The 288,358-nt window shown below is 42.6% G+C and overlaps 1 protein-coding gene across 1 annotated transcript; it reads right to left on the reverse strand.

Annotated features, from left to right (window-relative positions):
* Positions 1–167,456: 167,456 nt before the first annotated feature.
* On the reverse strand, positions 167,457–169,304 carry LOC141127614 (zinc finger MYM-type protein 1-like). The gene has a single exon (XM_073614240.1). The coding sequence runs from the start codon at positions 169,302–169,304 to the stop codon at positions 167,457–167,459; it is 1,848 nt and encodes a 615-aa protein (XP_073470341.1).
* Between the last annotated feature and the right edge of the window lie 119,054 nt (positions 169,305–288,358).

The following is a 288,358-nucleotide window of genomic DNA, read 5'->3' on the forward strand; positions in this document are numbered from 1 at the left end:
CTTTAAATTGTTCCTACTAGATCTGTCCTCAATATCTGCAATTTTAGCCTTAATTTCCTACATCTCTTCCTCTTTGGTGTTGTAAAGGAAATTTGTAAGTGTTGTACATAATTGTATTCTATTGTGTATGTTTTGCACACTGCCCTCACTGTGCACAAGGCACTAATAATGTTTTCATTAAATGTTTGCATTCTTTCGAGTCCTGATTAGAATTAGTCTGCCTATGTTACGCCCTTTGTTACCATAAACGTACAATTGTAATATTAATATGATACCTACGTAATCATGTGTATAAAAACCTTCAATTGCGTCATAATAAGGCAGAACAGTTATTTGGAAAGATGCAGAGTGTATCTTTTGTGTCTGTTCCCTACTTCAGTAGTTATTATTAATTTGGAATCAATATGAGTATAGGAGTTGCCTATCTATAAATTTTCATGTCAGGTGACGAGCTTTGCCTAGGAGGGGATTTACAGGTGACCCTGAGAATCTGAAATGAGGAGCTTGAGATGATTCAGGAATTTCTGAAAATCAGCCGGCTGAGGTAAGCCTTTTGCTTACATTTGAGTTATCAGACTTTCTTGATCAGTAAGGAATTTTTGTGACAAAGGGTACCTATTTTACTCCCCTTAAACAAACTGTATTGATTGGTGGTTATATGTTATGTTGTCCCTGTCTGCTGTCCATCGGAGTGTTATATATAAAAAGGGAAGAATAGTGCTGTTCACAGTTATATGTAGTACACATCTGCTAGATAAAGTAGTTTAGAGGCAAGAGGGTATAGGCACACATAGAGAAAATAAAGACTGGCCAGTCATTATGGACATTAAATTAACCACTTGAGCCCTGGACCATTATGCTGCCTAAGGACCAGAGGTCTTTTTCCAATTTGGCACTGTGTCGCTTTAACTTTTAATTGCGCGGTCATGCAATGCTGTACCCAAACGAAATTTGCGTCCTTTTCTTCCCACAAATAGAGCTTTCTTTTGATGGCATTTGATCACCTCTGCGGTTTTTATTTTTTGCGCTATAAACGGAAAAAGACCGAAAATTTTGAAAAAAAATGATATTTTCTACTTTTTGTTATAAAAAAAATCCAATAAACTCAATTTTAGTCATACATTTAGGCCAAAATTTATTCGGCCACATGTCTTTGGTAAAAAAAAATGTCAATAAGCGTATATTTATTGGTTTGTGCAAAAGTTATAGCGTCTACAAACTAGGGTACATTTTCTGGAATTTACATAGCTTTTAGTTTATGACTGCCTATGTCATTTCTTGAGGTGCTAAAATGGCAGGGCAGTACAAAACCCCCCCAAATGACCCCATTTTGGAAAGTAGACACCCCAAGGAAATTGCTGAGAGGCATGTTGAACCCATTGAATATTTATTTTTTTTGTCCCAAGTGATTGAATAATGACAAAAAAAAAAAAAATATTTACAAAAAGTTGTCACTAAATGATATATTGCTCACACAGGCCATGGGCCTATGTGGAATTGCACCCCAAAATACATTCAGCTGCTTCTCCTGAGTATGGGGATACCACATGTGTGGGACTTTTTGGGAGCCTAGCCGCGTACGGGGCCCCGAAAACCAATCACCGCCTTCAGGATTTCTAAGGGCATAAATTTTTGATTTCACTCCTCACTACCTATCACAGTTTTGAAGCCCATAAAATGCCCAGATGGCACAAAACCCCCCCAAATGACCCCATTTTGGAAAGTAGACACCCCAAGCTATTTGCTGAGAGGCATGTTGAGTCCATGGAATACTTTCTTTTTTGACACAAGTTGCGGGAAAGTGACAATTTTTTTTTTTTTGCACAAAGTTGTCACTAAATGATATATTTCTCACACAGGCCATGGGCATATGTGGAATTGCACCCCAAAATACATTTAGCTGCTTCTCCTGAGTATGGGGATACCACATGTGTGGGACTTTTTGGGAGCCTAGCCGCGTACGGGCCCCCGAAAACCAAGCACCGCCTTCAGGATTTCTAAGGGCGTAATGTTGTGATTTCACTCCTCACTACCTATCACAGTTTTGAAGGCCATAAAATGCCAAGATGGCACAAAACCCCCCCAAATGACCCCATTTTGGAAAGTAGACACCCCAAACTATTTGCTGAGAGGCATGTTGAGTCCATGGAATATTTTATATTTTGACACAAGTTGCGGGAAAGTAACACTTTTTTTTTTTTTTGCACAAAGTTGTCACTAAATGATATATTTCTCAAACATGCCATGGGCATATGTGGAATTACACCCCAAAATACATTCTGCTGCTTCTCCTGAGTACGGGGATACCACATGTTTAGGACTTTTTGGGAGCCTAGTCGCGTACGGGGCCCCGAAAACCAAGCACCGCCTTCAGGATTTCTAAGGGCATACATTTTTGATTTCACTCCTCACTTCCTATCACAGTTTTGAAGGCCATAAAATGCCAAGATGGCACAAAACCCCCCCAAATGACCCCATTTTGGAAAGTAGACACCCCAAGCTATTTGCTGAGAGGCATGTTGAGTCCATGGAATATTTTATATTTTGACACAAGTTGCAGGAAAGTAACACTTTTTTTTTTTTTTTGCACAAAGTTGTCACTAAATGATATATTTCTCAAACATGCCATGGGCATATGTGGAATTACACCCCAAAATACATTCTGCTGCTTCTCCTGAGTACGGGGATACCACATGTTTAGGACTTTTTGGGAGCCTAGCCGCGTACGGGGCCCCAAAAACCAAGCACCGCCTTCAGGATTTCTAAGGGCATAAATTTTTGATTTCACTCCTCACTTCCTATCACAGTTTTGAAGGCCATAAAATGCCAAGATGGCACAAAACCCCCCCAAATGACCCCATTTTGGAAAGTAGACACCCCAAGCTATTTGCTGAGAGGCATGTTGAGTCCATGGAATATTTTATTTTTTGACACAAGTTGCGTGAAAGTGACAATTTTTTTTTTTTTGCACAAAGTTGTCACTAAATGATATATTTCTCACACAGGCCATGGGCATATGTGGAATTGCACCCCAAAATACATTTAGCTGCTTCTCCTGAGTATGGGGATACCACATGTGTGGGACTTTTTGGGAGCCTAGCCGCATACGGGGCCCCGAAAACCAAGCACCGCCTTCAGGATTTCTAAGGGCGTAAAGTTGTGATTTCACTCCTCACTGCCTATCACAGTTTTGAAGGCCATAAAAAGCCCAGATGGCACAAACCCCCCCCAAATGACCCCATTTTGGAAAGTAAACACCCCAAGCTATTTGCTGAGAGGCATGTTGAGTCCATGGAATATTTTATATTTTGACACAAGTTGCGGGAAAGTGACAATTTTTTTTTTTTTTTTTTGCACAAAGTTGTCACTAAATGATATATTGCTCAAACATGCCATGGGCATATGTGGAATTACACCCCAAAATATATTCTGCTGCTTCTCCTGAGTACGGGGATACCACATGTGTGGGACTTTTTGGGAGCCTAGCCGCATACGGGGCCCCGAAAACCAAGCACCGGCTTCAGGATTTCTAAGGGCGTTAAGTTGTGATTCCACTCCTCACTACCTATCACAGTTTTGAAGGCCATAAAATGCCAAGATGGCACAACCCCCCCCAAATGACCCCATTTTGGAAAGTAGACACCCCAAGCTATTTGCTGAGAGGCATGGTGAGTATTTTGCAGCTCTCATTTGTTTTTGAAAATGAAGAAAGACAAGAAAAATGTTTTTTTTTTTTCTTTTTTCAATTTTCAAAAGTTTGTGACAAAAAGTGAGGTCTGCAAAATACTCACTATACCTCTCAGCAAATAGCTTGGGGTGTCTATTTTCCAAAATGGGGTCATTTGGGGGGGGGTGTGCCATCTGGGCATTCCATGGCCTCCGAAACTGTGCTAGGCAGTGAAGAGTGAAATCAAAAATTTACGCCCTTAGAAAGCCTGAAGGCGGTGCTTGGTTTTCGGGGTCCCGTGTGCGGCTAGGCTCCCAAAAAGTCCCACACATGTGGTATCCCCATACTTAGGAGAAGCAACAGAATGTATTTTGGGGTGTAATTTCACATATTCCCATGGCATGTTTAGGCAATATATCATTTAGTGACAACTTTGTGCAAAAAAAAAAAAAAAAAAAAAAAAAAGATTTGTCTCTTTCCCGCAACTTGTGTCGCAATATAAAATATTCCATGGACTCGACATGCCTCTCAGCAAATAGCTTGGGGTGTCTACTTTCCAAAATGGGGTCATTTGGGGGGGGTTTGAACTGTCCTGGCATTTTATGCACAACATTTAGAAGCTTATGTCACACATCACCCACTCTTCTAACCACTTGAAGACAAAGCCCTTTCTGACACTTTTTGATTACATGAAAAAATAATTTTTTTTTGCAAGAAAATTACTTTGAACCCCCAAACATTATATATTTTTTTTAAAGCAAATGCCCTACAGATTGAAATGGTGGGTGTTTCATATTTTTTTTTCACACAGTATTTGCGCAGCGATTTTTCAAACGCATTTTTTGGGGAAAAAACACACTTTTTAAAATTTTAATGCACTAAAACACACTATATTGCCCAAATGTTTGATGAAATAAAAAAGATGATCTTAGGCCGAGTACATGGATACCAAACATGACATGCTTTAAAATTGCGCACAAACGCGCAGCGACGACAAAATAAATACATTTTTAAAATCCTTTAAAAGCCTTTACAGGTTACCACTTTAGATTTACAGAGGAGGTCTACTGCTAAAATTACTGCCCTTGTTCTGTCCTTCGCGGTGATACCTCACATGCATGGTGCAATTGCTGTTTACATTTGACGCCAGACCGACGCTTGCGTTCGCCTTTGCGCGAGAGCAGGGGGGGACAGGGGTGCTTTATTTTTTTTTTTCTTTATTATTTTTTTGCTTTTTTATCTTATTTTTAAACTGTTCCTTTCATTTTTATTTTTTTTTATTAATTTTATTGTTATCTCAGGGAATGTAAATATCCCCTATGATAGCAATAGGTAGTGACAGGTACTCTTTTTTTTTAAAATTGGGCTCTATTAGACCCTAGATCTCTCCTCTGCCCTCAAAGCATCTGACCACACCAAGATCGGTGTGATAAAATGCTTTCCCAATTTCCCAATGGCGCTGTTTACATTCGGCAAAATCTAAGTCATGAAATGCTCGTAGCTTCCGGTTTCTTAGGCCATAGAGATGTTTGGAGCCATTCTGGTCTCTGATCAGCTCTATGGTCAGCTGGCTGAATCACCGGCTGCATTTTCAGGTTCCCTGTTGGGACAGGAAAGCCAGAGAAAAACATGGAAGACGGTGGGGGGGGCATTCCCTCCCACTGCTTGCAAAAGCAGTCTAGAGGCTAATTAGCTGCTAGGATTGCTTTTACATGAAAGCCGACCGCTGGCTGAAAAGAATGATACCAAGATGATACCTAAACCTGCAGCTATCATTCTGGTATAACCACTCAAAGTCCAGCAACATACCAGTACGTTGCTGGTCCTTGTTAGGCATATATTGTAAACTTTTTTTTCATGCAGCCTGTGGGCTGAACGAAAAAAAAGATATTGATCGGTGGGTATGCCCACCATTAGAATGCCTCCCTTCATCCACCCACTTCTAATGATGGGCATACATGCCCCACGCTTCGGCATATATGCTGAAGTATGTAACTGTGGTGGTGAAATCACCTCCGACAGCGCTGGAGTCACGGCTTTATATATCGTGGGAGCAAACGCTGTTGCTGTCAAGATAAATAAATCCGCGCTGCAACTGAATGGCGTACCTGCTAAGCAAATGATGGTTAACAATAAACCAAAGTAACATTACAGTATAACAGTAAGACTTACCATACCTGCAAAGCAAATACAAAAAAAAAAACATAGTAAAAAATAAAACATTTAACGCAACCTGTGCCTAAAATATATATATGCCGAAGCATGGGGGCATCCTCCCGCAAAAGGCAGGAGCAAATTGCTCCTCCACCCACTGCTGCCCCCACGCTTCGGCATATATGCTGAAGTATGTAACTGTGGTGGTGAAATCACCTCCGACAGCGCTGGAGTCACGGCTTTATATATCGTGGGAGCAAACGCTGTTGCTGTCAAGATAAATAAATCCGCGCTGCAACTGAATGGCGTACCTGCTAAGCAAATGATGGTTAACAATAAAACAAAGTAACATTACAGTATAACAGTAAGACTTACCATACCTGCAAAGCAAATACAAAAAAAAAACATAGTAAAAAATAAAACATTTAACGCAACCTGTGCCTAAAATATATATATGCCGAAGCATGGGGGCATCCTCCCGCAAAAGGCAGGAGCAAATTGCTCCTCCACCCACTGCTGCCCCCACGCTTCGGCATATATGCTGAAGTATGTAACTGTGGTGGTGAAATCACCTCCGACAGCGCTGGAGTCACGGCTTTATATATCGTGGGAGCAAACGCTGTTGCTGTCAAGATAAATAAATCCACGCTGCAACTGAATGGCGTACCTGAAAACAATAAAATGGTTACCAACAAAACACAGTAAACGGTAAAGTATAAAAAATCTGAAAAGCAAACATGGTAAAACATAATAACAATAAAACATTGCAGAATAGAATAGAGTAAAAAAGAGCAGAACAATAGAGAGAGAATAGAGAGAGAGAGAACAATAAAACAACAACTATTTTTGTTTTTTTTATTTTATATTTTTTTTGTGTTTTTATTTTTTTTTATTTTTTTTTTATTTTTTTTTTTACACTTTTTTTTAGTAACTTTTAACTTTTGTAACTCGTTCCAGGTTTGGGTCTCTCAAAATGCAATGGCATCTTGGGAGACCCTGTGTTAGTGTGCCTAGTCTGTGCAGTGCTGAACCCTACGCTAATACTCAACTAATGTATGGTAGCATTCAAAGCATTCACCCATGCAAAGACCAGGATTGCCAGGACAGGAGGGACAATAAGACCGGGTGTCACGCCTAAATCCGCGCTTGCTGCAGACACAACATCTTTTTTGGGGGGCTCGTTGGGTAGGGGTACTCGGGATGGCATAAAGAAAATGCCGCTCATGCAGCCGGCTTACTGCATTTGGTTGGGGAAGGTGAGGTAGAGCACCGTCTGGAAACAGAAGGGCTCTGACGATCTCTTCCTGGAATTTAAGGAAGGATCCAGTCTGTCCTGAAGCTCTGTATAGCACATGAGCGTTCAGCAAAGCCAATTGAAATAAATAAACAGACACTTTTTTGTACCAGCGTCTGGCCTTACGGGCAACTAGGTACGGCGCCAACAACTGGTCGTTGAGGTCCACCCCTCCCATATTAAGGTTGTATTCGTGGACACAGAGGGGTTTCTCCACAACACCAGTCGCCGTAGGAATTTGGGTCGTCGTGTCTGCATGAAGGGAGGTGAGAACGAAAACATTCTTCTTATCCCTCCACTTCATAGCGAGCAAATTATTATACTTTAAGCAGGCTCTCTCCCCCAGCCTAAGACGGGAATCTACAAGCCGCTGGGGAAAGCCCTGGCAATTAGGTCGCACGGTGCCACATGCTCCAATCTGCTGATCAAACAAGTGACTAAAAAGTGGCACGCTCGTATAATAATTGTCCACGTACAAGTGGTACCCCTTTCCGAATAAGGGTGACACCAAGTCCCACACTATCTTGCCAGCGCTTCCTATGTAGTCAGGACAGTTTGTCGGCTCTACGTGACTATCTTTGCCCTCATAAACCATAAAACTATATGTATAGCCTGTGGCCCTGTCACAGAGCTTATACATCTTGACCCCGTATCTGGCACGCTTGCTGGGAAGGTACTGTTTGAATGACAAGCGGCCAGAAAATTTAATCAGGGACTCATCAATGCAGACAACTTGATGGGGGGTAAACAAGTCTGCAAAACGTTGGTTGAAGTGGTTTACGAGGGGCCGAATTTTGTAGAGCCGATCGTATGCAGGGTCTCCACGAGGACGACAGAGTTCATTGTCGTTGAAGTGCATGAACCGCAAAATCTGCTCGTATCGTGCCCTGGCCATGGAAGCAGAGAACAAGGGTGAATGGTAAATTGGGTCAGTGGACCAATATGACCGCAACTTACTCTTTTTATTCAACCCCATGAGGAGGGAAAGGCCCAGAAAGGTCTTAAATTCGGAGACCGTAATTGGTCTCCAATCTCTGGCAAGGGAGGACTGGGGATTAGCGGCGATGTGTTGACCAGCGTATAAATTGCTTTGGTCCACAATAGATCTATAGAGATCTTCGGTGAAAAACAGTGAATAAAAATCCAGTGGCGTAAAGTCAACTGTTTCCACCTGAATTCCGGGTTGGCCAGTGAAAGGGGGAAGTACGGGTGCTGCAGAAGTGGAGGGTTCCCAATTCGGATTGGCCAATGCAGCAGGAAGGGCACTATGGGCACGACGGGCCTGTCTTTGTCTTCTTGGTGGCAGCGGGATACTACTAGTGCTTGCCACCTCGCCAGCTTGAACTGCACTTATGGGGCTCGCCATGTCACCACGTGATACTGCAGTGCTGGATGTACGACCAGGGTGTACTAGGCCGCTGGTGCTTGCCAGTTCACCAGAAGGAATAGCGGCGCTAGTACTTCTCTGCTCCATACGAGAGCCCTGCGGTTCTTGCACTTCAAGGACAGAAGAAGATTGGGGTCTGGTATGCCTGACCTTAGCAGGGACCACAACTCTGTCGTCAGAGCTATCTGTCATGGAGCCGCTGTCCTCTACAGGTTCGTATTCTGAGCCTGAACTTGACAGATGAGTGACTTCCTCTTCACTATCTGTCATACTCAGAAACGTGTAGGCCTCTTCACTAGTGTACCTTCGATTTGCCATTTTGGGCTCTAAATTTAGGGGTACACTAGTGAGACTCACAGGCAAAAAAGCTCCTGACTGTCAGCGACTGTATCAAAACGCTACCAAAAAACTGTTAGCGATCGCAGGGATCAGGCCTGACTCTGCGAACGCTGCAGTTATGTGTGCTTAGTGTTTTGTAAGTGTCAGTTATCGATCGATACTGCACTTGGGTGGGCTGGGCAGGGCTGGGCCGAGGAGCAAAACGCAGGTGCTAGCAGGTATCTGGGCTGATCCCGCTAACACTGCGTTTCAGGGAACCCTAAACTGCTGGGGAGTATAGATCTGATCGGATCAGATATCGATCCGCTCAGATACTATAGCACTAAGGGAGGTGTATGCTGCGTGCGTGGGTTTTAGCGGTACTGGTGCTAACCTGACGCTGCCTGGGGCGACGCAGACCTTATCTGACCCTAAAAATGTAATTTATATCACCGCCGGGCAATTAGGGGGTTAAACCTTTATAGGGTAATAAACGGCGGGTGCCCTTAAACTATAATAAACTGTAATAAACTACAAAAAACAAACTAGCTAACCAGCGTCACCCGTAACACTTATACGGTGATCGCTGGTGAAAGGGTTAACTATGGGGCAATCAGGGGGTTAAAACCTTTAGCAGGTAGTATATGGGGGTCCCTGTCGCTATAAAACACTGACAGCGAACCTATATACTTACCTCCCTAACTAGCGTCACCTGTGTCACTAATACAGCGATCAGAAAAATGATCGCTTAGCGACACTGGTGACGGGGGGTAATCAAGGGGTTAACTTTTATTAGGGGGGGTTAGGGGGGTACCCTGGACCTAAGGGGGGGGTACCCTAGACCTAAAGGGGGCTAACCTAACTGCCCTAACACTTGTAACTGACACAAACTGACACCAATGCAAAAAAAAAAAAAAAATGCTATTGGTGTCAGAGTGACAGGGGGTACAGGGGGGGTGATCGGGGGGTGATCGGAGGGTGATGGGGGGTGACAAGTGTGCCTGGCGTGTTCTACTGTTAGTGTAGTGTTGTGCAGACTTACTTGATGTCTTCTCTCCTCGGCGCCGGATCAAAAAGACCGACTCGAGGAGGGATGACATCACTTCCTTTCCCTCTGTTTACATTACAGAGGGAAAGGAAGCATTCTCATTTGCCGGGAGCGATCGGGAGGGGGTGGCCAACAATGGATGGCCTCCCCCTCACCTCTCATCGCCCGGGAAGAAATGGCGACCGCCTCGGGCACCGGGGGGGGGACTGATCGGACCCCCCACCCGCAGAAGGCAAATCACGTATATGTGCGTGATTTTGCCTGTCCGTGCCACCTTGCCGACGTAAATCGGCGTGAGGCGGTCGTCAAGTGGTTAATAAGGGAATAAAGGGTAAGAGACCCTCAAAAAATGCCCAACGCAAGAGGAGCACTATAAAATATATGAACCGAAGGTGCGGTTACGCCTATACTGAGCCCCTAGATTAATGGTTAAAGTGGACAGGGATCCACAATGGCTAACTAGGTTAATACCAAAGTCCACAGGGACTAAGAATCATGCAGAGTAAACAGATAGAGAAACAGCTATCTATGTGAGTAGGATGGATCAAGGGTGACAATTAACACTAGACAGAAAGGGACATTTTGATGTTAAGTTGTGAGATGAATTTGGGGTCAGGCACTACAACTAGTAAAGTCAAAACAGAGCAATGCCAGTTAAAACAGAATACTTTATATGTTGTGAGGGAAGATGGGATGAGCACCATGGCTGCCCGTCTGATCATAAAATCATAGAAGCTAGAGTATGTGACATATGGGATTACAATACATGGGATGCAAAGGCTATTAGAACAAAATAAGGAAAGCAGAATTTAAGCAGGGTGGTATTAAAAAGAGTTAAAATAAAGTGAGAGAGGGATATGCATGTGTTGTGTACAAATGGGAAAAATGTAAGCGATTTTAGAGAGATATTCGTGTATGTGTGTGAATGCTGGAACCTTTAGTTCTATCGCTTGTGTGTGTCGTGTATGAAGATGTGACCCCCTCCTTTGTGCTCTCATGAAAGAATGTTACTGGGATGAGATATCAGTGAAAAGCTGGAAGGACACCATGCCAATTTCTGTTTTTTAACAAAACAGTTATAACAAAATGTGCCAGGTTAATTAATCTAATGATAAACAATTATTTTTAATCTGTTTTCCAAACATGGTAAAATTTTACTACTTAAAATTTTTTTTGTTTTTACTTTGGCGGGTAAACCAATCAAGCATGCTAAGTTAATTTGATTGGCTGTTTTCAGCCTTCCAGATTCTTGCTAAGGTAGCCATACTAACATTAAAATTCATGGAAGCAGATCAGACGACTCTAAGGATGCTGAATATACAGCCCCGCACACTTGCTGGGTCTGTGCAACTCACAGATTCCCCCCTAGTTCTGGCCCAGTATAGCTGGGATTAATAATTCAACTTTAAGTACCCCAAAATGAGAAGAACAAGTGGTCCATAGGGGGCAACTTCTTATGAAACAGGACTTTGGAAAATGTGATCTTTTATGTCTGCCAGTCACTCTTTTCCCTCCAGCTTGACAGATGGGCCGTGTCAATCACAAGCAGTTATGGCTGCCTTAGTAAATGAGCATGGGATAGAGCCAGGGTTCTCCACAGTTGTTTTTTTTATAACATACCACTTCTTGTTTTACCTGTTACCAAAGGTGTTACCAAAAGCTGAACATCCCTTCCAGAGATTACAAAAAGATATATCCACATGCCCAAGTCAGGATCTTATGAGTATGCATTTTGTCTGGACATGTTTTCTGGATGTTCAGTGGAAAATGCTACTGCAAAGGCCACAGTAAAAAGTGTTATCAGAAGTAGTTTGTAAGTACAGAGTGCAGAATCTACAGAGAGTAACAGAGGAAATCATTTTTATAGGAGAGTCCTTCCCTACTGTCTACAATGTAGCAGAAAAAGTAGAGTAAGAAACTAGAAAACTTTTGCCTGAATGTTTTCTAATATTTTATCAAGTCCCTAAGGGGATGTTGGACTCTGTCCCTATGGCATTTTGTTTGGGATTGTGTTACTCACTTGCTTAGATTTTGTCTCAGCAGCTGCAGTCCTCCATTTGGATCTCACAGAGAATGTTGCTGATCTTTTAAGGTTTTTGACAAAATCATTTATGTGTTTTCTCCCCAATTCCAGATGTTAAAAGTTTGGAAGGATCTACAACTAAAGCTAGGTGACTTGTGAGTTGTTAAAAGACATTTATATATAAGGAAATGTTTGTTGACTCAATACAGCATCTATTTCATGTACAGCTGTGCAAAACTTAAAGGAAAAGTCACCTGGATCCACACCAAACACTGCAAAAATAACTAAATTAAAGAATGTCTGTGCTTGATTTGTTTCCCTCTTGGAATCACAGTCTAGGGTACTATATATTCAAATATTTTAATTGTAAGTGATATATATATATATATATATATATATATATATATATATATATATATATAAAATGTGATTTGAAAAGTTTAGCCATGTTGAAGTCATATTTGTCTTTTGTACATCTTCCATTTTATGTAGAATTGTCTGTGTTTACATATGCTGATAAGTCAGCATGCCAACAATTAAGCTAGAAGGCCGTTCTGGCCACAAGAGTGTACAGCTAGTACTCTGTAAATATGTCTTATCAATAATATGTTTTTCACAATGAAAAGTCATTTTGTAATGAAAAAGCTGCTCAGCTATTATATTCTACACAATAGAGTTTTGCCTCTTTGGCCAGGACTACCTTCACCTAAACGTGTGGAGGTCCCAGGTTAAGGGTGATAGCAGGTATGGTTAGTGATCAAAATATTGATCAAAAGAGAGTTCTGTATACAATTGTATTCTATTTTGTATGTATTGCACACTGCTCTCAGTGTGCACATGGCACTAATAATGTTTTCATTACATGTTTGCATTCTTTTGAGTCCTGATTAGAATTAGTCTGCCTATGTTAAGCCCTTTGTTACCATAAACGTACATTTGTAATATTAATGTAATACCTATGTAATCATATGTACATAAACCTTCTATTGCATCATAATAAGGCAGAACAGTTATTTGGAAAGATGCAGAGTGTATTTTTTGTGTCTGTTCCCTACTGCAGTAGTTATTTTTAATTTTGAACCACTAATCAATATGAGGATAGGAGTTGCCTATCTATAAATTTCCATGTTAGTGTCATATGAGTCTACCAGGTCATTTATAGTGGTGGCAAATTCTCCCATCTTTGTCTCAATGTATTCCACCCTAGATGACATTGACTGAAGCTCTACACAAAAATGTATTCACACAAGACAAGAAGACATTATGTCAGCATGTAAAGAACTTCTTAGTGTAACTAACATGTCTTTCAGAATGGTATCTTAGATCAACTGATTGCTGGTGGGGAAGTGATCAACAGAATCTGGCAGCTCTCTAGTGCCTTCCCCTAAATCATGGCCCAAGCTCACTTCCTGTCCAGGAGTCAAGCCATCCATCCGAAATCTTGGTTTTTCTAGGCTCCCTGAGGCAGGTGTAAAGGGGAGAGAGTGGCTCTTTGGTGTGAGAGCTTCTTTTGTGGGGATTGCCATTCTGGGTCCACTGTTGCGTAGTGTTAGAGGCTGTGGCGGGAGATGAGCCAGTGCCTGTGCTGTTGTGTGAAAAAGGCTGTCAGCTTTTGTGGCCGGCGATCATCCTTCCCAATTCTGATCATTATCTCCGCTCTCATGCGGTTATCTTGGATCCTGGCATGACATTTATCAACAAAAAAATTAATACGAGTACATGTCCAAAAGTTATATATGTTTAGACTTTAAAGCAGTTATTAAAAGTCTTTTTTCCCTCATTTACAATAAACTTATTGATTTGTTCACCATTCAAGTGTTATTTGCCAAAAGATGACTGCATCATTTATTTTAATTTTAAAAATTAATTTTCAATTCAGCTATATTCATATGTAACAATTTTAAAACCATGTAAATAACTTAACAAATACTTTTATCTTTTTCATAGTAATTCTAATAGATGTTTTCTTAAAATTAATTGAAAAAAAACACCCAATGGAAGGAGAAGAGAATTGCACAGGCAATTTTCTTTTTCATTTATTTTTGTGTTAGAAAAAAAAGCATGTACAGTAGCCACCATAAAAAAAAAATATATTTCTGTGAAATGTTTGTGGCCTCTTTTATACTTATGTTGCTACAGTAAAGGTACATTAATATGTTACTCACAAAAGATGGTTGGGGGGTCTTGGGAGGGAGGAGAAAGAAGGGGGAGAGGAGAGAAAGTCAAGAAAGAGGGAGTGCAGGAGGGAAGGGAAAGAATGTGGAGAAGAGGAGGGGGCAGAAGAAGGGGAGAGGGGAAATGGAAAAGGTGAAGGGACAAGGACCAGAGGGGGAGAAAGAAGGGAAGAAAGGAGGGGAGAAGTAAACAAAAGAAGAGGCCAAAACATTCACAACAGTGTGAAACACACCATTCAAAATCCTTGTGGTATCCTTGTGGTATGAAAGTCTCTAAAATAAATATGCAGTAAACTTCTCTCCAATTCAGTAACATCATTGCATCACCTCTCCTCACTGGCACATCCATCCTCAGCCTGTATTATGAAAGAAAATTTGTGTCCATTATATTTTTTATTAAATATAATATCATCCACTTGATTCCTTATCCTATCACCTACTTGTTTTAGCTACATACCCCATGTTGTAATTCAACACATACTGTATATAACACATACATAACTACTGCAGTTTAGAAGTTATATGATCTCAGATTGTTCATTAGTAGTATTTACAACCTTTTACAACCTTGCTGTCCTCCAAAAGCCTGCAACTGGAACATATTATAGTTTCATATAGACCTGTCATAAGCAAACAAGTGGTCGATTGTTGCTTCTTTTAAAATTTACTCAGTGATAATTGCTGAGCCATTGTTGGAGCCTTTCTCACCACAAAATGTAATTCCCATATCTAAGACTCTACAATAGGTAGATTACAGTAAATAATTTTTTGTAAAGATCTACTCATCCTTGTGATTTATATTGCTTTCTCATCAAATTGTCACCTACCAAATGGTTCTCTCTTCAAGTGGGGCTCTGTTGCCTAAAATGGTAATACCATTCTGATGCAATAGCTAAAAAAAACATTACAATTATTGGTCAATTATAACTTTTAACAGAAACAAATCTAACAAACTGAACATTAATATCACAACATTTTACGTTTATAAATATAATTTTAGCAACAGTTACATTGTTTAAAATTAAATATTAGAAATAACATTGAACTACTTTATAAATAGAACAAAAGCAAAGAAATCACAAAAATGCTAGCACTACATAAATATTAATGTGAACAATAAACAACAACAATTTTTAAATAGTTCTCTACATTTGCACCTTTATGTGTGATTAATGAAATTGGAATAAATCATATTTTTCTGTGTAATGTATACTTATTTCTAAAATATAAACTATGCTATAAATGTATAAGTAGATTTAAAGATTTTTGTTCTTGAGTAAATCACAATTTACTTAGATACATTAATTAGATCACATGTTTGCTTTTATTAATCAAATAGCTGGGGTTTTAAAGAATTAAAGTCCTGAATGTTTAGCTGTTAGGTAAAACAACGTGCTGGATAGAGAAGATATACCAAACAATAAAAAGGATTGATTATGTATGACTATGTCAGGGTCCATAATTAGAATTGCTTTTATGTAGCACAGTGCTTAACTGAATCTAATTGATGACTGATTCTTTTTAAAAATCAATAAATGTGTTTCTGCGGTTTTACTAAATACCCATGGTGCTCTGTTCTTTCTTTGAAAACATGTTAGCCTACAGCATCAATATAACCACTGTAATCCTTGGAACAATAGTTTAACATTTTTCTAATTACTAGAGAAATGTCTTAAAAAATTAGGTGGGAAAAATCTCTATTAACATGATAAAAACTAATTATCCTGGATGGCTTCAGTTTAAATCTACATTGTAAGCTCTATCTCCAATAAAGCAAAACTTTCAATTGCACAGAAGTATGGAAATTAAAATTATTTTAATCAGAGGTATTTTTTTGGGGATTATATTTTGTAAAATCTATCTTTATTCAGATTACTTTTCAATTACTGGGCCATTTTCTTGCCAACTTTGTCATGATGATACAATCTCAGTAAAAAAATACACCCAGACCATGTTACTGAAGGAGATCTGTAAATGATCATTAAGAGTTGAGTCTCATGAGATTAAAGAGAACCTGTCATCAGATTCCACTGTTTTTGCCATGTTGTGACCCTTGTAACTTTAACAAGAATGTGACCACTACCTGGAAGTGTCAATTTATGTCTGTGCCAACCCCTGCTCGTGCCCCCCTCCTTCCTCCACTTCCTTCCGTGTAGGCAGACAGCAGGAGCCTATATAGCTACTTGTTAACAAACATTAGGATTTCAAGCAAGATTAGTAAATTGTTACCTGTGCACCCATAAAGTAATTGAACAGTAAAAAGTGCCAGTTGGAGCAGAGTCATTAGTGCATAAAGATGTAAAAAAAAGCAGAGACTGATTGTAATGTGCAAAGTGGAGTAGCTGTCACTGTTGGCATTATTCAATGCTCTGTTGTATGTGAGCTCTTGTTATCCGCCTCTATGCCTTGTCATAAGATAAATGAGAGGTTGCTCAGTTAAACTGGTGGTACACATACACATTTCTTTCACATTACCACTTTATTAAGATTGACACATACACTAAGCATTGTAATTATTGTTTTTAGCCTGATAGATAATACCAAGGTCATGGTTCCATACATTTGTCTGATTACATTTTTGCATGCTATGTCATCCCACTTCTGGGTGTAGTAATCATGTATGTCATCACTTATAGTTATGTAGTTACAGCTCTAAGCCTTTTTGGGAATGTTAATGTCACATCCAAGATGATCTCAGATCTTTTTAATATCAAATTATGAGCAATAATTGCAGCAATAATTACAGAGAGATTTAGTCTGAGTTCACATCTTTGTGCGGAGCGTCTCACAGCAGGGGTCGGTCCTTCTCTGTTCACTGTTTCAGGTCTGATTTTGGTCTGAATTTTAGGCTGAATTCCTATCTGAAAAGGACCAGAAGATGCACGGGACTTATGTGCAATTTGATCTGCAGGCATCCCGGAGCTGTGTGAACCGGCTCCATTCAGAGCCGGTCACAGGCTCCTGACTTGCAAGCTGGATGCGGTAAAGCTGCATCCAATTCACAATAGTGTGAACCCAGCCTTAATGAACTAAACAAGATAACTTCAAATATATGCATATGGGAAGATTGTCACTAAATTTAATAGTATGAGGAAAGGGTCTCTTCCATCTAACTGGGGCATAAATTGCAAAGCAAAAATAAATAAACTAATTAACAATCACACAAAAGAACAATTGATGAGTAATTATTCTCCTTCCATAGACTGTGGAGTAAATATTTTGCAAATGCTTTCTGCTACAGGTCTAAATTGCAGTGATATCCACTTTTTGAAGATCAATGACCAAAAATGATTACCTGTGTGCTGGAGAGTGACTACTTTGATGCAATTGGTCAGCTTAAACATGTATTGCTATGTATGCACCTAAAAACTGACCGCATTCTTCTGCTGTATATATGCACACTCAGGGTGCACTAAGATAGCATTTCCTATTCCTTTAATATGAGTGTTCCAAGATGGCAGCCATGACTATTTCTGGGTTTGCCAGGATGTGATGTTGCTTTTGGCTCCTGGTTAGGATATGGACGCTAACATCAGAGGGGTGGGGCATCCTGCTGTATGGTGTCTGTGCTCACACAAATTGACTCCTCATTTAGTGGGAATGCAGGTAACCAGGGGACTGCAATCAATTTCTCTTAATTAGAGGGGTTTTATAGAGGAATTTCAGTCTCAATCTTTTTGTTTGGTGAGATAGATAGCGGTGCTGGTGGATGCATTGAGAACTGGTGTGTTAATAATCTTACTCTCCTCTATAACTTTTGAATATTTTTGAATGGTTAAACACCTGAGATTTATATATTGATTGTTTTTATATGTCTAGAGTATAAGGTGTGGAGTCACCTCATACTGTGGAGATACTCATCTTTTATACCCCTCTGCATTTGACTTGAGGAATCCCCCTCCCTACCAGAGTTTATCACTTTGATTGTGGCTGATATGGTGTGTGTTTTACTGTTGTGTGTAGATATATTTTTAGATTTATGCAGCTGAATGAGCTATAGCTATATTTACTGTATGTTCTGTGAAGCTGAATGCTGTCAATTGCTTTGCAGATTTATATTTTTGTGATATTTATCCTACCTTTATTTGATATTTTGGAAGCTCAAATCTAACCTCTAGGACCACACATTGTTCTATGGACAAGACAGGGTGGGCTCTATGTTAATACCTTTCAGGGCTCTTTGAAAGTCTATAACAGTCTGATCTATGTGGGTAAGGCCCTAAGATGGCTATCTACACATGGGATGTTGGTTTTTAGGCCCCCTGTTGTCTCTAAATGTCCCCCCATGAATTATATTTGATATTATTTTTATATTATTTATTATTATTTTTATTCTTATTTCTTCATTTTTATGTAGCACTAACTAGGTCTAGGGTCCCGTTTAGTTTACCTCTGGACGATATAGGCACCAAACACTTGAGTATATTTTCCAATGCTTTAACGAACCAGTAATAAAGGAAGTAGCAGGAAAGAGGCAGAAGGAAAGTTGCAGGGAAGCTCAAATACCTTTTCTTCGTATTCTTTAGAACATTCTTTGGAATTGAACACTTGTAGTTGAATGCACTCCCCTTGTGGGATTCAGTCTTTGCCCACCTGGATAGGTCTCTCTCACTTGCCTAGCAGCCAGTACGTAGCATGAACAAAAGTCTCTGCCACAGACTTGTTTGGAATAAAACCTGTACAATCCTCTGCCACAGGATGTATTGGTTTGCGATGAATGTCAGACACAGTACTTGAACCTTTAAGCCAACCCGGGAGTACTATGTGGTAAGATTACTTTAGGATACGTGCTCCAACCGAGTCACCAGGCCCCTCTCCAGACCAGCACTCTGCATGATCCTTCCATGATGGGTCCTCCCCTGGGATCTCCTCGGCTGTCCAGCTTCTTCACTCTGGATAGACAGCTCAGGACCATTCCTCTGCTGCTGTGGTAGGCCCCAGACAGGCTTCTGGGCCCACCCACACGCCACAGAGACGTGGGCCTCCGAAACGGAGGCCCACGAGGTGGTACTCTTAACACATACCTGTCGGCCAGGAGGGCCAGCAGGTGGCTGAAAACAAACCCCTAAACATGGCGTCTGCCCATAAATACCCTCTCCCAGATTGCAACTCGGAGGACCACCTCCACCGAGTTGTCCCCGGGACAGAGGAGCACTCATACGCTTCAACACGTTGCCTTTCCAACACCAGCCAATGGTGACAACGACACCCACCGGCGTAGTGTGGAACTACACGCAACTCAGCCAAGCTGGAACAGAGGCAAATCTAACTTCACCTAACAAGTAACCCACAAGATTTACCTATCAGCGGTAGATTAAAAATCTACCAGCGCTACATACTCCCCCCACTACAATAGACGTCCTCAACGTCTGTCAAAAAAAAAAAATAATAACTCCCAAGCCTGAGAGCAGTTGTTTGAGCTTAAAACTTGGATTAGAGTAAAGAAGAGAAAAGGAAGAGATATTACAATTTCAACGTTTTTCTTTTAAACAATATGTTCACATCCGTAAACAAAACCACATTAATACTGTTGCAACCCCACTATCTATCTAGCTGAAAAGCCTAACAGCTTGATAGCAGGTCCACTTGCTCCTGAAAAAAAACAAAGTTAAACACACACAAGATATATACAGTTTTAGGAGCAAAGTCTCATTCTTAAAAAATGAAACTCTCCTCCTATAATCTTTCCTATGTTCCCATTAAGGAACCAACTGAAATAACTTGAGGAGTCCATCCCTATATATATTTAGGTATGTCATATCTTTAAACGAAAGAAGTCCAACTAGCGAAAAAAACGAGTCTTGAATTTAAAAGCACAGAGCTGAACAACAAATCTTGACCTCGAAGATCTCTGAACACTGGCACTATCTATCTACATATCCCACAATTCTTTATCCATAATCACCAGTAGAACCGAGGATCTGGCAATGTCAGTGATTTTCCTTGTTTATCCATTGTAGTGATAAAGTAGACCACATCATCTTTTCCTGGTCTGCAAATGACCACTTTGTCAGCATAAATGTGCCGACCATAGTTCCAGTGTAGGAAACATCAACTGAAGCGTTCATCCATAGCGACAGAACATCCAGTCCTCCGGAAAGGCTTAGGCAGAGACAAATAGTCCCAAACAGCTTCACTGTACCACAGTTCCCGGTTAGCTTCAATCTCTTGCATAATGTCCTGGGTAACATATGGGAACTCCAGACCATATTCCCTGGCCACACGCTTGTTAAGCATTCTCTGTAAATGTGCAAGTTTGGGCACCAATCTCTTTTTCCCCAAACCAGGGGGCACACAAGAGTTCAATGACTTGCTCACCATAGACCCAACGGGTGTCGGCAACAAAGTAGTAACTTTAGGCAATGTCTCCCCGGCAGTACTGTGTGGCTCCACACAGGGAGATGTTCTCCCAGAATTCAGGGCTGTCCATTCTGAGAAAGTTAAGGCAGAAGCAACATCTTCACCCTGAGCCCATAACAGTTCTTGTGACATTGTCTCAAATAAATCATCATCACCAGAGAGATCCGACACTGAATCTATCTCCGAATCTCTCAACTCTTCTGCCGGCAAATATTTACACAAAGTCCCAGATACCTTCCCCTCTGATCTCTCACCCATTCCTGATGTGGACTTCTCTGGTTTGGGCAGTCTCTGGAGTAGGCCTCGACCACAGCCGCGGGAAGCCTTTACATATCCCACCTTCCTCTGGACAGGTACAACAGGGATAGGCGGAGTGGACGTGGAAATCAAGGTAATGTCCGCTGATGAGTCAGTTACCGCAGTATCTCCCTCAGAAACACTTTCGGTGACAACAGGCGAAATCACGGCCTGCCGTTCTTTTTCAGCAGCAGTAGCAGCTTCTACTGTGGCGATACCTGTAGCCCAGTCCATACGATAAGCACGGGGCGACATGGTAGGTTGCTCCACCACAAACAAATATTCTCCACATTGCGAGCAGTGAACAAATGGACGGAGATGTATGACTTGTGGCAAAGCCTGCCCAGTCCTTCAATATCTCCAACCGTATAAAGAACAAACCTCCCCTGCAGGTTTCAGATGAATGCTGGTTTCTGTAAGCAAGGTTCCGGTCAGCATAGCACCCGCAGCGGTGCTGGTAGTGAACATCTTAGGCCCCACAGTTGCTTTCATCACCGAAAAAGACATGGCCACACTCTGATCTTCTCAGCATTTTCACAAGGCCTCTCTTCTTCTCTGGCACCAACACACACACATGCGTCCCACGCGGTATCAAGAATGGCTAGGCTCCTCCCACTTGTTCCTCTGATCACGTAGCTCCCAGGCTTTTACTGGCGCCCACCGCCTACACAGTCAGAAATAAAGTCCTGCAACTTTTAACCTCTTCTTCTCCTGAGAAATTGACAAAGTCCAGCTCTCACCGTAAACTCCCGGTGAAACACTTCTCCAGGTTGTGAAAACTGATGGCCAACAAATCCTGGACAAGCCCCCACATGTAGCACTAACTCTCGGTGGAGCTGCTAGTTTAAAGCGGGCTGTTATCTTCACTCTCGATACCTCTGTTTCACTGGCACCAGGTCTAGGGTCCCGTTGCGTTTACCTCTGGACGATATAGGCACCAAACACTTGAGTATATTTTCCAATGCTTTAATGAACTAGTAATAAAGGAAGTAGCAGGAAAGAGGCAGAAGGAAAGTTGCAGGGAAGCTCAAATACCTTTCCTTAGTATTCTTTAGAACATTCTTTGGAATTGAACACTTGTAGTTGAATGCACTCCCCTTGTGGGATTCAATCTTTGCCCACCTGGATAGGCCTCTCTCACTTGCCTAGCAGCCAGTACGTAGCACGAACAAAAGTCTCTGCCACAGACTTGTTTGGAATAAAACCTGTACAATCCTCTGCCACAGGATGTATTGGTTTGCGATGAATGTCAGACACAGTACTTGAACCTTTAAGCCAACAAGGGAGTACTATGTGGTAAGATTACTTTAGGATACGTCCTCCAACCGAGTCACCAGGCCCCTCTCCAGACCAGCACTCTGCATGATCCTTCCATGATGGGTCCTCCCCTGGGATCTCCTCGGCTGTCCAGCTTCTTCACTCTGGATAGACAGCTCAGGACCATTCCTCTGCTGCTGTGGTAGGCCCCAGACAGGCTTCTGGGCCCACCCACACGCCGCAGCGACGTGGGCCTCCGGAACGGAGGACCATGAAGTGGTACTCTTAACACATACCTGTCGGCCAGAAGGGCCAGCAGGTGGCTGAAAACCCCTAAACATGGCGTCTGGCCCATAAATACCCTCTCCCGGAATGCAACTCGGAGGACCACCTCCACCGAGTTGTCCCCGGGACAGAGGAGCACTCATACGCTTCAACACGTTGCCTTTCCAACACCAGCCAATGGTGGCAACAACATTCACCGGCGTAGTGTGGAACTACACGCAACTCAGCCAAGCTGGAACAGAGGCAAATCTAACTTCACCTAACAACATCAGCGGTAGATTAAAAATCTACCAGCGCTACATTTATTTTTATTTTTTTTATTTATCCTTCGAGGTTAAATAGGATAGTTAACTTTTTACTGCAGTATATATATCTGTTGTGTTTTTTTTTGATTTTTGGCAAGTGTTTCTATGTTTTTGCAATGTCCATCGCTAAGCGTGAATCCTGAAGAGGTCATTATAGTGAAACATGTGGATTCCACGCACTTATAACATTCAATAATTACTGCCCAATGCCTTATTGGTTTTAAATGCTATGGTTTTATCTGGATGGCACTTTATCTTTTATTGTGATACAGTTAAAATAATGATTTTATATAATTGATGTTTTTGTCTTTCCTCGTTTGCTGGCACATTCAAAGTCCCTTCCCCTGTGGTTGGTGAGGTCCCCTTCTCCTTTTAGTATGTGGTCCTCCCTTTTACAGGGGTTAAGGGGTGTTACAGTGGTCTAACATGTTGTCACACCCCTTTAGCACCTGATGGATTGTATATACTGTATGTATAAGCTATTGGGATTTAAGCATAGGTATGTATTATTTATTTTGCAAAGTCCAGGTTAGTGACAAGACATGCAAGTGTAGATCTCCTACAGCTTGTGTCTATTTGCCTTATTGGCACTATATCCACTGAAGCATTTGCATTCTATACAGCAGAGTAAGGACCGGCCAGAGGGGTTACTTTGATGCAGTTGGCCAGCTTAAACATTTATTGCAATGTATCTAAACTAAAATATCCTGTTTTTGTACAAAGTTTCCTAGAAAGTTTGCATAGCAGTGTGCTGAGGTTTAATTCAGAAATTGTAACTATGTATATATACAGTGGGGACGGAAAGTATTCAGACCCCCATAAATGTTTCACTCTTTGTTATATTGCAGCCATTTGCTAAAATCATTTGAGTTCATTTTTTCCTCATTAATGTGCACACAGCACCCCATATTGACAGAAAAACACAGAATTGTTGACATTTTTGCAGATTTATTAAAAAAGAAAAACTGAAATATCACATGGTCCTAAGTATTCAGACCCTTTGCTGTGACACTCATATATTTAACTTAGGTGCTGTCCATTTCTTCTGATCATCCTTGAGATGGTTCTACGCCTTCATTTGAGTCCAGCTGTGTTTGATTATACTGATTGGACTTGATTAGGAAAGCCACACACCTATCTATATAAGACCTTACAGCTCACAGTGCACTTCAGAGCAAGTGAGAATCATGAGGTCAAAGGAACTGCCTGAAGAGCTCACAGACAGAATTGTGGCAAGGCACAGATCTGGCCAAGGTTACTAAAAAATTTCTGCTGCACTTAGGGTTCCTAAGAGCACAGTGGCCTCCATAATCCTTAAATGGAGGACATTTGGGATGACCAGAACATTTCCTAGAGCTGACCGTCCGACCAAACTGAGCTTTCGGGGGAGAAGAGCCTTGGTGAGAGAAGTAAAGAAGAACCCAAAGATCACTGTGGCTGAGCTCCAGAGATGCAGTCGGGAGAAAGTTGTAGAAAGTCACCATCACTGCAGCCCTGCACTAGTCGGGGGTTTATGCCAGAATGGCAAGACACATAAAAGCCCGCATGGAGTTTGCTAAAAAACACCTGAAGGACTCCAAGATGGTTAGAAATTAGATTCTTTGGTCTGATGATAGAACTTTTTGGCCTTAATTCTAAGCGGTATGTGTGAAGAAAACCAGGCACTACTCATCACCTGTCCAATACAGTCCCAACAGTGAAGCATGGTGGTGGCAGCAACATGCTGTTTTTCAGCTGCAGGGACAGGACGACTGGTTGCAATAGAGGGAAAGATGAATGCGGCCAAGTACAGGGATATCCTGGATGAAAACCTTCTCCAGAGTGCTCAGGACCTCAGACTGGGCCGAAGGTTTACTTTCCAACAAGACAACGACCCTAAGCACACAGCTAAAATAATGAAGGAGTGGCTTCACAACAACTCCGTGACTGTTCTTGAATGGCTCAGCCAGAGCCCTGACTTAAACCCAATTGAGCATCTCTGGAGAAACCTAAAAATGGTTGTCCACCAACGTTTACAATCCAACCTGACAGAACTGGAGAGGATCTGCAAGGAGGAATGGCAGAGGATCCCCAAATCCAGGTGTGAAAAACTTGTTGCATCTTTCCCAAAAAGACTCATGGCTGTATTAGATCAAAAGGGTGCTTCTACTAAATACTGAGAAAAGGGTCTAAATACTTAGGACCATGTGATATTTCAGTTTTTTTTTTTAATAAATCTGCAAAAATGTCAACAATTCTGTTTTTTTCTGTCAATATGGGGTGCTGTGTGTAAATTAATGAGGAAAAAAAATGAACTTAAATGATTTTAGCAAATGGCTGCAATATAACAAAGAGTGAAAAATTTAAGGGGGTTTGAATACTTTCTGTCCCCACTGTATATATATAGATATATATATCTATATATATAGATAAATCTATATATATAGATATATAGATAGGTATATATATATCTATATATATATCTATATATATATATAGATATATATATAGATATATATATAAAATGAGACAAAGATAAATCGTTTCAGAACTTCAATAAATCGTTTCAACTCAGTTGAACAACAAACTGAAATCTTTTAGGTGGAGGGAAGTAAAAATAAAAAAATAAAATAATATGGTTGTATAAGTGTGCACACCCTTAAATGAATACTTTCTAGAAGCGCCTTTTGATTTTATTACATCACTCATCTATCAGCATGGCACATCTTGACTTGGCAATATTTGCCCACTCTTCTTTGCAAAAGCATTCTAAATCTATCAGATTGCGAGGGCATCTCCTGTGTACAACCCTTTTCCGATCACCCCACAGATTTTCAATCAGATTCAGGTCTGGGCTCTGGCTGAGCCATTCCAAAACTTTAATCTTCTTCTGGTGAAGCCATTCCTTTGATGATTTGGATGTATGCTTTGGGTCGTTATCATGCTGAAAGATGAAGTTCCTCTTTATGTTCATCTTTCTAGCAGAAGCCTGAAGGTTTTGTGCCAATATTGACTGGTATTTGGAACTGTTCATAATTCCCTCTACCTTGACTAAGGCCCCTGTTCCACCTGAAAAAAAGCTCCAAAGCATGATGCTGCCACCACCATGCTTCACTGTGGGTATGGTGTTCTTTTGGTGATGTGCAGTGTTGTTTTTGTGCCAAACATACCATTTGGAATTATGGCCAAAAAGTTCAACCTTGGTTTCATCAGACCATAACACATTTTCTCACATGCTCCTCCACTTCTTCCTGGCTTGAAGTCCCAGGTTGGACATCGGAAGCCTCAGCTGGGGTGGGAGATAGGGTGGAAGGAAGAGTGGAAGAAAGGGTTGAGAGGAATTCCCTGACTTTAGTCTGGTCTAACAGAAATCGCAGTCTCTCATAGTACCACAGCCTGCGTACATAAACGTCATCTGCTGCAGCTCCTGATCTCTAAGAATCCTGGACCTTCTTGTGCTCCCTAAGATATGTGCTCTTCAGGCCACCAATTTTGGCTTTTAAATAGGGGATGGTTGCTGTGGGGACCACCGGCTTCACCAACTCCAGCAGTTTCTCCAGCGCTGCCTTCCTCTTTTGTTTATGATTATAATGCGGGTGTTTGACCTGCCACAGACAGGGCAGCTCCCTGTAATTGTCTATGAACAGGGAAGTTGTGATCATTGAAGCCATCCATTTTCTCTGCAAGACAAAACACAAGACAAACCCTAATGTCAGGCTAAACTCTCCTAATCTTGTCCCAACATAGGCCTCAATCTATAAGCAGTATAGGCCCAAGTTAAACTTGTACCTTCGTTATCACGATCGGTGCTTCCGATACTCCTTCCTCCTCTCACAGATCGTACGTACGACGCACGCATGTTACGCTTTATATACACTGCGCATGAGTGAAACTCCGCCCGCCCCAATGTTCTTTCTAGTCTATTCCCCGCCCCTTCTCTTTCGGCGCAGTGGGGGAGAGCACATGGTGGAGAGACAACAGGTGCATGATAATAGCAGCAACGAGGAAGAGGAGGAAAACCCGGAGCCAGAAACGTTGCGATCCCAGAGGAGATTTAAGGCTTCAAATATGGCCTTTGTAGAGATGGTGGAGATGGTAAACATATTGAAGAGGGCCGACTATGACGGGAAGTATGAACCTTACCCCAACCCAAATGTGAGGAAGGCCAAGATCATGGCTAAAGTTGTGAAGAGTCTGCAGAAGAATTTTGGGGTACGATGATCCAAGGATCAACTGAGGAAACGGTTGTCAGACCTCAAATTAAGGGAGCACGATCAGTATAGAAGGATCAGAAGAGTGCTGCAAAAAAGTAAGTAGTTGTGCTGTGTTCCTATTCTTTCTTTTTATGACGTTCGTGCTGCTCCATGCGCTTTTCTTTACTGTTGTACATTTTAAAATGGCAACTTTCATGTTCATGGGCACATTAATCATTCATAGGAAACATTGTTCGTTCAGCCACTAAAATACAATGTTTTGGCAAGATGCAGTTTAATACGGTTGTTCGGGCCTACTTCTATTAATAAAAGTTTGTTGTCTAGATGGGTTTGTAACTAGAATGAAATGCTAACTAGATTCTGTGTAAGGAGAGGACACTCAGCAGCTGTTTACACATCTGGATGCTGGAGCATTAGTGTGGGACAAAAGAACACCCTTTTTATTAGGGGGCCCACACAGGTGCTCCAGTGAATACTATAAGGGTGTCTCCATCTGTGAAGCTTGCACAAAACAGGTAAGTATTCAAGCTTTACAAAGGACAAAAAAATGTATTCAGATTGAAACTCTGCCAAAACAGACAATTGTACCCCACTTCCAAGCAATGTTTCATATTCCCATTTCTGCCATCAAATATCTGTGTGCTAAGTATACCTATTTTTGTTCACATAGGGGAGAAAAGACTCGGAGGACACCACTCATCAGAGGAGACCAGGGACCCCCCACCTCAGGAAGAAGGGGAAATCCCCCAAACCCAACCAAAGGAGGAGGAGGGAAATGTAGAAATTGTCACCACAACAGGTGAGTGTCTGCAACCACAGCTCCAGGTAAGAGATGGATGCCTGCATATTTATAACACATGGTGTGTTTTTTTGTTTTTTTTGTAGGTGATCGGGATGTTGTGGAAGAGGAATGTCATTTCACCAGTGAAAGTGCCCAGATCCTCATCGGGGAGATAATGGGGTGTAATAGAGATTTAGAAAACCTAAAGCAAAACATCAATGATGTTCAAAACAAAATGAAGAACATCATTGATGTTTTGGGGAGAAACTAAAACACCCAGAAATCCCTAAATTTCTTCTCTTTTTTGTGACAATTTTTTTTTACGTATGTTAAAAGCCAAATTTAGAAGATCACACTGTTTCAACATGTGCTATCTGCCATCACGGGAGATCAATATACGTGTGTTGTGGGTGCAACTCCTTCCTCAATAATAAAGTAGCTGAGAGGAAGGGGTTGCACCCACAAAACACGTCCATTGATCCCCCATGATGGCAGCTAGCACATGTTGACATTAGGCAATTTGTGTGCATCTTCTAAATTTGGCTTTTACAGGAGTGACATCACCCCATCTGCTGAACGCAATATCAAACACAGTTTGTACATACTCATGTCTGATATTGCCTTCACTTTATAAAAATTGAACTTTGTAAGTTCCAGAGTTGTGAATTGTTTTATGGTTTTAAACATGCCTGTTTTACCTAAAAAGGCAATTTCTACTTGATGTGACCTAAAAAATGTTATATAACAAACATGTTGGTTTGTTCAAAAACCCTTTTAGAAATGCACATGTGATTGTGTTTTGATTAAAAAGATTGATAATCAACAATGTATGGCTTCTTCTTTCAATGCTCAAAAGCATTTTTTGTAGTAAAGTTGTTGTTTTCAGTGACAATGGGGGTTATTTACTAAAGGGAAATCCACTTTGCACTACAAGTGCAGTTTCAGTGCAGTCTTAAGTGCACTCGTAGTGCAAAGTGAATTTTCCTTTGGTAAATAACACCCAACAGTGCTTTCTAATTTTACACAATCACGCCATTTTCATGACTCCCCAAATTTCGGTCATGGTGTTGAAAATTATTAATATTTTTTTCAGTAATGCATTACATACATTAACAAAAAAAAGGTGTGTGTGTAGCAGGCCCACAACATAATAATAATAGTTAGTCGAAGAAGAGATTGTCACTTCATGTGTCAACGAAATTTCGTTTGCACTGTTGAAGAAAAAGGGGAAAAAATTAGAACATTAATAAAAGATAACCGAGGTGACAGCTAAAAGAAAGCCAAGCAGTAAATTAAAGCAAACATTTGTTCAGTTTAAAATATATTTTTATTTTAAAAATGTCTCAGACATTGTCTGGCATATCGATGGCCCCCCTACCCGCAAAGTGTTCCATGTATCTTATACGGACCTCATGGGCACTCTGGGGGGGCAAGCCAGGACCACCAGTTTCAATCGCCATCAGGGTTGGTTCATTAATATGAATTCCGGCCTCAGGCCCAACTGAGGCAGCATAGTTTAAAGAATTTCTCCTTAAAAAGTTGTGGAGAACACAGCAACACAGGATGATGTGATTGAGTTTATATTCCGCCATGTGTATCGGTGTAAGAAATAGGCGGAACCGGCTGGCCATTATTCCAAATGTATTCTCCACCACTCTTCTGGCTCTGGCCAGCTGGTAATTAAAAACCCTCTGGTCCGGTTTGAGGGTCCTCATAGGGAATGGCTGCATAAGATGATCCCCCAGCGCAAACGCTTCATCTGCAACGAAGACGAATGGGAGTCCTTCCGCATTGTCTTCTGGAGGTGGCAAGCCCAAGCTGCCATTCTAGAGATGCCTGTAGAACTCGGTCTGGGCAATGACTCCACCATCCGACATCCGGCCATTCTTCCCCACGTCCACATACAGGAACTCGTAAGTAGTCGACACCACCGCTAACATCACAATACTATTGAACCCCTTGTAATTATAATAGTATGACCCCGAGTTGGGGGGTGGGACTATGTGGACGTGTTTCCCATCAACTGCCCCTACGCAGTTGGGAAATTCCCACCGCTGGGCAAAGTGGGAGGCCACAGTCTGCCATTCCTGTGGGTTGGAAGGAAACTGTGGAGTCAAACAAGAATTAAAAAAATGAGTCATTTTGCACATTTGCAAACATTGAAAGCAGATTAGACACAAACATTCTTGGCCAACATCAGTATAACATTTATTTTAAGGAGTATTTAAAGACAAAAGTATAAGGTCCACCTATCAGATTCCTCACCCCCTCTCATGGCCCATTGTTAAAATTTTAGGGGGGGAGATGTTTTGGACAGGTAACCCTCTCCACTTCATTGAGAGATGAATGCATAAATAATGTGTATTACTTTGGCCAGACCCTTCTTACTTACACTATTGGCAGCCCACTGGACAGGTAAGAAGTGTCATAATACAAAAATATAAATACACACTGTCCAAATTGGAGCACAATTTTAACATTTTGCAATTGCCTATCATAATAATAATAGGATACAAAAACTTTAAACAGTACCATTTGAAAGTATTCAGGCAGGCCCCTTGTACTACATGCTTTGGGGAATTCATACAGAAATCTGACCACAAAAGAGGTAGGTATAGGGTGTATGGGTTTGGCAAAGTCAGCAGATAGAGGATTGTTATGGGTTGGGGGGAGGGAGGGTTCCAAATGAGTTTGGGACCCAAAAAAAAAAGCCTCTGGCTCTCTGCCCGAATTTAAGGACACAAATAACATCTGTACACATTTTAGGGGGTGTTTAGGGTAAAGCACTAATATGGAGCTGACAAAATACATTGTTAAGTGACTAGGCGAGGTGGATATAGGCCCAGGAGAGCATGCTGGGGAGGTAAGTGAAGGCAAATATGTATGAAGGACAAAAAAAAAGTTACAAAATTCCACATGCATGAGGACAAAGGGGACATTGACAGCATATTACAATCATGGTAATTAGGGCATGATGAAAGAAATACAATATATTATCAAACAATAAATATAATAAAAATGTGATGTTCAAGGATACAAATGTTACCTTAATACAGTCCTTCTGCAGGACCTGAATGATGGCAGAACAGGTCTCTGGGATAATGATCCCCAGAGCCTGGGGGGAGATGCCTGTCGAGAACTTGAGGTCCTGCAGGCTTCTCCCCATCGCCAAGTACCGCAATGTGGCGATTAGCCTCTGCTCTGGAGTGATGGCTTTCTGCATGCAGGTATCCTGCCTGCTGATATAAGGGGTCAGCAAAGCCAACAAATGGTGAAAAACGGGGTCCGTCATCCTGAGAAAGTTCCTGAAATTGTCAGAATTATTCTCACGGATCTCACGGGGCAAAGGCATGTGACAGAATTGGTCACGCTGGAGCAACCAATTCTTGGTCCATGAACTCCTCCCCACCCTGTTCATGGACTGGGCTTGTGTCAAAGTAAGAACCCTGACACCAAGCCCCTGCACAGCACGAACTCTACGATGAGTGCGTACATGCAACATGGCTTCAAAACGGTCGGCTGCTCAGAACGAAGTAACAGAACTCACTGAAGAACAGCAAGGCCTGTGAAGAGCGACCTGAAAATCAGCAACGAGCAGACAAGAACACAATGATAAATCAATGCAAACTCACTACACGCACTGAAAACCAGATACAAACCCACAAGCACAAACTGAACAGCAGAAAAACGATCTGAAAACCACGAGTCTGAAAAGTGCGAATCGTCTTTCACCAAACTTTTACTAACACGAGATTAGCAAAAGGAGCCCAAAGGGTGCCGCGCTTGGTTCTGAACTGCCCTTTTATAGTCTTGTCGTACGTGGTGTACAAGACCACGTTCTTGGTGTTCGGAAATTCCGACAACTTTGTGTGACCGTGTGTAGACAAAACAAGTTTGAGCCAACATCTGTCGGAAAAAATCCGATGGATTTTGTTGTCAGGATGTCCGATTAATGTCCGATCGTGTGTACAGGGCATAACATGATTTTTTAAACACCATAAAAATAGAAACCCAAGCCCAAGCACCTTTATAAAGTAGACAAGAAATACCATAGAAAATAACAAGGCAATTTAGGCAGTTTAGGCAATCTTGGGGAGCGAAAAGAGCCTTTCCCTCCTCTGAGAATTTAAATATGTTCCACTGAGCTCAAGTTTTAGAATACATCTTGTGCCAATTTTTGGCCGAGAGTATCAGGTCTTCCATCCTATTTACCTCTTCCACTCTTGTAAGCCAGAGCTGAATAGAGGGGAGTCTCTCCACTGCCTGGCAATGCACGATCTGGCCGCATTAAAGAGGTGGCGCGGTATTCATTTATTATATGTCTTTTCTGGTTTGTTCGGAACATGTAATAGCAATAGGGCCGGGTCCTCAGGGAGGATGTAATCTGTAAATTTCTGAGATATACGCTGTACCTCCCGCCAAAAGTGCTCTAACTACGGGCAGGACCAGAAAATATGAAGTAAAGTCCCCCTGTCTTCCAGACATCTCCAACATTTGTCTGGGAACGAGGGGGAATATTTATGAAGTATTGAGGGTGTATGGTACCATCTCGTCAAAAGTTTAAAATTAGTTTCCTGAGCCCTAGTACAGATGGATGATTTTAAGGCCTAACGTATAATCCGCCTCTGTTGTATCGGATGAAAGGTCCTCTCTAATTCCCTTTCCCATTTCCGTATAAACAGGGGGATGTACCCTTCTAGAGGGGTAATCAGTAGCTCATACATTTGTGATAGTGTATGGGAACAGGGGCCTATGTCCTCGCAGGTTTGTTCTAGGGAGGTCAGTGGTTATTGGAATCTGTCTGGAGATGGGAGAGTATTGAAAAAGGGTCGGAGTTGTACACCACTCCAAAACTCTAGGTCGAATTGGTCCTTTGGCGAGGTCAACACCAGTAGTGAGGGCCAGGTCCTGGATTGTGCGAAGTGCAAAGCCTGGTAGCATTGGGAATCTAGTCGTTTTCTAAAGGGACCCTCTTGTAACCCCGGGGGGAAATGAGGGTTCCCTATGATAGGATAAAGGGGTGAGTGAGAGGATGATAATAAGGTAGAGCATATTCGAGAGCATGTTCGTAGGGTAGCTTCCATGGTTGGGTGTTTTTTAAGAGCAGGACTAAGATCTGTAAAGCACCAGACCGCACATCACAATGGTACTAGACTTTGTAATTGCTCAATCCTTGGCCACAGTTCAAAATCTGTATGTCTACACCAGTTATTAGTCTCTCCATATGGGCTGCCTGGTAATATTTCTGCATATCAGGTACCGCCACCCCTCCGTACTGCTTAGGCATACTCATAAGTGGACGTTGTAGTCTAGGTCTTTTATAAGCCCAAATAAAATTAGTTATTAACGCATTTATCTGTTTAAAAAATTCAGGAGGTATATAAATTGGTAAAGTTTGAAAAAGGTATAAAAATTTGGACAAAATTGTCATTTTAATTATGTTACATCTACCAAACCAAGAAAAAAGGCCCTGATGCCATTTGGAGAGTAGAACCCGTACTATTAAGTAGAGGTGGGAAAATCAGTGCATAGGTTTGCTTTAATTTAGGTGGAATGAATATGCCCAGGTATTTAAGGGGCCGTTCCATTCCATTTAAAATTAAAATGATCTTGAGGCGGAGCCTAGCGGAGCAGACATGCATTGTTAGAGCTCCACACCGCTGAGGAGAGAAGAGAAGGACAAAGCGGAGCCTGCAGGCTCAAAAGGTATCCATTTGAACCTTTTTGCCCCAGGGAACAAACTGTGAAAGTTTGGGCAGGAAATATGGTACTGGGAGGAAACCGTGGCAGAAATAAAAATCACCTCACAAAGAGCTCACAGGCACTCACTGCAGCTGAAGCAGCTCCAGTCACCTCACAAGATACAGCATCAGGGCGCTCTCACAGACAGAAAATGTCACAGCAAGACTCTCCATTTGAGTCAGATACAGAACAAATCCTCTCACAAACTTCTCCACAAGCCTCCTCAGTATCCCCAGTAATATTATTACAATTTGAAAAGATGCTTCATAAGGCTTTAAAACAAACCTCAGATCAAATAACAAAAAGCCTAACCAAAGAAATAAGAGAGCTGGGAAACCGCACCGCAGCCTTAGAAATAAAAATGGATGAAATTGAAATTACAACCCAAGAAAATATAACAGAATTGGAACAATTAAAAAAAGAGAATTTAATACTTCAAACTAAGCTCGAAGATTACGAAAATAGAGCCAGACGTTCAAACTTGCGCATAAGGGGAATAACTGAAACTGTGACAGACCTGCAATCTACTATTACTGCTCTATTACAAGAACTAAAGCCAGATATCCCTATTGAACGTTTAGAACTGGACAGAGTACACAGAGCCCTCACAGCCAAAAAGAAAGATGGACCCCCACGTGATATAATCACAAAATTTCATTATTACAGAACGAAAGAACAAATACTAATTGCTGCAAGAGAAAAAAAGGAACTTAATTTTCAAGGACACAATTATCAAATTTTTGCTGACCTATCCCAACTTACTATTACTAAAAGACGATCCATGAAACCCCAACTAATGGAACTGCAACGCCACAACATTATGTATCAATGGGGCTTCCCCTTTTCAGTCAGATTTAACTACCAAGGTACAATTTACAGAAGCAGATCAGCAGATGAACTACAACAAACCCTTTTAAAATTAAATCTGACAGAACCCACAAGCAGCAACACTCCCACACGCAGAAGAATGGCATCATCTTCACCTTCAGGCAGCACCCAGAAAATTCCAGAACAAAATGGGAATCATCATTCTCACAAAAGAGGCCGTTATGCCACATCATCCATGGACCAAGAAGATTCAATGGACTGACATCCTAATTCCTGATATCTCTTCATTTATTATACTAAGAGATGGTTCTCTATAAAAAACCTATATTTATAACTGAATGTAACTGCATTCTGATAGTCACACACTGTGTGGGATCATGTTACATTCCAGTTATATTTCTTATTACTTCTGATTCATATAGCCTTAGAATATATAAGTGAAATAAGGAAATTCTTGTTCAGTTATATATTATCAGGTAATAACAATAGATTTATTACTTTTTAGGACAAATATGTTCAATAATCCAGAAGTAATGGAAGCTTTTTTTTTTTTTTTTCTTTCTATTCTTAAAACAAATATATTATTACCTAACTAGTTCCTAGAATTATGTTTTTGTTTATTCTAATCTGAAGCAATACAACCTCAATTTTATGAGTTAACATATCTAAACAGTTACATATGAATAAAATATGTAATTGTTTACTCTAAAAGGGTTAAAATCCCAAAATAATTCAAACTATCTTCATCAATACCAAAGTTATTAACAGTACCTTTCTAACTGAATTATTTAGCCTAGGGCAAGACTAACCATATACAACCACCCTGGAATAAATAATTTCAACAAAAACTATATTCTGCACTCCAACTAATGAAACATAATTTTGATGTCTTTTGACATAGCACTTCTCTCCTGTAAGCGGAAGATCCGTGTACCCCCATTAGCCCTCCTCATTCTCCCAACCATATTATGTGGGAGTGTACACTTATTCCCCTGAGAGAGATATTTATTCTCTTTCACGGGTAAATTGTGATTACTTGCAAAAAATAATTTATACAATGTATCATCTAATCTCATATGTTTTTTGTTTACTCTTTACTCCAGAATTCACTGGTTTCTTTTCTATCTATTCATCTCTTCAGTCCACACAGGTTGATCTGCACAGTCAGCTCTGCATAACAAAAAGTAGGTCAAAACTATTTGATCTATTGCCATGGCACCACTGAATATACTTTCCCTGAATGTTCAGGGAATAAATGTCCCTCAAAAAAGGACCAAAGCCTTCCGTACTTTCCATAACAAGAAGGCTCACATAGTATGCCTCCAAGAAACACACTTCACCAAAGATTCTACTCCAAAATATATTTCTCCTTTTTATCAACAAATTTACACGGCTTCTGCCTGTACCAAGCAAAGGGGAACTCTAATTGCATTTCACCGATCCACACCATTCACCTTATCATCAGAAATTAAAGACCCAGAAGGTAGATACCTGATACCCATGGGTTATATAATGGATACAGCAATCACGGTGATTTCCTACTACGCTCCTAACAAACAACCTACACCATTCCTCTCACATATATTACAAGTGATTAATACACACAAAATAGGAACAGTGATAATGTGTGGGGATTCGAACCAGGTCCTCCTCCCATTTCTAGATAAATCACCTTTTACACCATCCAAAATAACCTCTAGATTACCTTTTTCTCAACTTCTTTCCAAATACAATCTGGTAGATTCATGGAGAGAAAGTAACCCAATGAAAAAGAAATTCACTTATTTCTCGCACCCTCATCAAACCTTCACCAGAATAGATCATATTTTTCTAACAATAGGAATGATACCAGAAATTATTGCATCAGATATAATTCCGATTCCGTGGTCTGACCATAATGCAGTATACACTACTATAGCCTCAGCCATACCAAAAGCGCATGACCCAACGTGGTACTTACCGGACAAAATGCTCAAACACCCACTACATCAGATGGCCATTGAACAAGCTTTAAAGGAATACATATCAATTAATAATACAACAGACATCTCCCCAATAACACTGTGGGAAGCTCATAAGCCTGTCTTGCGTGGTACAATACAAAGACAAATGGCACTATTTAAACGGGAACGCAAAAATCTAGCAAAAAAACTAGAACTCAATTTTAATGCAGCCTACATATCATTTCAAGATAATCCATCTCAGAGTACAAAATCTCATCTGGAAAAATCTAGATTGGAATACGATCTATTTCTCACTGAGTCAGTTGATAAATCCCTCAAACGCTCCAAACACAATTTCTACATGAATACAAACAAACCAGGTACACATTTGGCTCGGGCATTAAATTCAACTAACAAATCTTTCAAACCAATACGTTTGAAATTATCAAAAAATGTTTACACTTGTAATCCAGTTAAAATAGTCCATAAATTTCACTCACATCTCGCAACTTTATACAAGACAAACAATGAATTTAATCCTACAGAGGCTGAATCCTTCTTCTCAAAAATAACCTTACCTGAGTTATCTCAGAATCAAAAAAGCAGTTTGGATGAGCCTATAACTATAGATGAAGTTGCTAACGCCATAAAAGACCTAAAACTTAACAAAAGACCAGGCCCAGACGGCTACTCGGCTTTATACTATAAAACATTCTCAGAAATACTCTCTCCCATTCTCACTGAAACTTTTAACAAACTTCTAGATGGACATTCTTTTCGGCAAGAAACACTAATGGCAATTGTTTGTATGATCCCAAAACCCCTTTCTGATGATACTTCCTGTGTGAATTATTGGCCTATCTCTCTGTTAAACCTCGATATTAAATTATTAGCAAAAATAATAGCAAAACACCTCAATAGCATTATAGGAAAATTAATACATAGAGATCAAGTAGGCTTCATGCCAAATAGACAGGCAGGCGATAATATACGCAGGGCAGTGTTATTGGCACATATTGCTAAAAAACGGAAAATCCCTTTATGTTTTCTATCTCTCGATATTAAGAGGGCATTTGACACAGTATCCTGGCAATATATGCAATATTCATTACAAAAATGGGGTTTTGGACCCCACTTTTTAACATGGATCAAAGCATTATATAATAAACCCAAAGTCTATATAAAATATGCTGGATACAAATCTGAAGCCTTTAATATCGAAAGAGGTACCCGACAGGGTTGCCCATTATCTCCCTTATTATTTGCCCTTATACTCGAACCCATGGCCCAATATATCAGAACAAACCAAACTATAACTGGCATTGAAGTAGGAGGTATTACACACAAATTATGTATATTTGCAGACGATATATTACTTTTTCTATCATCACCACAGGTCTCTGGTCCTAACTTAATACCAGCTCTTGATGGATTTGCAGCCCTATCCGGCCTTATGATTAATCCTAAGAAATGCCTAGTGCTTAATATTTCACTCACAAACATGGAATTGATCCCGGCTAGGGCTGCACTCCCATTCACATGGGCAGAAAAATCAATCCCATATCTTGGAATTCATTTAACAGCCTCTCATTCTGACTTATTCTCAACCAATTATCCTCCTGTATTAAGACAGATCACAAATCTAATAAAACAATGGTCGCAACTTCCTTTATCCTGGATGGGGAAGATTAATGCAATCAAAATGACTATTCTACCCAAATTGCTTTATCTATTCAGAGTCCTCCCTATTCCAATTCCTTCCTATTTTTTGAGAATAGTACAAAAAAGAGCAACTTCGTTTATATGGGGCTCTTCTAAACCACATATACCTATACACACACTACATCTTCCCAAAAATAAAGGAGGCCTGGGATACCCTAATTTTACTAACTACTACAGAGCGGCACATTTGGCCAGTCTGTCCAAATACCATGCAAAACAGGAAATCCCATTATGGGTATTTATAGAGGCTTCAGAAAATGACCCTCTATTAATATCAAATTTATTATGGCTTGATCCTAAAGACCGCTTTAAAATTCATAATCCCATAACTAAACACTTCTTATCTCTCTGGGATAAACTAAAAACCAAATATCAGTTACAATCTCCACACAATCCTCTCCTTTCTTTTATCAGAAATCCGGCCTTTTATTCGGCATGGATCTACCCAAATTCTTTTAAAGCTTGGACAACATCAGGCATTCAGACACTAAATGACTTCATAGCATCTAAATCATTCCTTTCATTCCCATTGCTTAGAGAAAAATATGATCTACCAAACTCTGAGATATTTAGATATCTCCAAATCAAAAATTTCTATACACCATTCCTAAAGGGGGATACACCATTATCCCAATTATCGATTTTTGAATCAATCTGTACAAAAGATCCATTTGCTAAAGGTACAATTTCATCACTTTATAATCAATTATATGGAGTAGCAAATCTTAATAGACCCTCTTACGTTCAGAGGTGGGAGGAGGACCTGGGATGAACTTTAGAAGACACGGACTGGTCTAACATATGGCTCACATCTAAGTCATCTTCACCCAACATCTTAGCACTGGAGACAAATTATAAAGTCCTAACTCGCTGGTACCTTGTACCCGCTAGAGTGGCAAAATATTCACCTAATACCTCAGCTCTTTGTTTTCGAGGATGACCAGAAATAGGCACATATTTACACATATGGTGGACGCGCCCAGTAATCCAAACCTTCTGGAAGGAAGTCTTCGTGATTGCATCTAAAATATTTAAAAAAATAATACAACCAGATCCATATTTAACTTTACTTAATCTAAAACCGGAATGGTTAACACTCTCTCAATTCAAACTTATGATCCAACTAATAACGGCTGCAAAACAAACAGTGGCCAAGGCATGGAAATCTCCTACATTGGTACTAGCAGAAATAATTCACAGAATGAATAATACAATGTCCCATGCTAAGATGGTAGCCATCGATCAAAATCAAATTCCAAAATTTGAAAAATCCTTGGATAAAACAACAGTTCCTGTCAAACTTCAATGACTCTGTCCTGTTGCCATGGTAACAGATTAAATGACTTACAGAGACACCCATTCTAAGGCTTCAAAGAGAACTAAAAAGAATAATAAACTGACGAGCGGGACAACCTTGTGGACCATACCTCTACCTTTCAACCCTTTTTCTTCTTTCTCTTTCCTTTTCTCCACCTTACGATTAAAGCTCATTATCAGAATTTATTTGACCTATATACACTCTACTTGTAAACAATATGTATAGTAGGTATAAATCATTTAAATACCTACAAAAGTAACTAAGGAAATGATATATATCTTTAATTTAGGTTTATGTGAACCCAGTGTTTAATATTTGAAATTTCATGATATTTACCTATATAAACCCTACTGTAAAACAATGAGCTTACTTTATAGATCCTTGTAAACTTACTTTATGTATCTTTATAACATTGTATACTCAATAAACTTCTTTTGACAAGGAAAATTAAAATGATGTTTTCGGGCTTTATTTGGTAAAAAGTCATCAATACCCCCATTGCTTCAGATTTGGACATGTTAATTTTTAAATTTGACAAAGAACCATATTGATCTGATTCTCTTAAAAGGTTCGGTATCGAAATAACTGGTTTGGTAAGTGAATATATAAGGTCATCTGCATAAGCAGATACCTTATAATGTGAGTCCCTTTTTCATATCCTTATAATGTCTGGATTTTGCCTAATCCTTCAAAGGAATGGCACCAAGGAGAGAGAGGAAAGAAGAGGTGATAGGGGACACCCTTGGCAAGTTCCATTTGAGATAGGAAAGGGTTCTGATAAAAATCCGTTAGCTTTAATTTGTGCTGTGGGTTTTGAGTATACACTCGAGATCCATCCAACCATCTTCTCCCCAACCCTACATACCATAAGACCGAGAACATAAATGACCAATTAACCTGGTCAAATGCCTTTTCGGCGTCCGTACTCAGGAATACAGAGGGGGTATTGGAAGAGTCGGCTAAATGAAAAAGATTTTAGACTTTGGTAGTATTGTCTTGAGCCTCTCGAGTTGGTATAAAACTCACCTTGTCAAGGTGGATTAGGTCCGCCAGGTGTGGTTGGATACGTGTGGCCGGATAAGTGTGGCCAGAATTTTTTGAATAATTTAAGATCCACATTTAATAAAGAAATAGGATGATAACTACCACACACTGATGGATCCTTGTCCTTCTTGGGTATAACAATGGAAAATTCCTATCAAAATACTTACCGTAATTTTCCTTTCCTGATGGACTCCATGGCAGCAACGTGTGGGTTAAGTCCTGCCTCCACTACCCTATAGGACACTACTCCCATAAATCTTTGCTCCCTGCCCATGGCTGTGTTCGATAACTAGCCTACTCCAGCCATTTGGGAGGGAACTCCTGCTGCCATGGAGTCCATCAGGAAAGGAAAATTACGGTAAGTATTTTGATAGGAATTTTCCATTTTCCTGACAGACTCCATGGCAGCAACGTGTGGGAAATAGCTCACCATACACACCTGGGTGGGCATAAATGCTGAACAAAAAGATCTTTTTAACACTGTCCACCAACAGCACTTTTAAACCCAAATCAACAGAAGATAAAGTTGCTGGTTCAACGCAATAATGAGACATATAAGTATGAATCATTGACCAGGAAGCTGCCTTGCAGATAACTTCAGGCGCCACATGACGTGAAGCCGCCCAGGAAGTAGAAAGACTTCTCGTGGAATGCACCGTAACCACCACAGGAGGAGCCAAGCCCTTCTCTCTGTAAGCCCATTGGATAGCCCAAACGATCCATGCTGAGATGGATCTGATGGAAGCTCTGAGACCCTTACTTTTTCTGTGAAACAGAACAAAGAGGTAGTCCGTTTGTCGAAAAAAGAAGCTGTAGCCTCCAGGTATTGCTTCAAGATAACTCCCATGTCTAGGGGATGCGTCTCCAGACTTCCAGAAGAATTAAAAGTGGGGAGTGTGATATCCTGAGTTTCGTAAAAGACTGAAGTGACCTTGAGATTTGATCCTAGCATCGGAATTAGGACCACTCTGTCTGGGAAAAAAGTGAGAAAGGGCTCCTTTGATCCTAGAGACTGGATTTCAGAGACTCTTTTTGCCAAGGAAATAGCTATCAGAAAGGAAGTCTTAAGGGTAAGTTCTCTAACTGAAAGAGGCTTGTCCAGTTTGAGAGAAGAAGTCAAGAACTAGTGGTAGATCCCACTTAGGGAATCTAGGTTTCTGGAGTTCTGAGCCTAACTGCTTGCTTAAAGAATTGTTGAACCAAGGGATGTTTAGCCCAAGAAACTCCAGAAAAATCTGAAATTGCTGAGACTTGCACACGGAGAGCACTAACAGATAAGGGGACATCTAGTCCAGTCTGCAAGAAACTTAAAACATCCTGAACTGTTGGAATACAGTCAGATTTGGACCCAGAAGACATGTGGTTTTTAAATCTAGCCCAAATCCTCTCATATACCCGATTGGTACTTCTTCTCCTTGCACTCATGAGAGTAGGGATAACCTCCTTGGGACATCCCAGAGCTTCTAACCTTCCCCTCTCAAAAACCAGACCCTCAGGCGCAGATGAGTCGGGCAGGGATGTAGATTCGACCCTTGGGATAGAAGGTCGGGTCTGAGGGGTAAGGGAATCGGATCCTTGACACTGAGAAGCATTAGCAGGGGGAACCAGGGCCTGTTGGGCCAGTAAGGTATTATGGCTATCACTTCCGCTGCTTCCGCCCTGAGTCTCCGCAGGAACTGAAGAATGATGAGGGTTGGTGGGAAGGCATAAGCTCTGCGGAACTACCATCGCTCCGTCAGGGCGTCCACCCCATAAGCTTGAGGATCCCGGAACCTCGAATAATACCTCGGCAGTTTCTTGTTGCAAGGGGAGGCGAATAAGTTGACTCCTGGAGAGATTCCTAAGGTCAGAATCCAACTGAATACTTCCTCGTGGAGAGACCATTCGTTGTTGTCTAAACGAACTCGAGATAGGAAGTCTGCCTGAACATTCTGAATCCCTGGTACGTATGTTGCTGTTATATTGACCAGGTTTCTCTGAGCCCAAGTCATAATTGGCTCTACCTCCTGAAGTAAGGACAGACTCCGAGTACCTCCTTGTCTCCTTATGTATGCCACAGCCATTGTGTTGTCTAACCTGAGAAGAACCGAGGTTCTGGCAATCAGATGACGAAATGCTAGTAGCGCTTTGAATGCTGCCCTCAATTCCAGAACGTTTGACACCATCCCTCTGGAAGGAAAGTCCCAAGTACCTTGAGCCACTTCTGTCAAACAGTGGGCGCCCCAGCCCTTGTTGCTGGCATCCGTCGTCAACGTTATCCATGAAATGGGAAGAATGGAATGACAGTTGTAAAGATTTTCCCGCTGAGCCACCAGGGAAGGGAGTTCCTCATAGAAGAAGTGATGCGAATGAGCTGAGTCTTGCTGCCTAACCACTGATGAAGAAATCCTTTCTGGAAGGGTCTCATCTTCCATTGAGCCCACTTCACCTTTGGAATCGTAGCCACCATAGTGCCGATGATCCTCAGGCACTGGAGAGCCTGGAGATGGGAGGCCAAGAGGGCCAGACGGATTCTGTCCCAAATTACTGGAACCTTATCCTCAGGAAGCGCAATGGTGCCTTTCACTGTATCGAAAAGGGCTCCTAAAAATACGAGAGTTTGAGATGGAAATAACTGACTCTTTTCTAGGTTTAGAAATCAACCGAATTACTGAAGGGTTGAGATAACTTGACTCCTGTGCATCAATAGTTGATCTCTGTCTTGGGCTAGCAGCAGAAGATCGTCCAAGTAATGATGGAGATGGATCCCTTTGGTTCTCAAGAGGGCCATTACTGCTAGCAATACTTTCGAAAAGACATGGGGAGATGTTGATCGCCCGAAAGGAAGGCACGTGAACTGTAGATACAATTTTCCCACGGAGAAGCAAATAAACTGCTGAAAATCTTCTGCCACAGGGACATGAAAATAAGCATCCTTTAGATCTATGGAGATCATCCAATCTCCTGATTGGACCGACTGCTGGATTGTTGACAGTGTCTCCATCTTGAATTTTTCTTTTTTGATGATCCGATTCAGATGGGTCTATGACAGGTCTCCAAAATACATTTTTCTTTTGGACCGTAAAGAGAGGAGAATAAATTCCCATGCCTCGTTCTTCATCTGGGACGGGAATTGCAGCACCTTGAGCCAATAAAGATTTCACGTAGATTAGAAGAATTAACCTTTTTTCTTCTGAGGCCGGAAGAGAGGTGGGAACACACCTGAGTCTGGGAGATTTGTTGAAAGTCCAGATATGGCCTGAAGAGACCGTCCTGATGGTCCAGATGTCCTGGATTGAGGCTGCCCAGATGTGCCGAAAACATAGAAGATGAGCCCCCACTTGGCCCGTCTGAGCGGGCCCAATCTCAAAAGGACTTGGTTGGTTCTCTCTCTGCTGTCGAACTACTTTTAGCAGCTTTCTTGAAGGATGACTGCCTTGACTTCCATGTCCTGGAGAATTCACGGCCCGGCCTGTAACTATGGCCCTTCCTGGCTCGTTCCTGGCTGGGGCGTAACTACCACCATAGCGACTCATGCGGGCGCTATGGGGCCCGTAGCCGAGTGGGGCCCAGTGAGCAAAAGAGCACCGCCGGCACAGTCTCCCAGCCAGGGGAAGAGAGAGGAAAGGAAGAGGCGAGCTGTCCGTATCAGCAGAGAGCTGAATTGCCCGATGTAATAGCTTTCATTAAACTTCCAGTTTTCCCGGGGCTCACGTCACATAGCTCCACCTTTTGGCCCGGTGCCTTTGTTAGACAGAACGCCGATCCAATGCGGGACATGTGACATCATCAAAGGCATCGGGCCAAGAGGTGGGGCTATGTGACGATGAGCCCCAGGAAGACGGGAAATTCAAATGAAAGCTATTACAGCTATTATAAAGCTATTCTCTGCTGATCCGGGAGGCTTGCCTCTTCCTCTGCATAGGTGGGGCTGTATGGGGCACAGGCAGACCAGGCTGTATGGGGCACAGGTCACGCTGTATGGGGCACAGGTCACGCTGTATGGGGCACAGGTCATGCTGTATGGGGCACAGGTCACCCTGTATGTGGCACAGGTCATGCTGCATTTACACTAGGGCAGCTGTGGGGGGGGCTGTTTGCAGGGGGCCCATACAACATTTTGCTATGGTGCCCTGCTATTTCTAGTTACGCCCCTGGTTCCTGGTATTGTTTTTTAGGAAAAAACTTTCTCTGGCTTTGCAAATGCTGATCCTGAGGAAGGAACCCCGACTTCCCCCTGGTGACTCGGGTTATGGCCGTATCCAATTTGTTGCCGAAGAGGGAAGACCCCCTCAAAAGGAATACGGCACCATACCTGCTTGGAAGCAGGATCAGCCAGCCAGGGATGAAGCCAAAGGGCTCGCTTGGCAGTAACCGCAGAGAGCATGACCCGAGCCACCAGTCGGATGATATCAATCGAGGCCTCCCCCAGAAAAGCAGATGCTAGCCGTAACTCTTGGATAGGAGAGCTTTTTGCTACTTCATCCGAAATGCTCTTCTAACCTACGTGAAATCTTTATTGGCTCAAGGTGCTGCAATTCCCATCCCAAACGAACAATGAGGCATGGGAATTTATTCTCCTCTCTTCCCCCCACTTGTCCCAGAGAGGGACTTACCAGAACTAAATCACCAGGGACAAGGGGAAGTTGCCGCAATAGCCCACAAGCATTCCCAAGGCTTGTAGGCTATTTCCCCTGTTTAAATTAGGTGCCCTTGTGACGTCACTGCAGCGCTGCCCGCGGCGCTAGTGCGCATGCACGATTACCATCATTTTGCCGCTATCGCGCATTCGCGAACCAAGCCTCACTCTCAGGCCGTGCTCGCGCATGCGCAGTACGGCCGCACAAAGGAGAATGAAAGTAAACGGCGGCTGGAACGTGGGAGGAACCAGCCGCCATGCTAGCTAACTATACAAAACAAACAGAGATTGACCATCAAAGAAAAAACAAACACTGCTGCCATGAGAAAGAAAGAGGAACAATCTCACCACTCCCACATGATCACCAGGGCCGAAGGTAAGGAGCTCACTGACTTCTCAGGGGCAAACAAGGTCACCTGCTTATTAGCTGGGCTATTAGACCAATGCGCAGCCTGCCTGCCAGTGGCTAGGTATCTGGCTTCTTCCAGTGCCCGCTCCATACCCCGCTAGTAGCTAAGGCTTAACGGAGTCTAGCAACATTCCAGTCCCAAGTCACCGCTCAGCCATCCGGATCGTGGAAACATGTGGGAGCAAATCTTTGGGTAGAAAGACCCACATAGGTCCTACGGAGGAGGACAAAAAAAGAACACGGCCATGGGCAGGGAGCAAAGATTTATGAGAGTAGTGTCCTATAGGGTAGTGGAGGTGGGACTTAACCCACACGTTGCTGCCATGGAGTCTGTCAGGAAAGTAATATGTGCTTTCAGGGCTTCAGGTGGTAATATCCTCTCATATCCTAAAGAATTAAATGTTCGTACCATCTGTCTCCCAAGCTGATGGAGGAATAGCTGGTAGTATTTTTGGGTAAAGCCATCCGGACCTGAAGATGTGCCGGGTTTGGAAGACTTGATAGCTTCTTGCAATTTCTCCAAGGTAATGAGGGCCTCCAATTCCTCTTGTATCTGTTCTGATAACTGAGGGATACCTGAAGAAGAAATATATTTCTCAGTCTTATGTTGGGGCAAATGTCCCGTAGGTAGGTTATACAAAGAGTGATAAAACCTCTGAAAAGTTGATGCAATCTGGGTGGGGTTGTATACCTTCCTACCTTCTAAATTCACCAAATAGGGTATATAGGATTTTACACGCTGTTTCTGTAAGGCTCTGGCTAATGAGCGCCCGCACTTATCCCCTGATTCATAATAATATTTCCGTTTTAACTGCAATGCTGCCTTGGCTCTATAGTGGAGAAGGGAGGTTGCTTGTCTCTGTAAATTGAAAAGTTCTATCTCCACAGATGTTGTCGGTCTCTGTTTATGCTGGATTTCTAGGGCCTGTATATCCATCAATAATTTGGTCAATTCAGCTTCCCTGGCCTTTTTAATTCTGGAGCCATGTTTAATAATAACCCCCCTTATTACTGTTTTATGTGCTTCCCAGATTATCCCTTCCTCAACTTCTGGTGTGATATTGTATTGGAAATAGTAGTGCAGTACTCTAATCACCTCCTCCACTACTAGCTTATCTTCCAGTAGGCTCTCATTGAGCTGCCACTGTCTGTTTTTTGAGGCGGAATATTCAGTCATGTTCCATGTCAGTGTAATTGGGGCATGGTCAGACCATGTAGTGTTCCCTATATCTACTACTTTACTCTCTGGTAACATTCAGTGAGGGATAATAAACAGGTCGAATCGAGAGTACATCTTATGTGGGTTAGAATAAAAGGTACAATCCCTCTCGTCAGAATGGAACAGTCTCCATACATCTGTAAGTTGGTATTTGTGTAACATCTGTAAGACTCTTTTGCGTAGGCCATTTATGACCAACGAGCTACCTGCAGATGTGTCTACTTTAGGATCTAACAAAATATTAAAGTCTCCCCCCTAACAGAAGCTTACCTTCAGCAAATTCCATAACTTTATTAATGATGGAGCAAATAAATTGGTCTTGATTACAGTTAGGAACGTAGACCGTAGCCATAGTTACTTTAATACCACCAATCGTGCCCTTAAGAAACAAAAATCTAACCTCTCTATCTGATCTTTTATCTTTTAAATTCCAGGGGACTCTTCTAGATATCAGAATAGAAACCCCCTTGGATTTAGATATCTTATTAAAGGCATGGTATACCAAGGGAAAAAGACTACTTTTCATATTTGGCACCTTACCTTCTTTAAAATGGGTTTCCTGAATATATGCAACGTCGGAGTGTGAACGTCTCAAATCTTGGAGAAGCATCCTATGTTTCTCAGGGGTTTTAAGCCCTTTAACATTTAAGGATGTAACCTTCAGCTCCTCCATCTCCCCGGCTGTCGGCTAAAGGAAAAAAAAAGGGGGGAGACCCCAGAAAAAAAAGCGAGAGAAAACAGAAGAAAAAGAGACAAAAAAAAAAAAAAAAGAACACCGGGGTTCCATTAACCCTTGTGCTGGGGCAGGAAGTTTACTAACTTCTCGCCCTTCCCCTCTTCCCAGTAGAGAAGCAAAAAATAGAAATATAAGCACTCACATATGAATTACCACTTAAGTGAGTGCAAGCCTAAGTGGGGGTGTAATCCAGAGTAGGCGGGGAAGAGCTACCCCCCTCCCTCTGGTGTTCATAAATTCATGTTGATCATAGAATCATGTTATACATAATGACCTTTATTTATATTATATACAATTTTAGATATGGACTCCATATATCACCCACAAAAAAAGGAAAGAAAATTGGGGGCTATAAAGAGAGACAAAATTAAAAAAAGCCTCCTCTCTCTTTCCTCTCTACTCTCCTCCCCTCCCTCTCTCCTCCCTTCCTTCAAAAAAAAAAAAGGACATAAAAAATAGGTTCCTCTTCATCCAGGCCAGAGTGAGGAGATCCCTATAAATATATTCCTGGAAAGATGATCACAGCATAGAGCCCACGGAAGTCAGGCGTGTCTACCCCAGAGTGTATGTGGCCTAAGTGTGAGATGCAAACAAACCAAAAAAATAAACCCACGTCTATCATACAATTCAAAAATTCAAAACCAGAGAAGAAAAAAAAAAAAAAGAGGTAGAAAGGTAGGAGAGAATCTCCCACTATAGAGGTATAATGCCCCGTACACACGGTCGGACTTTGTTCGGACATTCCGACAACAAAATCCTAGGATTTTTTCCGACGGATGTTGGCTCAAACTTGTTTTGCGTACACACGGTCGCACAAAGTTGTAGGAATTTCCGATTGCCAAGAACGCGGTGATGTCAACCACGTACGATGAGACTAGAAAAGGCCAGTTCAGAACCAAGCGCGGCACCCTTTGGGCTCCTTTTGCTAATCTCGTGTTAGTAAAAGTTTGGTGAGAGACGATTTGCGCTTTTTCAGACTCGTGGCTTTCAGATCGTTTTCTGCGGTTCAGTTTGTGCTTGTGGGTTTGTATCTGCTCTTCAATGCGTGCAAGCAAGTTCTGCGTGACTTTAATTAGTCATTGTATTCTTGTTCGTTCGTTGCTGTTTTTCAGGTCGCTCTTCACAGGCCTTGCTGTTCTTCAGTGCGTTCTGTTACTTCGTTCTGAGCAGCCGACCGTTTTCTAGCCATGTTGCGTATGCGTACTCCTCGTAGAGTTCGTGCTGTGGGGGGGCTTGGTGTTGGGGTCCTGACCTTGACACAAGTCCAGTCCATGAACAGGGTGGGGAGGAGTTCATGGACCAAGAATTGGTTGCTTCAGCGTGACCAGTTCTCTCATATGCCTTTGCTCCGTGAGATCCGTGAGAATAATCCTGATGATTTCAGGAACTTTCTCAGGATGATGGACCCCGTGTTTCACAGTCTGTTGGCTTCGCTGACCCCTTATATTAGCAGGCAGGGTACCTGCATGAGGCAAGCCATCACTCCGGAGCAGAGGCTTGTCGCTACCCTGCGGTATTTGGCGACAGGGAGAAGCCTGCAGGACCTCAAGTTCTCAACAGGCATCTCCCCCCAGGCTCTGGGGATCATTATCCCAGAGACCTGTTCTGCCATCATACAGGTCCTGCAGAAGGAGTATATGAAGGTAAGATTTTTATCCTTTAATATCACATTTTTTTGTATTTAATGTTTGATAATATATTGTATTTCTTTCCTCATTCCCTAATGACCATGATTGGAATATGCTGTGAATGTCCCCTTTGTTCTCATGCATGCAGGATTTTTATGTAATTATTTTTTTAGGTCCTTCATACAGATTGGCCTTCAATAACCTCCCCAGCATGTTCTCTCCTGGCCCTATATTCACCTCATGTAGTCACTTAACAATGTATTTTATCAGCTCCATAGTAGTGCTTTACCCCAAACACCCCCTAAAATGTTTAGAAATGTGATTTTAGCTTTAAATTCTGGCAGAGTGGCAGAGGCTTATTTTTTGTGGTGTCCCCAAATCATTTTTAGTAACCCTCCCTCCCCCCAACTGCTAGTCAGCTGATCCCAATTCTCTATCTATACTCAATCATCTATCTGCTGACTTTGCCAAACCCATACACACTATACCCATCTGTTTTGTGCTCTGATGTATGGATGAATTACCCAAAGCATGTAGTGCAAGGGCCTGCCTGTATACTTTCAAATGGTGCTGTTTAAAGTTTTTGTATCCTATTATTATCTTGATAGGTAATAGCAGAATGTCCAAATGTCCTCAAATGTGTACAATGTGTATTTATATCTTTGTATTATGACACTTCTTACCTGTCCAGTGGGCTGCCAATAGTGTAACTAAGGAGGGGCTGTTCCAAGTAATACCCTGTATTTAGGCATTCATCTCTCAATGAAGTGAAGAGGGTTACCTGTCCAAGATTTCCACACACCCCATAATGTTAGAAATGGCCCATGAGAGGGGAGAGGGGGAATATGATAGGTGTACCTTATACTTTGGCGTTGTTAAATTCCCCTTAATTAATGCTATCTGGAGGTTGCCCCATAATGTTTGTGCCTAATCTGCTTGCCATGTTTCTGAGCAAAAATAGTATTTTTTTTTTTTCCTCAACAGTTTCCTTCCACGCCACAGGAATGGCAGACTGTGGCCTCCCACTTTGCCCAGCGGTGGGACTTTCCTAACTGCGGAGGGGCAATTGATGGGAAACACGTCCACATCATCCCACCACCCAACTCGGGGTCGTACTATTTCAACTATAAGGGGTTCAATAGTGTTGTGATGTTGGCGGTGGTGTCGGCTAATTACGACTTCTTGTATGTGGACGTGGGGAAGAATGGCCGGATGTCCGATGGTGGAGTCATTGCCCAGACGGAGTTCTACAGGCATCTCCAGAATGGCAGCTTGGACTTGCCAGCTCCAGAGGACAATGTGGAAGGACTCCCATTCGTGTTCGTTGCTGATGAAGCGTTTGCGCTGGGGGACCACCTGATGCGGCCATTCCCTATGAGGACCCTCACCCCGGAACAGAGGGTTTTTAATTACTGGCTGGCCAGAGCCCGAAGAGTGGTGGAGAACACATTTGGAATCCTGGCCAGCCGGTTCCGCCTATTTCTGACACCTATCCATATGGCGGAATATAAACTGAACCATATTATACTGGCGTGCTGTATTCTCCATAACTTTTTAAGGAAACATTCGACCAACTATGCTGGCTCAGTTGGGCCTGAGGCCGGAGTGATACCTGAAACACTGACGGCGCTTGAAAGCGGCCGTCCTGGCTTGCCCTCCCTGAGTGCCCGTGATGTCCGGTTACGATACCTGGAGTTCTTTGCGGGTAGGGGGGCTATCAATATGCCTTCAAATTTGTGAAGCCTTTTTCCAATAAAAAAGCAAAAAAATGAAAATCTTTGTGGACATTTACTGCTTGTGTTTGTTTTAGCTGACCCTGACAGAAATGTGGGGAGTCCTGAAAATGGCGTGATTGTGTAACCTTATACAAAGCACTGTTGTCTGTTATTTACTAAAGGCGTATACACTTTTTATACTACAAGTGCTCTTGAAACTGCAATGAAAATGCTCTTGTAGTGCAAAGAGGATTTGCCCTTCGGAAATAACCCCCATTTTCGCTGAAAACAGCAATTACATCACCCCAAAAGTGTTGTAGTGTTGAGACAATAATCCACACATTCTTGATTAACAAACTTTTTTATACCTGCACAATCACATGTGCATTTACCAAAGGTTTTTAAAACAAACCAACATGTTTGTTGTATAACAATTTTTGGGGTGGCATTATCAAAAATATAAATGTCCATTTAAGATAAAACAGGCCTGTGTAAAACCAACAAGAAAGACAAAAAACTTGAACTTACAAAGTTCACATTAGGTAAAACTTGAAGGCAATATCAGACATGAGTATTTAGGAACTGTGTTTGATATTGCTTTCAGATGGGGTCAAATCACCCCAGGAAAAGCCACATTTGGAAGATGCACACCAATTTACGAATGTGCTAGCTGCCATCACGGGGGATCAAGGGGCGTGTTTTGGGGGAGCAAGCCCTTCCTCACCTCTACTTTATAATTGAGGAAGGGGTTGCACCCCCAAAACGCATCCATTGATCTCCCATGATGGCATATAGCACATGTTGGCACACTGTGTGCATCCTCCAAATTCGGCTTTTCAAAACATTGCTAAAATATTTAAAACATTGGACCACACTAAAAAAAGTGATTTTGTGGGGTTTTAAATTTGCCCCAAAACATCAATTATGTTATTATTTTTTTGAATAACATCATTTATTTTTTTCTGGATGTTTTGCAATTCTACATTACACCCCATTATCTCCCCGATCAGGATCTGGGCACTTTCAGATGTGAAAGGATCTCGATCCCTAACATCACGATCACCTAAAAAGAGAGAAACCAAACAAAAACAGGTATCAAAAATCTGCCACCATCCATCTCTTACCTGAGTCTGTGGTCGCAGACACTCACCTGTTGTGGTGCCAGTCTCCACCACATCTTCTTCCTCCTCCTGCTCTGCTTGGGTTGGGGGTATTTCACCTTCTTCCATAGGTGGGGGGTCTGTGGTCTCCTCGGATGAGGGGTGTCCTCCAAGTCTTTTCTCCCCTATGTAAAACAAAAATGGTATAATTAGCACACAGATATTTGATGGCAGAACTAGAAATAGGAAACATTGCTTGGAAGTGGGGTAAATTGTCAATTTTAGCAGAGTTCCAAGATGTCGCTTTTTTATTGGCCTTTGTCAACCTGCAATACTTTACCTGTTTAGTACAAGCTTCACAGATGGAGACCCCCCCTATAGTATACACTGGAGCACCTGTGTGCCCCCCCTAATAAAAATGGTGTTCTTGTGTCCCACACTAGTGCTCCAGTGTGCAGATGTGAAAACAGCTGCTCAGTATCCTCTCCTTACACAGAATCTAGTTTGCATTTCATTCTAGTAACAAACCCATCTACACCACCAAATATTTTGCATCCAAGTAGGCCCTAAAAAATGTCTGAAAATACATATGGCCTAAACAATGGTGTTTTAGAGGGGTCCAAAAAAATGTTTGATACGAACGAATAATGGGCCCATGAACATTAAAATTGACATTTTAAACTGTACAACAATTAAGAAAAGCATATGGAGCAGCACGAACGTAAGAAAGACAAAAAGAATAGGAACACAGCACAACTACTTACTTTTTTGCAGCACTCTCCGGATCTTTCTGTACTGCTTGGGCTCTCTTAATTTCAGGTCCAACCACCGCTTCCTGAGCTGATCTTTCGATCATCGTACCCCGAAATTCCTGTGAAGACTTTTGACCACTTTCGCCATGATCTTGGCCTTTCTGATATTGGGGTTGGGGTAAGGCCCATACTTTCCTTCATAGTCGGCCTTCTTCAGGATGTCGACCATCTCCAACATCTCCCCAAAAGACATATTTGTGGCCTTAAATCTCTCCTTCTGGATCGGGACGTGTCCGTATCCGGGCTTTCCTCCTCCTCCTCCTTGTTCCTGTAATTAGCACGCACCTACTGTGACTCCGCCATGGGCTCTTCCCCCACTGTGCTGAACGAAAAGGGGCGGGGAATAGAATAGAAAGAACGTCAGGGGCGGGCGGAGTTACACGCATGTGCAGTGTATATAAAGCATAACACACGTGCGTATCACGTACGATCTGTGAGCGGAGGAAGGAGCATTGGACGTGCCGATCGTAAGAACGAAGGTAAGAGACAAACTTGTGCCTATACTGCTTCTACATTGAGGCCTATATTGTAACAAGATTAGGAGAGTTTTGTCTGACATTAGGCTTTGTCTTGTGTTGTGTTTTGCAGTGAACATGGATATGCTATTGAAAGACAATGACTTCATGTCACTATTCATTGATATGTTAAGGGAGCTGCCATGTCTGTGGGAGATTAACCACCCACATTACAAGAACCAAGCAAAGAGGAAGGCAGTGCTGGAGCAATTGTGTAAAATTGTGAAGCAGGTGATCCCCACGGCAGACATCACATTTTTGAAGATCTTAATTGGTGGCCTGAGGAGCACATATGTAAGGGAGCGCCAGAAAGTCCTGGATTCACAGAGATCCGGAGCAGTAGATGACATCTATGTTCCCAGGATGTGGTACTATGACAGGCTGCATTTTCTGGCAGGCCAGACTGAACCCAGGTCATCCCTCTCCAGTCTTCCTTCCACTCTTCCTTCCCCCCCCGGCTGAGGCTTCTGACGCCTAACCTGGGCCTTCCAGGCAACATGTGGAGGAGCCCAGCTTGAGCCAGGTATAGCATTCCTCGAAATATTTCTGCTTGTCCGATCAATGATGTTAACTAGATGTTAGTTGGAAGTACTAATTTAGGATTGTGATTGATGAAGCAAAAAATAAAACCATGTCCCTTTTTCATACACAGGGAAGTCTCAGCCAGGAGGTGGCTGGGCCGAGCCGGCTGCCTGATCTGCAGGTCCCTCCCCAACACCTGGAAAGAGAAAGTGGCAGGAGGAAGAGTGCCCTAGAGGAGGCTACCAGAGGACTCTTCTGGAGGGCTACAGAGGCCCTGGAAGCACCACACACCGTGGAGGAGGACATTGCTGCCATCATTGCCTCAAAAATGCAGAGGATGGAGGAGGGACAACAACTCATGTGTGAGTCGCTCATATTGGAGGCTCTTAACAAAGGTATGAGGGGCCAAATTACAGCTCAGACACACCTTTGCGAACTCACAGATGGTCCTCCTCCTCCTCCTGCAGGTCCTCCTCCTCCTCCTCCTCCTTCTCCTCCAGGTCCTACTCCTCCTCCTGCTACATCTCCAACAGCACAGCCACAGCCCGGAAGGAAGCGTGGAAGGAAGACCAGAAAGTGAGGACCCTGGGTTCAGTCTGGTCAGCCAAAAGATGCAGCCTCTTGTGGTACCACAGCCTGGGGACACAGATGTCATCTGCTGCTTTCCGGATCTCTGCAAATTCTGGACCAGACTGCCCTCCCTTACATATGGACTCCTCAGGCTACCAATTTTGATGTTCAAGAATTGATGTCTGCCGTGGGGGTCCCAGGCTTCGCTAATTTCTCCTGTTGATCCAGTGTTGCCTCCCTCTTTGTTTGGTTCTGAGCCCTATATAAAGGAATTTTGTTTTGAATTATACTTGCCTATGTGTGTTTGACTTCAAAAAGGACAGTTGGTTTGTGAGGATTCAGGTACATTACAAATATACAATGTGAAATGAACAAGGGACACCAACACCAAACAATCTCCTTGAGATTAAATAATAAAAGATATCAATGGTGTTGTGGTAACTTGACACACAAAACACACACAAAAATAGTCTGGAGTAAAAATAAAAATAACATTGAACAAAGATCAGCCTTGGAAAAAATACAAACGTAAAATCTAAAACAAAAATGGCTTAAAATACCAAAAAAAATAAAAAAAAAATAAAAAAAACATTATGTCAGATGTGACAAATAACAATATATTCAGGGAATCCCAATAAAAAAACAAAAAAAAAGTTTGTGAGAAGTGTGTTTGAATATGAGCAGCAAAACTACTTAATTCTTCTCACATTATAAAGAAGAAGAGAGTGCTCTGTATTAAACCATTTTTGACATTGCAGCGTGACGAAAGTGCTGTATCCATTGCGATCGCTAAGTTTACCAGAACGAGCTGTTCCGTGTCGGAATTTCTTCTGAGCATGCGTGGCACTTTGTGCGTCGGAACAGGCCACACATGGTCGGAATTGACGCTATCGGATTTTGTTGTCGGAAAATTTTATCTCCTGCTCTCAAACTTTGTGTGTTGGAAAATCCGATGGAAAATGTCCGATGGAGCCCACACACGGTCGGAATTTCCGACAACACGCTCCGATCGGACATTTTCCATCGGAAAATCCGACCGTGTGTATGGAGCATTAAAGTACCATATTCTCATGATAGCAGTGTAGATGATTACGTGCAATTATTTATACATTATACCTTAATACTTTTATATATACAGTGATCTGCTTATTTATAAATTAATTTATAGTGAAAAGTGAACTTCAAACTAAAACTTGTGTATATAACAAAAAAAAGTCACGTCCTGTGTCTGATTCCTCCCTTCCTGTTCCAGCTCTGCACTGAGACCCTCCCCCTCCTCCCTACTCATTACCAGCAACCTCCCTATAATGTCCCAATTACCAGGTCTTGAAACCAATACGTCTAGTACTGTTACCCCTCTCGAGTCTCCCCTATACCCCCACTGCAGGACCCACAACTCCTTCATGCCCCCAAAGAAAAAAAAAAAAAGTTTATAGGTCACATTGAAGGTGGAAAAAGTTCTGAAATTATTTATCTTTGTCATATATATATATATATATATATATATATATATATATATATATATATATATATATATATATATATGTATATATATATATAGTTGTGGGGGATTTCATTCAAACTCAAGGGGAGTTTATGGTGTTTTTGTATGTAAAATTGTTATTATGTTAAAGGACTTAAATATTAGTTTTCCTATTTTCTATTTTCCTTCTATTTTCCTGCCAGCATGTGAAGCTCTAAGCTTCTTTTTGCATATTTATACCACTTATTTATCCTAATTATAGGATCACGGTATGAATAGATAATAGGGGTTATGCCCCTGCATTAAAAATCAATGTCAGTATAAACAATTGTTGATGGATGTTGATGGATATACACGTTGATGGATTTTAACAAATGATACACAGTATGTTGCAATAATGTGTCTTTGAATTATTTGGATGTGTTTTGTACTGTTGGCACCTTAAAAGTCCCATTATATCTAAAAAACTTTCTGCTGACATGCAAACGTTTTTTTCTGTATTAAAAATACCTAAATATTTATACTGAAAAAAAAAACAGAGCACAAATTTTGCATACTTTTGGTGCTAATGGTCTAAAGAAATATTTGATCAATTATGAACTATACTGTATATATGCTCTGTGCTACTTTAAAAAGCTATTGGCCAATTTGTTTTAACTATCCGTAGGATATGATGTGGTAAACACTTTCTGTATCTAATTATTTCCAATATATTCTTTTTGGTCCTAAGTACTCAGCATCTGCTTACAATGTATTAGATTTTACTTCTTTGCAAACAATCTGCTTTTTGCTGCACTGCACCTGCCCAGATTGTCATTCAAAGAGGTTGTAAACCCCCCAAAAAACAAACAAAATTAAAACCTGTAACACAAAGGCATAATGCGCTAGTATGCATCACATACTAGCGCATTATGAAATACTTACCTTAGAATGAATCCCCGTAGCGGCTCCCGCACACCGCTGAGACAGCTGACATCTTCCCAGGTGTTTCTTCCCGCTTTGTGGGGTCTAACGCTGTTAGTGGCCTGGGCCGCTGTGAGGTCACTCCCAGACATGCACGCGGGAGCACACAGCTCTAAAGAAACGGCACGGGCGGACGTTCCTTCAGAGCACATGTACCGATGCCATCAATGACGGGGTATACAGTAAATATATGGTGCACGTTTAGGAGGTATTTACAGTACCTATAGGTAAGCCTTATTATAGGCCCACTTATAGGTACAAACAAACCAGGGGAGTTTACTTCCTCTTTAAATATTGCACTGATTTATTCTTTTCTCAAAACAACCAAATGCAAATAAACATGGAAGAGCATTGCACATTGCAAACAAACCAAAATATTCTTAGCACACTTACCAGCTAGCCTTCAAATTTACCCATTGCTATATATGCTCGAACTTGGGACCACACTATACAGAGGAGGCTTGGTGGGGCAGTGTGGCTTCCACATGTGTATTAGACATGTGCATTTGTTATCGTCCGAATGCATTTTCGTTGAATTTTGGAGGTTTCCGTGTTCGTTTTAACAAAACGATAAGAACACACACAATACAAAATCCGAAATAAAAAAATGCTTTATTTTCGCATCCATTATATTTTCATATTGTTGCGACAACAGTTCGATATAGATAGGTAGAAGATTTGACATGATAGTGACAATAGCTGTGTTTATCGAGCCCGCGGTAATACCATTTGACATGAAGATTCGATGAAGCTGCTAAAAACATACGATCCCGTGAGGGGACATTTACAGTCAAATGCTCCACCCATGGGCTATAGTAGAATTCTAATGTTATATGACTAGTAATATAATTAATACTTATAATTATTACTAGTTAAACAACATTAGAATTCTACTATAGCTTGTACAATTGCGGCGTCATACAGTTTAGCTGCTTTGTCTAATCTTTTACATCCGACAGACACCATAAGCCTTCAGTTGACAGATTCGACCTTAATTAATTTTTCGTACGAATGCATAAAATAAGAATAAATAAAAATGAATTTCAGGAGTAACTATATAAATGTATTTTTTGCATGAAATTGAAAGTGTGCACATGTGTAATACGTATATTTGCAAATTTGTACAATTAAACTCTGTATGTTTAATTTGGATTTTTAGACAGGGTCAATTTGTTTGTTTTTCAGGGTTTTTTTGCAGGCTAGGCGGTAAGTGTACCAAGACATTTTAAGTTTGTTTGTGATGCACAATGGCATCTATGTGCACTTTACTTTAAAGGCTAGTTATAATTTGGGGTGGCTCCCATTTTTGTATAGCTTACTTGCTGAATTTGGCATAGGGACACGTTGGATGCCTTCAGCTTCCATTGTGTTCTTGCTGGGCTTCTAATTTATCCCTGTGCCTTTAAGAAGAGATGGCTCCTACTAAGCATGCCTGCCCTTTATTTATTTACTGCAGGGCCATCTTTAAGATAGGGTAAAAGGGACAGCTGACCCGAGCCCAGTCCTTTTTGTGGGGCCCAAAGCAGCTGTCCCTTGAGCCCACCATAGCTACAGGGGCCCGTATGGCCTCCCCATCATATCAGTGTAGCTGAGCGCTCTCTCTGCTCCCACCGATGCATGGATCACTACGGCTCTCTGGTCAGCTGTGATATGACAAGGGAGAGATACAGCTATGGGTTTTCTGTGTGCTCACAACCCGCTTACCCCCCTCCTCTCCTTCTGTTAGCAACGGGCTCTGTCTAATCGATGCTTGCTCTTTCCCCTCCCTCTGGCTAAGAATAACAAGCAGCCAGTCAAAAGAGACCCAAAGGGCATGATGGGACATGGATCATGGACAGTCCCAAGGAATGGACTGTTCACTGAAGTCCATGGGGCCTAAACTGCACTCTGTTTTTAAAGAAGGAGGGAGCAAGATTTGCCCAAGCAAAAATTCACAGAGATAATGCAGTGTTCTGGGGGGAGTTAGTGAGAGAAACGTGTAGTACAGTCCCCCCCAGAGAGAGACTGAGCTGCTAAAAACCACCAAGCAAGTACCATGTGTGGGAGACTTCAAGAGCGAGAGGTCTGTTGCTGAGCCATTGTCAGGTTACAGACTTTGCTGCATCACAAGCAACCCAGAGAAAGCAGACTCCTGATTGCACTGCTGCTGTATGGCTGGATCTGGTCAGAGGGCCTTGCAGCCACTACTTGCTACCACCACTAGAAAATGAGCCATTAATAACTAGCTAACCAGCTACCTTATAGCTATGGTACTAGTGGCAGAACTCCCAGGGTTGCAAAGGTTGAACTTGCAACCAGGCTCTGAAGTTCCCTTACTGTGGGGGGTGGCTCCAGATGGCAGGACAGGGTTCCACTGCAGAACATGCCAGGGACAGACCCCACCCCCTACCTCCTCCCCGGCAGTGATCAGGTGGCTTCCAGTACTGACCATCCCTGAGGCAGAGCCTGCTGCAAGGCTCGTGATAATTAGGGGGGATTTAATGAGGGGGTGCAGCTGGCCTTAGTGGTGATCGCAGCTTGTGGGGCAAGCAGGTGTGCTGTTGTGAGAGGCTTAGATTAGCCATAGACAGAACAATTTTCTTTCCTGCAACTTGATTTTCCTATCTTCATCATGATGTGCTGGGTCCTCTAGCAACTAATGAGTGAGCCATAATGTGTGCTGTAACCTCTAGCAACCAGTCATTGAGCGGTAATCATATGCTGCAACCTCTGGCAACAAATCTCAATCACTGCCTGATCTTCTGCAGTAAACTGAATTTGAGTCTAGCTGCTTTCAGAGCAGGTGGAGAGTGAATGGTCCTGATTTACTGCTATATATGCTCCAACTTGGAGACTCTCAAAAATTGGTGTTAGGGCCACACTATATAAAGGAGCCTTTGTAAAGCAGTGCAGCTTCCACACATATTTGCAAATGTGCGCAACTAAGCCCTCTGTTTTTAATGTGAATTGTTAGACAGGGTTAATTTATTCTTTCTGCAGGCTAGCTTCTAATGCCCTGTACACATGGTCGGACATTGATCGGACATTTTTTCCGACGGATGTTGGCTCAAACTTGTCTTGCATACACACACTCTCACAAAGTTGTAGGAAAATCCGATCGTTCTGAACGCGGTGACGTAAAACACGTACGTCGGGACTATAAACGGGGCAGTAGCCAATAGCATTCGTCTCTTAATTTATTCTGAACATGCGTGGCACTTTGTTGTTGATTTGTGTACACACGATCGGAATTTCCGACAACGGATTTTGTTGTCGGAAAATTTTATAGCAAGCTCTCAAACTTTGTGTGTCGGAAATTTCTATGGAAAATGTGTGATGGAGCCTACACACGGTCGGAATTTCTGACAACAAGGTCCTATCACACATTTTCCATCGGAAAATCCTATCGTGTGTACAGGGCATTAGTGTGCTGGCAAATGTTTGTTGTGCAATGCACCTTACTTTAAAAGCTAGTTATGAATTGGTGGGGTTACTATTTTGGTATAGCTGATTTGTGCTTTTCTGTATAGTAACTGTATATACTTCATATGGAACAAACAAATGGCCGCTGCCCCTACCTATAACTGGACTTCGCAGCAAGGAGCACATGGAAGGGTGACATATGTCAAAGAAAACCAAAGAGAATTCCCAACTCAACTTACCGACCAGCCTGCAACCAACCAATTTCTCTTGTCTAACAGTTTGCGTTAAAAAATGGGGGTTTAGTTTGTGCACATTTGCAAATACATGCGTAAGCTGCAGAGCCTTCACGGCCCCCCAGTATTATCTGCAGTCCTAACTCTATAAATTTCTGAGAGCTTCATATGGATACTTCATATCCAGGGGGATTACCCCAACTCTACTTCACAACCAGAATTATTTAAAACAATTTAGAGTTGTTGTAATGTGAACTTCTCTAAACATGTATTACCCACTTTAGGTGGTAAAATAGGGGAGATTCTTGCATTAAAATTTCCGACCAAATGCTTATTCTGTCATTCGTGCTAAACACTTAATAAACATTGCAGTGGATGTTAGAGATTGACAATATGGAGTTGATTTACTAAAACTGCAGAGTGCAAAATCTGGTGCAGCTCTGCATTGAAACCATCAGCTTCCAGGTATTTTGTCAAAGCTTAAGTGAACAAGCTGCAGTTGGCTACCATGCAGAGCTGCACCAGATTTTGCACTCTCCAGTTTTAGTAAATCAACCCCTATATATCAAATGTGGAATGAATGAAAGTTGATTGTCTAGAGGACTAGCTCAACAATGTATTTCACACTTTGGACACATATCAGTGAGACATCCTAGTACAGTAAACTCAGAACTACAAAGTGGAATTTTAAATTAGTTAATTTCTAATAATTTTGTGCTAATGAGTATCTATAGTTCTATAGTATCTATAGTTGTAAAAATGTTATTGTCGGTACTATTTCCAATGTATGGGGTATACTGTTTGACAAACAAATTGTCTTTTATGATCACCTCCTCTCTTCTCTCAGTGTCTTCACTGAACTAACTTACCTGTTAGTTTAACCAAAACTGAGATGTCAGATGGGATGAATCACTTGCTGGATTCTAAAATGTTGTTAGCAAAAGATCTCTTAATGGGTGTTGCTAGTGCTCCCCTATCATTGTTCCTTGTTTTGGTGCAAAAACAGATGCATTCCTTGTTTAGTAATGCCAAACAAATGTCTAGGGAAGAGCAAGACACACGATAAACAGACAGATGTGGAATCCAGGTGTAAAGGACTCTGTTGGAATTCTTGAGATACAAATCTGAAGGCCATTAAAAGTAAAAGTACATTTTTTAAAAGCCACACTTGATCTGAAAAAAAAAAATAGACCAAAGGATCTGATGAAACCATGTCCCAATATAGTATCAGATTGTAAGCTCTCAGGTCCTCCTAACTCTCTTGTATTAAATTGTGTTGTTACTGTAATGCCTCTTTTTATATTGTAAAGCATTGCACAAACTGTTGGTGCTATATAAATCCTGAATAATATTAATAATGATAATCACTTATTTTTCTTACTGAATTGAGCCAATAATGGAAACTCCCCTTCTTTGGGGTCTTGTCAGAAGGTTCACCCAAGATGGTAGTGAACTTATATGGTGATCAAAATAACCACTTACCAGTTCACTAAGTGCATTGTATAGTGTAGTGGCCCCAATACAGGTTGAGATCCAAGAAAGAGAGTATGTATTGCTGGGAAACTGAGCATTAAAGCAAACCTGATGCTTTGTCCTGTAAGTATAAAAGAATGCCAATACCAGTCTTTATTACACTTATAATTATAGCAACAGTTTGCAATATGACATAGATCAGCAGCAAAACATCTTTTAAATAAAAAACACAATAGTTTTTTTCCTTTCTGATGAAAAGGAATTTCACCTACAATAAACATGAAAACATATGCTGCATGGGCATGAGAACATATGCTGAAGACACACAGCACTGTGACTAATCAAACAAAAGTGCATGATTTTTCAGTATATGTTCTAGGTCACCTTTGTCATGATGGTCCTTCCTTTAACATTTAGAACAGCTGCTATAAATTACTGGTGAAAGGGTCAGTCAATTTGTCAAGTGATGAAGTCATTTAAAGAGGTGAAACATTTTCTGATTTTATGTGAGAGTGAATGCCTCTTGTAAACTGCTTTTCCATATATCACTTTATATAAACTACTAAACAACAACAAGTTAATAGAAGCTTATAGATACTCTGTATCTATCTATCTATCTATCTATCTATCTATCTATCTATCTATCTATCTATCTATCTATCTATCTATCTATCTATCTATCTATTTATCTATCTATATGTGACATAGATTATGAGAATTAATGGCATGGTGCCCAGATTATTAAATATAAAATACTTTACATTATTATGTGTAGCACACTAGTGAAAGGAAACCAGGCTTCAATATTTATACAACAATTTTATATGACTGATTTAGACTAATTTAGAAATAGACCTTTCCCAAGTGATATATAGTTTTTACAATTGCTGTTCTTCTTTTGTTAGTCATCTAGCTGTTGTTTCAATGACTTTAATACTTTCAGAGTTACTATTTTGAATGTATAAAATGCTCTGGCTGTGCTATGGTCATCTCCTGTGACCTTTCTTTCTTTACCTTTAGAAAATATAATACCCTCCTCCAGGATGTAAGTTGAAAAAATGCAAATGCTAAACTACTATAAAAAATACAATATATACTGTATATATATATCTATATATATATAGATATATATATATATCTATATATATATATCTATATATATAGATATATATATATATCTATATATATATATATCTATATATAGATATATATATAGATATATATATATTGTGACATTATGAAAAGCGAGGTGATTAATGGACGTTATGTTTCACCTCGTATGCGTTCATTTGTCAAGAACAAAGGTGGAATATGGTCTGGGTTTTACCAGCTACCTTGGCAGAGTTAGTTCCTGACCAGAATTTGCGGTCCACTTGTGTCCACCAACAGGTGGTATAAATTACGCAGTACTAGAGCATAAGGATTGAGCTTGGCCTGGGACTCAGGAAGGCAAAAACCATAGAGAGCTGCTTATGTAAAGTTTGCTTTGTAAGAGTAAAGGTTTGCATTATCTTTGATTTGTGGGTGACTTGGAGAAGTCCTTCCCCTATTGAGTTAGGAACCTGCAATGTTCATTTAGTGCTTGGATGGGCTACCTTTTTCCCAGAGAAGGTGATCCCCTTTGAGCTAACCCCTGACAATATATATATAAATATATATATTTATATATATAATATTCAATGGTTGCCACCGCACATAAGACGGGGATTAAAAATGGGCCGGGGTGCACAGCAAACACTGTAGTGCATATAAACCAAAAAAGAGAGCGGCACTCATGGGTCTTGAAATCACCATTATGCGTTCACCTTTCAAGACACGTGAGTGCTGCTTTCTCCTTTGGTATATATATATATAGATATAGATCTAGATATAGATATGTATATAAATATATGTGTGTGCGGTGGCTAGATTAGAATTCAAAGTGGCTCAGCTATGATCAGTTACATCCTGTTTTGCTGCTGTAGTAGTGCAGGTAGTCACTGAAAACTTTTTATTTCTTGCACAGGCAATCAATCATGTACGACGGAAGGTTGCACCCTGCTTGCCCTGTAGCATTTTATTTCTGTAGTGTTGGATGTGCAAATGTATAAATAGACTTTCCTAGCCAAAATTTGACTTTGCACTTTGAAAATATTTATTCCACTTAATTTTTTGTGTTTCAGCATGAGTGTTAGCTACAAATATACAGCATATCCAGGAAACCCTGTAAAGTAAAGCAGATTAAAACAGAGAACAACAAAAATAATGGTTGATAAGTGTTTCTTAGAACAGAAGCAGGTATTCGATACACATGAAAGAGATATAGCGAATACTTGGTACGCATGAAAATATCATGTGCAGGCAAAAGGATTTAGAACACTTTAGCCAAAAACATATTCCTTCAAAGTATCTATTAAGTATGTATTATAATGTGTGTACCCAGCGCTGTCTCCACATCAACAATGTTTTACAAAAATCACAATGACATCATATATACAAGTGCAAATGAATCTTAAGTGCGCTGGGTACACACGTTATAACACCATCTTAAAGCCACCTACACCTTATACCACAGCAGCAGCCAAATAGGCAACTTAATCACAGAAAAACACAATACAATTATAGCGTGGGGATCACAATTATTACATACCGTATTTATCGGCATATAACACACACTTTTTTCCCCTGAAAATCAGGGGAAAATCGTGGGTGCGTGTTATAGGCCGATCCCCCCCCAATTGTGTGTGATCGGAGCGATCGCGGCAATTGCCGTGATCGCCGTCGACATACACAGCCGTGTGGAAATTCAAATACGGCGCCGAGACTGCAGGGACTCGGCGGAGCGGAGCTACACATAGCCGAGAGTCCTCGGGTTTTCTCGGCGCCGCTTACAGTCCCGCCCATAGGGCGGAACTGGGCGGGACTGTAAGCGGCGCCGAGAAAACCCGAGGACTCTCGGCTATGTGTATCAGCGCTCCGCCGAGTCCCTGCAGTCTCGGCGCCATATTTAAATTTACACAGGGCTGTGTATGACGGCAGGGATCACGGCGATCCCACAAAGCTGCACGGGGGGGCAAGGCTGCATGGGGGCAAAACTGCACTGGGGCAAGGCTGCACGGGGGGGCAAGGCTGCACTGGGGCAAGGCTGCATGGGGGCAAAGCTGCACTGGGGCAAGGCTGCACTGGGGCAAGGCTGCACTGGAGAAAAGCTGCACTGACAAGGCTGCACTGGGGCAAGGCTGCACTGGAGAAAAGCTGCACTGACAAGGCTGCACTGGGGCAAGGCTGCACTGGAGAAAAGCTGCACTGACAAGGCTGCACTGACAAGGCTGCACTGACATGGCTGCACTGACAAGGCTGCACTGGGACAAAGCTGCACTGACAAGGCTGCAATGGACACTGGGGCAAGGCTGCACTGACAATTCTGCACTGGGGCAAAGCTGCACTGACAAGCCTGCACTGACAAGGCTGCAATGGACACTGGGGCAAGGCTGCACTGACACTGACAAGGCTGCAGATGGACACCGATAACGCTGCATTGATGGGCATTTTGATGTAAGTTTTTCTTCCTTAAACTTCCCTCCTAAAAGTTTTTTTCCTTAAAATTCCCTCCTTAACTTGGGTGCGTGTTATACGCCGGCGCGTGTTATACGCCGATAAATACGGTATATCAATCAAGTATGCCGTGGATCATTTCACACATACCTATCCATCATTTTCTGATTGATCTAGAAAAATTGGAAAATTTGGTAACTATGGGGGCTATTTATGAAAGGCAAATCCACTTTGCACTACAAGTGCAAAGTGCACTTCCAAGTGCACTGAAAGTAAATCTGAGGGGTGGATCTGAAATGAGGGGAAGCTCTGCTGGTTTTATTTTCCAATCATGTGCAAGCTAAACTGTTGTTTTTTTATTTTTCTTGCATGTCCCCCTTGGATCTGCAGCGACTGCACTTCCAAGTGTACTTTCAGTGCAATTTCAAGTGCACTTTGCACTTGTAGTTTGCACTTGTAATGCAAAGTGGATTTGCTTTTAGTAAATAACCCCCTATGGCTAACATTGACTTTTTTTACTCTAGTTTTAGGAAATATGACAGTAGCAGTATGCTGTACCATGTTAGCTATCCATAAAAATAATAGTTTGGATCTAGGGTGATACCATTTATCAGCTAACTAAATAGATTGAAGTGCATGCTTTTGAAGCATGCAGGTTTCTTCTTCAGGCAATATGAACTGGAAGTAATACACATTAATGTTATACATTAGGCAACAAAGTAATGCAGATGTATTAATTTGCTAATATCTGCATCTACATGTGTTTTCTAATGTAAAAATGTGTGTTTATTACTTCCAGCTTGTATTGCTTTTTTTTTTTTTTTGCCACATCAGCGAGGTGTTTATCCGGGAGTCATATTTCATTTATTTAAAATTCAATCTCACATCATTGTGGCAGTTTTTATCTGCACTTTTACAAAACAAGTATGTCACTGGGATACATTTATTACACTGTAATACCCTCTTATAAACCAACCTGGAGCACCCCCCCCTCCCCCCACCAGCCACCTCCCAACCCCCAACCACCCCTCACTTATTTGACCTCCCCACTCCCACTCCGTTCTCCTCTTGTCTTCCCCGGTATCCGCTCGTCACCCCCTAACCTATTTGTCACTATCAGTCGATGTCCAATTCCCTGCGCTAGATAGCCCATACCTCAGCGGCTCTTAGTGAGTCCTTAAACTCCACCCATGCCCTCCACTTCATCTCAAAGACCGCCATTTTTGTCCCTTCACTGAACCTAAGATATTCTAGGCTTTGGATTTCGTTGATTTTATTGAACCATTCACTCATCGCGGGTCTTCCTTTCTTTTGCCAATACCTAGGTATAAGACTTTTGTCCGCATCGGTAAGCTGTGTTTTTATGGACATTTCGCTCTTACGAAATAAATATTCCCAAGGGTCGTCAGAGATGTCTATACTGGTGATTTCCAGCTTGCATTGCTTGATGAAGATGACACTGTGCTTCAAAAGCTTGCACTACAATTTATTTAATTAGTCATTAAATGGTATTACCATTTTCATGTCTAAAAAATATGAAATTGTGCTTTAGCCTTGAAGAAGCAAATGCTTTGACCAATCCTTGGTTTGGTTAAAGATTTCAAGATATGGAAGTTGTACTACAAAAGGATGTCTAGTATAATTGTGCTTGAATGGACATGAAAAATCACAAATAATAAATGTAAAAATCTACATAAAATATGTAGAGAAATATAAAATAAAATCAAGTGTGTATTTCTTGGCAGTGCAGTATTCTATATATAGTTTCCATCAATATGAGCTATTTGTCCTTTGAAATTTGAAATGAAAATGCGGCATTTGCATAGTGACTTAAATAGTGTACTCAGCATGAGCCATCAGACCACAGCAATAATTTAAAACAAGAGGTAATAAAATATGGTTTTGTCCAGCATAAGAGCATTTTTAATCTTTTCTTTAGATACCAAGTTACTATTAACTAGCTTTTGCATTTACATGAACTATAAAGTACAAGAATGAATATTACCACTGAAAAATAATGAGGTTATGTTAAGCTAATAAAATGTGTTTCATGTTATAATAGCATTTAAAGCAATCTAACTTCAATTGTTATACAATTGTTATAATAATGTCATGCATATACTGTTCCGTGTATTTAAAAACTGCAGCAAGGACACCATCAATTTGCTATGCACAATTATGAGCTGCTGAAACATGCACATCACACATTTAATCAACAATTGAAGCCCTTTCGCTGAGAGCAATATGTCATCAGATAGACATGGATTGTGATGGATGGTAAAACTCTGTAGAGTCTGCTTCTACAGCTAGAGCCCAAAGAGTTACAAGCTTCCACAAACATCAATGTTTTAGTTACTCTGGGGATCTCATAAGGAGGTCTGAATGCATAATTTTTTATCTCCCTGTACATAATAAGATTTGATAACAAGAAGAAGTTTTAATGCATTTCACTTGTCTTATACAAACAGATTGTAAAAAAAAAACAAACAAAACAAAAATAGAAATCTACATTTATTTATTGTGAGATATTAGTTTAGCTTAATGGCTTAATTATAATTAAACCTTTCAAATAAGACATAGGCCAATAAGGCTCGCCATTGTCAGTCACCAGGGTCAATTTGACTACATATAAAAATATTATATATTTATTTTTTTCTTACAGAATATACTTTTTTGGAAACCATATTCCTATTTTTTGAATAATCCCAAAGAAAGAAAGAGGAATTTCAAAGAGACTCTGTAACTTAAAAAAGTGCAGGCAAAGGCAAAAAATAATAATTATTGAAAATATTTACATGCAGTGTTTTTTTTTTTTTACTTTCCTTAACCCTTTCATGCCTAAGCCTATTTCTGACATTTGGTGTTTGCAAGTTAAAATCCATATTTTTTGCTAGAAAATTACTTAGAACCCCCAAACATTATATATATATATTTTTTTTAGCAGAGAATCTAGAGAATAAAATGGAGATTGTTGCAATATTTTATGTCTCATGGTATTTGTGCAGCAGTGTTTTAAATGCAACTTTTGGGGAAAAGGGACACTTTCATGAATTTAAAAAGAACGAAACAGTAAAGTTAGCCCAATTTTTTTTGTATAATGTGAAAGATGATGTTACGCTGAGTAAATAGATACCAAACATCTCACTCTTTATAATTGCACGCACTCGTGGAGTGGCGACAAACTACAGTACCTAAAAATCTCCATAGGCGACGCTTTACTTTTTTTTACGGTTACCAGGTTAGAGTTAGAGAGGAGGTCTAGTGCTAAATTTATTGCTCTCACTCTGACGATCGCGGCGATACCTCACATGTGTTATTTGAACACCGTTTACATATGCGGGCGTGACTTCCGTATGCGTTTTCTTTGCTGCGCAAGCTCGCTGGGACGGGGGCGCTTTAAATTTTTTTTTCTTATTTATTTTATTTATTTTTATATTATTAAATTGTGTTTAAAAAAAAGATCACTTTTTTTGCTGTCACAAGGAATGTAAACATCCCTTGTGACAGTAATAGGTGGTGACAGGTACTCTTTATGGAGGGATCAGGGGTCTAAAAGATCTCAAATCCCTCCTTTGCACTTCAAAGTATTAAGATCACTGAAAATGGTGATTCTGAATACTGTATATTTTTTTAAATCCGGCGTCATTGGCAGCTGAGTAAACAGGAAGTGACGTCACTTCCATGTTTACATTCAGGAGACTGGAACAAAGCTGTTACCAGCTTCATGCCAGTCTTTCTCTAGCCGCCGGAAGTGGCGGATCGAGGATTGGGTCTCCCGGTGGGATGGGAGGTGGCGGGAGGGGGGATGTCCCCTCCCGCTCCTCCAGGATAACAATCAAGCGGCTTTTAGCTGCATCGGTTGTTATCCCTGGGTAGCCAATTGCCCGCTCTAAAAAACAGTACTGGGATGATGCCTGCATCTGCTGGCATCATCCCGGTATAACCCCCGAAAGCTGAGGCCACTTATCTGCGTATGCTCGGCAGGAAGGGGATAAATTACTTTTATTCATTTGCAATGTGGTTTTGATTAGTCGAGGAAGATTAAAGTCACTAGTACATTTTTTCTCCACGCATGCTATAGAACTCTCCTCTTCTAGGAGTGTCTAATAACTCTCCTATCAGACCCAGAAAATCCACCTTAAAGCCTGATACACACTACTATTTTTAATTTTTTTTGTTCAGCTCAGAAGGGCTGAATGAAAAAAAAAGCTAACAGCTCAGGGGTAGAAGCTATACTAACTATGTGATGTTAGTACAGCCATCTCCCCTGCTGTGCTATTGTGTTCTGGCAGGGGGGACCAAATTCTGTGGGACCAGCTGCAGGCCAAATGTCAACCGGTTTCTACTGAACTGGCTGTTGCCCCTTGACATTCAGCTCATGTGTACTAGGCTTTACTTTCACCTCTCTACATAATCTTCTAAACAGCTGCTAAAGGAGGAGGGAAGGGAAGTACTATAGACAGTCACTTGAGTGATAGCTCTGAGATTCCTGGGGCCACTGAATCACATCCAAGTTGACAGCACTCAGCAGCAGTCCTGGGCTTTAGAATGCATACACAATGAAGGCATTTACAGGTAAATAACATGAATACAAGCATAACTTCTTCCCCAAAACTCTAAAGTGCATGCTAGTGTTATTCTAAAAAATATACATACTTTTATTCATAGTGGCAAACACAATGTTGCTGGATTCCATCAGGAAATAAATTTGAAATATCCCAATGTCCTAGTAATAGATCACACATATATAAACCCATCAAGCCGCCATGTGTTGCTTATTTTTTTTTCTGATAGCTAACTTCCAAACAAATATCAGAGGAGATCAATTTCTATGGGGCACCATTTCCACACAAGCCCAACAGGCATATGTTTTTTTCCATGCACCCATTGTGGGTTACAGGAAACGTTCTCGTCTTCAATACTTTTGCATAATTTGGTTGGTTGACTAAAACAAATATTCACTGGGTTGGTACAATGCTTTTATAAAGCATCCTTGGAGTATTTAAGGTATACACAATGAGAGTAAGGGAGAAATTGATATAGATCTAATAGGGTTAACTATTTTAAAGAAATAATTATTTTTATGCTTGGCCAGAGGACCTACATTTAATTCAAACGCCTTATCATGTTCAGGGAATTTTCTTTGCTGAAATTTCCTGCAGATTTAGTATAAAAATGTCATTTATTATTCTGCAACTGCAGAATCTGTAAGATTTTCTGCTGACCACCCATGAGTCTAAAACTGCTCAAGATGTTTCAGTGTTAGATAAGAGAATTCCTTACATAGTTTATGGAATGTTCTTTAAAAAAAAAACAGGCCACAGTGATGCCCTTTAGGTTATGGGAAAACCATAACAGGAAGTACTTAATGTTACTCTTTCATAACAACAAAAAAAAACAAGTTGCTGAGAGGTATGAAGTGTAGGGAGTCAGTAGTATGGTCCAAACTTCGGCTGTTCAGGAATTTGGATAAACTCCCAAGCTTTTGCCCATTCAGCCTCCTGTTTGGCAGGAACCAAGCATAATTATTAGACGTGGTATTTATACTAATTCTGTATTTAACTGTTTCTCACTGTCACTGGTTCCTATGGAAGCAACAGGTGTTTGCAAAGGGATGAGCATAGCAGTAACATCACTGCCCAAATATGGTCACTGGCCACATTTGGGCAATGATGTCACCACTATCATCACCCCTTCCCTTATATAGCTGATGACAACTTAGGGAATCTGTCATCCAGCTAGTGGTACCATCAAGATCAATTGTGTGCCCTGGGTCTTCTGTTTTTTTTTTTTTTTTTTTAGCAGGTGGCAGGCATCATGATTGGATGGATTTACAACAAGAGGCTTTTTGGGGATTTGTAGTTGTTTAATAAAAGAATCTTGGCAGCATTCACTTACACAGGTGTGCATCTGTCCTCCTGAAATTTTCCAAGCAGTAAATCCCAGTGGACGTGAGATCCTGTTCAGCTGCGGGGACTGTGACTGCAATATATATATTTTATTTTTATAGTATATATTTTCTTTACAGCGCCACTATTTCACTGATTTTCTTTGGAATACTTTGTTATTAATAAAAGAATTGCCAAAAACACGTGGCTGTCACTATCACACAAATCCCTTTTCTATCAGGGGAGAGGAGACATATTGTTTATTGTTTAAGTTTAAGTATTGTTTAAGTAGGCACAATGATATGTCTCCTCCCCCAGTCAGTTCTATCCCCATACAGTTAGAAACACTAACTAGGGAACACAGTTAACCCCTTGATTGCCCCCTAGTGTTAACCCCTTCCCTGCCAGTGACATTTACACAGTAATTAGTGCATTTTTATATCACTGATTGCTGTATAAATGTCAATGGTCACAAAAATGTGTCAAAAGTGTCCAATCTGTCCGCCACAATGTAGCAGTACTGCTAAAAATCGCAGATCACTGCCATTACTAGTAAAAAAATAAAAAAATAATAACATGCCATAAAAATGGCATAAATCTTTTCCATAGTTTGTAGACACTATAACTTTTGTGAAAACCAATCAATATACACTTATTGTGATTTTTTCGAAACTCTTCCAGGGCTGAAGCGGTTAATTTGACAGAACCAGCTACTATTAATTTTATTAGGGTTTGAGTATGGCATCTGAACGTATTTGAAGTTCACTGAACACTGCTGGAACCGAATCTTGGGCAGTTTGTCTCATCCCTAATGAGAAGCAGGCTTAGGGATCTTAAGGTGCTAGCACATACCCACTACAGCTTTCTGTGCCTCCACTCTGCCAAAATGTCAGGTAGTTCTATTAAACAAAGCTTGCTTGCTACATCATCCCACATGCATGCTTATAGGCTCTCACTGTGATAGGCTGCCTCACTGGCCACTAAAATTCAATGACCAGAACAGTTATACTGAACACAGAAAGCCGCTGCACATATGTGCAGATGCCTTTGGTTTCATTAGACTTGGATCAAACACTTTTAGTCAGTAATGCTTCTTACTCTTAATCCCTCATTAACAAATTATTGGCTGATGCTATTATGATCTGAGCTATCAACAGCAGTAAAATGCTCATGAACTAACTTTTGTATTCAAGATCATGTAATGGTCACTTGAAATTGTTATTTTTTAATGGCATTTATAAATTATATACTCAAATTCTAGACTAAATTTTTCACATCACTACATACCATTTAAGTAAAACTGATTTATCAAAGAAATCAATCATTTTACAGGCAAATTGCTATAACATGGTATTCTATTTGTAATGTGACAAGTCTTAACTTTATATTTTCTCTTTTCTTGCCCTAGTTTGACATAGTTTCTTTCTTGAAAGTAAATGATGAGAGCTGTCCTTGATATTTAGCATTCATCTTTCCAGTTTGCTCTATTGTGACCTTTCATCAGATAAATTTTGATCTGTGGGTCATCTGTGGCCGGGGAGTTTACATTAATAAAGAGTCTGTCTTATTACAATCAATGAAAGGTCAATAGCTGCCTCAACAGATAACATCAGGTTTTATTTTCCCTAGGGTTAACAACTAGATGTCTCTTAAGATGTCAGCAGTTCTTTTCAGGTGCTCTTCAGGAATAATATGCTCTTTAACATTATCATGATCATAGAATCCATATAATCAGTATACTAATGAGGCTTCATTACATCACCTAATAACTGCACATTTTAATAATGTATACAAGATCTAAAATGTGATAAATTAGGACTGTATAGTTACTGCTAAAGAGTTACATTTTGTACTTTCAATACATATGAACTTAAAAAGAACTCATCCAGTATTATATGCATAACTGGTAAGATTTGTGACTTCAAAGAAGTGCAAGTATATGAGCTTTGTAGACTGTGCAATTATTGAAGTTCAGAATTGCTTTCATAAAACAAAAGATTTTTAAAGAACCTATCACTTACCTAACAGTTCACAAATAAAGGGGTTTGTTTCATAGTTTAAAAGTTTATTTTAAGTTCAAAACTTTTTTCTAGCTTTGGATGGAGTAAGGAAGGATTAGAACCTTTGTCATTTTTGTATTGATATCTAGAGCTCTATTAAATAATGTACTCCTATATCTTATCCTTCTAAAAATGGTTTTACAAGGCAAGAAATTAGGAAATCAAAGCAAAACAGGAAAACAAAAATGTCAAATAAGTACAGTGTCGGGGGCGTGGCTTGGAGCTCGATGGCGACGGACGCACACTAGCAGAGCTCCGTGAGGATTCCCGGCCTGAAGCGAGATAACCTGCTTCCAGCGCTCCAGCTATGGGCAAAAAGCTTCTCCAGACCCCACAGACCCGATCGAAAAGATCCAATATTAACACATCAGCCAGGAATATAACAGATCTCTTCAAAAATCAAGCGATCTCCAGAGGCAGCATGGCGGGGAACAAAATGGCGCGGCCACAGCAGGAGGAAGAGGACTCCAGCGAGGATTCTTTACCCGCGACAGGAGGCACAGGTAGGGGATATTCCCACACAAACCAGCCCCTAACCTACGCAGACATGTCAGGCTTTGCTGCAGATATAAAATCCACTTTTTCAGCAGCCATAACAGATCTTAAATCAAACCTGCTAGTACTGACTGAAAAACTTTCCACTGTGGAAACGAATGGGAAACACAGAGACAAAAGGCTGCATATCCTGGAAAACGTGGCGCTGACACACTCATCTCACCTGATTGAAATAAATAGACACTTGGAAGACTTGGACAACAGAGGCAGAAGGTGTAATATTAGGGTGAGAGGGATCCCTGAGTCTGTAGACACGGTACAAATAATACCAGCTTTACAGAGGGTATTTAATAGCCTACTAGAAAGGCAAGAGGACACAGCAATTGACTTTGTACGAGCTCATAGAGCCTTGAGGCCTAAGGGCCCTGACACCGCTCCACCCAGAGACATAATTTGCTGCCTGCAAAACTTTCCTCTTAAAGAAGCAATAATGAACAAAGCCAGGAGAAATGACAGCATTGTGTTTAACGGTGAGACGATCATGCTGTTCCATGATCTCTCACAAATTACCCTTAAAAACCGCAGGGCTCTGCGTCCCCTCCTAGATAAATTGAGAGCACAAGACTTAAAATATACATGGCGTTTCCCTTTCGCCCTCAGTGTGACACATGCCGGGAAACAACATGTGCTCCGCAATCCGACGGATCTGCCAGCATTTTTTGATTCACTGCAAATGGATCCTATCGACCTACCAGAGTGGTATCAAGAATTTCTACTTCCACGCGTAGAAGGAGGGATACAAAGATCCCCATTTACCTCTCCGGATAAGAGATCATCCAAAAAAATGAAACACAATCGAGGCCCTACTCCACAGGGAGGAACACCCAAAGCCAAGCAATCCACCTCCAGAACATCAGATGAAGATCAAGGAGAATTACAAACCTGGTAACTGACTACATATAACCACAGAAACCTGAAAATAACCCCGGCATCCAGAAATCAGTCACTGAAATAAATCGCGAACACTCTGACTTAAAGATCTGATAATGCCTTTATGACAGAAGGTTACTAGTGAGAAGGAACATATACCCCCCCTGTTTAATTGTTGTCTCCGGACCACTGTTGGGGTTACACTCACTATTTCTACAAGAGGCAAAAACTGCTCAATCAGTTCAGAATAACGGAAACCGCAAGAGAAGCTTGCAAGAAAGCTGAACTCATATCTTACACATCATCTTACAAGTATCTGCTTAGAACTATAATTATGAACTAGCTGGACACTTTGCTAGATTATACTTCACTACAATGCAGAAAGCTGAGTGTCGCTTTATATAATAGAATTATTTTTCAGTTACTACATCGCATTAACCAAAAAATGCCGAAGGGTTATATAAGACACCAATATAGATGATGTCCATTAGCTCTACCTCCTTTTTTTTTTTTTTTTTTTTTTTTTTTTTTTTTCACGTTTTTAAGTTTTTCTATTTTTTTTTTTTTTTTTTTTTTTTTTTTTTTTTTCTTTCTTCCAAATTTAATCTAAATTACAGGGTTATGATGTCTACACTCTAACCTGGGTGCAGATACTGCACACAGGCTAGACCACTTTGATTTTACAGGCCGGGTTCCTCTTTTCTCTCTGGACAACAGATACAGATAACCAATTTTTTATCTCTCATTTTTTCAAACCACCAGAGAGCAGTCCTAACACGCTACCACAGAGTGGTATTTGCAGGACGAGATACAATCTCTTGTTCACAAATCCACTAACTAATTACTTCGGAGTAGGTGAACATACTCTGAAGGGTATTACTATTTCTCCGTACTCTCTATCATCTTCTTTCTTTCACCTGATCCCCTTTTCCATTTCCTACCTCACATCCTTATCTAATTTCCTACCTCTCTCCCCATCTAATATTATACCATTATTGCATCGACTGTTGTTCTTTAACCAATTTGAAGTCTCGTCCACAGACATACTGAAGTGAGGGGTGCTTGTTGGTCTTCCAGATGGCTTATTCATCCTTGGGACGACGTCCCACTATCATATCACATAATATAAGGGGGCTGAACACACCAGAAAAGAGATCCACACTCTTGAGGGAACTCAAGAAAGGTAAGCCCCATTTTGTCTTACTACAGGAGACACACTTCCAAACCAACCACGTGCCAAAGCTGACCAGCCCATACTTTACAGAAGCTATACACTCCACTAACAACAACGCCAAAACAAAAGGAGTTACAACACTGATTAGCAAAAATGCACCTTTTAACCTAACAGACAAATTAATAGACCCAGAAGGAAGATATGTCTTCCTAAAAGGCACATATGAAGGGTCACCCATTACCCTCGCAAATGTCTACTTCCCCAACTCGGCACATGTAAACTTTGGTCAAAGAATGATAAATGCCCTGACAGGTTTCACATCAGGATGCCTAATACTAGGTGGAGATTTTAACATTCCACTCAACCCACTAGTAGACACATCCACAGGAAAATCTTGTATCACATATAAGATATTAAAAAAAATCAAATTGCAATTGCAGTCTTTACAACTAATTGACACCTGGCGATTCCTTCACCCGACAGGCAGGGATTACAGACACCATTCGATCCCGCATAACCGTTATTCACGCATAGACCACATTTATATCTCTCAAAGAGATTTAAGTAGACTAACTGAAGCAAAAATTGGAATCCAGTCCATTTCGGACCACGCCCCCACGTCCATGACAATATTAGGAAATACACCTCTTCCCAATACAACCTCCTGGAGACTAAATGCGTCACTTCTGACGGACATGGAATTACTACCCAAAATCACAACTAAGCTCAGAGAATTTTTTCAACAAAATGAGACCCCAGATGCGAACCCTCTAATGATTTGGGGTGCACATAAATGTACTATTAGAGGAGATCTGATAAGAATGGGAACTCAACGCAAAAGGAAACAGGAGGTTGAGATTGTGAAATTGACAAAATTAATCACACAATTAGAGACCACTCATAAACAGTCCCTATCAGAATCCTCGGCTGTTACTTTATTAGAGGCGCGGAAAAATTTGCAACAAATATTAGAGACTAAAACGAAACGTCTCCTATTCTTCAAAAAGAAAATTTATTATGAGGCAGGCGACAAGTCTGGCAGACTGTTGGCTAGAGCTCTAAGAGAACCCAACACTTCTAACCATATATCGGGCATCAAAGGGCCAAATGGTACCCTAGATGTTAAAACGGAAGACATAGCGCAACACTTTCATGCGTACTATTCCAAGCTATATAATTTACCAGCACAACACAGACCGCCAGACATCCTAGGAGACAGAACAAAAGCTATACACGACTACTTAACAAAAAGTGGGCTACCACAACTAGAAAAGGAAGACGCGGAAATACTAGAAGAACAAATCACCTCAGCAGAAATACAACAAACTATAAAAGCCTTAAAACCTGGAAAGAGCCCAGGGCCGGATGGGTTCACATCCATATATTACAAGACTTTTAAGGATATACTGACGGAACCACTCAAAAAAACATTTAACTCCCTGACAGGAACAGGAACCATACCACCGGACTTACTTACTGCCCACATAACAGTTATACCCAAACCACATAAGGACCCCACAGACTGCTCTAGCTACAGACCTATTTCCTTACTGAACCTAGACATGAAAATACTGGCCAAAATTCTAGCGAATAGACTCAGACCATTTCTGACATCCATAATAGGACCAGAACAAGTAGGCTTTATGCCGGGACGCGAGGCCAAAGACAATATAATTAAGGCATTATTACTTACACAAGCATCACACACCCTGAAAATCGGGAGCCTTCTCCTGTCCACGGACGCGGAGAAGGCTTTTGATAGGGTAGCTTGGGACTTTATGTTTGCGACTTGCGCACACATGGGGATACCCACACGCATGATGATATGGATCAAATCCCTCTACCAGCAACCCTCAGCTAGGATAAGGATCAACGGTTCTTTATCAGAAACAATAGAAATAGCGAATGGTACCAGACAGGGCTGCCCCTTATCCCCATTATTATTTATTCTATCCCTAGAACCATTCATCCGTATGATTAATAAAGACAACGCAATCAAAGGCATTTCCGTTAAAGACAAGACATACAAAACGGCAGCGTATGCCGATGATCTATTGTTCTTTGTGACAAACGCACATATTACTGTCCCTAACCTTATGAAAGCCTTTGCCCACTATGGTTACCTTTCTAACCTCAAAATAAACCTAACAAAATCTGAAGCCATGAATATCAGTTTACCCCCTACGGATCTAGATAAAACACAAGCCAATTGCCCTTTTAAATGGGAAAGGACAGCCTTGAAGTACTTGGGGATCTGGCTGACCCCTAAAATATCACAGATATATGAGGCAAACTTCCCCCCCTTACTCCAGCAGATAGAGAGGGATTTAAAACTCTGGAATTCGGGCTACTTTTCGTGGTTCGGAAGAGCAGCAATCTTAAAGATGGTGATGTTGCCCAGGCTTCTGTATCTCCTCAGGGCACTGCCGGTCAGAATACCCCAGATATTTTTCAAAAAACTACAATCCGCCCTACTGACTTTTCTCTGGGCACACAAAAAAGTCAGGATTAAATTCACACTCCTGACTAGGCCGAAGGAACAAGGAGGGATGGGCATACCAGACTTCCAGAAATACTACCAAGCGGCACACCTTACAAGGGTGGTTGACTGGCACTGCCATGGGGGAACTAAAGACTGGGTAGTATTAGAAGAAAGCTTAAGCCCATTTCCTCTCCTGTTTTCCCTATGGAATCCAGGACTGAAAAATAATAACACATTGAAACAACAACCCTTATTAGAACATACATTGATTACCTGCACAAAAGCGTCTGTTGGATCCATACTGACCACACCTCTAAGCCCCCTTACCCCATTATCAGACAACTCAGAATTTAACCCAGGAATGGGCAACAGATTACTTCGCCGACCACACACTCACAAAACCGTTCTAACAGGCGACTGTTTCCAAAAAGGTAGATTACTAGACCTCGTAGAATTTAAAAAAAATAACGAGTTACCCCATTTACCCACCTGGACATATTTACAGATTCGCAGCTATGTGAACAGCGCAAATAGAAAAGACCATTTCTCTAGACCTCTAACAGAACTTGAAACAGTCTGTTCTCAAGGTGAGCAACTCCAAAAAGCCACATCAATAACATACAAATGGCTACAAAACTACACCCCTGAAAAAACAGACAGATTCCGAAAACACTGGTCTACGGCACTCAAACAAACTTTCACTGACAAACAATGGACAAAAGCCTGTATTCTGACACATAAATGCTCAATAAGCACCAAAATGCAGGAAACATCATATAAACTGCTCACAGACTGGTATATTACTCCGGCTAAACTACACTCATGGTGTGCGAATACCCCAAATACTTGTTGGAGATGTGGAGGGGATACAGGCACGCTTCTACACATTTGGTGGCACTGCCCTAAATTGACCACATACTGGTGTAAAGTCAGAGAACTGATAAAATCGATAACTGAAACAAAATTAAAGCTGGATGCTGCCTGTTGCCTCCTACACATCTCCCCACGACCTCTGAAGAAGTACAAGACTTCTCTAACTAAACATATGTTGAATGCAGCAAAGACGCTAATTCCGACCCTCTGGAAGACCACGCAGGCACCCACTATCTCGCAATGGCTAGCAAAGATCTCAATGATCTACGAAATGGAAGATACCTTGGCTCAAGCTTCAGATACAGTCGACAAATTCCACAAAACATGGTATCCCTGGATAGAATTCCGTTATTCAGATGCATACAAAGTACTATGTGAAACTTGATAAAGCAGTGCTCAAACACATGAAGAATAGATAGTTTTATCTACTACTAGACACTAATGGTATACCCCTTTACTGTTCCCCCCCTTAATTCTACTCCCCATTATACTTCTTTCTCTTTCTCTAACTTTTGTTACTACAATTGAATATCCCCATTGGTATAGATATACCTAAAGTTTAAGAACGATAGTCAAAATACAAGTTCATAATATAGATGATGTTATAAATTGTTTGAAATAATTGGAACTAACACACAGATACGAGTAACAGAAAGATTTATAGCGATGATCAGCTGCACAGTATTAAAAGATTCAACCATCAATGATTACCACAATGTTCATCGCTAGTTGTTTAATCAAAAATAACTAAGGATAAATACATGTATCTCCAATGTGAATATGTAACAATTCTGTACAATGTTGATGTTCAATAAACTTTGAATGTTAAAAAAAAAAAAAAATAAGTACAGTGTCAAGCTGCTAAATAAAATCACATGTTGTCCAAAAACACAGACCGCCGGCTGGCTGCTGTATGCCTCTTACTCACAGCCTCGGTGTTCACCCGAGATTGCAAGACACATGCTTGTAAGAGATGCCCTCTTACAAGGGACCTTCTCAAGGTTGATGTGGTCTGGTGTGGTTTACACAAATGTGTGTCAGTTCCCTCTTAAGAAAAAAAACAAAAAAACAGCCCAGGGTCCCTCTAGGGACCCAGCATGTAGCCTCGATGTCAAGAAAATGGAAGGCATCAAGTGCGCCTACCCTTCTGAACCATACCAGACCACATGTCAAATTCCCTTATTAAAATGTAAAAAAGAAACAATGCCCCTAATGTAAATTTAACATCAATCACACTGTCTAGCTTTGTAGATAAAGGTCAATCATGATCACTCGCCAACCAATGATGTTCACCAGTCACACTACTGCCACAAAATGTTGGGTGGCATCATTGGCCAAATATAGACATATATAATCCCTGGCCAGTCTGGCAGAGATCTGTCATTTTGCAGTTGTAGCGCTGCAATGAAAAAAATTGGAAAAAATGTGTCAGCCTATAATAATAATAAACTAGAGCAGTTTTTTTAAATTAAATAAGCAAACCAGTGTACCAAATAAACATTTTCTAATATGTTCTTTTATACCAGGGATATGCAATTAGCGGACCTCCAGCTGTTCCAGTACTACAAGTCCCATGAGGCAGAGCAAGACTCTGACAGACACAAAGCATGACACCCAGAGGCAGAGGCATGATGTTTTGCAACAGCTGGAGGTCCGCTAATTGCATATCTCTGTTTTATACTTACCTTCCTCATATTCCGCCCACCACTCTGTGAGAGCCTGGAGTCCAAACTCAGTGTATGCTCTATTCTTCCTCACATGACATGTTTGGATCTGACAATTGGCTGCTCTAGCTTAAGCACTGTGTTCTCAAAGGAATGGGAGTCATATGACCTCATACCTGAAAGGACATGTAATAAATTAGGCTTTTTGTGCGTGAGTGGTTGTGAGAGCTATATTCTAGCATAATCAGCAGTTATATGCTGTGATCCGTAAAGGGTATACAGGTGTGAGAGCTGAAGTGGTGTAATATTCTTAACAAAAATGTGGGATAACCCAAAATTACAAAAGAGCAGCTCTTCTATCAGGGCCACTGATAAGGGGATACTTGTGGGCCTCCTGTAGGGGGCCCGGGCCCTGTCACTTTGGTTTCTGTATGTTCACTGTAGCAGCTAATAGCACTGCTTATCTGAGCATAAGGGAGGGCCTACCTGTTGTAATATGTTGTAATGTTCACCGATTTATGTGGGACATTATTATATGTATATACACATACAGTCAATATTAACCAGGCCAGAATTGAGTTGACGATGGTCTATTTGTCCAAACCAACTCAATTTTAATATAACAGCTGAAAACCCTTTGATGTGTTAGTCTCATGCAAGTCTACCTAGGGGTGTGAGGTATGGGCTGTTAACCTAATTGAACATTTCAAAGGGTACATTGTTTAAAGGACCATAGAAGAAATATTTATTGATGGTAATTAGACTTGAAGGGGTAACAATGGGATCAAGGAGTGTTTTGGGTTGGCCTAGCGGAGGCTCCCTCCTGTGGGGCTAATTTATCAGGGGGGCTTGTTGATATGCAGGAATGTAGGTATTCCAAGGGCTCAAAAGGGTGTTCAGGTGGTATACACATATCTAAAGGGGACTTGTTGATGTTGATATGCGGAAGTGCAAATTGGGGTGGTTCACGGCTGTTCACGGCTGGGGGTTGTTGTCTGTTTGAAAGACTAAAGCTAATCAAAGTCCTAAATTGAAACGGCCAATCAAATTGCTCAGCCATTCAATATTTAGTGAATATAACACGGCATTCAGTCTATAGGTAGTGAGTGAGGCTTGTCTGTGTATGAGGGAGGCTTGTCTGTGCATGGCTGGAAAGACTGAATTATATGGGAAGACTGAATAATATGGGTCTCTGAATTATATTTCCTCTGTCGGATTTCTTTGTCATCTGTGGACTTTGGACTTTGTTCTGTGTTGGAAGTCAATAAAGTGCATCTCTCTGAAAGAATTGGGTTGCTGCGGAAGAGTACTTATATCATCATTATAATAATACCTAAATATTAATTATCATACCCACTCTACATCATATCACCCAGTATATATTAATATACCCGATCACTACACTACCGACAAGGCAAATACACTCTACTGGCTAAGGATGTGCTCCTCCCCCCACCCATCCTTAGCCAATCAGCAAGCACTGTAACCCCTCTTCTCCAGCCCGCCACATTTGCCTGTAAACAGAAGATGCAGGAGGCTGGAGGGAGAATGAATGGGGGCACCAGGAGGGGAAAACACAAAGAACCTGAAGCCAGGGAGCTACAAGACAAATGTATGATGAGAATTACATTTAAGAAATCCTGCAGCACACACAAAACTCTAGCTGAAATAGCTCCAGAGAAATAAATGAACATCTTTAGAAGCAATGTGTCACTATCACAGGTAATGCCGGCCGGCTGCAGCATCTTTAAGAAACCTTATCAATGTGTTCAGGCAGTTTGCAGGTTAGACAATTAGACCGATCAAGAAATGCCTTCCCTCCCTCTTGTCTCACTGGTTACTGTTTTTTATAACTTCCTAATCCAAGCTGCACACTACCTGAACACACTGATAAGATTTCTTGAAGAAGCTGCAGCCGGGGAGCATTCCATGACACAAGTGACAGAGACACATTACTGCTGATGATCTTCAGTTATTTCAGCTAGAGTTGTGTGTGTGTGCTGCAGGATTTGCATCATTTTGCAGGATTTCTTGCTGGTTCAGGGTTACAGCTTCACAGACATTAAGTATTTACTGTCCTCCACTGGTCTTGACCAGTTGACTGTTTGTAAGACAAGATTGGAAGTGCTGCTGCCTTCTGTCACTTGGCTGTAGTTTGTAATGCCCTGTACACACGGTCGAATTTTCCGACGGAAAATGTGCGATCGGAGCGTGTTGTCGGACATTCCGACCATGTGTGGGCTCCATCGGACTTTTTCCATCAGATTTTCGGACACACAAAGTTTGAGAGCAGGCTATAAAATTTTCCGACAAGAAAATCCGATCGTGTCAATTGTGACCGTGTGTGGCCAGTTCAGACGCACAAAGTGCCATGCATGCTCAGAAGAAATTCCGAGACGGAACAGCTCGGTCTGGTAAAATTAGCGTTCGGAATGGATACAGCACTTTCGTCACGCTGCAATGTTTTAAATTGTTTAATGCAGCGCACTCTCTTCTTCTTTATAATGCTAGAAGAATGAAGTTGTTTTACTGCTCATATTCACACAGACTTCTCACAAACATCTTTCTTTATTATTTATCGTGATTTCATCAATATTTTTTTATTTGTCACATCTGACTAAAAAATTTAAAAATTGTAATTTTGGGTTTTGTATTTTTTTAAAGCCTGATCTGTTTATTTTTTTTTTTGGTTAATTTTTTTTACTCCAGAATAGTTTTGGTGTGTTTTGTGTGTCAAGTTACCACAACCCCATTATTATCTTGTATTATTTATTAATCTCAAGGAGGTTGCTTGGTGTTGGTGTCTCTTGTTAATTTCACATTGTATTTTTGAAATGTACCTGCCTCCTCACAAACAAACTGTCCTTTTTGAATGAAAACACACATAGGCGAGTATAATTGAAAGAAAAATTCCTTTATTAAGGGGAAATAACCAAACAAAGAGGGAGGCAACGCTGGATAAACATCAGAAATTGGTGAAGCCTTTGGTCCCCAGGGCAGACATCAATTATTTTTCTGAAAAATTGGTGGCCTGAGGAGTCCATATATAAGGGAGTACAATCTGGTCCAGAAGTCCAAGCGATCATGAACAGCTGCAGATGACATGTATGTCCCCAAGCTGTGGTCATACAAGAGCCTGCATCTTTTTCCAGACCAGACTGAACCCAGAGCCATCACTCTCTGGTCTTCCTTACACGCTTCCTTCCTGGCTGTGGCTCTGGTGTTGGAGGTGTGGCAGGAGGAGGAGTAGGACCTGGAGAAGGAGGAGGAAGAGTAGGACCTGGAGGATGAGGAGGACCGTGGGTGAGCTCACAAATGTGGCTTTGGCATGTGAGTTGGCCCCTCAACCCCGTATTTAGAGCTTATAAAATGACAAACACACATAAGAGGCGTTGGCCCTCCTCCATTTGCAGCATTTTGCAGGCTGTTAGGTCAGCAAAATCCTCTTCCACACTGTGGGGTGTTCTGAGGGCCTCAGTAGCCTTCCAAAATAGGCCAATTTCTGCCTCCTCCAGGTTACTCCTCTTCCTGCCACTTTTTCTTTGAAGGCAGAGGGGAGGGACCTGGGTGTCAATCAGCCTACTTGGCCTGGCCACCTCCTGGCTGAGACTTTCCTGTGTATGAAAAAGGGACATCGTTTCAGTTTTTGGTTCATCAATCACAATCAGAAATTAGTACTCCAAATAACATCTATTTAACATCATTAATTTGACAACCAGAAATATTTAGAAGAATGCTATACCTGGCTCAAGCTGGGCTCCTCCACATGTTGCTGCCTGGAAGGCCCAGGTTGGACGTCATAAGCCTCAGCTGGGGGGAAGGAAGCATGGAAGGAAGAGTGGAGTGTGCTGGCCTGGGTTCAGTCTGACCTGCCAGAAAATGCAGTCTGTCATAGTACCACAGCCTGGGTACATAAATGTCATCTGCTGCTCCTGATCTCAGGGAATCCTGGACCTTCTTGTGCTCCCTTAGAAAAGTGCTCCTCATGCCACCAATTAGGATCTTTATATAGGTTATGTCTGCCGTGGGGATCACCGGCTTCACAAATTGCAGCAAATTATCCAGCGCTGCCTTCCTCTTTCTTTGGTCCTTATAATCAGGGTGGTTTACCTGCCACAGACAGGGCAGCTCCCTGAACAGATCAATGAATATGGGGATAAAGTCCTGATTCTTCAATATATCCATTTTCTCTGCAAGACACAACATAAGACAAACCCTAATGTCAGGCTAAAGTCTCTTAATCTTGTCCCAATGTAGGCATCAATTTCTAAGCAGCATAGGCCCAAGTTTAAATATTACCTTCGGCTCTTCTGATACTCCTTCCTCCGCTCACAGATCGTACGTACTACGCATGCATGTTACGCTTTATATACACTGCGCATGCATGAAACTCCACCTGCCCCTGACGTTCTTTCTAGTCTATTCCCCGCCTCTTCTCGTTCGGTGCAGTGGGGGAAGAGCACATGGCGGAGACAGAGCAGGTGCGTGCTAATTACAGCAACGAGGAGGAGGAGGAAAGCAGGGAGCCAGAAACATCCCGATCCCAGAGGAGATGATTTAAGGCCTCAAATATGTCCTTTGGGGAGATGTTGGAGATGGTGGACATCCTGAAGAGAGCCGACTATGACGGGAAGTATGGACCTTACCCCAACCTCAATGTCAGAAAGGCCAAGATCATGGTGAAAGTTGTGAAGAGTCTGCAGAAGAATTTTGGGGTACGACGATCCAAGGATCAACTCTGGAAGCGGTGGTCAGACCACAAATTAAGGGAGCACGATCAGTATAGAAGGATCAGGAGAGTTCTGCAAAAAAGTAAGTAGTTGTCCTGTGTTCCTATTCTTTATTTTTATTACAGTCGTGCTGCTCCATGTGCTTTTTTTACAGAAAATATTTTTCTCATTTTTTGACATATTCTTGAAAAGCCAAATTTTGGAGATGCACACAGTGTGTCAACATGTGTTATCTGCCATCATGGGAGATCAATGTATGCATTTTGGGGGTGCAACCCCTTCCTCAATAATAAAGTAGCTGAGAGGTAGGGGTTGCACCCCCAAAACATGTCTCTTGATCCCCTGTGATGGCAGCTGGCACATGTTGACATTCGGCAATTTGTGTTCATCTTCAAAATTTGGCTTTTCCAGGGGTGACTTCACCCCATCTGCTGAACGCAATATCAAACACAGTTTATAAATACTCATGTCTGATATTGCCTTCAATTTCTAACAAAGTTGAACTTTGTAAGTTCCAGATTTGTGCATTTCTTGTTGGTTTTAAACATGCCTGTTTTACCTTAAATGGACATTTCTACTTTTATTAATGTGACCAAAATAATTGTTATACAACAAACATGTTGGTTTGTTTTAAAAACCTTTTATAAATGCACATGTGATTGTGCTTGTATTAAAAAGATTGATAATCAACAATGTGTGGCTTCTTCTTTCAATGCTCCTAAACTTTTTGTGTGGTAAAATTTGGTGTTTTCAGTGACAATGGGGGTTATTTCTTAAGGGCAAATCCACTTTGCACTACAAGTGCAGTTTCAGTGCAGTCTCAAGTGCACTTGTAGTGCAAAGTGTATTTGCCTTTAGTAATTAACACCTAACAGTGCTTTCTAATGTTACACAATCACGTAATTTTCAGGACTCCCCAAATTTCAGTCAGGGTCAGCTAAAATAAACACAAGCAGTAAATGTCAGCAAATATTTTAGTAGTTAAAATTTTTTTTTTATTATTATTATTATACAGGATTTATATAGCGCCAACAGTTCACGCAGCGTTTACAACATGAGGGCAGACAGTACAAGTACAATACAATTCAATACAGGAGGAACCAGAGGGCCCTGCTCGTTAGAGCTTACAATCTAAGAGGGAGGGTCAAGTTATACAAAAGGGTAATAGCTGTGGGGGATGAGCTAATGGAGAAAATAGTGCAGTTGTTAGATGGAGGCAGGATAGGCTTCTCTGAAGAGGAAAGTTTTCAGGGATCACCTAAAAGTGGATACATTTGGAGACAGTCTGACAGATTGGGGTAGGGAATTCCAGAGGATGGGTGAGGCTTGGGAGAAGTCCTGGATGTGGATATGGGAGGAGGTGATGAGGGAGCTAGAGAGCAGGAGGTCCTGGGAGGAACAGAGGGGGCGATTAGGTTGGTATTTTGAGACTAGGCTAGTGATGTAGCTATTAAAAAATGTCTCAGACATTGTCTGGCATATTGATGGCCCCCCTACCCACAAAGTATTCCATGTATCTCAGACGGACCTCGCGGGCACTCAGGGGGGGCAAGCCAGGATGGCCAGCTTTAAGCACCGTCAGGGTTGGTTCATTGAGATTAATTCCGGATTCAGGCCCAACTGAGCCAGCATAGTTCACAGAATTTATCCTTAAAAAGTTGTGGAGAACACAGCAAGCCAGGATGATGTGATTAAGTTTATACTTCATCATGTGTATGGGTGTAAGAAATAGGCGGAACCAGCTGGCCATTATTCCAAACGTGTTCTCCACCACTCTTCTGGCTCTGGCCAACCGGTAATTAAAAACCCTCTGGTCCGGGGTGAGGGTCCTCATAGGGAATGGCCGCATAAGATGGTCCCCCAGCGCAAACGCTTCATCCGCAACGAAGACGAATGGGAGTCCTTCCGCATTGCCTTCTGGAGGTGGCAAGCCCAAGCTGCCATTCTGGAGACGCCTGTATAACTCCGTCTGGGTGATGACTCCACCATCCGACATCCAGCCATTCTTCCCCACGTCCACATACAGGAACTCGTAAGTAGCCAACACCACCGCCAACATCACAATATTATTGAACCCCTTGTAGTTGTAATAGTATGACCCCGAGTTGGGTGGTGGGATGATGTGGACGTGTTTCCCATCAATTGCCCCTCCGCAGTTAGGAAAGTCCCACCGCTGGGCAAAGTGGGAGGCCACAGTCTGCCATTCCTGTGGGTTGGAAGGAAACTGTGGAGTCAAATAAGAAATAAAAATTATTCATTTTGCACATAAACATGGAAAGCAGATTAGACGCAAACATTCTTGGCCAACATCAATATTACATTTATTTTAGGGAGTAGTTAAAGACAAAGGTATAAGGTCCACCTATCAGATTCCCCCCCCCCCCTCATGGGCCATTTTATAAATTTTATGGGGGTGGGGGGAGATGTTTTGGATAGGTAACCCTCTCCACTTCATTGAGAGATGAATACCTAAATAATGTGTATTACTTTGGCCAGCCCCTCCTTACTTACACTATTTGCAGCCCACTGGACAGGTAAGAAGTGTCATAATACAAAGAGATAAATACACACTGTACACATTTTAGCACATTTTTACATTCTGCTATTACCTATCAAGATAATAATAGGATACAGAAACTTAAAAAAGTACCATTTGAAAGTATTCTGGCAGGCCCTTGCACTACATGCTTTGGGGATTTCGTCCATAAATCTGACCACAAAAGAGGTGGGTATAGTATGTATGGGTTTGGCAAAGTCAGCAGATAGAGGGTTGGTATCAGCTGAGTTAGCAGTAGGGAGGAGGGAGGGTTCCAAATGATTTTGGGACCCAAAAAAAAAACTATGGTACTCTGCCTCAATTTAAAGCACAAATCACAATTTTAAACATTTTAGGGGGTATTTAGGGCAAAGCACTACTATGGAGCTGACAAAATACATTGTTATGTGGCTACACTAGGTGAATATAGGGCCAGGAGAGCATGCTGGGGAGGTAAGTGAAGGCAAATATGTATGAAAAAAAATATTAAATATTACAGCATGCATGAGGACAAAGGGGACATTCACAGCATATTGCAATCATGATAATTAGGGAATGAGGAAAGAAATACAATATATTATCAAACATTAAATACAATAAAATGTGATGTTAAAGGATAAATCTTACATTAATATACTCCTTCTGCAGGACCTGAATGATGGCAGAACAGGTCTAGGGATAATGATCCCCAGAGCCTGGGGGGAGATGCCTGTCAATAACTTGAGGTCCTGCAGGCTTCTCCCCGTCGCCAAGTACCGCAGGGTGGCGACTAGCCTCTGCTCCGGAGTGATGGCTTGCCTCATGCAGGTATCCTGCCTGCTGATATAGGGGGTCAGCAAAGCCAACAAACGGTGAAATACGGGGTCCGTCATCCTGAGAAAGTTCCTGAAATCATCAGGATTATTCTCATGGAACTCACGGAGCAAAGGCATGTGACAGAACTGGTCACGCTGGAGCAACCAATTCTTGGTCCATGAACTCCTCCCCACCCTGTTCATGGACTGGGCTTGTGTCAAAGTAAGGACCCCAACACCAAGCCCCCGCACAGCACGAACTCTACGATGAGTAAAACATGCAACATGGTTTCAAAACCGTCGGCTGGTCAGAACGAAGTAACAGAACGCACTGAAGAACAGCAAGGCCTGTGAAGAGCGACCTGAAAATCAGTAACGAACGAACAAGAACACAATGACAAAGTCAAGGGTAACTCGCTGCACGCACTGAAGACCAGATACAAACCCACAAGCACAAACTGAACAGCAGAAAACGATCTAAAACCACAAGTCTGAAAAAGCGCAAATCGTCTCTCACCAAACTTTTACTAACACGAGATTAGCAAAAGGAGCCCAAAGGGTGCCGCGCTTGGTTCTGAACTGCCCTTTTATAGTCTCGTCGTACGTGGTGTACGTGACCGCGTTCTTGGCATTCGGAAATTCCGACAACTTTGTGCGACCGTGTGTAGACAAAACAAGTTTGAGCCAACATCCGTCAAAAAAAATCCATGGATTTTGTTGTCGGAATGTCCGATCAATATCGTGTGTACAGGGCATAAGGATGATTACTGACTTGATCTTGCAGAGCTGGTTTAAAGCTTTTTTTACGCCAACACTTCATATTCCTAATATGTGCCTGCTGTACCATGTACTTGTATGAGAACGTTCTCTTAGTATTGCTTCCTTTATGTGAAATCCCCGGTGTCCCTGCCAGTCCCTCTGCTTTCCTATTAAAAACTGACCACACTAAGCAGGAAAGCACACCATGGTCAGTTCTCTAGCTATGTTGGGAACTTAGTATGCTCTCCTCCAATGATCAGACTTGTCCTGACACACCCCTGCTGCACAGCCATTCACTGGGAAGCTCAGTGTGCTGCTGGTTCTCTATCCCCCAGCTCTTATGCAGCTGAGAACAGAGGAAAATTTAGCACTTACAAAAAAGAGAATTAATATATTTATAATGTTTTTTTTTATATTGATACAAAATGTTTTGCATTTAATTTCTTTCTTAAACTGAATGGGTTGTTTTACAAGGTGATCATTTACAATCACTTTAAGTAGAGTGGAACAGCACTGCAATATTATACACTTTTACATTGGGTTCAGGTATATTTGCATAAATGTAGTCTCTGACTGTATCCTGTAGTATGTCTGCAGTTTCTGACCATCTTCGATAGTAGTATGTCAGCAGTCTCTAGTCGACTCCTGTAGTATGTCTGCAGTCTCTAGTCATCTCCTGTAGTATTTCTGCAGTCTCTAGTCATCTCCTGTAGTATGTCTGCAGTCTTTGACCATCTACTGTAGTATGTCTGCAGTCTCTGACCATTTCCTGTACTATGTGCCCGGTAGGTGTAGAATCTGTTGCACAGGTGGATTTGCATCACATGCTGAAGCCACATTTGCAGATAGTAAAATAAAAGTCCTGGCCCACAATCACTGGTTGTGCTGGTGGAGTGTTATCATCATCATCTTTACTGCCTGCTCCCTTCAGCTAGTAAGTGCTGAGGAGAGGGCAGTTTGGTCTGAGGGTAATAGTGACAAAACAGTGGCAGGCTCAGGCTGGCAGCTATCATTATTATCATCAGTGCAGCCAGCAGTGGCAGCACATAGAGGGATCATCTGCAGAGAATTCTCACAATAGTGAACACACACCTATCCCCCATGCCATGCCCTGCTGTTACCTATGATGAACTATACAGTCAGCAACCAAATGTGACATCATCATTATCATTATCATAGTCACACAGTACAAGTGCTTTGAGCCACAGCATCTGTATTGTGTGATTATTCTGATCATGATGATGACGATAATAGAAGGATAAAAATTAATTGGGGGGAGAGCAAGGAAGTGGGGATTATGACGGTGCCAAGAGAAACAAGATACAATACTAGTGAATAAAAAATATTATTTATTTAACATAATCCAATAAAATTTTAGACATAATAGTCACAACAAACGAGGTGTGCAGGAAAATTCTAAAATCAATTCTGTAGCAGAAAATAATTCACGTCCCCTGGCCAGATGTTTGTAGCGGCCAGTTCTGTGAATAGGTATTCAGATGTCCGACATGTTTCGCCGGTTTTGGCTTCTTCAAGGACAGTTGTTTGATACCTAAGAGAGCTACAGTGTTTTCTATAAAGAAGAATACAATAGTCAATGGATACTTAAAAACAGTTGATATATTTAACAAGTAAATTGATATACATATCACTATATGTTTGCGAGCCGTCTAGGAGAAACATGACCCCCCACCCAAACATGGCCTCCAGAGGCCCTCCTACACATCATAGATGCCACAAATGCCCCAAAACAGACCGTCTGTAGATGGTATTACCTGCAATTCACCAGGGATAGATGCTACGTGCCTCCGAAGCAAAGCCCCAAAAAATAGAGATCAAAATAGGTAGCTGCAGGGGACAGTAAGAGGGACCTGACGGAAAATGTGCGTAGGAGAAGTTAATGCGGATAGGGCCCAAAGAGCACACATCAATTAAAGTAATCGATTTAAAATGGACTAACATAGTCTCTAATTTTACTTACACATAAAATATTCAGATTGGAAAACAGGACATCGGGAGAACAGCCAGTATTAGGAATAATTCAAAAAGAGGGGGTGATCACTGAAATGATGAAGTATGTAAAAAAAGAAAAATATTTATTTATATATCAGACACTACTGTCCGAAGGTGTATGAGTAAACCGCATTAATTGCAATGCAAGTGAGGCATATGGCAAATCAAAATATAGAAGGATTACACTCACCAATAGTGCTAGCTAGATTGAAAAGCTATGGCTAACAAAGCCAAACTGGGACCAGTGGAGACGCTGATCAGAACATGCTGGAGAATAAAAGAGTGTATGCACCATCAGTTCTGTGAAGTCCAAGAAAAAGAAAAAGAAAAAGGATCATCAACATAATGGGGTACTTACTCAATGGTACTGCAATACGTATAACCGAGTCCTGTAGTTCCCTGGCGTGTCTAATGGCCTGGGATGCCGGCGCTCTTATGTCCCCCTCACACAAGCGGCGTCTGACGTCACCGCGTGCGTGAGCGGACGAAAACGGCCACTGCGCATGCACCGCACGCTGTCGATCCGGTCCTACAAGGTCCAGAAGGCACAGCGGTGGTGTCCATGGTGATGTGTGTCACACATCACGGGAACCGCGCAGTATACAATGCCACAATAGGCAGCAAGGATACTTGGAGAGGGAATTGAGCCAGTGCGCAATGGCGGAAACGGGCACAGGACAAGCCGGTGCCCTTGGGTGTCCATACAGCTGAAATGTATCTCAAATAAAGGGGCTAGTGACACCGGAGGCAACACCAACATCCCCCTGGGATACAGGGAACCGTGAATCAATGGCCACAACAGAATACAATCTGGAAAGGGACATAAGGGCAGCCACGAGGGCAGGGTGCAACTGGGAGAAAAATGGGATAGAGGTCACTGGGAACAGACCGGGAACAAAGGGATAATACGGAGAAGGGGAAAAAAGGGAAAAGAAAAACGCCTGCACACAAGGCATTTAAGAATAAAGGGATAGGAAAGCCCTTTGTCCCCGGCAAGTACCTGCATAGATCGCCCAGACAGCTCGCAAATTAAATATCTCCAATAACATAAAGATGCAAACAATATCAGGAACAACTTATATTATAACAGCATGGGTCAATATATATATAGATATAACATTAAGAGTATTCAAATAGTAAATAAGTGCTATTTGCTTAAATACAATTGGGTAACATCAATATAGATGGATAAAGGGATCGGGAGTGCCATTACTTAATTCATCAGGACCTACCTATACGGGGGAAGGAACTAAACTAGGGAGGAGTATGTAAATGCCATAAATAATAATATAGATAAATAGAAGAAAATAATGAATGATAGGAGGGGGGGGAACAGCACCTTATAGGAATGGCTTAAAACTGATGCCTTCGTTAAGTCCTGGGTGTCTCGTGGCATCCAGGGTATGTATCCACTTTGTTTCTAATTGTAATAGTTTTTGATCGATGTCTCCACCTCTAACATGTATAGGGATATGTTCCAGTGCTGTAAATCCCATGACATAGGGATTGAAGTCATGGTGTACTGCTATGTGTCGATTAATGGATGTGGAAATTTTACCTTTATATAAAGGTTTAATATGATCACGAATCCTGACACAAAATTGACGTTTAGTTTTACCCACATAGTAGCTACCACACGTACAGGTAGCAAGATAGACTATGCCCGTGGTTTGGCAAGTGACTTTGTGTTTGATTTTGTGTCTTTGGCCGTTTGGAAGCGGTTTTTCACGCACGTCATAAATGAACTCGCATATATCACAGTGACCGCATGGAAATGTGCCAGTCACAGATGAGGAAAATTCTGGTTTGGGTGCATAGTGGCTTGTTATGACTTTGTCACGCAACGAGGGGGAACGACGGTACGTGATTTGGGGTTGAGGTTGTATGTATTTTTTAATAGTGTGGTCTGCTGTAAGGAGGGGCCAATGTTGTTGGAGAATATTTCTCACCTCACTATGATACTGGGAGAATTGAGTAATAAGTCGAACCGGCTGGAAGGTGTCCTTCTTTTTGGTATTATACAACAATTTTTTTCGGTCTAATTTTTTTACTTTGTTGAAAGATTGTTTCAACAGTTTTTGGCTGTAACCATTTTTTTTAATCTTTCGTACAGGTCCTGTGCGGCCACGAGAAAATCTTCCTCGTCCGTACAGTTCCGTTTAATCCGCAAGTATTGACTATATTGTGACTATATATTGACTATTTTCTCGTGGCCGCACAGGACCTGTACGAAAGATTAAAAAAAAGAGGTTACAGCCAAAAACTGTTGAAACAATCTTTCAACAAAGTAAAAAAATTAGACCGAAAAAAATTGTTGTATAATACCAAAAAGAAGGACACCTTCCAGCCGGTTCGACTTATTACTCAATTCTCCCAGTATCATAGTGAGGTGAGAAATATTCTCCAACAACATTGGCCCCTCCTTACAGCAGACCACACTATTAAAAAATACATACAACCTCAACCCCAAATCACGTACCGTCGTTCCCCCTCATTGCGTGACAAAGTCATAACAAGCCACTATGCACCCAAACCAGAATTTTCCTCATCTGTGACTGGCACATTTCCATGCGGTCACTGTGATATATGCGAGTTCATTTATGACGTGCGTGAAAAACCGCTTCCAAACGGCCAAAGACACAAAATCAAACACAAAGTCACTTGCCAAACCACGGGCATAGTCTGTCTTGCTACCTGTACGTGTGGTAGCTACTATGTGGGTAAAACTAAACGTCAGTTTTGTGTCAGGATTCGTGATCATATTAAACCTTTATATAAAGGTAAAATTTCCACATCCATTAATCGACACATAGCAGTACACCATGACTTCAATCCCTATGTCATGGGATTTACAGCACTGGAACATATCCCTATACATGTTAGAGGTGGAGACATCGATCAAAAACTATTACAATTAGAAACAAAGTGGATACATACCCTGGATGCCACGAGACACCCAGGACTTAACGAAGGCATCAGTTTTAAGCCATTCCTATAAGGTGCTGTTCCCCCCCCCTATCATTCATTATTTTCTTCTATTTATCTATATTATTATTTATGGCATTTACATACTCCTCCCTAGTTTAGTTCCTTCCCCCGTATAGGTAGGTCCTGATGAATTAAGTAATGGCACTCCCGATCCCTTTATCCATCTATATTGATGTTACCCAATTGTATTTAAGCAAATAGCACTTATTTACTATTTGAATACTCTTAATGTTATATCTATATATATATTGACCCATGCTGTTATAATATAAGTTGTTCCTGATATTGTTTGCATCTTTATGTTATTGGAGATATTTAATTTGCGAGCTGTCTGGGCGATCTATGCAGGTACTTGCCGGGGACAAAGGGCTTTCCTATCCCTTTATTCTTAAATGCCTTGTGTGCAGGCGTTTTTCTTTTCCCTTTTTTCCCCTTCTCCGTATTATCCCTTTGTCCCCGGTCTGTTCCCAGTGACCTCTATCCCATTTTTCTCCCAGTTGCACCCTGCCCTCGTGGCTGCCCTTATGTCCCTTTCCAGATTGTATTCTGTTGTGGCCATTGATCCACGGTTCCCTGTATCCCAGGGGGATGTTGGTGTTGCCTCCGGTGTCACTAGCCCCTTTATTTGAGATACATTTCAGCTGTATGGACACCCAAGGGCACCGGCTTGTCCTGTGCCCGTTTCCGCCATTGCGCACTGGCTCAATTCCCTCTCCAGGTATCCTTGCTGCCTATTGTGGCATTGTATACTGCGCGGTTCCCGTGATGTGTGACACACATCACCATGGACACCACCGCTGTGCCTTCTGGACCTTGTAGGACCGGATCGACAGCGTGCGGCGCATGCGCAGTGGCCGTTTTCGTCCGCTCACGCACGCGGTGACGTCAGACGCCGCTTGTGTGAGGGGGACATAAGAGCGCCGGCATCCCAGGCCATTAGACACGCCAGGGAACTACAGGACTCGGTTATACGTATTGCAGTACCATTGAGTAAGTACCCCATTATGTTGATGATCCTTTTTCTTTTTCTTTTTCTTGGACTTCACAGAACTGATGGTGCATACACTCTTTTATTCTCCAGCATGTTCTGATCAGCGTCTCCACTGGTCCCAGTTTGGCTTTGTTAGCCATAGCTTTTCAATCTAGCTAGCACTATTGGTGAGTGTAATCCTTCTATATTTTGATTTGCCATATGCCTCACTTGCATTGCAATTAATGCGGTTTACTCATACACCTTCGGACAGTAGTGTCTGATATATAAATAAATATTTTTCTTTTTTTACATACTTCATCATTTCAGTGATCACCCCCTCTTTTTGAATTATTCCTAATACTGGCTGTTCTCCCGATGTCCTGTTTTCCAATCTGAATATTTTATGTGTAAGTAAAATTAGAGACTATGTTAGTCCATTTTAAATCGATTACTTTAATTGATGTGTGCTCTTTGGGCCCTATCCGCATTAACTTCTCCTACGCACATTTTCCGTCAGGTCCCTCTTACTGTCCCCTGCAGCTACCTATTTTGATCTCTATTTTTTGGGGCTTTGCTTCGGAGGCACGTAGCATCTATCCCTGGTGAATTGCAGGTAATACCATCTACAGACGGTCTGTTTTGGGGCATTTGTGGCATCTATGATGTGTAGGAGGGCCTCTGGAGGCCATGTTTGGGTGGGGGGTCATGTTTCTCCTAGACGGCTCGCAAACATATAGTGATATGTATATCAATTTACTTGTTAAATATATCAACTGTTTTTAAGTATCCATTGACTATTGTATTCTTCTTTATAGAAAACACTGTAGCTCTCTTAGGTATCAAACAACTGTCCTTGAAGAAGCCAAAACCGGCGAAACATGTCGGACATCTGAATACCTATTCACAGAACTGGCCGCTACAAACATCTGGCCAGGGGACGTGAATTATTTTCTGCTACAGAATTGATTTTAGAATTTTCCTGCACACCTCGTTTGTTGTGACTATTATGTCTAAAATTTTATTGGATTATGTTAAATAAATAATATTTTTTATTCACTAGTATTGTATCTTGTTTCTCTTGGCACCGTCATAATCCCCACTTCCTTGCTCTCCCCCCAATTAATTTTTAAATTATCGGGATGAGGTGTCGTATTACATCAAGGGTCGCTCAGCCAAACCCCTAACGATAATAGAAGGATAGTGAAATGCATCCTAAGACTTCATTCACACCATTAGAGTTGGTGCATATTGTAGTTGCATTTCCTCCTGAGGTTCTCAGCAGGTAGATGTGGCTGCTGGCCCCATTCATTATAATGACAGGTCACCGGTGGACTGCATTTTGTTTTGAATCGGGGTTAGGGGTGGGGCTGAGGGGGTGGTTGAAGGGGCACCATCAAGTAGGCTGTATGGAGCCCATGATTTCTAATAGCAGCCCTGGTAAGACAAAAAAAAAACATCATAAAGGAAGGTATATGCAATAGCTCTCCTATACTTACCTTTTATGGCCAATGTCCCCTACCTCTCCTCTTTTCCAGCCTAAACCAGTCTCTTTAGCATTTAACACTTCCATGAGCATTGAATACCCATGTTTACTGGTGCACATTGGCTCTATCCTTTAACTCTGTACATTACTGCTGTGTCATGATGGAATGAGGATGGAACCCATAGACATCCAACACCCCTAGAAATTTTAAATGCAGAAGAGACTGACTGATACTGATGCTACGGGATGTCGTTTTTTTCTATAGTTGGAAATTTCAGCACAATGCATCTCACTATTGATTTTGTAGTGTACATTACTTGGAAGTACAGTATGAATTCAAAAGTGAATTATTTCAGCCTCTTAGGAAGTTCTAAATTGTGGTGCCCTTGATTCGCATTTAACAGACTCCATTTGAAGGAAGGTCAAAAAAACACAGAAAAAACCCACTAGACTAGATTACTGGACTAGAATTTTTATTTATTTTTTCTAACACCTCTATTAAAATTTCTATAGCAAGTGATAAACCTGTGATGTCTGATTATTAGCAACATAATTAAGTCCTGTATTTACATAGTCTTGTATTATATTTGACTACTATTATCATGCCTAATCCCAAAATGTGTTTTATTTAATCTCTACAATCTAGAACTGTACAATGTGGCACAGAAACAATGACAACATATGTATTTTATAAAGTAAGCATAGAAGGTGAGGAAAATAATTATGTTTTATCAACAGCTCATCATTCTTTGATGGTTATAGGCAGCTAAAAAAGCGAATGCCTCTCTTGGAATTCTTACATACAAAGGCCACTGCGTTAAAGCCAATGGTGGTTAAATGAGCCAAATATCATTAATTGATGTCCTGCTCGATACACATGTCTCCTATGAAGAGATCATCCAGTTTGGTTATTATGTCATGTTATAATTAGTTATGTGTGCCATCAGTGGCAAATGTATGAAGAAAATGTCATCATGAATGGTATAATATTTTTACTCATAGTCCCCCAGAGTGGAACTCTTGACAGTGTGATTTATAACCATGCATAGCTGACATATGTAGCATTAAATCTGTTTCTTAATATAGGTGTCTGATTATACTGTAGATCTAGAGCATAGTGTAGGTAAAGCGAGATTTGAAAAAAATAAAAAAGGTGGTGGTTTTATGGTATTTTTTTATTGATGTTTCTAGAATTAAACATCTCACAGACTAACAAAAAGTTAATAACTATGGGCAGCTTGATACCCAGGGGTTTGTTGCATTCCATCCAACTTAATATTTTTGAAAGAACATCAATGATAGTAGTGCTAGAAAGTACAGTGTAAAATAAGGGCATATTTTTTAGCAATTTTTTGCAGTGGTTACTTAAAGTATTTTATGTAGACACAAAGTGGGGAAGATACCCCGAGGAGTTCAACAGGGAGGAGGGGAATAAGGCAAACAGCGGTCTTACCTATAGTTATGAACTTTATTATATATCAGAAATTGGACAGATACAGTAATGCGGACTGCACAATACAGATTAAAACATAGGAAAACAGTGCCGTAAAAAGCACACACCCGGATTCACATGCAGACCATAATCATGAATTATAATTAAGTGCAGGCAATACTGTAAATAGATATAGATAAGTGTGAGGGGGGGGGGGGTTCAGTTCTAGTGAGATGGTATGAAATCTCAGTGTTGTTAGCCTAGATATGGCTGTACAGATACACTGTGGATGTCTGCTCTCAAATAGATATCTAAGATCCACCCCTCAAATTTACTTATCATGCAGCACTGGTCAGTGTTGGGGGTCAGGTTGCTATGAGACAACAGGAAACCTTAGTGTTGTTAGCCTAAATTCTGGCTAGTACATACACACTATTGGCATCTGTTCTCACTGACACTGATAAGTCTGAGATCTCCAGGAAGTCTTAATGGCATAGACTACAAGCAGATACAGAAGCAAACATTCATTTACACTGTAATGTTCTCACTGTCAGAGAAGTGAGAAATGTCCAAAAGGCAAAACTTTTAAATAGTCAGCACTATCATGTTGTTCCAAAGAGTATGTGTTCCCTTGTAGGAGGATCGCACAGATAGTGCAGTGTGTGGATAGTTTGTTGGTACCTATGTAAAGCAGGGTTTCGCAGGGTGAGTACAGTGAGAGAGATCTGGAGGTTCACTGGAGCTGACTGTGAGCCTCCAAATGTTGGAAGATAGTGGGTGGAAGCAAAAGGAGCTGTGATGTGGATCACACTGATCTGCCATGTCTCTAGTCAGCCTCTGGTCCCTGATCGGGAAAATATAGTTGACAATGTTACTCACAGTTAAGAATTGATGCTGAATGCCAGGTGACAGTGGCTTATCCGGAGATTCTCCTGTTGGGGGGCTGCTGACAGTGTTTTGCTCCTGGCTCTATGTAGGTCTGTAGGTGCCGTGGGTGCAAGGCTTGTCCGAGCCTCTGGAGCTTTCGGCAAATGTTCCTCCCAGTAGATGGGGCTGAAGACTCACAGGGGAGTAATGGTAGTGGGGCTAGGGGCTTGTCCACTGGGAAATCAGGATGGTGGTAGAGTGCTGGGATCCGGGGGTGATACTGCTATGCTTGAAAGATTCCTGTAGCCACTGTAGTCTCTTTGATTTCATGGGCAATGAAGTGATGTGCCATCAATGGCGGTCTGCTGCTGGTGGTCACTAGGTTCTGGTGTGAACTGGGGTGTACTGAAGCAAATGCACTTTTGTAACCCTTACATTTTTACAAGCTAGCCATTTTAAAAAATTGCTATTTTAATAAATTTAGTGGCTCAGTGCAATTACCTAGTATCAGCTTCACAAGCAGAACATTGTTTTCAGTACATCAATAATCTAAAAAAGTTGCTTTTTGAGTAAGAGCAGTAGTACAACCAGTGAGTAGCACTGAAAAGGCAAAAGCAGAGCTTCTCCTAAACATTGTTTATATTAAAAGACTATTTATTGCTTATACGTCACACGCATGGCCCCCTCGACGGCCACTGTGGTCAGATTCGATCCAGAACCGTTCAATCTCCGGCCCAGGCCAATGGTATCTGGCCTGGACCTGGTGATCCCACCTGGCGAATGAGATCCTTCCCCAGCATGTGTAAGTGTAAACACAGCAGGGTAAGGGATGTCATCTCTCCTCATGGAAGTCTTTTCGTTCCAGAGAAAGGAGAGGAGACATCTCACAGTAAGTGTACCAACACTATACTGACAGCAGTTCACGTAGGTACTCTTGCCACCCCCCGAACACCCCCCACTTAACCCTTTCACCCCATTACTGTGTCACCCAGTGCAGTGTTCATATTTTTTTTGATCACTGTACTGGTGTCATTAGTGACAAAAATCAGCGTTAGTGTACTTAGTGTAGGCCCAGATAGGTCTAGGGACCCCCCTAACCCCACCAATAAAGGTTTAACACCTTGATCACCCCCTGTCACCAGTGATCACTGTATTAGTGTCACGGGTGATGCTGGTTAGCTAGTTTATTTTTTATAGCGTCAGGGTACCCGCAGTATTTTACCTAAATAAAGGTTTAACCCCCTGATTACCCGGCACGTGATACAAGTTAGGTTTTAGTGTCAGATATGGTCTGCAGCACACCAGGCAGGTTCAGATTAGTGCCAGAAGCGCTAACACTCACGCCCGCACCATACAACTCCCTTAGTAGTATAGTGTCTGAATGGATCGATATCTGATCTGATCAGATCTATACTAGTGCCCCCAGCAGTTTAGGGTTCCCAAAAATTCAGTGTTAGTGGGATCAGCCCAGATAACTGCTAGCACCTGCTTTTAGCCCCTCTGCCCAGCCCACCCAAGTGGAGTATCAATTGATCACTGTCACTTACAAAACACAACACACATAACTGTAGCGTTCACAGAGCCAGGCCTGATTCCTGTGAATGCTAACAGGTTTTTTTAGCATTTAAAGCAGCTGCTGACAGTCAGGAGCTCTTCCTGTGAGTCTCACTACTGTTCCAGTAAATTTAGAGACCAAAATGTCAAATCGAAGGTACGGTAGTGAAGAGGCCTACACGTTTCTGAGCATGACAGATAGTGAAGAGGAAGTCACTCATCTGTCAGATTCAGGCTCAGAATACGAACCGGTAGACAGCAGCAGCACCCTGACAGATAGCTCTGACGAGTTGTGGTCACTACCAAGGTCAGGTGTACCCGACCCCGTTCTATCGTTGAGGTGCAAGTACCCCAGGGCTCTCATATGGAGCAGAAAGCCAGTACTAGTGCTGCTCATCCTTCTGGCAAGAACCAGCGGCCTAGTACATCCTGGTCGTACATCCAGCACTGCAATAACACTTGGTGACGTGGCGAGTCCCATAAGTGCAGTTCAAGCTGGCGAGGTGGCTAGCATGAGTAGTGTCGCCCTGCCACCAAGATGACGACAAACACAGGCCTGTTGAGCCAGTGCCATTCCTGCTGCATTTGCCAATATTAATTGGGAGCCCACCACTTATGCAGCACCCATATTTCCCCCAATCACTGGCCAACCCAGAATTCAGGTGGAAACAGTTGATTTTATGTCACTTGATTTTTATTCACTGTTTTTCATGGAAGATCTCTATAGATCTATTGTGGACCAAAGCAATTTGTATGCTGGTCAATTCATTGCCGCTAATCCCCAGTTGACCCTTTCCAGAGATTGGAGACCTATTACGGTCTCCGAATTTAAGACCTTCCTGGGCCTATCCCTCCTCATGGGCATAACCAAAAGGAGTGAGTTGCGGTCATATTGGTCCACTGACCCAATTCACCATATGCCTGTGTTCTCTGCCTCTATGACCAGGACACGATACAAGCAGATCTTGCGGTTCATGCACTCGAATGATAATGAACTCTGTCATCCTCGGGGTGACCCTGGATTTGATCGGCTCTACAAAATTTGGCCCCTCATAAACCACTTCAACCAACAGTTTGCAGCTTTATTTACTCCCGATCAAGTTGTTTGCGTCAATATGTTTACCTGGTGTATGTAAGTGCATAGCGTGAGAGGTCCTCCCTTGATCCAAACAAACAGTGACAGAAATCAGCTGGGTGGTGGTGGGATTTTAAATGCATGGATAACTGGCACTGGCCAATCAGCCCATGCATACAATCAGAGGGGCGGTGCTTGCCAGGGGGTCCCCCGAGATGACGGCGTGTAGACAGCGCCTCACAACACACCTGGGGGCATTGAAAGTGACATCCTGCATCGGGAAAAGACACAGTGATGTCACGCCCTGGATCCCAGTGAGCAGTGAGGGAGCCAGTGTGTAAGCTGCACCGCCACACGTCATCCTCCTGCGGCACACAAACACAGGCCATGTGACCCAGAAGAAATCCAGTCACATGACACCATGTACAGAGAGAGGCCGCCCGTGCTAAGGAAGCAATGAGTGGCCCCTGTGCGCCGAGTGGGGGAACCAAAGAGCCAGTGAGCGTGCAAGGATAATGCAAAGGCATCCCACCAAGTCCAGGGCAGAAGAAGCCAAGAAAAAAAACACCATGGGACATGTAACCACAGGGAAACACAAATACATGGGGAAAGAAATTACATTATGCACAGGAAGAAGGAAAAGATAATAAAAATACAGTAAAAAGAGGTAGAGAAAAGTATAATCATAATCATTAGGGAATATGCAGTGTGCATAGATCATAACTACAGTGTATATACATCATGACTCATAACAATATTGTAATATACAGCACAGCACAAATAGACATCTATAATAATTAATGAGATGATCTAGCATGGAATAGTCTTAAAGGAGAACTATGTACAAACAAATTGAGTAATATTCACCCAGGAAGAGAGCAGAGAGGGGAAACCCATGTTCTTGTAGTGGGTGCAATGAAACCCAAATAGACGTACATATATAGTGTATGGAGATAGATAGGTTTAAGTAGGGTCTGGTGGTTCCCATTCGGACCCTCCAGAGGAGAAGCCTTCTAGGAATGGCCTGAAGGAGATTGACCCATTAAGGCCAGGTGGCGAGGTGGCATTTAAGTGGAATATCCACCTCTGTTCACGTTGGAGCAGAGTCCTGTTCCAATCCCCTCCCCGCATCCTAGGGTGGATAAGGAACGACACTCTGGGGAAAACTCCATCGTGAACATTGGTGATATGTCTTCCCAGGGGAAGACTGGGGTTGCACGTCCACGTGGATGCGAGGTGGCGGTAGGCGCGTTGCCAAAATTATTGGGAGGTTTTGCCTACATAGAAGCACCCACGGTTGAATAAAAGGAGATAGACTACACCGGGCGTGTTGCAATTTGCGAAGAGTCGTGGTGAGTATCTCTCACCTTTGGGGAGTATTATATTCTTGGAGGTGTTAATAAAGCGTCAATAGTCACATCCCCCACATGTAAATGTGCCAAATCATCTACGTGGATCCCTATGGCCCCCTTCTTTAAACTCACTTGTCACCAGGTGATCCCAGAGTGACCTGGCCCGTCTAAAGGTAAATGAAGGGGTGTTGGGCACGAAGAGACCTATGGTTGGGTCCATCGTTAGGACATGCCAATATTTTTGTACTTTAAATTAATTGCTTTAATTTTTTGGTGTTGGTTGGAGAATTCTGTGATAATGGATATTGGGTTCTCCCTTCTGGTTTTAGAGAATGGATTGTATAATAAGTTGTACCGAGTTTTATTGCATGCCCTATTGTAGGCTCTTTTCAGGTCTTGGAATATCCTCAGCTCAAAAGTCTTTAGTCCTTAGGAGATCAGCCTTCTTCTTGAATGCAGTGCTATCCGAACAGTTCCTTTTGATCCTTAAATATTGACTGTAAGGGATGGAGTTTATAAGCGCATGAGGGTGGAAGCTACTCGCATGTAAAATTGAGATTCCCGCCGTCGGCTTTCTGTAGAGACTACTGCTCAACTGTCCACTCTCATCTTTGTGTATGGTCACATCAAGAAAGGTGATGCTGGAACTGTCGTGTGCCATAGTAAAGTTGTTATTGAACTCGTTATGATTAAGCCTGATCATGAAGTTGTCTAATAGTTTGACGGATCCATCCCATACCAGGAACACGTCGTCGATGTAGCGCATCCACATCAACACGTGCTCAATGAAGGGGATCAGATCGTCGTCTCTGTTGATCACAAGTTCCCACTCCCCCAGGTACAGGTTGGCGTACGATGGGGCACAAGAAGTCCCCATCGCAACGCCCTGTACCTGTCTCTCTTATGTTCGCTCTCTACGGTCAGCTCTATTGTTCGCTCATTGTTCTATATCTATTGTTCTCTCTCTCTCTGTTTTATTTTTACTATGTTTTATTGTATTTGATGTGCAGGTATGGTATGTTATACTGTAATGTTACTTTGTTTTATTGTTAGCCATCATTTGCTTAGCAGGTACACCATTCAGCTGCAGCACAGGTTTATTTATTCTGATAGCAACAGTGCTTGCTCCCACGTAAAGCCATGACACCAGCGCTGCTGGAGGTGGTTTCACCACCACAGTTAAAAAAAGAGCATATATGCCAAAGCATGGGGGCAGGGGTGGAAGAGCGATTTGCTCTCTTGCTCTCATTAGGGACGGATTGCCCCCATGCTTTGGCATATATTTTTTAGGCACAGATTGCGTTAAAAAAAAATTTATTTTTACTATGTTTTATTGTATTTGCTTTGCAGGTATGGTATGTCTTATTTTTATACTGTAATGTTACTTTGTTTTATTGTTAACCATCATTTGCTTAGCAGGTACACCATTCAGCTGCAGCACTGATTTATTCATCTTGACAGCAACAGCGTTTGCTCCCACGATACGTAAATCAGTGACTCCAGCACTGTAGGAGGTGATTTCACCACCACAGTTAAAAAAAAGGTGCATGTATGCCCATCATTAGAAGTGGGTGGATGAAGGGCGGTATTCTAATGGTGGGCATACCCACTGATCTCTTTTTTTCGTTCAGCCCACAGGCTGAATGAAAAAGAACATTACAATGTATGCACAACAAGGATCAATGATGTACTGGTATGTTGCTGGACTGTGAGTGGTTATACCAGAATGATGCCTGCAGGTTTAGGTATCATTCTTTTCAGCCAGTGGTCAGCTTTCATGTAAAAGCAATCCTAGCAGCTAATTAGCCTCTGGACTGCTTTTACAAGCAGTGGGAGGGGGAGGGAATGTCCCCCCCCACCGTCTTCGTCTTCCATGGTTTTCTCGGGCTCTCCTGTCCCAACAGGGAACCTGAGAATGCAGGCGGTGGTTCCGCCAACTGACCATATAGCTGATCAGAGACCAAAATGGCTCCAATTATCTCTATTGCCTAAGAAACCGGAAGCTACAAGCATTTCATGACATAGGTTTCGCCGGATATGAACAGCACCAATGGGAAATTGGCAAAGCATTTTATCATACTGATCTTGGTGTGGTCAGATGCTTTGAGGGCAGAGGAGAGATCTAGGGTCTAATAGACCCCATTTTTTTCAAAAAAGAGTACTTGTCACTTACTATTGCTATCATAGGGGATATTTACATTCCCTGAGATAACAATAAAAATGATTAAAATAAAATGAAAGGAACAGTTTAAAAATAAAATAGCAAAATAAATCATTAAAAAAAAAAGCACCCCTGTCCTCCGTGCTTACGCACAAAGGCAAACGCAAGTGTCGGTCTGGTGACATATGTAAACAGCACTTGCACCATGCATGTGAGGTATCACCATGAAGGCCAGATCAAGGGCAGTCATTTTAGCCATAGACCTCCTCTGTAAATCTACAGTGGCAACCTGTAAAGGCTTTTAAAGGCTTTTAAAAATGTATGTAGTTTGTCGCCGTTGCACGTCTGTGCGCAATTTTAAAGCATGTCATGTTTAGTATCCATGTACTCGGCATAAGATCATCTTTTTTATTTCATCAAACATTTGGGCAATATAGTGTGGTTTAGTGCATTAACATGAAGAAAGTGTGTTTTTTCCCAGAAAATTGCGTTTGAAAAATTGCTGCGCAAATACTGTGTGAAAAAAAATTACAACACCCACCATTTTAATCTGTAGAAAAAATTTATAATGTTTGGGGGTTCAAAGTAATTTTCTTGCAAAAAACAAATATTTTTTTATGTAAACAAAAAGTGGCAGAAAAGGCTTTGTCTTCAAGTGGTTAGAGTGGGTGATGTGTGACATAAGCATCTAAATGTTGTGCATAAAATGCCAGGACAGTTCAAAACCCCCCCAAATGACCCTTTTTGGAAAGTAAAAAAAGAGAAACGCGCGTCAGGTTTTCTGATGCGTGCATTTGTATATACTGCATTGTATAACGTTTGTATCAACTTTATTTATTCCCTTCATTATGTGCAAATCCATTGGCTGAGCTAATATGCTATATTATCCATGTATGTACATTAATTTTAATAAACATTTATACTGTTATCACTTTTGTTACTCAGTGGCTAACTGTGACCACCTTATTTAAAGTCCCAGGGCGACTCTCTCTTTTTTTGCATATGTATATAGGGATGGAGGTGTATCACTGGTGACTGCAGACCTTTTATTTTTATTTTGCTTTTTGGAAAGTAGATACCCCAAGCTATTTGCTGATAGGCATGTTGAGTCCATGGAATAGTTTACATTTTGACACAAGTTGCGGGAAAATTACAAATTTTTTTTTTTGCACAAAGTTGTCACTAAATGATATATTGCTCAAACATGTCATGGGCATATGTGAAATACACCCCAAAATACATTCTGTTGCTTCTCCTGAGTACGGGGATATCACATATGTGAGACTTTTTGGGAGCCTAACCGCGTACAGGACACTGAAAACCAATCACCGCCTTCAGGCTTTCTATGGGTGTAAATTTTTTATTTCACTCCCCACTGCCTATCACAGTTTTGGAGGCCATGAAATGCCCTGATAGCACAAAACTCCCCAAATGACCACATTTTGGAAAATAGACACCCCAAGCTATTTGCTGACAGACATGTTGACTATTTTGCAGATCTCGCTTTTTGTCTCAAAGTTTTGAAATTTGAAAAAAGAAAAAAGAACATTTTTCTTTTATTTTTTCATTTTCAAAAACAAATGAGAGCTGTGAAATACTCACCATGCCTCTTAGAAAATATCTTGGGGTGTCTACTTTCAAAAATGGGGTCATTTAGGGGGGGTTTGTGCTATCTGGACATTTCAGGACCTCCGTAACTGTGATAGGTAGTGAGGAGTAAAATCACCATTTTACCTCCCTAGAAAGCCTCAAGGTGGTGATTGGTTTTCGGGGTCCTGTACACGGCTAGGCTCCCAAAAAGTCTCACACATGTGGTATCCCCGTACTCAGGAGAAGCAGCAGAATGTATTTTGGGGTGTAATTCCACATATGCCCATGGCGTGTTTGAGCAATGTATCATTTAGTGACAACTTTGTGCAAAAAAAAATAAATAAAGTTTGTCATTTTCCTGCAACTTGTGGCAAAATATAAAATATTCCATGGACTCAACATGCCTCTCAGCAAATAGCTTGGGGTGTCTACTTTCCAAAATGGGGTGATTTGGGGGGGCGGAGTTGAGCTATGTTGGCATTGTATGGCCTTCGAAACTGTGATAGGTAGTGAGGAGTGAAATCAAAGATTTACGCCCTTAGAAATCCTGAAGGCGATGCTTGGTTTTCGGGGTCCTGTATGCAGCTAAGCTCCCAAAAAGTCTCACACATGTGGTATCTCCATACTCAAGAGAAGCAGCAGAATGTATTTTGGGGTGTAATTCCACATATAACCATGGCATGTGTGAGCAATATAACATTTAGTGACAACTTTATGTAATTTTTTTTTTGTCATTTTTCAGTTACTCATGACAAAAAAATAGAATATTCAATGGGCTCAACATGCCTCTCAGCAATTTCCTTGGGGTGTTTACTTTCCAAAATGGGGTCAATTGGGGGGGGGGGCTTTACTGCCCTGCCATTTTAGCACCTCAAGAAATGGGATAGGAAGTCATAAACTAAAAGCTGCATAAATGTTGATGAATTTATAGCTATGTTTTAAATTGAAACATAAAATATAGTATAAGATATAAGTAGAAAAATTATGAAGCACATTATGGGGGTCCTTTACTATAGCGATGCAACGCTAATTACCATGAATTAGCGCTAATTAACGCTAAAATGGTATTCACCATATCGATGGCAAAAAATACCCCCAAAATTGAATTTACTATAGTTCCCTGAAAGCAATTAGCACCCAAACCATTACTCTGCTAAAACCTGGAGTAGTGTGCATGGAAATGTTTAGAGCATGATATCGTTGCCTAAATGGTACTGAAATATGCAGTATATTATTTAAAGATAATCTGCTTTTAAACTGTGTGAAAAAATGATTTCTACATCTACATATTTCTATCTTTAAAAGTCTGAAATAAGATAAATTCCCTGTTTTTGTACAACTAGGTGCCAACACAACTGAGCATGCTCAGACCTGCAAATAGCTCTGATTTTAGCTCCAATGTCTTTTTTACAGGGCACATTAGCAAATACCAGAATGAGCGCTGTGTTAAAGAGCATTTTTTGGGAGTGAAAATCTGCGCTATTATAGTCCAATGCAAGTTTTAGCCATTGATTCTAATGTTACAATTGTAACTTCCCTAAATAAATTCTTTTAATGTTGAGATGAAATGTATCTTTCTCTGAAATAAATTTTCCTTTGCAACATAGTTACTTCTACTTCAACTATTTCCTTTTTAAAGCGGAGTTTCACACATAAATAATTTTTCATTACTGTGCATTAAATAATATAACAAATGACATTTGGAGATTTTTTTTTGTACTTACCTTTTAATCCCTGTTGCTATGTGGTCCCTTCAAATCTTCCCCTTCCTCACTATGGCTCCTGATGTCACTTCCCTCGGCGCCTCTGCTCGCTACTGCTCCTGGAAGATGTGTGTCATCATTTCGCAGGAGTCAGAGGGCTAGTATGGCGTTACTTCAAAACCGGAAGTGGTGCAGAAAAAGAAGGATTTCTGCATCATTTTTAAAATGGGGAGAAAGCCCTTTGTTGCAATGTGCAATCTTCAGTTTGTGTTAGTGTTTTTATTATCCTTGTTGCCATCACAACGGGGCGGGCACTTCTGACGCCGCCGCCTGTTGTGATGGCAACATGAGAAGTTTACGGTGCTGCGAGCCTATCATACTGTGCATGTGCGAGAACAGGTGGTGCATGCTGGTTCTGTATCCCGGAACAGTATGTTTGTGGGCTTCACATGCCCACAAGCAATATAGGAATGGCCAGGACACAATAATATAAGTTAATTTTTTATATTAAAGCAGACATTGGGGGACAAAATGTTTAAAACACATGAGTGTTATATGTCAATGTTCTGATGTTAAGAAATGTTTAAAAAAAAATGATTACATGTCGTTGGAACTCCGCTTTAAGAATACTAGAATGTGGAATGTTTTGATGTTTTGGTAAAATATATTTTTCTCTGTCACTTTCACTTGTTACTCTCCATCTCACAACAATTTTTACCTAAACTCACACAGGTGTCTTTACAAATCAAAAACAATACCATTGCTGATGCAAAGATTACAATGAGTCACTTTTTTGTGCTTTTTATTATTTCCAAATAATCATAATTTGAGCCCAAAAAATGTGATATGTGTACCAACATCAGAAATCAAAATGTAATTCCCAAAAATTTGAGGGTAACATCACTATTCTACACTGACCCTCAAAGAACCACCAAATATCACAGAATAAACCAAGAAGAATAACTCTTGAGTAATGTAATTCCATCACCTGTATGTCCAAAGAAATGCAGTATTTATGTGTATTTATGTGTAGGAGGTTTTCACGTGTGGCAGCTCTGTGCCTTAGAGGTTAGAACTTCTGCTTAGCATCTCTGAGCATCTGGGTTCAAATCCCAAACACCGCTTCATGTAGAGAAGTTGTCTCATCTCCCAGGTCCTAAAACTATGTCTAATGTCTATGTATTTATGTGTAGGTGGGTTCCACCACCATTGTAAATCCTGCCAGATAAACTATCTATCCAAAAGTATTGGGATGCCTGCCTTTACACACACATGAACTTTAATGACCGCCCAGTCTTAGTCTGTAGGGTTAAAAATTGATTTGGCCCACCCTTTGCAGCTAGAACAGCTTCTGGGAAGGCGAGGAAGGCTGTTGATCACAAGGTTTAGTGTGTCTATGGGAATGTTTGCAAAAACAGTGAAAACTCTCCTGCGCTCAGGTGTCTAGTTCTTCAGTGCGTGGTGTGATCAACTTCATACAGTAATGCCTGCCGTCTTGCAGCCCTCCTCAGAATAATGGGTATTCATAAGCTAAAAAAAAAAAGAAAAAAGGAGGACACACCGACCTAGGGCATTACCACTAGTAAAGCTTTATTAAAGCATAAAACAGCAAAAAGTATACTCACAAATGAGCATTAATAACAGGCATTGACAATTGAGCAGGTTCCCTGTTTTGAACACCTACAAGCCAGGACCTGACGTCAAGTGGGTCGAACTATACCTCCAGATGGCTGACGCGTTTGAGGGGAGAACCCCTTTCTTCAGAGCCTAAGCGGGCAATAGCTGCTCTCGCACAGTCCCCTTTATATATGTGTCTGTGCACCTCAATCACTGCTAACGCCCACCCACATAGGTCACGCCCACGCACATTGATAGGCCCTCCCTGGCTCCATCCAATCGATAGCCTGCATCACCAAGGGGCTTCATAGCAAACGGTGTCCCCATGTACTTAGCCAGATGATGAGATAGATATTATACAATATCCTGACCAATGGAAGAAGAGTACATGGAAGGCAATGCAACCTCCCATAAGAAAGTGGTCAGGCCCATAATTTACCTGCACCACCTGGCTTGTCGGTGTTCAGAACAGTGAACCTGCTCAGTTGTCAATGCCTATTATTAATGTTCGTTTGTGAGTATACATTTTGCTGTTTTATGCTTTAATAAAGCTTTACCAGTGGTAATGCACTAGGTTGGTGCGCCCTCCTTCTTTTCTTTTTTTCTATGGGAATGTTTGACCATTCTTCCAGAAGTGCATTTGTGAGGCCAGGCACTGATGTTGGATGAGAAGGCCTGGCTCGCAGTCTCTGCTCTAATTCAGCCTAAAGGTGTTCTATTGGCCTTGTCTTTATGAACCTTGCTTTGTGCACTGGTGTGCAGTCATGTTGGTACAGGAAGGGGCCATCCTCAAACTGTTCCCAGAAAGTTGGGAGCATGAAATTGTCCAAAATGTCTTGGCATGCTGATACCTTAAGAGTTCCATTCACTGGAAGTAAGAGGCCAAGCACAACCCCACATCATAATCCCCCCCTCTACCAAATGATTTGGACCAGTGCACAAAGCAAGGTCCATAAAGACATGGATGAGTGAGTTTGGGGTGGAGGAACTTGACTGGGTCCTGACCTCAACACAACAGAACACCTTAGGGATGAATTAGAGCAGAAACTGTAAGCCAGGCCTTCTCGTCCAACATCAGTGCCTAACCTCATATATGCACTTGTGGAATAATGGTCAAACATTCCCATAGACACACTCCTAAACCTTGTGGACAGCATTCCCAGAAGAGTTGAAGCTGTTATAGCTGCAAAGGCTGGGCCAAATGAATTTCGAACCCTACGGACTAAGACTTGGATGCCATTACAGTTCATGTGCATATAAAGGCAGGCGTCTCAATACTTAGGACAATATATTGTATATTGCTTGTGACACTGAGCATGGCTATGGTCTTAGGACTGGTTTACACCACAGAGATGCAGATAACAAGTGTGAGGCTGCCCGCTGGCTAAATGTGTAACAATTGCGTCTAGCAGCACTGGGAATGCTGGTTCAATTCCCCAGCATCCTAATGCTTGTGTTGAAGTTTATATGTTCTTCCTGTGTGGGTTTCTCACCACAATCTAAAGACATGCTGGTATTTTATTTGTCTCTAATGTAAGAAATAAGGATAAGCCCGATGTTCGAGTCGAATGTAAATTCGACTCGAACATCGGGTGTTCACCTGTTCGCCTAACAGCGAACAATATGCGGTGTTCACGGCAAATTTGAAAGCCGCTGGTACACCGTTAAAGTCTACAGGACACTAACATGAAAAATCAAAAGTGCTAATTTTAAAGGCTTATATGCAAGTTATTGTCATAAAATGTGTTTGGGGACCTGGGTCCTGCCCCAAGGGACATGTATCAATGCAACATTTTTTTAATAAAAAAGGACATTTTTTTTGGGAGCAGGGATTTTTTTTAATGCTTAAAGTGAAACAATAAAAATGAAATATTCCTTTAAATATCGTGCCTGGGGGGTGTCTATAGTAAAGTAAAGTGATGCATTTTTCCAGTGTTTAGAACAGTACTACAGCAAAATGACATTTCTAAAGGAAAAATGAATGTAATGAATTGTCGAGTCTCGGCAATATAGATAAAACTCATTGAAAAAAAGGGCATTGGTTCCCCCCAGTCCATTACCAGGCCCTTTAGGTCTGGTATGAATATTAAGGGGAACCCCGAACCAAAAATTAAAAATAAAATTGCGTAGGGGTCCCCCCAAAATCCATACCAGGCCCTTCAGGTCTGGTATGGATTTTAAGGGGAACCCTGCACCAAATTAAAAAATAAATGGTGTAGAGGTCCCCCCAACATCCATACCAGACTCTTATCCGAGCATGCAACCTGGCAGGCCACAGGAAAAGAGGGGGGTGAGAGAGCACCCCCCCTGAACCATATCAGGCCACATACCCTCAACATGGGGAGGGTTCTTTGGGGTCTGAACCCTTCAGGTCTGGTATGGATTTTGGGGGGCCCCTACACCATTTTTTTTTAATTTGGCGCAGGGTTCCCCTTAATTTCTATATCAGACCTGAAGGGCCTTGTATGGATTTTAGGGGGACCCCCGCACAATTTTTTTTTATTTTGGTTCGGGGTTCCCCTTAATATTCATACCAGACCCAAAGGGCCTGGTAATGGACTGGGGGGGGGACCCATGCTCTTTTTTTCAATTAGTTTTATCCATATTGCCCGACAATTCATTACAGCCGCGATCAGTTGTAAATGATAATTTTTTCTTTAGAAACGTCATTTGCTGTGGTACTGTTCTAAACACGGGATAAATGCACCACTTTACAGGCATACTATAGACACCCCCCAGGCATGATATTTAAAGGAATATTTCATTTTTATTGTTTCACTTTACGCATTAAAAAATCACTGCTCCTGAAAAAAACGTCCATTTTTAAAAACAAAAAATTGCATTGATTCATGTCTCCTGGGGCAGGACCCAGGTCCCCAAACACTTTTTATGACAATAACTTGCAAATAAGCCTTTAAAATGAGCACTTTTGATTTTTTATGTTCATGTCCCATAGACTTTAACGGTGTTTGTGTGTTCTTCCAAATGTTTTGTCTGTTCGCATGTTCTGGTGCGAACCGAATCAGGGGGTGTTCAGCTCATCCCTAGTAAGAAAGTTAGTTTTGGACTTTAGATTGGAAGCTCATTGCAGCCAGGGACTGATGTTAATGTTTGTAAGCACTGATCATGCCCAGGGACTTGGACATTTAAAATTGTAGGGTTTACACTGCACGGGTACATATGCTTAGAAAAGTGTTGCTTTGTATGTGCATGCAAATGGACTTGATCTTTGGCCTGTAGTTGGAGATTTCATGCACATAGTCAATGGCTAAAACAGTTTCAAATAGTATTATGTGTTTCTGCTCATCAGGTGCAATCACTTTAGACATACATGAAGAGACAGATTGAGATACTGGTGGGCGTGTACTTCTATTGGGCATGTGTCAGTGTGCTAAGAATACAAGGCTAGGTTTTTTACTGTGATTTGTGGGGGAGAAAGAATGATATTGTGCATATTGACAAATGCCCAACTAGAGCTGTTTGCTGAAATTCTTGTGCATTTTTTCCATCAAAAGTGGATTTATGTGGCCATGCTGTCAATGTTGTGTATGTATTGTTCCTGTCTGACCATGTAAACATAGTTTGGGAGCATGTGCTGACCTTCTACTCTTTGATCTCATTGCTTAATCATGTACACAGAAAAGCAGCTTCCAGCAGAACATGGTCACCTAAGTATGTTTCTATAATCTTGCAGATAAAAATGATGTGAGCTGGTGGGTGAGTTGTAGTATGAAATTTTACCTGTTATACACTGAAAGTAAAGCTGTGTCCACGCTAAAGTTTAGACAAATTTTAGATTGTAAGCTCCTATGAGCAGGGCCCTTAAAACCCAATTGCTAACTGTTTTTTGCTAAATGCAGCCCCATGTATCCTGTAGATTTTTTTTTTTAAGCTAGTAAATGAATGTACATTTTGTTTCTGCTGGCAAAATAAAAGTACATTATTGAGCTTGTTTGTGTTTTTTTTTTTTTTTAGTATTCTTTTTAATTCGTTTTGGGGTGGTGGTTTGTGCAATATCTTTCTCTTATATCTTATAATTTCTACATGTATTTGTGCACCAAAAAAAATTAATCTCTTCAGCACACCTGCAAGTAAATGATAAAGGTGGAATCTTTATATATAACAGCTGTGGAGAATTGCAGGTAATGAATTCAGCTGGTGGATAGGCAGTGTTGTATGTGTCAGCCCTGGTTCGCATTGATGCAATTTGACATGTCAAATTGGCGGCAATTGCACTGTTCTAATTGGTGCAGTGCAGCAATTTCCAAAAGTAGTTTCTGGACTACTTTTTTGGCAACTTCGGTGTGCAATTTTTTTTTTTTATTGACATCAGTGCAGAAACCTGCACAGAAGTCTCTGAAATTCCCCCCGCAGTCTGGACTGACATGTGGGATTGAATTCATGTGAGTTCAGCTGAACTCACATGATTTCCTCCCGCTGTCAGCATGAACCAGGGCTCAAACTGGGCCTTTGTCTTTGTAATTCACCTGCTGCTATCCCAGGGACACCATTTATCGAACTCCCTTAAGTTTACCTTCAAATATCATATATAGAAATTCAGATTCGCATATCAGCAAATAAACTAAAAGAAAAAAATTCTAATCGCGGTTGCGAACAAATATTCGCAGCTGTGACCAAAGACTGTGGTTTCACCTTCTGACCCAGAAATGAGTCATTGTATTCAGCCGGAAGTTCCTGTGCTGGTCAGGATCTCCATCTAGGTAGACATGGTGAGGTCCCTCTTTAGCAAAGAGGAGGTGCTGCTCATTTGCCGGGCAAGTGTAGGATATGTACCTGTGCTTACTCAATGTGGGGGAAGTGGTAGTTACATTTGGTGTGGGTGGAGTTCATTGATTTGTTTGGCATCACCACACATTTGCTTCTGGCCCATGTGCACACATCACTTCCTGCATTTGTTCTGCTGCTGTAAATCAGTAAGGACTATGCAAATATAAATGAGAGCTCCTTTATAATAAAATATACATGACTTGTTTCAGAGTTTGGTGACTTTTCCAGTAATTTTGGACCCCCGAGTTGTATGACAAGTTGTACCACATGATTCTCAATGATAACCATTCATATCTGTGCTACTTCAAGTTGCATCAACTTCAAAGTAGTCCCTGTACTACTTTGGTGTGACTTTCTTGTGACTTAAGGTACATAGGGTGCAATATTACAAAGGCATTCCCAGAAGTTGGGGCTAAGTTGCAGCAGCAAAGTGGCAGCAAAATAGTGTGACTTTCAGGTCACAGCAGTGTGATTGAGATTCATAGATAATACCTTTGAATTAGGCACTATTCTCACTTGTGCATCCTGCAAGTGGGTCAAATTCATACCTGCACTACTTTGGTTTGACTTTGATGCGACGTGAGGCCCATATACCGCAAGATTACACAGGCATTGGTCGCACAAGTGCAAATGGGGCCTAATTCAAAGGTGTTATCAATTAATCTCATTAGGTTCCTTTCATGCTTGACCGACTTTTCATACAACTTGAGGTCCATAAGGCCCTTTTCATACTTGTGCTACCTGAAAGTCTAAACAATTTTGCAGCGCTTTTTGCCACAAATTTGATGTAATTTGAAGCAATGCCAGTGTAATCTTGAGGTCTATGGATGCAGGAGTCGCAGGACAAGTCGCACAAGTGTGAAAGGGGCCTTAGAGCAAGTTCACACTGCTTTGATGTCCGACATCGGATGTGTTTTGCCCCGCACTGCAAATCACATGTGATGTCTGTGTGATCCAAACTCAGCCATACAGATTGTATGACTGAATTTGCATTGCATTTGGACCAAACTCACACAGGACCCTGTTTTGGTTCGCAGCAGAATCGGATCACATGGGTGTTGTCTGAACTTGCAGTTCGCTCTGCGATTTGCGAACTGATTTGGGGTTTTCATTAGCTTCCTACTGATACTCCCAGCAGTTTGCATAAGGCAATGTGAACTGCCTGTGAGTTGTATGCGATGCTGGAACCCACACTGGATTTGCAGGGTTCCCGCATCGCTCCAGTGTGAACTGGCCCTGAACATGTTGATGGGGACAAGGGCCTCATCCCCACAACCCTTGCCATATCCATACCAGACTCAAAGGACCTGGTATGGACTGGCGGGGGGAACCTATGTTGTTTTTTTCTTTGATTTTTACTCTATATTTCCGGGAATCAGCAATTCATTACAGTCGCAAGCAATTTTAAATGACATTTTTTCCTTTAGAAATGTCATTTTGCTGTGGTACAGTAATAAATATGGGAAAGATGCACTACTTTACAGGCATACTAAGGACACCCCCCAGGCATGATATTTAAAGGAATTTTAAATTTTTATTGTTTCACTTTAAGCATTATTAAAATCATTGCTCCTGAAAAACAGCCATTTTAAAATCTCATTATGCCACAGGGTTAACCGTAAAACATTTTTTTCCAATTGATACATGTCCCCTGGGGCAGGATCCAGACCTCCATACACTTTTTATGGCAAAGAACTTGCATATAAGTGTTCATTGAGAACTTTGGATTTTGCAGGTCCGAGCCAAATTGACTTCCACTATTCCCATATATGTAATCTGACAGGCATGTTTGCTGGCAATAGCGCTGCTTTCCATTTGCATTAGTGCCCAGTTTCTGAGAGTTTAAGTCTTAATCGGCCTTAATTGGGAGCTATTTTCTGGGACTGCAGGATCATTTATCAGCACTAAAGTAAATGACCCCCACAGTGTATATGTCTCCTGTCAATAGAGCAATCGTGATTTCTTTTTGTGATTATGCTAGAGGATGATTTAGTATTTTTGATTATAGCAAAAGCATGATTTTAATATATAGACTTACATTGTAATATTATACAATGCCTTGAAAAAGTATTTGTACCCCTTTATATTGTCCACATTATGTTACAACTAGGGATGAGCTGGTTTGGTTTGGTTCGCACCAGAACATGCGAACAGACAAAAAATTTGTGTGAACATCCAAACACCGTTAAAGTCTGTGGGACACAAACGTGAAAAATCAAAAGTGCTCATTTTAAAGGCTTATATGCAAGTTATTGCCATAAAAAGTGTTTGGGGACCTGGGTCCTGCCCCAGGGGATATGTATCAATGCAAAAAAAAAAGTTTTTAAAACGGACATTTTTTCAGGAGCAGTGATTTTAAGAATGCTTAAAGTGAAACAATAAAAACTAAATAATCCTTTAAATATTGTGCCTGGGGAGTCTCCTTAGTCTGCCTGTAAGGTAGCACATTTTTTCCCATGTTTATAACAGTACCACAGCAAAATTACATTTCTAAAGGAAAAAATGTCATCTAAAATTGCTTGTGGCTGTAATGTATTGTTGGATCCCGGCAATATACATAAAAAGCAATTGAAAGAATGGTGTGACCCTCCCGCCACTCCACTACCAGACCCCTAGGGTCTGGTCTGAAAATTAAGGTGAACTCCACTCCAAAATTTTAAAAAATGGCGTGGGGGTCCCCCCAAATTCCAGGTATGGATATTAAGAAGAACTCCACATCCATACCTGACCCTTATGCGAACATGTAACCTGGCAGGCCTCAGGAAAAGGTGGGCGAGAAATCGTCCCTCCTCCTGAACCGTACCAGGCCACATGCCCTCAACATGGGGAGGGTCCCCATGTTGATGGGAACAAGGGCCTCATCCCCACAACCCTTGCCCAGTGGTTGTGCGGGTCTGAAGGCAAGGGGCTTTGGAATGTCCCCAGATCCTGCCCCCCATGTGAATAAGTATGGGGTACATTGTACCCCTACCCATTCACCAAAAAAAGTGCCAAAAAGGTAAAAACTACAGCAGACAGTTTTTGACAATTTCTTTATTAAAAAAAGTGTCCCGCGATGTAAATCTATCTAAAATCACGGCGCTGACGGTCCCCCCCAAAAAAGAGGAAAAACTCCGTGTCCATGAGAGGCATCCCGCCGACTTCAGTTTTTTTGCTCTGTTATATAGGCAAGGGTGGGGCCACCCGGTGATGTAAACGGGTGACCCTGCCCCCTCTGACGCCACATGCTCGGGACTGTCTGCGCCATGATTGAAGATGGATTTACATCGCGGGACACTTTTTTAAAAAAAAAATTTTACCCGGTGATGTAAACAGGTGACCCTGCCCCCTCTGACGCCACATGCTCGGGACTGTCTGCACCATGATTGAAGATGGATTTACATCGCGGGACACTTTTTTAATAAAGGAATTGTCAAAAAATTTCTGCTGTCATTTTTAGTTTTTTGACACTTTTTTGGTTAATGGGTAGGGGAACAATGTACCCCATGCTTATTTACATGGGGGAACAGGATCTGGGGGCCCCCTTGTTAAAGGGAGCTTCCAGATTCCTATAAGCCCCCACCCGCAGACCCCCACAACCACCAAGCAAGGATTGTGGGGATAAGGCCCTTGTCCCCATCAACATGGGGACAAGGTGCTCTGGGGGGACCCCAAAGCACCCTCCCCATGTTGAGTGCATGTGGCCTGGTACGGTTCAGGAGGGGGGGCACTCTCTCGCCCCCCTTTTCCTGCAACCTGCCAGGTTGCATGCTCAGATAAGGGTCTGGTATGGATTTTGGGGGGACTCCACACCATTTTTTTAATACATTTTGGTGCAGGGTTCCCCTTAACCACTTCAATACACTGTGTTATATAGACTACACTGCCTGCATTGACTGAATACAGAGTATACACTGAATATCTTGTCTACGCCAAATGCAGATTATATATATAGTGGAACGGGGGGGAAAACACTGCGCTAAAATCAAAATGAAAATGTGCAAAAAGCTGCTAACACTCTAATGCCCCGTACACACGATCGGACATTGAACGGACATTCCGACAACAAAATCCATGGATTTTTTCCGACGGATGTTGGCTCAAACTTGTTTTACGTGCTCACAGTCGCTCAAAGTTGTCGGAATTTCCGCTCGCTAAGAACACGGTGACGTACACCACGTACGACGAGACTAGAAAAGGCCAGTTCAGAACCAAGCGCGGCACCCTTTGGGCTCCTTTTGCTAATCTCATGTTAGTAAAAGTTTGGTGAGAGACGATTCACGCTTTTTCAGACTCGTGGTTTTCAGATCGTTTTCTGCTGTTGAGTTTGTGCTTGTGGGTTTGTATCTGCTCTTCAGTGCGTGTAGCAAGCTACGCATGACTCAGTCATTGTGTTCTTGTTCGTTCGTTACTGTTTTGCAGGTCGCTCTTCACAGGCCTTGCTGTTCTTAAGTGAGTTCTGTTACTTCGTTCTGAGCAGCCGACCGTTTTCTAGCCATGTTGCGTATACATACTCCTCGTGGAGTTCATGCTGTGTGGGGGCTTGGTGTTGGGGTCCTTACCTTGACACAAGTCCAGTCCATGAACAGGGTGGGGAGGAGTTCATGGACCAAGAATTGGTTGCTTCAGCGTGACCAGTTCTGTCATATGCCTTTGCTCCGTGAGATCCGTGAGTATAATCCTGATGATTTCAGGAACTTTCTCCGGGGATTGGACCCCGTATTTCACCGATTGTTGGCTTTGCTGACCTCCTATATCAGCAGGCAGGATACCTGCATGAGGCAAGCCATCACTCCGGAGCAGAGGCTTGTCGCCACCCTGCGGTACTTGGTGACGGAGAGAAGTCTGCAGGACTTGAAGTTCTCAACAGGCATCTCCCCCAGGCTCTGGGGATCATTATCCCAGAGACCTGTTCTGCCATCATACAGGTCCTGCATAAGGAGTATATTAAGGTAAGATTTTTATCCTTTAATATCACATTTTATTGTATATAATGTTTGCTAATATTTTGTATTTCTTTCCTCATTCCCTAATTACTATGATTGTATTATGCTGTGAATGTCCCCATTGTTCTCATGCATGCTGAATTTTTATGTAATTATTTTTTTTCCTTCATACATATTTGCCTTCACTTACCTCCCCAGCATGCTCTCCTGGCCCTATATTCACCTCATGTAGTCACTTAACAATGTATTTTGTCAGCTCCATAGTAGTGCTTTACCCCAAACACCCCCTAAAATGTTTTTAAATGTGATTTGTGCTTTAAATTCAGGCGGAGTGCCAGAGGCTTTTTTTGGGGGGTTCCCCAAATCATTTGGAACCCTCCCTCCCCCTAACTGCTAAGTCAGCTTATAACAATTCTCTATCTATCCTCAATCATCTATCTGCTGACTTTGCCAAACCCATACACACTATACCCATCTCTTTTGTGGTCAGATTTATGGATGAATTCCCCAAAGCATGTAGTGCAAGGGCCTGCCTGTATACTTTCAAATGGTACTGTTCAAAGTTTTTGTATACTATTATTATCTTGATAGGTAATAGCAAAATTTCCAAATGTGCTCAAATGTGTACAGTGTGTATTTATATCTTTGTCTTATGACACTTCTTACCAGTGGGCTGTCAATAGTGTAACTAAGGAGGGGCTGGCCAAAGTAATACCCATTATTTAGGCATTCATCTCTCAATGAAGTGGAGAGGGTTACCTGTCCAAGAGCTCCCCCCTCCCCTAAAGAAATGGCCCATGAGAGGGGGGGATATGATAGGTGTACCTTATACTTTGGTCTTTAAAAACTCCCTCCAAAAAATGTTATCTTGATGTTGGCCAAGAATGTTTGTGTGTAATCTGCTTTCCCTGTTTATGTGTAAAATGACTATTTTTTTTTTGTCTTGACACCACAGTTTCATTCCACGCCACAGGAATGGCAGACTGTGGCCTCCCACTTTGCCCAGCGGTGGGACTTTCCTAACTGCGGAGGGGCAATTGATGGGAAACACGTCCACATCGTCCCACCACCCAACTCAGGGTCGTAATACAAGGGGTTCAATAGTATTGTGATGTTGGCGGTGGTGTCGGCTACTTATGAGTTCCTGTATGTGGACGTGGGGAAGAATGGCCGGATGTCCGATGGTGGAGTCATCGCCCAGACCGAGTTCTACAGGCGTCCCCAGAAAGGCAGCTTGGACTTGCCACCTCCAGAAGACAATGTGGAAGGACTCCCATTCGTCTTCGTTGCGGATGAAGCATTTGCGCTGGGGGACCATCTTATGCGACCATTCTCGATGAGGACCCTCACCCCGGACAAGAAGGTTTTTAATTACCGGCTGGCCAGAGCCAGAAGAGTGGTGGAGAACACATTTGGAATCATGGCCAGCCGGTTCCGCCTATTTCTTACACCCATACATATGGCGGAGTACAAACTGAATCACATTATCCTGGCGTGCTGTGTTCTCCACAAATTTTTACGGCAACATTCTGCCAACTATGCTGGCTCAGTTGGGCCTGAGGCCGGAATAAAAAATGAACCAACCCTGACGGTGCTTGAAAGTGGCCGTCCTGGCTTGCCCCCCCTGAGTGCCCGTGATGTCCGGCTAAGATACCTTGAATTCTTTGCGGGTAGGGGGGCTATCAATATGCCAGACAATGTCTAAAACCTTTTTCAAATAAAAAAAACAAAATAATCAAATCTTTGGTGACATTTAATGCTTGTGTTTGTTTTAGCTGACCCTGAGATAAATGAGGTGAGTCCTGAAAATGGCGTGATTGTGTAACATTACAAAGCACTGTTGGGTGTTATTTACTAAAGGCAAAGACACTTTGCACTACAAGTGCACTTGAAACTGCACTTGTAGTGCAAAGTGGATTTGTCCTTAGGAAATAACACCCATTGTCACAGAAAACACCAATTAGAGCACCACAAAAGTGTTGTAGCGTTGAGACAATAATCCACACATTCTTGATTGACAATCTTTTTAATACCAGCACAATTACATGTGCATTTAGAAAAGGTTTTTAAAACAAACCAACATGTTTGTTGTATAACAATTTTTGGGGTCACATTAGAAAAAAGTAGAAATGTCCATTTAAGATAAAACAGGCATGTTTAAAACCAACAAGAAAGACACAAATCTTGAACTTACAAAGTTCACATTTGGTAGAACTTGAAGGCAATATCAGACATGAGTATTTACAAACTGTGTTTGATATTGCGTTCAGATGGGGTGAAGTCACCCCAGGAAAAGCCAAATTTTGAAGATGCACACAAATAGCCAAATGTCAACACGTGTTTTGGGGGTGCAACCCCTTCCTCTCAGCTACTTTATTATTGAGGAAGGGGTTGCACCCCAAAAACGCGTCCATTGATCTCCCGTGATGGCAGATAGCACATGTTGACACACTGTGTGCATCTTCAAAATTTGGCTTTTCTCCAATTTGTCAAAAAATTTAAAAAAATTGTAGCACACCAAAAAACAAAGGGATTTGGAGGGGTTTTAAATTCTCCCTAAAACATCAATTATGTTCTTATTTTTTTGAAGAACATCATTGATGTTTGTCTTGATGTTTTCCAAGTCCCTATTACACCCCATGATCTCCCCGATCAGGATCTGTGCACTTTACGATCACCTAAAAAGATAGAAACCAAAAAAAACATGTATTATAAATATGCCAGCATCCTTACCTGAGCCTGTGGTCGCAGACACTCACCTGTTGTGGTGCCAATTTCCACCACGCCTTCCTCCTCCTGCTCTGCTTGTCTTGGGTGGATTTCCCCTTCTTCCAGAGGTGGGGGGTCTCTGGTCTCCTCGGATGAGGGGTGTCCTCCGAGTCTTTTCTCCCCTGTGTAAAAAAAAAAAATGGTATACTTAGCACACAGATATTTGATGGCAGAACTATAAATATGAAACATTGTTTGGAAACGGGGTACAATTTTTTTTGTAAGCATTTTTCGTGTCCTTTGTCAAGCTGGAATACTTTACCTGTCTTGTACAAGCTTCGCAGATGGAGACACCCCTATAGTATACACTGGAGCACCTGTGTGGGCCCCTAATAAAAAGGGTGTTCTTGTGTCCCACACTAGTGCTCCAGCGTCCAGATGTGAAAAAGCACATGGAGCAGCACAAAAGTAATAAAAATAAAGAATAGGAACACAACTACTTACTTTTTTGCAGCACTCTCCGGATCTTTCTGTACTGCTCATGCTCTCTTAATTTGAGGTCCGACCACCGCTTCCTGAGCTGATCTTTCGATCGTCGTACCCCAAAATTCCGGTGCAGACTCTTGACCACTTTCGCCATGATCTTGGCCTTTCAGATATTGGGGTTGGGGTAAGGTCCATACTTCCCGTCATAGTCGGCCTTCTTCAGGATGTCGACCATCTCCAACATCTCCCCAAAGGACATATTTGAGGCCTTAAATCTTCTCCTTCTGGATCCAGATTCAGGCTCCGGGCTTTCCTCCCCCTCCTCCTCGTTGCTGTAATTAGCACGCACCTGCTGTGTCTCCGCCATGTGCTCTTCCCCCACTGCGCCAAACGAAAAGGGGCGGGGAATAGACTAGAAAGAACATCAGGGGTGGGCGGAGTTACACGCATGAGCAGTGTGTACAAAGCGTAACACACGTACGTAGTACGTACGATCTGTGAGCGGAGGAAGGAGTATCGGAGGCGCTGATCGTGATAATGAAGGTAAGATCTAAACTTGGGCCTATACTGCTTCTACATTGAGGCCTAATTTGTAACAAGATTAGGAGAGTTTTGCCTGACATTAGGGTTTGTCTCGTGTTGTGTCTTGCAGAAAAAATGGATGGCTTCAATGACCACAACTTCCTCCCCCTGTTCATAGACAAATACAGGGAGCTGCCCTGTCTGTGGCAGGTCAAACACCCACATTATAATCATAAACAAAAGAGGCAGGCAGCACTGGAGAAACTGCTGGAGTTGGTGACGCCAGTGGTCCCCACAGCAACCATCCCCTATTTAAAAGCCAAAATTGGTGGCCTGAGGAGCACTTATCTAAGGGAGTGCAAGAAGGTCACAGATCACAGAGATCCGGAGCTGCAGCAGATGACATTTATGTCCCCAGGCTGTGGTACTATGAGAGACTGCAATTTCTGTCAGACCAGACTAGAGTCGGGGAATCCCTCTCCACTCTTCCTTCCACTCTTCCTTCCACCCCAGCTGAGGCTTCCGATGTCCAACCTGGGACTTCCAGCCAGGAAGAAGTGGAGGAGCCCAGATGGAGTCAGGTATAGCATTGTTCTCCAGATTTCTGGTCAATAAAGAAATGATGTTTACTAGATGTTATTATTGATCACTAATTGCTGATTTAAGAAAGTGTTTTACATATCAATAGACAGTAGTTTTCAAAAATAATTGGGACAAGACTGAAAAATGCTGGGCTCAGAATGATAGTCTTTTATATTTGTTAACATTCAATTTGCAACAATCATGAGGTAAAAATTGTGTGTGATTGATGAATAAAAAACTAAAACGATGTCCCTTTTTCATACACAGGAAGACCTCAGCCAGGAGGAGGCTGTGGAATGTGGCAGTCAGGAGGAGGTGGGGCTAAGTGGCAGCCAGGAGAAGCCTGGGACCAGTAGGAGCCTGACCGAATCGCAGGTTCCTCCCCTCCGCCTTCCATACAAAAGACAGAGGAACGGGAGTCACGTTCAGGATTCAGCGCTCAGGCTCATTCAGGAGGCTTCTGCATCCCTCGGAGCCACCCCAACTCCTGAAGAGGCCTTTGCCTGCATGGCTGCCACCAAACTGCAGGGCATGCAGGAGGGTCAACGCAAGCTGTGTGAGGACCTTCTGTATAAAGTCCTAACTAAGGGGGTGAGTGGCGAAATCACACCCAATACCCACCTGAGTGAGTTGGCCCATCCCCCTCCTCCTCCTCCTGCTGCCACATCTCCAACACCAGAGCCACAGCATGGAAGGAAGCGTGGAAGGAAGACCAGAGAGTGATGGCCTGGGTTCAGTCTGGTCTGGCCAAAGATGCAGTCTCTTGTATGACCACAGCCTGGGGACACAGATGTCATCTGCTGCTTTCTGGATCTCTGGGACTTCTGGACCAGACTGCACTCCCTTAGATATGGAATCCTCAGGCCACCAATTTTGCCTGGAAATAATTGATGTCTGCCCTGGGGACCAAAGGCTTCACCAATTTCTGCTGTTTCTCCAGCGTTGCCTCCCTCTTTGTTTGGTTGTGAGCCCTTAATAAAGGAATTTTTTGTTTCAATTATACTTGCCTATGTGTGTTTTCTTTCAAAAAGGACAGTTTGTTTGTGAGGAGGCAGATACATTTCGAATATACAATGTGAAATTAACAAGAGACACCAACACCAATCTCCTTGAGATTAAATAATACAAGATAATAACGGTGTTGTGGTAATTTGACACACAAAACACAGACAAAAATATTCTGGAGTAAAACACAAAAAAACACAAAATAAAAACAGCCTTGAAAAAAATAGAAACCTAAAAAATAAAATAAAAACAGCCTTGAAAAAAATACAAAACAAAAATAAAACAACAAAATAGAAATTTGGTCAGATGTGACAAATCAAAATATATTGAGGGAATCCCTATAAATAATAAAGAAATACGTTTGTGAGAAGTCTGTGTGAATATGAGCAGCAAAACTACTTCATTCTTCTCACATTATAAAGAAGAATAGAGCGCGCTGTATTAAACAGTTTAAAACATTGCAGCGTGACGAAAGTGCTGTATCCATTCCGAACGCTAATTTTACCAGACCGAGCTGTTCCGTCTCGGAATTTCTTCTGAGCATGCGTGGCACTTTGTGCGTCGGAACTGGCCACACATGGTCGGAATTGACATGATCGGATTTTGTTGTTGAAAAATTTTATAGCCTGCTCTCAAACTTTGTGTGTCGGAAAATCTGATGGAAAAAGTCAGATGGAGCCCACACATGGTCGGAATGTCCGGAAACACGCTCCGATCACATATTTTCTGTCAGAAAATCCGACCGTGTGTACGGGGCATAACAAACAAATCAAACAGGAATGGTGTAAAAATAGTGTAGCGCTATAAATATAGTGCAAATGCCAATACATATGCTAAAAAAATAATATTGAGTGACTGCACAGTGTGACAATGCAATAATAAAGGAAAGCGCAAATGCCAGTACATATGCTCAAAACACAATATTCAGTGACTGCATAATGTGACAAAATAACAATAAAAAGGGTGTGCAAGGCACAGAGAGTGCAAAAGACCAGTAGTAGTAGTAAAACTACAATCAATCATGCAAAATAAAGTCCACAGAAGTGTAAAAGTAGACAGAATAAGCTTCTTCCTGTTAAGGTGACACCGAAAAAGTGGAGAAGGAAACAGGTTGTCTGTAGTCACTTCAAATAAGTCTTCAGGGGTAAGAAGATGGATACTCTTACCAGCTGGGATGGACACATATGTAATACGACAGTGGGTCAGAAGAGCTTGTGATCCTAAAGGATCTGAATCCGGTGTTGTATACAGAAGGTGGTAAGATGGATCAGGTGCAGGGTCCCCGGTTTCCCGGCAGCGAACTCCACAAACACTGTATAATCAAGCTAGATGTACCTCTGGACAGCTCCTTGTAGGTTTTGGGTGAAGGAGTTCAGCACATCCCTCTCCAGTAGTCTCCGTTCTAGTAATGAGGTAGTTCCGGGGGGGTCAGTAGCGCGGACGGTGTGAGGGTCTCGGGTAGAAGTGCGAAGCTCTCCCGTCTCGCTTTTGAGAAGAAAGTTATTTGAAGTGATTACAGACAACCTGTTTCCTTCTCCACTTTTTTGGTGTCACCTTAACAGGAAGAAGCTTATTCTGTCTACTTTTACACTTTCTGTGGACTTTATTTTTTGTGATTCATTGTAGTTTTACTCACTACTGGTCTTTTGCACTCTCTGTGCCTTGCACACCCTTTTTTTATTATTTTGTCACATTGTGCAGTCACTGAATATTGTGTTTTGAGCATATGTACTGGCATTTGCACTTTCCTTTATTATTGCATTGTCACACTGTGCAGTCACTCAATATTATGTTTTTAGCATAAGTATTGGCATTTGCACTATATTTATAGCGCTACACTATTTTTACAGTGTGTACAGTATTTTTATAGATATATACAGTGGGGACAGAAAGTATTCCGACCCTTAAATTTTTCACTCTTTGTTATATTGCAGCCATTTGCTAAAATCATTTAATTTCATTTTTTTCCTCATTAATGTACACACAGCACGCCATATTGACAGAAAAACACAGAATTGTTGACATTTTTGGAGATTTATTAAAAATGAAAAACTGAAATATCACATGGCCCTAAGTATTCAGATCCTTTGCTCAGTATTTAGTAGAAGCACCCTTTTTATCTAATACAGCCATGAGTCTTTTTGGGAAAGATGCAACAAGTTTTTCACACCTGGATTTGGGGATCCTTTGCCATTCCTCCTTGCAGATCCTCTCCAGTTCTGTCAGGTTGGATGGTAAATGTTGGTGGACAGCCATTATTAGTTCTCTCCAGAGATGCTCAATTAGGTTTAAGTCAGGGCTCTGGCTGGGCCATTCAAGAACAGTCACGGAGTTGTTGTGAAACCACTCCTTTGTTATTTTAGCTGTGTGCTTAGGGTCATTGTCTTATTGGAAGGTAAACCTTCGGCCCAGTCTGAGGTCCTGAGCACTCTGAAGAACGTTTTCATCCAGGATATCCCTGTACTTGGCCGCATTCATCTTTCCCTCGATTGCAACCAGTCGTCCTGTCCCTGCACATGAAAAACACCCCCACAGCATAATGCTGCCACCACCATGCTTCACTGTTGGGACTGTATTGGACAGGTGATGAGCAGTGCCTGGTTTTCTCCACACATACTGCTTAGAATTAAGGCCAAAAAGTTCTATCTTGGTCTCATCAGACCAGAGAATCTTATTTCTCATATACTAAGTATTTAATCGGAGATGTCTGTAAACTACCCAAATCCTCCCACAGACATCTAGGAAAAAATAAGAGGTGCTTTCAAACAAAAAATCAAGTGTATTAAACACAGTGATGGTGTGACCCTCTACACATGTGTATGTGAACACTAATGCAAAGGTGAAATCTATAAACAAATCTACACAAAATGTATATAGGTGTAAATGTACCAGCCAGATCAGTGGTCAAATAAAAAATAAGAGGCGCTTTCAAACAAAAATCAAGTGTATTAAACACAGTGATGGTGTGACCCTCTACACATGTGTATGTGAACACTAATGCAAAGGTGAAATCTATAAACAAATCTACACAAAATGTATATAGGTGTAAATGTACCAGCCAGATCAGTGGTCAAATAAAAAATAAGAGGCGCTTTCAAACAAAAATCAAGTGTGTTAATCACAGTGATGGTGTGACCCTCTACACATGTGTATGTGAACACTAATGCAAAGGTGAAATCTATAAACAAATCTACACATAATGTATAAAGGTGTAAATGTACCAGCCAGATCAGTGGTCAAATATCGATCAACACAGTGATGGTGCGACCCTCTTAATGTGTATAAACCTTACATGCAGTGTAATCTTAGGAAATACATATCTCAATACATTTCCAGTGATAAAACCTATCCTGCCACTTCATATCATGCTGTACATGCAAAAAATTTTTTGCACGTTTTGCATAGTGGATTTACTATTATTGACTTTGTAAAGAGATATTAGGCTGAACGTTTCCAGAATTTTCAAAACGTTTGAAAGGGAGGTTTCAGGTTTTGACATTGTCTGCATACAGTCCTATTTTGTGTTCAATGTCTCCTATTTTGATACCTAAGATTGCTGTTGCAGATCTGATGGCTTGTGCCAGGGGTTCCATCACCATGGCAAAAATCAGGGGTGAAAGTGGGCACCCCTGCCTTGTGCCATTAGTGATGTTGAATGGAGTGGACGTTATCCCTGATGTCCAGACTCGGGCGCTGGGGGAGGAATATAAATTTAATATCGCTGTCAGGATAGGGCCCGACAGTCCAAATTTGTATAGGACTTTTTCCATGTATGTCCAATGAACTCTATCAAACGCCTTCTCTGCGTCCAGTGAGAGGAAGAGAGAAGGCGTTTGACTGTGCTCCACCCACTGGATTAGATCGATGAGGCGTCTAGTGCCGTCCGAAGCTTGTCTGCCGGGTACAAATCCGACCTGGTCAGGGTGTATTATTTGTGGAATAATTGTGGAGAGCCGTTGAGCTAGCAATTTCGCATATATTTTGGTGTCTGTGTTTAACAGTGAGATTGGGCGGTAGTTTGCTGGTTTGTCAGGGGATTTGCCTGGTTTGGGTAGGGTAACAATCAGGGCTTCTAAAGATTCTTTGGGAATTTTGCCTGTAGTAGTGTAGTAATTAAAGGTGTTACATAGTTGTGGGGTAAGTTAGAGAACTATTTGTAATATTCGTTTGGGAATCCGCCGGGGCCAGGGGCTTTGTGTAGTGGCAGTGTTTTTATTGTTTTGAGGATTTCGGTGGGAGAGAAAGCTGTAGAAATGCTTTCTAGCTGTGCGGTGGAAATAGAGGGAAGATGCATGGATGAGAGTTTAGGATGAGCTTCTTGATCAGAGTCTTTAAGATTATATAGTTTGGCGTAAAATGCACTAAATTCGTTTGCAATATCTAAAGGGTTATGTACTCGTTTACCTTGGGAGTTAGTTAGTGCCTGTATTTTCGTATTAGCGTTGTGTTTTTTCACTTGTCTGGCCAGGAACATTCCTGATTTGTTGGCTGAGGAGTAGTGCTGGAGTTTAAGGCGTTTAATATAATATTCAAATTTTTTATGTAGGTGCTCATTAAGTTGGTGTCTTAAGTTTTTTACATCATTGGATATGGTAATGGGTGTTTTGTTTTTGTTGACAATTTCTAACGCACGGATTTGTTTTAATAATTTTTCAGTGGTGGCTACGTGTTGCTTTTTTGCCTGTGCTCCGAGTTTTATGAAAAGGCCACGTAAGTAAGCTTTGTGCGCATGCCAAATCATCGATTGATCGTTAATAGAAAATTGGTTGTTGTCAAAGTAGCTCTTAATCTCAGATCTAGTTTCTTTTTCCAGTGTTGGGTTAGTGAGCAGGGACGTATTCATTCTCCAAATAGTGTGTCGTGTATTTTTGTTGCTTTTAAATAATGTGATCGATATCGGTGCGTGGTCAGACCAGGTAATTGTGCCAATTCGCGCCTCGGTGATTGTTTGTAGTAGGAATTTATCTGTAAGGAACATATCGATCCTAGAGTAAGAGTGCGTGGTCAGACCAGGTAATTGTGCCAATTCGCGCCTCGGTGATTGTTTGTAGTAGGAATTTATCTGTAAGGAACATATCGATCCGAGAGTAAGAGTGCTGAGAGTTGGAGTAGAAAGTGTAATCTCGCTCCGTATCGTGCGTGCATCTCCAGGGGTCATAAAGGTCTTCATTATGTAAAAGAGAGGAGAGTGTAGAGGGCCTACGTTTGCTTGGGTTAGACGTGTCTAGAGAGTTATCAATGATTTCATTAAAGTCCCCACACAGTACTACTGGTTCGGATCTGTAAGGTGCCAATTTAGAAAGTAGATTGTTGTAAAACTTTTTTCGGCCTGTGTTGGGTGCGTAAAGATTTACTAACGTTAAGCGTTGGTTTTCAATTGTTGCGGAGAGGATCAAATATCTGCCATCTTCATCAGTTTCACAGTGGTGTAATTGGAACGAGATGGATGAACTGATTGCAATCATCACCCCTCTCTTTTTGGCGGTGGCATTGGCAAAGAAGCAGTGTGGGTAACGTTTGTGTGTGCATTTTGGTGCCTTGTCTTTGAGGAAATGAGTTTCTTGTACGCAGAATATGTCTGCCCTCTGAGTCAGTGCTTCTTTCCAGAGGAGATTGCGTTTAAAGGGGGAGTTCAGACCTTTGGCATTTAGTGAAGTGAGTTTAATGGCCATTTTAGCAGGAGGTGACCTGGGATGGGGACACGGGGAGCGAGATTACACTTAGAAGATTAATCAACTTTAGGTCCTGTAGTGGAAGCAAGGAGCGTACAGTAACACTAAGAAGGTCAAAAAATAAAAAAAAATAAGCAACTTTGTTATGACACTATGTATATAGTATTGATCCTTGCTGAGTATATCTCAGGTGGTTTACCACGATATTATGCTAGTCAAGCAATACGTAAAGTACTCAAAAAGAGAGTAATCAAACAAACAAACACAAAAAAAAAAAGGAACAAAAAAGGTAAGATGAACACTAATAACAAAAATATCAGTGTGCGTGGCACACTATAACCTGAGGGAGTGAGGTAACACTAAAGCAGTGTCCACAGAGGATCCTATGAATGGTCGCGACCTAAGGCCTTTGGATTGTGAGGGTTGTCGCCTCTACCAGGGATCTGATTCCGGAATGGAGCGGAATGTGGATGGGAGCCCGTGCGGTCACTCGTGGCAGGAGGGAGGGGGAGAAAACCCCAGTTGGTCAATTTTTTGTACCCTTCTTTGGGGGTGTGAATAGGGATTATATGTTGTTGATAGGTCACCAGAAGTTTGGTAGGGAAGCCCCATTTGTAAGTGATTTTTTTTTCTTGTAGAATGGAAGTGACAGGGGTGAATGCTCTTCTCATCTCCATGGTGGCTTTGGAGAGGTCATTGAACAGGAGAACATTTGCATATGGTGCTGGAAGCGGTTTGGTGGTTTTAGCTGCTTGTAAAATCTGCTCCTTAACATGGAAGTAGTGCACTCTTGCTAGAACATCCCGCGGGATGTCTGGGGATAGGTGCGCAGGTTTGGCGATCCTATGCGCCTGGTCAATGGTAATATCCCATGCATTCAAATGAGGCAATAGACGTGAGAATAACTGTTGTAAGTAAGGAGTAATTTAATTTGATTTGACAGATTCGGGAATGCCTCTAAATTTTATGCTGTTCCTTCTGGAACGATCTTCCAAATCTGCCAATTTTAATTTCATGGGGTGTATTTCTGAGGCATGGTGTTCATGCGCATCCAGTAATTCATTGTGAGCTCTGACATGGATGCTGTCTTCAAGCAGATGAGCTCTTCCTTTTAGGCAGTCTACCCTGTTATGTATTTGGGAGACAGATAATTGCAGTTCTCTGTGGAGATCTTTCTGCAGTGTAAGGAGCATTGATTTTAACATGGATTCAGTAACAGGGTTATCTGATGCAGGGACTGCTGCCAGAGCAGGGATGTGTGTGGTATCAGTGTCCCTGTCTGCCCACTGATGCTTCTTGAGCTGGGGCTCTTTGCTGGGGGAGAGGGCCGGAGAATAAGCCAGCCTCTTACCTCTGTCCATGCTGGTGTGGGAGACTGCAGTGTCTGGTGAGGGTATGGTATACATCTCTTCCCTTATCAAATTGTCTCCATTTGATAGCGCTGGGAAGTCTCTCTGTGAGGTGGCCGAACGGCGCTCCTCATCAGCTGCTGTGCGGGCTGTGCCTGAGGCGTTGTTCCCGGAGCCGGCGCCATCTTGGGCCTTGTTCATGGCCGCGCTGGCGTAGTAATCAGTGAGGCGACATGGAGCTTGCGGTTTATTCCGCCGTCAGGACATGCCCGGGACGGTCACGGATCTTAGCCCCCTCCATGTGACCGGAGCGGAGTCGGATTGTCGCGGTAGGTTGCTGCGGATCGGTGCCTGTGGAACGGAGCTCTGTACTCAAGCGTCCATTCCTCTCCGCGGCAGGCCACACCCCCATTTTTTGTACATTTTAAAAGCCAAATTTTGAAGATGCACACAGTGTGTCAACATGTGCTATCTGCCATCACGGAATATCAATGTACACAATGTGTGGGTGCAACCCCTTCCTTGCAACTGAAGTAGGTGAGAGGAAGGGGTTGCACCCCCAAAACACGTCCATTGATCCCCCATGATGGGAGATAGCAGATGTTGACATTAGGCATTGGATCAGGAGGGAAATACCCATTTTGACTTCCAAATTGTGTGCATCTTCAAAATTTGGCTTTTACAGGGGTGACATCACCCCATATGATGAAGGCAAGATCAACACATTTTGGACATACTATAATGTCTGATATTGCCTTCAGTTTTTCTACGTTGAACTTTGTAAGTTCCAGAATTGTGTATGTTATGTTTTTAAACACGCCTGTTTATACCCAAAAAAAAAATATTGTCAAAAACTTGAGAAAAAAAAACATGTTTTATTTTACACAAAAAATTTAGAATGCCAATGTGAATGTGCACGGAGTAAAAAAATGTGCTAATCAACAATGTGTGGCTTCTTCTTTCAATACCAGTTTTTGAAGTAATTTTGTGTTTACAGTGACAATGGGTGTTATTTACTAAAGGAAAATCCACTTGGCACTACAAGTGCACTAGGAAAACCTAGGAGACAGCTAAAAAGAAACACATGCAATAAAGAAAATTCAAGATTTTATCAGATTTTTTTTTTTAATTAAAAAATTATTTAGACATTGTCTGGCATAGCAATGGCCCCTCACCCGTAAAATAATTGACATATTTCTGGCAAACTTCACGGGCGCTTTGGGGTGCCAAGCTAGGACGGCCAGTATCCAGGCCCATCAGGGGATTAGCAGGAAGTCCGGCCTCAGGCCCAACTGAGGCAAGATAATTTTGGGCATTTTTCTGTAAAAAATTGTGCAATATGCAGCAGGATAATATGATGTGGTTAATTTTGTAGTCCGCCATATGTATTGCTGTCAGAAACAGGCGGAACCGACATTATCCCGAAGGCATTCTCAATGACTCTTCCGGCTCTGGCCAGCCGGTAGTTAAAAACTCTCCTCTCCGGGGTGAGGGTCCTCTGGGGGAAAGGCCTCATCTCACCCAGACCGAATGCTTCATCAGCAATAAAGACAAACGGGAGTCCTTCAAAGTTGTCCGCAGCAGGTGGCAATGCCAGGCCACCAGTCTGGAGACGTTGGGAAAACTCCGTCTGGGCGAAGACTCCTCCATCTGACATCCGGCCATTCGTCCCCACGTCCACATTGTGCCGACACCACCACCATCAACACTATATTATTAAAACCCTTATAATTGTAATAGTAAGACCCCAAAGGGAGTGGTGGCACGATGTGGACATGCTTCCCATCTATAGCCCCTCCACAGTTGGGAAAGTCCCAACGGTCGGCAAAATGGGAGGCCACAATCTGCAATTCCTGTGGCATTGAAGAAAACTGTGGAGTCAAACCAGAAAAAAAAATTAGTACTTTTGCACATAACATTGCAAGCAGATTACACAAAAACATTCTTGCCCAACATCAGCATAACACTTATTTTAAGGAGTATTTAATAACAAAAATATAAGGCCCACTTATCAGATTCCTCACCCCCTCTGATGTCCCATTGTAAAAATTTTAGGGGGGGTTCGAGCTGAGTTTGGGACCCAAAAAAAAAGGCTATGGCACTCTGCCTGAATTTAAGGACAACAATAACATTTGTACACATTTTAGGGGGTGTTTAGGGTAAAGAACTACAATGGAACTGACAAAATACATTGTTAAGTGACTAGGCTAGGTGGGTATGGGTCCAGGATAGCATGCTGGGGAGGTTAGTGAAGGCAAATATGCATGAAGGCCAAAAAAGGAGCATTAAAAGCTTACAGCATGCATTACAATCATGGTAATTAGGGAATGATGAAAGAAATACAAAACATTAGCATACATTAAATACATAGAATGTGATGTTAAAGGAGAAATCTTACCCTAATATAGTCCTTCTGCAGGACCTGAATAATGGCAGAACAGGTCTCTGGAATAATTATTCTTAGAGCCTGGGGGGAGATGCCTGTCGAGAACTTGATGGTCCTGTAGACTTCTCCCCGTCGCCAAGTACCGCAATGTGGCGATTAGCCTCTGCTCCGGAGTGATGGCTTGCCACATGCAGGTATCCTGCCTGCTAATATAAGGTGACAGCAAAGCCAACAGATGGTGAAAAACTGGGTCCGTCACCCAGAGAAAATTCCTGAAATCATCAGGGATTATTCTCCTGGATCTCACGCAGCAAAGGCATATGAGAGAATTGGTCACGCTGGAGTAACCAATTCTGGTCCATGAACTCCTCCCCACCATGTTCATGGACTGGGCTTGGGTCCAAGTAAGAACCCCAACACCAAGCCCCTGCACAGCACGAACTCAACGACGAGTATGTACCTGCATCATGGCTTCAAAATAGTTGGCTGGTCAGAACGAACTAACAGAATGCACTGAAGAACAGCAAGGCCTGTGAAGAGCGAGCTGAAAATCAGAAATGAGCGGACAAGAATGCACTGAAAAACAAATACGAACTGACTACAGATACAAACCCCACAAGCACAAACTAAACAGCAGTAAAACGATCTGAAAAGCACCAGTCTGAAAAGCGCAAATCGTCTCTCACCAAACTTCTACTAACACGAGATTATCAGAAGGAGCTCAAACGGTGGCGCATTGGCTATTGAACTTCCTTTTTCTAGTGCGGTCCTATGTGTTGTACGTCACCGCATTCTTGAAGGTTGGAATTTGGTGTGACCATGTGTATGCAAGACAGCTTGAGCGGAATTCCATTGGAAAAACCTTCAGAGTCTATTCCGACAGAAAAACGGCCGTGCGTACAGGGCATAAGAGTCTGCAAAAGACTTGAGTTTGGGGCGGAGGTTTACCTTTTAGCAGGACAACGACCCTAAACATACAGCCAGAGCTACAATGGAATGGTTTAGATCAAAGCATACTTCATGTGTTAGAATGGCTCAGTCAAAATCCAGACCTACTATAAATCCAATTGATAATCTGTGGTGAGACTTGAAAATTGCTGTTCACAGATGCTCGCCATCCAAGCTGGCAGAGCTTGAGTTATTTTGCAAAGAAGAATGGGCAAAGCTGGTAGAGACATACCCAAAAAGACTTGCAGCTGTAATTGCAGTGAAAGATGCTTCTACAAAATATTTTCTCAAGGTGGCTAAATACAAATGCATGTCACACTTTTCACATATTTATTTGTAAAAAATTTGAAAACCATTTTATTATGTTCCTTCCACTTCACAATTATGTACCACTTTGTGTTGGTCTATCACATAAAATCCCAATAAAATACATTTACGTATTTTTTTTTTAAAAGGTCAATTTTATTCAGATTTTCAAAAATGGTGTACAATTACATTACTCAGTGCTTATTCACATGTAGTATAACATTAACAACAATCAGTCATAACCCTGTAGCATATGATCAGAATATGTGCATTATGTCATACATCTACTGCATCTTATCAATAAAGTAAAACTACTGCAATATTATTAACCAAGCTTTGTGTTTCTTTCTTGTCACACCACACTTTCATTAAAACATCATAACTTATGTCTATGTCTACGAAGTCTCATCTGCAGCATGTTCATAGCCATCCTTTTCCTACTACAACCATTCATCTGCTATCACACCTCTATGTCTCCTGATACATATTTCATCCAACCGCCCATACTTTCTCAAACTTCTTAGGGCAACCTCTAGCAGCATAGGTTAATTTGTACATTGGCAATGCTTAGTTAATAAGTTCCACCCAGTTTTAAAGAGATGGAGGGATTGGGTTCCTCTATCTAAGGCCCAACACTTTCTTGGCATAGCAAAAGACTATTTTTTTCTGCAAGTTAGATATCTCTTCCTCAACAAATTCTTGTGGAAGTATGGCAGAGAGCTTCCTAGGTGGACACAGAGCAAATAACTAATTTCCTTGATCTGGGGGCAGTAATGGGAAACACATATGAGTACAGTAAGGCAACTGTTGGCATTAGAATAAAGTGCACAAAACCTTTTGATGAAGAAATCATAAAAAAACTGAAGAAAATAAATTAAGGTACTGTGATCCAAAACCCATCCCCCCAACCCTGCCTGTAGCCCCAAACATTTCACGAGCTTTCACCCCAAACAATGAACAGACAAAGGAAGTCACCCTAGAGGGGGGTATTCTTCCTAGTCCAGCTGGACAGGAAGATCAAGGGTGAGTATGTGGTAATCAGCAGAGTTCAGTAAGTGAACCGCGTTGATAGAGGAACAATCTATATTAGCCCAATAGTACAGTCAAGGATCTATTAAGCTGAGTTTAAAGCATGCAAAGCAGTCGGCGTCATGGAGCCATCAGCCTGGAGGAGCCCCTCCAAGCCACCAGTGGGCATGTGAACTGCATTCTCTCAGGTGTTGCTTCACACTTTGAAAGGCTGCACATTGCTTCTGCATAGCTGAAGAAAAATCTGTAAAGATGATAATGCGATTATTGTTGTATATCAATTCAGGCATGGTGTGGGCCTTGTGCAAAATTGTTTTCTTATCCCTGAAATACAAGAAGAGGGCCAGCATGGGTATAGGGTATCTGCCCGGTGGGGGGCCCTCAAGGGGACTCTATGAGCCCATTCTATGGCAAACAGGTGGTAAAAGCTATCATTTCTAAGAGTTTGCTTGAGCCAGGATAGCAGGAACTCCTCAGGATGTTTACCCTTCGATCCCTCCAGGAATCCCAGGAAACGGAGGTTATTCCTTCAGAGCCAATCCTCAATATCACCCAGTTTAGCCTCCTGGGACTTGTGGTCCCCGCCACATCCCGTGCCTGCACCATCAGTGGGTTGAGATCATCCTCCACCGCGCTAATATGCTGTTCAGCGTTGGTGACCCTGTGTCTTATTTTGTGTACATCATCCTTCAGTATAGCAAAGTCCACCCTTATGGTGTCAATCTGTGTGGATAGTGATGCATTTAATCAAATGTCATCACAACTATGGTTGTTTCAATTTTACTAGTTACTGATACATTGCCAACTGCAGTTACTTTAATATGGTTATATTAATAACAGTAGTTCACATGGCTTAAAGGAGACGTCTAGCCACAGCTCGTTTGGCTGGACTTCTCCTATGGGTCAAAGGATTGCAATTCGTTTTTCACTACTGTGACCTGTTTTCAGCAGAGAGCAGACTGAACTGCTGACATCACAACAATGGGATTCTGAATCTGCCAGGTGCCTGTACTGCCACTTGTCTCAACCTCTCAGCGAGCCGCTGAGAGGCTGAGCCGGCCACACCCTCCACAGCTCAGCGCTCCAGTCAGCGAGGGGGAAGCAGAGCGGAGAGCTGCTGATTGACAGTCAGCAGCTTTCTGCTCAGGGAGCTGTGAGAACCGAGCCATCGGCGATGTTCGATTGCTCGGATCTCAGTGTAGAGGCGCTGGCCGATGCTGCATAAACCTAGGTAAGTATGAATATGGAAAACCCCCCAAACCTATACTTCTCTTTTAATGATGAGTGTTATTTTGCTCTTGCAATCAATAGATGGATGACAGGCTTGTAGTAGTTAAAATTGAATCCCTTGAGAGCTATTAGCCAATAAGAAAATTAAAAAGTACAGTTTATTTGAAGTTGATTTCTGCATTTCCTAGCTTAATCCCTTACCACCCCCTCAATCATTCTTCCAGCACAATTAGAGCCGGCCATGTGTCATAGATATAGTACCAAAGTCTAGAACTACAATATAAAAAAGCAGAACAGATAGAAAAAGAACAGGGTACTGATATCTAAATCACTGTAGAGTACAAAGAAAAACAATATAAGAAGATCGTTGCAAACAGTGAATCATAAAGGACTAATGATAATTATCAGTGAGGTGTCGGTTGTCTAAGGAATACAAGGCGGCAAGTTGCCCTCTTCATGTAGAAACCCCAAAAAGAGAGTAGCCTTACAAGTACCAAAGTGAGGGGCATAATAATTTGGGTAATACATGAGAATGAGTCCCTGTGTAATGCCAAGGCAGAGACTGACACAATCTGTTGTTTTTTTATTAAGAAATTAGGAAATTAAGAAAGAAAAAGGGAGCTAAAGTTCTGATAGGTATAGCCAACTATAAGCACTTTGGCATCCTGAATTCAGGATTTCCACTGTTTTTGAAATCTTGGAAAGCTTTCCCAAAGGCACATTTCATAAGGAAATTGTCATTGAGAACTTATAGAAGTCATTGCTATTGATGCCAAATTTGGAAAAAAATGGAATGTAGGTTCTAAAAGGAGTTAAGTTTCAATACAGTGTATAGATCCCCAATATGAATTATGTCTGCAGATCTCCAGTCTTTCAGAGGTAAGTCAGGGGAGAGAAATTCCAAGGACTGGAATGGAAAAGGATTAAGAACTTGTGTAGGTGTGCCATGGCTGAGCTATTGAAAGGAGAACCAGACTTTAAGGGTTTGCTTTGACCAGACCCAGAAATGATTATAGCATTCAAGGAGCTAACAGTAAAGCACCTAGGTAATCTTTAGAATCCAATAGGAACGTAGCAAGCTCAATTTGAAACCAGAAGAGTGCAGAAACAGGAGTCTACCTTGACTTAACATATTCCAATATGACAGCTTTATACTATACAGAGATGTTGGGAGCACTCAATCCACCTGTTGACTTGGGCATACAAAGTAGTGAGCTGTGTATACATGAGCATTTTTTTCACCAGATAAAAGAATTCAGGAGATATTGAAACTCATTCAAATGTAGAGGTAGGATAGGTATGGGCAGAGTATGGAACATATACAAGATATGGAGCAATAAAAACATTTTAGAGAGCACAATGCACCATTGCCAGGACATTTTTGTAGAGTTGGGATCTTTGCAGATGGATTGGAGTTTTTCCTGGCAGCTTGTTAAGATTCAGACAAAGAAGATTAACTGACAGGCAATTTGTTGAATTTCTAGGTATCTTAATGCAGATACAGGGGTCCAGAAGAAGGGAGAAGATGCGGTAATATGTGTTTTTGTTGCAGGATCTAAACAAATACCAAGCATACAGGACTTAATGGAATTAACTTTAAGAAGCAAGGCTGTACTAAAGCCCTTCAGGTCTGGTATAGATTTTGGGGGGACCCCCATGCATTTTTTTTTTTAATTTTGGTTCGAGGTTCCCCTTAATATTCATACCAGACCCAAAGGGCCTGGTTATGGACTGGGGGGGACCCATGCTGTTTTTTCAATAAGTTTTATCTATATTGCCGAGACCCGACAATTCATTACAGCTGCAATTCAGTTTTAAATGATTTTTTTTCCTTTAGAAATGTCATTTTGCTGTGGTATTGTTCTAAACATGGGAAAACTGTGCCACTTTACAGGCATACTATAGACACCCCCCCCCCCCGGCACAATATTTAAAGGAATATTTCATTTTTATTGTTTCACTTTATGCATTATTAAAATCACTGCTCCTGAAGGGCTCCTCCGTTTTTAAAACTTTTTCTTGCATTGATACATGTCCCCTGGGGCAGGACCCGGGTCCCCAAACACTTTTTATGACAATAACTTGCATATTGAAAATATTGTTGGCTTAATCTCAGCCTCAGTAAATTCTCCAGATAAATCCATGAGCTGATCAGGTGTCACAGTAGAAAGCTGAAGGGAGAATAAAAATTGTCTGATATTCTTGGTAGTGGGCAAAGGGCCAGAAGAAAAATCTTTAAAATGATATAGGTTGGAATAAAATGTACTAAAGCAATTGGCCATGTCTTGGGGTTAATCAATGTTTTTTCTTATCAAGGAGATAAGGTATTTTGACCTGTAGTAGTCCACGCTTTTTTGTTTGGCCAGCACAGCTCCATGTTTATTACCATGGGAGTACAATGCAGTGTGGAGCCTCTGAATATAGTAATCAAAATATTTGTGATCATGTGATCCCGCTGGGTGAGGGTTAGGTTGGGATTTGTTGCATTTCTTCAATATTTGAATATCATTAAGAATAGAAGTAGTAGTAACAATGTGTATTTTGTTCTCCTGGATACCTATTCTGTACACCCCTAAGGAACAATTTGTGAGCATTCCATAAAATAGCATTGTTTGGAACTGATCCTGTGTTGATATTAAAAAAAATGCTTATCTCAGGATTGATCTGTTCCTAATAAATAGGGTGGGTGAGCAGTGATGTATTAAGTCACCAGAAAGGGCGGCTATGAGAGGAAGAAGAAGCAAAGTTTCTAATGGCAACAAGTGTGTAATCCAAATAGGTAATAAGCCCAATTTCGGCAAATTAAATATTTTGCATTGTTAGTTTGTCCATCAAGGTATACACATAAAAGGTATAGTCCCTCTCACTGCCATGAAGGCAGTACCAGGGGTCATAAAGGTCTGGTCACTCAAAAAAGAAGAGAGCACTGTGGATCTTTGTTTAAGTTTGTTGGAGGCGTCTAAAAGAGGATGAGTTACTTTCTTAAAATTGCCACAGATGATTATTCAATCTTTTGGGAATTGTAGGAGTTTACCCATAAGGCCATAGTAAAATTTCTTTTGATGGGTGCTGGGGTTATAAATAGGTTCTATAACCAAGGGATGGTTATGAAAAGAGGCTTAAAGTATGACATATCTGCCATGTATACCACAATCCACATTCCCTTTTGTTTCATTCCTCGTTTGGAGAAATAATAATTGGGAAAAGGCTAGGCTGACATTTGGGTGGTTTGTCCCATGCAAAATGTGTTTTTTGTACACATAGAACATCTGTATTAAGTTTGAGTGCCTCCTTCCATAATAACTCTCTCTTAAAGGGCTGTTAACCACTATAGCATTAAGCATATAGCTGTTGTATACCCCCACACATTTTTTTTTTTTAAACCTGTAAGGCAAAAGGCATAATGAGCTAGTATGCATACTAGCTCATTATGAAATACTTTAGAACGAGGCGTCAGCAGCTGATCCCGTTCCACACCGAGGGAGCTGACATTTCCCCTTTCCAAAAACTTGTAGAAAAAAATGACATGTTCAAAAGACTCGATATGCATCATAGATTATACGTTGGGGTGTTTTCTTTCCATAATGGGGTAATTTTTGGGGCGTTTTTATTGTTCTGGGGCTCCAGGGCCTTTAAAAGAGGTAGTCAAGAAATTATATGTGTAATTTATGCTCCTAGAATGCCTGATGGTGCTCCCTGCATGTTGGGTCTCTGTATGTGGCCACGCTGTGTAAAAGTCTCACAATGTGGTATCGCTGTACTCAGGAGGAGTAGTAGAATGTATTTTGGGGTGTAATTTGTGGTATGCATATGCTGTGTGTGAGAAATAACCAGATAATATGACACTTTTGTGAAAAAAGAAAACTTGATTTTGCAAAGAATTGTGGGAAAAAATGACAACTTCAAAAAACTCACCATGCCTCTTACTAAGTAACTTTGAATGTCTACTTTCCAAAAAGGGGTCATTTGGGGGGTATCTGTACTGTCCTGGCTTATTAGGGTCTCAAGAAATGAGCTAGGCCGTCAGTACTTCAGGTGTGATCAATTTTCAGTGATTGGCACCATAGCTTGTAGACTCTATAACTTTCACACACACCAAATTATATACACCGATTTGGGTTATTTTTAACAAAGATATGTAGCAGTAATAAAATTTGGCCAAAATGTATTATGAAAAATGACTAATTTGCAAAATTTTATAACAGAAACAAAGAAAAAAATGTTTTTTTTACAGAATTTTCGGTCTTTTTTCATTTATAGCGCAAAAAATAAAAAACCCAGTGGTGATTAAATACCACCAAAAGAAAGCTCTATTTGTGTGAAAAAAGGACAACAATTTCATATGGGTACAGTGTTGCATGACTGAGTAATTGTCATTCAAAGTGTGAGAGCACTGAAAGCTGAAAATTGGTCTGGTTAGGAAGGGGTCAAGTGGTTGTATATACTCCTACAGGATAAGTCATGCAGGCTGGGATCACAGTACTCGCCTGCCGAGCGCCCCACAATGCACTGTGCACTGCAAAATGCATTCTAGGGCCCTAATTGGATGAAGAAACTCACCTGACCACTGGTCAGGGCACATAGCACTGTCAGAGCAATGATTGGACAAAGTCATGATGATTTTGCCCAATCATGGCTCAGTGCTCATAGTCCTACCCCACACTGTAAAAGTTTTCTTCCCACAGGAACCTATTGCAGTGTGTTGTTGGATTAGAGATAGAGCAGGGCTCAGTTTGCTACTAGAGGGTTAGTGTGTTATTGTGACTCAAAGTGTAGAGTGTTAGTGTAGTGTTAGTGTAGTATGAGTATAGTGTGAGTATAGTGTAGTTTCAGTGTAGTGTGTCAGCACATAGTATGAATATAGTGTAGTGTCAGTGTAGTTTGACAGGGCGGTGTAAGTATAGTGTAGTGTTAGTGTAGTGTGAGTATATAGTGTGTCAGTATAGTGTAAGTATAGTGTAGTGTCAGTGTAGTGTGTTAGTATAATGCAGTGTTTAACACAACATTACATAACGTTTAGTGCTGTATACAGTGCTGTATACAGTATCTCATAAAAGTGAGTACACCCCTCACTTTTTTGTAAACATTTATTATATCTTTTCATGTGACAACACTGAAAATATGACACTTTGCTACAGTGTAAAGTAGTGAGTGTACAGCTTGTATAACAGTGTAAATTTTCTGTCCCCTCAAAATAACTCAACACACAGCCATTAATATCTAAACCGCTGGCAACAAAAGTGAGTACACTCCTAAGTGAAAATGTCCGAATTGGGCCCAATTAGACATTTTCCCTCCCCGATGTCATGTGACTCGTTAGTGTTACAAGGTTTCAGGTGTGAATGGGAAGCAGGTGTGTTAAATTTTGTGTTATCGCTCTCACTCTCTCATACTGGTCACTGGAAGTTCAACATGGCACCTCATGGCAAAGAACTCTCTGAGGACCTGAAAAAAAGAATTGTTGCTTTACATAAAGATGGCCTAGGCTATAAGAAGATTGCCAAGACCCTGAAACTGAGCTGAAGCACAGTGGCCAGGACCATACAGTGGTTTAACAGGACAGGTTCCACTCAGAACAGGCCTAGCCATGGTGAAACAAAGAAGTGAAGTGCACATGCCCAGTGTCATATCCAGAGGTTGTCTTTGGGAAATAGATGTATGAGTGCTGCCAGCATTGCTGCAGAGGTTGAAGGGGGGTCATACTGTCAGTGCTCAGACCATATGCCACACACTGCATCAAATTGGTCTGCATGGCTGTTGTTCCAGAAGGGAACCTCTTCTAAAGACGATGCACAAGAAAGCCTGAAGTTTGCTGAAGACAAGCAGACTAAGGACATGGATTATTGGAACCAAGTCCTGTGGTCTGATGAGACCAAGATAAACTTATTTGATTCAGATGGTTTCAAGCGTGTGTTGCGGCAACCAGGTGAGGAGTACAAAGACAAGTGTGTCTTGCCTACAGTCAAGCATGGTGGTGGGAGTGTCATGGTCTGGGGCTGCATGAGTGCTGCCGGCACTGGGAAATTACAGTTCATTGAGGGAACCATGAATGCCAACATGTACTGTGACATACTAAAGCACAGCATGATCCCCTCCCTTCGAAGACTAGGCCTCAGGGCAGTATTCCAACATGATAACGACCCCAAACACACTTCCAAGATGACCACTGCCTTGCTAAGGAAGCTGAGGGTAAAGGTGATGGACTGGCCAAGCATGTCTCCAGACCTAAACCCTATTGAGCATCTGTTGGGCATCCCCAAATGGAAGGTGGATGAATGCAAGGTCTCTAACATCCCCCAGCTCCTTGATGTCATCATGGAGGAGTGGAAGAGAACTCCAGTGGCAACCTATGAAGCTCTGGTGAACTCCATGCCCAAGAGGGTTAAGGCAGTGCTGGAAAATAATGGTGGCCACACAAAATATTGACACTTTGGGCCCAATTTGTACATTTTCACTTAGGGATGTACTCACTTTTGGTGCCAGCGGTTTAGACATTAATGGCTGTGTGTTGAGTTATTTTGAGGGGTCAGCAAATTTACACTGTTATACAAGCTGGACACTCACTACTTTACATTGTAGCAAAGTGTAATTTCTGCAGTGTTGTCACATGAAAAGATATAATAAAAATATTTACAAAAATGTGAGGGGTGTACTCACTTTTGTGAGATTACCTTTTTTTTTTTTGGTTGCTGCATATTTTTATTTTTTTTCCCTAATAGTTTTTATTGCCCGATGCATAGAACAGAAAATGTATACAGTAACAGGGATATTACATGGTACTGATTGTTCCACAAATCTAAGATACATATAGATAACATAGGCATAAACAATATCAAATTAAAAATTTTCGGTTGTACATCAGTCGTTTAACAGGTTGTCTTAAGTAACCCTTTTAAGGTGAGTATTGAAGGAGTATTATAGCACCATTCGGAGGGTAAGGGTTATGAGAAAAAAAAAAAAAGAAAATGAAAGAAGAAGGGGAAGGAAAAAGGAAAGAGGGGTAAGAGGAGAGCAGATGGGGGGGGGAAGGAGGAAAAAAGAGGCAAGAGGGGGGAGGGGAGGGGGAGGGATCGAGTTACACAGAGAATAAGCCCTACAGTAGTGAAGAGGGGGGAAAGAGGAAATCTAGATGGGGGGTTGGTGGGATGATAGGGGATGAAATGAGGGGGGGAAGAGGAAGGGAGCAAGGTCTTCCCCTTTGTCTCCATCCTGCCCCCCCCGCCCCGGCGTATCTTCCTCTGCTTTCTATCCTCTGAGGGGGATAGTTGAAATGGTTCAGGGGTTATATTCACCAAATCACTGAGACAGTTTGAAGTATGTCCAACAGGCCCATGTGGTCGTAAATTTTTGGATTCATTCCTGCGAGATATGGACCAGCTCCTCCATCTCCTCTATTTTGGAGATCCTACGAAACCACTCTCCAATCGTAGGGGCGGACGTGGATCGCCAATGTGTCGGGACCCACAGTCTAGCCGCATTCACCAAGTGCATTGCCAGTGACCTGTAGTATTCGTTTTTAGTTAAATGGGTATGGTGTAGGAGGTATTGAGCAGGGGAGTAGGTTAGGGAGTACGTCGTAATATGTGTAATAAGATCGTGTACCTCCTTCCAATATGGTTGAATGAGATCACATTCCCACCATATATGTAACATAGTGCCTTTTGCCTTTCCACACCTCCAGCATGTATCTGGGATTGTCGGGGAAAATTTATGTAGGAGCGACGGGGTCCTATACCAGCGTGTTAAAATTTTATATCCATTCTCTTGAATGGCTACATTAAGGGAACCTTTATGTATGTATTCATAGATATGTGTCCAGTCCTCTTCTGTGAAAGTCATCTGCAAGTCCTTTTCCCATGCCGTGCATGCGGGGTCTGCGGGGCAGGTAGTATCATCTATAAGCTTGTTGTATATGTAAGAGATGAGGTGTCTCAGCGGGGGGGCTCGGGTACATAGTTCCTCAAATGGGGTTAATTGTCTTGTCCATGTCGATGTTTTGCTCTGGGTGGAGAGGAAGTGTCTGATTTGTCTATATGTCCAGAAGGGGAAGGAGTGGAGAGGGGACAAGTCTACTAAGTTCTCATATGATCTGGGTATTTTACCTGTATAAAACTGGTACGCTAGTATTCTGTCGTGTGGCCATGCTTGGTTAAGAAAGGATGGTGAGAGCCCTGGTGTAAAATCAGGGTTACCCCTCAGTGGGGTTAGTGGGCCCGGGATGGAGGAAATTGACGAGGTTTTAATTGACCGTTTGAAGGCTCCTAATGAGGCTAAGATGAGAGGGTGTCCTACTATTCTTTGTGGCCAATGTTTGGGTAGGATCCAGGGTAGGGACTCTAGTGGGATTTGAGAGAACGATTTCTCCAAGGTGACCCAGACCTTTCCCGATTCATGTATATTCCAGTCCACGAGCCGGGAAAGGTGACTGGCTAGAAAATATTTGTGAAGATCCGGCAGCCCGATACCACCTCCGAGTTTTAGAGGTGTGAGCCGGGTAAACTTAATGCGTGGAGGTGAGCCCTTCCAAAGAAACAGTGTGCACATCCTCTTGTACGCAGCGAAAAAAGAGGCCGGAAGGCTAATCGGAAGACATTGGATAATATGGAGGAACCGTGGCAGGGTTACCATTTTTAGAAGAGCAGAGCGGCCGAACCAAGATACATTGATTTTTCCCCATTCATTGAGGTCGAGTTGTGCTTTTTTTAAAACCTTGCTGAAGTTGGCGCTATATAGGTCCACTAAATTAGTAGTTATATTAATACCTAAATAGGGTATTGCCCGTTGGTTCCACTGGAAAGGGAAGGATGTTCGACAACGTTCCACCTCCCGTGTTGTGAGTGAAATGTTTAGCGCTTGCGATTTTGCATAGTTGATCTTTAGATATGACAAGGTCCTGAAGTGTTCTATATCTTTGAGCAAGTTGGGTAGGTAGTTGGGGAGGTCAGTGAAAGTAAGATATCATCTGCAAAAGCAGAAACTTTATACTCTTTACCTTGTATGTTAATACCTTTAATATCGGGATTATCTCTTAATTTGTTAAGGAGGGGTTCTAAAGAGAGTATAAATATCAGAGGCGAAAGGGGGCAGCCCTGACGAGTCCCGTTTCTGATAGGGAAGGCGTTCGACAGGTGGCCATTAACTCTTACTGCTGCACTAGGGGAAGCATACAGCGCCGAGATGTGGGCCAGCATGCGCGGATGAAGGCCAATCTTCCTGAGCACCTCATGCATGTAGTCCCAGGCCACTCTGTCGAACGCCTTCTCGGCATCTAATGACAAAAAGAAACCCTGTGTCTCTGTGGTAGTGAGCCAATGGTGGAGGTTTAATGCCCTGATGGTGTTGTCCCTGGCCTCCCGTCCAGGGACAAAGCCCACCTGGTCTAAAGATATGAGGTTCTGTAGAAGTGGGGACATTCTATTGGCTAAAATTTTGGTGTAGATCTTAATGTCCACGTTAAGGAGAGAGATAGGTCTGTAGTTTTGTACTTGTGTGGAGTCCTTGCCCTCTTTAGGAATAACAGTGACGTGGGCCTCTAACATGCGACCCATGGGCATTGCAGGGTTGGCCAAGGAGTTGAAAGTAGCTAACATCTTTGGGGCTAGAGTCTGGAAGAAACACTTATAATACTGCAGCGTGAACCCGTCCGGGCCCGGGCTCTTGCCTGTTTTCATCTGCTTAAGGGCATTTTGTAGTTCATCCGCTGACAAGGGCTGTTCTAATTCTTCTGCCTGCGCTTGTGAGATTGACTGTGGGCCATATTGGGACAAGAAGTTTTTAATAGCCTCCTTTCTGAGGCCGCCCTGGTCAAGGTTTTGATTGGGGGATTTTAGATTATAAAGGTTTTTATAATATTTTTCAAAGGAATGGGCAATATCTTCGTTTCTAGATAGTAATGTGCCCTGTTGGGTCCGGATGTGATGGATTGTGTTGGATGGTCTAGAGGCACGCACTGCTCGGGCCAATAGTTTCCCGCATTTATTGCCTTGCTCATAGAAGACTCTCTGATGCAAGACATAGCGGCGTCTGGTGCGTTTTCCCAATTCTTCCAGCAGCATTGAGCGATATTGCATCAGCTCCTGAAGTGTCTGCTGAGAATGAGAATGTTTGTGTGCAGTCTCTAGTCTTCTGATGTTAGTGATCAGGTTGTCTACCGTGCTCTGGTGGTTCCATTTTATTATCGCCGCTTGGGTCATCAGTTCCCCTCTGATCACACATTTGTGTGCTTCCCAAACTGTGATAGGAGATATGTCCGGGGTAGAATTTTCCTTGAAATATGTGTTTATGCTGGATTCTAGGTGCGTAGAAAACTCCTCATCTTTTAACAAGGAAGAGTTAAGTCTCCAGACTTTAGTTTTAGGAATCGAGTCCGGGAAGGTCAAGGAAACCGAGATGGGGTGGTGGTCAGATAGGTACATAGGGTCGATTGTGGCATGTGTGAGGTAAGTTAAGTCAGGTTGGGAAAGGAAAATGTAGTCCAGTCTTGAGTATTTTTGAAAGGGAATGGAGTAAAAGGTGTAGTCTCGAACGGAGGGGAACAACGTGCGCCATGTGTCATGTAACGCCAAACCTTGAAGTTGCAATTTGATCTGGTGAAGGGCCCGGTACGAAATCGTGGAAGTGCCTGAAGAACTGTCAAGGTCTGGGTTAAGGGGCACGTTCAAATCTCCTCCCATCAGCAACACACCTTCCTTAAAGGAGAGTAGAAGATCACTTACCATCCTGAAAAATGAGACTTGACGATGGTTTGGGGCATAAATGTTTGCCAGAATGATTGGCCTAGAGGCATAAGAGCCTTTGAGGAGAACAAATCTCCCCTCAGGATCTATCAGGAAGTCAGCAAGTTTAAAGGGGGCATGCTTGGAAACTAGTATGGATGTTCCTTTGGTCTTTGCTAAAGGGTTTGTGGAATGGAAAGCTGTCTGGTATATTAGGGTTAGTAAGTTTTGGGATTGAGTTGGAGCGGAAGTGAGTCTCCTGAATGAAAATGAATTTGGCGTTTGTGCTTGGTGAGGGTGGACAGAACCTGTGAACGCTTTTCAGGAACATTTAGACCCTTCGCGTTAAGTGAGACACATTTCAGCAATATAGGCGCTGGAGGGGCCATTTTCACCCTAGTATTGAGGAAGCTAAATTAAGTGTAGAGTCAGGAACGCAGGAGTTGACTATCCCACCTGAAAGGTGCCTGATTACGCGGTTAGGCCAAGGGAAGGGGGAGCGGTGGAGTATAAGATAGAGATGAAGAAGGGGGATCAGTGGGGGGGGATAGATATAGGGTGGGGGGGAGGCCCCAGAGATTAAATAAGAATGAGATGAAGAAAGGGAATCAGTGGAAGGGGGCAAATATAGGGTGGGGGGGTACCAGAGGTGGAGATGGAAATGCCAATCCACCTGTAGAAGATAAGGCTGGATGGTCAGCAGACTAAATACTAGATCTGCTGCAGGGGGTTAGTGAGAGTGACTGGATTCCTACTCCTTTGCCATGTGGAGGATCAAGAGGAGATAGAAGTTCCGTGGGGAAAGGTGCAAACATGAATACTGGGGAGAACGATTCAGGTCAACCTCAAATTTGTAGCGTGCTACCTTAATACTCTTTTAGGCGTTATCAGTGTAAAATCTAAAGACTGAACAGAAAAACCAAAATAGAAAAAAAAAAGAAAAGTAACACCCATGTAACAGTAACAAACTAACTTGTATAGTCATCCTGACTCATAACTTCGTTGATATGTTTCCCACAGTTTTTGATATGGTGACCTCATTAAGAGGGGTAAACACGTTCTGAGTCTTACACCCAAAGGCGTATTGAGACCAGGAGCTGCATCAAAGTGTCGTAAAGCTTAGTGGTAGTCACCCTCCCCCCTTTCCCACTTCACAGAAATTACCTTCTATTTGCTCCTAAACGAGTGCCCAGATTGAGGGGTCTCTTAAAACAAGAAGGGCCCTTGAGCCCCCAAGGCGTGCTCTTCGGTGTCCTGGGAGTAATTAGAAAGGGTATCAATAGTAGCTCAAGATGGTGTACCTTACTGGTAACAGAACAACAGCGCTAGTAGCTGTATATTGCTCAGAAAGAGCAATCACGGTTGTGGGGGGGGGTGCAGGGATCTACCATTAGCAGCCTTGGTGACTTCCAGGGAACAAAAAAAAGCGCATATATCAAGTATAATTATATCTTATAAGCATATACCAATTGGGAGAGGGAGGGGGGGTAAGGAACCTGAGTAAGGAAGGGAAGGAGGGAGAAGGAGAGGGGGGAATGAGAAGGGAAAAAGGAGTAGGGAGAGGAGGGGAGGAGGGGAGGGGGAAAAAAGAGGAGGGGGAGGGGAAGGGGAGGGGGGGAAGGGAGGGGGAGGGGGAGGGGGAGGGGGGGAAGGGGGGAAGGGGGGGGATCGGGTGAGGTCTCAGGAGTGGGAGGCATAGACCAGTTACGGTTGTGGTGAAAAAAAGGTCATCTTCCGTTCATCTGGAAAAGGTGTAGGTGTTCATCTCACGGGGGAATATGCCATGAGTGTTGCTGGAGCGATTGGTTTTGATGTTCCCATTGCAGGGTTAGTGTCAGAGATTGTTGGTACAAGTTCCGAGGTGTATTAGGTGTATTAAGTCGCTCCTGTGACTCCAAGGAGTCTAGGGAAAGTTCCTACATCAGATACATTCGGAAAGACCTTAGGGTGGGTGTCTTAGGTGGGGTGGGTAGAGGCCTGTTGTAAGGTGGGTTGAAACATAAACAACGGAAAAAAACAAAATAGGTGTGAAAACCAGAACATAAACTTCGTTGGTGAACGATCCTATGTAGGTTGGGTCAGGAAGTCCAGAAATGTGCTCTTTTCAGGCCTCCTGGTGGCTCCTGCGAGGGGTTGCAGGCTGTCCCAGGGCTTGGTGATCCAGGTCACGATGGGAGGTATGGGCTCCGGGTGAAGGGGGACCCGATCTTCGGCGTCTGGAGCGATGTCTTTGCGCTTTCGGTGAGGGGTTATGTGATAGCGGTCGCCATGACTCTGATGGGAAATGAAACGTGCACCAGTCCGGGAGCTCCGTCATGGGTAGATCAAGCTGCTCACAGAAGGCAGGTAAGTCATCCGGGGATCTTAGGAGAGCTGTGCGGCCTCTGGCGGTAGCAGACAAGCAGAACGGGAATTTTCAACGATATTGAATGTTCCTCGCCGTGAGTTGGTCCAGCAGGGGACGCAAAGCGCGTCTGTTCTGCAGTGTAGTTGGTGACAAGTCTTGAAAAAGCTTAATCTCTATGCCATTATGCTGTACAAGGCCTCTTTCTCTGGCTTTTTTCAAAATTTCTTCCTTGAGAGGAAAATTCACTATACAGCATATAACATCTCTTGGGGGCTCATTATCCCTGGGAGGTGGTCTGAGGGCCCGGTGTAACCGCTCCATCTCGGTCGGAGAGTCTGGTGGCCGGTTTAGAAGGTCATTAAAAATGGCGCATATAACTTGGGGTAGTGAGCCTACTTCCATGCCTTCGGGGACCCCCCTCACCCAAATGTTATGTCTCCGGCCCCTGTTATCAAGGTCCTCGACCTGGCGATGGAGATCATAGAGATATGAAAGTTGGGCATCGTAGGTGTGCTGCACTTGCCTGATAGCAGCTGTATGGAGCTGCGTAGTTTGCTCCACGTCTGATATGCGGGCCGCCACTGCCTGGATATCCATCTTCAGGTCTAAGATTGCCGCTTTCAGGGTGCCTGTGATGTTGTTAGTGATATCGGATGCTACGTGCTGTAAGTCTGATAGGTTCACTGCCGAGTATCTCCTTTTTCAAGCTGGGAGTCTGAGCCGTGACTGGGGGAGGTAGGGCCTGAGGCCTGTGGTGTCTGTGGAGCCTCGTGGTCACCTGACCGAAGTGTGCAAAATATCTCCGGGATATTTCGGCTGAGTTGTGTAACCGGGTCTTTCGGTGTCCGGGAGGCAGAGACACTCCTATTTGACTTCCCCATCATGAAAGAAGGCGGCGGTTCCCCGTAGAAAGCTGGTTATAGTCCTCCAGTGGCAGGAGCTCTGTGCTCAAGTGGCCATTCTGGGAATCAGCCAAGCCACGCCCCTCTGCTGCATATTTTTTTGTCCCCTGCCTGCCCCCCTTTTTTAAATTTTCAGCCATAGTTTTTCTGACTGAGATACTGGTGTTCCCCCTTTTTTATTGTAATTATCTTTATAATTTTTACCTTTCTATTAGTGGCCGTCCTCAATTTAAAGTACACCAAACACCACCTTTCATTCAATAAAGTGCAACCAATCACACATTTGCCAGTATCTATTAAATTTGGATAAAAAGCCCTCTATCATGTCTGGGAGGTGAACAAGGAGTAGGGATGAGCTTCGAGTTCGAGTCGAACTCATGTTCGACTCGAACATCGACTGTTCGCTAGTTTGCCGAACAGCGAACAATTTGCGGTGTTCGCGGCAAATTCGGAAACCGCGGAACACCCTTTAAAAGTCTATGGGAGAAATCAAAAGTGCTCATTTTAAAGGCTTATATGCATGGTATTGTCATAAAAAGTGTTTGGGGACCTGGGTCCTGCCCCAGGGGACATGTATCAATGCAAAAAAAAGTTTTAATAATGCTCAAAGTGAAACAATAAAAGTGTAATATTTCTTTAAATTTCATACCTGGGGGTGTCTATAGTATGCCTGTAAAGGGGCGCATGTTTCCCGTGTGTAGAACAGTCTGACAGCAAAATTACATTTCAAAGGAAAAAAAGTCATTTAATACTACTCGCGGCTATTAATGAATTGTCGGTCCGACAATACACATAAAAGTTCATTGATAAAAAGGGCATGGAATTTCCCCACAGGGGAACCCCGAACCACAATTTAAAAAAAAATGGTGTGGGGGGTCCCCCTCAAAATCCATACCAGACCCCTTAGGTCTGGTGTAGATTTTAAGGGAACCCCGCACCAACATTTTTTTTTAAAAATGGCGTAGGGACCCCCAAAAATCCATACCAGACCCTTATCCGAGCACGCAACCTGGCAGGCTGCAGGAAAAGAGGGGGGATGAGAGAGTGCCCCCCCTGAACCGTACCAGGCCACATGCCCTCAACATTGGGAGGGTGCTTTGGGGTAGCCCCCAAAACACCTTGTCCCCATGTTGATGGGGACAAGGACCTCATCCCCACAACCCTTGCCTGGTGGTTGTGGGGGTCTGCGGGCAGGGGGCTTATCGGAATCTGGAAGCCCCCTTTAACAAGGGGACCCCCAGATTCTGGTCCCCATGTGTGAAATGGTAATGGGGTACAAAAGTACCCTTACCATTTCACAAAAAAAGTGTCAAAAATGTTAAAAATGACAAGAGACAGTTTTTGACAATTCCTTTATTTAAAGTCTTCTTTCCATCTTCTTCGGGTCTTCTTCCTTCTTCCTTCCTTCTTCCTTTGGTTTCTTCCTCCATCTTCTTCTTCCTCTGCTTCTGCCTCCGATCCTCTGCTTCTTGCTCTGGTGTTCTCGTCCGGCATCTTCCTCCATGGCATCTTCTTCCCCACTTCGTTCTTGGGCCGCTCCGCATCCATGGGAGGCTCCCGCTGTGTGACACTTCGACACTTCTCTTCTTCTGACACTTCTTATATAACGGAGGGTGGGGCCACCCGGTGACCCCGCCCCCTCTGACGCACTGGGACTTGACGGGGACTTCCCTATGGCTTTCCCCGTGACATCAGAGGGGACGGGGTCACCTGGTTACTCGTCCCCCGTCTTTTGCTGCGGCCTGCCAGGTTGCATGCTCGGATAAGAGTCTGGTATGTATTTTTAGGGGGACCCCCACCCCATTTTTTTTTTTAATTTTGGCGCTGGGTTCCCCTTAATATCCATACCAGACCTGAAGGGCCTGGTATGAAATTTCAGGGGACCCCCACACATTTTTTTTCTTAATTTTGGTTCAGGGTTCCCCTGTGGGGGAATCCTATGCTGTTTTTATTAATGAACTTTTATGTGTATTGCCGGACTGACAATTCATTATAGCCGCGAGTAGTTTTAAATAACTTTTATTCCTTTAGAAATGTCATTTTGCTGTCAGACTGTTCTAAACACGGGAAACATGCGCCACTTTACAGGCCTTCTGTCTACTCTTCGACAGGGAAAGGTGACACATGTGCCATGCCTGGCACATGTCCTCAATTTGGAAGTGGAGCATTTTATAAACAGGTACCCAGGGTTGCAAGATTTGTCTGTAGCCATTTCTGGTGGTCACACACAGCCAGTGTTCATTTGGCTGAATTCAATAGAAATTCCACCTGCCCATAAACTGCCTGATTTGTGACTTGCCCACCAGGTGGAACCCGACTTTAGCAATGATGCAGTGGCTGCACATGCAGCAGAAGGTCACCAACAAGTACCTGTGAGAGTATGGCACAAGGACAGGCTCAGGGGAGCTCGGCTTTTTTCCCAATGCCAATGGCTGCTGATAAAGGATATATGCACTGTACTGTCACCATTTGAGGAGGCAACAAGGGTGGTGAGCCGTGTCAATGCATGCATCGTGAAACTATCCCTCTTGTTACCCTGATGAAGCATACCCTGCGTGGCATTATGGATGTGCACTTGAGGTAGAGCAGTGGGAGGAAGAAGAGGACTTCCTTATCTCTCAAGGCCCGCTTTATACAGATCACCTCTGTGATGCCACAGAGCACACAAGAAGAGGAGGAGGATTCTGGCAGTTTTGAGGCATTGAAGCAGATAAAGACATCTGTCATACCTTAAGAGATGGTTTTTCAGTCCCCAAAAACCTTGGGAGTAGTATGTGGCTGGGAGGAGGCAGTTCTGTAATCCTCAGTGACTCACAAGGACTCTGCTTCTCATGCCTCCGCAAACTTGCAGTGCATGGGCTCCCTTGTACTTCAAACCTGTGAAAGGACCAGAGAATTTGTGGCTTCGAGGATAAGGATCATTATTGGTTGGCAACCTTACTTGACCACCATTACAAGGGGAAAGTCTCGGAACTCATCCTGCCCTTGCAGAAGGAGCACAGAATGAAATATTTTGAGGACACCTTAAAGAGGAGTTTATGTAACACCTTTCCAGACTCTGGTAGGTTACAGTCTCATGGAAGTTTTGAGGCTTATTTTGGTCAAAGGAGAAGTGGTGGAGAAGGGGGCAGACTCTGTTGACGGTCTGACATTTATCAAAATAAATCAGTCCGTGATTAGCAGCAGCTACCAAGCCCCTCATGCCAATGTCGCTGATTAAATGTTCTTGGGATCTGGAATCTCTGCAAGACTGTGAAGACTGCCTGGCTTTATGGGTGTTGATTTTATCTTGAAATCATTTTTGATACAGGTTTCATGGGCACAATTAACACCCAAGGACCAATTTTTCCACACCTGTTGGACAGGTGCATATGATTTAAATTTCTTACAGCAACCAATTCTTGCTTTCTTTAGGAGTCCCTTTATATGGTTAAGGTTTGAAGGCAACACCAACACCCAAAGTCCACTTTTTCTGCACCTGTTTGACAGGTGTATATAATTTTAATTTTTTTACAGAAAGGACAATTCTTGCTTTCATCAAGAGTACCTCTGTAAGTTTATGGTGTGAAGGCACCACCAACACCCAAAGCCCAATGTTTCCAAACCTGTTACCTCTATCCAAAGTTTGTGAAAAAGACACCAGACTTTATCTAAAAAAAATTGCTAATCTTGGCCTAAGTGTACTATATTTTGGCTTCTTTGAATGAAGCGTGCTCATTGTGGTGCAAAACCTAGTTATTTCCATGTAAAGTCTGCCAGAGACTTTTTCCCAAAAACCTCTAATCTTTTTCCGAGTGCACTAGATTGCGGCCTCATCATACAGACTGGCTCCCCAAGCTGTTGTTTACAAAATAAAGAAAACTTGCAGGGAAAAAACAATTTAAATTTATTTTTTTATATACAGTATGTCAGTTTTGCTGCAGCAGATTCTATACACAGTACAGGCAGACTAAGGGGGCCCCCAGGCACTATATTTTAAGGGTTTTTTATTGTTTCACTTTAAGTATCATTAAAATCACTGCTCCTTTCAAAAAGATTTTTAGAAAAAAATTCGATTTTTTTTGGCCAACATCTTGCATATAAGCCTTCAAAATGGGGACTTTTGATTTTTCACTTATGGGTCCCATAGATTTTATTAGGGTTTGCGGTTTGGGTCCGATTTTTTGTGATGTTCGAGAGTTTTGGCGCGAATGGAACCAGGGAGTGTTCGGTTCACCTAACTCTAATGTGTAATTCCATGAGCACAGCTCAGTCCTGCAAGAATGCCTGCCACTACTGGAAGAAGAAAGGAGAGTCCTGGTGATTTAATCACCCAGTTTGAAGACTGTGGCGTAAAAAGGTAGTTATAGTGCTATAAAAATATTATCGTTGAACTCAATTTGACTTTTTTCAGCCTGATTAACTGTGTAACTATATGTGTTTAGGTTAGTTTAATAACATTATATCAAGACCATTTTTTTCTACTATTCCTCACTATAAAAAAGTGTATGGTTATCGTGTACACATCTAAATTAACTAACTATATTTACCACACTTAGATATAATGTTCAGAACAAAGATACAATTGATCAATTAGTTCAATAGCTTTTTTTGGTTCCTTAATCAGGTAAACAGAACATCAATCAGGCAACATATTCCCTTAATTAGTCTCCAAGCACCTCAATCAGATGTGTATTCAATTAAATGAGAAATGATTAAGACCTTTAAAAGGCTATCTGTCTTACTAACCTTGAATTCATATGGATTTCAAGATGATCCTGAAATAAATTTGTGCCTATAGGCTGGAATAGCTATTTGACAGCTATAGCTTTTGGGTATAAACGTGTAAATGTAAAGATGGTTATTCTTTAAGTGATGAATTTTGAAGTTTCTGAGTTTTTATTAAGCACCTACATAACTGCCATACACACTGTACAGGGTAAGAAAAAATAATAAAAAATAGCAGCTTGAATGAATATTTAGAATTGTAGGCTTAATTGTAACCAAGGTGTCTTAAATTATATTTTTTGTCTCGAAGCATTGCCATAGTTTATTTTTAATACTGTTCACCATTACTGTCATATTTCATAAGTTCATAGCCTTATTCACATTCAAAGTGTCAATTCAGTCCTAAAATTGTCAAAGCCATCCATAACTTGAATTCATATTCTTTAAGAATAATTGCATAAACTGTCTAGTTTGAGAATAAAATGTGAAATACATAGCTAACTCTTTTAGAGTTCATACATTTGTTAATATAATAAAAGTAGAGGTCACACTAGTCCATTTTCTCTGGGAAATATACACCTTCTATTGAATTTACAGTGTCTACCTTATAAAACAAACTTGGACTCAATTAATTTAACATTTTACTTCAGCCCTAATACTTAAAGAATTTTTTTTTATATTTAAAAGAAAAAATATTTAGTTCACAAATACTTGAGGATGCCCCATGAGGTGCTCGGGGCATGTGTTCAGGGTCGGAAGGAAACTTGAATTTCTGTTCTTTAAATACTAGATCAAATTAGAGTCACAGTCACAGCATAAGGACATGATAACTCAGTAATGTTGAGCTGGCTCAATAGTACCACTGTCTTGTTGAAGAATGTAAATATGTAATACACACATTTACCTCACTAAAAAGAAATGAATAAAAACATATTTTTCAATTGTTCTGAACATAATAATAAAGGAAATTAACCATACAAACAATAAACATTAACTAAACTGGAAACAAAAATTTTGAACTGATTATCTTAATTTGATATCGAAATTAAGGAAAAATTTAACCTTCAGAAACTTTCCAACAATGGCAAGTGTATATATACATCTATACATGCACACGTTTTTATTTCATTGTTGAAAATAATAAAATGTACAGTACATTAAGTTGTAATGCATTAAGCAGATATGACTTATTTTTCAAAGAAGCAATATGGAACAGGATTATGCCATTTCTTTATTGCACTAAACATCAAAAACCACCAGTCTGAACTTGCTGCCCAGCTTATGCCCATTTGCAGGTGTTTGAATTGTAAAAAGCAATAAAACTACTGAGAAAAGAAAACTAAATAATAATACAGTTATTGTGCAGTTATTAAAGCTGGCATGTTTATTTAATAATTAACTAATTAGAGGCTTGGTAGCATCCATCCTAACCCCTTAATGACCGCTTAATGACCAAGGGTAAAACAAACCTTAACGCCCAAATCCAGTTTTGTAACTGTGTGAGGAAAACTGTACATATGATTACAACCACTCTGTGTATCCATATAGATTACACCTTTATTTCAGGACAATTTGGATTTTCATTTGGTGGTAAATGGTAATATATATCTCCTTCTAGGAAGGCTGTCCACAAGGTTTAGGAGTGTGTCTAAGGGAAAGTTTGAACATTTTTCCAGAAGAGCATTTGTGAGGTCAGGTACTGATGTGGACGAGAAGGCCTGGCTCGCAGTCTCTGCTCTAATTCATCCCAAAGGTATCAGGTTGAGGTTGTGTAGGCCAGTCAAGTTCCTCCACCCCAAACTCACTCTTCCATGACTTTCATTTTAATTATTATTATATTTTGCCTCAGCAGCAACACTAAAAATATTTAAGGCATAATTGCTGTTCCTTCATTCTGCATTGCAGTCACTACTCCTCTGCATCAGCAGTGGTTCCCTTTTTTTTCTTTTTCAGCAGCAGCAAAAAAAAAATCTCCATAATTGCTGTTCCTTCTCCTGAGCCGCAGGTAGTCTTCCTTCTGCGTCACCACTGTTTTTTTTCTTTTTTTTGGCTTTCTTCACTTTTTTTACATTTATTTATTTTTATTTTTTTGCAGCAGTTCTCCAAAATTGCTTTACCCTTATTTTCTTTATTAGAAAGAAAAATAGTGCACCAAGCATAAGAGTATTGCAATCAAGCAACATATTTCAATCCCACACACTATAATAAAAAGTTATAAAAATTCCCCCCAAAAATCCCCATTATGTCCAAAAGGCCAACAAGGAGAGGCAGACACTCACAGGCCACAAAAAGAGGGCAAGTAGCCTCTGTGTCCACAGTGAAAAGTGGTAGTCGAGGACATGGTGCATCCACTGCAGGCGGGGCACGCTTATTCTTTTTCTCTGGTGCCAGCTGTGTTATTGAGCCACAGCATGTACAAGAGTTGGTGGAGTGGATAACTAAGCCATCCTCATCCTCCTCATCCTCTGTCACCCAGGCTCATACTAGTTTTCCTTCCATCCCAGCTGCCAAAGCGGCCTATGCTACAGGCTCCTTGTCCACAGCTACTCCTTCCGTAGCCCCACAATAATACACGGAGGAGTGACCTGAATTATTCTATCATAGTGCCAGTTACATGCTGCTGGTGGATACGCAGCAATTTGGAGGCTCCGATGCTGGTTCTCAGGTTGAGGAAGGGAGAAACATGAGCCTAGAGAGAGGGGGTGCCAATAACGGACAAGACACTAGCAGTCATGTTCCCCCAGCTGCAGCATTGTCAGGAACCATGAATCAGACTGAGACAAAAGTGCAGTAAAAATCACACTATTTAATAAAATGGTAAAATGGTATAAACAGAGCAAAAGTAGTCAAAACATAGCCAAAGTTCGGTAACCAGGACGGGTAGTCAGAACAAGCCAGAGAAACAGGAGTCCAGAGATCAGCGAAGTAAGGTGCAGCAAACAGGATCAGGAACCAGGAGTGAAGTCAGCCAAGCAAAAGTCTTTCACAGGAAAACACATCAAAGATAATCCAGATATGTTGACCAAGGCAAAGGCGCAGAAGATCTGATCCAAGGAGTTTATATAACCAGCAGCTCCAGCTGACTAGCAGGAAATGAAGACCAGGTGAGTCACTGTGGAAGAAAGTCTTTGGCAATTAACCAACAGCTGAGCACAGAGCTCTGAGAAGGAAGGGCTAAACCTAAACTGGACAAGCATACTTCCTTGCTTGACAAGACATATAATGACCTGCATTGCCATCAGTTGGCAACAGCATCTAAAAAAGACCAACATCATAAAAAAATGCAGACTTCTCCTTGCTGCTCATCTGGGATCTCTACCCCTACTATACCTCAAGTTTTCTCAAAAACCTCCACTGAGAGGGATGATGGTATAGCAATGGGTGCCACAGGTACTTGCACCCAATCTGCTAGCAGTACACCACCTGTTGATTTCACCAGGCAAATTTCACAACCCCAGTTGCTGAAACGTAAAAAAAAAATACTGTCCCAGCCATCCACATGCTCAGTATCTAAATGCTAGTTCGGCCAAATTGCTTGCACTACAATTATTGTCTTTTCATCTGGTAGACCCTGCTCCCTATCGTGAATTTGAGGAATGTGCTGTACCACAGTGGCAGGTTCCAAAAAGAAATGTATTTTCACGTATGGCCATGCCAGCTCTATACCATCATGTGGGAGGCAATGTTTTGACCTCATTAATTCACATTACTGCTGACACATGGACCAGCAGGCATGGTCAGGGATGTCACATTTCCTTCACAGTGCACTGGGTAACTCTGCCGGCAGCTGGGAAAGATTGCAGGACAGGGTTCAGTGCTGGTTCTTGTTCCACCACCACGCCTCCAAAAAGCTGGTGGTGATTCTGCCACATCTGTCTGCTCCACCCCCTCCTCTTCTTCTTCCTTTATGGCCTCTTCTGCTCAATTGTCCTCTGAACCAGCAGTGCTTCCTAAGCATTCAAATGACTACTAGCAGTCAGGCTAAAAGATGCCATGCGTTGCTTCAGTCAATCGGTCTAGGGGACAGGAGTCACACCGGGGCAGAGATTCTGTCAGTTCTGCAGGGGCAGGCTCAGAGGTGGTTGATGCCAGGGCAGCTTGAACTAGGTATTGTTGTATGCGACAATGGCACCAACCTTCTCTCTCCCCTCTGACAAGGACATTTGACACATGTTCCATGCTTGGCACATGTCCTGAATTTGGTGGTGCAGTGTTTCTTGAACAGGTACCCAGGCTTATAAGATCTTGTGAGGCAGGCCTAAAAAGTCTTTGGTCATTTCCTGTGGTCATACAATGCCAGTGTTCGGCTGGCTGACATTCAATGGGAATTCAACCTGCCCATCAACCGCCTCATTTGTGACATGCCCACCAGGTGGAACTCAACATTGGCAATTCTGCAGTGGCTGCACACGATGAGTATCAATGAGGATCAATGAGTATCTGTGTGAGTATGGTGCAAGACAGGCTTAGGGGAGCTTGACTTCTTTTCGCCACACCAATGGCTGCTGATGAAGGATGCATACACTGTCTTGTCACAATTTGAGGAGGCCACAGAATGGTGAGCCGTGACAATGCATGCATCAGTGACACTATCCCTCTAGTCTTCCTGACGGAGCACATGCTTCATGGAATTATGGACAGGGCACTTGAGGCAGAACAGCGGGAGGAAGAAGAGGACTTCCTTTCCTCTCGTGGCCCCCTTTATGCAGATACCATCCCTGCAGGGTTGCAAAACACACTGGAGGAAGAGGAGGAGGATTGTGGCAGCATGGATGTAGAGGATAACATACAGCAGTCTTCAAAGAATGGTTTTCAGTCCCCAGAAACCCAGTTGTACGTGGCTGGGGGAGGTAGTTCCTGACAATGTTGTCCTTAGTGACCCAGAGGAATCAGAATCTCATCCCTCCTCAAACTTACGCTGCATGGGCTCCCTGATTCTGCAAAGCCTGCAAAAGACCCAGAGGATTTGTGGTATCAAGGAGAGGGATCATTACTGGTTGGCAACCCTTCTTGATCCACATTACAAGGGTAAAGTTGCAGAGCGCATCCTGCCTTCGCAGAGGGAGCAGAGGATGAAACATCTTGATGCCTTGAAGAAAACTATGTGTAACACCTTTCCAGACACTGGGAGGTTGTCATTTCCTGGACAATGTGTTTCTGAGGCTTTGTTCAGTCAAAGGAAGAGCAGTGGAGAAGTCGGCCAACTGATCAATGTCTTTAAACAATTCTTTAGTCCTCAACGCCCAGGGATGTTAGTTTTAAGAAACCATCGGCAGCGTCTGTATCATATTATGCAGGATTATCTAGGGGCAAGAGCAGACTTGGAGACCTTTCCAACTAAGCATCCGCTGGGTTACTGGGTCTTGAGGATGGACCACTGGCCAGAACTTGCTCAATATGCAATCGAGCTACTGTCCTGCATCCAGTGTGCTTTCCAAATGGACATTCAGTGCTGCTGAAGGTTTTGTGATGGATAAAAGAGTACATCTGTCCACAGACTCCGTTAACTGGCTGACATTTATCAAAATGAATCAGTCCTGGATCAACGGCAGCTATCGAACCCCCGATGCTGATGTAACTGATTGAATTTGCTAGGGATCTGGTATCTCTTGATGATTGCCTATGCTGACTATGCTATTCCTGAATCTTGATTATGCTAGCTTTCAATAATGTTTTTGGTTTAGGGCATCACCAACCCCCAAAGCCCAATTTTTCTGCACCTGTTTGACAGGTGCTTGTCCTTTTAATTATTTTCTCATTTTTAACAGCAGGGCCCGTTCCTGCACCCAGCAAGAGTAACTGTGAGGGGTTACAGTGTTCAGGCACCACCAACACCAAGGGCCCAATTTTTCTGCACCTATTTGACAGGTTCATATCATTTCAAATTTTAAAAATAAATTTAACAGTAGGGCCCATTCCAGCGCCCAGCAAGAGTAACCATGAGGGGTTACAGTGTTCAGGCATCACCAACACCCAAGGCCCGATTTTTATACACCTGTTTATCTGGGGCATGTCATTTCAATTATTGAACTCATTTTTAACAGCAGGGCCCATTCCTGCACCCGTCAAGAGTAACTGTGAGGGGTTACAGTGTTCAGGGACCACTAGGGATGGGCGAACGGTTTTGGCCAAGCATAAGTTTGGCCTGAACATCATCCATTCAGATACATGCCTAACACCCAAACTTTTTGGGCACTTAGCAGGATGTTCACCTGCACAGTCAATGGGCTGTTAAGGCTCCCCAGCTGAGAGCTGATTTAAAGAAAATAATTGTAAAAAAGCTTGTACATTAAAAAAAAACAGCAAAGAAAAAGTGTGGGGGGAACCTTTGGGTCTGATATGGATTTTAAGGGGAACCCCATGACAGAATTGAGAACAAAATGGTGTGGGTTTCTCCAAAATCCATACGGTATAGATTTTAAAGGAAACTCCACATCATTTTTTTTTTTAAAAACAGCGTGAGGTCCCCCCCCAAAATCCATACCGGGCCCTTTGGGTCTGGATGGATTTTAAGGGAAACCCCATGTCAAAAAAGAAAAAATGGTGTGGGGTCCCCTCCATATCCACACGAGACCCTTAGGTCTGGTATGGATTTGAAGGGAAACCCCACACCAAAATAGAAAACATGGCATGGGGTCCCCCCAAATCCATACCAGACCCTTATCTGAGCATGCAGCCGGGCAAGTCAGGAGAGGGGAGGGGATAAGCAAGCGCCCCCCTCTCCTGAACCATACCAGAGCACCTTGTCTCCATGTTCAAAGAAGGGGAGCAAAGGGGAGGGGGATTTCCATGCCTACCCTGGTTGCGGCCCGTGTGGGTCGTCCCCTCTGAGCTGCCAGCCATGGCTCCCGGTTGAAGGTGCCTACGGATGGCTTGTGGCACTCTATAGAAAAAAAGGAAAAGGAGGACCACCCTTAAAAATTCATGCCTTATCACACAATACCTCTCCTCATATATAGAGGCCATATCCGTAACCGTAAACAAGCATACTAAAAAAGGAAGAAAGGGACCAAGGAGAAACACAAGGAAGTGGTCCTCCTTAGTCCAAAGATAGTTGCCGTGGGCAGTAATGGGAGAGTGGTATATATAAAAAATTAACAAAGTTTATTATGGTATTGTATTCTAAATTATACAATGATAACACCAACAGTTAAATGAATAAAGTTGGACCACTTCCTTGTGTTTCTCCTTGGTCTCTTTCTTCCTTTTTTAGTAGGCTTGCGGCACCCACCTACCATACCACCAACACACATACCTGAGTAAGTAAGCATGCACCAGGTGTGGGGTTCCTTTACCCCAACCCTGTTCACGCCCTTCATTAATTTAATTTTATCTTTGATTTATTACATATAACTCCTTTATTATAGATTTATCTCGTGCTTTGCTTCCGACTAGTGGTTCAAAGGCCAGGAAACATGTAGAGCTACCAAATGCCGTGTTCCTATCAAATATACCCAGATCTTCAAGCTATTATGTAATACAGGTGCAAGAGGCCAATGGTCCTGCAGGCATAATTTTGATTATGTTTTTATCCAATCATGGTTTGGTGAACCCTGGACTTTTATTGTGATTCTACCATGTAATACTAATGTTATTACCATGTTTTGCTATCACAATGTTCTGCAATTATCTTGCTTACCATTGATACCAGCATCTTATGTAATTACAGGGCTTTTTTTCAGGGGGAACTTGGTGGAACTTAGTTCCACCACCTCCGGCTCAGACCCTTTGGTGCCTGCTCACCGCAATCCTGGTATTTAATGCCCCTTTAAGACCCTCCTACTGTTTTCGTGAAAATTGACTGAACAAACCCACTATTTGATGTGATTTGGAGGGTGTGTGTAGAGGGATGGGTTTTGTGGGGCCATGGTTAAGTTCCAACACCTATTGTTTGAGAAAAAACGCCCTGTGTAATTATAACTGTAACAATCAATAAAATTCCTATTTGTTCACCAATGTATTCCTTTGCTACCACGCGCTTCATATAAAGTCCCAAATATCCCCTCTCTCCCTTTGCTCCCCTTCTTTGAACTCAATAGGGATGAAAACTCATGACCTCACCAGGCCATGGTTTAATTCAAAGTCTCCTGGGATGGAAATACATGACCTTACCAGGCCATGGCTTCGTTAAAGTCCCAGTCATTCTCTACTACTTATTGTCCCCATGTTGATGGGAACAAGGGCCTCTTCTCGACAACCCTGGGTTGTGGTTGTCATGGTCTGCAGGCAGGGGGCTTATCAGAATCTGGATGCCCCCTTTAACAAGGGGGCCCCCAGATCCCAGTCCCCCACTATGTGAATGGGTATCGGGTACATTGTACCCGATACCCATTCACCAAAAAAGTGTCAAAAAGTAAAAACCACAAGAAACTGTTTTTGACAAGTCCTTTATTAAAAAACATAAAAAATAAATAAAACTAGTGTCCCTTGATGTTAATCCATCATCAATGGAAAATGCCTTGATGTACCCCAAGAGAAAGAGCAAGAGGAGCAGAGGAGGTGGTGTTGTATGTGACACTGAAAGTACACTGAGATATGTGGCAGGAGAACCAGGAAAGAGCAGAATCACAGAGGTCAAGGGAGTGGAGTTTGTTGAGGAGAAGTGGGTGGATAACTGTGTTGAAGGCATCAGAAAGATCCAACAGTATGAGTATGGAGTATTGGCCCTTGGTTTTAGCAGTTAGTGGGTCATTTGTGAGTTTTGGTAGGGCAATTTCAGTGGAATGTAGGGGATCAAGAAGGTTGTTGTCAGTGAGGTAGGAGCTTGTATGGTTGTGGACAAGGTGTTCAAGAAGCTTGGAGGCAAACAGGAGAAGGGACATGGTCCAGTGAGGGTTTTTTTTAAGTATGGGGGTAACCAGTGCATGTTTGAGTAGGGAGGGAAAGGTGCCGGAAGGAGAGGCTGAAGATGTGGGTTAGAGAATTTAGGATGGAGCAGGAAGGTGGTTGCAGTAATTGTGAGGGGACATGGTCCAGGGGAAAGGTGGTGAAGTGGGCCGTGGAAAAGAGTTTGGCAACATTCTCAGTGGTAACAGGGCTGAAGGAGGAAAGTATTGAGTTTTGTGTTGGACCTGGTGTGTTGGTTTGGGAGGAAGCTGGACAGTGGATATCTTATCATGAATTGTGTTGATTTTGCTTGAAATGATTGGCAAACTCCTGGACAGTAAGCAAGTTGGTAGGTGGAGGCAGGGGGGGGGAGGGGGGCGAAGTAAGGAATCAAGGGTAGAAAAGAGTTGACAAGGTTTGGATGAGAGGGTTTTGATGATAGTGGCGTATTAGGTTTGTTTAGTAGTGTGGAGGCAGGAATTGTACTTGAGAAGGGCAGATTTGTAGAGGGTGAAGTCTTGCAGGGATTTAATTTAATGCTCGCTCAAGAGCAGGGCTGCATCTCTTGAGACTTATGATCAGAGGCGGCTCTAGACTTTGTGAGGCCTTAGGCAAAACTTAGACATGAGGCCCCACTAACTCCCATAATGGGAAAAATAATATAGGTGATAAAAATTAACTGTATAAATGCATATATTAACAGCCTTAAATCCTACAAACTCACAGTTTCTATAATTTTCTCTGACCAATTATTCTTTATTCAAATATCATTAAACATAGGATATCTCTCATATATACACACACACACACACACACACACACACACACACACACGCACACACGCACACACTTACTCATTATCCTCGGTGCTGTCTCTTAAATGTGAAATAAATTTGTCAACAAAGTATAAAACAAAAAGAAAATCATTTTACAACATATTCTTGCACATAACCCTGTTTAATGTAACAACAAGCATGCAACAAGTGATTTTTCTTTACAAAAATGTAAAACATAAAACATAAATATGTAACTTTGTATATTTGCTCAGTAGTGCATGGAACATAAGGAGGTATAAAGTGCAATATTTTTCAAGTAACATAACATAACTTAGCTTCTTGCACTCTCCAGAAAAACTTCAATAAAAAATAAATAAATAAATTTGAACTTTAGTCAGAAAATGAAGTCCTGCTAGATCCCTTCAGGCCCCATTTGCAGGTATATAGCTATGAATTTTTTTTTACAAATGAGTGTCTATACTGTTTAAAATTTAGTAGTACACTGTCTCACCCTGCTTTGCACATGCTTACTTGCTCTCCATTTTTAGACTTTGCCAAGTTTGTAGAGGCAAATCTGCCGACAGTCTTAAAGTGGAATTAAACTCTCCTATCCTTTACAGCCAAGGAAGCTGCTTCTGTTTGATCTGCAACTACCATGGTGCTGCACCAACAAATGCCTGTCCATTCTGAACAGGTGTTTGTTTAGGGTGCCTGCAGGAAAACAGCCTGGTGTAAGGGTGTCCTATTAGCATAGACTTATGCCTGGGTCCTTTCTCAGGCCCTTACTGAAAGCCAACCAAAACAAAAAAACAAACCCTTTGTTTCAAAATACAACAATATTAATACAATACCACAATATATGTGCTAACTGTAGTTGAGGCTCATACACAACCCTCCTGGGAGGTTTTAACAGTAGTAAACTTTGTTAATGTTTCAGTATCAGAACAGTATCATACGTTTAATTCAGCAAAAGTTGGAGTTTCAAAACATTCGCCTACATTTTGCAGTTGTAAATTCATCTATCACAGATGAATAATTTAATTTTGAAGCCAGATCACGTTCAATGGACAAAACTGCTAAGGCAGATAATCTCTCTTGGCTCATAGTCGATCTTAAGTATGTTTTTATTAATTTTAGTTTTGAAAAGCTCCTCTCAGCTGATGCAACAGTAACTGGAATTGTTAAGATGACTCTTAATGCAACATAGATGTTTGGATAAACGTCAGTTAAATTGTTATCAATGAGGTATTTCAAGGAACCGGACATATCCAATTTTGGAGGAACAGTACGCATACACATTCGTAGCTCTTCATACAATTCCAGACCTCTTATGTCAGAATCAGAAGAATTGGGTAAAGTAAGTAGGGCTTCAAGTTCTTTGCAGTTTTGTAATAGGTCTTTTTTAGATTTCATGCATAAAGAGGAGATATCATATAAAAATCCAAAATTGCTGACATAGCTTTTTAAACCTTCAAAGCGAGGCTCAGCACTAGCATGAATCTTGTCGGCAATAACATTGAAATATTCTGCTCTAAACCTGTCTACAGGGTTAACAACTGCTTCATCTGGACACTCATAATCAAACATTCTTTTGGTCCTGCGTATCCTGAACTGTCGAAATTCCCTTGGAATGTCCATTTCTTCAGCAATTTCTCTGGCAGTAGCAATGGCAGAATTAGAATGGCCATTTTGTCGATATTCTTTCAGCCAGCACAGGAATGCCTCCAAATGTTTTACTGCAGTGTCCAGCTGCATACAAGACTTTTGCCACACCTTGCTGATAAGGTTGATTTTTACTAAAATCTCATACCATACAATCAATGACAGAACAAACTCGTATGACAAAATTTCTTCTTTTAGTGAATTACATTCACTACAGAAAGCAGGATCAGCATTCTTCTGTGCCATCTCTTCCAGGCACTCAGCGATTTCTTTAAGTTGGTAACGGACAGCCTTTACACTCTCAACTCTGCACTCCCATCTGGTTTCTGACAATGGCTTGAGGGTAATATTTACCTTCTCTTTTAAAATTGCCCATCTATTGGATGAGCCAGAAAATAATGTGTAAAGTCTTTGCAAAACCCCAAAAAATAATTTGGCTTTTGCACAAGATGCTGCTGCATCACCGAGAACCAAATTCCAACTATGACAACCACAGGGAGTAAAAAAAGCTAAAGGATTGATATTTAATATCCTAGTTTTTACACCACTTTTCTCCCCTCGCATGTTTGCTCCATTGTCATATCCTTGACCACGGCAATTTTTGATGTCCAAACCTGATTCCTCAATTTCCAGCAGTATGGTTTTAGTTAATTCTTCAGCTGTCATTTTGTCAACTGGTAAAAATCCAATAAAATGCTCTTCAACATCTCCTGATTTTTCATCAACATGTCGTAATACCACAGTCATCTGTTCAACGTGGCTCACATCCCTAGTGCAGTCAATAATTATGGAATAATATTTTGCTTGAAGAATTTTTTCAATAACTTTCTGTTTGACAAGTTTGGCCATCAATGAAATTAGTTCATTTTGTATGTTTTTTCCCAAGTAATGGTTGTGAATACGTTTCTCTTCAAATCGTTGCAAGTGTTGACGAAGAACAGGATCAAACCTTGCACAAAGCTTTATTAGATCAATAAAATTTCCACTATTCTCTTCCTCTAAATTATCTCTGTGCCCTCGAAATGGTAAGTTATGGCTTGATAAAAATTGAACAGTGGCTATAAGCCTTTCCAGAATTTCATGCCAACGTTGCTTTTCCAGGAGTATCTGCTTTTGCACCGACGCATCAATAGTTTTCCCACATCTAAATCTTTTCTCAGTTTCCATTCATGTGATGATGTTCTCTAAGTGGTCAGAACTATGTTCATGAAGACCAAGTCGATTGCTCAGGTTCTTCCAGTCATTGCAACCATCAGACACTAAAGCACTCCGTAGTGGTGAGAACAAACGACAGGCAAAACAGAAAACACAGTCCTTGCTTCTGGAATAAACTAACCAGCGCCTATCTTGTGTTTCCTTGTTACTTAGAACCCTGGTGTAATGAAAGTTAGAAAAATGTCTTTTCCCATTGTCTAATGGGTAAGTTACCCTTTCTTCCCTTACTGGTCCTTTCTGAATAAAACATATTCTGTCTTTATCTTCCACTGGGAAAATCCATTCTCCAGGATCATAACTTAGAGGCTGATATGAACACTCTGGTTGCTCAGAACTTGAAACATGAGGCTTTTCTTGAGTTCCTTCTTCTATGCTACACAAAATGGTACACAATTCAGGGTCAGCAGAAGTGCTTGGCTGTGAATCATCTTCTCTTTCAGTCAAAACTGATTCCATCGTCTCATGTTCACGCTCAGGCACCTCTTCACTTGTACTTATCTTGCCTGTCTTCAAAAACTTATGCATAGAGCCACGCAATTCCTGTTTGCATTCCTCAAAAGCAATATTTTTTTTTCTTTTTTGGTGACCAGATTCAAATTTTCGCCCTTTGTCACGTTCTCTTCCACTTTTATGCATATTTGTTTTAAAATTATGGAAAACTAAGGTAAATTCTGCTAATCTAGTAATTACACAGTGTGGTAACACACACAATTTTAGAACAAAATAAACAAAATGTAAAAATTTATAAGAAAACAAATACACTGATTAACAAGTGTACTTGTATAATGAGTTTTTCAGTGTGTATCTGACACAAAGCTAAGAGGCAGTCCAATCCAGTTAAGAGGTAGTCCAATCTGTGGGACAGTCAAACCCAGCTGAGAGACAGTCAAACCCAGCTATGGGAGTGTGACAGTTCAATCCAGCTATAGTACTGTGACAATCCAATCCACCTAAGAGACAGTCCAAAGCAGATAAGGGACAGTCCCAGATAAAGGACAGGCCAACCCAGCTGAGGGACAAGCCAACCCAGCTGAGGGACAAGCCAACCCAGCTGAGGGACAAGCCAACCCAGCTGAGGGACAGGCCAACCCAGCTGAGGGACAGGCCAACCCAGCTGAGGGACAGGCCAACCCAGCTGAGGGGCAGCGCAACCCAGCTAAGGGGCAGCGCAACCCAGCTAAGGGGCAGCGCAACCCAGCTAAGAGGCAGCGCAACCCAGCTAGCTAAGAGGCAGCGCAACCCAGCTAGCTAAGAGGCAGCGCAACCCAGCTAGCTAAGAGGCAGCGCAACCCAGCTAGCTAAGAAGCAGCGCAACCCAGCTAGCTAAGAGGCAGCGCAACCCAGCTAGCTAAGAGGCAGCGCAACCCAGCTAGCTAAGAGGCAGCGCAACCCAGCTAAGAGGCAGCGCAACCCAGCTAAGAGGCAGCGCAACCCAGCTAAGAGGCAGCGCAACCCAGCTAAGAGGCAGGGCAACCCAGCTAAGAGGCAGGGCAACCCAGCTAGCTAAGAGGCAGCGCAACCCAGCTAGTTAAGAGGCAGCGCAACCCAGCTAGCTAAGAGGCAGCGCAACCCAGCTAAGAGGCAGCGCAACCCAGCTAAGAGGCAGCGCAACCCAGCTAAGAGGCAGCGCAACCCAGCTAAGAGGCAGGGCAACCCAGCTAAGAGGCAGCGCAACCCAGCTAAGAGGCAGCGCAACCCAGCTAAGAGGCAGCGCAACCCAGCTAAGAGGCAGCGCAACCCAGCTAAGAGGCAGGGCAACCCAGCTAGCTAAGAGGCAGGGCAACCCAGCTAGCTAAGAGGCAGCGCAACCCAGCTAGTTAAGAGGCAGTGCAACCCAGCTAGCTAAGAGGCAGCGCAACCCAGCTAAGAGGCAGCGCAACCCAGCTAAGAGGCAGCGCAACCCAGCTAAGAGGCAGGGCAACCCAGCTAGCTAAGAGGCAGCGCAACCCAGCTAAGAGGCAGCGCAACCCAGCTAAGAGGCAGCGCAACCCAGCTAAGAGGTAGCGCAACCCACCTGAGGGACAGTCCAGCCCACCTGAGGGACAGTCCAGCCCACCTGAGGGACACAGTCACAGACCTCACACCCATGAAACAAGAGATGGTCAGAGACTGTACGGACAATGATACAGGAGATGGTCAGAGACTGTGTGTGTGGACAATAAAACAGGAGATGGTCAGACTGTGTGCGAACAATGATACAGGCAATGGTCAGAGACTGTGCGGACAATGATACAGGAGATTTTTTGGTAATGACAAGCAAACTCTTACCTGGCTGACACGGTAACAAACGTTGGAGCCACAGACAGGGTGCTGACAGACAATCACACCACAAAGATGCAGGAGATGGTCAGAGACTGTGCGGAAAATGATACAGGAGATGGTCAGACAATGATACAGGAGATGGTCAAAGACTGTGCGGAAAATGATACAGGAGATGGTCAGACAATGATACAGGAGACGGTCAAAGACTGTGCAGACAATGATACAGGAGACGGTCAGAGACTGTGCAGACAGTGATACAGGAGACGGTCAGAGACTGTGCAGACAGAGATACAGGAGACGGTCAGAGACTGTGCAGACAGTGATACAGGAGACGGTCAGAGACTGTGCAGACAGTGATACAGGAGACGGTCAGAGACTGTGCAGACAGTGATACAGGAGACGGTCAGAGACTGTGCAGACAGTGATACAGGAGACGGTCAGAGACTGTGCAGACAGTGATACAGGAGACGGTCAGAGACTGTGCAGACAGTGATACAGGAGACGGTCAGAGACTGTGCAGACAGTGATACAGGAGACGGTCAGAGACTGTGCAGACAGTGATACAGGAGACGGTCAGAGACTGTGCAGACAGTGATACAGGAGACGGTCAGAGACTGTGCAGACAGTGATACAGGAGACGGTCAGAGACTGTGCAGACAATGATACAGGAGACGGTCAGAGACTGTGCAGACAATGATACAGGAGACGGTCAGAGACTGTGCAGACAATGATACAGGAGACGGTCAGAGACTTTGCAGACAATGATACAGGAGACGGTCAGAGACTGTGCAGACAATGATACAGGAGACGGTCAGAGACTGTGCAGACAATGATACAGGAGACGGTCAGAGACTGTGCAGACAATGATACAGGCGACGGTCAGAGACTGTGCAGACAATGATACAGGAGACGGTCAGAGACTGTGCAGACAGTGATACAGGAGACAGTCAGACTGTGCAGACAATGATACAGGAGACAGTCAGACTGTGCAGACAATGATACAGGAGATGGTCCGAGACTGTGTGTGTGGACAATGATACAGGAGATGGTCAGACTGTGTGCGAACAATAATACAGGCAATGGTCAGAGACTGTGCGGACAATGATACAGGAGATGGTTTTATTTTGGTAATGACAAGCAAACTCTTACCTGGCTGACACGGTAACAAACGTTGGAGCCACAGACAGGGTGCTGACAGACAATCACACCACAAAGATGCAGGAGATGGTCAGAGACTGTGCAGAAAATGATACAGGAGATGGTCAGACAATGATACAGGAGACGGTCAAAGACTGTGCAGACAATGATACAGGAGACGGTCAGAGACTGTGCAGACAATGATACAGGAGACGGTCAGAGACTGTGCAGACAATGATACAGGAGACGGTCAGAGACTGTGCAGACAATGATACAGGAGACGGTCAGAGACTGTGCAGACAATGATACAGGAGATGGTCAGAGACTGTGCAGACAATGATACAGGAGACGGTCAGAGACTGTGCAGACAATGATACAGGAGACGGTCAGAGACTGTGCAGACAATGATACAGGAGACGGTCAGAGACTGTGTGCGGACAATGATACAGGAGATGGTCAGAGACTGCACAGACATGATACAGGATGCTGAGGGGAAAACAACAGAATGAGCATAATTGTGAACTTATCAATTTAAGTAATGCTTCTTCATTATCAGCAGGTTTAGGGAGAGGGTAAATAACACTGCTGTATTAGTTAACTGTAATAGAGAAAGTGGTGCACCATTCTGGCTTTACTGTCTGGCAGAGTAATATGAATCACAAAAATGGGTGCACAGAATTATAAATTTTTTGGTAGATGAAAAATTTCACACATATGTGTGTGAATAGCTGTTTGCCTGACGTTCATTTTGAAAGCAGAACTGCAGCAAGAAAAAAAAAAAAAAAACACAAAAATAAAATTTCATTCAACGGCCTTCCTCAAAGCCCACACTGGAATGTACATGCCCTCAGCCTGTCATTCAAGTAAGGAGAAACAGCACAATGATGATCCCATCCAGTGGCGGCTGGTGCTCAAATTTTTTGGAGGGGCGCAAAAAAAAAAAGAAAAAAAAACATCAATTGCAGCCTCACTGTGCCATCAAATGCATCCACTGTGCCATCAAATGCAGCCTCACTGTGTCCCATCAAATGCAGCCTCACTGTCCCCATCAAATGCCGCCACTGTGCCCAATCAAATGCAGCCTCACTAGGCACAATCAAATGCAGCCTCACTAGGCCCCTCAAATGTTGCCAGGGGACAAATTACGTGCAGCCGGTCTGGAAAGTCACCGGCCGCTTATGGTGGCGCCATTCCCCCCGGCCAAGCATGTCCATAATATTTACAATTGCATACTACATACAAATACATACAGCAAGCCGGCTTCCCGCCTGCCTACCTGGGCTGTATTTGTGCAGGAGGCGACAGTGGGAACTGGGACTCAGGATGATGGGTCAGGGGGGACTTTTTTGTGCGGCCAAGACACAGCACTGAGACAGGGTACAGACCGTGAGACAGACGGGGCGCTGGGGACAGACCGTGAGACAGACGGGGCGCTGGGGACAGACCGTGAGAAAGACGGGGCGCTGGGGACAGACCGTGAGACAGACGGGGCGCTGGGGACAGACCGTGAGACAGACGGGGCGCTGGGGACAGACCGTGAGACAGACGGGGCGCTGGGGACAGACCGTGAGACAGACGGGGCGCTGGGGACAGACCGTGAGACAGACGGGGTGCTGGGGACAGACCGTGAGACAGACAGGGTGCTGGGGACAGACCGTGAGACAGACAGGGTGCTGGGGACAGACCGTGAGACAGACAGGGTGCTGGGGACAGACCGTGAGACAGACAGGGTGCTGGGGACAGACCGTGAGACAGACGGGGTGCTGGGGACAGACCGTGAGACAGACGGGGTGCTGGGGACAGACCGTGAGACAGACGGGGTGCTGGGGACAGACCGTGAGACAGACGGGGTACTGGGGACAGACCGTGAGACAGACGGGGTGCTGGGGACAGACCGTGAGACAGACGGGGTGCTGGGGACAGACCGTGAGACAGACGGGGTACTGGGGACAGACCGTGAGACAGACAGGGTGCTGGGGACAGACCGTGAGACAGACAGGGTGCTGGGGACAGACCGTGAGACAGACGGGGTGCTGGGGACAGACCGTGAGACAGACAGGGTGCTGGGGACAGACCGTGAGACAGACAGGGTGCTGGGGACAGACCGTGAGACAGACGGGGTGCTGGGGACAGACCGTGAGACAGACGGGGTACTGGGGACAGACCGTGAGACAGACAGGGTCTCGGGGACAGACCGTGAGACAGACAGGGTGCTGGGGACAGACAGGGTGCTGAGGACAGACAGGGTGCTGGGGACAGACAGGGTGCTGGGGACAGACAGGGTGCTGGGGACAGACAGGGTACTGGGGACAGACAGACAGGGTACCATGAGACCATAGAAGACAGGGTAATGTACAAACAGCATTTAGTAGAGATGTGAGTGTGTACAATACACTATACCTGCTCCTCGGTCCCCTATCCTTCGAAAGGTACTAGGCAGCATGAGAAGCTGGACACTGGACAGGTGATGTTTCTTCAAGCTCCTCCCTGCAGGCTGCAGTGCAATCTGGGAGTTGTAGTCTCTGCACAGCACAGGCACCAGAGAGCCAAGTCTGTTCTGTGCTGTGAAAAACTACAACTCCCGCAGCCATGCACTAGGGGGGGCAGGCTAAAAGGACGGCGCCGCGGCGGTAGAGCATGCTATTGGCGGATGCTTCAGCCTGAGCCGAGAGCCGTCTGCGGAGCCTGGCTGAGCTGGCTCAGAGTCATCAGCTCACACAGGCGGCGACGGCGTCATTCGTGCGGTGCCAGACAGTGCTCGGCTCGCTCACCCCACACTGCGTCTGCCGGCTTCATATTGTTCACAACACGGTCAGGTCACATCATGATGGGGGGTTATTTCCTGCACTCCCGAGTCCCGAGTCCCATCCATCTTGTCAGAATGTCAGGCAAATTAGGCAGCCGCGGCCCGCGAGGCCCTTAAGGGGGCGAGGCCTAAGGCAATTGCCTAATTTGCCTAATTAAAGAGCCGCCTCTGCTTATGATGTCATCTGTTTGCCAGGGTTTTAGCAGGCAAGGCCTGATTCTGTGTGTAGAAAGAGGAGTGAGTGTGTTCAGGGAGGATGACAATATGTTGTTGTAGATGGAAGTGGTCAGGTCTTGGCAGGACTGGGGTGTGATTTTATCAAAAAGGCAGTCAGTAGCAGAATGAAGAAAGGAAGGGTTGAGGCGTCGAAGGTTCCCACTTCCTATGGGAAACTGTTTCCAGGTTGGCGGCATGTAAGGTTGTGATCGGAATGAGGAAAGTGTTAGAGAGGTTGCAATAATGTGCAGAGGTGGGAGAATACGAGGTTGAGAGTGTTGCCATTGGAGTGAGTGGTGATTTGTGTCTATTGTGTTAGTTTAAAAGAGGAGGTTAAGTTGAGTAGTTTAGTAGTGACTGAGGTGTAACATTGTTTGGAATGTTAAAGCCACCAAGGATGATGACGGGTACTTCAGAGGAGAGAAAGTAGGGCAGCCATGTGGAGAAGTCATAGAGAAAGCATGACACAGGGCCGGGAGGCTGGTAAATTACTGCAATATTCAGAGAGGATGTTTTTGCAAAGGAGAAGATTAGTATGAGCATGTTGGAGGGTGGAGAGGGGGGGGGGATACTGAGGGAAAGTGAAAAGATGAAAGGGAAATTCCAGACAACTTGTTGTGGAGCACTAGTTCTTGCTTTTTGTAAAGTACAAACACAATATAGACTGTAAGAGGGTTGCCCAGAGATGCAGCTCTGACTGTGAACAGAAGTCCTGCTGTCAATGTGCACAGGCACCACAGGGTCACAGCTGCACACTACGCTATGTATAGTGCAGTTATAAAAGGAGGATTTGGCAGCTCTATGCTTAGCACAGGGTAAAAAAAGAGAGGGCATCCCTAAGTCACTGATGGATTTACTGTATGTATCAAGAAGGGGCAATTTGTATTTGAAGCTGAATCCTCTGCTGGCAAACATTGGGGCACTTTAACAGTTGAAGCCTATGCGGCAATGATGAAGGTAAATATGACCAGAGTTAAATCTGCTTACAGTGAATATTGGGGAGTAATAGGATCACTTCTAGACCAGAAGTGAGGAAGGGTAAAGATGTTTGCTTGCAGTATCCATAAGTAAGGAACAGAGTAAATGATGGACACCTGCGATCTCACCAAGCCTAAGCTAAAGATACAGCTCTGAAGTTATAGAGAAATTACAGATTTAGAAGTGGTAGAATGAAGTGAAAAATGCACAACAGCTGCAGTGTACATAGTGGGAAAACACTGATGACAGTCAATATGGATGTCTCTGGGTCTCACGCCGCTGAAGCAGCTGGTTATATGACACTAGAATAGACAGTGCCACTGAACCTTTAGCTGCCTGCTCAGGACCATCACTTGGGTGCTGGATGTGGATATGATGTGTTGCTGTCTCTTTTCACAGTGGCTGGCAGAGCAGCAGAAGCACCCGACTGTACTCCCTGGCATCCCCAAGGCAAGAACCTCGAGCCTGCCAAATACAGTCACATTTATAGACTCCATGGAAGTTGTATTCTATGGGCAGCTTCTCTCTTCAATAAGTGTCAACAGGGAGACTATGGGGGTGATTTAGACAAATGCGGTGCACCGGTTCACACCTTAATTAGTGCGCTGGAAAAGTCATTAACTGAACGCGTGAACCTGCGCAATTTGAAGCGCAAAACGATAATAAATATACAAACTGCAACTGGTGCTAGGGTAACTGCGGTTTTCTCATTGGATGTGTCTTGTTAGGCAATTAGTAGATGTTCTCAGTTAATTAATCTATTGGATGCTAATCTCATCCTATTACTTCTAATATATCTTTGAAATTCGTTTTTTTCTATTTTTACCCAAATATTTCAATACATTACAAAGAACAGAGAAGTGTTTTTAAACCCAATAAATTAATATTTTCAGATCGATCTTTAAAGGTGACCATACACTTCAATCAGTTAGATCTTTAAAAAAATAGATTTAGTGCAAGAGCCTGTTTGATTTCCTATAATTTAAATTGATTGTTCAAGTGCGTCTTCCCATTACCTATTTTGCTGAAATATCAAGTTGGACAGAGATTGTCCAATCAGATTGCATAGTGCATGACCATCTTAAGTGCTAAATTTGGAATGTAGTTGTGCCATGACCCACTTGTATTTTCTAATGATATTTCTTGGGCATTATACAAGGCACATGAAAAAACACCTTTTTTCATGACATGCTAGAGTGATCAGGAATCCTTAAACTATGGCTCTCCAGCTGTTGCGGAACTACACATCCCATGATGCCTTGTAAAACTCTGACATTCACAGACATGACTAGGCATGATGGGAATTGTAGGTCCTGAACAACAGGAGGGTCGTAGTTTGAAGACCCTGTGACCATTATTATGCCTCCAGAATTGGGAGTGTGGCATCTACCCAACTTCTCTCTGCTGGTGGACACAGGAACCTACATCTATAGATATATATTTGGGCAGTGCAGTGGTGTAGTGGTTAGCACTTTCACCAAGCAACAAAAAGGGTTGCTGGTTTGAATCCTGCCTGTGACACGATCTGCCTGGAAATAAAAAAACACATTTAAGTTAATTTGAAACACTAACAGAATATGGTTTTGAGGTCTGACCATTTTGCAAAGGAAATTAACAGGAGTGCGCTCACAAACAGACATCTATTAAAGATTTAAACATTAATTAGTCAAAACATCCTAACCACTTGCCGACTGCCTCACGACGATATACGTTGGCAGAATGTCACGGGCAGGCAAAGTAACGTATGGGACCCCCCCCGGTGCCCGAGGCAGTTGGCATTGTTCCCTGAGCAATCCGAGGTGAGGGGGAGGCCATCTATTCGTGGCCCCCCCTTCACGATCGTTCCCAGCCAATGACAATCTTCCTCTGCCTCTGTAATGTAAACAGCAGCAGAGGAAGTGATGTCATCTCTCCTCATGTCGGTCTTTTTCGTTCCGGCGCCGAGAAGAGAAGACGTCCAAGTAAGTGCACCAACACTACACATACAGTAGAACATTCTAGGGACACATTTCACCCCCCATCACCCCTCGATCACCCCCGATCACCCCCCTGTACCCCCTGCCACAGTGACACCAATAGCAGTTTTTTTTTTTTTCTTTTACTGATTATTGCATTGGTGTCACTTTGTGACAGTTTTAAGTGGTAGGGCAGTTAGCGTTAGCCCCCTTTAGGTCTAGGATACCCCTCTAACCCTCCCAATAAAGGTTAACCCCTTGATCACCCCCCCGTCGCCAGTGTTACTAAGCGATCATTTTTCTGATCACTGTATTAGTGTCACTGGTGACGCTAGTTAGGGAGGTAAGTAGTTCGCCATATGCTTGTTATAGCGTCAGGGACCCCCATATACTACCTAATAAAGGTTTTAACCCCCTTATTGCCCCCTAGTTAACCCTTTCACCAGTGGTCACCGTATAACTGTTATAGTGTCAGGGCACCCGCCGTTTATTACCTAATAAAGGTTTAACCCCCAGATCGCCCGGCGGGTGATATCAGTTAAGTTTTAGGGTCAGATAGGGTCTGCGTCGCCCCAAGCAGTGTCAGGTTAGTGGCAGTACTGCTAACACCCACGCAGCATATGCCTCCCTTATTGGTATAGTATCTGATCTGATCAGATTTATACTAGCGTCCCCAGCAGTTTAGGGTTCCCAAAAACACAGTGTTAGTGGGATCAGCCCAGATACCTGCTAGCACCTGCGCTTTGCCCCTCAGCCCATCCCAGCCCAGCCCACCCAAGTGCAGTATCGATCGATCACTGTCACTTACAAAACACTAAACACACATAACTGCAGCGTTCGCAGAGTCAGGCCTGATCCCTGTGATCGCTAACAGTTTTTTTGGTAGCGTTTTGATACAGTCGCCAATAGTCAGGAGCTTTTTTACCTGTGAGTCTCACTAATGTACCACTAAATTTAGAGCCCAAAATGACAAATCGAAGGTACACTAGTGAAGAGGCCTACACATTTCTGAGTATGACAGATAGTGAAGAGGAAGTCACTCATCTGTCAGATTCAAGCTCAGAATACGATCCTGTAGATGACAGTGGCTCCATGACAGATAGCTCTGACGACGGTGTTGTGGTCCCTGCCAAGGTCAGGCGTACCAGACCCCGATCTTCTTCTGTGTTGTTGAGGTGCAAGAATCGCAGGTCCCTCGTATGGAGCAGAGCAGTACTAGCGCCGCTATTCCTTCTGGTGAACTGGCAAGCACCAGTGGCCTAGTACACCCTGGTCGTAGTCAATCCAGCACTGCAGTAACACTTGGTGACGTGGCGAGTCCCATAAGTGCAGTTCAAGCTGGTGAGGTGGCAAGCACAAGTAGTGACCCACTGCCACCAAGAAGAAGAGGAACACAGGCCCGTCGTGCCCATAGTGCCCTTCCTGCTGCATTCTAATTAGGAACCCACCACTTCTGCAGCACCCGTACTTCCCCCATTCACTGGCCAACCCAGCATTCAGGTGGAAACAGTTGATTTTACATAACTTGATTTTTATTCGCTGTTTTTCACCAAAGATCTCTATAGATCTATTGTGGACCAAAGCAATTTGTACACTGGTCAACACATCGCCACTATTCCCCAGTCCTCTCTTGCCAGAGATTGGAAACCAATTACGGTTTCTGAATTTAAGATCTTTCTGGGCCTTTCCCTCAACATGGGCATAACTAAAAAGAGTGAGTTGCGGTCATATTGGTCCACTGACCCAATTCACCATATGCCCTTGTTCTCTGCCTCCATGACCAGGGCACGATACGAGCAGATTTTGCGGTTCATGCACTTCAACAACAATGAACTCTGTCATCCCCATGGAGACACTGGATACGATCGGCTCTACAAAATTCGGCCCCTTGTAAACCACTTCAACCAACGTTTTGCATACTTGTTTATGGCCCATCAAGTTGTCTGCGTTGATGAGTCCCTGATTAAGTTTTCTGTCTGCTTGTCATTCAAACAGTACCTTCTCAGCAAGCGTGCCAGATATGGGGTCAAGATGTATAAGCTCTGTGACAGGGCCACAGACTATACATATAGTTTTATGGTTTACGAGGGCAAAGATAGTCACGTAGAGCCAACAAACTGCCCTGACTACATAGGAAGCGCTGGCAAGATTGTGTGGGACTTGGTGTCACCCTTATTCGGAAAGGGGTACCACTTGTATGTGGACAATTATTACATGAGCGTGCCACTTTTTAGTCACCTGTTTGATCATAAGATTGGAGCATTTGGCACCGTGCGACCTAATCGCTGGGGCTTTCCCCAGCGGCTTGTAGATTCCCGTCTTAGGCTGGGGGAGAGAGCCTGCTTGCAGTGTAATAACTTGCTCGCGATGAAGTGGAGGGATAATAAGAATGTTTTCGTTCTCACCTCCCTTCATGCAGACACGACGGTCCAAATTACTACGGTGACTGGTGTTGTGGAGAAACCCCTCTGTGTCCATGAATATAACCTTAACATGGGAGGGGTGGACCTCAACGACCAGTTGTTAGTGGCGTAGCTAGTTGCCCATAAGGCCAGACGCTGGTACAAGAAAGTGTCTGTTTATTTATTTCAATTGGCTTTGCTGAACGCTCATGTGCTATACAGAGCTTCAGGATGGAATGGATCCTTCCTTAAATTCCAGGAAGAGATCGTCAGAGCCCTTCTGTTTCCAGACGGTGCTCCACCTCACCTTCCCCAACCAAATGCAGTAAGCCGGCTGCATGAGGGGCATTTTCCTTATGTCCTCCCGAGCACCCCTACCCAACGAGCCCCCAAATAAGATGTCGTGTCTGCAGCAAGCACGGATATAGGCATGACACCCGCTGTTATTGTCCTTCCTGTCCTGACAATCCTGGTCTTTGCATTGGTGAATGTTTTGAATGCTACCATATACTAGTTGAGTATTAGCGTAGGGTACAGCACTGCACAGACTAGGCACACTTTCACAGGGTCTCCCTGCCATCGCATTTTGAGAGACCCGAACCTGGTACCAGTTACAAAAGTTACAGTTACAAAAAAAGCGTAAAAAAAAAAGTAAAAAAAAAATAAATAAACACAAAAAAAATCTAAGATAAAAAAACAAAAATAGTTGTTGTTTTATTGTTCTCTCTCTCTCTAGTCTCTCTCTATTGTTCTGCTCTTTTTTACTGTATTCTATTCTGCAATGTTTTATTGTTATTATGTTTTATCATGTTTGTTTTTCAGATATGCAATGTTTTTATACTTTACTGTTTACTATGTTTTATCGTTAACCATTTTTTTTGTTTTCAGGTACGCAATTCAGCTGAAGCGCAGATTTATCTATCTTGACAGCAACAGCGTTTACTCCCACAATACATAAAGCCATGACTCCAGTGCTGTCGGAGGTGATTTCATCACCACAGTTACATACTTCAGCATATATGCCGAAGCATGGGGGCAGCAGGGGTGGAGGAGTGATTTGCTCCTACCTTTTGTTGGAGGATGACCCCATGCTTCGGCATATATATATTTTAGGCACAGGTTGCGTTAAAAGTGGGTGGATGAAGGGAGGTATTCTAATGGTGGGCATACCTACCGATCAATCTCTTTTTTTCATGCAGCCCACAGGCTGCATGAAAAAAAAGATTACAATATATGCCCAACAAGGATCAGCAACGTACTGGTATGTTGCTGAATAGGGATGAGCTTCGAGTTTGAGTCGAACTCATGTTCGACTCGAACATCGGCTGTTCGCAAGTTCGCCGAACAGCGAACAATTTGGGGTGTTCGCGGCAAATTCGAATGCCGCGGAACACCCTTTAAAAGTCTATGGGAGAAATCAAAAGTGCTAATTTTAAAGGCTTATATGCAAGTTATTGTCATAAAAAGTGTTTGGGGACCTGGGTCCTGCTCCAGGGGACATGGATCAATGCAAAAAAAAGTTTTAAAAACGGCCGTTTTTTCAGGAGCAGTGATTTTAATAATGCTTAAAGTCAAACAATAAAAGTGTAATATTCCTTTAAATTTCGTAGCTGGGGGGTGTCTATAGTATGCCTGTAAAGGGGCGCATGTTTCCCATGTTTAGAACAGTCTGACAGCAAAATGACATTTCAAAGGAAAAAAAGTCATTTAAAACTACTAGCGGCTATTGCATTGCCGGTTCGACAATACACATGAAAGTTAATTGATAAAAACGACATGGGAATTCCCCACAGGGGAACCCTGAACCAAAATTTAAAAAAAAATGACGTGGGGGTCCCCCTAAATTCCATACTAGGCCCTTAAGGTCTGGTATGGATATTAAGGGGAACCCCGGCCAAAATTTAAAAAAAAAATGACGTGGGGGTCCCCCTAAATTCCATAACAGACCCTTCAGGTCTGGTATGGTTTTTAAGGGGAACCCCACGCCAAAATTAAAAAAAAAAAGTCGTGGAGTCCCCCCAAAAATCCATACCAGACCCTTATCCGAGCACGCAACCTGTCAGGCCGCAGGAAAAGAGGGGGGGACAAGAGCAGCCCCCCTCCTGAACCGTACCAGGCCACATGCCCTCAACATTGGGAGGGTGCTTTGGGGGTAGCCCCCAAAACACCTTGTCCCCATGTTGATGAGGACAAGGGCCTCATCCCCACAACCCTGGCCGGTGGTTGTGGGGGTCTGTGGGTGGGGGGCTTATCTGAATCTGGAAGCCCCCTTTAACAAGGGGACCCCCAGATCCCGCCCCCCCGTGTGAAAGGTTGCGTGCTCAGATAAGGGTCTGGTATGGATTTTTGGGGGGACCCCACGCTGTTTTTTTTTAAATTTTGGTGCAGGGTTCCCCTTAAAATCCATACCAGACCTGAAGGATATGAAGAGTATGTGGTATCCCCATACTCAGGAGAAGCAGCAAAATGTATTTTGGGGTGCAATTCCACATATAACCATGGCATGTGTGAGCAATATATCATTTAGTGACAACTTTTTGGAAAAAAAAAATATATATATTTTTTGTCATTATTCAATCACTTAAATTATTCAATGGGCTCAACATGCCTCTCAGCAATTTTCTTGGGGTGTCTACTTTCCAAAATGGGGTAATTTGGGGGGGTTGTACTGCCCTGCCATTTTAGAGAAATGAGATAGGCAGTCATAACTAAAAGCTGTGTAAATTCCAGAAAATGTACCCTAGTTTGTAGACGCCATAACTTTTGCGCAAACCAATAAATATACGCTTATTGACTTTTTTTTTTACCAAAGACATGTGGCCGAATACATTTTGGCCTAAATGTATGACTAGTTTATTGGATTTTTTTATAACAAAAAGTTGAAAATATCATTTTTTTTTTCCAAAATTTTCGGTCTTTTTCCATTTATAGCACAAAAAAGCACAAAAAATAAAAACCGCAGAGGTGATCAAATACCATCAAAAGAAAGCTCTATTTGTGGGAAGAAAAGGACGCAAATTTCATTTGGGTACAACATTGCATGACCGCAATGGTCAGGAAGAGGGTAAAACCTTCCTGGGCTGAAGTGGTTAACCGCTTCAGCCCATGAAGATTTTACCCCCTTCCTGATCAGAGCACTTTTTGTGATTCGGCACTGCATCATTTTTAACCGACAATTGTGCGGTCGTGTGACGTTGCACCCAACCAAAATACCCACAAGTAGGGCTTTCTTTTGGTGGTATTTGATCACCTCTGTGATTTTTATTTTTTGCACTATAAACAAAATAAAGCGTCAATTTAAAAAAAACACAATATTTTTTATTTTTTGCTATAATAAATATTCCCCAAAAATATATAAAAAAAAATTTAGGCCGATATGTAGTCTTCTACATAATTTTGGTAAAAAAAATTAAGGAAAGGGTTAACCACTAGGGGGCAATGAACGGGTTAAGGGTGTCCTAGGGAGTGATTCTAACTGTGGGGGGATGGGCTACAAGTCACATGACAGCAATCACTGCTCCCGATGACAGGGAGCAGTGATCTCTGTCATGTCACAAGGCAGATCAGGGAAATGCCTTGTTTACATATTCACATATACACATATTTACATACATCCCCGTTCTGCGGCTCCGTGACACGATCGCTGGGAGACCGGCAGACATCGGGTCCGCGGGTCCCGCCAATTAAGAGAGGACTTACAGGTACGCCCATTTGCCCATCGCTGCCATTGTGCCGGCGTATATCAGCGTGTAGCGGTTGTCAAGTGGTTAAGGAAGATTTTGCAAAATAATGCAGCACAGACAATTAAATCAAAGTGAAACAACCTACATGACACACATTAACAACATCAAAAATATTTCAGGGGGAAAATAACACACACACACACACCTCTTTGCTGGGCAAGGTAAACAATGCTATCTGCAATTTTTATACAACATAGGTTTGTGTTTTAATGAGGCAATTGAAAACAAATGTACAGTCCATGAAACACAGTTCACCCAATGTAGAGACAGAACCTCAAAGTGGGTACACCTGTTAAGGATGTCCTTAAATTACTAACCCAAAAAACACACTCTCTGAGCATGCCCAGACACATCCAAGTGCTGTTCACATTATAAAAAGAAGAAAAAAAAACAAATTGTAACCAATTTGGACAACACCAAAAACGAAACAAGGAGAAGTGCCTTTAAAAATGCAAAATTGCTGAAAAGCTAGTAACTGGGGGAGGCTTATTCTGCATGTAAAAGGGTGCATCTGTAGCATGTATCCAAAATTCTGCTTTGAAGATGTACGGCTTTAGAGAAAAGTTACAAATCTACATTGCAGCTGCAAGATTTTAACACCAAAAAAAAAAATAGCCTCCCCCCAATACATACATGGTATGGGTCTGTTAAGGCTAAAAATGAGAACTGCCACGTGAAAAATCCCACCGCAAACGAAAAAAATATTGTGCCTCTCCCAAACCCCTAGCCAAACACATGGAAAGCCAGCCCACGAAAGGGGGGTGGATGCTTGGGGGCAGGAGGGGCTTGGGCACCCCAAAAGTCAACCACCTTATTCCCATATTCAGGGGGACAAGGGCCTCTTCCACACTCTAGGCTGGGGTTGCGGGGGGCTGCAGGCAGGGGGCTTTACAGAATGTGGAAAGCCCCTTTAATCTAGTGAGTACAAGGTCCTTTTGGTTGGTATTGGGCTGAGCCCAACATTCCCCAAAGGCAGCCACCTATGTTGAGTGCATATGAATGAATGAATGAACGAATGATTTGTAAAGAGCTGCAAATGTGAAACTGAATCACCTCAAGGCACTAGATGCATTCTTTGTTGTCAGCTTCTTAGAAAAGGAAGGTCTTTAGTTTTTTCCTGAAGGCCTGATGGTTTTCTTCCATGCGGATGTTGGTTGGAAGAGCGTTCTATAGCCGAGGTCCTTGGACTGTGAATCTTCGTTCTCCCTTTGCTTTGTAGCGGTATTTGGGAATGATGAGGAGGTTTTGGTTAGCTGATCGAAGACTGCGATTAGGTGTGTAGTGTTTTATTCTCTCCCGGAGATATAGCGGAGCGTTTCCTTGTATGCATTTGTGGGTGAGGCAGAGGGTCTTGAATGTGATCCGATTCTTTACGGTTAGCCAGTGTAGGCTCTTTAGGGATGGGGAAATGGATTCCCAGGGTTTTTTCCTGTTAACAGTCTTGCCGCCGTGTTTTGGATGAGTTGCAAGCGCGCAAGCTGATATTGGGGTAGTCCTACATAGAGCGAATTTGCGTAGTCGAGTCGGGAATTGATGATTGTTCCCACAACTGCCGCTTTGTCCTCTTCTGGGATGAAGGGGATGAGTCTACGTAGCAGGCGGAGGAGATGATGGGATCCGCTAACTACTGATCCTATTTGTGCATCCATTGTCATTCCTGACTCAAGGATGACTCCGAGACTCTTGGATTTGGTGCTTGGAGAGATGGTCTGTCCGAGGATGGTGGGAGGTGTCCATGGAATCTTAATTTTGGAATTTTTGTTAGCGTGCAGGAGAAGAAGTTCTGTTTTTGATCCGTTGAGTTTGAGGGAGCTAATGGTCATCCAGTCATCTATTAAAGTGAGGCATTTCTCTAATTGCTGATGAAGGTCTTTTTGTCCGGTGATGCGAAGGTAGAGTTGGGTGTCATCAGCGTATGAGTGGAAGCAGAGGTCCGTTTTCCTGATGATATTGAGAAGTGGGCGGATGTAGATGTTGAATAGCACTGGTGACAAGGGTGAGCCCTGAGGGACTCCACAGGAGATTGCCCGGGTTTCCGCGGTGAATGATCCTAGTTTCACTATCTGAGAGCGATTCTCTAAGAAGGATGCAAACCATTTTAGAGCAGAATCTGTAGCTCCTGCAACTTCTGCGAGGCGGACAAGTAAAGTATTGTGGTCCACTGTATCGAATGCTGCGCTGAGGTCTAACAGTACCAGGAGACACGATTCTCCATCATCTACTGCTTCAAGGGCATCGTCCCATATTTTGAAAAGTGCTGTTTCTGTGCCATGGCCTGGGTGGAAGCCTGATTGCAAAGGGGCCAGGAGTTGGTGTGTGTCCAGGTGGCATTGTAGCTGCTGTACTACTGCTTTCTCCATAATCTTGGAGATGGTGTTGAGGCTTGTTATCGGTCTGCAGCAGTTAGGGTCCTTAGGGTCGAGATTGGGTTTCTTTAGCAGGGGTTTGACGATGCCTTGCTTGAGGGAGGTTGGCACAGTCCCTTCTTTGAATGATTGATTTATGAGGTGTGTTAGGGTAGGGGGCAAGATGTCGGAACATTCTTTCAGGAGTTTAGTGGGAATTATGTCGTTTGGTGATGTGCTGTCTCGAAGGCTTCTGATGATGTTTTTAGTCGTGTCAGTGGTGATTGGGGACAAAGAGAAATTCGGTGGTTGTGTGATGTTCGTGTCGATATCCTCTTTTTGCTTTGGTTGAGTGTGGTTGATTGTTATTTTCTGATTAATTGATTTCCGAATGTTGTCGATTTTGTCGATGAAGAAATCTGATAACTCATTGCAGAATTCTTGAGTATCATTTGCTGGGGGCTCTAAGCAGGTCGGGTTCATTGATTGAGCGACTATATTGAAAAGTTCCCGCGAACGGTGTAAGGCAGTTGAGATGGTGTCCGAGAAATGTTCTTTTTTGGCTTTGAAGATTGCCTTGTGGTATTTCACAGTGAGTGCTTTGTAGTTAGTGTGGTTTTCCTTGGTAGGATTTCTTCTCCATGCTCTTTCAGCTCTTCTACGTTCTTGCTTGAGTAGGGTGAGAGTGCCATTAAACCATCTCGAGTTTTTTTTGCGGACGAGTATTCTGCGTTTTGGCGCCACTGAGTCTGCTGTTTGTAGTAATACCTTGTTTAGGGAGTAGAGTGTTTGTTCCGTTGAGAGGTTTGAGTTTAGCAAAAGTATTTGATATGTAGTTTTGAAGAGTTCGGAGTGTAGTTTCTTCTGAGATCTATTCCAGTGTGTTGTTGATGCACGTTTCTGTTTTTGGAGGGTGGCGTTAATGGTGATTTTAAATTTGATAGCGTGGTGGTCCGTCCATGGTAGTGGAGTGTTGTCAAATATGTTGATGTCCATATTCTGTTTGAAGATGAGATCTAGAGTGTGTCCTGAACCGTGCATGGGAGCATTTATCAGCTGTTGAAGGCCTAGTTCTTCCATTTGGTTGACGCAGGCGGTTGCGATAAAGTCTTGGGCAGAGTTAGCCCAGAGGTTAAAATCCCCAAGTACCAGAAGGTTTTTGGTTTTCAGGGTGTGTATTGAGAAGAATTCAGTGAATGGAGTAAGGAGATTGGTCTTTGGTCCTGGTGATCTGTAGCATAGTAGTATGTGAATGGTGTCTTGAGGTGTTGTTTAAAGATGCAGTGAGAGTGTTTCCTTGAAAGGCACTGAGTTCTGTAAAGTTGGTTTGGTGAACCCAAGGTGCGATTTGAAAATCACTGCTAGGCCTCCTCCTTTTTTTCCTAGTCTATGCTCGGTTAGGATATTGTAGTTCTCGGGCACCAATTCAGTTAGGATGGTGTTGCAGTCGGATGTTAGCCAGCTTTCTGTAATGAAGAGGCAGTCTATGTTGTTTTCGATGATAAAGTCATGGATTTCCAGCCTGTGCTTGACTGCAGATCTGGTGTTGATCAGGGTGCATGCTAGTTGTTGTGGTTGAATCGGTGTCTCCCTGTATTTGATGGTTGATTGTGGGTTGGTCCTTAGTAATTGTTCTTTTTTTAGACTTTTTTGAGTTGCGGTTGGTAAAGTTAGGCAGTGTTTCTTAGCCTGTGGAGGGCGTCTGCTGTGTATTTGAAGTTGCACATGATGAAGAAGACAGAGTTGCTTGAAGGAAGGGTGATCTAATGATGGTACTGATGTAGCGATGACGAGCTTGCTGGAGGATGGAGGGATCAGATGGCTACCACTGCTTCTGGAGTGGTGTGGGTGATGGGCTGGGTGTTGGTGCAGAGGTACTGGAGGAGGTGAGGCTGCCTACCGCCCTCTTGTTGATCCAGAGGAAGGTGAAAAACCCCTAGCTGCGTTTGACAATTGTGCAGCAGAGGAAAAAATTCCTTCCTGACCCCCCGAGGGGCGATCGGACTCAGGCCCCTGGATCAACTGCTAGAGTACCCCCAGTGGCTTACCTGTACGGATGGTCCAGAAGAAAGATAGGGAGGGGGCATGACACTACTTACTGGTAGATGGTGCAGTGACTGCGTTTAGGACAATCTAAGGTGGACTGGCCTCCGGTGAATAACCAGTGCCCCTGCAGTGAGGTCCAGTAGCGGGAGGGGTGATTCCAGTTGTGGAGGGGCACGGGGAACTGTTGGACGAGAGTGGGAGGGGGTATGGGGTGGCTGGCTGGCCGGAGCTAGGCCGCAGCCGTGGTCTGTCCCACCAAATCTAGCGCCTAGAATGGGGTGATTAGACCGCGGCTGCGGTGGTGTCCCGGGGGGCTAGGACAGAGGGGTCTGAGGGATGGTGGGTCCAACCGGGAGGTGACGCGGCCGGAGTGCTAGTGGCCTCAGGAGGGAGGTCCAAGATGCTGCACTGTTCTGCACTGGGTGTACCAAGATGGCCGCCGGCTAGGCCCGAGCCGCGGGCTGTCCTGCGTTGTTACCCGGACCGTCTGATGATGGTGGGCGGATAGATCCGGTGCGGATGGTCAAGCAGGAGGGGGGGCACGGGCCCGCCGGTCGAGCTACAGGTGGGTTGTTGGAAGGAGAGGCAGTGATGTGCTGCCGGGCTAGCAGCCGGAGCTAGGCTGGAGCCGCGGGGTGTCCTGAGCGGCCGGCCGGCTGAACGCGGTGTCCGGAAGTATGTCGGTGTGACGGATAGGAGGGGGGGTCCCAGTGTACTGCTGCAGGGGGAGTCCAGGATGAATCCAAGGATCCAAGGATGGGTGGCCGGGTGGCTGGAGCTGGGTGGCTGGGTGGCCGGAGCTGCTTCAGAGAGTGAAGAGATGAAGAGATTCCCTTCCTGTCCTTGTGATCTCTGCTCTACAGTAAGAAAAGGGAAATATCTCCAACAGGCTCCATTCACACTTGTGTAGCATGTGAAAGCATGAAAAATTGTGTCAAGAAGATCAATTTTTAAGCTTTTTGGAAAACATAGAGAAGGGTTATCACCCCTGTAACATTTGTTTTGCTGTCTGTGCACCTCTTCAGAGGAGACACATTTTTCTCATATTAACTTCCCTTCCTAGGTGTAGATTTCATCTCACTTCCTGTTGTCTCCTTCTGTTTGCAAGTAGGAGTCGTTTGTAAGTTGGATGTTTGAAAGTAGGGGCCTGCCCTATATACTCTGCAGGAAATTGGGGCCTTAGCTGTTGGTGTTGCCACAACACTGTAAGCCCTCACAGTTACTCTTGGTGGGCGCAGGAATGAGCCCTGCTGTGAAATATTAGATCAAGAATTTTAATTACATGCCATTGTTGAACAGTGGTAGAAAAATTGGGCCTTTGGTGGTGGTGGTGGTGCTGCTGGTGCCACAACACTGTAAGTCCTCACAATTACTCTTGGTGGGCGCTAGAACGGGCCCTGCTGTGAAATATTATATCAAGAATTGTAATTACATGCACCTGTTGAACAGGGTCAGAAAAATTGGGCCTTCAGTGGTGGTGTTGCCAAAACGCTGTAAGCCCTCACAGTTACTCTTGGTGGGCGCAGGAATGGGCCCTGCTGCAAAGTATTGCATCAAAAATTGTACTTACACGCCCCTGTTAAAGAGGGGCAGAAAAAATTGGGCCTTGGCCACTGGTGGCGGTGCCCAGAACCAAAACTGTTCTTACAAGCTAACAGCATGAAAATTGAGGAGGAAGAGGATTGTGACTCAGCATAACAGGATAGTCACTCAGCATTAGCATAGGCAGTCTTGAAGAGATCTCATATTAAAAAAAAAATCAATCGGTTACATCAGCATCAGGTGCTTGGTAGCTGGTGATCCAAGACTGATTCATTTTTATGAAGGTCAGCCGATCGACCGATTCGGTGGACAGGCACACCCTGTGATCGGTTACAAAGCCTCCAGCAGCACTGAATGTGCATTCCAAAAGAACGTTAGATGCAGGACAGGCCAGTAGCTCGATTGCATACTGTGCAAGCTCTGGCCAGTGATCCATCCTCAAGACCCAGTAACCCAGAGGAATTTCAGTGGGAAAGGTGTCCAAGTCTGATCTTGCCCCTAGGCAATCCTGAATCAGATGCTGGCGATGGTTGCTGGAACTGATCAGACCTTGGGGCTGCGGACTAAAAAATTGCCTGAATGCATCGGTCAGACGGCCACCTTCTCCACCACTCCTTCTGTGACTGACTGAAGCCTCAGCAACACTTTGTCCAGGAGGACCAGGAAATTGTAACCTCCCAGGCTCTGGAAATGCATTGCACAAACCTTTCTGCAAGGCCTCCCAAAGATGTTTCATCCTCTGCTCCCTCTGCGACGGCAAGATAAGGTCCCAACCTTACCCTTGTAAGGTGGATCAAGAAGGGTTGCCAGCCAGTAATCATCCCTCCCCTTGATACCACAAATACGAGGATTCTACCGCAGGCTTTGCAAGATCAGGTAGGCCATGCAGCGTAGGTTTGCTGCATGACCTAAGGATGACATGATCCGCAGCCACCTCCTCCCAGCCACGTACAAGTCCATGGGTTTCTTCAGATTGTAAATGATCCCCTGAAGACTGCTGCTGATGCTGAGTGCCAGGCTCCACCTCCATGCTGACACAATCTTCTTCCTCCTCTTCTTGTGTGATCGGCGGCATGCAGGAACACTGTCTGAATAAAGGGGGCCTTGACAGGTAAGGAAGTCCTCCTCTTCCTCCCTCTGTTCTACCTCAAGTGCCCTGTCCATTATTCCAGGCAACGTGTGCTCCAACAGGTGGACAAGAGGGACAGTGTCACTGATGCATGCACTGTCACTGCTCACCATCCTCATAGCCTCCTCAAAGGGTGACAGGACAGTGCATGCATCCCTGATCATATCCCACTGGCATGGGGAAAAAAACAAGGTCCCCTGACCCTGTCCTGGTGCCATAGTCGCATAGGTACTCATTGATGGCCCTCTGCTGCGTGTGCAGCCACTGCAGCATGACCAACATTGAATTCCACCTGGTGGGCATGTCACAGATTAGGCGGTTCTTGGGCAGGTTAAATTCCTTTTAGAGGTCAGCCAGCCAAGCACTGGCATTATATGACCTGCGGAAAAGCACACAGACTTTCCTGGCCCAGGACATCCTGTAAGCTCGGGTATCTGCCCAAGAACCGCTGCACCACCAAATTAGGTCCCTGTCGGAGGGTGGAGAGGAGGTTGGTGCCATTGTCGCAAACCACCATACCTGCCTTAAGATGGCATGGTGTCAACCACCTCTGAACCTGCCCCTGCAGAGATGACAGAAATTTGCCCCAGTGTGGCTCCTGTCCCCCAAACACACCAGCTCAAGCACCGCATGGCATCTTTTTGCCTGCGGGCTTTCATAGCCCCTTGAATGCCGACGGAGCACCGCTGGTTCCAAGGACAAATCAGTACAGGAAGAGGCCATGGAGGAAGAAGAAGAGGAGGGGGTGGAGGAGAGAGGTGTGTCAGAATCACCACTAGTAGAATTTTGGAGGCTTGGTGGCGGAACAACCTCCAACACCACTGCACCCTGTCCTGCATCCTTCCCAGCTGCCAGAAGAGTCATCAAGTGCGTGGTGAAAGATAGGTAATATCCCTGTCCATGCCTGCTAGACCATGAGTCAGCGGTAATATGCACCTTACCGCTGACCGCCCTGTTCAGCGAGGCCAAGACATTGCCTTCCACATGTTGGTAGAGAGCCGGAATCGCCTTCTGTGAGAAAAAGTGGCATTTGGGAACCTGCCACTGAGGAACCGCACATTCCATAAACTCAAGGAAGGAGCAGACTCTACCAACTGAAAAGGCAGCAGTTGAAGTGCTAGCAATTTAGCCAAGCTAGCATTCAACCACTGGGCATGTGGATGGCTGGGAGCGAACTTCTTTCGGTGGTGCAGCAGCTGGGGCAGGGAAATTTGCCTGGTACAATCTGACGTCGGTGTACCGATAGCAGGTTGCCCGAAAGTACTTGGCTGTGACACACCTAATTCTACACCTTCATTCCTCTCAGTGCAGGTTTCAGAGAGGACTAAAGGTATAGTGGGGTTGGAGATCCCAGCTGATGAGGAGCAAGGAGAGGTCCGCTTTGTTCTTTGGTGTGGGTCTTTTAGGTACACTTGCCAACAAACTGCATGGCAGGTCGACATATGTCTGGTCAAGCATGTGGTGCCCAAGCGGGTGATGTTTTGGCCATGCGAGATAAGCTTGAGACATATGTTGCAAATAGCAGCGGTGGGATCTGATGCACTCCTCTCAAAAAAGGCCCACACCAAAGAACTTTTGGATTAACGTGCAGAGACAGCAGTGCCCTGCACATGCAGAGCTCTGCAGTGTGGTGCAGTTGGTGTGCTGCCCTTAAGCTGGCCGCTTGAGGGCATCCTGCCTCATTGGAGATGTGCCTCCTCCTCCTCTCTCCTATCAGGCACCCATGTGGAGTCAGTGACCTCATCATCCCCTCCCTCCTCATCACTGGAGCAAAGCTGGCAGGATGCTGCAGCTTGGGGAACAAAACTGCCAGATTGTTGTCCTTCTTGGGCACCCCCTCTCTCTGGGCTCATGTTACTGCCTTCCTCTAGCTGGGTACCATCATCGGAGCCTTAAAAACGATGGGCATCCTCCCGGAGCATGTCCCCAACACTGTGGTCAAACAGTTCGGGGGACTCCTCAGGAGGACATAGTGGGGCTAGGGAAGGAGTGACTGATGCCATTGAGCCGAGGGAAGAGGCCGCGTTGGCAGCTGCTTTGCCAGACAAAGTACCCTGAGCCGGGGTGAGAGAGGATGAGGAGGATGAGGATGGCTTGGTCATCCACTCCACCAAGTCTTCCGCAGCTCAACACGGCCAGCTGTGGCCAGCTGCTGAAAAAAAGGCCAAGCGTGTCCCACGGCCACGTGCTGATGAGGATGCACCGTCTACACCACCAGCACTGTTGCCTCTAGACACAGAGCCTGCTTGCTCTCTTTTATTGGCTTGTGACTGTCTGCCTCTCCTTGTTGGCCTTCCAGACATACTAATGGCCTGCAGTGAGATGTAGCTGCACAAAGCTGGGATGCATATATATATACTGATACTGCAGCTAGCAGAATCAACTGCCTGCCTGTGGTACTAATAGGATCAGAAGAACACCACCAATTTTCTTCAGGTAGCTTTAGGTGCACACTGTGCAGAGGACACAGTACACTAACTGTAAATACCGTAGCTGCCTGCCTGTGGTATTAATTGGAGCAGAACAACAGCAATTGTCTTCAGGTAGCTTTAGGTGCACACTATGCAGAGGACGCAGTACACTAACTGTAAATGCTGTAGCTGCCTGCCTGTGGTACTAATAGGTTTAGAAGAACACCACCAATTTTCTTCAGGTAGCTTTAGGTGAACACTGTGCAGAGGACACAGTACACTAACTGTAAATACTGTAGCTGCCTGCCTGTGGTATTAATTGGAGCAGAACAACAGCAATTGTCTTCAGGTAGCTTTAGGTGCACACTGTGCAGAGGACGCACTACACTAACTTGTAAATACTACAGCTGCCTGCGGTACTAATAGGATCAGAAGAACACCACCAATTATCTTCAGGTAGCTTTAGGTGCACACTGTGCAGAGGACACAGTACACTAACTGTAAATACTGTAGCTGCCTGCCTGTGGTATTAATAGGAGCAGAACAACAGCAGTTGTCTTCAGGTAGCTTTAGGTGCACACTGTGCTGAGGACACAGTACACTAACTGTAACTACTGTAGCTGCCTGCCTGTGGTATTAATAGGATCAGATCAACAGCAATTGTCTTCAGGTAGCTTTAGGTGCACACTGTGCAGAGGACGCAGTACACTAACTGTATATACTGCAGCAGTCTGCCTGTGGTACTAATAGGATCAGAAGAACACCACCAATTTTCTTCAGGTACCTTTAGGTGCACACTGTGCAGAGGACACAGTACACTTACTGTAAATACTGTAGCTGCCTGCCTGTGGTATTAATAGGCACAGAACAACAGCAATTGTCTTCAGATAGCTTTAGGTGCATACTGTGCAGAGGACGCACTACACTAACTTGTGAATACTACAGCTGCCTGCAGTACTAATAGGATCAGAAGAACACCATCAATTTTCTTCAGATAGCTTTAGGTGCACACTGTGCAGAGGACGCACTACACTAACTTGTAAATACTGCAGCTGCCTGCGGTACTAATAGGATCAGAAGAAAACCACCAATTTTCTTCAGGTAGCTTTAGGAGCACACTGTGCAGAGGACGCACTACACTAATTTGTAAATACTACAGCTGCCTGTCATACTAATAGGATCAGAAGAATACCACCAATTTTCTTCAGGTAGCTTTAGGTGCACACTGTGCAGAGGACACAGTACACTAACTGTAAATTCTGTAGCTGCCTGCCTGTGGTATTAATAGGAGCAGAACAACAGCAATTGTCTTCAGGTAGCTTTAGGTGCACACTGTGCAGAGGACGCACTACACTAACTTGTAAATACTACAGCTGCCTGCGGTACTAATAGGATCAGAAGAACACCACCAATTTTCTTCAGGTAGCTTTAGGTGCACACTATGCAGAGGACACACTACACTAACTGTAAATACTGTAGCTAATAGACTAATAGGATCAGAAGAACACCAGCAATTTTCTTAAGGTAGCTGTAAATACTATAAAAACACCTGCCTGCCTGTCAGTAGGAAGAGAATAACAGGAACGGATCTAGCTAAACTGAATACAGTGTATATATACATATATATATATCTATCTATAGATAGATATATATATATCTATCTATAGATATATATATATATACATATATATATATATATCTCTCTATAGATATATATATATATATATATAGATATATATATATATCTATATATATATATATATATATACACACACAACACCTAGGATGCACGGTACATGGTACTACACGGGAATACACGGTAAGTGCAGCTAACTGACTCACCTGCCCACTCTAACTTAAATCAAATGACACTGTCTCTCTCTCTCTCTATCTCTCTCTCTCTCTCTCAACGCCGGAACACACTACACAGGGCCAACATGCAGACAGCCTTATATAGTGTGGGGTGTGTCCTAAACCCCCTGAGCCATAATTGGCCAAAGCCACCGTGGCTTTGGCCAATTACGGCTCTCTGTACAGAAGGAGCTGTGATTGGCCAAGCATGCGGGTCATAGTGCATGCTTGGCCAATCATCAGCCAGCAATGCACTGCGATGCCGCAGTGAATTATGGGCCGTGACACGCCATCGAATTTGGCGTGACTGGCCCATATCGGTCGCAATTCGACAAACGGTCGAAGACACGCGATGTTCGAGTCGAACATGGGTTCGACTCGAACTCGAAGCTCATCCCTAGTCAGGATCAGTGGTGTCTTTAATGCTGAGAAATAGAGGCAGATACTTATTCATCCTGCCATACCATCAAGGAGGTGTGTGATTGGCCCCACATTTATTCTGCAGCAGGACAATGACCCCAAACAAATAGACAACGTCTTGAGATTTATCTTCAGCATAAAGAAGAACAAGGAGCCCAGGAAGTGATGGTTTGCCCCCCACAGAACCCTGATCTCAACATTATCAGTCTGTCAGGGATTACATGAATAGACAGAATGATTTTAGGCTGCCTACATCCACAGAAGATCTGTGGTTGGCTCTCCAAGATGTTTGGAACAACCTACCTGCCACGTTTCCTCAAAAAGTGTGTGCAAATATACTTTATCTAGAAGAATTATTGCTGTTTTGAAGGCAAAGCGTGGCCACACCATATATTGATTTGATTTAGATTTCTCTTTCCATTTTGTTAATTGATAAAAATGAACTATTGCAATTTCTATTTCTAAAAGCATTCATAATTTACAACATTTTTTTCATACCTGCGTAACACTTTTACACTACTTTTAGTGTATATGTATAAAGCCCAATATATATGAAACCCCACCAAACATTTCCTTTAAACAGGCTGATAATAAAACCTAAAATGCAGGTGAAAAAAAAGGTGTAAATGTTTTTTTTAGAAACAGAGTCTGAAGATATATGCAGAAGTATGTTTTTCCACCATGGATTAGCTGTCAGGGAGAAAATAGAACAGCATCTTTCAAATGTCATGCCTCAACTACAGAACTCCGTTGCACAGTCAGCTGAAACCTTTGTTGTGAAGTGACTTAAAGGGGTTGTAAACCCTCGTGTTTTTTCATCTTAATGCATTCTAAGCATTAAGGTGAAAAAACACCTGACACTGACTGGCCCCCTAGTCCCCCTGTTTTAATTACCTGAGCCCCATATTTTCCTTGACGGGACGTGCTGTCCCTCTCTCCACGGGGTCCCAGCTCTTGATTGGATAGATTGATAGCAGTGCAGCCATCAGCGGGGCCGAGTCTGGCATTCGTGTCTATGGATACAAATGCTGGACTTGAGCACGCCCACAAGGTAACCCCCGGGGAGAGTGCTTCTCCTAAGGGGTTTTCTGATGCAGGGAGGAGCCATGAGAGCTGCCAAGGGACCCCAGAAGACGACGTTCAGGGCCACTCTGTGCAAAACAAGCTGCACAGTGGAGGTAAGTATGATATGTTTGTTATTTTTAAAAAATAAAACTTGAACCTTTGCAATCACTTTAAGTGATTTCCAGCAATAACTGAATCTTATTTGTAAAGAAAGGAGGCACACATCATGTTAATGATTTTTTCATTTAAAACTTAAATTTGCATTACATACCTTATTATAGATCTAGTGGAATCATTACTGGGTCTCTGTGTTTTTTTATGCAATGCAGGCAGGCAGATCTTGGATGGTGGGAACGACCTGACAGGTTGTTGTACATAGCCTTGTAAAAACTTCACACCATCCTGCCTCAGTACTTTTCTCAAGAACCCTCATTCCTGATGTAAGCAGTGGGCTGGCTCTTGGGGGGAGTAATCCAAGTATCAAAATGCTTTCATGCCCAGGTGTAAATCTGGAGCAGTGGGTATTCCATGGTAGACCATTTTTGCATGTAGACTTACCTAGGTAATGCACACATGTGATGTAATTCCTCTATGATTGAAACAATAAAATCCAATAAATAAGGGGAGTGAGCCAAGATCAATCCGGCTTGGGAGGAAATGACTAGATGATCCTGAACAACCTCCAGCCAGATATTAAATGTTATTAATGTACCTGACTTCCTGCTGCTACTGATGGATACTGTGAGAAGCTCAGTATGTGCAGTGAAATCAGAGTAAAAAAAATTCAAGTACAGGAGTGGAGCCTGTACAACTGTGTAAGACTAAAGTTAAAGTGGTTGTAAACCCTCACATATACCCAGTGAAGTGGACAGTTTCAAATGATACACTGAGATTAAACAAATCCTCCTACATTGGTTTTACTTGTATATCGGCTGTTTTCCCCTCTCTACACCCCTTCCAAAGTGCAGATCACATTAAAATTTTTTCTTCATCTGTCAACAGCACATTGGGAAGGGCAGAGAGACTGCAGTTACACTGTATGAGAGTTGATTGGAGGATAGGCACACACCCCCTCCACACAGCAGAAGAACTGTGTTCTGAATAGACAAGCTCTGAGCTCTCCCTATCCCTCCTGACACAAATTTATCTCAGGTGTCAGGAAAACTTCTCAGAAGTGACTCATGCTGATAACAGGAACGAAGCACCAGAGAGATACTACACTTAGAGCTTTGGAGAGAGATAAGTAAACACTAAAGATATACACCAATCAGCCATAATATTATGACCAATATCAATAATATTTAGTATGGCCCCCTTTTGCTAAAACAGCCCTGACCCATGGAGGCATGGACACCAAAGTAACATCCACATGAATGGCAGGACCCAAGGCTTCCCAGCAGAACATTGTCCAAAGCATCACGCTGCCTCGGCCAACTTGCCTTCTTATACCGCATCCTGGTGCCATCTATTCCCCAGGTAAGTCACGCACATGCACTCAGCCATCCACATGTTGTAAAAGAAAACATGATTCATCAGACCAGGCCACCTTATTCAATTGCTCCATAATCCAGTTCTGATGTTCATGTGACCATTGTAGAAGTTTTTGGCTGTGGACATGGGCCACCATGTGCTTCACAGTCCCATACACAACAAACTGCGATGCCCATTTTTTTCTGCTTTCACCACATCAACTTCATAGACACTATGTTCAGTGGCTGACTAATATATCCCACCAATTTTCAGACGCCATTGTAACAAGATATCCCCTTTACCTGTCAGTGGTCATAATGGTATGGCTGAACGATGTATGTGATTTGCTCAAATTCCGTGGCTGGGGTTTACAACCAATGTAGGGCTGGAACTCAGCTATTACTTTTATAGTACAACATATTCTACATATAACAACACTAGTACAAAAAAATATACAATATACAGCACTACAAAACATTCTATATGTTGAGCACTCCTTTCCCAATAAGTCCAAATTTAACAGCTGACAGATCTGTCATTAAATCTCCTTAACTACACCTCCAAAACAATCTGCAAGCCATCTTTTCTATGGGCCAAAATAAATAGATCTACATAGCATCATAAGCAGACAATATAGGTCAATTTCTACACCCAGAACCAGTTAAGCTTATACAACATTCAGGCTACAATACCCTGTGATGAGATACAGGTTGATTAAATAATGTTTTTAACAACAAAGTAGCAAGTGCATTGAGTGATTATCGAACTCTTGACAGATCTTCTAATAGTTCTTAGGGTCACATACTCTTTTTGTATATCTATAAACCTCCAAAGTAAAGTGCAACAAGTGAATACTAATAATTTGATCCTACTGTGTCAAATCACCAAAACAATATATTCCTCAAAATCTCCTGTATGTGCAAGAATACATAAAATGTGAATAATTACTAGATTTAAAAATATACAAAAACATATTTGGGGGCACACCCTGCAATGCGTTTAAATTCAAGATGGTGCTGCTATAAGACCAACAAACAGTACAAAACATATTACAGCGCACACATTCAAGAATGGCATTTCCTGCAAGGCTAGTTAAAAACACCTGAACATATTCGAAAAAATACGGGGGATCTTCCATTCTATTACTAGAGGAGAACCAATAATTCAGGGTACTTTGTCGCAGTAAGTGGGCTTAGCACTATATGACCATATAGTGTGACCAAACCCCCGTATTTTTTCGAATTACGTAATGGGTGACCCCCCTCTGACATCACGGGGAAAGCCATAGGGGAAGTCCCCATCAAGTCCCCGTGCGTCAGATGGGGGCGGGATCACCAGGTGGCCCACCCTCCTTTATTTAAGAAGTGTCAGAAGAAGAGAAGTGCCACACAGCGGGAGCCTCCCATGGATGTGGAGCGGCCCAAGAACGAAGCGGGGAAGAAGACGCCACGGAGGAAGATGCCGGACGAGAACACCGGAGCAAGAAGCAGAGGATTGCAGGAAGAAGAAGATGGAGAAAGAAACTGAAGAAAGAAGGAAGGAAGAAGGAAGAAGACCCAAAGAAGATGGAAAGAAGAAGACTTTAAATCAGGGGTCTCAAACTCCAATTGCCAGAGGGCCACATGACAAGTTTTCATATCCCATGGGGGCAGCATGCAAACTTTCAAAACTTCAAAAAACAATAAACTATACCAACAATAATATACTATACCCAGCACTGATGTCAGCAAACGCATTATTAACCCCCAGCACTGGTGTCAGCAAAACACATTATTAACCCAGCACTGATGTCAGCAAAATGCATTATTAACCCCCAGCACTGATGTCAGCAAACGCATTATTAACCCCCAGCACTGGTGTCAGCAAAACGCATTATTAACCCAGCACTGATGTCAGCAAAATGCATTATTAACCCCCAGCACTGATGTCAGCAAACGCATTATTAACCCCCAGCACATATGTCAGCAAAACGCATTATTAACCCAGCACTGATGTCAGCAAACGCATTATTAACCCCCAGCACTGATGTCAGCAAACGCATTATTAACCCCCAGCACTGATGTCAGCAAAACGCATTATTAACCCAGCACTGATGTCAGCAAACGCATTATTAACCCCCAGCACTGGTGTCAGCAAACGCATTATTAACCCAGCACTGATGTCAGCAAATGCATTATTAACCCCCAGCACTGATGTCAGCAAAACACATTATTAACCCCCAGCACTGGTGTCAGCAAATGCATTGTTAACCCCCAGCACTGATGTCAGCAAAACGCATTATTAACCCCCAGCACTGGTGTCAGCAAACGCATTATTAACCCCCAGCACTGATGTCAGCAAACGCATTATTAACCCCCAGCATTGATGTCAGCAAACGCATTATTAACCCAGCACTGGTGTCAGCAAAACGCATTATTAACCCAGCACTGATGTCAGCAAACGCATTATTAACCCCCAGCACTGATGTCAGCAAACGCATTATTAACCCCAGCACTGATGTCAGCAAACGCATTATTAACCCCCAGCCCTGGTGTCAGCAAAGGCATTATTAACCCCCAGCACTGATGTCAGCAAACGCATTATTAACCACCAGCGCTGATGTCAGCAAACGCATTATAACCCCCAGCACTGGTGTCAGCAAAACACATTATTAACCCCCAGCACTGGTGTCAGCAAACGCATTATTAAACCAGCACTGATGTCAGCAAACGCATTATTAAACGCAGCACTGGTGTCAGCATTATTAAACGCATTAACCCAGCATTACCCCCCACACTCCATAAATACCCCCACACTGTACAAATACCCCCCACACTCCATAAATACCCCCCACACTCCATAAATACCCCCCACACTGCATAAATACCCCCCACACTGTACAAATACCCCCCGCACTCTATAAATACCCCCACAAATACCCCTCACACTCCATAAATACCCCCCCACACAAATTTCTACCCCAGTCACCCCACTAAGGACTTGCCTCAGTGTGATGGCTCACTCACCTCTCCAGGACCCTGGATCTGGCGCTCTGAACGATCACCAGTGCCTAGGTGGGCGGGGTGATGGGCGGGGCGACGGGCGGATCCTTCCTCCGCTCCTTCCTCCGCTCTGTTCTCTCTCTGGGCTGCAGCAGCGTGCAGCAGAGAGGGGACAGAGACGGAGACAAAGCTCTTCAGCGCCTCCTCCTCTGCAAACCCGTCCAGGCTCGGCGGGCCATTTATAACCAGTCCGCGGGCCGCAAATGGCCCGTGGGCCGGTACTTTGAGACCACTGCTTTAAATAAAGGAATTGTCAAAAACTGTCTTTTGTAATTTTTAACATTTTTGACACTTTTTTTGTGAAATGGTAGGGGTACTTTTGTAACCCATTACCATTTCACACAGGGGGGCCGGAATCTGGGGGTCCCCTTGTTAAAGGGGGCTTCCAGATTCCGATAAGCCCCCTGCCCGCAGACCCCCACAACCACCGACCAAGGGTTGTGGGGGTGAGGCCCTTGTCCTCATCAACATGGGGACAAGGTGCTTTGGGGGGCTACCTCAAAGCACCCTCCCAATGTTGAGGGCATGTGGCCTGGTACAGTTCAGGAGGGGGGGCGCTCTCTCGTCCCCCCTCTTTTCCTGCGGCCTGCTAGGTTGCGTGCTCGGATAAGGGTCTGGTATGGATTTTTGGGGGGACCCCACGCCATTTTTTTTTAAATTTTGGTTCGGGGTTCCCCTGTGGGGAAATTCCATGCCATTTTTATCAATGAAATTTTATGTGTATTGTCAGACCGACAATTCATTAATAGCCGCGAGTAGTTTTAAATGACTTTTTTTCCTTTGAAATGTCATTTTGCTGTCAGACACCCCCCAGGTTTGAAATTTAAAGGAATATTACACTTTTATTGTTTCACTTTAAGCATTATTAAAATCACTGCTCCCGAAAAAACAGCCGTTTTTAAAACTTCTTTTTGCATTGATAACGCATTATTAACCCAGCACTGATGTCAGCAAACGCATTATTAACCCCCAGCACTGGTGTCAGCAAACGCATTATTAACCCAGCACTGATGTCAGCAAATGCATTATTAACCCCCAGCACTGATGTCAGCAAAACACATTATTAACCCCCAGCACTGGTGTCAGCAAATGCATTGTTAACCCCCAGCACTGATGTCAGCAAAACGCATTATTAACCCCCAGCACTGGTGTCAGCAAACGCATTATTAACCCCCAGCACTGATGTCAGCAAACGCATTATTAACCCCCAGCATTGATGTCAGCAAACGCATTATTAACCCAGCACTGGTGTCAGCAAAACGCATTATTAACCCAGCACTGATGTCGGCAAACGCATTATTAACCCCCAGCACTGATGTCAGCAAACGCATTATTAACCCCAGCACTGATGTCAGCAAACGCATTATTAACCCCCAGCCCTGGTGTCAGCAAAGGCATTATTAACCCCCAGCACTGATGTCAGCAAACGCATTATTAACCACCAGCGCTGATGTCAGCAAACGCATTATAACCCCCAGCACTGGTGTCAGCAAAACACATTATTAACCCCCAGCACTGGTGTCAGCAAACGCATTATTAAACCAGCACTGATGTCAGCAAACGCATTATTAAACGCAGCACTGGTGTCAGCATTATTAAACGCATTAACCCAGCATTACCCCCCACACTCCATAAATACCCCCACACTGTACAAATACCCCCCACACTCCATAAATACCCCCCACACTCCATAAATACCCCCCACACTGCATAAATACCCCCCACACTGTACAAATACCCCCCGCACTCTATAAATACCCCCACAAATACCCCTCACACTCCATAAATACCCCCCCACACAAATTTCTACCCCAGTCACCCCACTAAGGACTTGCCTCAGTGTGATGGCTCACTCACCTCTCCAGGACCCTGGATCTGGCGCTCTGAACGATCACCAGTGCCTAGGTGGGCGGGGTGATGGGCGGGGCGACGGGCGGATCCTTCCTCCGCTCCTTCCTCCGCTCTGTTCTCTCTCTGGGCTGCAGCAGCGTGCAGCAGAGAGGGGACAGAGACGGAGACAAAGCTCTTCAGCGCCTCCTCCTCTGCAAACCCGTCCAGGCTCGGCGGGCCATTTATAACCAGTCCACGGGCCGCAAATGGCCCGTGGGCCGGTACTTTGAGACCACTGCTTTAAATAAAGGAATTGTCAAAAACTGTCTTTTGTAATTTTTAACATTTTTGACACTTTTTTTGTGAAATGGTAGGGGTACTTTTGTAACCCATTACCATTTCACACAGGGGGGCCGGAATCTGGGGGTCCCCTTGTTAAAGGGGGCTTCCAGATTCCGATAAGCCCCCTGCCCGCAGACCCCCACAACCACCGACCAAGGGTTGTGGGGGTGAGGCCCTTGTCCTCATCAACATGGGGACAAGGTGCTTTGGGGGGCTACCTCAAAGCACCCTCCCAATGTTGAGGGCATGTGGCCTGGTACAGTTCAGGAGGGGGGGCGCTCTCTCGTCCCCCCTCTTTTCCTGCGGCCTGCTAGGTTGCGTGCTCGGATAAGGGTCTGGTATGGATTTTTGGGGGGACCCCACGCCATTTTTTTTTAAATTTTGGTTCGGGGTTCCCCTGTGGGGAAATTCCATGCCATTTTTATCAATGAAATTTTATGTGTATTGTCAGACCGACAATTCATTAATAGCCGCGAGTAGTTTTAAATGACTTTTTTTCCTTTGAAATGTCATTTTGCTGTCAGACACCCCCCAGGTTTGAAATTTAAAGGAATATTACACTTTTATTGTTTCACTTTAAGCATTATTAAAATCACTGCTCCCGAAAAAACAGCCGTTTTTAAAACTTCTTTTTGCATTGATACATGTCCCCTGGGGTAGGACCCAGGTCCCCAAACACTTTTTATGACAATACCATGCATATAAGCCTTTAAAATTAGCACTTTTGATTTCTCCCATAGACTTTTAAAGGGTGTTCCGTGGCTTTCGAATTTGCCGCGAACACCCCAAATCGTTTGCTGTTCGGCGAACTGGCGAACAGCCAATGTTCGAGTCGAACATGAGTTTGGCTCGAACTCGAAGCTCATCCCTAGTAAAGAATTCATCCCATTTTTTGGATAGGTGCTCAGTAGGGATGAGCTTTATGATCCGGTCAAACTTGAGTTTGACTCGAACATTGGCTGTTCGATCATTCGTCGAAATACGAACATTATGGGGCGTTTGTGCCAAATTTGAGAGGTGCATCACGCCCCATAATGCATTGTGACATCGCAGTGCATTGCTTTCTGATGATTGGCCAAGCCTGCACTATGACCCGCATGCTTTGGCCAATCACAGCGCCGTCAGCAAAGAGAGCCATATTTGGCCAACGGCAGGGTGCCTTTGGCTAATTATAGCTCAGGGGGTTAACTCCACGCCCCACACTATATAAGGCGGCCTGCACGTCGGCCCTGTGTAGTGTGTTGCTGGCGTTGACCGAGAGAGAGTATGTCAGGGTTGAGTTCAGTAATTTGAGTTCAGTAATAGGTGTTGTCTAGCTGGAAGCCTGACCAGGGATACGGGTCACAGCTGGGAGGTGATACAGCAGGAGGATTCATTTATATTTGGAGTTTTGGCTTTCCCATCATTGGTATCCATGTTGCAGAGGACTCCAGGAGCAGGCGCTGTCACCTCTGGGCAGCTCTGTGATTATATCCCAGGAAGAGCCTTAGGCCATCTTTGGGATTTGATACCGTATTGGATGTTCCATTGTGAGTGATCATTATGGTAGCTGGATTGCACCACTTGTACAGGATCTTGTGGCTATTGAGGGCCTTGGTGATTGTTTTCATTTGTCTTGCCAGGTTAAGGGTATATTAACAGAGATCTGCATATAGTTGTACACCGTTATATGGTGCTGGGAGATCAGGGATGGATCTCGCTTTAGAGAGAAGTTGCTTTTTAATTGCGTATTTTGACATTATTGCAATGCAAGCGATCCTCGAGATCTGTGAGTTTCGCTTTTATCCAATCGTTGTCATTGTTTTGGTCTTTGTTTGCATCGATTAAATCGTTTACTGCAGTGGTGCATTCATTCATTCTATTATCAATGTACTGCACTCTGTCTTCCATATCTTGCATTTCAGATGTAAATTTGTGTATAAGGGAGGAGAAGTTTGCCATGATTGATGATTGTTAGGAAAAAAGCATGTCTTTCATTGTTGTATCAAGGACTGGCCGTCCTGAGGTAGGGAAGGTCGCAATAGATGATTTTAGGTTGAGGCCTATGTGATGTGGATGCTCAGTTGTACTCACTGTGCCTGAGGCCTGGTGAGAAGGATCCATCTGCATCCTTACTTTGGCTGGGCTGTTCAGAATCAAGAGGTGATCCCAGGGTAGGTGCAGGTTGTGGTGCAGTGTCCCAGTCTCCCTGATCCTCATCTGGGAGATCAGCTTAGAATGATGAGGTCCATGAGGCCCTGCTACCGGCACCATCTTGTGATTTCCCCCTAACTGGAGCTGGCTGCAGAAAGAAGAATGTGAGCTTCCTGGGGCATCACTCTTCCATTCTTTTGCATGACATCGCTGGAGCAGGCTCTGGTGATTGTGTGGAACTGTGTCTGGTCTCCGTGGGCGCAGGTTCCTGTTGTTTATGCTGGCTGTTCCCCGGTTGGCTTGCAGAGCTATCAGCTTATGCGGCCATCACGATTGCGCACAAGCCACGCCCCATATGAATACTTGTTCAAGGCACTGTATATAGACTTGCAAGTGCAATATTTTACATTTTTGGCTAAACCTCAGCCAAATGGATAAATGCACAGTTTAAATAACCAAAGCATTTGTAGATCTATGCAGCCAATTGTGTGATCCAGACAGCTCTATAACCTCACAGCAGCAGTACACTTTAATCAGGAGCACACTTTTAAGCCTCGTACATACAATCGGATTTTCCGCAGACAAAACCACAGACTTTTGCCCGAAGGTGTGTGCCTGAATTTTGTCTTGCATACAAACGGAAAGGAATTGTTGGCCAATAAACACAAACGCAGTGACGTAATATGTGTTTTTTCAGCTCTTTAGTGCCACCCTTTGGGCTCCTTCTTCTAATTTCGTGTTAGTAGAAGTTTGGTGAGTATTGATTCGCGCTTTTCATTTCGCGCTTTTCGTTTAGCGATTTCAGTTTGCGCTTTTCATTTTGTGCTTTTCAGTTAGTTTCTGAATGGCCGTTCAACCAGACATTTGCGGAATCAGAGGAGATAACATGTTATTTATTATTGGCTTTGGAGTTACTGCTTTGTCCCAAGTCCAGTCCAGGAACAGGAGCTTTGCTGCGGGAGCTCCAGTAGAATTATACAGATGATTTTCGGAATTATCTCCGGATGACGGACCCCTGCTTTCACCATCTCTTGGCATTGTTGACCCCCTATATTAAGAAACAGTACACATGCTTGAAGCTTTTATTTTATTTTTTGGTTGAATAATGATGATTTGATTTGTTATATTTTCTATATTTTTGGATGCATAGAATGCACTTTTTGGTTTAGTTCTATTGGCATGTCTAATTTTATTTGTTTTTTTTTAATGCACAATAAAAAAATTGTGGAGAATAATATTTGGCTACGTGTTTTACTTCAAATGACAGTTTGAGAGTAGGTAGTTACATTTTAAAAAAATACAATGTAAAATTGACAAGGGGCACCAACATAGTAGTATCTTTGATCTTAAAAACGATGTTAATAATGGTGTTGTGGTAACCCCCCCCCCCAAAAAAAAGCATAATATTATTCTTGATATCACTAGCAAAAAAAAAGCCTTTGAAAATTAGTTTTCAATAACTCCATCAGTATCAGCAGCAAAGCAGCTTCATTATTATCGCATTAAAGAAGAAGAGAATGTGCGCTGCATTTCAAGATTTCATAATTTGCCACGTCACGAATGTTAATTCTCCATTACAAACCGATCGCTTCTTGCTCGTCCTTGCTTCTGAGCATGCGTGTTTGTACTTTGGACTTTTGTCCGACGGACTTGTGTACACACTCTCAGAAAATCCGACAAGAGATATTTGTCCGCAGAAAATTTTAAAACCTGACATCCAACATTTGTCTCTGGAAAATCCGACAACAATTGTCCGATGGAGCATACAAATGGTCGGATTTTCCGCCAACAGCCTGTCATCACACATTTCCCATCAGAAAATCCGATCGTGTTTACGCGGCTTTAACCTGCTTAGCATGACCACACATGCACTGAAGAAGAGTCTAACTGGCTACCTATGCAACCCTTCCTCTCCCAGCCAGATAATGATATTAAGAAAAAAAAACAGGTACTTAAATTGATGATTTTAAACCTACAGTATATTTATTTATTTTTAGAAATTAGAAACACAAGACTACATTAGTATTTTTGTTATCTGTTTGGACTTAAGCTTTATTTGCCTTTATGTTGTCAGTTTCATCCCAGTCCTTAGAATTTAATTTTTGGACAACCTTTCATATTTTCTTAATTTTTGTACATGCATGCATCTGTCCATAGTTAACAGGTCTTACAATTGTACATCATTGTTTTATGCAGGTTTCTTTAAAAAAAAGTCTTATATACAGATTTTGTTTTTCTTCAGCAACAAAACCACATGGACCTGTAAACATCTATTTATTCCAAAGGTAATTCTACAAAGACGTGTTCACCTTGGGTGAAAAGAAGGGCAGAAAGGAATCAAATTATTACAATTAACACCAGCCTGACCCAGTCAATCCAGATGAGAGCTTTCAGAATAAACTGACATTGAAAGTATAATTAAGATATCAAGCAGAACAACTCAAATAGAATAACAATTTAATGACACAAATAATTATGAGTGTTGAATGATCTTCTAAGAAAACAAAGAGCAAACAAACATACTTGAAGCCGTTTAATTTTATTTTGCTTTAATACCCGTAAAACTGTAATAAGATAGTGTTATTTATTGGCTAGTCAAACAGATTAACCAGTTCCAGACTGTCCCACATACATATACTGCAGCACAGTGGCCCAGCTGTGCAAAGTCACATACAGGTACGGTTGGGGGTGCTTGTGCATGCTCACCCGCCGTCACCACGGTGATCAGATTTGGTTCAGAACCAATCACTCATCAGGTCCAGGCCAACGATTTATGGCCTGGACCTGCTGATTGGTTCTGACAAATGAACAAACCTCATGTGCCTGTGTAATGTAAACACAGGCACAGGAAGTGATGCAATCTCCCCTCGTGGAGCCCTTTTCGGTTCCAGTGAAGAGACCTACACGTTTCTGAGCATGACAGATAGGGAAGAGGAAGTCACTCATCTGTTAGATTCAGGTTCAGAATACGAACCTGTAGATAGCAGAGGCATCCTGACAGATAGCTCTGACGACGGAGTTGTGGTCCCTGCCAAGGTCAGGCGTACCAGACCCGATGATACTGCCAGTTTAACGCCATATAGTTTTGTGTGCGTTACTGCCATTTCTACATCTTAAAGTTTTGTGAGGATTACTGCCAGTTTAACGCCATATAATTCTGTGGGTCACTGTAAGTTTGGCACATTGTATTGCAGTATATTATAGTGTATCCTTGGAGTGTGTCTGTGTAGTGTGAATATTTAATTTAAAGTGCACCAAACACCACTTTACATTGATTAAAGTGCAGCTACATACAGATTTCCACTTCTACTTTACATTTACTTATAAGCACTGCCCCCTCCCTCCCAATAATGTCTGGGAGGACAACAAGGAGAGGCAGACGTTCCCTTGGCACTGTAAGGGGGCCAGCAACAAATGTGTACACAGGCAAAGGTGGACATGGTGGTCAGTCCTCAGGCAGGGCATCATTTCCTCTGTTTGGTGAGCTTGCCCATGCTATCCAGCCACAGCATGCAGAGGAGGTGGTGGACTGACTTACTAAACCTTCCTCATCCTCCTCATCCTCTCTCACATAAGCAGAGACAAGTGTGTGGTCCCCTGCAGTTGCCAGAGTGGATAAACCTGCCTCCTTGTCCACATCTATTCCTGCCATAACCCCAACATCAGCCATTGAGGAGTCAGCTGAGTTATTTGACCACAGCATCAGCCACTTGCACCTTGATGATCCCCAGCCATTACTGGATTCAGCTGTTGGGTCTGAGGTTGAGGATGACAGGAACATGAGCCTAGAGAGAGGGAGGAACACTGGTAGACAAATTGGCATTCATGTTCCCCAAGCCACAGTTTATTGCCAAGTTGTCTCCAGTGGTAATCATGAAGATGGAGGAGATGGAGATGATGATGAGGTCACTGATGCGACTTGGGTGCCAGATAGAGCAAAGGAGGAAATTGAAGGTGAGGAGCACAACCCCAAGGAGGCCGACATCAAGAAAAAGTAGAGAGCAGCCACCCCAGTCCATCGCATTCTGCAGCTGTTATCTCCTGGCCCACTCCCCAAAGCTCAGCTGTCTGGGTAATTTTCAGCACATCTGCAGCAGATCACACTGTTGCTATCTGCAAACTGTGTCTTAGGCACATCAAACGTGGCAAAAACACCAACCATTTGGTTACCACATGCTTAACAAGGCATTTAATGTCCAACCATTCAGCCCATTGGCAAGAGCACCTAAATGTCACACAAAAGGGGCACAAATCTGTCTCTCCTCCTCCTCCTCCTCTCCTTACCCACTTCAGTCTGCCCCTGCTATACCAAGTCATTACCTCTCAGCAGCCTCCACTGACAGGGATGATGGCATAGCACAGGGTGTCCCAGCTCCTAGCAACACATCTGACAGCAACACGCTACCAGCTGTAGACTTTACTGTAGCCGGCAAATTTCTCTGTCCCATCTGCTGCAGTGAAAAAAAAATACAGTCCCTGCCACCCACATGCCCAGCGTCTAAATGCAAGCTTGTCAAAGCTGTTGGCTCTCCAACTTCTGCCTTTCAGCATGCTGGATTCTGCCCCCTTCTGTGAATTCGTACAATGTGCTGTACCACAATGGCAGGTTCCCAGTCGTTACTACTTTTCACGTAAGGCCATTCCATCTCTCTACCATCACATGGAAGGGAATGTTCTGGAATCCTTGGGCAGTCAGCCATAAAATCCACCTTACCACTGACATGTGGTCCAGCAAGCATGGGCAGGGATGATATATTTTATTCACAGCACACTGGGTAATGCTGCTTGCAACTTGAAAGGATGCAGGACAGGACTCCGTGCTGCAGATTGTTGTGCCCCCACATCTCCATATAGCTGGTGGTGATGATGCCAGACCTGTGAGCTCTACCCCCTTCTCCTCCTCCACCACCTCCATGCCCTCTTCTTCAGAATTGTCCTATGAACATCAGGTATCCCCTAAGTGTTCAAAGAGCTATTCCCAGAGTCAGGCTAAAAGGTACCATGCAGTGCTTCAGCTGGTGTGTTTAGGGGACAGGAACCACACCAGAGCAGAGATTCTTGCAGCTCTGCAGGGACAGCCCCAGTGGTGGTTCACACCATGCCAGCTGGAGCCAGGAATGGTGATGTGCGATAATGGCTCAAACCTCCTGTCCGCCCTCAGACAGGGAAAGTCGACACAAGTGCCATGCCTGGCACATGTCCTCGATTTGGTGGTGCAGCATTTTGTAAATACGTGATCAGGGTTGCAAGATGTGCTAAAGCTGGCCAGAAGAGTCTGTAGCCATTTCAGGTGGTCATACACAGCCAGTGCTCGGTTGTCTGAAATTCAGGGGGAAATTCACCTGCCCGTAAACCGCCTGATTTGTGACATTCCCACCAGGTGGAACTCAACTTTGTCAATGCTGCAGCGGCTATACATGTAGCAGAGGGCCATCAAGGAGTACCTGTGCAAATACGGCACAACGACGGCTCGGGCCGCCTCGGCTTTTTTTCCCCACACCAATGGCTGATCATTAAGGATGCATGCATTGTATTGTCACCATTTGAGGAGGCCAGAAGGATGGTGAGCCGTGACAGTGCATGCATCAGTTACACAATCCCTGTTGTGTTCCTGCTGGAGCAGACTCTGTGTGGCATTATGGACAGGGAACTGGAGGCAGAGCAGCAGGAGGAAGAGGAGGACTTCCTTTCCTCTCAAGACCCACTTTATCCAGACACCATCATTTCTATGTCACAGAACACACAGGAGGAGAGAGTGGAGGAGGATGAGGAGGAAGATTTTGGAACTTTCATAAGCTTCGAAGAAGAGGAAGACATGCGTCAATCTGTAAGCGATGGCTTTCCAACTCAAGGACCCTTGAAAGTAGTACGTGGCTGGGAGGAGGAAGTTCCAGATGTTGTCATCCTAAGTGACCCGGAGGAGTCTGCTTCTTAAGCCTCGGCACATTTGAGGTGCATGGGCAACCTCATGCTTCAAAGCCTGCAAAAGGACCCAAGAATACGTGGCATAAAAGAGAAGGATGATTACTGGTTTGCAACCCTCCTTGACCACCGTTATAAGGGGAAGGTCTCAAAACTCATCCCATCCCCACAGAGAGAGCAGAAGATAAAATCTCTTGAGGACACGTTAAAGAGGATTTTATTGAATGTTTTTCCTGACTCCAGTAGGTTATAGTGCCATGGAAAACGTGGTTTTGAGTCTTCTGTTGGTCAAGAGAGGAATGTTGAAGAAGGCGTCCCCCTAAATGAGGCATTTTGTAATTTTTTTAGTGCCCCCACTGAGGGCAGTCAGCTTCCACATCCCATCTGCATCACATGGTGGACGATTGCCTTGGGGCCAAAACAGAGATGGAGAGCTTTCCAGCTGATGATCCACTGACTTACTGGGTCATGAGAATAGACCACTGGCCAGAACTTGCCCAGTATGTTATTGAGTTGTTGGGCTGCCCTGCATCCAGCGTGCTTTGAGATCGGGCATTCAGTGCTGCAGGAGGTTTCGTTACTGATCATAGAACGCATCTGTCCACAGACTCTGTGGACTGTTTGACTTTTATAAAAATGAATCAGTCCTGGATTACCAGCTATGAAGCCCCCAATGCCGATGTCACTGATTAAGCCTTATTGGGATGTGGAATCTCTGCAGGACTTCGAGGCTACCTAGCTTTGAGGTTGTTCAATCATTTCATCTGGAAGAATGTTTTGATATAGGTTTCATGGGCACAATTAACACCCAAAGACCAATTTTTCAGCACCTGTTTGACAGGTCATACAGTGGGGACGGAAAGTATTCAGACCCCCTTAAATTTTTCACTCTTTGTTATATTGCAGCCATTTGCTAAAATCATTTAAGTTCATGTTTTCATTCTTTGGTCTGATGAGACCAAAATAGAACTTTTTGACCTTAATTCTAAGCGGTATGTGTGGAGAAAACCAGGCACTGCTCATCACCTGTCCAATATAGTCCCAACAGTAAAGCATGGTGGTGGAAGCATCATGCTGTGGGGGTGTTTTTCAGCTGCAGGGACAGGACGACTGGTTGAAATCGAGGGAAAGATGAATGCGGCCAAATACAGGGATATCCTGGACGAAAACCTTCTCTAGAGTGCTCAGGACCTCAGGCTGGGCTGAAGGTTTATCTTCCAACAAGACAATGACCCTAAGCACCCAGCTAACATAATGAAGGAGTGGTTTCACAACAACTCCGTGATTGTTCTTGAATGGCCCAGCCAGAGCCCTAACTTAAACCCAATTGAACATCTCTAAAAATGGCTGTCCACCAATGTTTACCATCCAACCTGACAGAACTGTAGAGGATCTGCAAGGAGGAATGGCAGAGGATCCCCAAATCCAGGTGTGAAAAACTTGTTGCATCTTTCCCAAAAAGACTCGTGGCTGTATTAGATCGAAAGGGTGCTTCTACTAAATACTGAACAAAGGGTCTGAATACTTAGGACCATGTGATATTTCAGTTTTTCTTTTTTAATAAATCTGCAAAAATGTCAACAATTCTGTGTTTTTCTGTCAATATGGGGTGCTGTGTGTACATTAATGAGGAAAAAAAAGAACTTAAATGATTTTAGCAAATTGCTGCAATATAACAATTTATATATATATTGTTTATATAACAATAACAGGCATTATGTTGGAAGGAATTCTTCATTTTTATGCTTTCACTTTATAAATCAAAAAATCACTGCTCATTTAAAAATGACGTTTTTCACCAACTTTTTTTTTTATTGATACTTGTCCCGCAGGGCAAGACCCGGACTCCTATAACCATTGTATGCCCAATTACTTAAATATAAGCCTTCAAAATGGGGACTTTTGATTTTTGACATTCAGGTCCCATTGGTTTTAATGGGGTTCGATACTTCGGTCCGAACTTTCGCAGTGTTCAAAAGTTCTGGTGCAAACCGAACAGGGGTCCATTCGTCCCATCCCTATTGGTGAATGACTTGAAGGTAACTAATTATTAGCAGCAGTACAAGTTTTCAGATATGCTGGACATACACTTTTGTAGCAATTTTTGAAACTTTTTTTTATCAGACCTGTATTGAAAATGTGGTTGTTTAAAATTTAATAGTCAGCATCAACCTTTCATCAATGTTTTGTTTCACAGTATTTGGCAGCCAGATATTAAAAACTGTGATGGAATGTATTTATAAAATGGCTTTGATGGTTATTTTGTTGGGTTACATTATCTTCCACTGCAATTTTAGTACTGTGGTCACTCAGAAAATGGAAAACAACAGGTGATAGATGTGGATTGTTCAAATATTTTTACTGAAAGCTGAAATAAATCTACCAGCATTGCCAAATAACAATACAAAGGTGTCTATTTAAAACAAATCCCATCGGGGATAACTTTTTTCAAATAAAGGACATGTTAAAAAGTGTGTGTTCCCTTTAAAATCCATACTAGATCTACAGTAAAGGGCCTTTTTTTACACTATACCCTATTTTTTCTTTATATCCACCTATCAGTTGGGAATTCCCAGCTGGCAGCTGAATCTGCTGGATGAGTATGAGTCACTAGTTGTTAGAACGCCTGTGGGTGTCTGCTCCCTAACAATCATGAGGAAGCTGTCACATTTAGCAGTTGTAGTAAAACTACTTTTTATTTTATCTTTATTAGGTTTTCCTTACATACAATTAATACCTACCATGCCAACATATATAATCTTAAAACAATAATCACAACAGTGTGAAAATTGTGTCACCGGCACAAAAATATAAAAATGTGTAAATGTGTCACTGAGGATTACAGTATCTGGAACTGCCTACTTCCAGCCACTTACTATTCCCAAGTTTTTCGGGGACTGAAAACCATCTCTTAAGATTTGACTTTTGTCTTCCTCTGCTTTTATGGCTCCAAAACTGCCAGAATCCTCCTCCTCCACCCTCTCCTCCTCCTCCCTCTCCTCTTGTGTGTTCTGTGGTGTCACAAGAATGATGTCTGCATAAAATGGGCCTTGAGAGGAAAGGAAGTCCTCCTCTTCCTCCTGCCGCTCTGCGTCAAGTGCCCTATCCATAATGCCATGCAGAGTATGTTCCAGCAGGAACACATAAGGGATTTTGTCAATGATGCATACATTGTCATGACTCACCATCCTTGTTGCCTCCTCAAATGGTGACAGTACAGTACATGCATACTTTATCAACAGCCATTTGCAAGGGGAGAAAAAGCCAAGCTGCCCTGAGCCTGTCCTTATGCCATACTCACACATGTACCCATTGACACCACTCTGCTGCATGTGCAGCCACTACAGCATTGCCACAGTTGAGTTCCTCCTGGTGGGCATGTCACAATTTAGGTGGTTTACGGTCAGGTGGAATTCCCGTTAAATTTCAGCCTACCGAACACTGGCCGTGTATGACTGCCTGAAATGGCTACAGACTCTTCGGGCCTGCTTTAGAAAATTTTGCAAACCTGGGTACCTGTTTAGGAAATGCTATACTATCAAATTGAGGACATGTACCAGGCATGGCACAAGTGTCAACTTTTCCTGTCGAAGGGCGGACAGAAGGTTACTGCCATTATCGCACACCACCATTTCTGGCTCAAGCTTCCGTGGGGTGATCCACCTATTGGCCTGCCCCTGCAAAGCTGAAAGAATCTCTGTTCCTATGTGCATGGCATCTTTTAACCTGATTCGTTTAACACTTAGGGGTACTGTCAGGACTGGGCTCAGCCCTTCCTTCTCTGAGCTGGCCGCTCTGCTGTTGGCTACCATTCTCCCAAGGCCGCTGGCCATCCTGGGAAGAATCAACTCTTTTGGGCCATTTCCCAACAATTCTGGTGGCCTAGTCTATGTGCTGATGTAACTGCCTTCATAGCAGCCTGTTCTGTGTGTGCTTAGAATAAGACTCCGCGACACCTTCCAGTGGGCCTCCTACAACCCATACCCAAAGGAGAGAGGCCCTGGACCCACCTGTCTATGGATTTCATTGTGGAGTTACCCAACTCCCAGGGCAACACAGTTATCCTTATGGTGGTTGACAGGTTCTCAAAGATGTGTCATTGTATTCCACTTAAGAAGTTGCCCACTTCTAAGGAACTGGCTTCCATTTTTGCTTGGGAGATCTTTTGCTTACATGGGCTACCCAAGGTGATTGTCTCAGACAGGGGCAGTCAGTTTGTGTCCTGTTCTGGCGAGCCTTTTGTGCACAGATTGGAATTCAGCTTGCTTTCTCCTCTGCGTATCACCCACAGTCTAATGGGGCCCCAGAACGAGCCAATCAGTCCTTGGAGAAATTCCTACATTGCTATATTTCTGACCATCATAACAACTGGTCAGACCTATTACCGTGGGCAGAGTTTCCTCACAACAGTGCCTTGAATTCTGCTTCCCGATTGTCCTCGTTTATGGTTAATTATGGTCTCCAACCTTCCAAATTGCCTGGCTCATTTGTTCAGCAGAGTATTCCTGCATTGGAGGAGCATCTCTGTGGTCTTCGTTCCACTTGGGCACATGTCCAGGAGGCTTTGCGACATGCTAATGATAGGCACAGACTCCATGCTGACCACACACATCTGCCTGCGCCTTCCTACCAGGTTGGGGACAGGGTCTGGCTGTCATCTCGCAACCTCCGACTTCGTGTTCCCTCACTGAAGTTCGAAACTTGGTTTATTGGGCCTTTCCAAATTCTTCGCAGGATTAACCCAGTGGCTTATGCATTAGACCTTCCTTCTAATATGCGTATTTTGAACGTATTTCATGTCTCCTTATTAAAACCTTTGGTCTGCAACCACTTTACCACCTCTGTGCCAGGTCCTCACCCTGTACAGGTTGAGAACCACAAGGAGTATGAAGTACAGTCCATTGTTGACTCCCATAGGTTCTGTGGGCGCATACAGTACCTGGTGCATTGGAAAGGGTACGATCCAGAGGAACGCTCTTGGGTCTCATCCTCGGACGTACGTGCCCCGTGATTACCATAGACGTTTTCCCCTCAAGCCTGGTGGGCCTCCGAGGGGGAAGGGTCGTTGAGTGGGTACTGTCAGGGCTGGGCTCAGCCCTTCCTTCTCGGAGCTGGCCACTCAGCTGTCAGCTAATTGCCAGCTCCTATCTCTCCACAGTTACTCAGCTGTTGATGTATCCTACTCGTCAGTCCTGCCTACTTAAGCTGTCCACTCCAGAGGATCTCTGCCTTCGCCTTGGTCAACATCACAGAAATTATCTCCTTCGATCCTGTTCAAGACTTGCTTTGCTGACATCCCTTCTGGCTCCAGATCCTGCTTGCTGTTCCACTATATTGATCCCTGACTTCTGGCTTGGCTGACTATCTGTTCCGGTTACTGAACTTTGGCTATGTTTTGACTATGTTTGTTCTTTTTACTTTTTATTATTAAACAAGTGTGATTTAACTGTACTTCTGTCTCGGCCCTATTTCATGGTTTCTGACAGTTGTACTGGTGGTTCATAGGACAATCCTGCAGAGGAGGCCACGGAGGAGGAGGAGGAGGAAGAGGGGGGTGGAGCTGACATATCTTGCACCATCACCACAAGCCGTATGGAGATGTGGCGGCAAAACAAGCTCCAGCACTGAGCCCTGTCCTGCATCCTCTTAGTTGCAAGCAGAGTTACCCAGTGTGCTGTGAATGAAATATATTGTCCCTGACCATGTTTGCTGGACCATGTGTCAGCAGTAAGGTGGACTTTGCGTCTGACTGCCTTGCCCAACAATGCAAAAACTTTCCCTTCCAAGTGATGGTACAGAGCTGGAATGGTCTTACATGCAAGAAAATAGTGACTGGGACTCTGCCATTGTGGTACAGCACATTCTGTAAATTCATGGAAGGGACAGAATCCGCCAGATGGAAAGGCAGGAGTTGTAAATCCAGCAATTTGGACAAGTTGGAATTTATATGCTGGGCATCTGGTGGCAGGGAGTGTATTTTTTTCACTGCAGCAGTTGGGGCAGAGAAATTTGCCTGCTATACTCCTATATTCTAAGCTGGTGGTGTGCTGCTGGCAGACGTGTTACAAGGACATTTGACACCCTTTGCTATACCATCATCCCTATCAGTGGAGGCTAATGAGAGGTCATCAGATACAGTGGGGGTAGACATAAAAGGGGAGGAGTGAGGAGTAGAAGAATTGTGTCCCTTGTGTGTGGCTTTCGGGGTGCTCTTGCTAACAGCCTGAGTGGTGGGAGGTTAAATACCTTGTCAAGCATGTGGTACCCAAATAGCTGGTGTTTTTTCCACTCTTGATATGCTTGCAGCAGAGATTGCAAATTGCAACAGTCGGCTGCACATGTGCTATAAAAGGCCCACACAGCTGAGCTGTGGGAAGTGGGCTGGGAGATAACAGCTCCACAATCTAATTGAATAGGGTGGCTGCTCTCTACTCTTCCATGATGACTGCTTCTGGAGGACATCCTGCCTCATTGGGGTTCTTCCCCCCCTCACTTTCCTCCTCTGCTCCATCCGGCATCCAAGTCGCATCAGTGACCTCATCATAATCATCCCCTCCATTCTCATCATCACTAGAGCCAACTTGTGTTCAAATAATTCAGCTGACTCCTCCATGCATGATGATGGGGCTATGGTAGGAGTAGCTGTGGACAAGGAGGCAGAATAAGCCACTCTGGCAGCTGCGGTGGACTGCCCACTAGTGTCAGCTTGGGTCATGGAGGATGAGGATGGTTAAGTAAGCCAGTTCGCCACCTCCTCTACATGCTGTGGCTGGATAACATGGGCAACATCACTAAACAGAGAAAAATGTGCCATGCCTGAAGAAGGACCACATCCACCTTTGCCTGTGGACACTGCTGGCCCCCTCATAGTGGCATAGGAACATCTGCCTCTCCTTGTTGGCCTCCCAGACATGATGGGGGGCTTATTACCCAAATTTATTAGAAACTGGGAAATGTGTGATTGGATGCACTTTATTGAATGAAAAGTGGTGTTTGGTGCACTTTAAATTGAGGACTGATGCTAACAGAAATGTAAAAACTATTTAAAAAAATAAAAAATAAAAAAGGGGAACACCAGCATTGCAACCAGAAAAACTGTGGCTAACAATTGCAAACACTGCACCACACTAACACACTATACTATTCTGACACACTATATTCTTACACTATACTAACACTACACTCTACACTCAGAGTCACAATAAGTGAACACACTAACTCGCTAGTAGCAAACTGAGCCCTGCTTTATCTATTGCCACTCTAACACACTGCAAAAGCTTGCTATGGGAACAAACCTTTTATAGTGTGTGGTGGGACTATGAGCCCTTAGCCATGATTGGAGAAAGTCATCATCACTTTGGTCAAATAAGGGCCCTGACAGTGCTCTGTTCATTAACTGGCAAAGCCTTGCACTTGACCGCTTCATTCAATTAGGGCACTAGAATGCACTTTGAAGCGTGCAGTGCATTGTGGGGTGCTCGGTGGGCCAACACACCCCCCCACACACAAATTCAGGTGTTGGCCGAACGGGCAAACAAGCGATGTTCAGGCAAAACTTAAAAGTAAGACATTTAAATAATAGTATGTGTCAAGAAAGACTTTATTAGTTAAAATAATAAAAGTTTTTTTAAATGTATTTCTTTTTAAAGGAAAGTAAATGCTGCTCAACTCACACATTCTACAATTTAATATATTTTTTGTTAGTTGTAAAATTCTTAATTATAGTGATTTGATATGTTCTTATAAGCACAAGGATAAAATAACCTTAATATTTGACATATAACTTTAATTTCTAAGGAAAATGGTTATTCTGTGTCATTAGCTTTTCTGCTTCAGAAATGTCTATCAGCCATGGCAAATTCATGAAAGCATGGCATATTGATACATGGACCATGTTTATTCTGAACATAATACTGTGAAAATCAATGCCAAACTCATTGCAGCCTAGGGCAAACATTGTATTTCCATTTGTTTTACAGCAGTTTGTAAGGAAAGTTCTTTATTCCTATGTTAGCAAAACAGTACATTTGCCACAAATGTAGGAGATTGGTTTAATATTTCTTGGGTACACATGAACAGGCAAGAATACAGTCACTACCTATACCAGTTAAAAACATGGTTCTGCCACCTATGCTGTTCATAAAATAGGATCGTAAATGCGAAAACATGGAAATTCTGCTTAAGGCTGCTTACTTTATGTTGTTTGAAAATAATTGATTCCAGTTCAGGACAGAGAAAAGTTGTAAAGACCTATTCCACTCAAAAACTGATATTTTGTTAATAATAGATTTAGACCCTATCTGAATGATATTTAGTTTGCAAAAGAACTGCATCTTATAACCATCTCACTTTTTTAAAATAAACTATACTTGTTTTCATATTTGTTTGCCTTGTTGCATCTCAGCACTACTGATCAACTGAAATCTTTTTATAGCCTTGTCCTGTCTAATGCCCTGTACACACGGTCGGATTTTCTGACGGAAAAAGTGCGATCGGATTGTGTTGTCGGAAATTCCGATCGTGTGTGGGCTCCATCGGACTTTTTCCATCGGACACAGAAAGTTTAAGAGCAGGATATAAAATTTTCCAACAACAAAATCCATTCAGTTAATTTCCGATCATGTGTACCCAAATCCGACGCACAAAGTGCCATGCATGCTCAGAATAAATTAAGAGATGAAAGCTATTGGCTACTGCCCCGTTTATAGTTCCGATGTACGTGTTTTACATCACCGCGTTCAGAACGATCGGATTTTCCAACAACTTTGTGCAACCGTGTGTATGCAAGACAAGTTTGTGCCAACATCCGCCGGAAAAAATCCATGGATTTTGTTGTTGGAATGTCCGATCAATGTCCGATCGTGTGTACAGGGCATAAATCTACATCTCCAGTCATAGCCGCATAGCATTCATCAGGACACTGGTATCACACTAATGCCCCATACACACGGAAAATGTTCGATGGGAGCTTGTTGTCAGAAATTCCGACCATGTTTAGGCTTCAAGGTCAAAAGAAATAAGAGGGCAGAGCAGTAGCCGCAGTTGCTGCTACTGTCAGCTAGTGTCTCCACCCCCACCGAAGAAAGAAAAGGGGGACTATTACGATACTTACTATCGATATACAATGGTATTGTGCTGCAACAATCTGATATACACATATATCTATGTTAAAATTAAAACTACTTTATGTCAAGTTGTAGATATGGTTCTCCTGAAGAAGCGGTGCTAACCGCGAAACCGGTCGAGAATAAAAGTTGACACACACTTGCCATTTAAAACTGTGCGGAATCCACTGGCTCAGACTATGTGGTATCTCCTTTTTTATGGTTATATGTAGTGTTGTTGTGTATAATCGCAATTGTATGCGGAATTGTACTTTTATAAACATTTTTTCTATTAAAAGTAAACTTTTATAAAAACATTTTATATTTTCTTCTGTCTTATACCTACCATTGTATATCGATAGTAAGTACCGTAATAGTCCCCCTTTTCTTTCTTCGGTGGGGGTGGAGACACTAGCTGACAGTAGCAGCAACTGCGGCTACTGCTCTGCCCTCTTATTTCTTTTGACCTTGATGATGGGATGATGGTACTGGTACCTATTCAAATTCTTATGGTAATATAGGCCCTTCACTTCGTGTGTAGGCTTCATCGGACATTTTCCATCGGAATTTCCGACACACAAAATTTGAGGGCTGGTTCTCAAATTTTCCTACAGCAAAACCCGTTGCCATAAATTTTGATTGTGTGTACACAATTCCGACGCACAAAGTTCCACGCATGCTTGGAATCAAGCAGAAGAGCCGCACTGACTATTAAACTTCATTTTTTTCAGCTCGTCGTACGTGTTGTACATCACCGCGTTCTTGACGTTCGGAATTTCCAACAAGATTTGTGTGACCGTGTGTATGCAAGACAAGTTTGAGCCAACATCCGTCTGAAAAAAAACATGGCTTTTGTTGTCAGAATGTCCAATCGTGTGTACGGGGCATTACACTGCAGGTGCTGCAAATCTGGACAGAGAGCAGGAGCTGCCAAACTTATGTTGACAAGTCAAGTGGGTGATTACCCACTTGTTAACTTAGAAAGACTCCCACACTATGTGCTGATCTGCAGAACCTTCTGCCCCCACCCTCAGGTGGGAGACTCAGGAAGAGGACACGCAGCTTCTAAGTGGTACGGCCGTGGTCCGGATAGGACTGTCGCTTGGTCTGGATCTGGACCGTGGTCCGCCATTTAGCGATCACTGCCTTAGAGGCACAGTTCCTCGTAACTCGTAGAGTTCTTTTATGTCACTACAGTTCAGGGGCGGACTGACAACACTCAGGGCCCCCGGTCCAAATAAAGCAAGGGCCCCCTGTCAGGCCCCACCCATGACCCACCCCTAACCCCACCCATGGCCCGCCCCTGACCTCGCCCCTATTTTATGCACAAAGTACAACTTCTGCCTTTTTTTATGGGACCTGGAGGGGGGTCTCTCTCTAACAGTGTCCATTAGAGAGTCTCTGTTAGAGAGAGAGACCCCCCTCCAGGACCTATTAGAGACTACAAAGGAGTATAATGGGACCTGGAGGGGGGCCTTTTTCTAACAGAGTGTACAGTGAACACCTTCATTCACTCTGGTCCTCACAGGACCCCCTCCTTGTGCCATGACTCTCACCCCTGCCCAAACCTCTCACAAAGTAGAAATAAAATTGGCACTGTGTAGAACTCCTCTTACCTTAACTATGGGTACTGTAGCTGTGACTGGTTCCCACATCCTCTGTGACTAGCTGGTTCCTACATCCTCTGTGGTTGGCTGGCTCCCACGTCCTCTGTGGCTGGCTCCTGTGGGTGGCTGGCTGGCTCTCTGGTGTGGGTTTGGTCACCATTGGGGGCTAGCTGGCTGGCACCCTGACCCTGCTGTGGGTGGGTCACTGTGGGTGGGTGGCTGGCACCCTAGCCTTGCTGTGGGTGGGTCACCGTGGGTGGTTGGGTGGCACGCACCCTGGCCCTGCTAAGGGTGGGTCACTATGGGTGGTTGACTGGCACCCTGGCCCTGCTGTGGGTGGGTGGCTGGCTGGCACCCTGGCTGGCTGGTGTGTCCTCTCCTCTTCTGCCATTTTCGGCACTGTTTGCCGAGGTGAGGGAGGTACTTGGAGGGAAGTGGTGACCTTTGCCCTATCCGGGACGGTAGATCTAGAAGGTTTACAGCAGGCCCTGTGCGCGGAGACACGTGGCACAACACATAATGATGTCGCCTGTGTGTGTGGGTCCTCTCTGTGCCCATTTGAGAATCTATGTTAGAAAAAGCCCTCATCAGTACCCATCAATACAGCCTCTCCAGTGCCTCTCAATGCAGCCTCGCCAATGCCAATCAGCGCAGACTCATCAGTACCAATCAGTGCAGCCTCACCAGTGTCCATGAATGCAGCTTCACCAGTGCCCATGAATGCAGCCTGATCGGTGCCCATCAATGCAGCCTGATCAGTGCCCATCAATGCAACCTGATCAGTGCCTCATCAATGCAGCCTGATCAGTACCCATCAATGCAGCCTCACCATTGCCCCTTAATGCAGCCTCACCAGTGCCCCTTAATGCAGCCCGACCAGTGCCCCTTAATGCAGCCTCAACAGTGCCCCTCAATGCAGCCTCACCAGTGCCCCTCAATACAGCTTTACCAGTGTGCCCCTCAATGCAGCCTCACCAGTGTGTCCCCTCCATGCAGTCTCACCAGAGTGCCCCCTCAATGCAGCCTCACCAGAGTGCCCCCTCCATGCAGCCTCGCCAGAGTGCCCCCTCCTCGTAGGCTCACCAGAGTGCCCCCTCCTTGCAGCCACACCAGAGTGCCCCCTCCATATAGCCTCTCCAGGGTGCCCCCTCCATGCAGCCCCACCAGAGTGCCCCTCCATGTAGCCTCGCCAGAGTGCTCCCTCCATGCAGTCTCACCAGAGTGCCCCCTCACCAGAGTGCCCCCTTCATGCAGCCTCACCTAGAGTGCCCCCTCCATGCAGCCTCACTAGAGTGCCCCCTCCATGCAGCCTCACCAGAGTGCCCCCTCACCAGAGTGCCCCCTCCATGCAGCCTCACCAGAGCACCCATTCCATGCAGCCTCACCTAGAGTGCCCCCTCCATGCAGCCTCACCAGAGTGCCCCCTCCATGCAGCCTCGCCAGAGTGCCCCCTCCATGTAGGCTCACCAGAGTGCCCCCTCCTTGCAGCCACACCAGAGTGCCCCCTCCATATAGCCTCTCCAGGGTGCCCCCTCCATGCAGCCCCACCAGAGTGCCCCTCCATGCAGCCTCGCCAGAGTGCTCCCTCCATGCAGTCTCACCAGAGTGCCCCCTCACCAGAGTGCCCCCTTCATGCAGCCTCACCTAGAGTGCCCCCTCCATGCAGCCTCACTAGAGTGCCCCCTCCATGCAGCCTCACCAGAGTGCCCCCTCACCAGAGTGCCCCCTCCATGCAGCCTCACCAGAGCACCCATTCCATGCAGCCTCACCTAGAGTGCCCCCTCCATGCAGCCTCAAAAGAGTGCCCCCTCCATGCAGCCTCATCAGAGTGGCCCCTCTATGCAGCCTCACCAGAGTGCCCCCTCCATGCAGCATACCAGAGTGCCCCCTCCATGTAGCCTCACCAGAGTGCCCCCTCCATGCAGCCTCACCAGAGTGCCCCCTCCATGCAGCCTCACCTAGAGTGCCCCCTCCATGCAGCCTCACCAGAATGCCCCCTTCATGCAGCTTCACCAGAGTTCTCCCTCCATGCAGCCTGATCAGTGCATGGGGATAGCCGCTGGATCACACAGAGTGTGTAACTCCCGCTGTGACACCTGGCTAGGCTGTCACCGGATGTCCCGCCTCCTTTGTTAGAGGTCACGCATCCCGGCATTGGACCAGTGAGACATCTATCAAAGGAGGCGGGACATCGCATGACAGCGGTAAGAGGGAGATCCCTGCACTATGTAATCCAGCGGCACCTGCCCCCCCTCTTACCCTCCAAGGCAGCGCTGGGGCCCGTGCGGGCCCGAAAAGGTGATCACCAGCCCTAAAGGGTCCAGCAGGTGGCGCTGGCGGGCCCCCTTTAGCGGCCGTGCCCTCAGTCCATGTCCAAATGGACCGACTGGTCAGTCCGCCCCTGCTACAGTTTGATTTTTTTCCCCAGATTTACCATATACCTATGCCATCATGTATCTATTGAATATATAATTATCGTGTTTATCAATTCTATGTATGTCAGCGTTCTATGGAATTCATTTTTATGATCACATCATGTACTTTGAGAATATTTTTTATGTGTTTATATAATAAATCTATTTTTATTTCATATACTGTGTGTACCTTTACCTGATTTAATGACCAGCCTCACTCAAAGTCCCATGACCACAGCTCTTTGTATACTCAAGTATTTACTGGGATGGAGGACTGTCACTGTGGTTGTGTCAGCTCAAATCCTTTTTTGTTCACATCAAATTGGATGGAAGACACCCTGGTCCCCAATGAACTGCCACACCACAACTTTTGATTAGATTACTTTTACTCTTTATTTGTACATTTAATAATTGCATATACATATTCCATATTCTGCTTGCTGATTCTAATCCCTTCTTTTTTGGTGGTTAATCAGTCAGCCGATGGCCCAGTGGTGGGTGTGGCTGTCTATTTCTTGTCTTTTCCCGGGGTTGCAATGCGTGGCAGCCCCTCCCCATTCCTGCCTGGAGTGTGGGCGGGCAGCGTGCTCGCACGCATCGCTGCCATGCTTGTACGCCCCGCTTGTGATGTCATTCGACGTCGTGATCTGGGAATGTATTAGTTTTTCCATCTGACGCGGAGGGCGGGACAGATGCAAACTCATTTCCGGTGCTCGCGTCACATGGATCATCCATCACTCCTGTTCCCTCCCTTCCCATTGTGTCTGCATGACGTTGGTGGGGGCATGCCTTCACACTTGGGTATATGTAGCTGAGGTCAGCCAGCTCATCACTCCATTTGCCTTGGTCACCAGATTAGGTTCCTTACCAGGTCATTCTTTTATTCTCACTATACACGTAAGTTTGGCTACTTCATAACACTCTTTTCTGCTCACCATTTCACCTTGGTTTTCATGGGCACCCATTTATTCTTGTCCTTATTGGTCTTCTCATCGTTTGGTCACTATACTGACATTCACTGATATTTGAGTAACTATGCTTTTACTTCCACCTCTGCGGTGGGCTGTGAGTTTACTTTTCCACCTTCTTTTTTTCTTCCCCCTTTTTTACTTCCTGGTCACATTTCTGCACCCTCTCCTTGCATATGTGCATTGATATTATTTACATATATATATATATATATATATGATGACACACATTATTACTATTTTAAGAGTGATGCGGATTCCTATTTATTTTTCATTTCCACCTTCATCATCATTCAAACATGGTTTCTTGTCCTGCTTATCAGCTATTACCAGGGATGGGTTTGCATGCCCTCGCCTCAGCCCCAGGGCTGACATCATTTTGGACACCCCCCCACCATCTTTCTCCCAGTAGCTGGACCATCATACATGTTTTATTAGCTGACATATAAGTGTTAGACATTTTGCTTTTCATTTTTTATTTTATTTTTCCCCCATTAACATTCATTATGTACTATTCATATTTATAGATACTATTGACATCATACTCCTGATGAGAGGATGGCTCCTAGAAATGCGGAGAGTTCTTTTATGTCACTACAGTTTGATTTTTTACCCAGATTTACCATGTACCTGCTTATCTATGCCATCATGTATCTATTGAATATATAATTATCTTATTTATCAATTCTATGTATGTCAGAGTTCTATGGAATATGTTTTTATGATCGCATCATGTACTTTGAGAATATTTTTTATGTGTTCGTATAATAAATCTATTTTCATTTCATATACTGTCTGTACCTACAAAAAAGGGAAGGGTCCCCCAGGGGTGGGGTTTTCTAGGCAGCAAACAAATTGTAAAGGTAACTCATATAGAGTAAAAATTTGTACCTTTATTAATGACAATCATATCAAAATGACAGTGAAATTCAAATGTGAGCTCTGGTACCGGAAGTAAAAAGTCAATACAATAATGTAGACAGAATAATACACAACATTCAATGTGGTAAATGCTGGTTGTGCATGAAATTCTGACTCGTTTCAACCTGAAGGGTTTCAACCGTTCTTCAGAGGTTTGGTCTGCTTTGAGAAGAATTTACATTCATGTATTGTACTTTGTAGCTAAAAACATAATAATGTTAGCAACATTGCTTCTTTGCTCCTATATGTGTTTTCCATGTACTGTCTGTACCTTTACCTGATTTAGTGACTGGCCTCACTCAAAGCCCCATGACCACAGCTCTTTGTATACTCAAGTTCTCCAAAAAAGACGAACTTTAAAGGGTTAGTTCACCTTTAAAAAAACTTCCTATGTTCCAGTTAAGGAGGCCCATATTAGCAAAAAGCACAGTGCAGATTAAAAAAAAAAACCTCCTTTCATTAGCTTTAGTCCCTGCAAAGCTGCTACTTCAGGTTTTCTGTATTTCAAAAGATACATTTAGATTACCCTTATCTGTACATACACACACTGTACTTATAAGATTGTCTCTGTGTAACTTCCTGCATCCCATGATGCCTTGCTGTTCTCCTTCTCTCTCTCTCCCTGTTCGCTCTGCACTTCTCTGTGATGCCCCCTCCTCACTAGAACTAGCAGAGCTTGTGCACAAACACTCGGTCTTTCACACTGGGGTGGCTTGAGAGGTGCTATTATTTGCGCTAAAACACCTGAAAAGCCCCTTAGTGTGAAAGGGGTCTTATTGTTGTGGTATGTGGTGTGTTGAAAAGGGATGATTTTTTTCTGTATATGTCAGCATTACACTGGATTTAAATTTTTCTATTTTTTCACTAATCACTTTTGGAGGTTTATTGGGAAATTGTTTACTGTATATGTTGTATGTGTGTTATTTGTTTTCCATTTGAAAAGTGAATTGTTTTGGGTAGTCTCACCCATAATGCTGCACAATTTATGTTTAGATGATATTTCACATATGTATACACTTAAACGCATGGAATTTGTATGTTTTTCATTAAAAAGCATGTTTCTATAAATATAGATACATGGAGAGAGGTGCGTATGGGGAGGTTGAGAAAAGAGAGAAAAGAGGTACAAACAGGAAGAGATATAGAGAGATGTACGGATAGAGAGAGATAAAGAAAGAGTGAAAGGTATAGAAAGAAGAAATAGTTAGAAATAGATATCCAGTATATATGGAGACGTGTATACTGGGGCTTTGCAGTTTCTCTTAAATGCAACTCTCAATTCCTATTATACTCATAGACTAGTGAGACAGAATATCTGCATTTCCTCAGGTTCTCCTCTCCCAGTCACAGCAATGTAGAGCTCACAGGGGAGAAAGTTGAGCAGAGTGAAATGCTAGTGCACGTGCCAGCTCCTTCTATACAGGCACATCTGAAGTGGATATTGAAATAAACACAAGAGAAAAAAGTGCACTTGGATACATTTTTGAATTGGTTAAATGAAAGCTGTACATTTAAATATATTGACTTTTAGAATAACATAAACTATTTAACTCGTACATGAGTTTTTAAATTATTTGGTTTATATATAATTTTAATCATACAGTGAATCATAATTTTCTGGTTTGAAACAGCTTGTGATAAATTGTGTAAGCAAATGAAAAAGTTTATTACTTAATGTGTTAAACAATTTTTCTTAAATACAATACAACTATTTGTAAGGTAAACCAGATTCCCAGTACCTGAAAACCAATGGTCATGCTCATCTGCATGCACATTGAACACATGCTCAAATTTCTAAGCTAAGAGGCAATGTTAAATTATTACAGTTTGCCCACATTTGTGCACTAGCATGCACCTGTACATGTGCGCATGCGCATACCAATTAGCATGTACACTTGGCACCTAGTGGCCTATTTAAACTAGTCTGTCATTAAGAGCAGTTGCTGAATGGTCTTCAGCTTGTTTCTGTGTTCCTGAGGCCTGATCCGCTATACCTGCTTATCAGTGTTTGATCTAGCTTGCCCTTGGAATCCACTTCTGCTCCTTCCTTGGCTTTGTTCACTTGATTACTCTGACCCCGGCCTGTTTACTGGACTTGTCTTTGCCTGCTAATTCTGTACTGCTTTGCCCGGCTGTTACTGACTTTTGCCTGCCTCGCTGATTTGCTCTGCTTAACAATTTGGTCCCTCGCTGCCTGGTTGTTGCTGAATGCTGACTGTCTCATGGCTCTGCTTTCATCTTCTGCTCTTGTGCCAAGCTGCTCCTGCCTCCTGTTCCAAGGACTGCGACTACCAGCTATACCCACTTACAGAGTAGACCTCATCAGCCAACTACTGCAGCACTCCTTGCCCTTACACTTTCTGTTCCCACCTCCAGAAGTGTTGGACAGGAGGTACAAGAGAGGCTTCCACAACATTTCAAGTCTTCCCTAGGTACGTGATACTATTCCTCAAGTGAAAAACGAATCCATTGAATCCAATGAAAAACTCTTCTAAATCCAATAACGAAGGTAGGGGCAATGCATACTTACCAGACAATCAAAGTATAACCATTTTATAAACCAGTGTCATGTAATGTCCACTTTGAACAGCTGCTGAGCTACTCCCTTCCACTCAAGGACACTGCTCCACTATAAGAAGTCAAACACTTCAATCCTAGGATAGGATCACCCAATTCCACTTTACATGAGAACCAGATTCACCACAATATCGTGAATGCGAGAAGAGCAACCTCATAGTGCAGTATTTATTTAAAAAAATATATAAAAACATATGTTCAGATGAATAAAACCTGTCATAGAAAAATCACATTTGTGCCACTGCTCAGCTCAGAAGACAGCAGTGTTTGACGTCAGTGCAACAAACTCTTACCTACGTGTTTAATTCAATAGAATGTCATCAGGGGCTGCTTGCACTGACAGAAACACATGTATAAAAGACCTTACAAGAACATTTCTTTAAATGGAGGGTAGGGCAAACTCATATAACATATACAGTAGAGCATTGTAATACAAAATATATCCCATTTACAAGTATAAATGGTGTTAGCTTCAGGGAGTATATCTACCATTATGAATGAGCATTTTTCCTATATTGTAAATACTGTCTGAGTAAGTAAATGATGTAAAGACCCTGCCACTACTACTATGGTCTTTTTCTGTTTTAAAAAAAACAACAGCACCCATGTAAATATGGAATAAATAAAAAGTTTATATACTGCATGATGCTATACATTAATTCCAGTAGCGTGTGACATAATAATGGCAGCAAATATTCCAACATATAAATGCTGGATGCTAACCTTTTAGCGGCAACTGCATCACAATATAAGTACAAAAGAGGTTAATGAATTTAATAACCAATCTTTCAGAACAAGTTGCTAGAACAACACCCATATGATACACAGAGGTAGATTTACTAAAACTAGAGGGTGCAAAATGTGGTGCAGCTGTGCATGATATCCAACCAACTTCTAACTTCAGCTTGTTCAATTAAGCTTTGACAAAAAAAAATCCTGAAAGCTGATTGGTTTCTATACAGAGCTGAACCAGATTTTGCACTCCCCAGTCTTAGTAAATCAACCCCATAGTATACTTAACCATATAAGTACCAATAAGGGGTACTAATGTAGCTCTGTCACGAGCGGTCACGGGTGCCCAGAAGTAATCGCGCCCGCCGGGCACACGTATCAGCTCAGAAGACACGCTGCGGGTACGCGCGCACCTGATAAAAGCGTTCTAAAGAGCCAACGTACAGCTACTAGGACAGCCAACAGGGGAGCCAACCTGCCGCAGTATAACTGCGGTGGCTGGTCATGAAGTGGTTAATGTACAACTTTTATAATGTGCATGAATATAATCTGTCAAAGGTCATAGCATGATTTACAATGTAATATTATGACAGTCAATATTGTAGCAAGTTGATATTGAAAGATAACCTTATGTACATAATTTTGTACATTATAAATACATTTAATTTCTCTATTTATATGGTTTTGCCTAGATATATGTTTATATATGTTTTTGTTTTTTAGTAAATACTGCAATATGAGGTTGCTCTCATTGTTTTATATTTAATTCATGTAGAGTGCATTCCAAATATTGTTATGAATTGGGTTCCCATGTAAAGCGGAATCAGGCTATCCTATATCTCAATTAAAGCATTTTACAGTAGAAGGGAAAAGTCCAGCAGCTGCTCGGAGTGGAGATTCCATGTGAAATAAATATGGGGTGGTTTCTGGATTCCCCTACTTAAATTATAAATACTGTATGTATTATTTTGTCTGTTCCTATAATTAGCTAGTCTATCAAAGCTCTGATAATATTAATGGTGATGACATATTACAAATATTAGCTGTAAAAATAAACACAATGCTCAAAGAAGCAAAGATCTGTATTTACAAAGAAAGTAGAACACTAACAAAAAATGTAAGAATAGTAATACAGAGCATATAAAACAAAAGAGCAGAGATGATACATTACATAAGTCCTTCCCCGGTGTTCTGTATGTTGGCCAGGTCCCAGGAGAAAGAGGGGGCCTCATCCTTGGCCCTTACATTTTAAAGCATTCACAGACACAACCCACAACAAACACCCTCTGCCTGCCTGTGTAGTCCTCTGTCCTGTGAGCAAAAAGGGTAGTAAACTTTGAGAAAGTGTGTTGTTGTCCTCGATAACCACCAGCAGATGGCATTGCTATATTGACGTTGAGCCCTTGACCCAGGTCAGCATCACAGCCCACATCTGGTCTCTTTGATGTTCTGGTTGAAAGTGAGGCAATTAGGCACCGTGGTCTTCACATCACCAAGAGGTCTGAGCTTATGCTCTCTTATTCTGATACCCCAGCACCAGTGGGTATGTCTTAATTCTCTCCCAGATGAAGACCTGATATTCACCTTTCTGCTATACACACCCTGCTGGGTAATCTTGCTCTACTGGCATTCCAGGCTACCCCAGCCATATCCAGATGGCTTCAGTATAACCCGATCTCAACATCCTAGAAATATATGGTATTAAACAACATGTTGCCTCCCAACACCATGACACTGTTTTATAAAGTGGTCATACTTTGGTGAATTTTCATTTACACTTACCTTGGTGAAGCAATTAACAGAGGTATCACTGGATGAGTACTTTTTTCACTTGATGAATAGTTTGGAGAACAATGGTTTAGCACATTGAATATGAAACTTTTTTGTTTGCTCACACAAAAATCACAAGTTGTTTCAAAACCAACTGGAAGTGGATTTATTTTCAAAAAAGGGTTTTAGTGTAGACATGTTATTTTTATAAATTATATACATTGTGCAGACGTATGTATATGTATATGGTTAACTGTACAGGGTGCAAGTACATGTTGGAGCATACACTAGAGCTGGGTTATGTAAATACAGGCTATGCATTATATCTACAATGATTGAATTATATCTACAATATCTAAAATTGTTATGCTAATTGTAATGAGAATGGTCTGTCTGGATAGGACACTGTGGGTAGTTTAAGCCTACATGTATATGTTCAATCAATAAATACATGAGTATACTGTATATTGCATAGCATTATATATTTACTAATTAAAAAAAAATCCTGGGATATCTGTACCTCTACATATAAAAGTTATATTAGAAGAATGTGAAAGAAACAATTTCTACTATTTAAATAAACGACTCATGTGGCTAGGTGTGTAATTGCCATCATTCCTATGGTAATGAAACAATTTGAGAACTAGTTTGGGATTTTTAAGGCAATTGAAAACAAGTAAAGTTTTTGAAAAATTATTTTCATAAAAAAAAAAATATTTAGACATTATCAATTAATAGAAAAAGTAGAAAAAAATTAACATGTGTACATGATTTTACAAAAGTTAAAAACATTGCATGATATAATCGGATTTGATGATTTGGAAGTGGTATTTCCTTACTACTTGCTGAACTACCATCAGTAAGAGGTATGGATGGTGATCAGTAGAGGGGATATCAGATGTGTTTTTAAATATGAGTGCAAAAGCAAAATCTTCTTTAGGGATTTATACCACTTCTGAAATACAAAATATTCTCATTTTAAAATTCATGCATGTGAATTCCACACACAGCATATATATTTAATATGTTACAATTTTGTTACATGAAAACATACATTCTAAATACATATCTATATATTATTAGCTGAAGCATTCCCTAAACCGAAGAGGGAAAAGCCAAATAGCCACATAACTTGCCCTTCACCTTGTACAGGACCACTGGATGTAATCCAAAGAGTATGGCACCAAAGAAAGACAATATGGAGGTGTTCAGACTGCAAGGCCAAAGGATAAAAAAAGAAATAATGAGTCCACTGGGCGATATATACATCAACCCAAACAAGTACTGAGTCCATTCGGATGCAAAGCATCCCCATGGAGAACAAACAACTCAGACCCTTTGCACATAAAAAAGAGGACTACTTAGTGAGAACCACCTTCCACATTGTATAATCCAAGTATCCCTGTACAACTGCAGTCATCCTAAACATCTGACCTCCTGCTGCCTATACTAGTGTGGCTCTGCTGGTTTTCACCTCCCAGAACCATGTGGAGGAGAGGAATGGCGCCAGCTGCAGTCCCCAACGTCTCCATATTCTGCACATGCACGCCATGCTGATGCCACCAGAACGGACTGCGGGCGCGTCATGCATTGCCGCATCATGTCTGGTCTCCTAAATGACAACATCCAAAGACCAGACTGGCAGCCATATTGGAGACAAATGCCACCAACACATCAATCTCTAGTGATTGCAAATTCCAATACAACTAAGAGATACAGGGGCCTTTGTGTGCTAGGTATAAGAGTGAGAGCCTGCCGAAAAAGCATAATCACCTCAGAACAAGCAATGCCTCTTCCATTACATAAACCAATAATCATACAAAACAAAATACTATATACCAAATTTTTAACCACTATGTACCTGCATTTATTTCTATCATTAAAGGTAGAAAACAGTTCAGTTAAGAATAGAGGAAAAAGAAAAGGAAAAGGAAAGAAAAAAGAGAAAACCCAAAGGCGTGGCATCTACGTTTGTATCCCACAATACAGGGATGCCAGGCATCCATTGCAGGGATGAACTAGGGGGAAAAACATTTCTACTATTTAAGCCACACACTCTATTTTCAGAATGCCTAAATTACACAAAATATTCAGTTATTAAAATAAACACATCAAATGTCTGTCTACTCTTTACATCCAGCTGCAGAATATAGAACTTGGTGTTAATTTGCTTAAAACAAGAAGCAAAGATGTTTCTTTACATTTAGAATGTTTTTTTTATGCATAAAGCATGTTAAGACATCTCATGTGTAAATCTGTGTTATCACCCTTCACTGTAGAGTTATCTAGTGAAACTCCAAGAGTTAATAAACCCAACCAATGAAGTTCTTGACTCATTAAACAGAGGGTTTAATTAACAGTAGTTTACTCAAAGACACCTTACGGGGTCAGATATAACTCACGGTAAAAGCAGACTAATGCCCTGTACACATGGTCGGACATTGATCGGACATTCCGACAACAAATCCATGGATTTTTTCTGACGGATGTTGGCTCAAACTTGTCTTGCATACACACGGTCACACAAAGTTGTCGGAAAATCCGATCATTCTGAACACGGTGACGTAAAACACGTACGTCGGGACTATAAATGGGGCAGTAGCCAATAACTTTCGTCTCTTAATTTATTCTGAGCATGCGTGGCACTTTGTGCGTCGGATTTGTGTACACACGATCGGAATTTCCGACAAGGGATTTTGTTGTCGGAAAATTTTATAGCAAAAAAACTTTGTGTGTCGGAAATTCCTATGGAAAATGTGTGATGGAGCCTACACACGGTCGGAATTTCCGACAACAAGGTCCTATCATACATTTTCCATCGGAAAATCCTATTGTGTGTATAGGGCATTAGAATCTTGAAGCCTGCACTTTCATCTCACGTTTTGCTTCTTGTATACAGCAATTTCACATGCTAGATATTAGCATGAGGTAGTGATATTGCATTACATAAAATATATGTACTGCAGAAGTTGCATTAAAAACAAACTGTAAACTAGTAGAAGCCTGATGAAAGAGAATGTTATGGTATTGCTACGCTCATTCAAAGCTCCAGCTAGTCTTGCACATATAAGATATCTCAATCACGTTAAGGCACTAACACAGTCATTTATTCATATAGCAATAAAGCAGAACTAAACCCAAAGATTTAACTCCCAAAAATAAGCTCCAGTTAGAAATGTTAATGAATGTTACAGTACAATATGCTTAACCCTGTCATCGCTAGAGCCTTTTTTAATTTTTTTGCAAATTATTTAAAAAATAATTTTAGGCCTGAAGATTACTTAAATCCCCCAAAACAGTATATATTTTCTAAAAACAGGCACCCTGAAGAATAAAATAGTGGTAGTTAAAATGTTTATGTCACACAATATTATCACAGTGGTTTCATAAAAAAATACACTAAAGCTAGTTTTAGGGCACACAAACACAATATATTACCCAATTTTTGGTAAAATATAAAAGATGAATTTGTGCCAAGTAAATAGATACCCAACATATCAAGCCTTAAAATTGTGTGCATCCTTGAAATGGCAACAAAATTCAGTACCCTAAATGTTCTATAGGTGCCAATTTAAAAGCCCCTACAGGTGATTAGTTTAATGTTAATGATAAATAATGGGCCTAAAATGATTGCTCTGACTCTGACATGTGTGGTGACATGTAACTTGTGCAGCACGGAAATGATGACAAACTACAATCCCTATATTTTTTTCACAGGTGACACTTTAAAAACCTTTACATGTTATTAGTGTACAGTTAATCATGAATTATGGCTCTAGAATTATTGTTCCCATTTTGATATTCCCGGTGATACATCACATGTGCAGTGTAGTCACTGTTTACATGTGTGTGTGGGACCCACATACACATTTGCATTTGTATTGTATACATAGATGTGCACAGCCCATTGCATTAGGGTGTGCACCCCAAAGCTCAAACACACATGCCTGTACATGTATTTGTACAGAGTCAGTAGGGCATTGGATGTGTCAGTAGAGCAGAGGTTGGTGTCAGTAGGACATTGGATAGTGCCAGTCAGTGGAGCAGTGGATGTGTCAGTAGCACAGTGGAAAGTGTCAGTAGGGCATAGGACAATGTCAGTAGAGCAGTGAACAGTGTCAGTAGAGCGGAGATTGGTGTCAGTAGGGCAGTGGATGGTGTCAGTAATTTTCTTTTTTCCTATGTTTTTTTTCTTACTTTTTACAATTTTTTTTTTCTGGAGGTTGGCAAGGAAGACTCGTGGTCTACCTGTCACCTGGCCATAATTGATGGTTAGATCGTAGTCAACGGGTTGTCGAGCCCCGGATTGGGGTGTGCCCTGGCACACCCCATGCGTACACTTACGATTGTATTATATGTGCAGGGGGACTGGTTGCTTTTACATTTTGTAATTATCTTTATTTATTTTGTTAAAATGGTATTGTGATTTAATTTATTTTTTACTTTACTGCTATCACAAGGGGTTAACAAGCCCCTTATGTGATAGATTTGGGCAGATGAATTGTAATCTTTAAAACATCAGGGGTCCTTGTAATAGCCAAGAAATGACAGACCTGAATTTGGAAGTGATGAAAATGTCATCACTTGCAGCTTCATTAGTCCCAGAGGAGATCAAGGAATGGATGTTCCTCCATCCAGAATCCTGGGTTCCCTGGAAGAACTGAAAAGCCACTGTGGACAACAACTACAAAAGTGATTGAGTGACTGTAGCGCCACCCATACCACTTTTACTAAACAGTTCATTGCTGGCTGTAATAAATGACACCAAGAACATGGGTAAAACCTCTTGCTGAATGTTTATATATACACTTATGACAATCATCAAGTGGTTAAAGAAAATGAAATTACTAGGCCTGTACACCACCTTGTCCCCATGCCAAAATAAAAAAGGATGATTGCCTTACACAATGCAGGGGCCAGGGCAGGCAGCAGCAAATGGAGGGGGAGTAATTCTACGGCCAAAGGAAAGAGTACAGGCAGCAGTAAAGTGATGTATAATATCAATCTTAATGCCATAGTCTGCTAGCCCTTTCCAAAATCTTCCCTGAACAGTTACAATATATCAGAAGGGTAGTGTGCAGAGGCTCTGGGAACTGTTTTTCTTCCACCACCAGTGGTGAATGACAAAGGAGAGAAGTAAAGTGGCCAGAAAACCAATCCTGCCAATACACCCATTCTCCTACTCACCCAAGATGAGCATTTCAGACACTTCTATGGACTCCTTATGAGTCTTTTTTCTTCTCCTTTTCCTCCTCCTTTAGGGTGAATAGCTGCAATGTTTTATTTTTTTTTTGGCCTGCTAAGCACCTTTTCCTTCTCCCTACAGACACATACAGTATATCAGTAATTTTATATGGACTGCTAATGCAGACTGTTTCCTTTCTTTCTCAAGGGTGCATAGCATCTGTTTTTTTTTTAAATTAAACTGCTAATGTGCCTTTTTTTGTGGCCTGTTCTATGCCACAGTTGCAGGAACTCAGTCTTCATTATTTAGACAGAAGGCCCTGAGTCAGTGCCAGTATTTTACACAGAAGGCCATCTCTGCTCTCCACCTCTATGTGTTATGCCATGAGGTGGCAGAAGGCACAATAGGGATCTGAGGTGGGGGGGATGTTGCAGAGGAAAGGAGAAGCACTGAGGTATTGGCAGTGAGGAGTAAGTTAATTGTTTGGGCAGGAGGCCTTAAGTGGGATGTTTCATATCTCCCTGATACAAGGGGAAAATTTGGGTGGGGTCCACTGTTGCTATGTAAGAGTGGGCCCAAAATGACCCACTCTGAGAAAGCGGTGTATTTCTTGATGGTGTATGGATCAATCATACAGTATGTATAGCTGCAGTGGGAAAACCTAAGGGTGTAGGCTGGCTGCCCTCCCACATGGTGGCTTTGTTTTGACACTTGTTGCTGACACAGGCAAGCTGCTATTGGTGTGCAGAACATCACAAAACAACCCCCCCTCTTGTTAAGCTGTCATTGAGGTCAGTAAATTCCCTTAATAAAACAAGGTATGCCATACCGTTTTTTTAACATTATTTAGTATTTAGATTTATTTCGTTTTTGGTTAATTAATGTTTATGCTTTCATTGTAAGGCTATCTCTGCCCTGTAAATCAAATACTCTGTCGTGAACAGCTGGGGATTTCCAACTTACTGTGCAGCACACTTTGTGGTGGTGTGCTTGAGTCACACAGTCTAAAGAGTGCCTGGTATTCACCAGAGCACCCTGTAAGGATGCAGTGTGGCTTCCAGGTTGTGGCCCCTAGACTAACCCATGCTGGCTACAGCTAACAAGATACAAATAGGAACAGGAGGCAAGAGTTTATGAAAACACAGGAATGCTGGACTTTCAGGTGTGGCTGGAGTGAAATGGGAATACAATAGCACAAGTTATTGGAATTATGGGAAGACAAGAGTGTACGAATATCAAGCAGCATTGGAATAATAAACTTACTTAAAGGCAGTATTATTTGAAGAATTGCAGGGGGTATACAGGAGCTGGAAGACAATATTCTAGCTGGAGTGCACAGGAGATGCACTGGTGCAGGTAGGCAAAGAGACACTGGGCAACGGTAGAGAGCACAGAGGCACTGGCAGTATGGGGCTGCAGGGATTGATACAGATATTGGGTTCACAGGTGTTCAAACAACAACTTTGTCACTGGAGGGACTGAGATCTAAGAAGATGCCAATATGCTGGGTGCAAGAGGACTGCAGAGGGATGTTGCTGAAGTGCACAGGGAGCACACTTGTGCTTGAAAGCTGGATGTGGTTGGAGTGCACAGGGAACTCACTGGAGATGGAAAGCTGGATGTGGAATATGGAAAACATTGGAGATTGAACAGGTACTAGCAACTGGAGCAGGCACCAGAAGCTGAAACAGGCACTAGGAGCTCTAGGAACTGGAACAGATACTAGGAATTGGAACTAGAGCTAGGAACTGGTGAAGACTAGATAATAAGAAATGTGGCCTCTGGCTATCTATCACTCATGAAATATGTGTGTAAATGAGTCCAGCTTAAATAGAAAGGAAAACAGTCAGGATAAGCTGGGGCTAGGCATGGGGCTGGGCATGAAGCTGACTGAATCAAACAACAGCACAGCCAGGGACCTCACAGAGATAATGACTACAAAGAATTCCACCATGTAGGTGAGATTATAGAGAGGAATGTCTCATTTTAGTTTTAGAAGTTATCATTTAAGAAAAAATTTCCAGCGGCAGAAAATTTTAAATAACAGTTTAAAATAGGACTTTTACCACAGTTATTAGGAGATCACAAAGGACAAAAAAGTGAAAACTTGTCAAGAAGGACAATTTTCAATATCAAGAGTATGCCGAATTTTCTAGAGAAAAAGAAAAGAGAAAAGCTCAGTATTCATATGGGCTTACCACCTAGAGTTTAAATGTAAATCATGCACTCTTGTAGCAATGAATTCATTTAGCCACAGTGTTAAGACAACAAAATGGTCTCCAATATAGTTTAATACATTAACTGGGCTTATAATCATTGTTAAATACCATTATGTCTCAGCTGAAACTAATGCATATAACGCAGAAAGCAGATGAAACCAAGCAAAGAAGGCCCCACTCAATACTGTTTTATTCCATCGTATATGAAGCCTGAATATACAGTATTTTCAAATAGAAATGGGCCGAACACCCCTCTGTTCGGTTTGCACCGGCACTCCCAAACAGAGAAAAAGTTCTGACCCAAACCCTATTAAAGTCTATGGGACCCAAACTTGAAAAATCAAAAATCCCCATTTTGAAGGCTTATATGCAAATTATTGGTTAAAAAAAAAAAAAATACATGGGGTCCGGGTACTGCCCTATAAGACATGTATCATTGCAAACATTTTTTAAAAAAGATCCTTTTTTTTCCCAGGAGCAGTGATTTTAATGATGCTTAAAGTGAAACAATAAAAATTAAATAGTCTTTTAAATACTGTATAGTGCTTGGGGGGTCACCTTAGTCTGCCTGTAAAATGGCACATCTGTACCATGAATAAAACCTATGGCAGCAAAACTGACATTTCTAAAAAACAAAAAAGAATTAATGAAACAACATTTAAATTGCTTGCAATACAACACCGGCCGGCAATAGAAAAATGCTAACAATACGACTTGGGAGTCCCCACTCCATACCAGGCCCCTATCTGAGCATGCAGGCCAGGAAAGAAGGGGACAAGTGAGCGTCCCCCCTCCTGAACCATACCAGGCCACATGCCCTCAACATGGTGGCTGCTTTGGGGGTGGGGGGAACGTGTTGATTGGGACAAAAGCCTCTTCCCCACAACCCTGGCCAGTGGTTGTGGGGGTCTGTGGGCAGGGGACTTATTGGAATCTGGAATCCCCCTTTAACAACGGGGCCCCCAGATCCTGCCCCCCTCCCTGTGAATGAGTATGGGGTACATAGGACCCCTACCTATTCACTAAAAAAAAGTGTAAAAATAAATAAAAACAGGAGGTAGTTTTTGACAATTCCTTTATTAAAAATTAAAAAAACAGTGTACCCGATGTAAAGCCATCATCAATCACGCCGTTGCCTGAAAAAGAAAACCCCTCGCCATCGACTAAAGAAAACCGCCGAATGCCTGGCTTGCTGTTTGACAGTTCTTATATAGGTAAGGGTGGTGAGTGGAAATGTTCAATATACTGACTAAAGTACTTAGGACCAGGATAGTTCCCCACCTCAAATACACACTCTTGTATATGAAGCCACCTTCTAAGGGTCCAATTCCATCTAATGACTCGTTCTCACAGCTGCTACGAAAACAATTGGGAATACCTGGAAAGCATTTACTCTTTCTAATGCTGAGATAAAGTCAACACTTACACAGACTAGGTTTCATGAAAAAATAGAGGCTATATAGTACCCCTGGTCCATGCATTTTCTCCCCTCTTACTTTATTATCAATCTCTTAAGCCTCTAGGCATAAGAGCTTTACCTATTTGGTCCCCCTCACCCTTAATCCATGTCCTTTCTTCCCCCTTAATAGGGATGAGCCGAACACCCCCCCGGTTCGGTTCGCACCAGAACCCGCGAACGGACCGAAAGTTCGCACGAACGTTAGAACCCCATTGACGTCTATGGGACTCGAACGTTCGAAATCAAAAGTGCTCATTTTAAAGGCTAATTTGCATGGTATTGTCCTAAAAAGGGTTTGGGGACCCGGGTCCTACCCCAGGGGACATGTATCAATGCAAAAAAAACTTTTAAAAACGGCCGTTTTTTCGGGAGCAGTGATTTTAATGATGCTTAAAGTAAAAAAAAAAAAGTGAAATATTCCTTTAAATATCGTACCTGGGGGGTGTCTATAGTATGCCTGTAAAGTGACGCGTGTTTCCCATGTTTAGAACAGTCCCTGCACCAAATGTCATTTTTAAAGGAAAAAATCTCATTTAAAACTGCTTGCGGGTTTAATGTCATGTCGGGGCATGGCAATATGGATGAAAATCAGTGAGACAAACGGCATGGGTACCCCCCAGTCCATTACCAGGCCCTTTGGGTCTTGTATGGATATTAAGGGGAACCCCGCACCCAAATTAAAATAAGGAAAGGTGTGGGGCCACTAGGCCCTATATACTCTGAACAGCAGTATACAGGCGGTGCAAACAAGACAGGGACTGTAGGTTTGTTGTTAAGTAGAATCTGTTTGTAATTTTGAACATTTTTAACGTGTTTAGCTCCAGCCAAAAAATCTTTTCTAAGCTTTTTGGAAAACATAGGGAAGGGTTATCACCCCTGTGACATTTGTTTTGCTGTCTTTCCTCCTCTTCAGAAGATTTCACCTCACTTTTTTGTCCCAATGAAAAATGTTTTTTGAAAATTTGGGTTTTTTTGTGGAACAAGGATTGGAAAGCATCAGTGGAAAGGAGAAATTGTTTTCCCATATTAACTCTTACAGGAGAGAATTTCCCTTCCTAGGGGTAGATTTCATCTCACTTCCTGTTGTCTCCTTCCGTTTGCAAGTAGGAGTCGTTTGTAAGTTAGATGTTTGAAAGTAGGGTCCTGCCCTATATACTCAGCAGAAATTTGGGCCTTAGGTGTTGCTGTGGCCACAACACTGTAAGCCCTCACAGGGCCCTGCTGTGAAATATTAGATCAAGAATTGTAATTACATGCCCCTGTTGAACAGGAGCTGAAAAATTAGGCCTTAGGCACTGGTGCTGGTGCCACAACACTGCAACCCCTCACAGACACTCTAGTTGGAACGCAGGAACGAGCCCTGCTGCAAAGTATTGCTTCAAAAATTGTAATTACACGCCCCTGTTAGACAGGGGCAGAAAAATTGGGCCTTAGGCACTGGTGCTGGTGCCACAACACTGCAACCCCTCACAGACACTCTAGTTGGAACGCAGGAACGACCCCTGCTGCAAAGTATTGCATCAAAAATTGTAATTACACGCCCCTGTTAGACAGGGGCAGAAAAATTGGGCCTTAGGCACTGGTGCTGGTGCCACAACACTGCAACCCCTCACAGACACTCTAGTTGGAACGCAGGAACGAGCCCTGCTGCAAAGTATTGCATCAAAAATTGTAATTACACGCCCCTGTTAGACAGGGGCAGAAAAATTGGGCCTTAGGCACTGGTGCTGGTGCCACAACACTGCAACCCCTCACAGACACTCTAGTTGGAATGCAGGAACGAGCCCTGCTGCAAAGTATTACATCAAAAATTGTAATTACACGCCCCTGTTAAACAGGGGCTGAAAAATTGTGCCTTAGGCACTGGTGGTGGCGCCCAGAACCAAAAATGTTCTTACAAGCTATCAGCGTGATGATTGAGGAGGAAGAGGATAATTACTCAGGGATAGTCACTCAGCATCAGCATAGGCAGTCTTTGAAGGGATCTGAGATTTCAAAAAAAAATATTCGGTTACATCAGCATCAGGTGCTTGGTAGCTGGTGGTGATCCAAGACTCATTCATTTTTATGAAGGTCAGCCGATCGACCGAGTCGGTGGACAGACGCACCCTGTGATCGGTTACCACGCCTCCAGCAGCACTGAATGTGCGTTCCGAAAGAACGCTGGATGCAGGACAGGCCAGTAGCTCAATTGCATACTGTGCAAGCTCTGGCCAGTGATCCATCCTCAAGACCCAGTAACCCAGAGGATTTTCGGTGGGAAAGGTGTCCAAGTCTGATCTTGCCCCTAGGTATTCCTGCACCATGTAAAACAGACGCTGGCGATGGTTGCTGGAACCGATCATACCTTGGGGCTGCGGACCAAAAAATTGTCTGAACGCATCGGTCAGACGGCCACCTTCTCCACCGCTCCTTCTTTGACTGACCGAAGCCTCAGCAACACGTTGTCCAGAAACAGGAGTTTGTAACCTCCCAGTCTCTGGGAACGCGTTGCACAGACCTTTCTGCAAGGCCTCCCGAAGATGTTTCATCCTCTGCTCCCTCTGCGATGGCAAGATAAGGTCCGCAACCTTACCCTTGTAACGTGGATCAAGGAGGGTTGCCAGCCAGTATTGGTCCTTCTCCTTGATACCACGAATACGAGGATCCTTACGCAGGCTTTGCAGGATCAGGGAGGCCATGCAGCGTAGGTTTGCTGAGGCATTCGGTCCGGAGTCCTCTGGGTCACTAAGAACGACATGGTCCGCAGCCACCTCCTCCCAGCCACGTACAAGTCCATGTGTTTCTTGGGACTGATCCCTTAAAGACTGCTGCTGATGCTGAGTGCCAGGCTCCACCTCCATACTGACACAATCTTCCTCCTCCTCCTCTTCCTCCTCGTCCTCTTCCTGTGTGATCGGCGGGCACGCAGGAACACTGTCTGGATAAAGGGGGCCTTGAGAGCTAAGGAAGTCCTCCTCTTCCTGCCTCTGTTCTGCCTCAAGTGCCCTGTCCATTATTCCGCGCAGCGTGTGCTCCAACAGGTGGACAAGGGGGACAGTGTCACTGATGCATGCACTGTCACTTCTCACCATCCTCGTGGCCTCCTCGAATGGTGACAGGACAGTGCATGCATCCCTGATCATGGCCCACTGGCGTGGGGAAAAAAAACCAAGCTCCCCTGACCCTGTCCTGGTGCCATAGTCGCACAGGTACTCATTGATGGCCCTCTGCTGCGTGTGCAGCCGCTGCAGCATGGCCAACGTTGAGTTCCACCTGGTGGGCATGTCACAGATTAGGCGGTTCTTGGGCAGGTTAAACTCCTTTTGGAGGTCCGTCAGCCGAGCACTGGCATTATATGACCGGCGGAAATGCACACAGACTTTCCTGGCCTGCCTCAGGACATCCTGTAAGCCCGGGTACCTGCCCAAGAACCGCTGCACCACCAAGTTAAGGACGTGAGCCAAACAGGGCACATGGGTCATTTGTCCCTGTCGGAGGGCAGAGAGGAGGTTGGTGCCATTGTCGCAAACCACCATTCCTGCCTTAAGTTGGCGTGGCGTCAACCACCTCTGAACCTGCCCCTGCAGAGCTGACAGAACCTCTGCCCCAGTGTGGCTCCTGTCCCCCAAGCACACCAGCTCAAGCACCGCATGGCATCTTTTGGCCTGCGTACTTGCGTAGCCCCTTGAACGCCTACAGAGCACCGCTGGTTCCGAGGAAGAGGCCATGGAGGAAGAAGAAGAGGAGGGGGTGGAGGAGAGAGGTGTGTCACAATCAGCATTTTGGAGGCGTGGTGGCGGAACAACCTCCAACACTACTGCACCTTGTCCTGCATCCTTCCCAGCTGCCAGCAGAGTCACCCAATGCGCCGTGAAACTTAGGTAACGTCCCTGTCCATGCCTGCTGGACCATGAGTCAGCGGTAATATGCACCTTACCGCTGACTGCCCTGTCCAGCGAGGCATGGACATTGCCTTCCACATGCCGGTAGAGAGCCGGAATCGCCTTCCGTGAGAAAAAGTGGCGTTTGGGTACCTGCCACTGAGGAACCGCACATTCCACAAACTCACGGAAGGGGGCAGAGTCTACCAACTGAAAAGGCAGCAGTTGAAGTGCTAGCAATTTTGCCAAGCTAGCATTCAACCGCTGGGCATGTGGATGGCTGGGAGCAAACTTCTTTCGGCGGTGCAGCAGCTGGGGCAGGGAAATTTGCCTGGTACAATCTGACGTCGGTGTACCAAAAGCAGATTGCCCACAAGTACTTGGCTGTGACACACCTAATTCTACACCTTCATTCCTCTCACTGCAGGTCTCAGAGAGGACTGAAGGTCTAGTGGGGTTGGAAATCTCAGCTGATGAGGAGCAAGGAGAGATCCTCTTTGTTCTTTGGTGTGGGTCTTTTAGATACGCTTGCCAACGAACTGCATGGCAGGTCAACATATGTCTGGTCAAGCATGTGGTACCCAAGCGGGAGATGTTTTGGCCACGCGAGATACGCTTGAGACATATGTTGCAAATAGCAGCGGTGCGATCTGATGCACTCGTCTCAAAAAAGGCCCACACCAAAGAACTTTTTGAATAACGCGCAGAGACTGCAGCGCCCTGCACATGTGGAGCTTTGGGGTGTGATGCAGTCAATGTGCTGCCCTTAGGCTGGCCCCTGGAGGGCATCCTGCCTCGTTGGTGATGTGCCGCCGCCTCCTCCTCCTCCTCCTCCTCCTCCTCTCTCCTATCAGGCACCCACGTTGAGTCAGTGACCTCATCATCCCCTCCCTCCTCATCACTGGAGCAAACCTGGCAGTATGCTGCAGCAGGGGGAGCATGACTGCCAGATTGCTGTCCTTCTTGGGCACCCCCTCTGTCCGTGCTCATGTTACTGCCTTCATCGAGCTCAGTATCGTCATCAGAGCCTTCCAAACGCTGGGCATCCTCCTGGAGCATGTACCCAACACTGTGGTCAAACAGTTCGAGGGAATCCTCATGAGGACATGGTGGAGCTAGGGAAGGAGTCACTGATGACATTGAGCTGAGGGAAGAGGCCGCTGCTTTGCCAGACAAAGCACCCTGGGCATGGGTGAGAGAGGATGAGGAGGATGAGGACGGCTTGGTCATCCACTCGACCAAGTCTTCCGCATGTTGCGGCTCAACACGGCCAGCTGCCGAAAAAAAGGCCAAGCGTGTCCCATGGCCACGTGCTGATGAGGATGCACCGTCTCCACGACCAGCACTAGACACAGAGCCTGCTTGCCCTCTCTTATTGGCTTGTGACTGTCTGCCTCTCCTTCTTGGCCTTCCAGACATACTAATGGCCTGTAGCTGCACTAAGCTGGGATAGAACACCTGTAATTTTCTTCAAGTAGCTTTATATACTGTAACCAGACAAGCCTGCCTGTCAGTAGGAAGATAACAGGAACGGATCTAGCTGAACACTGTGAGCAGGACGCACTGTACTAAATGTAAATAGTCTAGCTGCCTGACCGTGGTACTAATAGGATCAAATAGAACACCTGTAATTTTCTTCAGGTAGCTTTATATACTGTAACCAGACAAGCCTGCCTGTCAGTAGGAATTTAACAGGAACGGATCTAGCTGAACACTGTGAGCAGGACGCACTGCACTAAATGTAAATAGTCTAGAAGATAACAGGAACGGATCTAGCTGAACACTGTGAGCAGGACGCACTGCACTAAATGTAAATAGTCTAGAAGATAACAGGAACGGATCTAGCTGAACACTGTGAGCAGGACGCACTGCACTAAATGTAAATAGTCCAGAAGATAACAGGAACGGATCTAGCTGAACACTGTGAGCAGGACGCACTGCACTAAATGTAAATAGCAGGAACGGATCTAGCTGAACACTGTGAGCAGGACGCACTGCACTAAATGTAAATAGCAGGAACGGATCTAGCTGAACACTGTGAGCAGGACGCACTGCACTAAATGTAAATAGCAGGAACGGATCTAGCTGAACACTGTGAGCAGGACGCACTGCACTAAATGTAAATAACAGGAACGGATCTAGCTGAACACTGTGAGCAGGACGCACTGCACTAAATGTAAATAGCAGGAACGGATCTAGCTGAACACTGTGAGCAGGACGCACTGCACTAAATGTAAATAGCAGGAACGGATCTAGCTGAACACTGTGAGCAGGACGCACTGCACTAAATGTAAATTGCAGGAACGGATCTAGCTGAACACTGTGAGCAGGACGCACTGCACTAAATGTAAATAGTCTAGAAGATAACAGGAACGGATCTAGCTGAACACTGTGAGCAGGACGCACTGCACTAAATGTAAATAGCAGGAACGGATCTAGCTGAACACTGTGAGCAGGACGCACTGCACTAAATGTAAATTGCAGGAACGGATCTAGCTGAACACTGTGAGCAGGACGCACTGCACTAAATGTAAATAGTCTAGAAGATAACAGGAACGGATCTAGCTGAACACTGTGAGCAGGACGCACTGCACTAAATGTAAATAGCAGGAACGGATCTAGCTGAACACTGTGAGCAGGACGCACTGCATTAAATGTAAATAGTCTAGATAGAAGATAACAGGAACGGATCTAACTAAACTGAATACAGTGTATATATATATATGCAACACCTGGGATGCATATATATACACAATACACTGTAAGTGCAGCTAACTGACTGACTGTTCTGCCTAATCTATCTAACTCAAATCAAATGACACTGTCTCTCTCTCTCTCTATCTCTCAGCACACCGGAACACACACTACACAGGGCCGCCGTGCAGGCGGCCTTATATAGTGTGGGGTGTGTACTAAATCCCCTGAGCCATAATTGGCCAAAGCCACCCTGGCTTTGGCCAATTACAGCTCTCTCTACTGACGGCGCTGTGATTGGCCAAGCATGCGGGTCATAGTGCATGCTTGGCCAATCATCAGCCAGCAATGCACTGCGATGCCGCAGTGAATTATGGGCCGTGACGCGCCACACGAATTTAGCGCGAACGGCCCATAACGTTCGCAATTCGGTGAACGATCGAACAGCCGATGTTCGAGTCGAACATGGGTTCGACTCGAACACGAAGCTCATCCCTACCCCTTAATCTGTGGCCCTAACCCTCCCATCTCCACTTTTCCTCTCTTTTCTCTCTATTGCCTCTCCGTGGCTTCAGGATTATTCATGTTCCAGTTTCTGGCAAACCAAGTACCAAATGTTCAGTATTATCTCTAAGTTATGAAATAAAAAATACACTTATGACCCCCCTCTGAAAAAAACAGCAAGTGAGTCCTAGCAACTAAACAGCAACTGAAGTTGTTGCTGAAACATACAAAAAGGTAGTTATATAAAAGACCTTTGGTTCTATGCTCTGTGAGCACACTAATATGTAGCTTACTGCACTATAATTCACAATAATGTAGTATAATGCAGCACAATGAACATGGGTAGTGGGGAGATAAATAATTTGCAATCTTCCACAGTGTAATTAACTATAATGTAGCACAATACAATACTGTTTTTAGCACTGTTCAGCACTCTACAGTATAGTAGCAACTATCCCTCTCTGCAACCAGCTTTCCCTATCTACTAAAAGTCTCCAACACACATTGACTGTGTAATGCACTATAATGTAGAGGGCATTGCATAGCCAGAACTACTGTAGCTTTCCCTGCAAACACAGAGGACCAAAAGTGCATGTCTGGCAATTGGTTGTCTTAGCAGCAAATGGCAACAATATTCTGCTAGTTCCCTGAACTGCTAAAAACTTGGATTTAAACACGTCGCTATCACCCATAGATCAAGGGCACCTTCATCCCAGAAATAGAATTTTTAGAAATAGCAAAGGAAAGGGATTTTAATGGTGCCAAAACAACTCAAATATGTATAGAAATATATTCTTTATTTCATTTCATATTTAAAACGTTTTTTGGGGGCATACAATTGCTCACCCAGTAGAACATCATTTAAAAAGATTATAACATACATAATACATATATATATATATATATATATATATATATATATATATATATATATATATATATATACAAATACTGTGCTATTCAAGAATGCTTGTTGCTCGACATGTTTTTTGCTGTACTGCTTCTTCAGGAGCTGTGAAGCATATACTGTATAGCTATAAAAGAATAGATACAATCAGACAATTTGCATAATTTAAAAACAAATGTTGCCAAGATTGTGGCCACAAAGAGATATACCTCACATACACTAATTTAATACAGAAAAAAAAAAAAAAATCAAAAGAAAAACAAAAAAACAGATGATATTAATCCAGATTATTTGTCTGAACACAGCACGGGAGGACATATGATAGAAAAACACTCACCATCTATGTATATTTCAAATATTCAAGATAAACACTGCTGAATATCCTATGGAGAATAAGGAAACAGGAAAAAGGAAAAGCACCACCAATGGCGGTAGGGACCGCAGGGTAAGCATACAAGAGTATGTGTTTCTTTAAAATATAAAGACAATATTTGAAGGTAAAATATCTGAATAAAAGATCAGAATAGCAAGAAATGCCGGCAACACAATTGCTTCTTCTTACAAATCTTTATTTTGCACTAACAGCAATGCTACATCAATAGTGCTAACACATTTCGGCCAGAGCCTAAAGATTTGAATATATGCTGAAATCAATAAAAGTGAGTCCAAAAGGGGGCCCACAAATACCTAGAACTGATGCCCAAAACTCCTACAGTCATCCAAAGCTGGTGAATGGAAGGACATATCGCAGTCCAAGAATATGCATCCAAATCAGATAAAAAAGTAGTCATCTTATATCAGCCCACCTACATGATCCTTTCCTCCACAAGAGTCACAATGTCCCATCTAGTGGGTACACAAACACCAAAGACATCAAGATATGAAAAGCAGTGCTGTGTACTGTATACTATGTGAGAGACTTTCCAACAAAGTATATAAATCCCACATGAGGTTTACCTGTCAGATAACAAAATGGTACTCACAACATCCCCTGGCTCCTTGCAGACACAGTGGCAACAGCTGACAGCTCTGCCTTTTATGCTTACCATGATCAGCCGGCATCTGACATCACTGGCGGGTCGTGGACATGCTGTAGTCCCCGTGCATGTGCAAACATTGCCAAACAGCGATGTCACACGGAAGCTCCTCAAGCCCTTTTCCACCATCTTTGAAAAGCCATCCATACAGGATGGACATATCATAGATGAGGAAAGCCAGTGGTTCCCAAGGTGGCTAGGGGGAGGGGAAAGGGCAAGAACAATTCCCGCACCCAAACCGCTCTCCATATAGGGCCCCAGGAAGGACTGGCTGTGCCAGCATGATGGGCATTGGTACCCACCTCTGGTAGGGATCAGAGCAAACCACAACAGTGCCACATCCTGCACAATCGCCAATCCTCCAAATGGTGGCAACTTCAAAAACTAATGGCCAAATTAATCTAATTTAAATTTATTTGGTTACCTTTGCGGTTTAGGGCTTGATCTGGGTGCAGGCTGACGCTGATTTCTCCCTCTCCAGATCTCCCCCAACATCTTTGCTACATTGAAGCCTTTTTACTTTATACATACTACAACGGTGCTCCTGTTCAATTTAACACTCAGGATGTCTTTAGTAACCAATATTGATTCTACCATTTAAAGTATACCAAAGGTAAAACTAAGTATTTTTAATATATTAATATAATGATTTCCCCAATGAGAAAATCCAACTATATATTACTAACCATAAAAATATATTCTTTCAATCATTTTGTCCTATCTTTTTCAGTCAGGACACTACCAGTTTTGACTATATGTGTATTATATCTGCAAGTTTATCTGCGAGGCAGGATTATAATGGGAGAGGGCTACCCCATGGATTAACCTTTCCATTATCTGGTTATTTCCAGCTCCAAGTGTAACTTTTTGATACAAATCTGTTTTAGGTAAGGTTCATAACTTTTGCTACAGTTTAGCTTATAAACTAAACAATAAATCAATATGAAAAATTGAAATATATAATATAGACTTACATGTCTTTATGTAATACCTTACAAATCTGCAATAGGCTCATATTTTACATTAGAGTTCTCTTTATGATGAATATCTGTTTAACAACCACCTCATACTATATTGATTTTTTTCTTTTTCTATGTAAATTCCAGTTTTATTAATGGTACCACACGGTTCCTGAAGAAGCTCCACAGAGCGAAACATGTTGAGAAAACAAGTGGTATCTGTATCATGAATTGTTGTTGTATTTTATAAACAAATCTTTTGGAAATCTTTATACTGTATGTGGCTTTTAATAGGCTTTTTTAAATAATTGTCATAATAAAATTTCTTTTTTAATTCAAATCTTAATCTGGATTAAATTTCCTGAACATTGACACCTTTAAAGTCCCAAGGCTCTATGCCTTAAAGCCCTTTCTTCCTCTCCAAAAACTAATAATGAAATATGCTAATAATAAGTATGCTAATAATAAAACTAATAAGAGCAAAAATGCTCTTGGTTACCAATTGGTGATATATGATGATTACTTTTTGATCTCATTTCGATGGATATTCTTGGACTACGATATTTCCTCCCATTCAACAGCTTTGGATGAATGTAGAAGTGTTGGACATCAGTTCTAGGTATTTGTGGGCCCCTTTTTGGACTCACTTTTATTGATTTCAGCATATATTCTGATCTTTTATTCAGATATTTTCTCTCCAAATATTTTCTGTATATTTTATAGGAACCTGTACTCTTGTATGTTTACCCTGTGGTCCCTACCACCATTAGTGGTGCTTTTCCTTTTTCCTTTTTCCTTATCCGCCATAGGATATTCAGCAGTGTTTATCTTGAATATTTGAAATATACATAGATGGTGAGTGTTTTTCTATCATATGTCCTCCCATGCTGTGTTCAGACCATCATCTGGATTAATATCAACTTTTTTTTGGTTTTTCTGTATTAAATTAGTGTATGTGAGGTATATCACTTTGTGGCCACAATCTTGATGAAGGAAGAAGAAGAACACCGAAGGAAGACCAGATGAAGATGGAAGAAAAAGCGGGGAAAGAAGAAGACATTAATAAAGGAATTGTCAAAAGCCGTCTATTGACTTTTTTAACATTTTTGACACTTTTTTTGTGAAATGGTAGGGGTACATTTGTACCCCATTACCAATTCACACAGGGGGGCCGAGATCTGGGGGTCCCCTTGTTAAAGGGGCTTCCAGATTCCGATAAGCCCCCCCGCCCACAGACCTCCACAACCACCGGGCAAGGGTTGTGGGGATGAGGCCCTTCTCCCCATCAACATGGGGACAAGGTGCTTTGGGGGGGATACCCCAAAGCACCCTCCCAATGTTGAGGGCATGTGGCCTGGTACGGTTCAGGGTGCTCTCTCGTCTCCCCTCTTTTCCTGCAGCCTGCCAGGTTGCGTGCTCGGAAAAGGGTCTGGTATGGATATTTGTGGGGACCCCACGCCATTTTTAAAAAAATTTTGGCGCGGGTTTCCCCTAATATCCATACCAACCCTGAAGGGCCTAGTATGAAATTTGGGGGGCCCCCACGCATTTTTTTTTTAAATTTTGGTTTGAGCTTCCCCTGTGGGGGAATCCCATGCCGTTTTTTATCAATTAACTTCTATGTGTATTGCCGGACCGACAATTCATTATAGCCGCAAGTAGTTTTAAATTACTTTTTTCCTTTAGAAATGTCATTTTGCTGTAAGACTGTTCTAAACACGGGAAACATGCGCCACTTTACAGGCATACTATAGACACCCCCCAGGTATGAAATTTATAGGAATATTACACTTTTATTGTTTCACTTTAAGCATTATTAAAATCACTGCTCCTGAAAAAACGGCCGTTTTTAACTTTTCTTTGTAATGATACATGTCCCCTGGGGCAGGACCCAGGTCCCCAAACACTTTTTAAGACAATACCATGCATATAAGCCTTTAAAATTAGCACTTTTTGATTTTTCATGTTCGTGTCCCATAGACTTTAACGGTGTTCGCTTGTTCGAACAAATTTTTTGCCTGTTCACATGTTCTGGTGCGAACCAAACGGGGGGGTGTTCAGCCCATCCCTACTGGTGACATACAGGTAGCAATACAACCTGACATATGTAAAAAATTTGAACATATCCTTCAGAAAACTCTCCAGCAGACTTCTGACCATATAACAGACAAATTAACAAAAGAAATAAGAGAGCTGGGTCAGAGAACTGCAGACTTGGAATTGAGAATGGATGAAACTGATAATCATACACAGCATTACGTATCTGAGATTATGACCCTTAAAGAGGAAAATCTCACACTACAGTCACGCTTAGAGGACTAAGAGAATAGGGACCACCGATTGAATCTGCGGATTAGGGGAATCCCTGAATCTGTTCTGGACTTGCAGGCTACTATCACGGTGCTTTTTCAAGAATTAATACCTGGTACTCCTATTGACAGACTTGAAAAGGATAGAGTGCATAGAGCTTTAGCACCACGCAAAACCAATGGTCCTCCTAGGGACATAATAGCTAAATTGCACTACTACAGAATCAAAGAACAGCTGTCAGAGGAAGAGAATCCCTCAGTTTTCAGGGCTATGTCTATCAGCTCTTCACTGATCTGTCCCCACTTACGGTGGCAAAGAGATGTGCGCTCAAACCCCAACTGCAGGTGCTTCAGCGAAACCAAATTACTTACCATTAAGGGGTTCCTTTTTGTCTCCGATTCACCCATCTGGAAACTAAATATATCTGTCGTTCTTCAGAGGACCTACAGGCGGCCCTAATTGAAATGGGCTTGGCTGATGCAGCATTGCCTAAAGATCAGTCTCGCAGACGTTCAGCCTCTCGATCTCCATAGCAAAATAAAGATGCAGGATCCAGCTCTATCTCCTCTTTGCATCAAAATCTTCATAAGCGTGGACGATATGAACATTCACCACCCAATATATATATATATATATATATATATATATATTAGTTTAAACTAGTTACCTTCTCTCATTACATGCTCCCAGCTCCTTGTGCTGGTTGAGTTACTAAATAAATTGGCCATGTTCATAACTGAGTTACTAAATAAATTGGCCATGTTCATAACTGAAATGAGGTTTGGCAACATGGTTCTTTTAAAGCTATAACAATTTTTGATTTTTTCTTTTTTCTCTACTTTCCCCTTTTTTAAAATAAGTTATAAATCTCCATGATAGCTTTTAAACGGTTCCTGTCTTGCTGCCCTTCATACAACCTAATGACTCCTGCTATTATCATGGGGGAGTCTACTGCTGGGCCCGGATCCTCTCAGAGAGTTCTAAATACTTCCCTTAGATTCTCCCACACCCTATTATTCAGTTTCAATATACTGATACATTGTTTTCATATTGGGTTAGTTTGATTGTTTTCTTTTTTTTTCTTTTTCTGTCTTTTACTATTCCCTTTTGACTCTCCGGTTGGTGGTTCTGGTTTTCGGTAAGTACTTTGCTTGTTATGATATAATGTTCATCCTAGTTGGTTTATGGCTCCTATAAATGTCCTGTCCTTAAATGTACAAGGGTTTAATATTCCACATAAATGAACCAAGGCATTATGCTCTTTTGCAACTAAGAAAGCTCATATTATATGTTTGCAGGAAACCCATTTCACTGATAAGGTTTACCCTAAATTTCTTTCAACCTCTTATCCACAATTCTATACTACCTCCGCCACGGTCAAACAGCGTGGAACCCTTATTGGTTTTAATCATTCCACTCCTTTTAATCTAGTATCACAATAACAGACCCTGAGGGACGATACATACTTCAAACAGGTTTTATTTCTGACAATCCTATTACAATTGTATCCTACTACGCCCCCAACAAACGCCCAACGGCTTTCTTATCTCATCTTCTTCATGTTATAGAGGTTCATAAGTTTGGTACAGTTGTTCTTTGTGGGGATTCTAATGCAACTATTTTCCCGTTTTTGGATACATCTCCTTCAGGACCAACTACAGGTACAATAAACCTATCTTTTCAACAATAACTTACTTCACTACACATGGCTTGGTAGATATTTGGCGAGAAATGAATCCTACCAGTAGACATTTCACTCACTATTCCTACCCACATAACTCTTTCTCATGGATAGATCATATCATTATTCCATCTAGTATATTGCCAGAAATCATTTCATCCAAAATCATTCCCCTTCCGTGGACAGACCATTGTGCAGTATTCACTACCATTGCTTCCACAGTTCCTAGATCACATGACACCACTTGGTGTATAAATGACTCCATATTGACCCATCCTTCTCATTGAGGTTGAGAAAGCACTCTCCGATTATGTTCTATCCAATGTTACAGGGGATGTCTCTGCTCTTACATTATGTGAAACACACAAAACTGTCATTAGGGGTAGATTATTACAACAAGCTACTGTGCTTAAAAGAGAACGCAAAATCCTGTTCGCTAAGTTGGAATCTACCTTTAATGACTGTCACCAGACTTTTCAATCTTCCCCGACTGCCACTAATAACTCTAAACTAGAAAAAGCCCGTCTTGATCTAGATCTTTTTTTGACTGATTCAGCAGATAAACTCATACGCAAATGCCAACATATTCATACGCAAATGCCAACATATTCAATAACTTAAGGCAAATAAACCTGATATGCCCATGGCTAGGATTTTAAAGAGTTCACAACACACACAGACACCTATCAGATTGAAAATATCCAGAGAAGCGCACACTAGTAACCCAGTAAAGATTCTAGAGATTTTTCATTCTAACTTGGCTAAATGATATTCCTCTACTCCGAACTTCGATAAGATAAAAGCAGATACCCTGTGTTCCAATATCACGCTTCTTAATCTCGATCAAAAACAGCAAAATCTTCTTGAATGCCCTATTATGGATACTGAAGTTTTAAATGCTATAAAATCTTTAAAACTACATAAGAGACCAGGCCCGGATGGATTCTCGGCAACATATTATAGACAGTTTCCACATATCTTAATGCCAGTCTTAACCAAGGCCTTCAATTCGATCCTTAAAGGACAATCATTTAGAATAGAGACCCTTACCTCTATCATTGCCATGATCCCCAAACCACATTCCGACTCCACTTCCTGGACTAACTATCGTCCTATATCCCTCCTTAATTTAGATATAAAATTATTAGCTAAAATCCTGGCCACCAGATTGAATATTACCATCTGCTATCGCATCCATAAGGATCAAACAAGTTTTATACCAAAGCGTCAGGCAGGCGATAATATTAGGCGAGCACTCTTACTCATCCATGCAGCTAAAACTAGGCATATGCCAGCTTGCCTTGTATCCTTAGATATAAGGAAGGCATTTGATTCTGTTACTTGGCCATATATGGAATATATTCTTCAAAAATGGGGATTTGGAAACCATTTTCTGACCTGGGTCTCCTCTTTATATAATAATTTTGGAGCATATAAATATGCTGGTTACAAATCAACAATGTTTGATATCAGATGATGCACTAAACAAGGTTGTCCCCTCTCCCCGTTAATTTTTGCCTTATTAATAGAACCCCTAGCACAGTGGTTGTCAACTCCTGTCCTCAGGACCAACTAACAGGACAGATTTTAACTATTACCTTGGGGAGATGCAGACTAGAATACTGCAATCACTGAGCAGCAAATTATATCACCTGTGATGTATTTCAGTTATCTTGCAAACCTGGCCTGTTAGTGGGTCCTGAGGACAGGAGTTGAGAACCACTGCCCTTGCACAACTAATTAGAACTAATCCTGACATTAAAGGTATCGAATTAGGTGGTCACCAGCATAAATTATGCCTCTTTGCAGATGATATCCTATCCCTATCCCTAACCTACTCAATACATTAGGTAATTTTGCCCATATCTCAGGACTACATATTAACCCAACAAAATCAAATGCATTAAATATTTCATTATCACAATCAGAACTTCAACTTGCACAAATTTCCTTACCTTTTAACTGGGTTTCAAAACAACTCCCATACTTAGGAGTACAGCTCACAATATCCCTTAAGGATCTTTTTACGGCCAATTGTCTGCCTCTCTTGAAACAAACTTCTGGCTTTATGAAGCAATGGGCTTCTCTTCCATTGTCATGGTTGGGAAGGATTAATGCTATAAAGATGTCAATACTGCCAAAATTGTTATACTTATTTAGGGTATTTCCTATATCACTACCATCTTATTTTCTAAGACTCACTCAACGTAGAGTTATGTCCTTTATTTGGGGTAGCACTAAACCTTGCACACTTTACCTCAATACATTTAGAGGTGGTTTAGGATTACCCAACTGGGTATCATCTAGGCTGCATTCTGCCTGGGCTGCAAGTGCTCTTCTGGTAGGGATGAATCTTAGGAAAGCAATTAAGATCAATGGCAGGTGGACCAGAAAGCAGCATGCAATGTTTAGTCAGTGACAGCGTGGATTGAATCTATAGGAAGAGAATGAGGGAGTATGTACTGAATTATTTCACTCAATACTTATAATAATAATTATATATATATATATATATATATATTATAATAATACAAGCACATCTTTCAAGCGTTCATGTGAGCATGGCCCTTAACACAATAAACATGATTTTTTTAAGTTTTTTTGGTGAAAATTGTTGTATTCATTAAAACAAATTACTGCATGTAAAAATAATTTTGGTATACAAAAACAGATCCAGTTAACACATACACAACTGAAATAAAACTGCAAAATTAAGACAGTGGTTTCAATTATCCTTGGACATGAAAGAATTAAACTGAACAAACAGTTGTTAAATTATTTCTTGTTTTTAGATTTCATCCCCACTAAAAATGTTTTTAGTTTTTTAATTTTGCAGTCATTGTAAAATTCCATTTATTTGAGTAATGTTCATCTTATTCACTGAGCTGTCACATTATGACTGACTGTTACATACTAATCTCATACGTTTTAATTGCTATAGACAGATGAAAGCCAAGCATGTTAGATAAGGGGTTATTCAAAGACTAATCTGTTTCCTTTGGCTGCTTCTTACATTGCCTGGATAGTCTAAATTTGTTCTAAATTAAGTTGACTTTGTAGCACTGAGCCAATCACAGAGGGCATCTTTCAGGCAAAATGGTAGCATCTGATAAAATGCCTTTGGCTGGAAAATTTCAATGTCACTGCAAATTTACTATAATGATTTACAAACAAGTTATGGGTAAGCAACATCGACATATGAACAAGGAAAAAAAAAAACGGAATGAACCAGAAATATTAGCCTTTCTGAAGCATGAAAAACTTTTTTTTTAAACAGTTTTCCAATATTGTGCAGATTTAAGAATTTTTAGGTGGCTTAGAGTATTCTGTCTTTATGCTTAAAACACATACAGCTGTTTTGATTTTCATCTAGAGTATAGTGGTGTTATTTGTCATAATTTAAGATGCTGTATAAGTTGATACTATACATTTTGTGCTTGGTTTTCTAGATGAATTGTCTGCTCACTGAATGATAGTAAATAATGTGAACCTGAGTTCACTTTGAATAATTAATGATGTGTGAGGAAAATGTTAAAAACTCTGGATTTTTGCTAGCATATGATTAGTTATTTGAAATGAAAGCAGCCTCATTTTATCTACTGAGTTCAGTGAAAATTCAGCCTCTATTTCTTCAATTAATCCACCCAACTATGTCTGAGTAGGACCGTTGTTTTACCGATGCACATTGCTCAATTCAGTCATCAGGAGAGAAAGAAGTCCTGTGTAAGCTATGGGCCACTGGAGTGACTTTACACAGGGCTAGGGACTCCCCATGTGGGAGCAATGATTGGTCCAGCACCATCACTTGGTGTGAGTTACATGCTCTGTAATACTCAAAAGTATCATATATTTCATTCAGTTCCTGAAACTGAAAAGTGAGACAGGGAGGTCAAAAGAAAGGTAAGCGTAAGCTGTTGGGAATAGGCAAATAAAGCAAACCTTTTGCTTTGCCCTCAATGGGCAAAGCATAGATTTGTTTAAAACCCACCTCCAAACAAAAACAAAAGACATCATGAAAAGATAAGTATAAAAAAATCAGAACTGTTACAATCTTTCCAAAGCAAAGTCAATAAATTAATCTGGGGAGATTCAGGCCACAGGCTACCCCCAAAAAACCCTATTCCAGCCTAGAACAAGGGGAGGGCTGGGCCTACCCTGCCTTTTGTGGTATTTTCAAGCAGCAAGAATAGCTCAATTATCTACCATTTACTCTATTTCGGACTGGGTTCAAATAAAGACAGGCAGTCCCAGCCTATACCTTAGACCAGGTATATGCAATTAGTGAACCTCCAGCTGTTGCAAAACTACAAGTCCCATCATGCCTCGGCCTCTGGGTGTCATGCTTACGGATGTCAGAATCTTGCTATGCCTCATGGGAGTTGTGGTTCTGCAACAGCTGGAGGTCCGCTAATTGCATACCTCTGCCTTAGACTATCTATTATGGGTCCCCTCCAGAGATCGCCCACCAATACTATTACCCATCCTATCACAAACCTTGACTCTCTGGGACAAAATGAGCTCAGAGACCTCACTGACCTCAGAGTGCCAGCCCCTTGCACATATTTTTCACAATCCAGACTTTATCCCTGGTCTAGACATTAAATCTTTTAAATGGGGGCTGGACAAGGGGTTGTATCGAATTGGCCATTTCTTCACTCGCTCTGGACCAATTTTCCAGAGCTACTGTGTTCAGAAGCTTGAACTTTAGACCTCGGAGCAATTCAGATTCCAACAAAAAATCCCAAAATCACACCTTATGAACAATGGTGTGAACAGGCCATGGATCAGAGGGGTGGAATCTCTATTACTGTTGTTACTGGAGAAGCCAAAGCTGAAAATGTGAGTTTTTATTATTATGGCATTGTTTTTCCATCACATTGTTTACTGAATAATGCAAATTTAACAAAGATGTGAAAATGCAGCAACTTATAGAAAAAAATTACAGATTACTTTTCACTGAACTAATGTCATTGTAATGGTGCTGGGTTATTGTTCACCAGCAGAGTAAGATACAGATATCATGTTTAAGCATGGTAATTTCAGAATATTTTTCTCAATTACTACACAGTTAGACGTGGCCATTCACTTGAGACAATTACCAATCAATAGCCTGCTTTTTATTATAGCCTAAACATTATTGATTTTCCAAACGGTTGTAAAGGAAAACAATATATTAAATATGTTTTCTTTAAAGTCATCAATTTAATAGTATTAGATACAGTACAGTACAAAGATTATATTAAACAATTATTATTTTGAAAATCAATATAATATATTAGATATAGCATAAAGGGCTTTGAATAAAAAAGCAAAAATAATCATCCTTCCAAACAAGCATTTTTTAAAAAATGTTAACATGTAATTACAGTACATCTATGTATTAATGTGTATGTTCAGTGTACACTTGCAATTAAAGCGTAACCCCACTTTTGTTGAGGAAAAAAACATCCCCCCCCCCCGGATGATCTATGTTCATTGCAAGGATTTTAACAAACTTTGTTTCAGATTCTTACCTTTTGTTATTATGAAGAAACCCCTGTGGGTTTCTCTGTGTCCATGTGGGAAAATGAATTTAATGGGATTAGTTTCATAATTATTAATCAGCTGCTGCACCTGCAAAGCTCTAATAAGGAAAATTGCAGGGACTGCGTCCCTTTAGAAGTGATTTCCTACTGGGAGTATCTCATCAAAAGTGACATTTTTGTAGCAGGGAATGCCTGAAATCTGACTTGTATCTTATCTCCTACTCTGTTAGCTTTTAGAATATCCCTGAAAACCCTCCGATCCAGAGAAGCCGATCCTGCCCACACCTAACAACTGTATTTTCCTTTTCTCCATTAGCTCATTCCCACAGTTACCTTTTGTATCACTTGACCCTCCCTTCTAGATTGAAAGCTCCAACTAGCAGGGCCCTCTGTTTTCTCCTGTATTGAATTGTATTGTAACTGTACTGTCTGCCCTCATGTTGTAAAGCACTGTGCAAACTGTTTGCGCTATTTAAATCCTGTATAACAATAATAATAATAAATAATAATATAAGGAATGCAATAAGAAGTGTAAGAACACAATCAGGGCAACAAAGAAAGACTATGAGAGACTGATTGCTGAGGAAAGTAAAAAAAATCCCAAGAAATTTTAAAAATATATTAACAGAAAAAAGTGACGTCAACGCATTTTGGCCACAAAAAGAATGATGAAGGGAAGATGGTTACAAATGACAAGGAGAAGGCAAATGCTTTCTTCTCCTTAGTTTTTACATGGGAAAAGCAGGGGTATAACAACCATGGCTGTATTGTTAGTAACACATCACAGGTAGGGATGGGCGAACGGTTCGGCCGAGCATAAGTTCGGGCCGAACTTTGGTTGTTCGGATGTTCTGCAGAACACTGAACAATATGAGGTGTTCGATGCAAGCTCGGAAGCCGCCGGACCACCGTTAAAGTCTATGGGACACTAACATGAAAAATCAAAAGTGTTCATTTTAAAGGCTTATATGCAAGTTATTGTCATAAAAAGTATTTGGGGACCCGGGTCCTGCCCCAGGGGACATGTATCAATGCAAAAAAAAGTTATAAAAACTGCCATTTTTTCGGGAGCAGTGATTTTAATAATGCTTAAAGTGAAACAATAAAAGTGAAATATTACTATAAATTTCGTACCTGGGGGGGGGTGTCTATAGTATGCCTGTAAAGTGGTGCATTTTTCCCATGTTTAGAACAGTCCCTGCACAAAATGACACTTCTAAATGAAAAAAAGTAATTTAAAAGTACTCGCTGCTATAATGAATTGTCAGTCCCGGCAATACAGATAAAAATCATTGAAAAAAATGGTATTGGATCCCCCAGTCCATTACCAGGCCCTTTGGGTCTGGTATAAACATTAAGGGGAACCCCGAACCAAAATTTAAAAAAAAATGCGTGGGGGTCCCCCCAAATTCCATACCAGCCACTTCAGGTCTGGTATGGATATTAAGGGGAACCTTGCGCCAATTTTTTTTTTTTTTTAATGGCGTAAGGGTCCCCCTCAAAATCCATACCAGACCCTTCAGGTCTGGTATGAATTTTAAGGGGAACCCCGCGCCAAAATTAAAAAAAAAATGGCATGGTGGTTACCCCAAAAATCCACAAGGGCCTCATCCCCACAATCCTTTCCACAAAAAAGTGTCAAAATGTTAAAAAAACCACAAGACACACTTTGGCACAAGTCCTTTATTAAAAAATAAAAAAATAAACATGTCCCACAAAGTCCATTCATCTTCTTCTTCTCCTCTCATGGGAGACTCCCATGTGGCGGGGCCACACGTCAACGTGTGACCCCGCCCTCAGTTATATAAGAACTGTCAAAGCGAAGAGGTGTCATATGGTGGGAGCCTCCCATGGAGGCAGGTCGGGAGCCTCCCATGGAGGCGGGTTGGTGGCGACTTTGTTTTTTTTTCTTTTTCGGTCTGTCAGTGGAGCGAGAGAAGAAGATGAATGGACTTTGTGGGACATTTTTATTTTTTTATTTTTTAATAAAGGACTTGTCCCAAAGTGTGTCTTGTGGTTTTTTAACATTTTGACACTTTTTTTGTGAAATGGTACAGGTACAATGTACCCATTACCAATTCAAACAGGGGGGGCCTGGATCTGGGGGTCCTCTTGTTAAAGGGGGCTTCCAGATTCCGATAAGCCCCCCACCCACAGACACCCACAACCACCGGGCAAGGGTTGTGGGGATGAGGCCCTTGTCCCCATCAACATGGGGAAAAGGTGCTTTGAGGGGCTACCCCAAAGCACCCTTCCCCATGTTGAGGGCAAGTGGCCTGGTATGGTTCAAAGGGGGGGGCGCTTTCTCGTCCCCCCTCTTTTCCTGCGGCCTGCCAGGTTGCGTGCTTGGATAAGGGTCTGGTATGGATTTTTGGGGGGACACCCACGCCTTTTTTTTTTTTAATTTTGTCGCGGAGTTCCCCTTAGAATCCATACCAGACCCGAAGGGCCTGGTATGGAATTTGGGGGACCTCCACGCATTTTTTTACATTTTGGTTCGGGTTCCCCTTAATATTCATACCAGACCCAAAGGGCCTGGTAATGGACTGGGGGGATCCCATGCCATTTTTTTTCAATGAATTTTATCTGTATTGCCAGGACCGACAATTCATTATAGCTGCGAGTACTTTTAAATGACTTTTTTTCCTTTAGAAATGTCATTTTGTGCAGGGACTGTTCTAAACATGGGAAACATGTGCCACTTTACAGGCATACTATAGACACCCCCCAGGTATGAAATTTAAAGGGATATTTCACTTTTATTGTTTCACTTTAAGCATTATTAAAATCACTGCTCCCGGGTCCCCAAACACTTTTTTATGACAATAACTTGCATATAAGCCTTTAAAATGAGCAATTTTGATTATTCATGTTCGTGTCCCATAGACTTTAATGGTGTTTGTGTGTTCTGCCAAATTTTTTGCCTGTTCGGTATGTTCTGGTGCAAACCGAACCGGGGGGTGTTCGGCCCATCCCTAATCACAGGATGTACTCTTGTGGCTTACAGAAGCCAGGGTCCATAAAAGACGAGAACAGCTTAACATAAATAAATCACCAGGACCGGATGGCTTACACCTGAGAGTCCTCAAAGAACTCAGTCAGGTCATAGCCAGACCGCTTTTCCTAATCTGTTCAATGTATTCATAAATGATATATAGGTCGGTATAAATAGCTTGATCTCAGTTTTTTCTTATGTCACCAAAATAAGTAGGGCAATAACCTCACATCAGGGTATAGAAACTTTACAAGAAGCCCTGAATAAAATAATGGGGGCAACTCCTGTACATGGCAAATAATGTTTAATGTTGAAAAGGGGGAGAACCTCTGGGGGAATCCAGGATGGAGAAGGATCTGGGGGTCCTAGTAGAAGACAGACCAAGCAATAGCATGCAATGCCAAGCTGCAGCAAGCCAAGCCAGCAGACTATTAGCATGCATAAAAAAGGGAATTAACTCACACACACACATCTGGTGTATTCTATCCAGTTCTGGCCTCCAATCCTCAAGAAGGATGTGCTGGAACTAGAAAAAGTGCTGAGAAGGGCAACAAAATTAATAAGGGGACTGGAGTACCTTAATTACAAAGAATGGCACTAAACTTATTCTCCCTGGAGAAGAGACACTTGAGAGGAGATATGATAGTGGTTTAAAAATACCTCAATAGTGATCCCAGCATAGGAAGAAAACTATTCAGTCTCAGGGAGTGTATGAAGACATGGGGCCACACAATGAGACTGGAAGAGAAGCAGTTTAACCTTAAGATGCATAGGGTTTTTTACTGTCAGGGCAATAAGCATGTGGATCTCTCTAACACAATTGGTGGTCAGTGGGGAGTATTGATAGTTTTGAAAGAATTGACTTGCATTTTAGTGAACACAACATACAGGGATATGGGAAATGATTATCGACATTGACACACATATGCCTACATAGGTTGAACTGGATGGACTGGTGTCTTTATTTAGCCTTACCAACTATGAAACTATGAACACACCCCTCTAATTGTCCCTCAAAATACATAGCAGACCCTTGGAGGGGTCTATATGCGTTTTTTATTTTGTATAGTATACAGCACACTACTCCAACAAAAAGGGACAAACTTTGTAGAGACAACGATGAGGACCAAGCTTAAAGTGGCTGTAAACTCATATGCCCCAAATGTATTTTTCCTCCATGTTTTGCCTCGTTTAGCAGTGCAATGTGATTTTTTTTCTATTCCTAAATACCCTTTTTCTGTGTTTTGCTTTGTGGCCATGTGTCCTTTATCTGCTGTTCATCCCAATCTAAGGGAGCCAAGACGGAGGGGCCAAGATTCCCTGCTGACATATGTAGTCAATGAAGGCTGGAGGAGAGGGGAGATTCGGAGAGGAGATTGTGTTCTTACTGAACACTACCAAACTGACAGGGAGGTGAGGTGATCATGTTCTCACTAAATACTACTGAACTGACAGGGAGAGAGGGAGGGGGAGGACGGGGAAAGAGGGAAAAGCAGAGATGCACAGGGGAGAGCTGTTATGATGGAGGCACATAAGCTGGCCACGCTGTCATGATAAACGTGGTCAGCACACAGAAGGGAGGTCAGGACCAGGCAGGATCAACCAGGTACTGTAGAAGATACAAAGGGACAATTTTTTTGGGGGGGTGGTTACAACCACTTTAACAAATCTAGCAAGCAAAGTGGCAGTTTGCAACCATTTTATTTTTTTATTTTTTTAATAGTGGGTATATATTACTTACTGTCATTGATGTGAGGGTAGCTATGTACTACCCTTGGCAACTCTTCCACTCTAAGCAATGACTAATGTTAACAAGAAAACTCCTGTCCTGTTAACAGTAAATGTGATATCTTACATTGGTAGTCAGTGGAAAAATGCCATTTAGCCGCTCCTTATTCCATCCCTTGTTTGGGCACAGGATCTTCCAAGATGGCCCCCACCTAGCGTACGCAATTAGCGTCACTATCGTTGTTGGTCGTCTGGTCTGTTGGCGCATGCACAATGGCACCTCTCCCATGTCCACGGCGTGGCAATGATGTCAGATGCCGCCACGCCAGGGATCTGTACAAAATGGGGAATTATTCACTCTTCCCCGTCGCTTTCTGCTGGCTACATGGAGGGTAAGGTGGAAGGTGGTTTCCTCTCCCGGTTACCCTCTAATCCTCTGCCTCAATCTATAACAGGTGCATTTCTACACTTTGGCAGTCACAGAATTTTATGCCTATTATTGTCTTGAGCTAAGCGGCACTCTCAGGATAGAAATGCCCTATTTCAACCTATTAGATTTTTTCTATTGTCCATTATCTTTTCAGGTCCTCTCACCTGATATATACCCCAGCATTTGGCTCTTCTAGGTCTTGCCCCATTCAACCTGGGGGCACCATCCATTTGTCTGGTGTCATCTCCTTTTTTCCATCCCTTACATCCCTCTCATCAAAGTGAATTACTCCAGTCATCACTGTGAATGTAGTTGCAAGATACTATTGATTCTACCATATTGATGTCTTAAAGGTAACTCACCTGAAATGTTTTTATATAATTTTTTTCCCAGTTCACTTAATTCCTTACACAAATTTTTCGATTACTCATTTTTATATGTTGGTCTTTTCCTTACCAGAGAAGACTCTTCAATTGACAATTGACAATCTTTGTCGTTCCCTGCAAATGTTTTTTGAGGTCCCCTTGTGAGAAGAGGCAATTCAAACCCGTTTAACTCTCAACTTTGAGTCATACTTATTGAGACAATTTTGGGGTAAGGTTCATTCCTTTTCCTGTAGCTTCACGATCATCATTGCTTGTTATTTATATTTTTCTCTATGCCCTATTGTGATAACAAATTTTTATCATGTTATGTCTTCTGCATTATGCTCTAACAATTGATGTATGTCTTTTCTATGGATCTATTTATACTTAAACATGAGTATTTTTCTTGTGATTTATAGTAAAATTTTTTGCCACACCTAAAGTCTCCTGTAGAAGCTCCACAGAGCGAAACATGTTGAGAAGGTGGTATTGTTCATGTATTATGTCTCACTGAATTTTTATGAATTTTTGTATTCAGTCTTGTCTCGTGTTTTTTTAAATAATGTATAATAAAATTTTGTTTTATTCAATATCGTTGATGAATTGATAATCCCCTATTATTTATACAACACCTTTAAAGTCCCGAGGTTTGTTACGTCAAAGCCCCTCTTTTGATCTTTTCATTTGTTGAAATTGGGATGTGGTGTTTTTGTCTTTGGTCTCCTCCTTTCCATTTTTCAGTGCCCCTTAGCTTTGTGATCAGTAAAAAAAATGATCGTGATATTGATGGCTATTAATGAAAGGCCATACTTCCTTTTGTAGTCAGTGGAAGAAAGGGCTCCTTATACAGATAGTCAGTGAAAAGATACCCCTTCAGAGTCATGGCCAGTGGTGGTTAGTGTAATTTCCCCTTAAAGTGACATTCAGTCAGAAGAATGACCTTTATATTGGAGGTCAGTGCTTTTTCAGTGAAGACCAGTTATGGACAACTAAAAAGGTCATTGGCATCAGTAGATGAAAGGACAGGCTCCACGGGACCCACATTTCTAGCTTTGCCCAGTGACAATGACTCCAAAATTGTGCAGGAAATGTCAGGTGGAGATCAATCTACCACTGCTCAAAGAAACCCCAGCAACACCTGAAGAAAACGTAAGCCTCGTACACAGGAATGGATTTTCCGATGGGAAATGTGTGATGACTGGGTGTTGGCGGAAAATCCGACCATGTGTATGCTCCATCGGACAATTGTTGTCAGATTTTCCGCTGACAAATGTTGGCTAGTAGGTTTTAAAATTTTCCGCAGACAAATGTCTGTTGCCAGATTTTCCAAGTGTGTGTACACAAGTCCGTCTGACAAAAGTCTAAAGTACACACACACATGCTCGGAAGAAAGGACGAGCCAGAAGCAGTCAGTCTTGTAAACTAGCGTTCACAATGGAGAATTAACATTCGTGACGTGGCAAATTATGAAATCTAGAAATGCAGCACACAATTCTCTTCTTCTTTAATGGGATAATAATGAAGTTGCTTTGCTGGTGATACTGATGGAGTTATTGCAAACAAATTTACAAAGGCTCTTTTTTTCTAGTGATATCAAGAATAATATTATTATGCTTTTTATAACACCATTATCCCATAGTTTTTAAGATCAAAGATACAACTATGATACAACTATGTTGGTGTCCCTTGTCAATTTACATTGTATTTTTTTTTTTTTAATGGAACTGCCTACTCCAAAACTGTCATTTGAAGTAAAACACATAGCCAAGTATTAGTCCCCACAATTTTTTTTATTGTGCATTAAAAAAAGAAAACAAATAAAATTAGACATGTTATCTACCAATAGAACAAAAAAAAAAGTGCATTATATGCATCCAAAAATATACAAAATTTACCAAACCAAATCATTATTCAACCAAAAAAATAATGTCAAAGCAATAACGCTAAGGCCAATAATAAATAACACATTATCTCCTCTGATTCCGCAACATGTCTGGTTGACGAACGGCCGTTAAGAAACTAACTGAAAAGCGCGAAATGAAAAGCGCGAAATGAAAAGCGCGAAATGAAAAGCGCGAATCAACACTCACCAAGCTTTTAATAACACAAAATTAGCAGAAGGACCCCAAAGGGTGGCGCTAAAGAGCTGAAAAACCATGTAGTACATCACTACGTTCATGATTGTTGGCTAACAATTGTGTGCCGTGTGTATGCAAGACAAGTTTGGGCCAATGCCCTTCGGACAAAAGTCCACGGTTTTGTTGGCCAACAATCTGATCATGTGTACAGACTTTAGAGTTCCATAGAATAATGGTTGAGAAAGGCTAATTTATATTAGTTACCGTATATACTCGAGTATAAGCTGAATTTTTCAGCACATTTTTTATGCTGAAAAAGCCCCGCTCGGCTTATACTCAAGTGAGGGTCTTGGGTAAGGGTGCAGCCTCACTGTGCCCATCTGCAGCTGTACCTTTGATAACCAAAACAGCTGGTGTCTTCCGCTGTGTCTTGCAGTTTGTTCGGTGGCCATCCACTGTAACAAAGCCTGCCTCCTCCTCGTCCGTGATAGATGGAACACTGATACAATGCTGGGAAACTGAATCAGTGTTCCGTCTATCATGGATGAGGAGGAGGAGGGGCTTTGTTACAGTGGATGGCCACCGAAAAGACTGCATGACACAATGGGAGATACCCGCTGTTTTGGTTATCAAAGGTACAGATGCAGATTGGTCATTTCTAATATGAACTAAGAATGAGTGAACCAGGCAAAGCTTGTTTCACTTGATGTTCAACAAACCCAGCAGGAAATGCACAATTACCCAAGCACTGTAATTATTTCTGGCCTTTAATCCTGCAAAGCTAATTTGCAGGCATTTATTAAATATGGGCATTGGTGTCTCGATATTACCATGGGGACATGTACCAATACAAAATATTTAAAAACAATACTGCTCAGCCGTGAGGAGGACCTTCAATGTGGCCTTAATGGCAACATTGAAAATAAAAATCCTTTAAATAACTTGCTTGGGGGGTAATGCAAAGCTGCAAAGAAAGTTATGGAAAAACTATAGTTTAACCCCTTAAAAAAAATTAAAATTAATACCAGACTCTTATCTAGGCATGCAGCCCGGATGCCCAGGAAAGGGAGGGCAGTAAGTGAGGTCCCTCCTTAACCATACCAGGCCATATGCCTTTCAACATTGGGAAGGTACGTCCTGTTGGATGGACAAGGGCCTCATCCCCACATTTTGTCGTCCAAAGAGGATATGGGTGTCTTTTTAAACTTTTGGAATCTAGCATTAAACCCCCTTAAAAAAAAGGGAACCCAGATATGTGTCCCGCCCCGGGAAATGAGTATGAGCTACATTAGTACCCCTTATTATTCATTCCCAAAATAAACACACAATTTGAAAAAGTTCTTTATTTAACCGCTTCCGGACCAGCCGCCGCAGTTATACTGCGGCAGGTTGGTTCCCCTGCGTGAGCCATCGTAGCTGTACGACAACTCTTTAAGACACTTTAGCAGATGTCCCCTGAGCCGATGCATGTGCCCGGCAGTTGCGATTAACCGTCGGGCACCCACGATCGCTTGTGACAGAGCCAGAACTGGGATCTGTGTGTGTAAACACAAAATCCCGGTTCTGTCAGGGGAGAAGAGACAGATCGTGTGTTCCTACTAAGTAGGGACAATGATCTCTCTCCTCCTCTAGTCAGCCACATTCACCCCACATTGGCTGTTCACCCGTGTTCCTGGCAAATTCGAAAGCCGCGGAACACCCTTTTAAAAGTCTATGGAAGAAATCAAAAGTGCTAATTTTAAAGGTTAATATGCAAGTTATTTCATAAAAAGTGTTTGGGGACCTGGGTCCTGCCCCAGGGGACATCAAAATGCAGTTTCAATGCAAAAAAAGTTTTAAAAGCTGACGTTTTTTCGGGAGCAGTGATTTTAATAATGCTTAAAGTAAAACAATAAAAGTGTAATATTCCTTTAAATTTCGTACCTGGGGGGTGTCTATAGTATGCCTGTAAAGTGGCGCATGTTTCCCGTGTTTAGAACAGTCTGACAGTAAAATGACACTTCTAAAGGAAAAAAAGTCATTTAAAACTACTCGCGGCTATAATGAATTGTCAGTCCCGGCAATACACATAAAAGTTAATTGATAAAAATGGCATGGGATTTCCCACAGGGGAACCCCAAACCAAAATAAAAAAAATGCGTGGGGGTCCCCCCAAATTCCATACCAGGCCCTTCAGGTCTGGTATGGATGTTAAGGGGAACCCCGTGCCAAAATTTAAAAAAAATAGCATGGGGTCCCCCCAAAAATCCATACCAGACACTGGTCTTTCTTCGGCTACCCCAAAGCACCCTCCCAATGTTGAGGGCATGTGGCCTGGTACAATTCAGGAGGGGGGGCACTCTCTCGCCCCCCTGTTTTCCTGCGGCTTGCTAGGTTGCGTGCTTGGATAAGAGTCTGGTATGGATTTTTGGGGGGACCCCATGCCATTTCTTTTTAAATTTTGGCACGGGGTTCCCCTTAATATCCATACCAGACCTGAAGGGCCTGGTATGGAATTTGGGAGGACTCCCACGCATTTTTTTTAAAATTTTGAATCAATGAACTTTTATGTGTATTGCCAGACCAACAATTCGTTATAGCCGCAAGTAGTTTTAAATTACTTTTTTTTCCTTTAGAAATGTAATTTTGCTGTCAGACTGTTCTAAGCACGGGAAACATGTGCCACTTTACAGGCATACTTTAGACACCCCCCAAGCATGAAATTTAAAGGAATATTACACTTTTATTTTTTCACTTTAAGCATTATTAAAATCACTGCTCCTGAAAAAAAGGCCATTTTTGTAACTTTTTTTGCATTGATAGATGTCCCCTGGGGCAGGACCCAGGCGCCCAAACACTTTTTAAGACAATATCATGCATATAAGCCTTTAAAATTAGCACTTTTGATTTTTCATGTTCGTGTCCCATAGACTTTAACGGTGTTCGGGTGTTCGAACAAATTTTTTGCCTGTTCACATGTTCTGGTGCGAACCGAACTGGGGATGTTTGGCCCATACCTAGTTAGGAGACACATAGGGAACACATTTAACCCCTTGATCGATCCCTAGTGTTAACCCCTTACCTGCCTGTGACATTTATACTGTAATCAGTGGCTATTTTCAGCTATGATCGCTGTATAAATGTCAATGGTCCCAAAAACATGTCAAAAGTCTCAGTTTTGTCCGCTGCAATGTCTCAGTCTTGATAAAAATCACAGATTGCCACCATTACTAGTAAAAAAAAATAAAAAAAAATAATAATGCCATAAATCTATCCCCTATTTTGTAGACGCTATAACTTTTGCGCAAACCAATCAATATACGCATTTTGCTATTTTTTTTACCAAAAATATGTAGAAGAATATATATCGGCCTAAACTAATGAAGAAATTTTTATCTTTTATTTTTTTTGTATATTTATTATAACAAAAAGTACAAAATATTGTGTTTTTTTCAAAATTGTCGCTATTTTTTTGTTTATTGCGCAAAAAATAAAAACCGCAAAGGTGATCAAATACCACCAAAAGAAAGCTCTATTTGTGTGAAAATAAGGACGTCAATTTTGTTTTGGTGCAACATCGCACGTCCGTGCAATTGTCAGTTAAATCGACGCAGTGCCGTATCGCAAAAAATGGCCTGGTCATTAAGGGGGAAAATCTTCCAGGGCTGAAGTGGTTAAAAATGTAATTAATGTAAACAATGTAAATCCATCATAAATTATGTCTTCCAGTGATGTATGGTAGATCCATCCTTAATCATGATGAACCATCTCATGATGACCTGCCATCCAACGATGTTGCCCCACTGCATGACAAGCAACCCAATGATCTTGCCCTGCTGCAATGCCACTGCAAAATGACAAATCTCTGTCCAGCTGCTGTTTGTAAACAAACTGGCCAGGGATCTTGGGTGACATCATTGATGAAAAATGGCCTATTTGCAGAGGTTATAATATTTGCCTTTTTTTCAGTACATACAGCGAAGAACCTAAGTAGCTATAATGAAATGTATTAAATCCTTACTTTTCCTGAGGAGGATTTTTCCCATCTTTCCACTTGTCTCTTTTATATTTTCCAGTTTGGACTTTTGTTCAATTTATTGCATTGTCTGTTAAATGTTATTTTGATTTATCAAAACCAGAATTGTACCTAATATTTTTCTGGGCCTTAGCTCAACATGTGAACATGTGTCCTGCAGCATATTCTCAGTATTAATAAAAAAAATTCATACAATTTATACAGAGAGTATAAAAAATAGCAAACAATGATGTCTACTTTAGATAAACAAGGAGTGCATGTGTCCCTAATTCATTCTATAAGCTAACCAGGCTCTATATCATATTTTGGCTTTCATTTACCACTGTCAACCAATATTATCATAAAAACATATTTTGGCTGGGCCATTAAAACTAAAGAAAAGGAGTACAAATGTATATTTGTTGTCCATAGTGGTCAATCACAATTCATGTTTAGTTTTGCCAATTATTATACATATGTAGCACCACCCCCGAAGGAGCTACTTGAGTATTTTGGTTCTAAACTCTGCCTCTCAACCCCAAGAACAGCTTCAACCCCTCTGGCACACTTGGCAATGATTAAAGTCACTGCAAGCAGAATTAACTACATACGTGTGAAAATACCCTGTGACTGGCTGTGGATTAATCAGCGGGAGACCCATGCACAAAATTTCAAGTGGCTTCTCTGGGGGTAGCGCTACACATGGGGGCTCACCAGTCCAGAATTATCCCCTTAATTATTGCAGCAGTGGTTGCTACTAGCAACGGTCAAGTAAAGTGTTCAAGAAATTGCTATGTCTTGCTGTGTAGATTGAGGGACCGCAATCAAAGATAAACTGTGTTGTGCCAAGGAAGGGAATGCTGCTTTACAGTGGTCAGTGCAAGTACATTTCCAGAGAGTGGCAAATAAATATTTAACTCAGGACGTGAGAACCAGAATGCCCGGGGTTGCATCCGAACATACTAGAGAGGAAAATGTCTGATACACAGTCACTAGCAACAGGACACTTCCAAGTAGTAGCAGTGGAGGAGTTAATTTGCAGTGTGAGAAAGAGCATGCTGAAAAGGTATTCCCAACAGAAGGAGCTACCGCCAAAGAGTCAGCTAGTCTGGGATTGCAAGCGGAGTCAGCCATAGCACCAGAATTGCTACACGAGGTGGCCGAGAGCCAGGAAAGCTGACTGACCTGCAGAACCGTGCACTGACTGATGCTAGAGTATGGTTAACATCCTGCAGAAGTCTGGTGCTGTGCAGCAGAGAGGACACGGAGCACATTGGTCTGGTATGTGGCAGATGCCAGCGTGTGACTGTGAAGCTGCACGACTAGGGTCAGTGTGGTCATTGTGGGGAGATGCTGCTACAGTTAGAACCAAGCAAGTGCCAACTGAGAATCCTGTGTGTAACTTGGGAGACAGGATTTACTACTGAGATGCCTATGTCTTCTGTTGCTACTACTTCTGAGGAAGACAGATGTGCTCTGAGGGCATCGCTGGGGACAGGACCAGTGGTCTACACCCACACCACTGTCTGCCAAGCCAGGGAGACCCGCATTGCTACAGTACAGAACACCCAGCTAGTCAGAGTTGGGCAGCAGAGGCAGCATCCATTGGCAGCAGTCGCTGCAATTCATCATCCGGTTCCTAAAGAGGCAGGGGAGACCCATTGGATCCAGAGGCCTGAATCTACAAGTTCCTCAGGTGAGGAGAGGCCAGGGATCATTGATGTGGGGTCAGCTAGCTTTGAATACCGCTTTGGGTCCATAGAGGAAGGGATCGCAGAGTGGGGGTCAGAGGTCAGCACAGAGTGGGACTGTGAGGCCAAAGAAAGGGAAGATTCTCCATGTCTCGATCTGCAAGATGAGGATAGTGAACAGGGGGCCATCCTTTTCGGTGAATAAGGAATCTGGGATTCTGCGAGGTATAAGCCAGCAGAGCTTCTGATTTATCCCCTCCTCACACTTATGCTCAGGCCCAAGCTCAGAATAAGGCTTATACACCTCTGATTACCAAAGCAGAAACCCTGTATGCTTCACCTGGGGAAGGTGACAGGCAGAAGCTACCGAGGTTTTCTTGCTTTCAAAGGCTTGTGCAGTGGAAGGTAGTCATGGAGTTATGGGTATGACTTCCCCTATGCTCCCAGGGAGATCATGGAGGAAATATAAGTCAAGAGAGTTTCCTGGGGTGAGGAAGAAGTCTGGGACTTCATGATCATCCCAAAGCCCTATTGCGACCAAGTCCAAACCCCAGCTCTGGGAAGAGTGCTTGTCAGTGAAGGAAAACTGGAGTCTGGGAAGATCCATCCACATTGACCACGTAGTGGTCAACTGTGCTGGAAGGAAAAGTCTAGTGTGGTTCAGCAACATATGGGGCCCTGACAAGAAAATGGTTTAGATTCTTCATCCTGACTTTTACTGCTGAACCATGTTCAAGTTGTTCCTGTCTGCTCTGGAAAAAGCTGTTTGTTTAAAAGGCTGTCATGCCTGAAGTATCTGTTTGAAGTTTTCTGTTGTTGTTGCTGGGGGTTATCCCCCTATTCCCAAATCCCCTTTCCATTCTATCCTTGTAAATTAAAAAAGGGGTATCTTGGATCTGTCCTATATTCTGGAATAAAGACTTCTGCTAAAGAGGACTTATTTTCACTCAGGATTATAGACCTGGAGGGGGTAAACGCCTTGCAACTTAAGGACACTTTGTGTATATCTTTTGCCCATTTGGCCACTATTGTAAAAGTCAAGTCAGTGTGAGTTGCTGCCATGTCAGAGGGCAGTTGCTTGCTACTTTTCTACACGTAAAATGCTGAAGGAAGGACTTTTGCTGAAAGCTCCTTCAGTTGTCCTATAAGTGAAGTGCCGGGGCAAAGGACTTCAACTGAAAGCTTCTCCAGTTCAGCTAGCTATTTTGTTGGTGCCTGTATGGGGGTAAGTCATTGCTGTAGGCTCAGGCAATGGCTTGCCACAAGAAGAAGATGTGATACTCCTGATGCTGTAGAGGCGGTGTCACTGCAGATACCAGTTGAGTGCACTTCACATTTCTTTATACTGGTTCATGGATTTTGGTAAGCAAAGCCGGAACCCAGTTACTTTAAGGGACTTCTGCATTTTTTGACTTATTTGCTAAAGCCCAAAATTATTGCTAAACATGCCTAGCTAGTTAGAATAGGTAGGATTTTTTCTTTTTTCTTTTAGGAACACAAAGAGACTTTGGTGTAGATTTACTAAAACTGGTGCACTCAAAATCTGGTGCAGCTGTGCATGATAGCCAATCATCTTCTAACTTCAGCTTTTTCAGTAAAGCTCTGACAATAAAACCAGAAGCTGATTGGTTTCTATGCAGAGTTGGATCAGATTTTGTACTCTCCAGTTTTAGTAAATAACCCCCAATGTGTCAAGAGTTGCCCTTAGAGGGCATGATTCACAGACGTGCCTCTACGTGAATGTTAGCAGTAAATGCATGTCAGGTGGGAAGGATGTTCCCACTGTTAGTTGTTTAGGACATGTAAAAATTATGTAAATGTGTATTTTTCTCTTTTCCTTTGCAGTATTGCAAGGAGCTTCTTCGCCTCGGCTGAGACATCCTACAGTAGTATAGTATAATATGTGACTGTAATATATTGTGTAGATAGCATAGTTAGTCAAGTTGTGGTTGGTTATCTTACCCTACCAATCATTCTTTGTTTGGTGGGGGTGCACAAAGTGCACTTATGCCTTATATTTTTTGACCATAACTTATTTGTACTGTACATACGGGCCACATATGGGGTATGCCCCATGGCCTTGTTCATTTGTTATTTCCCTTTTCCCCTTTTCCAAGTTTGTGGGATATTCCGCCTAGATTTTTTTTCAAAATTGTTGTAGGGGCAGCTGCCCAGGCCAATGAGGACATTTTTGGCGGGGGGTGGATATAGCGCCCTCCTAGGTAGGTGCTAGAGTGAGTGTATATAGTTTATGGTTTCTCTGCTTAACAGGGAGACAGCTAGGCAAATTTATATGCTGTCTGCTTAACAGGGAGCTGTGATTGATTAGCAGTGTCTGCTCAGTGCTCTGGTGCTGCTCATACTGTCTTGATGTTTCACACTGGTCTAGTAGCTATGGGAGGTACTGGGCAGAGGGATGAAACCTTGCAGATGAAAGCATAGATGCCTATACATCCCTAGCCAATTAGAAGGGGATGTGCCCCAAAGCATGCTGGGCAACTGTATTTATATCTGAAGAGCACATGGGCTCTGGGTCTTGCTCTACAGAGAGAGGACCAGGTTGGGAGGTGGCTGCTGCCTCTCCCCAGCACAGGCTGCCATGCGGCCTTGGATGGGCGATCTGAGGGTCTGAAACACTGAAGCTGAAACCCATGGTTCTCTTGCAAACTGACTGACTGAGGGAGGATGTCCATGGATCCTGTCTGGTATCATGGAAGAGGGTGTGAATTCACAAGCTTCACATCATCCAATCAATGAATACTTTGCATTCATTGAGAAAATGCAAAGCATTTTCTAAATGGTGCCTGTACTGAGAGGGTAACCTCCTATGTTAAGCAAACAGCAGGCAGACACTTGGAATGGGACCCAGAAGCTACACTGGTGTAGTGATGCCTACTACAGATATTTCTTGCTTCCAGGCAGGTTCAGCAAGGTATGGTATATTATTAGTTACATTGGTTCAAGCTAGACCAATGTAACTATGTAAAAATATCCATACCTAGAATTCTTTAACATTACCATATCAACCTGCATTAATTAATTGTGATACAAGTGTTCAATTAACCTTAAAATTGTCATTGCCTAGTATGTACATCGTTACTTGGTATACAGTGCCTTGAAAAAGTATTCATACCCCTTGAAATTTTCCACATTTTGTCATGTTACAATCAAAAACGTAAATGTATTTTATTGGGATTTTATGTAATAGACCGGCACAATGTGGCACACAATTGTGAAGTGGAAGGAAAATGATAAATGGTTTTCCAAATTTTTTACAAATAAATACCTGAAAAGTGTGGTGTGCATTTTTATTCTGCCTCCCAAGTCAATACTTTGTAGAACCACCTTTTGCTGCAATTACAGCTGCAAGTTTTTTTGGGTATACCTCTACCAGCTTTGCACATCTAGAGAGTGACATTTTTGTCCATTCTTCTTTGCAAGATAGCTCAAGCTCTGTCAGATTCTCAATTAGATTCAGGTCTGGACTTTGACTGGGTCATTCTAACACATGAATATGCTTTCATCTAAACCATTCCATTGTAGCTCTGGCTGTATGTTTAGGGTCATTGTCCTGTTGGAAGGTGAACCTCCACCCAAGTTTCAAGTCTTTTGCAGACTCTAATGCCACGTACACATGGTCGGACTTTTCGGCAGGAAAAGTCAGACGGAATCTTTTCATCGGACATTCCAATCATGTGTGGGCCTCAATAGACTTTTTTTTTTTAAATTCTGACGGACCTAGAAATAGAACATGTTTTAAATCTTTATGACGGAATCAATTCCTCATCTGTATGCTGTTCCGACGGACCAAAAACGATGCATGCTCTGAAGCAAGTACGTGACTGCAGTTATTGGCTACTTGCCATTGAACTTCCTTATTCTAGTCCCGTCATACGTGTTGTACGTCACTGCATTCTAGACGGTCAGACTTTGGTGTGATTGTGTGTAAACAAGACAGTTTCAGCGGAACTCCATCGGAAAAACCTTCAGAGTTTATTCCGATGGAAAAACCGGTCGTGTGTATGTGGCATAACAGTTTTTTTTCTAAGATTACCCTTTATTTGGCTTCATCCATCTTCCCATTAACTCTGACCAGCTTCCCTGTCCCTGCTGAAGAAAAGCATCCGCACAACATGATGCTGCCACCACCATGTTTCACGATGGTGATGATGTTCAGGGTGATGTGCAGTGTTAGTTTTCCTTCACTCCACACATAGCGTTTTGCTTTTAGGCCAAAAAGTTACATTTTGGTCTCATGTGGCTTCTCGCAAACTGCAAACAGGACTTCTTATGGCTTTCTTTCGATGATAGCTTTCTTCTTGCCACTCTTCCATAAAGGCCAGATTTGTGGAGTGCTTGACTAATAGTTGTCCTGTGGACAGATTTTCCCACCTGAGCTGGGAATCTCTGAAGCTCCTCCAGAGTTACCACAGGCCTCTTGGCTGCTTCTCTGATGAATGCTCTGATTGCCCGGCCTGTCAGTTTATGTGGGCGGCCATGTCTTGGTAGGTTTGCAGTTGTGCCATACTCTTTCCATTTTCGGATAATGGATTGAACAGTGCTCCATGAGATGTTCAAAGCTTGGGATATTTTTTTAAAGCCTAACCCTGCTTTAAACTTCTCCACAACTTTATCCCTGACCTGTCTGGTATATTCCTTGGCTTTCATGATGATGTTTGTTCAGTAAGGTTCTCTGAGGGCTTCACAGCTGTATTTATACTGAGATTAAAATTACACACAGGTGGACTCTATTTGCTAATTCTGTGACTTCTGAAGGCAATTGGTTCCACTAGATTTTAGTTAGGGGTAGCAGTGTAAAGAGGCTGAATACAAATGCACACCACACTTTTCAAATATTTATTTGTAAAAAAAAATTGAAAAAAAATGTATAATTTTCCTTCCACTTCACAATTATGTGCCACTCTGTGTTGGTCTACCACATAAAATCCCAATAAAATACATTTAGGTTTTTGGTTGTAACATGACAAAATGTGGAAAATGTCAAGGGGTATGAATACTTTTCAATTCACTGTATGTATAGTAACATTGGTTCAAGTTGGGCCAATATGATGTAAAAACACCCATATCCAGAATTTATATTTAATAGCTGCTGTAGCTTGGAAAGTGATATTTTATATAACTAATAAGAAACAATTGATATTGCATCTTTGACCTTCTGTTTTAGAAGTTACAGTATTTTAATTTATTCCCAATTTAAAATAAAATATAATTTGTAGAATATATTTCTGCAATGCTGTTTCTTTTTATATTTGAACAAAACACAGCTAAACCAAAGCATATTAGGAAGTCAACGACAAACAAGTCATATAATAGAGCCCAGGAAGAATTTGTTTTTACTACAACAGAGAATTATGGTAATGAAGAACACAAATTCCCTGACATAACTAACTTACTTAGCTGGAGATCTACACTGAATACATAATAATTAAATTTTTCTGACTTTAAATAATTCTGATAAATATGTGTGCTACATACTGCCATTCTAGCATGTGTGTCATATAAAGTAAAGTGAATGGTCTACCATGGTTAATAAGTAGAGCAAAATATACTTAGCATAGGACCAACATGCCAAAGGTGAGCAGCGCTAGTAAAGACAATGCATTTAATACAGTAAATGCCTTGAATTTCCTTTCTGAAATGTTTATCTATTTAATTGAAAGATTTGTTGTTTATGGTGCAAATATTAATGTCCATGGATAAAAAAATAAAAACAGCAATAGTATTATTATTATTAATACTAGTAGTAGTAGTAGTAGAATGTTAGTACCTACCAGGCTACTCATTTCCAGCAAAGAAGAATTGTGAACTATAAGTGGGTAATCTGAATCAGTGAACCTCCCTTGACTCAAAACCACCCCCACTGCGCTAATGGATGGAGTGCAAAGTAATAGAGAGTGAGATCCAGTGAATGGCTCGCTCAATGTGCAACAAGAAATCAAAACTTAATGAAAAGAAATGAAAAAATATGAAAAAATATATATAAGAAAATATATATAAAAATATATATATAAAAGACGAGCTGCCCCTTTAAATGACTCCAAAATTAAAATATTATCTGATCTTATGTATCAAACACCCCCAGAAACCTTCTCCTAGATACACAAGAGCAAATAAGAGGCGCTCATATGCTCAATGGTGAAATAACTGTATATGTGTTAACATACCACCAAATAATAACTAAATATACGTGCATAAATGCCTAAATAAGCTGAATATTAAATCAATACACAAATCAATCCTAGGTGACAGTGAATTAAATTGTGCCAACCGAATAATTAATATACAAATCCAGTGAAAAAAATCATCACCAATTAATGTGACATACCAAATAAAAAAATAAAAATGTGAAATGAATATGAAACATCAGTCCTTAAATCTTTTGTGACAAAAAATGCGTGATTTAATCTGTGACAAAAAAATCCACGTAGATCTTCTATAGTGCAGTGATCTTGTTAGTGTTGAACTCCAAACGTCTTTCACCTCACCAGCGTGAAAACGTGAATCCACCCCCAATAGAATCTCACTCACCAAATATTTTTGCCAGCACTTTCATGCACGGCAGAAAACGCTTATGAATCACACTCCAGAGTGATCGAATATGTAGTTATTCCACAGTGTTTAAGATTCATCCACATGTAAAGGAATATGAAGAACTCACATAGCGTAAATCAGCACGGCAAGTTTATTTTAAACCACTACAATCCTTCATAAAAGCACTCACATTTTAAAAGATATATAACAGCAATAAAAACCAGTGAAGTTCACAGCAGCTTCAAATCCAGTGGATGCAATCAAAACAGTAAATGGTCACGGCGGACCCGAGGTGTGCTAGTATCAGGACTCACGGTCTTTTTTCACCCCCCTTCGTGGTGCGCCGTAAACCCAGATCTCTCTTTCCTCAAGTGCGGCTCTCAGCGTTGCTCGTCACACTTTACAGCCACGCCCCCGACATGTTTCGTCATAGATTAGACTTATTCATGGGATTGGCTGAATAGGCTGCCCATCATCCCTTAAATCTCCTCCTCGCTAGCTTTCTATAGGCCAGTGAGTCCGCATGCGCACAACTCGTGTCCCCGATCCCATAATAGAACAGAGATCACGGCGCGCCACTGTATAGGGATGCAGCTTGCCTCTACTTAGTTAAGGACTAATTACAACATAAAAATCATACGAACCATTCAACTCAAATACATTCTCCCTAATACTCCAAGTGACCACAACCTAGCGGCTGCGATCACACCAGCAGTATATCCTTATTTCAGATCGATGCCTCAGACCAGACATACCGGCCTGAAATTCCCTAAGCTTAAAGTTTGCACTCCCATTGCTGGAATAGCAAACTCCTGAATATTTATTATGACTAATGAGATTATGTACCAGAAGAATAAATATCTGTCCTAAAACACATATTAAATAAGATTTATGTTGAATACACTGTGAATATACTGTAATATTAAAAAATGAATATAAAAAACATCAATATAAAAATCCATCGCATGTCCTCTCATTCCCAGTTTACCTAGGACTTGACAACATGGTGAGAATCTGTTTCATTAAATAACCCCCCACTAAAAATCCATGCCTCTTCATGCACTGGTTACCAGACCATATCATCTCTGCATCTGAGCATGTATAATACAATATAGATATTCTTATCATGTTTACTCAGGGGGAGCGGGAGTAAATAGGAGTAACATGAATGTCATTCCTTCATTACAGATGCTGTTTACTGAAATTAATCAAAACTAAGCCATCTCTCTCCCCCCACTATTTGGGACTAGTTCCCAGTCTGTAATCACCAAAAATTGAATCTAAATCCCAAAAACTACAAATTCCTAAAGTATATAGAAAAAGTGTGACAAATACATTGTCTCATATACTCTGGATTCCCTAAAATATCTATCAAATAATCGCAATGCACTAACATATCTTTGAACCTCCTAATAAAATGTAGAAACCAGCTAAACAATGATAAATCCCATTAACCCCCTTATATACAAATTAAAAGTTATTTATAAAGCAATTTAGGTCCAACTCAATGTTTAACCCCCTAGGAGTTAAACTTTTCATTAAAAAGATCCAGCGAGTTTCCCTCTGCGATAGATCTCTAACCCGGTTGGAACCTCTCCAAGAAGAATGGACCACATCGATCCCACAAAACTGTAAGAGTGATGGATCCTTTTGGTGCTTTTCTTTGAAGTGCAGGGAGACACTATGGTACTTATAACCATTCTTAATGTTGGTTAAGTGTTCCGAGATTCTGACCCTTAGCTTTCTTTTTGTTCTGCCTACATAAAGTAGGCCACAAGGGCACCACATCAAGTATACAACATGAGTAGAGTTACAAGTGCTGAACTCCTTAATCTCGAAGGACTCACCTTCTCTATTCATTACACTTGTAACCCCCCTGTGATTCACTTTTACAGTCCTGCAGCATATACACCTTCTGCAACTGAAAAAGCCTTTCAAGTCAAGTTTCAAATCATTGTGTCCAGGTGGATCAAGAATTTTTCTTACTACATGATCCCCAAAGCTTGGAGCTCTTCTGTAAATGAATCTCGGTTGATTCGGTAAGATTTGCCCTAAGTGTCTATCCTTGCATAAAATATGCCAATGTTTTCTGAATATCCCCTCTATATCTTTATATTGGCAATGATATCCTGATACGAACCCAATCTGATGCTGGTCCTCAGCCATTTGGGGGACATTCTTTTTTTCAAAACATTTCTCCCTCGGAGTTTGTGCCACTTCCTGAATGACCTTATTTAATACATTGGTATCATAACCTTTTTGTGTGAACTTCTTTTTTAGGATTCCTGCCTGTTCATAGAAATCCTCCAACTGCGTACAGTTACGCCGAACCCGTAAAATCTGTCCCTTTGGAATATTTTTTATCCACGCGGGATGGTGGCCGCTTCTTATGGACAGATAACTGTTACGATCAGTCGGTTTAAAAAACACTTTTGTTCTTAATGTGTCCATATATCTTTCAATTGTCACATCTAGGAAGTTCACCGTATCCTTGCTGATCTGGTATTCCAATCTAATGTTATTAGTATTATTGTTGAGTTCCCGTAAGAACTCAACTACCGAATCCTCCGTACCTTCCCAGATAAATAGGAGGTCATCAATAAATCTTCGATATAGTTTACATTTATTTTCACCACTTGCAGCCATGGATGCATTTAATTTTCTGGGTAACAGATCATTGAACCCTGATACAGTTTTTTCTAGTGATCATCAAATGACTGACAGTGATGAAGATTTCTCAGGAGTACTTAAAACGCTTGAGAATCTACTTGAGAAACAACTCAAAACATGGTGGGATGTGTTCACGTTTGAGCACTACCGTAGGGAGAATCTGATTTTTAGAAGCCTGAGGTGGGATGTCCCGCCCCAGGATGGTCTTAATGATCTACCATTCATGAATGAATGGTTGGAATTTTTTAATAAGGTAGGAAGGGAATTGCAAGCACTAGTCCTTAAAAGGAAACAGATTAAACTGAGTTTGTTGAATGAAAGAATAAAAACTTTACAAGAGAAACTTGAACCTATGAAGGATTCCAATCTAATGAAGGATTTTAATGTCAATATTAAAAAGAAGTTGGAAAAAGTCGACCGAGAAACGCAGAAGAAAAAAGTTAAAAAATTTAATAGGGATTCCAATGATTTTAAGACTAATAAGATTTATGCTTGGCAAACAGGGAACATTATGAACATGGATGATCCAGTTGCCCCTAGTTCTGGTACAGTTGCGCCAGGTGGTGGAACAGGAGGTTCCACTAATCTCTTACCTAACCCTGGGATTAACAAAAATAATAATAAAAAAACAGGGAATAAAGGTAAATTAACACAAGGTGGTACTGGCCCTGGACCGATTGATAGAGGAAGAGGCACGATGGATGCACATCACGGACGAGGTTATTACCAGTCCCCGAGATCTATATCGCGAGGAAGAGGTGGGCATCTGATAAGGTATCAGAATGATTACTCTTCCCCAAGGGGCTATGGGAGGGAAGCTCTGTATGGGTATGACACCCCGCCAGAGTATAGGCATTGGCAACAATATCCCCCATACCATCAAGATATTAGGGGTACCTCTGAGGTCCCTTTGCATAACAGATTCGCTCCATTGGAATATGAAGACCAATCAAGATATGCCCCTTCTAATGTGCCTTTTTTAGGCCAGCGGGGGAGAGGGAGGGGAACTCCGAGGAGGAACCCCAGAGGGTCATACCAAAGAGGGGGAGGAAGATCCACCCCGACCCAGGGATACAATTACGATCATGTGGCCCCCCGAAGAGAAGAAGGGGATGTAGGGCAGGGCGATCAAAACAACCCAAGAAAGCGACTGAGGGATGTATGAATACTGGAATATTCAACCTGAGCAGTGTTGAGCTCAATCATAAAGAGCTCAACATATTGAACTTAGGTTTGAAATGTGCCCCAAAGAAAGAAATGAATAAATTTGATGTCTACATAGACACTCATAAATTTATTAGGTCAATGAACATTAAAAAATATTTTTTGAGCCATCCAGTGGAATCCACTATTAAATCAAAAGTGCCGGACAATAAAATGGATACGGGGCTTAGGAATAAATCCATTTTTAACCCCCAGAACCCGAGCAATCACTTTATAGAAGTGTTCAAGAGTTTGGTGCTCAATGATATTGAGGAACTTGTCCCACGTAAAGGGGTTAACCCATACTATATTAGAGAAGGGATACGTTCGTTGGAAGAAAGGAGGGATTTGATAGTGCGACCCGCGGATAAGGGGGGAGGAGTGGTGCTGTTAGATAAATCTTTTTACCTTAACCAACTCTTAGACCTTGTCGGGGATAGATCCACCTATAAAAAATTGTCTTCTGATCCCACGGAGGCATATAAAACTCAGTTGACGATTTTGGTGGAATGGGGGTACAGAATGGAAGCATTAAATCATAAAGAGAAAAGATATTTAATCCCGAGTGCGTGTAGAATCCCTGTGATCTACACCCTGCCAAAAATACACAAGAGTATACAATGCCCACCGCCTCGCCCTATCGTCAATGGTATTGGCTCTGTTACAGCCAGACTGGGGGAGTACTTGGATAAATTCCTCCAGTCGAGCGTAAGGGCCACAAGGGCATACTTAAAAGATACGGGCGACTTGCTGACATCGCTCAAAAATGTAAGGTTGGAGGCCACATCTTCAGTATACTTGGTAACTGCGGATGTGGCCTCCCTGTACACTATTATACAACATGAAGACGCATCCCTGGCCCTTAATTGGGCATTAAGTAAAAGGGATGACATCCCAGGTATACAAAAGCGTTTTCTGGGGCATGTATTAGACTTTTGCATGTCCCACAATTATTTTTGGTGCAATGGGGATTTTTACTCTCAACAGGTTGGCGTGGCAATGGGAGCCAAATTTGCTCCCAGCCTTGCCAACCTGTTTATGGCGGAGTGGGAAGACAGGAAAGTATTTAGTGTGAGAAGGCCCCAACTTCTATTTTATCGAAGATTTATTGATGACCTCCTATTTATCTGGGAAGGTACGGAGGATTCGGTAGTTGAGTTCTTACGGGAACTCAACAATAATACTAATAACATTAGATTGGAATACCAGATCAGCAAGGATACGGTGAACTTCCTAGATGTGACAATTGAAAGATATATGGACACATTAAGAACAAAAGTGTTTTTTAAACCGACTGATCGTAACAGTTATCTGTCCATAAGAAGCGGCCACCATCCCGCGTGGATAAAAAATATTCCAAAGGGACAGATTTTACGGGTTCGGCGTAACTGTACGCAGTTGGAGGATTTCTATGAACAGGCAGGAATCCTAAAAAAGAAGTTCACACAAAAAGGTTATGATACCAATGTATTAAATAAGGTCATTCAGGAAGTGGCACAAACTCCGAGGGAGAAATGTTTTGAAAAAAAGAATGTCCCCCAAATGGCTGAGGACCAGCATCAGATTGGGTTCGTATCAGGATATCATTGCCAATATAAAGATATAGAGGGGATATTCAGAAAACATTGGCATATTTTATGCAAGGATAGACACTTAGGGCAAATCTTACCGAATCAACCGAGATTCATTTACAGAAGAGCTCCAAGCTTTGGGGATCATGTAGTAAGAAAAATTCTTGATCCACCTGGACACAATGATTTGAAACTTGACTTGAAAGGCTTTTTCAGTTGCAGAAGGTGTATATGCTGCAGGACTGTAAAAGTGAATCACAGGGGGGTTACAAGTGTAATGAATAGAGAAGGTGAGTCCTTCGAGATTAAGGAGTTCAGCACTTGTAACTCTACTCATGTTGTATACTTGATGTGGTGCCCTTGTGGCCTACTTTATGTAGGCAGAACAAAAAGAAAGCTAAGGGTCAGAATCTCGGAACACTTAACCAACATTAAGAATGGTTATAAGTACCATAGTGTCTCCCTGCACTTCAAAGAAAAGCACCAAAAGGATCCATCACTCTTACAGTTTTGTGGGATCGATGTGGTCCATTCTTCTTGGAGAGGTTCCAACCGGGTTAGAGATCTATCGCAGAGGGAAACTCGCTGGATCTTTTTAATGAAAAGTTTAACTCCTAGGGGGTTAAACATTGAGTTGGACCTAAATTGCTTTATAAATAACTTTTAATTTGTATATAAGGGGGTTAATGGGATTTATCATTGTTTAGCTGGTTTCTACATTTTATTAGGAGGTTCAAAGATATGTTAGTGCATTGCGATTATTTGATAGATATTTTAGGGAATCCAGAGTATATGAGACAATGTATTTGTCACACTTTTTCTATATACTTTAGGAATTTGTAGTTTTTGGGATTTAGATTCAATTTTTGGTGATTACAGACTGGGAACTAGTCCCAAATAGTGGGGGGAGAGAGATGGCTTAGTTTTGATTAATTTCAGTAAACAGCATCTGTAATGAAGGAATGACATTCATGTTACTCCTATTTACTCCCGCTCCCCCTGAGTAAACATGATAAGAATATCTATATTGTATTATACATGCTCAGATGCAGAGATGATATGGTCTGGTAACCAGTGCATGAAGAGGCATGGATTTTTAGTGGGGGGTTATTTAATGAAACAGATTCTCACCATGTTGTCAAGTCCTAGGTAAACTGGGAATGAGAGGACATGCGATGGATTTTTATATTGATGTTTTTTATATTCATTTTTTAATATTACAGTATATTCACAGTGTATTCAACATAAATCTTATTTAATATGTGTTTTAGGACAGATATTTATTCTTCTGGTACATAATCTCATTAGTCATAATAAATATTCAGGAGTTTGCTATTCCAGCAATGGGAGTGCAAACTTTAAGCTTAGGGAATTTCAGGCCGGTATGTCTGGTCTGAGGCATCGACCTGAAATAAGGATATACTGCTGGTGTGATCGCAGCCGCTAGGTTGTGGTCACTTGGAGTATTAGGGAGAATGTATTTGAGTTGAATGGTTCGTATGATTTTTATGTTGTAATTAGTCCTTAACTAAGTAGAGGCAAGCTGCATCCCTATACAGTGGCGCGCCGTGATCTCTGTTCTATTATGGGATCGGGGACACGAGTTGTGCGCATGCGGACTCACTGGCCTATAGAAAGCTAGCGAGGAGGAGATTTAAGGGATGATGGGCAGCCTATTCAGCCAATCCCATGAATAAGTCTAATCTATGACGAAACATGTCGGGGGCGTGGCTGTAAAGTGTGACGAGCAACGCTGAGAGCCGCACTTGAGGAAAGAGAGATCTGGGTTTACGGCGCACCACGAAGGGGGGTGAAAAAAGACCGTGAGTCCTGATACTAGCACACCTCGGGTCCGCCGTGACCATTTACTGTTTTGATTGCATCCACTGGATTTGAAGCTGCTGTGAACTTCACTGGTTTTTATTGCTGTTATATATCTTTTAAAATGTGAGTGCTTTTATGAAGGATTGTAGTGGTTTAAAATAAACTTGCCGTGCTGATTTACGCTATGTGAGTTCTTCATATTCCTTTACATGTGGATGAATCTTAAACACTGTGGAATAACTACATATTCGATCACTCTGGAGTGTGATTCATAAGCGTTTTCTGCCGTGCATGAAAGTGCTGGCAAAAATATTTGGTGAGTGAGATTCTATTGGGGGTGGATTCACGTTTTCACGCTGGTGAGGTGAAAGACGTTTGGAGTTCAACACTAACAAGATCACTGCACTATAGAAGATCTACGTG

The sequence above is a fragment of the Aquarana catesbeiana genome, linkage group LG02 (assembly GCF_042186555.1).
Source record: "Aquarana catesbeiana isolate 2022-GZ linkage group LG02, ASM4218655v1, whole genome shotgun sequence".
In the NCBI taxonomy this organism is placed as follows: domain Eukaryota; kingdom Metazoa; phylum Chordata; class Amphibia; order Anura; family Ranidae; genus Aquarana; species Aquarana catesbeiana.

Bases quoted from the DNA above. Each gene is read 5' to 3' on its own strand.
- LOC141127614 (XM_073614240.1), bottom strand. From the start codon at position 169,304: ATGGAAACTGAGAAAAGATTTAGATGTGGGAAAACTATTGATGCGTCG.